This window comes from Lynx rufus, unplaced genomic scaffold (genome assembly GCF_022079265.1).
Source record: "Lynx rufus isolate CCGP_SWC_20201006 ecotype Redwood Valley unplaced genomic scaffold, mLynRuf1.p SCAF_6, whole genome shotgun sequence".
Taxonomy (NCBI): Eukaryota; Metazoa; Chordata; class Mammalia; order Carnivora; family Felidae; genus Lynx; species Lynx rufus.
This window is the reverse complement of record NW_025814878.1, coordinates 56,423,668-56,666,003: the sequence shown is the minus strand read 5'-3', so window position 1 is coordinate 56,666,003 and position 242,336 is coordinate 56,423,668. Positions and strand designations below refer to the sequence as shown.

At 38.4% G+C, this 242,336-nt stretch overlaps 6 protein-coding genes across 14 annotated transcripts in view; 2 read left to right on the top strand and 4 right to left on the bottom strand.

Moving 5' to 3' along the window:
* Nucleotides 1–20,959: 20,959 nt before the first annotated feature.
* COQ3 (coenzyme Q3, methyltransferase) lies at nucleotides 20,960–50,444 on the bottom strand. Of its 2 annotated transcripts, XM_047102933.1 has the most exons (8): nucleotides 47,122–50,444; nucleotides 46,291–46,493; nucleotides 39,576–39,702; nucleotides 37,181–37,333; nucleotides 34,164–34,263; nucleotides 32,959–33,201; nucleotides 23,056–23,215; nucleotides 20,960–21,857 (listed from the first exon to the last, which is right to left on the bottom strand). In XM_047102933.1, the coding sequence occupies exons 2-8, from the start codon at nucleotides 46,397–46,399 to the stop codon at nucleotides 21,637–21,639; spliced, it is 1,113 nt and encodes a 370-aa protein (XP_046958889.1). In that variant the 5' UTR covers nucleotides 46,400–46,493; nucleotides 47,122–50,444; the 3' UTR covers nucleotides 20,960–21,636. The 2 variants fall into 2 exon arrangements, with proteins under 2 accessions (XP_046958889.1, XP_046958891.1); XM_047102935.1 differs by lacking the exon at nucleotides 46,291–46,493.
* A 104-nt stretch (nucleotides 50,445–50,548) lies between these two features.
* PNISR (PNN interacting serine and arginine rich protein) lies at nucleotides 50,549–75,158 on the bottom strand. Of its 6 annotated transcripts, none has more exons than XM_047102928.1 (13): nucleotides 75,067–75,158; nucleotides 68,244–68,323; nucleotides 66,038–66,157; nucleotides 64,384–64,572; nucleotides 62,776–62,999; nucleotides 61,112–61,283; nucleotides 59,137–59,327; nucleotides 56,803–56,940; nucleotides 55,521–55,620; nucleotides 54,720–54,773; nucleotides 53,471–53,641; nucleotides 51,140–52,226; nucleotides 50,549–50,896 (listed from the first exon to the last, which is right to left on the bottom strand). In XM_047102928.1, the coding sequence occupies exons 3-13, from the start codon at nucleotides 66,123–66,125 to the stop codon at nucleotides 50,866–50,868; spliced, it is 2,445 nt and encodes an 814-aa protein (XP_046958884.1). In that variant the 5' UTR covers nucleotides 66,126–66,157; nucleotides 68,244–68,323; nucleotides 75,067–75,158; the 3' UTR covers nucleotides 50,549–50,865. The 6 variants fall into 6 exon arrangements, 5 of the variants coding, with proteins under 5 accessions (XP_046958884.1, XP_046958886.1, XP_046958885.1 ...); XM_047102930.1 differs by having other exon boundaries at nucleotides 66,038–66,153; XM_047102929.1 differs by lacking the exon at nucleotides 68,244–68,323.
* Nucleotides 75,159–79,778: 4,620 nt separating this feature from the next.
* USP45 (ubiquitin specific peptidase 45) lies at nucleotides 79,779–153,851 on the bottom strand. Of its 2 annotated transcripts, XM_047102486.1 has the most exons (17): nucleotides 151,855–153,850; nucleotides 146,549–146,721; nucleotides 144,329–144,432; nucleotides 140,292–140,392; nucleotides 124,210–124,352; nucleotides 123,735–123,830; nucleotides 119,491–119,621; nucleotides 111,790–111,877; nucleotides 96,708–96,789; nucleotides 94,223–94,314; nucleotides 92,912–92,968; nucleotides 92,305–92,448; nucleotides 89,640–90,300; nucleotides 87,914–88,011; nucleotides 86,195–86,281; nucleotides 84,065–84,218; nucleotides 79,779–83,473 (listed from the first exon to the last, which is right to left on the bottom strand). In XM_047102486.1, the coding sequence occupies exons 1-17, from the start codon at nucleotides 151,952–151,954 to the stop codon at nucleotides 83,343–83,345; spliced, it is 2,442 nt and encodes an 813-aa protein (XP_046958442.1). In that variant the 5' UTR covers nucleotides 151,955–153,850; the 3' UTR covers nucleotides 79,779–83,342. The 2 variants fall into 2 exon arrangements, 1 of the variants encoding a protein (XP_046958442.1); XR_006966220.1 differs by lacking the exons at nucleotides 79,779–83,473; nucleotides 84,065–84,218; nucleotides 86,195–86,281 and adding an exon at nucleotides 88,219–88,333 and having other exon boundaries at nucleotides 87,919–88,011; nucleotides 151,855–153,851.
* A 3,574-nt stretch (nucleotides 153,852–157,425) lies between these two features.
* TSTD3 (thiosulfate sulfurtransferase like domain containing 3) lies at nucleotides 157,426–170,171 on the top strand. The gene is made up of 5 exons (XM_047103012.1): nucleotides 157,426–157,456; nucleotides 160,888–161,103; nucleotides 169,118–169,291; nucleotides 169,401–169,560; nucleotides 169,845–170,171. Exons 1-5 carry the CDS (start codon nucleotides 157,426–157,428, stop codon nucleotides 169,915–169,917), a joined length of 654 nt encoding a protein of 217 aa, XP_046958968.1. The 3' UTR covers nucleotides 169,918–170,171.
* Nucleotides 170,172–175,515: 5,344 nt separating this feature from the next.
* CCNC (cyclin C) lies at nucleotides 175,516–204,551 on the bottom strand. 2 transcript variants are annotated; one of them, XM_047101453.1, is made up of 12 exons: nucleotides 204,302–204,541; nucleotides 197,114–197,220; nucleotides 195,874–195,958; nucleotides 195,422–195,491; nucleotides 191,544–191,595; nucleotides 185,205–185,260; nucleotides 184,283–184,318; nucleotides 183,517–183,608; nucleotides 182,850–182,917; nucleotides 179,196–179,275; nucleotides 178,175–178,293; nucleotides 175,516–176,754 (listed from the first exon to the last, which is right to left on the bottom strand). In XM_047101453.1, exons 1-12 carry the CDS (start codon nucleotides 204,331–204,333, stop codon nucleotides 176,700–176,702), a joined length of 852 nt encoding a protein of 283 aa, XP_046957409.1. In that variant the 5' UTR covers nucleotides 204,334–204,541; the 3' UTR covers nucleotides 175,516–176,699. The 2 variants fall into 2 exon arrangements, with proteins under 2 accessions (XP_046957409.1, XP_046957410.1); XM_047101454.1 differs by lacking the exon at nucleotides 175,516–176,754 and adding an exon at nucleotides 177,205–177,391 and having other exon boundaries at nucleotides 204,302–204,551.
* Nucleotides 204,552–242,243: 37,692 nt separating this feature from the next.
* The window catches only part of PRDM13 (PR/SET domain 13), a 7,374-nt gene continuing 7,281 nt past the window's right edge, over nucleotides 242,244–242,336 (top strand). The window contains exon 1 of the mRNA XM_047101610.1: nucleotides 242,244–242,336. This exon is cut by the window's right edge and continues 51 nt beyond it. Coding sequence (XP_046957566.1) covers nucleotides 242,244–242,336 — 93 coding nt within the window.

Sequence of the window (242,336 nt, the reverse complement as noted above, 5' to 3'; positions counted from 1 at the left end):
TGCATAATTTATAAAAACACTCTTATTACAGGGCACAGTTACCTAGGCTTTGGCCATGTGCTCACAGAGAGGAGAGCTTGTCTGGTTTGACAAGTAAGAGCAACAATGCACCCTAGAGAGATTTCCCCCTCTGGCAGACCCAGCTCAAGTCTTTCCCCCTTTGAAGTCATTATGGGGAGAACCCGCAGAGGTGGGGTGTTTTGGTTTGTTTTCCTTTTCTTTTCGGTGCAGAAAATCTCGCAAACTCTCTCTCTCTCTCTCTCTCTCTCTCTCTCTCTCTCTCTCTGTGTGTGTGTGTGTGTGTTTTCAATTTTCTTCCATTAACTTCATGGTTAATTTCATTTTTAAAAGTTCGTAAGTCTAGGGGGCACCTGGGTGGCTCAGTCAATGCAGCGTGGGACTCTTGGGCTCGGGTCAAGATCTCACAGTTTGCGGGTTTGAGCCCTGCATCAGGCTCTGAGTTGACAGCATGGAGCCTCCTTGAGGTTCTCTCTCTCCCTGTCTCTGTGCCCTTCCTCTCTCTCTCTCTCTCAAAATAAATAAATAAACTTAAAAAGATCATAAGTCCAAACAATAGGGTCATGTTTCATGGTTTTATGATATACACATGAATTTTAGCAAGAGCATGGATAGCTTAAAATTGTTTGGAGGAACTGAAAAAGAAATTCAAGTCGGGGATTTATCTATCACTCCCAAGGTGAAAGGATGGATGTGGGAACCCTCCAAGCTTTTTCCTGAGAGGGCGGACACTGGAGTGAAGGAAAGCTCCCCCTTCCCTTCTACTTCCGCTGCCACATCAGCCCTTTAGAAGAGCAGGGAATGCTGTCATATTCCTAAAACATGGACTTTTTGCCAGCCTGAAGGAGATATGGGAGGTACTAACCAGGATTGGGGAGGGGTCCCATACAGCAGTGTGTAGGTACCCCTGACCTCTCCGGAAGAAGGAGTGTGTGTACTCAGAAGTGGAACTCCTTTGAGCAGGTGGTGGGAGTGAAACCCAAGAGCCTGCTGGAGTGACACAGGTGGTCACCAGATTCCTCCAGGGAGAAGGACCAGAAGGCTTCGGGGCCTTGTTCACAAGAAGCAGAGTGGGCAGGTTCGGGATCAGAGCAGAAATGCTCTGTGCCCAGATGAGACAAGGAGCTGACACCAGCCATTCTTCATTCTTCTTCTGTGACCTTCCACAGAGCACTCAGCCTTTGCTCCCATTAAATGTTGAGCCAATATTTAAAAAGTAACCGTTTGTTTTTTGGTACTGAGCTCTATGACTGAGTGTCTAGGTTCAGTCACGGGGATGAGCATAAGTTACCTTCAGTGAAGCCTTCATGGAAGGCAAAAGAGAGAATCAATACTGGCAAAATCTGTGTCTGGGAAACAAGTTAGAAACCAGACGAAGCTGAATGGTCTGATCCCAAGAGCCACTTACTGCATTTTACTGTCACAGCTCTTCTGGTAGGCCAACCTACCCCACTCACTCTTGGGGGCCTGTGGACATTCCTGGACTTGTCAGATCCTCTCTGAACATTATGTGGCTTTTGGTTCAAGTGTGGTTTACATTTTCAGAGACACCATGAGGTGAACTATTTTTAGATGCATGTGTAAATAAATTCTGTGAGAAAAACTAGAATATAATCTTAATCTGATGCAGATTAAAAGTTAGCTTTTAGACCTGTGACAGAGAAGAAAGATTATTCAAACTCAGCTTGTATAAAAGTGAAAGGAGGCAGGGGCACCTGGGTGGCACAAAGTGGTGGGCTCTTGATCTTGGCTCAGGTCGTGATATCACAGTTCTCGAGTTCGAGCCCTGAATCAGGCTCTCCCATGATGGCGACTCAGAGCTTGCTTTGGATTCTATCTCTCCTTCTCTCTGCTCCTGCCCCACGTGTGCGTGTCTGTTTGTGTGTGGGGGTGTGTGCAAGCACACACGCATACACACGCACATGCTCTGTCTTTCTGTCTCAAAATAAATAAACTTTAAAAAAATTTTAAGGGGCTCCTGGGTGGCTCCGTCGGCTAAGCGTCCGACTTCGGCTCAGGTCATGATCTCAAGGCTTGTGGGTTTAAGCCCTGCATCGGGCTCTGTGCTGACAACTCGGAGCCTGGAGCCTGCTTCGGATTCTGTGTCTCCACTCTCTCTGCCCCTCCCCCATTCATGCTCTGTCCCTCTTTGTCTCTCAAAAATGAATAAACGTTAAAAAAAATTTTTTAATGTTTATTTATATTTGAGAGATAGAGCATAAGCGGGGGAAGAGGCAGAGACAGAGGGAGACACAATCCGAAGCAGGCTCCAGGCTCCGAGCTGTCAGCACGGAGCCTGACGCGGGGCTCGACGCGGGGCTCGAACTTGTGAACTGTGAGATATGACCTGAGCCGAAGTTGGACACTAAAATGACTGAGCCAGCCAGGCGCCCCTAAAAAAAATTTTTTTTTAATTCTCTAAGGTGAAAGGAGGCAGGAATCTCTGAGGAGTCAATAGATACAAGAGGTGGACAAAAGTTTGGTATGAGAACATGAGAACAAGGCTCTGAGGAAAAGGAAAGCATCTATAGCTGTGAAGGCACAGCAGCCATGCAAGCCTTAGCCAAACTTTGTGCAAGATCAGACTGAGTCCTACATGGAAAAGCTGCTCCACAAAGGGGTGCAATCCAGCCACAAAGAGAAGGAAGGGAGGCAGGGACTCAGCCCCAGAGCAGTGGTGGTGGTGTAACTAACAGCCAGAGGGGAACTGAACAGAACTGGGTTAACAGAGGAGCTGAGGAGATGAACTCTTCAAAGAATGGCCCCTCAGAACCCCCTGTGTAGAGCCAGATCCCAGGCTGAATCCCCAGGGGCTGTGTAGGAACCGTGCCCTACAGGGTGAAGGTATAGGGAACTAAATATGTCTGCCTTCCAGCTCCCCTCCTAGGACTCCTTCAGCTACAGAAATGGTATGAAGACCGTGGGAGCCAGATGGACATCTTCACTCCACCCCTTCCGCAAACGCCATCAATTCTGACTGCCTTGGTGTCATAACCATGGATATAAGCTCCACGCTAGAGGGATCTTATTATTTTTCTTTCTCAAGGACTTTGTTTCACTAATTCTAATTGAGGTTTTACAAGACAGGAAAAGGGAAGGGACTAATACTTATTGAACACCCGACTGTCGATATTTTTTTCAGTAACTTTTCAAAACAACCTGTATTAGATAAGTATTGCCATCTCCATTTACAAATGAGAAAAGTGAGGCAAAGAGACATAAATTAACAAGTTCAATTCCCACAGCTAGGTAATGATACAGCCAAGATTCAAACCCAGTGTCTCACACCAGGAGCTCTTTGAGCTTCCTACCACTTGGGGTATTTCTCAAGTGCCAGGGCTGGTGCCCTGTCCATGGCAATCCTTCTTTACACCATTCTGTTCTGAACTATGTCTAAATCCGATGGTTCTAAAGCCTCAATGCCTACCAGTTATACTGTCACCTTTTGAGAAAGGTGGATTCAGACAGCTCCTTATACCAATATTGCTATGCCTATGTTATGCTTCGCCATGACAATATGACAAGGGACAAGTAAATCAGTGCTTCCTGAACTTGTATATGTATCAGCTGGAGCTCTGCCATTATGATCAAATAAGAAACAATGATCGGTTCTTCTCCAACATTAGTGTGCAAACATTAGCTTGCATATGAAATACATGGCATCTTTTTAACATACAAATTATTTTTTTAATGTTTATTTTATTTATTTTGAGAGAGAGAGAGAGAGAGGAAGCAGGGGAGGGGCAGATAAAGAGAGAGACTCCCAAGCAGGCTCCACACTTCATCAAAGAGCCCAACGGGGTCTCAATCTTATGAACCATGAAATCATGACCTGAGCTGAAATCAAGCGTCTGCCACTTAACCAACTAAGCCACCCACGTGTCCCTTAACATACAAATTCTAACTCAGTAGTTCTGGTGTGAGGTCTGAAATTCTGTATTTTTAACAATCTTCCTGGTAAGACTAAACATATACTTTGATTAACAGTGGTCTAGACCAGGGGCACCAGGGTGGCTCAGTGGGTTAAGCGTCAGACTTCAGCTTCAGACTTCAGCTCAGGTCATGATCTTGGGCTCTGTGAGTTCAAGTCCCGTGTCTGGCTTGGTGCTGACAGCTCAGAGCCTGGGGCCTGCTTCGGATTCTGTGTCTCCCTCTCTCTCTCTCTCTCTGCCCCTCCCCCACTCATGCTTTGTCTCTCTCACTCTCAAAAATGAATAAATGTTAAAAAAAAACATGGGGCGCCTGGGTGGCGCAGTCGGTTAAGCGTCCGACTTCAGCCAGGTCACGATCTCGCGGTCCGGGAGTTCGAGCCCCGCGTCAGGCTCTGGGCTGACGGCTCAGAGCCTGGAGCCTGTTTCTGATTCTGTGTCTCCCTCTCTCTCTGCCCCTCCCCTGTTCATGCTCTGTCTCTCTCTGTCCCAAAAATAAATAAACGTTGAAAAAAAAAATTTAAAAAAAAAAAAAAACAACAACAACAACAGTGGTCTAGACCACTGGCTTATGAGGAGGATCCAAGAGTCTGCCCAAAAGGGACCACCCCAACCCATGTTCTTTTTTTTTTTTCAATTGGCAAGCGTTTATTTTTGGTTTTAATATTAGTTTAATAGGACTTCCAAAGCAGTTTAATAGGACTTCCAAAGCAAAAATATTGAATTTTATATCATTCCTTTGGATTTCATATCTTTTACATGTTCTTTTTTTTTTCTGTGATTGGCTTTATTTCACTTTGCATAATGTCCTCAAGGTTCATCCATGTTGTAGCATGTGACAGGGTTTCTTTCTTTTTTTTTTTAATATGTAATTTATTGTCAAATTGGTTAAAAACCGAGAACAAACTGAGGGTTGATGGAGGGTGGTGGGAGGGAGTGGAGGGTGGGTGATGGGTATTGAGGAGGGCACCTGTTGGGATGACCCATGTTCTTAACCAACTCAATCAAGTCACAGTTCATGATGAGTTTGGACACCAGACATACATATAAAAGGGTGTATGCAGCAGAATCAGACATGGAGAGAAAATGAATCAAGACTCAAGAAGAGCAATTAGAAGAGAAAGTAATACATATTCCTTGTGAGAGGTCCTAGCCTAAGTGCTATGAGGTGACAGAAGAAGTCATGGGGCAGGAGAGTTGGGGGTGGGGGGGAGTGGTAGGGGAGAAAAGGGGGAGAAGACAGGATCCTAGGAGATTAGCGTTAGCAGAGCATCTTTTTCAGGTGCCAACACAAAGAGCACAAACAAATGAATACAATGTTTTTATAAATTTCATTGACACTTGAAAAAATTTTCATTTAAGTATGATACTTTATGTTTCAAAATATAGTTTAAAAGATTTAAGGCCTTGCTGCTGGGGTAAGAAGTGGATGTGATGTTGGTACTATTGCTGGTCTTACATAATAAAGATGCCACTTTATTAAAATATCTCTAAAATATTAAAAATTAAAATGTTATTCAAAAAATAAACAATTGAATTGATAATGTTACCCTAGATTTTATTGTAAAGCTTCTGTTTTCTTGGCTTGACTTGTGGAGAAGAGATCTAATACCACCCTACCTAGATACCCTGAATCTTCACCGACATTAAAGCTGAAAGCCAGTATAACACCATAAGGTGACTTTGCCTGTCTACTTTCTGATTGGCTGGATGTGAGCATCTTCTAAATCTTTATGTAACTATTAGAAAACATTTTCTGCAAAATGGAGTTGATGCTGAGAAAAGATATGCAAATAATAACTAGGCTCAGATGAGTGATAGGCAATTGAGAAGGTGGGTCACAAGAAGGGTTTGGAGGGCCCCTGGGCAGCTCAGTTGGTTAAGCATCTGACTTTGGCTCAGGTCATGATCTCACAGTTCATTAGTTCAAGTCCCCCATCAGCTGAGCTCGAGCCCTGTTTCAGGCAAACACAAGCCCCACTTCAGATGAGCCCCACTTCTCTCTCTCTCTCTCTCTCTCTCTGCCTCTTGTGGGATTCTATCTCTCTCTCCCTCTCTCTCTGCCCTTTACTCACTTCCAGCACTTTCTCTCTCTCTCTCAAAAAAGATGAAAGAGGGGCGCCTGGGTGGCGCAGTCGGTTAAGCGTCCGACTTCAGCCAGGTCACGATCTCGCGGTCCGTGAGTTCGAGCCCTGCGTCGGGCTCTGGGCTGATGGCTCAGAGCCTGGAGCCTGTTTCCGTTTCTGTGTCTCCCTCTCTCTCTGCCCCTCCCCCGTTCATGCTCTGTCTCTCTCTGTCCCAAAAATAAATAAACGTTGAAAAAAAAAATAAATAAAATAAAATAAAATAAAAAAAAAAGATGAAAGAAAGAAGAAAGAAAAAAAGAAAGAAAAGAAAAGAAAAAAGAAAAGAAACAAAGGAGGAAACAAGGAAAGAAAGAATGAAAGAGTTTAGAGATTTTGAGCTGGGGCAGTGCATTAGTTTGCTAGGTCTGTCATTACAAAGTACCATACCCTGGGCGGCTTAAACAACAGAAATTTATTTCCTTATAGTTCTAAAGGCTAGAAGTCCATGATCATGGTGTTGGTGGGGTTGATTTCTTCTGATGGCCATATTCTCCCTGTGTCTTTATATGGTCTTTCCTCTGTATGTCTGTGTCCTAATTTCCTCTTCTTATAAAAACACTAGGCATATTGGATTAGGTCTACCCTAATGACCTCACGTTACTTGAATTACCTCTTTGAAGATCTATCTCCAAATACAGCCGCATTTTGAGGTATTTCAACATATGGATTTTAGGGGAACACAATTCAGCCCATAACAGCCCATAGAATGCTCAAATGGAGATGTCTCCAACTGTGAGGTTTAGAAAAGAGATTTGGGCCCAAGATCGAAATGTCTGGGGGTCATTAAAGGCAAAAAGAGTAGATACGAGAATGTGAAGTTCAACGCTGTGTGAGAGGAGAGAGGGCCAAGGATAGAACCCTGAAAACAACACATCTAGTGATGGCCTAAGGAAGAGAGACCCATCCAAGACATTGAGAAGGAGAAAGGGCCAGGAAGGAAGCCAGATGGGTGTTGGGGCTGCAAAAACCAAGGTGTCTCAAGAAAGTATGAAGTGGGATCAATAGTGTTACATGTTCCCAAAAAGTAGAGTAAAATAAATTTAGCCAGAAGCACAGACATTACTGACCTTGGTGGCCAAGCACATTCAAGTGTCAAGGGAATAGAAGCTAGGTTTGAAAAATGAAGGAATGATGGGGCGCCTGCGTGGCTCAGTCAGTTAAGCGTCCAACTTTGGTTCAGGTCATGATCTCACGGTTCATGGGTTTGAGCCCTGCACTGGGCTTGATGCTGACAGCTCAGAGCCTGGAGCCTGCTTCAGATGCTGTGTCTCCCTCTCTCTCTGTGCCCCTCCCCCACTCACACTTGGTCTCCCTCTGTCTCTCAAAAATGAATAAATGTTAAAAAAATTAAAAAGAAAAAAAAAAGGAAAAATGAAGGGAAGCAGGTAAGTGTAGATAACACCTGTCGTGAATTTGGCTGTGAAAGCGGAAAGCAAAGGTGATTGTTGGAGGGGGAAATAAATATTTCTCCATTCTTTAAGAGATTATGTAATTTATTTTTAATATAAATACACAAACAGTGCAAAATTCAACAGCTACAAAGAAGAATGCAATGAAAGGTAGATCTCTCAGCCAGGACTCTCCCCTTGCCTCCAGATGTGCTCTCTTCTCCACCCTGCTCCTCGCCCCAGAGGCTGGACTTCATGAAGGACATCAATGATTTCCTTGCACTGTGCTTTTGGTTGTATGCACAGAAACGTCCCTCATACGGTTTGCCCCATGACAGAGGTTGGAAGGCAGGAGGAGAGTAGGGAAGCTGTGAGTAAGCCATAGTGTCTTCTCCTGTAGTCACCATAGGGCCATGGCTCCTATCACGCAGGTCCCTCTACACTGCCACCTTCTGTGGGTTTCAGGAAAGTCCACACACCTTCAGCAGGAGCCATGGTAATGACTTCTGCTGCTGCCTTCCCTGGGGTGCAGTTTTGTAAATAGTCCTTTTTTTGCCCCTCTTCAAAATACCCACTTTAAGTGTGCTTTCAGTTGTTTGCTAGGATTCTTTTCTTTTTTTTAATGTTTATTTATTTTTGAGAGAGAGAGAGAGAGTGTGAGGCAGAGCAAGGGCAGAGAGAGAGGGAGACAGAGGATCCCGAAGTGTGCTGGGGCTTGAGCTGAGAGATGATGGAACTGAGAGATCATGAGCCGAAGTCAGACGCTTAATCAGCTGAGCCACTCAGGGGCCCCTCTTGCTGGGATTCTAAGACACACAGTCGCCCTCCTAACTTTGTTCTTGTTACCCAGTTCCCCTCCCCAGACACAAATATAGCCATCACCTTCTGTGTTTATTCCTAGAGATATTCCATGCATTACAAAAGCATTTTCTATACATACATGTACCTATATATATGCATATATTGTTTTAAATTATTTTTACACAAATTTGTATCATTAACTGCCTCTCCTGCACATTACTTTCTTTCCTTTTTATCTTAAATATGGAACTTCTAAGCTTCCTGATTCTTTTTTTCTATAGTTGCACAGAATATAGTGGTTATACATGCACATACACACACACTTCTGCATACGTTTATGTTTCTAGAAGTGGAATTTCTGGGTCAAAGGAGCCATGCATTGTAATTATGATATATATTGCCATATTGCCCTGCATAGAGGGCAATTTAAACTCGCAATAGTTTTGAAACTGTTTCCTCATATGTCCCCTTACCACACATTTTCTTAAATCCTTCGATCATTCCTAATTTGGTAGGTGAGAAAAGTGTCTCATTTGGTTTAAAAAAATTATTTTAATGTTTATTTATTTTTGAGAGAGACAGAGTGTGAGCAGGGGAGGGAGAGAGACAGAGGGAGACACAGAATCCAAAGCAGCTCCAGGCTCTGAGCTGTCAGCGCAGAGCCCAACGCAGGGCTTGAACTCACAAACCATGAGATCATGATCTGAGCTGAAGTCAGATGCCTAACCGAGCCACCCAGGTGCCCCTCATTTTGGCTTTAAATTTACGTTTCTCTTGTTATGTGTGAGGTTGGATGCATTTCTTTAAAATACATTTGTACTGACTTTTCAGTGAACTCTTCATTTTTTACTGGGTTATAAGAACTTTTTAATTGATTTATATGAGCTTCTAATTGGAAAAAAAAAAAACTCTGTGAATTGATTTGCAAATATTTTCCCAGCTTGTTATTTTTCCTTTTTTTTTTTCTTCTATGGCTTCTTGGTTTTCTATCATAGTTTTAGACAGGCTTCCTCCTCAGACTGGGATGTTTCAGTCCACAATTTCAGATACTATTAGGTGACTTCAAGTGCTGGGGGTGTCCATGAAGGTAGAAGCCTCTAGAGACAAGGTTCTGTTGCTGCTGAGGTAGGACACAAACCATCCACATAGACATTGAAGTTTCTCAGGAAAATGGGAGAACATGGGAAGGGGAAGGAAAAAAAAAAAAGATGCTGTGATTGAAGGGAGTGACCAGAAGTGGGGAATGGCAGCAGAGTAGTGAGGACAGGACAGCTAGACTTGAGGCTTGGAGACACAAGAGCTTTGTGACACAGAGTAATGGCCATGAGTAAAGAGGACACAAACTCCCATCTCTCAACTCTGAGAATGGGAAACTTCCTCTCAAAATGGCTCCAGATGAAATTAAGTCCTCAGAGGTCAGTTAAAGTAGGAGGTAAAGAAAACTTCGATGAAGGCTTGAGAAGTAGGGTAATTGGTAAGTCATGAAAGGTGGCTTAGAGGTTGCAGCAGGAAGTGTAGAAGAGGGGAGGTTGAGTGAGACAAGAAGAACTCAAGAAACAGTCTTGAGTAGAGATTATAGAAAAGATTCGGTGTGGGGTGTCTAAATCCTGGGCAGTGACTGTGGTTAGCAGGGACCCTTACTGGACTACATACAAGAATGAATGTTAAAAATGTCTGTCCCCAGCAGGTCCCTGGAGCAGTAACACCTGGGCTGGAACGGGTCAGTTTGTCATCTCGGGAGCACAGAGAGATTTGCCTCTAGAAGGGTTAAGTTTCAGCTTCCTTTGGTTGGTTCTCAGGGAAAGTTCTGGATCCTAAACTGACGGGTCTGTGGGTGCTCAAGTAAATAAACAGTGGCCTGCAAGGGCAAAGGCCTGTCACTAGGAGGTGGGTCTGCGTGCCTCCTTGTGGTACGTGTGAGGGTGGGGTGGCTGAGGGCAGAGAAGTGAGCTGCTTGGGGGTCACACTGCATCAAAGCCCTTCCCTTAAGCTCTTTGATAATGTAGTTGAGTGTTTCTCATCCATTCTTCCATTCACCTAGCCATCTACCTATTAATCTATTTATCTCTATTTAAAATCAGCAATCTTTTTTATGAGTCAGAATTCTTTAAATATTGCAGAAATCTGATTGTTCATTAATTCAGACTGGCCCTCCACCATGCCATCCAGACAAACTAAGTCTAAAAAACAGAATCCCAGAACATCTCGTTGATTCAATATCAAAGAATGACCAAAAATGGGGCACCTGGCTGGCTCAGTCAGTAGAGCACACGACTCTTGATCTAGGAGTTGTGAGTTCCAGCCCCACATTGGGCATACAGCCTACTAAAAAAACAAACAAGCAAAAAGAGGCAATTTAAATATCCCAGTTTTTGCCTTTCACAACTTTTGACAGTCTTCATGTTCACTTTTACAGGTACAGGCAAAAGATGGAGTGACCATATTTTTCTTTTCCTGACATACTCTGCCAAGTAAAGACTATGTTTCCCACTGCAGTATTTTACTACAGTAAATTTTAACCTTTTTGTGTGGCCATAAATTCTTTTGAGACTCTGATGAGGGCTATAGAAACATCCTCGGCAGAAAAATACATGCACACAAACACAAATGTTTGTCTGTTTTTTAAGTAGGCTCCATGCCCAACTGGGGTCGAACTCATGACCCAAAGATCTAAACTTGTATGATCTACCAACTGAGCCAACCAGGTGTCACCCCCCTGCCCTCGTCACACACACAATTTTGTGCCCTATTTCAAGTGGTTCCTGGAACCTCAGAAGCCTGTCTGTAGGCCTCAGACACCACAGGGACTGTCTTAGAGTTAGGAAAATAAATGGAGATCTCACATGATATCAGTGAGCTCTATGTCCATTAGGTTCTGTCAACAAGAAACGAAAACTCAAATCTAACAAAATGGAAACATCTGGTATCCATACTTACCTTGTAACTCTTCACCCGCACCACCCCCCCACCCCCTCAGCTCTGCCGCATCATCTTGAGAACATATTTTCTTTCTTTGGGTCCAACTGGTGCCTTTTAGCTCCTAAACAGTGGCTCATTTATAAGTGCTCATCCTTTTCTTGCTGGGACACAAAGGCTTTATTGATCTCACAATAAATTCTTTTGCTTGATTTTCATGCAAATCTTCAGTGTCAGGATTTTTTTTTTTTTTTTTTTGATACAGAGAAGGCTTGCATGGCATTTCCATCTCATTAATTATAATCAACTAAGAATCTCCTTTCTAATAAAGTCACATTGTTAAGTTAATAAAAGCAATTACGTGTTGGTTGTACTTCCTTCCATTTGGTCTTATTTCCATCTTTATTTCTACATCCATATTTTCTTAGGACTCTCAGATTTTGGACTTATTTCTGTAAGCCTATAATGATACAAATATGTTTTATGGAATTGCAGGGACCGCACCAGTCCAAGTTTGAAAAGTATTTCCAGTAAGCATAACTTGCCCCTGTGCCTGGTTACCAGCAGTCTCCCTAAATCTCTACCTGATGCCTCTCAATGTTGTTCCAGGTCAACAGTAGCATGGAAACCCTCTCGAGTGTCCCTAGTATACATCATAAAGACATTCCAAACAGTGTCCAACACTGTGACTTTTTGCTTGACTAAGATATTTTTGATATGTAGTATTTTAATACTTTTCTTCCATTTATCATTAATACAGTAGCAAAACCTGTAGCTATAATACAGAAAGGATATAATTTTATTCTGGGTCTTTAAAGCATTTTATCAAGTTGCAATTAGTAGCATGTTGTAGTTATAGTCACAGAAATGTAACAAAGCTCTAAGAGAACTAAGGCAAATAGCCCAGACTACAGACCTTGTGAAGCTCTGTTTGACTGAAATGCTTGAAGATGTTACCTTGCCTACAGACAATTCAGATATGTGATAATAAGCCAGTTGTGTGTGGTCATACTACTACTATGACCATAGAATGTCACAGATATCAGGGACAAGTATAAAAGTAGTGAAGGTCACAGGCTCAGGAATCAGACTGCCTGGGTTCAGATCCTAGTTGCATCTTGATAGTTGTGTAATGCTGAACACAGTTTAATAGCCCTGTGAAACTGGAGTGGACAGCAGTCCCTACCTCACGGGACTGCTGTGAAGTTTAAATGAGATAATACACACAGAGGCCTTCACACAAGGTCTGGTGTTCCATAAAAGCAAAAGATTACAATAAGTGGCCAATATTACTTATGGATCCTTTTTAAAAAACAGTATGAGACAGGATTCACATTAGTTGATGAAGAATTTCTTTGCTAGACCAATTCAGTATCACAATATTCATTAACATTTTCTCTATTTTGAAACTTCCAAAATGACAGAAAAATTGATGGACTAGTACAATGACTATATGTACACCCTTCATCAAAATTCACCATTTGGTAATGTTACTACATATACTTTCTCTGTGTTTATACACAAGCACACACACACTCCCAGAAACCTAAATAAATATAGCTTTTCCCAAAGTCCTGAAAAGTATTTAACCTGTCTTTATCCACTGTTCTCATTTTCTCCTTATCCTTTTCTAACAATATGGCCTGTTTTCATTTTTAAACCCTTTGGGTTTTTTTAAATTTTTTTAATGTTTATTTATTTTTGAGAGAGAGAGAGAGAGAGAGAGAGAGAGAGAGAGAGAGATTGTGAGTGGGGGAGGGGCAGAGACAGAGGGAGACACAGAATCTGAAGAGGCTCCAGGCTCTGAGCTGTCAGCGTAGAGCCCAACATGGGGCTCAAACTCATGGGTTGTGAGATCACGACCTGAGCCGAAGTCAGACACTTAACTGACTGAGCCACCCAAGCACCCCTTCATTTTTAAATCCTTTGGATGAGAGTTGCAGATATCTTGTTTTTCAGAACCTACATATCCAACTACTATACGCAGTTCCTAAGAATAAGGACATTGTCTTTCAAAAACACAATGTTATCACACATAAGAAAGTTCATAATGGGGGCACCTGGGTGGTTCAGTCGGTGTCCAACTGTTGATTTTGGCTCAGGTCATGATCCTAGGGTCCAGGGTCATGGGATCAAGCCCTGCATCAGGCTCCACACTGAGCATGGAGCCTGCTTAAGATTCTCTCTCTCTCTCTCTCTCTCTCTCGCTCTCGCTCTCGCTCTCCCCCTCTGCCTCTTCCCCTGTCCGCACATGCTCTCTCTCTAAAAAAAAAAAAAAAAAAGAAAAAAAAAACAGTTCATAGTAATTCCATAAAGTTATCTCAGATCTAGTCTATGTTCAAATTTATGCAATTGTCTCAAAAATATTTTATAGGTGTTTTGTGATTGCTGTTCTATTCAAAATCCAATCAAAGTTCTTGCATTGCACTGATCACTTTCAATCTACACCCCAGTACGGGTCAGGTAACTTGTAGAATGTCTCACATTTTGGATTTGACTTTTCCCTTATGGACAGTTTCTTTTAGCTTGTTCCCAGTGCCCCTGTAGTCCTGACTCCCTGTGCCTAAAGTCGGCCACTCTTGTAAGGATCCCTAAATCACTGCTTTCCTTTGCATGGGATCTTCCCTTCAATAAATATTTGTTTAGGTTATTTACCCCCACCCACTAAATGGTAATATTGACTCTAGGTTCGGATGTTATGGTAAGGCAAACTATAATAAACTAAGATTTGATTTAGCTGTGATAGAGAACGCAAGCAGCGGTAGTTTATTTTTTTTAACGTTTATTTATTTTTGAGACAGAGAGAGACAGAGCATGAACGGGGGAGGGTCAGAGAGAGAGAGGGAGACACAGAATCTGAAACAGGCTCCAGGTTCTGAGCTGTCAGCACAGAGCCCGACACGGGGCTTGAACTCACGAACTGCGAGATCATGACCTGAGCCGTCGGACGCGTAACCGACTGAGCCACCCAGGCGCCCCTTGCAGGGGTAGTTTAAACAAGCTGATATTCATTCATTCTCTCTCTCCCCTTTCCTCTCTTGTTCCCTTCCTCCCTACCTCCACTCTCTCTTTTCATCAAAGTCTGGAGGAGGACAGCCTCAGGCTGATACAGTAATGCACTTATCAGGCTCCTCTGACTTGGTGCTCCAGCTCTGGGTCTGAGCTGATTGTTCCAACTCAAGCCACCATGTCCCCTTTCAGCCAGCTGGAGGGAGGAAAGGCAAGAAAAAGTGCACTCTCCCTACTGACACTTCGTGGAAGTTACACATACCATTTCCACTCACATCTCATTGGCCATAATTAAGTTATATGGCCACATCTAGCTTCAGGGAAGGTCAAGAAATGTAGCTAAAATAAGGGGTCCTGTTGCTACAGAGGGAAGAAGAGATTTAGGGGACACTCACTAGCCTTGGCCAACTCTATTAACAGAGGCCGGTGGTCAAGAGGGTCACTGAGAGGGGTGCCTGGTGACTCAGTCGGTTAAGCATCCAACTTCAGATCAGGTCATGATCTCACAGTTCATGAGTTCAAGCCCCATATCGGGCTCTGTGCTGACAGCTCAGATCCCGGATCCTGCTTCAGATTCTGGGTCTCCCTCTCTCTCTGCTCCTCTCCTGTTCGTGCTCTGTCTCTCTCTCTCTCTCAAAAATAAATAAACATCAAAAAAATTAAAATAAAAAAGAGGGTCACTGAGAAATCATCACAGGGAAGAAAAAAAGGGAGGCTCTTCAGGCATTGGAAATAAAAACAGACCATATTCTTAGAAAAAGATAAGGGAAATTGAGACTAAAAAGAGAGGCAGATTAAATACAGAACCTCAAGAAAAACTGTATTTATTTATTTGGGTTTTTGTGAAGGTAGTAGTAGCCCCAAGGTAAAGTAAATGTGCACAGCTTATCATTTAAAAATAACCAGTAATAACCTGTTGGATTATCCAAATTATTTGACTTCATTGAAATTTCACTGAAATATATTACCAGCATTTCATTCACTCATTTTCCCATTCAACAAACAAATATCAAGGTCCAGGCACTGAGCTGGGTCAGGGCATATAACAGTGAAACAGGACAATGGTCCAGCCCACATAGTGTGTATATGAAACAGAACTTAATGAACTATTTACACAAATAAATCTAAGTCCATAATTGTGATAAGTGCTACAAAAAAAAGGGAAAATGGTATAATGTTAAAAGGGGTATCTGCCCTAGTCAGGAATGTTCCCAGAGGAGGTGATGCTTCCGAGAGGAGGTGATGCTTGGGCTGAGGCCTGAAGGAGAAGTACAATGAACTAAGTGGGGGAGGCAGGACGCTGGTTAGGGAGTTTGAATGTGCTTGAGCGGAGGGAGAACTGAGCGGAATGTAACCACACCGAGACTTGAGACAATGAGTGAAACGCTACTCTGGCTGGCTACCTTTCTTACAAGCAAGACAGGAAGTAAGAAAATATGCATGTATCTGTTTATTTGTGTAAAACATGTATGTACACGCATATGTGACAAACCAAAAAAATAATGCACTTGGTTACCTCGTGAGTAAGTGGGACTGGAGTGGAAAGAATGAGATGTATGAGGTATGGGAGTAGAAAGTAACAGTTCTTGGAGTAGAACTGCTTGTATAGTTCTGACTTTTAGAGACATGTTAATGGCACATACCCTAAAAGTAAATAATTTAAGTCAGCCAGGATGTTGGGGAGGGAGAACCCAAAAAGTAATACAAATAGCAACACATGAACCTAACTGAATACATATGATTAGAAACTAATTACAATGAACAACATAACCAGACTGAGGTGGATGGGGAAGAAAAGAACTAACTCAATATAACTTTGGAAAATAGTATTTTAACTATATATACTATGGTTAAATTAAATTTGTTTCTTGGGGTGCCTGGGTGGCTCAGTTGGTTGAGCAGCCAACTCTTGATTTTGGCTCAGGTCATGATTCCAGGGTCATGGGATCAAGCCCTGTGTCAGACTCTGTGCTGAGATTCTCTCTCTCTTCCTCTACTTGAGATTCTTTCTGTCTTCCTCTACCTCTCTCCCCCACTTACGAGTACTCTCGCTCTCTGAAATTAAAATAATAATAATAAATTGTTTCTCATAGGAGTATGAGTTAGCAATTGTGAAATGATGAGTATTCTAGGATTGAGAAAATAAGTAAAATAAAGAAAGAAGAAATTCTAGAATAAATCCTGTGATGTTGGACTGCCATCAGAGGTATCAGAATGAATTCACAGTCATACACACACGGGGGGCTCCTGGGTGTGGGGAGAGAAACAAGTATAGATGTGTGCAGGAATATATATTCATATACCTAGCTCTGTCTGCTGAGGGGATCTAGAAGCAATGACACCCAGTAATATAAGGACACTTAGTGGTCAGATCTTGGTTTCTAAATACTATTCTCCAGGAAAAGGAATTGGGACTCCTTGAATGCCAGGGCTAGATCAGGACAAATACAAGTTGAGCCTGGAGTACCTGTGACACCACACGTGAGGAAGTGCTTGAAAAATTGCAGGGACATGAAAGGACATGAGAAGGGTTTCCAATGGCCAAATCTGGGACAATTTAAGTAATGGCAATGATAGCAATAGGTTATAACCCATGTAAGACAATGTCCATGAGTCCATACTAATAAAAATAAATAATTAAACCAATGAGGAAATGGGGGAGAAGGGACAGTTCTTTCTTTCAGAATTCCATTAATAAGTGTAGATGATGAAAATTACCACTAAACAAACACCACAGTCATAAGTGTTTCAAGAATCATCTATGGATCATAAAACTAGTGGGCAGAAGCATGAAAAATAGAGTATTTACATATTCTCAAAGTATCTCACAATAAGGTGAGATACATCATACAGGGAAAAAATATAACTTATGGTGAAGAAATCTGCTAGACACCACCTTAGCTGAATGATCAAGCTTAACATCACCAGTAACAAGACATATTGACATCATGTGTCTCCTGACAGAACGCCCTGAGAAAGGCACATCATTTCGGTGATGTTCTTGCCAAAAACACATTACCTGAATTTAATTGTGAAGAAAAATCAGAAAAACAAACAAGTTGAGGTACATTTTAAACAAATGTCCAGTGCTATGTCAGTCTCAAAGTCATGAATGACAAAGACAGAAAGAGGAGCTGTCCCAAATTAAAGAAGACTCAGACACGACAATTTAATGCAATGTGGGATCTTGTTTCCCCCTAAAAAAGACACTAATGGGACAATTAATAAAACTTCAATAAGATTTGTAGATTAGGTTGTAATCTACAAATTAGAAATGTGTCAAAGTTAATTTTCTGGGTTTATTGTATTGTGGTCAAAGATAACATTTGGGAAGCTGAATGAAGGGTATATCGGAACACTTTGAATTATTTTTGGAACTTTTTTTGTAAGTCTCAAATTATTTTATAATTATTTTTAAACTTTTTAAAAAAGTTTTATTTATTAAGAAAGAGAGAAAAAGAGAAAGCAGGGGAGGGAAAGGGAGAGAGAGAATCCCAAGCAGGCTCTGCACTGTCAGCACAGAGCCTGATGCAGGGCTCAAACTCATGAACCGTGAGATCATGACCTGAGCTGAAGATGCCTAACTGACTCAACCACCCAGGCACCCCTTTAATTATTTTTAAATGCAAAGTTTAAGATAATGCGAAAGAACTATAACGGACTCTTCTGTTACTGAAATCCAGCATATACTTGTCAAAAAATAAACAATGAAGCTTGAGAGGCAGGCAGGGCCAGATCATGTCTGGACTTGGTAGCCATGTTGAGGGATTTAGGTCTTTTACCTTAGGAGCAATGAAAAACCACTGAAGGGTGGTTTTTTTTCTTTTTTAATTTTTTTTTCAACGTTTATTTATTTTTGGGACAGAGAGAGACAGAGCATGAACGGGGGAGGGGCAGAGAGAGAGGGAGACACAGAATCGGAAACGGGCTCCAGGCGCTGAGCCATCAGCCCAGAGCCCGACGCGGGGCTCGAACTCACGGACCGCAAGATCGTGACCTGGCTGAAGTCGGACGCTTAACCGACTGCGCCACCCAGGCGCCCCACCACTGAAGGGTTTTAAGAAGAGGCTGCTATTGAGTTCGTTCATCAGTGAGGGCCCAAACAGGAAACAGATGGCACATCTGAAATAAGATAATTTGAGGAGGATTTATTTACAGAAGACTATAAAAGTGTGGGTATAGGGAGCCATCCAACTAAAGCCAACAGGTGGGTAGAGCAAAAAAAGGGAACTCAAGCTGATAAGGAGCAGTTAGTCAAAGAGGGTGAAGTCCTGAAAATAAAGGAGAAAGGTAAAAGAAGGGAGGTAATCAACAAAGTCAATGAGTAAAAGCTGAAACGTGGTCTCTAGGTATAGTCACCTGGTCAATTTGTGACTGTGGTGAGAACAGTTTCAATAAAACAATAATGGAGGAAGGCAGACCAGAGTAAGCTGAGAAGTTACAGAATGAGGAAATGGAGACAACTCTTTTGATATGTGTGGCTGTGTTGGGGAGGGGAAGAAAACATAGGACAGACATCATTCCGTAAGCTTTCCAATTATCCACTGTGAAATCAACTGGAACAGTGGGAACACCTTGAACAAATTTTCTAAAGCAAGATACCTACAAAGAATGGCTCTCTATGGAGTCTGAAGCTTATCTACAAAATGACTCTGTTAACAAATCATAATCAAACAAAATGTTCAACCTTAGTACCCAAATGGCACCCCTCCCGTTTTCCAAATCCAAACACGTTCATCAAAAAATAGAAAGTCTCTTAAGATCACAGGTTGCAACGATATTGACGTTTTCATTTGAGAGCACTCAGGCATGATTTAGGGGACAAAGTGATAGCATTTCTAGTGCCTCAAGCAATTGTCTAGACATAAATTAAAAGATTTAAAGAGGATTCTTTTGTTATGTTTTGTCCTCAGGAAAAATATAGACCACACAAATACAGCAATGTTTTACATCCCTGCATAGCACCTATTTTCCCCAGAACATAGTAACTTTGGGAAAAATCAAAGCTTTAGTAACAACTGCCATTGCTTTTTATTCTAGTCTCTTAACCATGTTAGTTTCTAGAATCCTGACTCTAGAAGGCTCTTTCAGGTTCCAAAGGGGTTTAGCATGTATGTGCTGGGTGCTGGATCCCACTGCTCCTTGTGCAAGTTTTGGGAAAAGCGACACTACTTGACCTCTCTCTTGTCACCACCTGTCTTGCCATGTTCCTGCCATCATTCATAGCTACTTCTAAGTGCTGAAAGTTTCGTTCTCCTAGTGCTTGTAGCATTTTGAGCCAACCTTAAATGGTCTAATAGTTTTGATCATTGTAGCCTCACTGAGCAATCTGACTCCCTCCAGGACCACAGGTGGTCCATGGTCCAGGTGACTTCCTAGCTTCCCACAGTTGTTCCCTTCACCCCAAACTAAGACTGCCTGCCAATTCACCTTCTTACTCTCTCAGCCTTGTTCTTTTTCATTCTAAGACAGGTTTACAGTCTCTTTTGCTGGACTCTGAGTCATAAAGTCTCCATCATTTTTTCTTGCAGGACATTCTCATGAACCCAGAGTTCCTCAGGGAAGGTTTGCAGATTAAACTCCCCACCATAGCCTAATTGCTAGATTACTGCTTTTCAAAAGGTGGTAGTTCTCAAAATTAAAAATTTGCAGCTGGGCAATCCTCACTCTACAAATATACATTTTAAAAAACTGTAGTATCTTTTTGAGCCCATTTCTCCTGAAATTTGGTTGAAATTGGCCTGAAAGATCAAATTAGGTTATACACGGAGGGCATGAAATTTTCATCGCTGGAAGTCAAGTGAAACACCGAAGTAGCTGATACTGAATCATCCTGAATTTCCAGCACTTAACGATGTATTTTTAATAACTGAAAGTTAGTGTTTTCTTTCCTCTAAAATAAATACATTTGTTTGGGGGACTGCTTTTTAATCAATTTCAGTGCATGGTTCTTAGATTAATCTTTTATACCAACACTTTTTTTTTTCTAAGAGAAAGAACAAGGAAGCTTTGTTTTTGTAATAAAACTACTAGAATTCAGACTAAGAATCTAACTTTAAATGGAGGTCAATGGAAGCTCCTAATTTTTAGCACCCTAGTTACACAATAGCATTTGTGTGGGGCACCTGGGTGGCTTAGTCGGTTAAGCATCTGACTTCGGCTCAGGTCACGATCTCGAGGTTTGTGAGTTCGAGCCCCATGTCAGACTCTGTGCTGACAGCTCAGAGCCTGAAGCCTGCTTTGGACTCTGTGTGTGTGTCTCTCTCTGCCGCTCCCCTACTCACTCTATCTCTCCCCCTCTCTCTCAAAAATAAATAAATATTAAATTTTTTTTAATTAAAAAAATCTTATGGTAAGTAAATAAATACCTGATTTCATTAAAAAAATTTCACAGTAGCAAGTGAAATTAAATTTCCTCTTTTAATTCTTTAAATTTCAGTTTTCTCCCCTAAAATACTTTTGAGAATAAGCAAATGATACGCCAAGATGGCTGTGAAGTGTTTGCCTGGAGAGCTCAATCCAACAGTGACAAAGGAAGATAGAAAACATGAGCTTAAAGGTAAAAATGCTAGGAAGTTAAAAGCTTACCTTCTACCTGGGTCACATGAATTCAGTCCATGTTTGTCACACTGGGTCAACAGCCTCTATGAATGTCCTTATATAGCATTGGGACTTTCAGAAAAAGCCAGAGACTCTCAAATTTCAAGAGGCATAAAAATATATTTCAAGTCAGTCCCTTTAATTATAAATATGTTAGCCAAAGAAGAAAATATCCATGACTGAATTTTTAATTGAGTCTTAAAAAGTCCTTTCTACTTAAAAAAAAAAAAAAGTCACAATAAAACATTTATGGAACTGTATAGAAGAAGTATGTCCAACATAATCCAAATTTCTTGATTTTAATGTTTGAATTCAAATCCAGCATACATTTAACTATCCATTTGCTTTCCAACAAACTAAAATTTAAAGGAAAAAATACATTTTCTCTTCCCAAATATAAGTGGCATAAAACTATATTTGGTTTCTTAAGTCAGAAGCATAAATGCCTTTAGCTAAAACCCAATAAAGAACACAGATAATGCAGATTCCTTTAAATTAAAACACATTACAGCATGTTTATATATATATATGTGCATATATGCTGGATGAGTATATATAATTTGTAAAATGAAGTAAAATATGCACATTCTATTTATATAACCAAGGCTGAGGAATTTAAACGTCTAGATTATACAATACCTTGACAAAACTTTTTTTTTTTACCATATATCATAAAATAATCCCTTGAAAGTAGCTACTAGATGAAACAACAAAAACTTTTATCCAAGGTTTAGCCCTTTTTATGAACCTTCTTTTCTTCATGATCCTCTCACAAAAGAGAAATTATATATTTTTTCCAAATGTGAACACCAGACTTTCAAGCCATAGTATGCAGAACTTAGAAACCATTCATTTCTTCAACTCCTCCTGAGCACCTGCGTTGGTGGAGTCTTGGCCTCTAAGCTCCTCTGTTTCCCCCTTGAAAACAAACTCATCAGGCACTGGGTGATCCTGTACCCCGGATTTCACAGCATGAGCTGCATAGTTAAGACTGGTGTTTTCACTCCAATGCCAGTAACCTGAGAATGGGTTGTAGAGCATTCCTGCCACACTTTGAACTGACAGACCATCTGAAAATAAATAAATAAATAAATAAATAAATAAATAAATAAATAAATAAAATCAGAAAGAATAGATTTAATAAGTATTTATCTTCCAAATGCCAAGACTCTAATGCAACTCTGTATTTAAAAAGGATTCCTGACTCAACGGGAAAAAATGCGCACAGATCATTCCTTACTGTAACAGAACATAAAACTCTAAAGCAGACTGCTTGGGTTCAAATCCCAGCCTGGCACCTATTAGATGGTGATACTGAGCAAGTCACTTAACCTTTCTGAATCTCGGTCTTCTCACATGGACAGAACATATATTCATAGAGCTGTTGGAATTAGATGAGGTATGTGTATAAAGTAGCACAGTGCTCGGAATTTGGTAAGTACTTAATAAACATAAGCTGTTATTAAAAAACATCTGCCAAAAGTGATTGTTCCTATAAAGCATCTTAAAATACTTTTTCCTCCTCTGTTTTCAACAATACACTTACAGAAATCTTTAGAACTTCCTACATCACAGTGGACTGATAATAATCCAAGTAAAATCGATTTTGATATACTGTTATGTGAAAACAAAACCCGAGACATACATGAGTTTAAGTACTCAAATGGGATACCAAATGCCAACTAAATATTCTTACTTGACAGGAATTCCACATGTAAATCACAAGCTCACAATGTGCAAAGCAGAGCTAAGCACTGCAAGGCGTACAAAAAGGACAGTCTTGCCTTCATAGGCCACACGGGGGCTTAAAAATACCCAAAGAACCGTAATATAAGGCATGCTGTAAGTATCAAAAAATACTCAAAATGCGACCAAGAAGTTCAAAGTATATCTGAGTATGGAAGAACCAGAAAAAATAACATGTAAGATAAGCTGATACACACAGGGCCTCAACAGGACAAACTAAGGATGTGTAAGTAATAGACATTTGTACCTGATCCTTCAACAACTGAGGACTAAGCAAGCCAAAAAGTATTCATTGATCATCTGTGATTTGTTTGGCCCTCGGTTAGGTGTGCCCAGTAAGACAGAAGTGGTATCTAATACTTAATCCTAACTTCAAGGACTTTATGATCTGGTTAAGAGATGAAACCACCATCCAAGGAATAGTGGCCCATTTAATTAAGGGCTAGGTTGTGTGATTAATAATTATAGGTACATGAAAAGTTCAGTTAGGCCTTGAAAACTGGAAAAATTCTCAATACTTACTTGATTCCAGAATGCTCTCTAGCTTTTCAGGTGATACAAACTTCTCCCATGTATGAGTACCTTTTGGTACAATACCTGCAATTTGCTCTGCAAAAACAATTCCCAAGGCATAGGACAGCTGTGTTTTGTTGATTGTGGTAATGAATAAAGAACCACCAGGCTAAAAAAAAAAAAAAAGTATGGACAGAAGTAACATTTTAGATGTCAGGAGTATCATTTAGGTAAAGGCTTGGCTTCCTCCACCTCCTCCTTCCTTCCAAATAATTTAAGTGCAGTTAAGATACATAAGTATAAAGTGTAAGTTACCAAAATACTTTTCTTTTTTCTTTTGGGAAACTCATTATTAAAGGCAGTCTACTACAGATGTACTCACTGGGTTTATGCAACAGTGCTTACGACTTCTTAAATCACACTCCTGTGACATGTTCATAGTATATACTTTCTTTCATACGTACCAAATATTTTTATAATAAAAATATAGAAATGAGATCAGGCTACTCTTCCTTGTTACATGTCCACATTTACGGACTAACATATGTCAACACTGTTTTCTCTTTGGGTCCTGAGTCCGTCTAACTTGTTTGGTGCAGCATACAGCCCCGCTCTCGTGCAGGTAACGCCAAGGGTCCTCTGACAAAAATGTTAGCGATTAAGGTTCGAGAGTTTTTTGTTTTGTTTCGATTTTATTAGTGTAAAGAATACAAAGAGATCAATATAAGCACTTAGATGAATACAAACCATTTATGAGACTATTTAGTCTGCCATTTTTTAGCGGCTGTATATGGTGTTTCCTATATTTATTCCCACAAATGGCAAACAGTAATGTCTCCTCCCTATTTTACATATTCTCATTAGTCCGATGGGGATAAAGTCACAAAGGTTCCTTGCAAAATAATTATCTATACATATGTGTGCATACAGATATATAAAGAGAGAGAAAATATCTCAAATACCACCCCAAAACCAAAAAAAAGATGAGACCCTGAAATATTGCAATGTGCCTTTATATTAAAAACTGAAATGTAAGATATCAGATATATAAGATACTATTGTAACTTTTCTATCTAAAACTCTAATATTCTAAAATATCTTATTAAGAATCACTTATATATGGGGCTCCTGGGTGGCTCAGTTGGTTGAGCATCTGACTTTGGCTCAGGTCATGCTCTCATGGCTCATGAGTTCGAGCCTGCATCTGGCTCTGTGCTGACAGCTTGGAGCCTGCTTCAGATTCTGTCTCTCTCTCTCTCTCCCTCTGCCCCTCCCCTGCTCGTGCTCTTGTATCTCTCTCTCTCTCAAAATAAATAAACATTAAAAAAAACTTTAAAAAAAAAAAAAAGAATCACTTATATGTTAGGATGCCTGGGTGGCTCAGTTGGTAAAGCGTCCGACTCTTGATTTCACTTCAGATCATGATCTCGTGGTTCGTGGGATTGAGCCCCACATGGGGCTCTGTGCTGGAAGCACAGAGCCTGCTTGAGATTCTCTTTCTCCCTCTCTCTCTGCCCCTCCCCCATTTGCCCTCTCTCTCCAAAAATAAATAAATTTTAAACAACAACAACAAAGAATCACTTACATGTCAATTGTATCTCAGTAGAGCCATGGAAAAAAATCACTTATGAGTATCTAGTCTGTGTCCTACAAAATCTTATTCTAAGGAAAAAGGGGTAAGCAATGGTCATTTTTTAAATAGGCTTTTTATTAATGCAAAAATTAGTTTTAAATTCCACAATGCCAGCATTCCTATTACATGCCAAAGAATCTCCATTCACATATACTGACTGGTATATAACACAAAAAATAAGGAGTTTTGCTTGGAAGATAGAAGATAAGCCTAATAAAACTCATTCAAGAGGAAACACCAAGAAACTGTAACAGATTGAAGGAGACTAAGGAGACGCAGCAACTAAATGCAATGCAGAATCCTGGATTGGATCCTGAAGAGAATAATGGCATTACCAGAAACACTAATGAAATTTAACAAGGTATGGAGGTGCATGGGTGGCTCAGTGTGTTGAGTGTCAGACTTCGACTCAGGTCATGATATCACAGTTCAAGCGTTCGAGCCCCGTGTCAGGCTCTGTGCTGACAGCTCAGAAGCTGGAGCCTGCTTCTGATCTGTGGCTCCCTCTCTCTGCCCCACCCTCGCTCGCGCTCTGTCTCTCGAAAATGAATAAACATTAAAAAAAAATTTTTAACAAGGTCTGCAGTGCAGTTAATAGTATAATGTGAATGTTAATTCCTCAGCTTTGAGAAATAGGGCTAGGACTATGGTGAGGCAGGTGATGTGCCTAAGGAACAAAATCGAAGGAAGCACTCACTTCCTGGAGTGGGCAAGTGCAGGGCTGGCATGTAGGCATGGATGTCTCCTTCAGCTTTGTGCCCCTAGTTCCTGTCCTTACTATGAAATGTTAACAGGAGAAACTGGGGGACAGATATATGGGAACATTCTGTACGATCTTTGTAATCTTCTCTAAAACCAAACTTATTTAAGAAGGAGTATTTCTAAAAAGCTCTAATTACGTAAGAGCTAAGCATTTCGTTCTTTTAGATCTTGACCTTTAGGGTGTTACCTCTACATTAACAACAGAGTTAGAATAACAACAACAGCAACAATACTTTAGGAGATTTATTTTTAAAAAATTTGGAACCACCTTGAGAGGAGTATGTTTGTGGCAAATTATGTAAATGTAACAATGTAATGAGAAGAACCAGACTTGGAATCAAAAAATTAAGTGACATTAAGCCCCACTTAAGTGCCTAGTGAATTTTGACATAAAGCCCAATCTCTGGATTCTTGAGGTAAGATGGTAGACTTGGAGGATCCTGAGCTCATCTCTTCCCACGAACACACTAAGGCAACAACTACATTAATGCACTTCATTCTGAAGCCTGGCAAAACAGCTCTTCCACAGCTAAAGCTATAGAGAAAAAGCCACATTGAGAAGGGTAGGAGGGGCAGAGATGTGGTAGGGAACAAAACCCTTGGCACGGTAACCTATAAATTGGAAGGGATTATCACAGGCTCAGAGGTCTACCTTGAGAAGCAAGGGGATCAAGTCCCACCTTGGACACTCCTAGCCCCAGGGACCCACACTGACAAGATGAACCCCCATAATGTCTAGCTTTGAAATTCAGAGGGGTTTAACTCTGGGAGAGGCAAAAGTCTATAGGAAACCAAGACTCTATTCTTAAAGGGCTAGCACAATACCTCAGCCGGGCCAACATCCAGCACATAGACAGCAGTTTGAGAAGTACCAATGTTATACATGAAGGAGATTTATTGACTAATTTTAGGGTATGTGCTGGAAAGGCAGGAATCTGCAGGAACTTTCTTCAGCAATGGAAGTACTGGTGGGTGCCATTTTTCTTACCTTCCTTCAGCCTAGCTGGCCTGATACTTGTGGGAGCCAGTTCTGACACTCTCCATCTATCTTGCTAACACCACTCACCCTGCCCTGGCATTCCCCTGTGGACCTATCTGCCCTGGAAGGTGACCCTCCAAAGTGACTCCCACCCTGCCACACCCAAAGCTACTGCCCCACCACACCTAGTGGCACCACTCCTACCCTGGGGAGTGGATGGACAGCCCCACATACCAGCATGTGGGCAGAAACTGCAGCTGAGCCACTCAGCCAGCGTGGCTGGGAACCTGCCCTGTATGCCAGTGTGCCTGCGGAAGCCACAGCTGATCACTGCAGACAGCTAGGCTGAGGATCAACCCTGCCTACCAGAACTTGCAGAGTTATAGCCCAGTCACAACACGAGGGCGCACAAAGCCCATACAGGGGACACCCAGACAGTCCCAAACAAGATAAACCCAAGGATATCCACACCAAGATACATAATAATTAAAATGTCAAAAAATGAAGACATGCCAGAAGGGAGTGACATGATATATTCAAAGAGATGAAAAGAAAAAACCTACAATTAAGAATACTCTACCTGGCAAGGTTAATATTCAGAATTGAAAGACAGATAAAGAGTTTCCCAAACAAACAAAAGTTAAAAGAAGTTCATCATCCCTAAACTGGCCTTCTAAGAAATGTTAAAGGGATATCTTTATGCAGAAAAGAAAAGGCCATAACTAGAAGTAAGAAAATTTTAAAAGGTAAAAAATTTCACTAGTAAAAGCAAATATATATATATAGTAAAGGTAGTAGATTAAGCATTATAAAAGCTAGTATAAAGGTTAAAAGACAAAAGTAGTGGGGCGCCTGGGTGGCTTGGTCGGTTAAGCGTCGGACTTCGGCTCAGGTCATGATCTCACGGGCCGTGAGTTCGAGCCCCACGCTGGGCTCTGTGCTGACAGCTCAGAGCCTGGAGCCTGTTTCAGATTCTGTGTCTCCCTCTCTCTCTGCCCCTCCCCTGTTCATGCTCTGTCTCTTTCTGTCTCAAAAATAAATAAACGTTTAAAAAAAAAAAAAGACAAAAGTAGTAAAATCAATTATATCTACAAAACTTAGTTAAGAAATACACAATATAAAAATATGTAAAATAAAGTGTCATAAAATGTAGAGGGGGTAGTAAAAATGTAGTGCTTTTAGAATGTGTTCAAACTTAAGTGACCATCAACTTAAAATAGACTTCTATATATGTAGAATGTTATATATGAACCTCCTAGTAATCAAAAACCAAAAACCTATAAGAGACACATGAAAAATAAAGAGAAAGGAATCCAAGCATAGCACTAAATACAGTCATCAACCACAAGGACAGAAAGCAAGAGAAGAACAGAGAACTAAAAAAAAAAAAAACCTCAGAATACAATTAACATAATGTCATACCAATCAGTAATTTAAATGTAAATGAACTAAATGTTCCAGTCAAAAGACACAGAGTGATGAATGGATAAAAACACAAAACTTATCTATTTGCTGCTTCTAAGAGACTGGCTTCAGACCTAAAGAGCATAAAGACCGAAAGTGAAGGGGTAGAAAAAGATAATCCATGCAAATGGAAGCAAAGAAAAAGAAAGCTGTAGCAATATATACATCAGACAATAGACTTTAGAACAAAGACTACAACAAGAGACAAAGGGCACTAATAATGATAAAGGAATCAATCTAACAAGAAAATATAACAATTGTAAATATATACACAACCAACAAGAAAGGACCTAAACACATAAAGCAAATATTAACAGACATAAATGGAGAAATTGCCAGTAATATAATAGTAAGAGACTTTAATACCCATCCCACATACATCAATAGATAAGAGCATCCAGACAGAAAATCAATAAAGAAACAGCTCTTTTGATTTATACATTAGACCAGATAGACTTAATAGGGAGATACAGAACATTCATGTAAAAATAGCAGAATAGGGGCACCTGGGGTGGCTCAGGCAGTTGAGCGTCCAACTTTGGTCCAGGTCACGATCTTGTGGTTCATGAGTTCGAGCCCCGCATCAAGCTCTGTGCTGACAGCTCAGAGCCTGGAGCCTGCTTTGGATTCTGTGTCTCCTTCTCTCTCCGCCCCTCCCCTGCCCATGCTCTCTCTCTCTCTCTCTCTCTCTCTCTCTCTCTCTCTCAAAAATAAATTTAAAAAAACATTAAAAAAAATTTTAATAGCAGAACATACATTCTTTTCAAGTGCACATGGAACATCCTCCAGGATAGATCTCCTCAGGCCACAAAACAAAAATCAATCAATTTAAGAAGACTGAAATCATATCATCTTTTTTGACCACAACAGAAATAAACTAAAAACACTGGAAAAAACACAAACACATAGAGGCTAAACAATATGCAACAAAACAACCCATGGGTCAATAAAAAAAATCAGGGAGTAAACTTAAAAAAATACCTGGAGAGATATGAAAATGGAAACAAAATGGTTCAAAATCTTTGGGACACAGCAAAAGCTGTTCTAAGAGGGAAGTTTATGGCAATGACTGACTCTAAAGAAACAAGAAAAATCTTAAATAAAACAATCTAACCTTACACCTAAAGGAACCAGGAAAAGAATAAACAAAGCCCCAAGTTAATAGAAGGAAGAAAATAATAAAGATCAAAGCATAAAAACATGAAATAGAGACTAAAAAAAAAAAAAAAGAAAAAGAAAATATCAATGAAACTTAAAGCTGGTTCTTTGAAAACACAAACAAAATTGATACACTTTTAGCCAGACTCATCAAGAAAAAAAGAGAGGATTCAAATAAATAAAATCAGAATGAAAGAAGAAAAGTTATAACTGGCACTACAGAAATGCAAAGGATTATAAGAACAACTATGAAAAATTCAGTGCCAACTAACTGGACAACCTAGTAGAAATGGGTAAATACCTAGAAGCACACAATCTTCCCAGCCTGAATCAGGAAGAAATAGAAAATCTGAACTGATCAATTACCAGTAACAAAATTGAATCAGTAATTTAAAAACTCCCAAGAAACAAAAGTCCAAGATCAGATAGCTTCATAAGTGAATTTTACCAAATATTTAAAGAGTTAAAGCCTATCCTTTTCAAAACTATTCCAAAAAATAGAAGAGGAATAAATGCTTCCAAATTTCTTGTATAAGGGCAGCATGACCCTGATACCAAAACCAAACAAAAACACTGCAAGAAAAGAAAATTACAGACCAACATCCTAATAACCAAATTCAATAATACTTTAAAAGGATCACTCACCATGATCAAGTGGCATTTATTTCAGAGATGCAAGAATGGTCCACTATGTGCAAATGAACAAACATGATACAAGACATTAACAAAATGAAGAATGAAAATCATACGACCATCTCAATAGATGCAGAAAAAGCATTTGACAAAATTTAACATGTTTATGATAAAAATGTTCAACAAAGTGGGTATAGAGAAAACATATCTCAACAGAATAAATCCATATGTGAAAAACCCACAGCTAACATCACATTCAATGATGAAAAGCTGAAAGCTTTTCCTCTAACATAAGGAACAAGGCAAGGATGTCCACTCTTGTCACTTTTATCCAACGTAGTACTGGAAATCCTAGCTGTAGCAATCAGCCAAGGTAAAGAAATAAAAGGCATTCCAATTGGTAAGGAAGAAGTAAAACTGTTACTATTTGCAGATGACATGTTATATATAGAAAACCCTAGACTCCACCAAAAACTATTAGAGCTAACAAATGAATTCAGTAAAGTTACAGGATATAAAATTAATTTAGAGAAATTGGTTGCATTTCTATACACTAATAATGAACTAGCAGAAAGAGAAATCAACCTCATTTACAACGGGTTCAAAAAAGAATAAAATACCTGGGAATTAATTTAACCAAGGAAGCGAAAGACCTAAACTCTGAAAATTATAAGACAATGATGAAAGAAACTGAAGACAACACAAATAAATGGAAAGATACACCATGCTTACGGATGGGAAGAATTAATATTGTTAAAATGTCTACATTACACAAAGCAATCTATAGATTCAATGCAATCTCTACCAAATTCCAAAAGTATTGGTTAAAGAACTAGAAGAAATAATCCTAAAATTTGTATGAAACCTCAAAAGACCCCAAATCTTGAGAAAGAATGAAGCTGGAGGTACACAACCCAAGATTTCAAACTATACCACAAACTACAGTAATTAAAATAATATGGTACTGGCACAAAAATATATCAACAGAACAAGAATGGAGAACTCAAAAATAAATCCAAGCTTATATGGTCAATTAACCTACAACAAAGGAGGCAAGAACATACAATGGAAAATGGTGCTAGGAAAACTTGACAGCTATATGCAAAAGAGTGAAACTGGACCACGTTCTTACACCATACATAAAAATAAACTCAAAATGGATTAAAGGCCTAAATCTAAGACCTGAAGCCATAAAACTCCTAAAAGAAAACATACGCAGCATGTTAAATAAAGAAAACATATGCAGCATGTTAAATAAAGCATCAGCTTTAGCAATATTTCTCTGGATTTGTTTTCTCAGGCAAGGGAAAGGAAAGCAAAAATAAACAATTGTGATTACATTAAACTAAAAAAAAAAAAAAAAAGCTTTTGCACAGCAAAGAAAACCATCAACAAAATAAAAAGGCAACATACTAAATGGGAGATGTTTGCAAATGATATAATTGATAAGGAGTTAATATCCAAAATATATAAAGAACTGCTACAACTCAACACCAAAAAAATCAATCCGATTGAAAAACAGTAGAAGACGTGGATAGGCATTTTTCCAAAGAAATATAGATGACCAACATGAAAAAGTGCTCAACATCACTAATCATCAGGGAAATACAAATCAAAACTCTAATTAGATATCATCTCACACCTGCAGGAATGACTAGTACCAAAAAGACAAGAAATAACAAGTGTTGATGAGAATATGGAGAGAAAAGAAACACTGTGCACTGGTGGTGGAAATGTTAATTAGTACAGCCACTATGAAAAACAATATGGAGGTTCTTTCAAAAAATTAAAATAGAAATACCATAGAATCTAGCAATTCCACTTCTGGATATTTACCTGAAGAAAACAAACACGAATTTGAAACACATATGCACCCCTATATTTACTGCAGCATTATTTACAATAGCCAAGATATGGAAGCAATGTAGGTGTCCATCAATACATGAATGGATAAAGAATACATTGTATACCATCAAGTATTACTCACGATAAAAAAAAAAAATAAGATCTTGCTATTTGCAACAACACGGATAGACATAGAGGGAATTATGCTAAGTAAAATAAGTCAGATAAAGACAAACACTATATGATTTAACTTACCTGTGAAATCTAAAAAACAAAACAAATGAACAAATAAAAACTAGAAACATACTCATAAATACAGAGAACTGGGGATTGCCAGAAGAGAGACGGGTGGGAGACAGGCAAAATAGGTGAAGGGGATTCAGAGATATAAATTTCCAGTCATAGAACAAGTAAGTCATGAAGATGAAAAGTACAGCATAGAGAAACAGTAATACTATAATAACTTTTTATGGTGACAGATGGGAAGTACACTTATTGTGGTGAGCATTTCATAATGTATATAATTGCAAATCAATATGTTATATGCCTGAAACTAATACAATATTGTATGTCAACTATACCTAAATTAAAAAAAACCCAAAAGACCAAGTAAACTCTGATATCTCTCAAATATTGATCTCCTTTAGTCCAAGTTGGTCACACCAGTACCAATACCAGTACCTGCTTACTGGTCACACCAGTACCAGTACCTGCTTACCTTCCTCATCTGGTTGTAGGGAAAATCAATGAAATCATATATATGAAGTATTCTTTTATAAGCTAAAAACTGTTATATATATCACATACAGAGATACTTAAGAAATGCTAAGTCAACTTACACTACTAATGGTTTTTATTGATTTTTAAGTATTAATCCAAATCAATTTCTTAATAATTGTCATTCAATATCTTATTTTTTAATTTTATTTTATTTAAGTTTATTTATTTTTCACAGAGAGAGAGAGTGCAAGCGTGAGCTAGGGAGGGGCAGAGAGAGAGGGAGACACAGAATCGGAAGCAGGCTCCAGGCTCTGAGCTGTCAGCACAGAGCCTGACGCGGGGCTCGAACTCACGAACCGTGAGATGATGACCTGAGCTGAAGTCGGACGCTTAACTGACTGAGCCACCCAGGCGCCCCTCATTCAATATCTATCAGGTATTTAATCCGGATTATACCAATGGAAAACTACCACTTTAAATCTATTGTTTATAATTATAATGTTCAGCACCAACACTTCCCAAGATTCTTGGATATCAAGATACTGTATCTGGAAAACCCTGGTATTGAGTGCAAGCTGAGAAGCAAAAGTAACTGCAGCAGAGATGCTATCCCCTAATCTTAGCTTCCTGGTTTCAAGTATTAGGAAATATTTACTGCTATGAATACATACACACACTCAAAAAAAACAAACAAACAAGTAAACCCAGTAAGTCTTACTTTTAACACTTGACAGCAGCACTGTATAAATGTTTCTAGATCAATCACATGCTCTACAACTTCAGAAGCTACAACAGCATCAAATGCTTCTGTTGTCTCTTCCACAATCTCTTCCAGGGAACATGCTCTGTACTCTATTCTCTTATCTAGGATTGGATCAAATGATTTATGGTGCTGTGCTGTGTTAATGTTCTCATCCACAGGATCGATTCCAGTAACTGAAGCTCCAAGCCGCCCTAGAGGCTAATTGGATAAAAAACTGTTATCCTCACGAAGAAAACAGAACACATGTTGGCAATAAAAAGCTTATCAAAAAGGAAACAAGATTAATCATGAGGGAATAATTATTGGAGACTGTTTATGGGTACATGGAAGTTCATTAGACCATTTTCTCTAGTTTGTATACATTTGACAATTACCATAATAAGAAGCTTAGGAGTGAATAATAATCACAACAAAAAAACCTATGAAGAATTATTTGAGAATAGTGGGGAGCCGGGGAAAAGTTCTATTTTAACTCATTTTATTTTAGTAGGCTCCACACCCAATGTGGGGCTTGAACTCACAACCCTGAGATTAAGAGTTGTATGCTCTATCGATTAAGCCAGCTAGGCACCCCTCTATAGATACAATTACAAGCACATAATACAGTATTAACATATTTAAAGTGCACAAAAAGTTATTGTGTTGACAGCAGACAACAAAATAGAGCTGCCTGGCAATAAATATAAGTTAAAGCAAATATTTTTTAAAGGGAGTGAATGAGTATTCTTCCAAGTACTCTAAAGCACTTGAGGAGAGAACCCCACAAGCAGGCAATACTCTTAGGTTTTGATACTGAAATAAACGCAAAGGAATAGCTTATCATTGCATTTAAACCAGTGGAAACTGCCTAATCTCTTAGAAGAGACAAAAAAATTATCAAAGCTATTTGAATGACCAGTGTCCAATTTTGTGCAAAAACAAACAACAAAAAAACAACCAAAAAAATCCTCACTATAATTTTCTGAAATTTTTATATATATTTGTTAAGAAAGTAAAAAGCATGTATTAATGTTACAATGGTAAAAATATTAAGAACATTATGCATTTTGGTTTTTTTTAACAAACAATACTATTTATTAAACAAATAAATGAGTCAGAAGCCTATTTTTTCTCAAAATCTTTCCCAGTTAAAAATGGCAGGAAAGTTGTAAATTACTTACTTCAGTTAATAATCCACCACCACAGCCAACATCAAGAATCTTCATCCCAGACAAAGGTTTGCCTGGCTGGTGATCAGCAACTGTTTTTAAAAGATTGTCTCTTTTTTTAAAATCCAAAACATATAAAAGAAAGTTATTAATTTTGTCAATAAAATCTTAAAAAAATTTTTAATGTTTATTTATTTTTGAGAGAGGGACACAGACAGAGTGCGAGCCGGGGAAGGGCAGAGAGAGCGGGAGACACAGAATTGGAAGCAGGCAGCACAGAGCCCGATACAGGGCTCAATTCATGAACTGTGAGATCATGACGCCCGCTGAAGTCTGACGCTTAACCCACTGAGCCACCTACGCAGCCCTGTCAATAAAATCCTAAAAGTGTACAATTTTCAAGGAAACATTAAACTCTTATTTTAAATGGATTATTGATTTTGGGGGGTAAAAAGACCTTTTATTTTCAGCATTAAATTACGTTTTTAATTATCAAAAGCAGTAATAATTATGAGTTGTTACTTTAGTAGTAATCTAAAGGAAAACTAAAAACAATTTAGTTTTTATCTGCTTGAAATAGGTCAACTGGGGCATCAAGGACCTACACTGTCAGTACTAACTAGACCCATTTCATGTCAGCAACAAATAGGCTATTTTATAGGGCTTAGACGTAACATACTGGTGATCTATATTTTCAGATTTTACCTATAGTCCCTTCTAAATTGATTCTCTTTTGATCTTCTAAGTTAGTAATGTTTTCATGATCATGTAAATAGGCATCCAAATCAAGTTAACTTAATTCTAAGATAATCATAGTAATACTTTACCACATTCAAAAACAGAAGCACACACACATACACCCACAAATATATACCTAACATACTGTAAACTAGACTTTTAAGTTGGACTATATATGAATTTTATTTATACTTTAATGAGGGTACCTTAGAATATCTTGTCTTTTTTTTTTTTTTAAGAAGGCTCAACGTAGGGCTTAAATTTACAACTCTGATATTAAGAGTTGCATGCTCTACTGAGTCAGCCAGGTGCCCCAGGATCTTTTATTGCTATTAACATTGACTGACTTATAAGAATAACCTACATAGTGGTTAAGTAGATAATATCAGAATGTTATACAGAGAGGATCAATTTCAAATGAAGTCCAACCCATTCTTCACAGATGGGCTAAAATGACTCCTTTATATTATAATTTAGATCATATCACTCCCCTTCAATGGCTTCCAATTATGCTCAGAATAAAATCTACATTTCTAACCATAACTTATACTTCCTTGGATAATCTGTTTTAGTGTGATGTCTAAATACAGACAGAGAGGGGCGCCTGGGTGGCGCAGTCGGTTAAGCGTCCGACTTCAGCCAGGTCACGATCTCGCGGTCCGTGAGTTCGAGCCCCGCGTCGGGCTCTGGGCTGATGGCTCAGAGCCTGGAGCCTGTTTCCCATTCTGTGTCTCCCTCTCTCTCTGGCCCTCCCCCGTTCATGCTCTGTCTCTCTCTCTGTCCCAAAAATAAATAAACGTTGAAAAAAAAAAAAATTTAAATACAGACAGAGAATAGAGTTATTCTCAAACGGAATGTGCATCAGAATCACCTGAAAGGGTTGCTAAAACACAGACTGCCAACCCCCCAGGGCAGGAGGGCCAGGGCAAGACCTGAGGATTTTGTATTCCTCACAAGTTCCCAGGTAATACTTATGTTGCTAGTCCAGGGCCCACACCTTTAGAACCGTGGATCTAGCCTAACAAAATGATATTTCTACCTTTTTCTTAGTGTTTCAGTGATGTACTAATTCAGGGGTAATAGAAAGGTGATAATATATCCCTTTTGCTTCACTGAGTCTGGATGAACCAGCAAAAAACAATGAAGAAGTTCCTTAACGGCAATCTGAGTCAGACATTCTGTGTCTATAACAGTGCCTTGCTCATACTGGGTGCTCAAAAAATTTCTTTAAAAATTTTTAAGTTTATTTATTTATTTTGAGAGAGAAAGAGAGGGTGGGAGGAGCGGGACAGAGAGAGAGGGAGAGAGATTGAGAATCCCAAGCAGGCTCTACACTGTCGGCACAGAGCCCAATGCGCGGCTGGAGCCTGCAAATAGTGAGATCATGGCCTGAGCCAAAACCAAGAGTCTGACGATTAACTGACGGAGCCACCCAGGTGCCCCTAATAAATAAATAAATGGACAAAAAACCGAATTAACAATTCCTTGATAAATGGAGTCTGATTAACCCTTGTCTTTATCTCCCACAGAAAACTGTAAGTTTCTGAAGAACATGGATTATGTTTCAAATGATGAGTATCTTAGTAGAGTCCCCCAAGCTTTGTACAAGATAAGTTCTCAATAAATATTTGTTGAATTGAATTGTCACAGTAGTATATTCCCTTTATCAAGACTGCCTAGGGGCGCCTGGGTGGCTCATTCAGTTAAAAGTCTGACTTTGGCTCAGGTCATGATCTCGCCATCTGTGAGTTTGAGCCTGGCTTCAGGCTCTGTGCTGACAGCTCAGAGCCTTGAGACTGCTGCGGATTCTGTGTCCCCCCCACCCCCCCGGCCCCCGCCTTTGCCCCTCCACCAGTCATGCTCTGTTTCGCTCTGTCTCTCAAAAATAAATAAATGTTAAAAAAAAATATTTTTTAAAAGACTGTCTAAACATCAAAGTCAGTATAAAATGACCTTGATACCATAGGATCCTAGTTCCTTTTCATAAGGATTTAATTCTAATTAACCTGAAATTGTCCAAAATGCTTCAAGTTAACTAATAAAAGCAGCCTAGATTTTAGGTAATGTTATTAGAAAATTAATGACTTCAAACAATGGACAATGAAAAGAATGTCTCCCTCCAATTTCCAAAGCAAACTTAAAATGGAGCATTTTGAACCTAAGTATAAACCAAGAGAAAAATAAACTAAGATACATATTTTAAAAATATGTATTTTATTTTAAAAATAAAATAAGATACATTATTGAAAAGAATTATATTTTAAAAGACTGAAGAGTTTCTGGAACATTACCTAATAAATGGCACCCTCAGGTCATTCATAGAATGAAGAGGTGCATATATTCCTTGTTCATCCCACCACCTGTGAGCCAGGGCCAGGAATGTTTTTACCTCACTGCTGTCTACAGTGGTCCGAGAAGTACTGTACAGTCTTGTCCAAGGGTACCTAAGAGGTCAAAATAAAGAGCCAGGCAAAAATAGACATTTAAAACAATGTAACAGGGGATATATTATGTAGGCAGATATTCTAATTTATAATTTATTGGATTTTAAATACACGTGTTGCTCATTTTTGATGCTTTAAAACCAAGTTTTCTTATAATCACACTACAAAAAATATATACATATTTATAGACACACACATATATACACATATATATTAATACACATATATATTCACAGATGAAACAAAGTTAATTTGCTTTCAAAGTAAATTACAACAAAAATGGAATGCTACAAAACTTGGCCTTCTAGGTCACATCTAACAGCAATGATGATAATAATAATATAAATAGGAATAGCAGTAATAGAAGTAGAAATAGTAATAGCAGTCATTTATTGTGCACTTACTAAATGCCAGGTACTATTTAAGAACTCCACATATGTCATATGTCATCTTATTTAATTGTCCTGGTAACTCTGTAAGGTAGATACTATTATTACCCCTATTACACAGAAAAGAAAAGGGAGGCTCAGAGAGATTAAGTCAGAGTAGAGCCAGGATCTGAACCCAAGCGCCCCCATCTTTCTTCATTTCTAGTGCTATCACCCTAGTCCAAGCTACTATCGTCTCTTGCTTGAACTATTTATTGTCCTAGCTGTCTGCTAGGAAGCTGCCTGCTTCCTACCTCACCCCCCCACCCCCACCAATCTGTTCTCTGCAATGCATCCAGAGTGTACTGAAATATAAATACAATCATGCTATTTTTCCACTTAAAATGCTTCCATGGTTTCCCAGTGACATGAGGAAAAAAACTCAAAATCCTTAGCACAGCCCACAATGTTCTGAATTATTTGGTCCCCAATTTCTTCCCTCCCCAAACCCACTTTCCACTACTCTACTCACCCTCCCCATTCCAGCCGCATGGGCCTTCTCTCATTTCCTTGCAGGGACCCTACTTGCTCCATCCTCAGATACTTTGTATATGTTCCTGGACCATTCTTCTCACATTCCCTTCCCTCCTCTGCATACCTAATTAATTCCTTTTCATCCTTCAGATCTTAGTTTAGATGTAATGCTATCTAAGAAGTCTTCCCTGACTCTCAAAACTGGGTCATATTTTAACCTCCATATAACTTTGTATTTCTTCATGGAGCTATGTGACAATTTGATTATGTCTCCTCACTAAGCACTACGAGGGCAAGACATGGACTGTCTCACTTACGATTTTATTCCTAGAGATTAGCACAGTTCCTAGAACACAGCTGGTACTCAGGAAACATCTGTCAAATGAATAATCTAATAAAAAAGGCCCAGGAAAGTATAGAATTCACCTAATTTTTTTTTTAATAAAATGGGGTCACACAGGGACTAAATAGGGATCAGATACTCTACCATATTCCATGTCAAAGTATATAACAGGAAAACACTCCAGAAGTTCTTGGGTAAGAAAGAATAAGGTTGTTACATTAGAATAAGTAATGCCTTCCTTTCAAATTTTTACCATGTTTTTCTTCGCTACATAGAGAACATTCTATATTGATTACTTATGATCCTTTTAAGAGTTAAATATCATGCTTATTTAATACTGTCTTATGAATATTACCCTCTTTTTTCCATGCTTCATGAAATAATCAATGTCTAATTTATAATAGGTAACAGCATGTGGTTGGTCAGTTGACTACCAATGATTTCACATACACCCAATTTCAAAGGAGCTAGCTTATTTACAAGTAGACCATGCACTTGGGAAACACAGTTCATATCTTAACTCTATGCAGTATTTTTCACAAGGTTAGAAATTGCTTTATAAAATACAAATACAGAAAGACATTCTTTGATTCAGTCTTACCACCTAGAAACTGTATAATTACCCACCTGATCATATTTATGTTGTACCCAAATCCTTCATGATTTGAAGCACTGCATTATTTCTATCTTGTCACAAATGAGGAAGTAAAAAGTATGTCTCTAGGTAATACAGTCTTACATTAAAAATAAAAGCCATATTTAAATATGGATGAAAAGTACGCATTAGATGCATACTGTATTACAACTTTTCTATAGATTTGAAATTTTCCAAATTTAAAAGTTGTTGGAAAAATGAGAATATTTAAATAAATAAAAGATACCTTAATCGAACCATATACATTATTTCATACTAACAGTGTTTATTAAACACAATCAATACTAAACTATTATTGTACATAATTATGTAAATTTTTGCCACAGGAATGAATAAACTTACCTGTAAATTTTTATTCTATTCAAGCAGGCAAAAGTCATTCTATAGGATTTGAACCACATGATTCTGTATTCACTGAAAACCCATGGTTTAGTCTGTGGAGTCCAACTGAACTGATTCTCTGAATAAACTGAAAACAAAAATTATTAAATAAGCTCTATGCCCAACGGGGGCTCAAACTCACAATCTCAAGATCAAGAGTCACAGGCTTTACCAACTCAGCCAGCCAGGCACCCCTGAAGATAAAAATTAAGTGTCTAGAGAAAGCATTTCACAGTATAAATCCCTGATGGGCAGGGATTACACAACTGATAAACACAACTGATTACAATTGATAAACAAAAGGGTTTTCCCCTTAATTTGGGGTTTTATTCTAAAACATAAAATAAAGTCTTGCATTCTGCCATCTAACTCTAATCAGAAATTTCTGAAATGTAAATTATCAAAAAAAAAGTAATGCATATGTAAAAGTTTTTCATGCCATTCGTTTCTGCACCAGCATTATGCTGCACAATTATAAAAACTCATATTCAAAACAAAACTGTGACCTTTTAAAATAAGGATAATATGAATTCAGAGATTTGTCAAAACTAGCTCAAATTCTGTCACGTTAGCTACATGAAATGGATTCATACATAGGCTGAATACCCTTTACAAAGGAAACACTGTGTGTGTGTGTGTGTGTGTGTGTGTGTGTGTGTGTGTGTGTGCATGTACACATATCATCCTAAAATAATCACTCATACAGTCTATATGTTCAAACTTACACAGAGACCTGCTTTATGAACTAGTTACTCTGCTGCGAACATAACAGTTGTTCAATAAACATTTAGACAAAATAGACCTTAGAGCAAATTACTAGGGACATTATAAAGTTCACTCAAATGATATTTTGACAATGGTGCAAAAGCAGTTCAATGGAGAAAATAGTCTTTTCAATAAATGGGGTTGAAACAATTGGATATCATAGACCAAAAAAGAAAATTTAAACCTAAATCTCACTTCTTATACAAAAATGAACTTAAAATGGATCATTGATCTAAATGTAAAACCATAATACTTTTAAATTTTTTTTTTCAACATTTATTTATTTTTGGGACAGAGAGAGACAGAGCATGAACGGGGGAGAGGCAGAGAGAGAGGGAGACACAGAATCGGAAACAGGCTCCAGGCTCTGAGCCATCAGCCCAGAGCCCGACGCGGGGCTCGAACTCACGGACCGCGAGATCGTGACCTGGCTGAAGTCGGACGCTTAACCGACTGCGCCACCCAGGCGCCCCAAAAACCATAATACTTTTAAAAGAAACTATTGAAGATCTTCATGATTTAGGATTAGGCAGAGAGTTCTTACATCTGACACCAAAAGCCCAATCCATAATAGAAAATACTGATTAAACTGGACTTAAAATTTAAAACTTTTGCCTTGCAAAAGACTCTGTTAAGAAAAACAAAAGACAAATCACAGACGGGGAGAAAATATTTGCAAAACACATACCCCACAAAGAACTTGTATCTGGAATATGTAAGGATATTCTCTAAACTCAACAGTAAAACCCAACTCTCATAAAACAAACAAGAACAACAACAAACGAAGGAATCCAATTATATAATGGGTGTGGGTATACAAAGTGGGTATAGAAAGACACGAAGAGACATTTCATCAAAGAGAAGATACAGATGCAAATAAGCACATGAAGAGACATGAAGTATCAATCGCCATTAGAGGAATACAAATGAAGGCTACTACATGCCTATCATGTTGGCTAAAACTTAATCACCCTCGTATAACCAAGGCTGCACTGGGATATGAAGCAACTAAATCTCTTACATATTGCTAGTGGGAATGTAAAATGATACAGATACTGTGGAAAGCAGTTTAGCACTTTAACCTATTCAAGTTAAACATACACTTGTCATACAAACCAACAATTCCATTCTTGGACATTTATCCTGGAGAAGCGAAAACTTATGTCCACACAAAAACCTGTATGTAAATGTTCACAGCAGCTTTATTCATAATAGCTAAAAACTGGAAACACCAAAACATCCTATGATAGGTGAATTGCTAAACAAACCGTGTTATACCCAGATCATGAAATACAAATCAGAAATCAAATCTGATACAAGAACTTGGGATAGATTTCAAGGGTATTTATTCAATGGGTGGGTGGGGGGGCAATTTCAGAAGGTACATACTGTATGATTCCATTTATACAACACTCTTGAAATGGTAAAATTATAGTAATGGAGAACAGATTAATGATTGCCAAGGGTTAAGGTCAGGGTAGGGTCTGACTACAAAGGAGTAGTATTAGATTTCTTTGTGATTATGAACAGTTCCATATTCTGATTGTAGTGATTACACAAATCTATGTATGTGGTAACACACACACACACACACACACACACACACACACACACACACACAAGTGCATGTAAATGTGGTAAAATCCAAATCAGGTCTATGGTTTAATAATAGTATCATATTAATGTCAATTTTATGGCTTTTACAATGTATTGTGGTTAGGTAAGATATTATCACTGAAGAATTGAATGAAGGGCATATTGAAATTCTCTGTACTATTTTTGCAACTTCTTGTCTTAGAATATTTCACAATAAAAAATAATTTTAAAATTAAAAAGCACAAAAGGGTATACTACAAAGTACCTCGCCTACCTTGCTTTTTCCACCTATCATGGTATCTTGGAGATTTCATAACAGAGCATAAAGAACTTCCTTTCTTCTTTTTTTTTTTTAAACATTTATTTTTGAGAGGGAGAGAGTGTGCACTAGTGGAGGAGGGGCAGAGAGACGGGAGGACAGAGGATGTGAAGTAAAGCAGGCTCTGTGCTGAAACAGAGAGCCTGATGTGGGGCTCAAACTCATGAACTGTAAGATCATGACCTGAGCCAAAGTCAGAGGCTTAACCAAGTGAGCCCCCCAGGCACCCCTCTCTTTCTTTTAGAGCTGCATAGTAATCCATTATATGGTCACCTCATAGTTTATTTAAGCAGTTCCCTATTAATGCATATTTATTCAGATTATTTACAAGTTTTTGCTATTTCCAAAACAGAAGACTGAATTCCACAGATGGGGCGCCTGGGTGGCTCAGTCGGTTGAGCATCCAACTTCGGCTCAGGTCATGATCTTGCGGTTTGTGGGTTCGAGCCCCGCGTTGGGCTCTGTGCTGGCAGCTCAGAGCCTGGAGCCTGCTTCGGATTCTGTGTCTCCCTCTCTCTCTGCCCCCCCCCCCCGCCCCCACTCACACTCTGTCTCTCTCTCCTTCAAAAATAAACATTAAAAAAATTTTTTTAAAAAAAGATTGAATTCCACAGGTAATTTCATATATTTTAAAGAGTACTTGTAGGTAAAATCCCAAGAATCACTGTGTTAAATGGCATGTGCATTTATAAATTTGTAATTGCCACTCATAGATGTTGAACCAGTTTGCAACCCCATGGATAATATCAGTTTCTAGCGCTGGCTTCCTTCCCCACACCAACAGCTCATGCAATGTATTATCAAATGTTTTCCTTTGTTAATCCAATAGGCGAAAAAGGTATCCCAGTGTTATTTGAATTTATCATGAATGAGGTTTAATGTCCCTTCTTAATTTAATGGTGCTGTATCTGAATGTTTGTGTTCTCCCCAAATTCATTTGTTGAAATCCTAACCCCTAAAGTGATATTAGGAGATGGGGCCTTTGGGAGGTGATGAGGGCTCATAATGGAGTCTTCATACAAGACCCCAGAAAGCAAGCTTGCCCCTCCTACCATGTGAGGACACAGGAAGAAGGCTCCATCTAAGCACCAGGAAATGAGCTTTTACCAGACACCAAATCTTGGAATTCCCAGTCTCCAGAACTGTGAGAAATAAATTTCTGTTGTTTATAAATCATCCAGTCTGGGGGCGCCTGGGTGGCGCAGTCGGTTGAGCGTCCGACTTCAGCCAGGTCACGATCTCGCGGTCCGTGAGTTCGAGCCCCGCGTCGGGCTCTGGGCTGATGGCTCAGAGCCTGGAGCCTGTTTCCGATTCTGTGTCTCCCTCTCTCTCTGCCCCTCCCCTGTTCATGCTCTGTCTCTCTCTGTCCCAAAAATAAATAAACGTTGAAAAAAAAAATTTAAAAAAATAAATAAATAAATAAATCATCCAGTCTGTGGTATTTTGTTATAGTAATCAAATGGACGAAGACAAATGGTCATTTATATTTCACGGCTTGTCTTATCATAGTCTCTGAATATTTTTCTCCTGAGCTTTTATGTTTTTTTTGTTTTTGTTTTTGTTTTTTTTAATTTTGTTTTTTAATAGGACCTTCACAGTCTGGAACAAGGTCATTTCACCATTGTCAAAAAAAAAAGTTTGTGCTTCTAGGCCTTTCCTCATGTTATTCTCTCCCACCATTTCTATCCATACTACCTTTTAAGACCCAGTTCAAATACCACCTCCTTTATGACTTTGGGTAGATAAATGAAATACTGTATTAGAGAATTATGTAAACTGTGATATGCATATAAGAATACATAAGGTGGGGCGCCTGGGTGGCGCAGTCGGTTAAGTGTCCGACTTCAGCCAGGTCGCGATCTCGCGGTCTGTAAGTTCGAGCCCCGCGTCAGGCTCTGGGCTGATGGCTCGGAGCCTGGAGCCTGTTTCCGATTCTGTGTCTCCCTCTCTCTCTGCCCCTCACCCATTCATGCTCTGTTTCTCTCTGTCCCAAAAATAAATAAAAAACGTTGAAAAAAAATTAAAAAAAAAAAAAAGATGCCTCAGGAGAAAAAAAAAAACAGGAATTTAAAAAAAAAAAAAAAAGAATACATAAGGTATGACTACGCAACTGAGCATCAGAGATTTTAACACAGTACCTGCTCTGTACTCAGTGATGACCCCTACCTCCCCTTCACCTCCCCTATTTCTGTAAAACTAGCCCCTTGGTCATCAGTATTGCCAGAATTCTCAAGAGCTATAAAAACCACCACATCACACCTGAAAGAAACTGAGTTTGTATTAATAATTAGAATCCTACCAATTCATTCTCTACTTTGAATCTGTGATCCTTCTGGTACTTGAGATTTTAAAGAAATGGAGGAAAACTTCATTTAATTCATTCAAAACATCATTTACCCAAAGCCTATAACATACTACACCGACAGTGTAAGACCTCTACTCTGCCAATATCTTAGTTCCAGTAATCATCACTTATTATCTGGATTACTCTTAAGGTCTCCTTGAGCCTAGTCTTGTCTGCCACCATCTCACTTTCTAGCCATCTGCCAAGTGTTCTTTCTTAAACACAAGTCTGATTATATTGCTCTTTCAGTAATTTCCCACTGTCCTCAAGATAAAGTCAATCTCAGGAGGTTTACATGGCCTTTCATTGACTTGTCATGGCCTGAAAAGTCTGTCTCATCCCTTGCCACTCTCCACCCTCACCTCCAGTCCTCCTTTTCAAGGAACACTTTGCAGTTTCCCAGAAATCTCAAGATACTCAAGATGGACCTTTGCCACTCCAACGACTTCTAAAATTGCCCAATTCCCTCAAGATAGCTTCCTAAATACCTTGTTTAAAAAGTTTCCCTGATCCCAAATATGTATTAGATGCTCCTTTTATGTTCAGTCCCCAAATCTTAAAATATTTGTAATGTATTTTTCTGAAATTCTGATTATAAAAGATACGTTTACTGAAAAAATATATTCTGACAATATATAATGATAAAATGATAGATTACCGCTTCCACCACAGATCACTAATTTTGATGTAGCTCTATTCTCTCTATATATAGTTCCATTTATATATCTCTAAGTTTATAATACATACTGATTTGTAACAACTTTCTTAACGCTATATCCTAATCATTTTTCCAAGTGGACACACATTGATTTACATCAATTTTATTGGCTGCACCATTTTTCATTGTATTGGAGCACCAACTTATCAGGTCTATTGGTGGGCCTGGAAGTTTCCCGTTTTGCCCATTATATCCTAATCTTAGTTTTATTCTAACATTACTTAAAGAGACCTCAGAGGTATCATTCATTAAAAAAAAAAAAAAAAAAAATCCCAGTGCATGGCACACAGTATGTGTTAAATGAGTTTCAGGTAAAGGGTAATAAACTTAACTTTCTGGTTAACACTGGAAGTTAAATAATCAAACGGTCTTCTACAATCATCAGTTTCAGTACGTTATTTTCTTGATCTTACTTGCCAATAAGGGTTGTTGAATTAACCAAAAAAAGTAATATGGCTGCCTTAAATTCTTTCTAAAAAAAAGGCAAGATACGTGCAAACAAAACAAAATACAACGCCATCAAGAATTATGAGACAGCAGAGCTGGTGTCTTCCCGCTGCGGCAAAGGAAGAAAACAAACGACCTTCAGACTCCAGCCAGCACGGAATGGTCGCCGGCTCCGGAGGCAAGGGCTCAACCAAAATGAAAACAAAGGTCACTGGCCACATGGCGGCGGCCCGGGGGCTGCGCCCTCTTTGGCCAGAACCACTAGTCCTCAGATAGTTTTCCCAACCTGTAGGAAGGGCAGGGCGAGAGCCCAGGCCGGACGTTCAACGGAGAGCGCAGGACCGAAAGTAGCTTAGCGGTGTGACCCTGCACGGGGCTCAGCGACAACCCGCCGCCCTCTCCCGCGCCTGCGCAGAACAGCCTGCCCGCCCGGTGGGTTATGTGTGAGGGACCTCCACCCGGCCGACGGGGTTAAAGTGACACTCACCTGCTGACGTGATTAAGCGAGTACTCTCAGTCTGTGTGCCCCGGTACCTGGATATAACCACTCCTAAAAAACGATTCCCCGAGCAGCTTAGCTTGCGGCCTCCCCACATCGTGCGTTAAAGGATCCACCTCTTTTCCGGTCCCTCCCGCAAAAGATCCGCAACAGAAAGGTTCCGACCCACTCTCGCACTGTCTGGTGCCACTCTAAAACCATGGTTGCATTAATGGGTGTTACATATACGTAGGACGATAGTTCCTCTTCACGCTCAACATCCAAATTGTGCACGCAATATAGTAAAACATTATGTAGTAATTATATAATAAAATAGTAAATGTTTCTATTATAAAAGAACTTCAAGTCTCTATTATGCCTATTTCTATATGACCACCTCAAACCTCATGGCCAAAGTAGTCATAGATGACACTACTTCGTACTATGTAAACTAGCTTTTATTCCCGTACAGCTTTATTCCATATTTAACAGAGGTCTCCCAAAGACATTTAGACGATTGTGTGCCACTGACCCTTAGAATCACAAAAGCATGGAAGCATTTCTTTCCTAAGGGTGTAGAATTGCTTCCCCTTTCAAGGCCCTCAAATGTCACAGAGGGCTATAAGTCTAAATTGAAAATAGTTTCAAGTGACCTGACAATATCCTGGACAGGGCATACATTATATAGTAGGACTATTAATCACCCGAGCTAGGCAAACTTCATTGAAAGCTAAAACGGTGAGCAGTAACACTTTACTTCCCAATGTACAAAAGCTCTTCCTTGAGTAAGAGCAAGGACACATTAACAAGGCAAAAAAAAAAAAAAAAAAATCATCGTACATTTTCAACAGGCAGGGTCAATTTGGTAAAGGATTCCTTGAACTAGTGAAATTTACTCAGAAATTTGCTCAGTAATAGTCTTTCACTTAAGGCTTCTTAATAAAATATTGACCTCCTCCTAAGAGTGGCTGCAGATTTCTGTTATGTCCTCTTCAGAGTTCCTCTCTCAGGACACATGACCATCTCTCCAAATGACAGCACAAAGCTCTGGCACAAAAGAACATTTAGCATGTGTTATACTTGTTGGAATGACAGATACAAGGAAAAAGCAAAGTGCAAGTATGATTTTAAAAGTTTTAAAAGCTTTATTTAAATATGCTTTATTTGAATGTACCACTTCCTTGGGCTTCAGGCCCTTCCCCACTACCTTTTCAATTCAACAACAAAGGCAATCAGTGATTTGCCTTTAATACTGACAGGAAACAAAAACCTCTTGAATACCCACCAGTTTGGTCCAGGTAAGCAAAACTAGCTCATAGTACTTTTCTCTGCAAATACCGAAAAGCCTTTTCCAATGACACTTCAACCAGAGTTGTGCTGGAAAGACTAGCAATTGTAATGTGGTGTGTGGCCATTGCTGGAGGTATTTCCCAGACCACTGCTATGGTGTCTCACCCATGTGTTGTAAACCAGCATCTACAATTTCTTTTACCATAAAAACTGAAAATTTACTTAATATTTTGAAATTCCATTTTATAAAAACTTCTCTCTTCCAAATTAAGTGTGAAGTACTACTCCTTTACATCTAATAACTTTATCCCTTTGAAATAATATGCATCAGCTCAAGAGTTTAACTGGTAAATATTCATATTTACACATAAATTGGTAACTCAGGATAATTTCCTCTTTACTTACATTACCATAATCAGAGTGTGGCAGATTTAATCTTTGTATATTTACAGGAAAACTCTAGAGCACATCTGGCAAATCTTTATGGTATAAAATGTAACTCCTCACACATGAGTTATAAGGGTTAATAAAAAGCCTATTTTCTCATTCAGGATTAGACATTACAGCCAAATTCCACTTTAAACTGAAAAACTTTTAAGAGCTAGAAGTATTCAAGACCTTAAAAATAATCTACCCCTTCTACAGTTGAAGAAATTGAAGCCCATTGTGTTTAAATGATTTGTCCAAAATAAATTAAGCAGCAGAGTCAGAACAATTCAACGGATCTAATAATATTTCCATCAAACCATGATTAGTACATTTTAGAAACTTCAACAAATGAAAATAGACTTTAATGTATATAAGAGAAGAAAAATCCGTTAAAATGTAAACGTTTCCAAGACAATATTACAGGAACTTTGGACCTCATACAATTCCTTTTTAAAAATTCCCACATAAAAGAAGAAATCTCACCTACTGATTAATTATACTTCATTTGTTTCTTTGAAGAAACAATGACTTAGACACTAAACAAAAAAAAAAAAAAAGAGACTATGTTTGGGAAGTTCACCTATAGTGTATTATACCATTAGAAACAGATGCTAAAACAAGACATTTTACAATGGCAGAAAACATATACACTGTGATTCCACACCAGTCTTTATTTATATTTTGGGGCCTTCATGAAACAAATCTTGTAATTACCTCTTCCAAGTTACATTTTATTCACTTGATGGTGTGGCTTACCCCGTTCCACAAAAACAAGTATGATTAATACACTAGAAATACTTTAAGAGAACCTCAAGACAGTTTTATTAACCAATTCAGACCAATGATTGTCTCAAAAATTGAAACTGATTTTGTGGTGGTGTCATTTTAGATTTCATAACCAAATTATGTATCTAGTTAACTTATGTGTGTTAGCATTCATATCCCAAATCACGGAAGCCCTATTTTATAAAATCTTACCACTAAGGTAAACATACTTCATTATATGTCAGTGAAGTGATGAATTCCCTAAATTATCCATAAAAATCTGAAAAACCTAAGTATCTAATTATAACACTGATGTATCTACTAATAATCACATATATCATTAGTGTGTTTTAAAAAATATCTACAGATTTAAATAAGAAGCTTGCATATTATGGCAGAGTAATAAAACTGTCAAATACTATTTTTGGCTCTAATCATTTATCTTGCCCAAAAATGTGCATATCATAGCCAACAGAACTTTTCTGTAGAATTTTATTTTGAAAATATTATTTCACCTGAAGATTGATCTAAAAAACATTTTAAGATATGAAAATGTTATACAACTTATCTATTACAAATTAATCTGATAATTAATTCTGCAATTAGGTACACTGTGTTAGCTCACCTACATAAAAAATATTGCACATTTTCATTTTGTCTCCACATGTGACTGATGTCTAAACTATATAGAATTCCAAACTATTTAAAAGTTATTCTGTGAAATATCAACTTTATAAATATCAGAACTAAATGCACTGTAAAACAACCATTTTGGTAAACATGCATTTATTCACAGTTGATTTATTTCCTCTAGATAAATGCATAACTGCTCAAAAGTATTTAAGAACCTATGTAGAGGTACAAGAGCACACTTACAAATCTATTTCTACCTTCATTTTGAAGAAACACTGATCATGGCAAAACTCTGGCTTATTTTAAAATGAACTATTGCTGGTAAGAAGGCATACTTTAAAACTTTCCTGTGACCTGCACCTGCTCTTTTCTTTTTAAATTAAAATTTAAAAGCATTTTTTTTCAGAGAAGTATCTGACAATTGTTGCAAAACTGAATAATCACATAAAACAGACCCTGAAAGCAGTTGAGCATTTAAATGCCTGCAGAGCCTCATTTTACTTGTAAGTTATGACTGTCTTAAATAGCTAGACCACTCACTGATCATAATTGTTAAGAAATTGACAAAACCAGACCATTTTAATGTTATGAAATTGACACAAACCTGCATAATACAGCATTCCTCCACTGAGTTGAGGTCATATTTTAAAAATATAAATAAATATATTGGATTGTGAGTCTTATTTCTGTAGTAACCCAGTGTTTAAAATATGCTTCTAAAACAGAAGTGGATAACTGCAGAATAGAGTTCCAGACTTGACTATGAGGGTCAAACACAACTGTTTCTTATGTGCACTGGCTTGATTGATTCCAGCAATTTCACTGTACAGAAGTAAACCATACTTTATACACAGAGAATATATTACTCAAAAATCCTCAAAATAGGAAGAAAAGTTTAGAAACCTGTCAAATGTTTCCAAATGAAAAGTAAAGATCTATTTTTGGCCCTCTTCCACACCCTTAAAAGTTGGAATTTGACAAAAAAATCCATGGGTACAGTTTACAAACTTTGACAAACTATTAAGTTAAAACCATTTTCTTTGGGGGAGATGAGAGGAAGTACCTTTAAAACCTGTTATACAAAATTCCAGCTGCCTTTTTATAAAAGTACGTTCCTTAGATTAAAATCATAAAATTAAGGTGCAAGAGGTTAACAAAAATGAACTGAAGAGCTTTATTGACATCACAGTACATTCAAGAATAATTTTAAGAACATTACAGCTGAAAGAGAATGGCATGTTTATAGTCTTATTAAGCACTATTTTTTGAAAAAAATGTAATACAAAGAAATCCTATTAAGTAACTTGGAGCAGCATTTGGAAAAAGTACACCTATTTACAGATTTAAAAAAAAAAAAAAAAAGATTCTGGTTTCACCTACACAGCCACAATGTGCCTCTATAATGAGACAAGCCCTTAAAACTCATGGAATTTTTTAAACATCATGGCATCCTTGCCACATCATTCCTCAGCGTTTACGACGGGGAGGGGTTGTTGATCTGGAAAAAAAAAAGGGAAAAGACAAATTTAAAAATAAAAATGTATTTTAAACTAAAGAATCTGCAATTTTTAAATAAATATTATTATATAGGATTTCTAAAGTTACTTAAGACTATGATCATTTATCAAGTACCAAACTGAGTTTATTAAAGAGAGAGAGAGAGAAAGGACACTTTCAACTTTGAATAAATTCAGTCAAATTTTTTTAAAAATCAGACAAAATACTTTAAAAAGTATACTACCTTGATCGGGACTTAGACTTGTGTTTGCGGCTTGCCTTCTTACCAGACCTTTGAGATTTCTCCATGGATCGCGATCGACTATGTTTAGGCTTCTTAGCCTTCTTTTCTTTGCTACTTCCTGGAGATTCAGAACTGCTCCTTCCACTAGAATCAGAGCCTGAATGTTTTTTACTATCTTTGGTAGTACTTTTCTTACTATCCTGTCTAGAATCATGTCGGATGATTTTAACAGATATAGAACCACTCCTAGAGAATGTTCTTTCGTTTTCTCGTTTCCTTTTTAACCTATCATCCTGACTACTGAACTTAAAATCTTTTTCTTCCCTTTTTTGTTTCTCTTTTCTCTTATCCTGTTCACGTTCCCTTTCTTTGTCTTTCTTTTTCCTATCTTTATCTATACTTCGGCTCCTCTCCTTTTTTCTCTCCTGTTCTTTAGCCTCACCTTTATGCTTATGACTGCTCCCACTAAGATTTCCACGTTGATCGTCAATTTTACGCCTATCTCGACTCCTACTGCGACTGGACCGATTAGTTCGCCTATCTCGTGAGCGACTTCTACTTCTACGTCTCTCTCGAGAAGGACTCCGATTTCTTCGTCTTTCTCTCTCAATGCTATTTCTATTAGATCTTCTCCTATCTCTAATCTTGACTCTAGCCCTATTGCTCTCTATTTTAATTCTGCGAGAGTAACTTCTACTTCTACTCCGTCTAGCTTTAATTGTTGGAGATCTACTCCTGCTATGTCTCTTTTTCCTTTTAGGAGAAGAAGACCGAGAAGAAGTGCGACTACTACCTGAGCTAGAACTGTATGAAGAGCTAGAGACAGTACTACTAGTACTACTAGTTCTGCTATTGCTACTGGAACTACCACTACTAGAACTTCCTGATCTACTCCTTCCTTGTTTCTCTTTTTCTTTATGCTCTTTTTTTGGTTCTAAAACTGACGTAGTTTCATTTGGAGTTCTTTTCTTTTCATTAACCACATCACCGTCTGCTTCTCTTGCTTCTAGTAGTGATAAACTATTTTGCTCTTTATGGATAAATTCATTCATCTCTTTTGTAACCCTTTCTGTTTGTTGCTTTTCTTCTGAAAGAGAAAAAGAAAAAATACTATGAAAAGTCAAATGTATGACCAAAAAATCCCTAAACTATCAAATTTCAAACTATCAAATGGTAACAGTAGAACAGCATTGTTTAACAGAAACAGAATACAAGCCACGTAAGTATTCAAACTTTTCTAGTGGCTACATTAAGAAAATAAAAACAGATGAACTTAATTTCAATAGTTTATTAACCCAAAATATTAAAAATATCATTTCAAATATATATACATACATATATATTATATATATATGTATATAAAATCTTTCAAATCTAGTCTATTTTATACCTATAGCATACTTAAACTTGGTATTTTTCAAGTGTTCAATAGCCACCTATAGGGTTATCTATGCTCCTGGACAATACAAGAAGAGTGTCAAAGTGGAAAGGTACATGTGAAGCAACTGGAAAAGATTTCCTTTTTGTCTCAAAAGGCAACTTAAAGGTTAAGTAATTTACAGGAAATTTTTGACTGCTGCCTCTTAATAATTTCCTTGTCCAAGTATGATTTTTCCAAAAAATTCAAAACACTCTTTCAGTATTCCTAATACCATTATGTAAACTATAAAAAACTACAGTCATGGATAGTATTTTACATTTGAAAACTTCTATAAAGGGGCGCCTGGGTGGCTCAGTTGGTTGAGCTTCCATCTTTGGCTCAGGTCAGGATCTTGCAGCTCGTGGGTTTGAGCCCCACGTCAGGCTCTGTGCTGACAGATCAGAGCCTGGAGCCTGTTTCATATTCTGTGTCTCCCTCTCTGTCTGCCCCTCCCGGGCTCACGCTCTGTCTTTCAAAAATAAATAAATGTTTAAAAAAAAACCTTTCTGTAGAAAGTCCTCTATTTCCTTAAATATGCTAGCTACGCATTAAATATTCTAACTACAAATTACTTTTCAATAGTTTTACAAATACATTTCCGCCATTTCAAAAGTCTTCTTTTTCATTTTGAAAACTTTAGAAAGAAAAAATACATTAAATGACAACTTATAGCTATTGAAATTAATGTCTTACAAAACAAGACAAAGTTCACCTTTTACATATTTTGAAAACCACGATTAATTTTAAGTTTCATAAAAACTGCAAATAAGCCAAAAACCTTAGTTTTAGTCACATCACATGTTATCTATATTCTAACCTCAAGTCTACCCTCGATATTGTTAGGTTGGTTAAAAAATAAAAAGAAATACAAATAAAACTGGACAAAAATTAAGTGAGTCTAAAAGATATACCTTCCATCTGTTTATCATGTAACAGCTGCTGTTCTTTTTCTTTTCTCCAAAAAGCTTCCTGTTTTTGCCGGATTCGGTGCCGTAACTCCTCATCATCAGTGTCAGATGACTCAGAGCCTCTGTCACTCCTCTCATCTTCACTGTCTCCTGATCCATAACCACCCAGTCCACCTGTGTACATAAAGTTCAGTCTATCATATGGAAAAATTATTCTAGACACTAAAAAATTTTTAAGGTCTGAGAAGAAAGCTAATTTTTTTCATTGCCTTTTCTTGGAAGAATATGCTTATTCGGGGTGGGGAGGAGTATAATTCCAATTCGTAAGGGAGTTCGTAGAACCCTCATGAAAATTGACAGTATCTCATTCTTTCTGAAATATTTGTATTTCTCACCATAAAGGAACCATGATAACAGTTCTGTTTTACTGTCCATACTAACCAACAAAACCATTTAACAGGGCACTAATAGAGCCTCACTAAAGCACAGTCAATTCAACTACCAATGATCCTGAAAATATTTCTAAAATTAATTCTTTCATTGTTCAAAGCTCAGAAATCCCAGGTAGTATGCAAAGTATTTTTTCCCTAAAGAAATTAGAATACTGTAATTCTCACTGGTACAGAAATGGTAATGTGCTAAAACTACTCCCCACCCTGAAGTGATCTAAATAGTAATTAATCATTAACAAAATCACATGGGCATTTGGCTCTACCCATTTCTGTTGATCCCCACAAAGATTAATTTGAAATGATGTGGAAAAGGCAAGTTCAAGCTTTTATATACTTGAGAATATATCATGCAAAGAGCAAATTACGAACACATCATTACTATTACACTATTATAAGATAAACTCTTTCCTCTATGTTAAAACTCAACTTGCTACAACACAATCTAAATGAAAGTCCCCTATTAACAGCATTAGTGGATAGGTTCTTCCCTAAGGCATGTATGCAATCATTTTGAAAGTGAGCTTAAATATAATCAGGGCTAAGTAATGAACTATTACAACTCGCCCCAATAAACTATGAATTAGTCACATTTATAATAATTCCTGTGAATGCTTTAGTCAAAAAAAAAAAAAAAAAAAAAAAAAAAAAAAAAAGGCAAACCTTTAGAGACCGAAATAACCCTAAAATCTAGGTTTATAAACTGAGTAGGAATAGTACAGTTTCAAAACAGAACATGTAGAGAGACATGGTAAGTGTGATTTTCCCTTTAAGGCCCTCTCACAAATAAGGAAAACACTTACCGAGTCCAGTGAGGGAAGCCAGTGCACTGGACTGTGCCAGCTGTTTTGCAGGAGCTTTGTATCACATCAACAACAGGAACAACATGTTAACACAAATAGCCACGATTTCATAGTCATGAGAGTCTATGGTATTGTTAAATCTACTACTATTGCTGCTTTTTGGGGAGAGAAGAAACATTAAAAACATAACATTCATTTTAAACCAGTAGCATGTCTGGCCTTGAAATTATAATGCTGAAGTGAGCTGAAATTGTTTTATAATGATGAAAAATACTGACCAGTACATCAGTATTTTTATTTTTGAGGTATGGTCCCTAATTTAAATTTTGCTTTCAGTATATTTTTTAAGTGTTACCAAGAATATGGGGGGTGGGGATGGGTGAATCTCTTGCTTCTGTAAGAATTTTAAGTGGTAAACTGTGAAAACTGAAGGGTCACAATTCAATTCATTAGTGAAACTAAACTACACTAAAAGTTATACACCAAATACTACGGTATCTATAAAAAAAAAAAATCAGGTGAAATGAATTGAACATCAAGAATTTTCCACTATACATTTCATCAAAAAATAGCATAATTGCTCATTTGTGCTCAAGCAAATTGGATAAAAGGAAAAATACTTCTACAGTTTTAATACGATGTCCTACGAATCTAACCTTTCCCAGAGAGTTAAAAACATGCAAGAAGAAAATATTTCAAATATCTGCTAGAATTCAGCAGGGACAACCAAAAAAAGTCCAAAATAGCCACCAAAACCAAAATATTCCCAGAAAAACAAAACCAAGAACACCCACAATATACCTTTCGTTGCTTTCCGGTGTGCATCTTTGGCTACGTAATAAATTTCTTCATCTGTGACATCCAGTAGAATTTCAGTCAGAAGCATTTTTGTCAGCAACATCTACAGAAGGATATTTTATATATTTATATATTTGGTTCCTAATTTAATTTTTATAGTTACTAACGCTGTTTGATATTTTCAAAAACAATTAACAGGCAAAGCCATTTTATAAAACATTTTTAAACAAGAGATCATATCATTCCAAGGAACTGAATATCTTGAAAATTACTCTAAAATACAAAAACTTTGAAAATTTCAAAATCATGAAAAAAAGTATGAATTTCCCTGTATAATAAAGAAATTGAATTCTAATTCTACACACAAAATATTTTTAAAAGGCCCCTATCAATAAAAATTTCCATAGATGCTTTAAGTTGAAAGGAGGATGCCTTCATTTAATAACAGTATTAGTAAGCAGCACAACACTAGTTAAATTACCTAGGAACTTACGTTAACCCTCGGCTCAAGGTGAAATTTAAGGGGAAGGAAAAGATAGCTATTCCACTCTGTTAGATCAAGTCCTTTTTTTCTTGACTACTGAAATATAGAGTACAAGTGACTTGAAATAAAAGCTGGATTCTAGCACTAGTTTGGCTACCAGCAAGTGTTTGAAATGTACACCAACTATTAGTTCTTCAGCCTCTCAGGGCTCCAGATTACTCATCTGCTAACGAAAGTACACTATCTCAGCATCTTCTACACACATTCCAAAGATCACTGGTCTTTAAATAGAAGAAATGCAACATATTATATTCCCAATCTCAGAAAGTGACAGTACACATTATAGATATTTAAGGCTTTAAGTCTTTCAATGAAGAAATATGTTTAACTGTATTCAACTCAGTGCTTCCTAAACTTATTTTTCTATGAAGTCTTTTAATGTTTCTAAGTATTCAAAAGACATACCTTAGAAAATAATAAATCAATAAATGCTCTCTTGGGTCTCATATAGTAAAGCACTGTTTATTTACAACACCGGTATTAGGAAACATGCTTAATAACTGCTGCATAAGCAGCGATTTCCTATTACAAATTGTAGACATTATTACCTAGCATCTCTATATATCAATATACATTTTGCAATTGTTTCATGAGTTCACAGTTTAAATGTTTAAAACAGTCAACTAATAGTTTAGAAATTCTAAACAAAACAAATCCTGTAACAAAATGTTCTATGTCAATTATACTTCAGTAAAAAATATTTTTTTAATCCTGTACATGGTAAGAAATTTAACATTCTACCATTTGATACTCTTTCTCTTCTTCAGTCATCTCTGGTTCACTGTGCTCTTCCTGAGGAACTGGAGATGGACTTCTGGTGACTTTTCCACTACTTGCAGCCTCAACATTTTCAGTGTCTTCATCTTCCTCATCACTATCCTAGAAGAAGTAATAGTATGGGTAGCCCAAATTCATGCTTATAATGTAAAATCATTATCTTACACATTCTATTTTAAAACCATAAAGTCTATGAAACAGATATATAAAAATAAAATCTCTCTCTAAATTACATTACAAATTTGTACTATAGATTTCATTTAGTAGTATAAAGTGTTACCTGAAAGGAAATATAAGATTACAAGACAGCTTAGGAATATCAATTATTTTTCAAAATTTTTTAAAAGCTTATTTATTTATTTTTGAAAGCAAGAGGGAGCAAGAGAGAGAAGCACAGAGAGAGAGAGACAGGGAGGGAGGGATGGGGGAGGGAGAAGGAGGGGGCAGAGACAGCGAGAGAGCGACAGAGAGAGAGAGAGAGAGAGAGAGAGAGAGAGAGAGGGAGAGAGAGAGAGAGAGAGAGAGAGTGAATCCCAAGCAGGCTCCACACCATTTGTGCAGAGCCCAACCCAGGGCTCAATCCCACAACCTGAGCCAAAATCAAGAATCGGATGCTTAACTGACTGAGCCACCCAGGCACCCCTCAATTTTTTTTGCCTTAGTCAATCTTGACTTATTTTATAAATAACCAAAATTAATATCATACCAAGACTGACCCAATTAATATCCATTATCTATCATGGTCTTGAAATAAGTAGCTTGTAGAACTTTGGATAAATAAACCACATTTATATTATTCAATGTTACTTTCATATAGCTACAAATTTAAGCTTGTTTACCTAAAATCATGTCACTTAAAATTAAAGATCTGTGTCAGTTTCCAGATCTTAGCTGGCCTTGAAACTTAGCAAAATGTGTTTTGCTACAAAATGGACAGATAAGAAATGAGATGTAGGAAATGCATCATTTCCTACTTCAGATGTAGGAAATGCCAGAGTTCGTCTCTGCTTCTGGCTATAGGTTTTCAGTATCCAGATGGCACACCTTAAAAAGGGGCTTCTTCAGGCAAAGAAGTATCCTAGAGTTACCCTTAAAAATCCTACTAAGTAAAAGATAAGGTGATCATGGAAACACTACTATGGAAAGACTATCTGAACCAGGGGAAGAATACATGTAACACAAGCCCAAAAGCATTTGGGAGAAGAGGGAAGATAATCTCCACTTTTTTTGACACCTAAACCTATCAAATCTGGAAATCCACTATTTCATGTTAAAAGTTAATAATTACATTTAAAAAAAAAAGGCAAACAGTCTTTTGGTTCTTATCTTCATAATACCCACAACAAAAACACATCTTTGGCATGGTGCTTTTGTGAAACACTGAAAGTATTATAGCATTTATGAAATTTAAGCTAAACCAATGTCTACTTGAATCTAGTTACCCTGCTGTCCCCTTGTGATTTATTTCTGAAGCATAAAATGGCCTTAGGAGACAGACCAATTTCCAGAGTTGCATACCAGCCAGTACTATGGCTATCATGTCAGCTGAAAGCACATTACTGCTAAATTAAAAAATTCCTAAGCCACTCACACCATCTAACTGATGAAGGTTTAAAGATTTAACTTAATTACTTTCAGCGTGCATGTCAGAAACTATGAAAGTTATTCATCTTCTGGTATAAACATATACTTAAATATTCAAAAAAGGCAGATTTCCTTCTCCCCTGCCATTTTAACTTAGTTTCATTTTATAATCCACCACTAGGGAATCAGCTGCGCTGCAACAAGAGAATATGGATTTGTTTCTCAAGGTAAGACCTATCTAGCAGCCTAATGAGTAATTTCTCTCTGGAAAGAAATGTTTTGTAAACCCACTGCCCCCTTTTTCTCCTTACTCTACCCTCAATAACAACATCTATAAAAACATAATCCTCAGGGCACCTGGGTGGCTCAGTTGGTTAAGCGTCCGACTTCGGCTCAGGTCATAATCTCGTGGTCTGTGAGTGTGAGCCCCGTGTCAGGCTTTGTGCTGACAGCTCAAAGCCTGGAGCCTGTTTCTGATTCTGTGTCTCCCTCTCTCTCTGCCCCTACCCCGCTCATGCTGTCTCTCTCTCTCTCTCAAAAATAAACATTAAAAAAAAATTAAAAAACAAAAACCATAATCCTCAAAATATTTACTAAAAGTAATCTCAAGAATATTATTCTAATACTTTTTTATAACTAAATTACTTGTTTATTTCAATAATTTTCACATTCAAATCACATGAGAGTTCCATGTCAAGTGACTCTAACACTTACAAATTTACTTCTCTGAGGTAAACGAGGGCCATCTCCTCCTTCAGCATCTTCTGTGGCCTTCTTTTCTTTTTTGGACAATTGTGAACGTTGTTGTTCCATTCTTTCTTTCTCCAACTTCTTCTGCTTTTCACGTTCCATTTTTTCAAGACCTTCTCGAATCCAAGCTGGAAGAGTCCTGCGTTTTACTGCATCTGTTTCACATGGAAAACAATATTTATGAGTTAGTTTAATAAAAATCATAAATGTATGAGTTCCTTATTCTTGAATTTCTACCAACTTTGTAAGTAAATGAAATAAAAGAATTCTGGTGCCATTTGAGTGCTTATAACTATCATTCTTCAGTAAGACAGTGATAAGGCAACCCAGTAACCATTATGCTTCTCTTTAAGATCATTTTTAAGAGCAGCAGTGAATATGGTCTTTTTTGTTTTTTAAAGTAGGCTCCATGCCACACGTGGGGCTTAAACTCACAACCGCGAGATTGAGAGTCACATATTCTACCAACTGAGCCAGCCAGGCCCTTTGTGAACATTGTCTTAATGTTTATGACAAGCCAGGACACTACGAAAGCACATTAAACGATCATCTCACTTAATTCTAAAAAAAAAAAAAAAAAAAAAAAAAAATCACTACTATTATTCAATCTCTTTTACAAATAAGAAACCTCAAGTTCAAAAAGCTTAATGATGTATTCAAAATTAAAAAGACAGTAGTAGTGATGTGGGCTAATTCCAAGCCAAACTTTTATACTACACTGCTTCTTAAAATATAAAAACAGGGGCGCCTGGGTGGCGCAGTCGGTTAAGCGTCCGACTTCAGCCAGGTCACGATCTCGCGGTCCCGGGAGTTCGAGCCCCACGTCAGGCTCTGGGCTGACGGCTCAGAGCCTGGAGCCTGCTTCAGATTCTGTGTCTCCCTCTCTCTCTGCCCCTCCCCCGTTCATGCTCTGTCTCTCTCTGTCCCAAAAATAAGTAAACATTGAAAAAAAAAATTAAAAAAAAAATATGTAAAAACAGAACAGAGTCAAACAAAAGCACAAGTCTATTTTTCACAATGAGAATTCATATGAAGAACTATGATTCTGTAAGTTAAAAAAGAAGTTAGAATCTTCCTATCATGTCTACTTTGTGATAAAAAGGAAAGACTTAAATGTTCTGGTATATTAAGTATTGGATTTGGATGTCTAGATACAAAGTTTAAGTTTACAACATGTCATTAGACATAAATTAGTTATACTATATTAAAAATTTAAATCTTCAAGGGCGTCTGGATGGCTCATTCGGTAGAATGTACGACTCTTGATCTCATGGTTGTGAGTTTAAGCCCCACGTTTAAGCACCAGGCGTCCAACTCCTGATTTCGGCTCAGATCACAATCTCATCTCATGGTTGTGGGATCAAGCCCCATGTCAGGCTCCGTGCTGGGCATGGAGCCTGGTTAAGATTCTCTCTGTCTCTCCCTCTCCCAGGCTCACATTCTCTCTCTCTCATAAAAAGAAAAAAAAAAGAAAAAGGAAAAAAATTATATCTTCTGCCAAAATATTTCTGGCAAGTGAAATAACCAAAGGAAAATTAATCTGGCAGCAGCATATCAGATTAACTGAGAGTGGAAAGAGACCAGAGACAGAGAACAATTAAGAGGTTTTAAAAGGGGGAACTGTTCATATACTGGCATAATGTACCAAATTGCCAACACTGAAGAAAATACCAAAATGCAACAGCTATGATAAATTTATTATTCATCACAAAATCTGTAGTTTCAGATAATGGTTTATTTTTAAAAAATTATTCAGAACTTTTCATATTTTAGACCATCAACTTTTTTGTAATGTTAAGGGTTATGACTAAAATGATAGGATTTTAAACTATCAATTCCTAACATATCAGAAGTGTCGGAACAATTTAAGAAAACAAGATATCCTTTATACATGATCAAGAAATCATGCCAATTGTGGTCACTAAACTTAAATAGCTACCAATTTGTGGAGGCTCCTGCTTCACAGGAAGTGCAATAGGTGAACGCTGCCGATCCCTGAATGATGATGGCCTTTCTCTTCGATTCTGGGGAGGTGCTGGAGGTCCTGGAGGTCCTGGTTGCCAATAAGGAGGATGAAATCCACCTTGCGGTGGACCAAAAGCAGCCCCATGCTGAAAGAGTATTGCAGTTTATTTTTCTTCACATTAATACAATATACTCTCTGGGACACACGTGTGTTATGAACTGGGACAGTAGAAATCCATGTGTGCAGCAAATCCAAGAATTCCATGGTTCTAATATCCACCGATATTTCTGTAGCCCCAAGAACCTAGGCTTACTTTTCTTAAGAAAGATAAAGATGTTCTGCCTATGTAAATGCAAAGAGTCATCTAAAATTCAGCTAATACACTATTTTCAATAAATATAGAAAAAGATATATATATGACCTGTTATAAAATAATCCTTCTACTACCATGAAATCAAATGTCAGTTTTTGTATAACTAGAAAATACAGGATGTTTTTTTTAATCAATTCCAACTTATTTCTTATGAACTTTAGTTGTTTCTATAATCTTGCAAGAAATATTATCTATTTTAAACAAAATAAAAGTTATGGAATCATTAAATATTTTTTTGCAATTTTCCTATTTTCAGAGGCTTTTCTAATAAGCCCATTGCCAACAGAACTCTGTCTTGTTAGCATGGGGGTTTATCAAGATAATGGGGTGTAAGTAGAAGTTCCCTGCCACTACATTTCTTCAAAACCAAAACCAAACAAACACTGTCATATCTGTATACCAAGTACGAGTATACACAATAAGTATCTGAATACATATGAATGAGGATTACTGTCTCAAGGTGCATACTGTTTACAATTTATGTCCATTATTAATACAAGTAGTGAAATAATGTCTGAGTTTTTTCAAAACTTTAAATCATGATAGCTCAGTTTATAAGGTAACAACTACAATCAGTTATTTCAAAATGATTATCTAGCACTATAATTTGAGGGTGGACCCTTGGCAGAGTGATTAGAGAAAATAAAGCCCCACATAACGATACTATTTCCCATAGAGTTCTATGTCCCTAGGAATGAATTAGATGCTACAAAGGAAATTATGTACAATTTCATTAACATGTCATGTCAGAATGGAAAAAAAATGACAACACTAGAAAAAGTCATAATTCTATATAGCAGAAGGAAAAAGTCATAATTCTATATAGCAGAAGGAACTGCATTTAGGAAGATGATCTATGTTCTTCATGTATTTTATTCATGTCTTATCCATGATCTATTATTGACAAATAATGTATTCAACTACTGTGCATTTTCTAAACTTTATTCAACATTTAAATATACCATTTTGAAATTATAAATTAGAAAACAAAACATCATATAGCTATTGCACTTACACATTTTTTTTTATCCAAATTTTTCCCTAATGATCCTTTATATCATTCTCCTAAGCATATCAGACACCAGAAAAAAAAAATCTAATGATTTTAATACTCAAAAATTGAGAATTTTTCTGAGACATAATATGTGCTTATCTGTACAAGACTGAAAAGTGAAACACAGATCTTAGGTACTCTTGATGAGACACTTCCAAAGAATGGATTACGTGCACATCTACAATATTAAAGCAACAAAATATCTTTCACCTGATAGTCAAACTGGTTCACTGGCCCCACTGCAAAATTATCGGGTGGTCCACCAAAGTTGTGATTGTTCTGGTTAAATATATGCCTGTTGTCAGGGGCAAATTCCCCACTGTCCTGACTGTTGCTGTCTTCGGAAGGAGGAACAATGTCCATTGGGCCTGGTGTTGGTGGCATCCATGGCTGATCTGGAGGGGGGTGTGGGGGCTGCTGATGCATTCCCCATTCTATTTAGGATTTAGGCATAAAAACATTCAACAGGGGGTTATAACAACATCACAAATTTTTAAGATCTCAAGAAAGATTTTTCAGCAAAGAAACAGATTTAAAAATTTATGACTTCTTGGGTCAAATTCCTCTTGTATATCTTAAAAATAAGCAATTAATTAAACTAGTAAATAATTCAAATGAACTAACTCCACTCTAATTCATATGCTAAACACATAGAAATCAAATGCCCAAAATTATTTTTAATAATGTAACAAAATCCAAAGCATTTTTTTGTTGTTGACTTTTTCTATTTCTGTCCAGTAACAATACCATAAAAAATAACACCTTGAGATTTTATATATAATATCTTTCTTGCATGAACACATTTATCCTCACAACATCCCTGTGAGGTAGGGAGAAATCAGGTATTATCTTTGCCAATTTTCAGGAGGGAAAACTGAGGCACACAGAGGTTAATCACCTGCCCAGGTCACAAAGAAAACCAGTAGAATAAAGTTGGGGAGTGGGAATGCCAGGGTGAGTCATTTATGAACTAGAACTTGGGAACCAAAACATTTTCAAACTTGGGGAAATTTGGTGTAGCTTCAAGAAAACTAGAAATAAACTACCTCAGAGTATCAAAGATTAGAATATTCATTATTCTTTTAAAAGTGATGTTAGAGGATTACTTCCTGAGTTTTCCATTCTTACACTGAGAAACAATAATAAGTATTAATAGGGAAAGGGAGATTAAAACTTCACCATCAGCATACTCAAATGTAAGATTCCTCTATAAATATTTTCAAGTGACTATTCAAAATAATAACACAAGACATGGAAAACTGAATTAGCATCAAGAAATCTAAATCATACTGTGAAGTAAAAATGCAAATGAACAAACAAAAAAATAAAACATATAAAAACTTATGGAAGATCTTCACTATCTGGAAAAAAAAAAGGAAAGAAAAGATGGGTGGATGGTAGGGGCAGAGTATATTTGACAGACTAATTTGTCACTTAGTGACACAATATTTCTTTAATTAGAGGCTAGACATGTTTTGCTCTGCCAGTGCTGCTTCTGAAAAGGCCAGAGGTTGCAACAGAGAGACATAGAATGCTCTCTTCCCTAGATGCCAAGTGAGGTTTCCAGTGTTCCCAGCCCCTGTCAGCCTAGGAATGAAGAACCAAGAAAAGAATCAAACTGAGTGCCACAATGCTAGCAGATTGAGTACAGAATAATTTTAACCACAAAATTTCAAGGTCAAATCTAAATGAAACTGCCTATTCTTTAAGGAGCATCAATTTCAAGAAGTCATAAAACTAAGCAAATTAAACAATTTATTTAATCCTCATTTTATTTTAAAAATAGTCCTAAAATCCAGATAACATGAAACAACAAACCTGGTTGCCACATTCTGTTAAAGTTTGAATCCCCTTGAAAACTCCCATGATTGTTTGGACCAGATTCCATTGTAGACATATCTTGTCCATTTGGCATCATTCCTGGTGGTTGTTCTACCATACTTTGCTGCCCTGAAGCTTCTCTTTGAGCAATCCAAGCTTGAGCCAATGCAGCCCAGTCAATCTGACCTAACATAATTGAACACAGCAGAAGTTACCAATCAGAATGTAAGACCTAAAAGAAGAGTGCCTCTATGTAAAACTAGCATCTCAGTTGTTCCTTACTAGAGTTTTTAAATATTACAGATTTTAAATATTAAATTGGTTATGGCTGAAAGGATGCTTAGAAAACAACCCATATTCAGGTTACAAAATAATAGAAGACTTCTGGAAAACAATGCCACAAAATCACTCTTAACTGGCTTCTAATATTAACTCATAAGAAATTTATCCCCTGTACCTTAGTTTACGGAGTCTTTTAAAAGTCTTCTTTCGTTTTTTTTTTTTTTAATTACTATAAAAACAAATGATCAAACTCACGAATTTCTTCTTCAAACATATCCTTTCCAGGCCCACAATGGATCCTGTAGACTTAGGATGAATACAACTATCTATCTCTGCTCATCCTCACAGTCACCCTTTAGCTAAGGCTCCCTTCTCTAGTCAAAATACATCTTCTTAGCAACTTCTTAGCCATTCTTTACTCAAAATGTATTGCCTCACTATCTTAAAGGTCCTCTTCCTTCTCCAATATCTATGCTTAACATTTTAAGATCTAATATTAATAAAGGAAACAAAGTAGAATAAGACAGTTTTTCACATTGCAGTAAGATTAAATAGGTATTCTCATACATTTTGGTGGAAACATAGGCTGGCATAAACCATGTGGAGCTGAACCTGGGCAGTGTGTATCCAAAACTTTTCAAATGTGCTGACAGTGGTATAACAAACCTAGTTCCTGGATTTTTTTTCTTCAGAAAATAACTGGACATGTAACAATGCAATGATATGTATACAAAATTATGATAATTATTTCAAAAAGTACAAAGCTACAATCATCCAAAAGTGATTTACTAATTTACAGTACTATAACAGAATGTTATGTAGCTATTAAAAAAAGAAATAGAATCAGATTAACCCAGTAAACGCAGGCAGTGGAAGAGGTCTTATCAATGAAGCAAAACTGGCCATGAGTTAACAACTATGAAACCTAAGTAATAAAAAGGGGCTCCCTCACTCTTTTCCACACCCATATATGCTTGAAATATTCCATAATAAAAAGAAAAATTTAAATGATATATATAGCATACCTTCAGTTGACTATGAGCTACGTAATGAACAACAGAAGTATGCTTTACTTAAGCAACACATTTAAGGAAGATTTTCCTCTTTCTTTAGAAAAATAAGAACTAAATCAGTTTTAAAAATGTAAAATCTTCATAAAGCTTTCTACTCTTTGAGGAAGTCTTCTAAAGAAAAATTTATTCCCTAATATGTATGCTATGGCAGTATTATTTATGAGACAAGATTATATTTTGGTCATAAAACGATCCAATAAACCAATTCCAATTCCATTTGCCTTAATCCCATCACCTATCTCCCATTCATCTCTATCTCCCCTTTCCCAATTTCCAAATTCAACTGATTTCCTTACTTGGATCTTGCTGGTGCTGGAACGACTGCATCCACTGTTGTTGGTTCAAGGGCCATTGTTGCCAAGGCTGTCCTCCTTGATCCCACATCCTGACTTTTTAAAATATATTTGATTTTCTATCTTCAACAAAATAAACAATTTAAAAATGAGAATCACAGTTAATTTTAAAAGCTCACACATCAGAAACTATTATATGATGATACATTTATGTGATCAGAGCTCTAAAATTCTGGTCAGTAGTTTACCAAAGGGAAGTGGAATTTTTAGATTGGCAAGCAAGAGTATAAAATTTAAATATTTTTTTTTAATTTTTTTTTTTTAATATTTATTTATTTTTGAGACAGAGAGAGAGAGAGCATGAACAGGGGAGGGTCAGAGGAAGAGGGAGACATAGAATCTGAAACAGGCTCCAGGCTCTGAGCTGTCAGCACAGAGCTTGACACAGGGCTCGAACCCACAGACCGCGAGATCATGACCTGAGCCGAAGTCGGACGCTTAACCGACTGAGCCACCCAGGCGCCCCAAGAGTTTAAAATTTAATGTTAATGGTGGCAAGCATGGCTCTAATCAACTCAGCTCAACAAGATGGGAAAAATATCTATTTTTTCCCAATACAGACCTCTGGAAATACAGTTATTTATTTTAAAGATTATACGAAGGGCCGCCTGGGTGGCTTAGTTGGTTAAGTGTCTGACTCTTGGTTTCGGCTCAGGTCGTGATCTCAGTCTGTAGGATCAAGCCCTGCATATGGCGCTGCACTGACGGGGGGGCCTGCTTGGGATTCTCTCTCCCCCACTCTGCCCTCCTCCACACACCCAGAAGCTCTTTCTCTCAAAAAATAAATAAACAAAACATAAAAAAATAATAAAGATTACAAGAAAAAAAGTGATTTAATCTCTTCCCAACCAAAACTCCCTAAAATGGGTAACCAAACAGCTCTAGCTGTTGAAGGAAAACTCTTCCTTATAATTAGAGCTAATGAACACAGAAGTAGAATAAATTCAGAAAATTACTATATTGCCAAACCTAATGAAACAACTGATTCAGGAAATCTGACAAGTTGATGGGAAGTCACAAATTCAAAGGTTGCTCAAATACCACCCCTACAGACTATTAGTTGCCTCTTCATGAGACACAATATTATATCCCCAAATCACTCTGAATATTTTCTCCAAAAATGTTTAACGGAGTCCAACTGAGCTTTTGGATCTAATTCTACTATAAAGAAATTAAAGGGAACAAAAGAATGACATAAACAGTATCAAAAGAAACAACTTGACAAATCCAGAAAGTCAGATAGGTCTACAAGAGCAGATTTCTTAACATTTAATAAATACCATGGAAAAGAAAGGGAGAGCACAAATGTGTTAATAACTGTTAAATCTACGTGATGTGTGGGGCGGGGGGTGGGGGGCATCACACTAGTCTACTAGTCTACTTTTCTCTAAACTAATTTAAAAACTTTCATAATAAAAAGTTTAAAATTCCTAGAAGTCTAATACAGCTCTACTTTATCCAACACTGACATACAACCCCTTTTAAGAACCATTGATATGCATGGCAAACAGGATGTGTTTCTTCATTTTTGTACCCTAAGGCTTAGCATAGAGGCATTAAATAAATTTTTACTAACTGAATTTTTCTAGAATGACCCTTTCCTCTATTCTAAAAACAAAACAAAAGCAAGCCTTAGCACTGCGGGATCAAAAAAAAACTAAGAAAGCCAGATAAGAAGGAAGTAAGAGACACCCACTCAAATAGGACAACTAGCTGTTACAATTCAGTCTCTTAAAAGAGTTTGCAGCATTCACACAATGTCATATAGTTCTATCAATGTCAGATCCTGACCTTTCAAGTAAAGAACGCTGTAAATTAGAAAAGATGCATTCCTTTGTTACCTTGATTTCCTTACAGTCAAGTGCACTTGACTTCTAGTCACTGAATACAGTCTATAATAATGGCATCATTAGAATATGCTAAATAGCACCACACCTGAGGCCAACAACAGACTTGAGTATCAATTCCAAGCTGCATATGCTTCTTTTTCTAATCTCTTCAGATTTTCTTTCCTCTCTTTTTCAACTATACCTTTAAACATTTTAAAAGCTAAATGACTTATTAGAATCCTTTACAACTTTAATTAAAAGGTAACAAATAAATAAAGAGGAACCCCCCAGAAGAAATACCAACTGCTATTTTGACTAACCTCAGAGGTTCACCTTCTGTTTAAAATTTGGGTTGATTCAGACTACAGCTTGGAAGCATAGCAGCAAGATTACTTACGCCCTGAGGGGGGAAAAAAAAAAGAGTATATGTTTACTCCTAGATTATGAAGAGTTACTAGAATTAATAAAATTCTAGAGATGCAACATAAAAGTGTGATCATCTCTAAATTAATTTGGAGCTTTTCCTCCCATTAACTTTATAATGAGAAACTACCATTTTAAAGTTAAGGGAAATAGGTACATCACAAATGACAAAGCAAAGCTTTTTAAAATTTTTTCCCTTTCAAATAGATATCTTTTTATTTACTTGAACAATTCATTAGTATAAAATAATGTCAAACAATTTAGGGACTGTCATATACGTTGAGAAAAAAGGAAACATTTGAAAAGCTCTCATTCACCTGACATTAACTTAAATGGCACAAGTAACAAGATGCATTAATTTAGGTTTTTCTATAGAATTCTAAGTTTAAAATTAACACCAGCAAGGTGAAAACAATTTGTCCCTCGAATGTTTTCATTTTATTCCCATTAGATCAACAGCTTTTTAAAGTTGATAGAAAGTCAAATCTATTCACCTTTTTATCTCCCATAAGGGACAGGACAGCCTTTTGCATACATCAGTCTCTAAATACCAACTGCAAAAATGAATAGTCTCTAGCTCCTTCTAATACAGCAAAGCTGTTGTATTTATGAGAACCAAAAAGCTGTTGTAAGCATGGCTTGCTGTGTTTTCCAAAGCTGTAAATGGTATATCAAAACTCAATGCACAGATTTTTCTGTCATAGGTTATAAACTCATACAATGTAGGCATCATAACTAGCTCTATATACTCACTACTAGAGTTGCAAATAGATGTGCCCTTAAACCACTTTCATGATGAAAATGATCCGTACTGACTCCCAACCATCATTTCCAATACACAGATTTACTTCTCTAGAAATCAAAGTTGCTTTCACTTACTCATGTTTAATGGTTGTCATAAACAACTTTTCAGTTCTCCTTTTAAGGCCAGTAACCTGGATTTCAGAGCACAAGCTCTTTTCATGATGCCCACCTAAACCACTCACCAGCTGTATGAACATGGGCAAATTAACCACTAATTCTTGGTTTTCACATCTGTAAAATGGAGGACATAAATAAGTGTTCACCTCATTGAGGATTAAATGAGAAACACATGAAAACTCAGCAAGGGTGCCTGGGTGGCTCAGTTGGTTAAGTGTCCGACTTTGGCTCAGGTCATGATCTTGCGGTTCAGGGATTTGAGCCCCGCATCAGACTCTGCTGACAGCTCAGAGCCTGGAGCCTGCTTCAGATTGTGTCTCCCCCTCTCTCTGTCCCTCCCCACCTAGTGCTTGCTTGCTCGTGCTCTCTCTCTGTCTCAAAAATAAACAAATATTAAAGAAAACTCAGCAAAGCAGTCTTTAAAAAGTAGAGCTTAATACCACCATCAACACTTTCTCAGTATCTCAGTATCATTTCTGAGAGCACTCCCCTCAAGTTTACAATTGGGGGCAGGCAAAGGGGTTGGCAACCAAGCCAAGCCATTTCTACTCAACTCTTTTTTTCTTCTTTGAAAGTAACCTGAGGTATCTTCGGAAAAAAAATTTTTTTTCAAAAAAAATCTTCTTGTCCCTCCCTCTCACAATATCATTGAGTGAAGCTTTAAAAAAGAAAAAAAGGAACTTCAGGAGTTTTCCCATGCACAAAAAGTTTTTACTTGCGTATTTTCAAGAGTTTGATTTGTATTACTTGTAGCCATTTGTATTTGTTAAAACCAGCCACTTCTACTTTTACTATGTTTTCCAAAGCTTCTTGCCCCCAAAGATTTTATGGAAGCTACTATTCAAATACACTGTTTGATACACTTAGGCTTAGAAAAATACAGAGATGTGAAATTGTGAGAAGCAGAACAGCATAAAAATACAGCAAAGAAAGTGACAATAAAAGTCAAGGAATTAAGAAGTTAGGAGGTATTTGATAAAATGCTTCAATGAAATCTGCAGTTGAAAAACTTGGCTACAGAAGATGAGTATTGAACGAGGGGGTGGGTAAAACACCAAAAGGTTAGTTGTTTTGGAAGACAATTTAGCATTACCGTATTTTATCAAAATACCAGCAATTCCACGACTTAAACCATGGATGAGTATACTCACCATGTAACCCCAGCCCCTGCAGCATGTTTGTAACAGTGAACATCTGCTTTTACTGTCACTCAAAGGGCAATGGGTGAAATACAAGAGAACCATCCAGTGGACTGCTATTCAGCCATTACAATGAGTAACACAGACTTTTATATGCTGACATATATTGATACACAAATTATATTAAGCAGTGAAACAAATTATGTGATACAACATGAATAATGATGCTGCTTGAGGTTTTTTCTTATTAAGAATGAAATTTAGTATAGAAAATCCCTAAATTACAAAAATGCTTAAAAACGAGTAGGCTCTGGGAAGTGAAAATAGATCAGGGAATTCTGATTGTCTTATATCTGTGTTCTTTGAATTATTTTACCATAGTGTGTGTTTTTAAAAATACATATATAGATTTTTAAAAGATACAAAAAAAAAAAAAATCAAAGGAAGCTGATCAGCACAGTCCATAATGACAGCTATATATAGGCAATAAGCACTACACATGTAATAGAACTGTGAGACTTTGGGCAAATTACCTGACCTCTGTCTCATTTTCTTATGAAGGATTTGGAAGTAAATTTCTATAATCTAGTCCAAAAAGGGTTTCTTCAGTCATGAGAATAAAATTTAGAGTTACACTGAATTTTGTTAAGGGACAGATTTTAAGAAAAGACTTAGTATACTCAAATATCTAATATAAACTTTTATATATGTTTCAGCATCTGGCACAATGCTTGATAAAGGGTTTCATTAATTATCTGATTAAAGAACAAGATTATAAGTGATTTGATGGCAAGGATTTAGAAACCCCACACTTTCTTCATCTTCACCATAAAATCTTCTTTACTAACTAATCAACATAACAAATGAAAAATCTAGAAAACATAAAGAATATGAAGGCACATATGGCAATAATAAAAAAAGATGTCCTATACTTTCAGTATGGTTCAATGAAACAACACTGCCTTATACCATCAAAAATGACATTTACAGATTGGTTTAACAATGATTTGGAAAATACTGATAACTGTTAAAGATGAGTGATAAGTACACTAGAGTTCACTACACTCTACTTTTGCACTGTTTGAAGATTTCCATGATGATAACCTAAAGATGATGCGGTGTATATGTTATAGAGACTTACAATGAATTTTCGCTGTTTTTTTTTTCATGGCTTGTACAAGATCTTTTGAGGGCAGAGTCTTACCATTACATGAATTCTCCATAGTGCTTTGCCCATATTAAGTTGTGAAATTACTTTACTTATTCAGTGAAATTCCTTATCAAGTAAAAACACTAATATTCAAGGATGAAAAGAACATTCTAACACTGCTACTCTGATCTGATAACATCAAAAGCCAATTCCAATTTATTTGCCCTTCCTTTAGCCTTAATTTTAAAGATCCTTAGGCTCAACTTCTCAGATTTGGAAAATATGATTATAGATCTCAGGCTGCAAGCCTTTCCCTTCATGGGGCTAAATTACCTGCTATTTCCTTGTCAACAATTGGGATTTAGGAAAAACAGAAAGATCAGTAACAACGGTTTGCCATCAGAGCATCCAAGTTATCACATATGGCTGGAAAAATCTAGTTTATGACCATGACCAGTGTTACAGATTGAAAGATTATGTTTTAGTCCTATCCTCACTCCTATAAACTATCAATGTGACCTTATCTGGAAATAGGATAGCTGCAGATGTATTCAAGATGTGAGATCATACTGGCTTAATGTAGGTCCTAATCCAATGGCTGGTGTTTTTATTAGAGACACAGATACACACAGAGAACACCATGCGACCACAGAAGCGGAGACTGAAGTGATGTGTCTATAGCCAAGGAAAGCCTAGCATTGCTGAAAACCACTAGAAGCTAGGATGAGGCAAGGAAGGATCTTCCCCTAAAGCAGGGTTGGAGAGTTGAGGGTGGAGCGAGCAAGCAAGCATGGCCCTGTAGAAAACTTTATTTTAGACTTCCAGCCCAGAGAACTGTGAAAGATTAAATTTCTGTTGTTTTAGGTCACTCAGTTTATGATAATTTATTACAGTATCCCTAAGAAACTAATACAACCTGAAATGGCCATCGTTTATCTTTTCCATTTCTTAGATGACTCTATATTAGAACACTTGTTGCTCTGAGATTCTTAAAATTACTTGTTTAAGTGACAGTCATTAATATTTGCAAAAGTCCTCTCATAAACTAACAGATGAATGAGAATGAAAATGTAGTATCTGTTTTAAAGTACTTAAGCATCAATTGCAAAATCAAAGAGATATAGAAACACATCTATCCTTTAGTGCATATGGTAAAATGTTTCTCAGATCACACATACAGTTTAGAAACCACAAAATGCAACAATCCTTTTCTCCCCTGCCACGTCACTGCACATCAGATGACTGACCTCAATGCCAAAAAGAACTCATCTGTTCAATTCAGGTTAGGTGGAAATGGCCCTAGCAGAGGCTAACCTTGTAATCATTTGAAATTTAGTAAAACAAATTTTGCTATTTGATGGGACATGCATTTTAGGATATACTGAAATGCTCTGCCACTTGCAGATCAAAAGAGGCACTCAAAAAAATTGGAGAATTGGATAGTTTGGTTATAGATACAAAAAAAAAAAAAAAAAAAGGATGGTGGCATGTCATAGTAGACAATTAAAAGAGCTCCCAATGTCCAAAACTGAAACAATCTGAGCAACAAAATAAAGTAACAATGGATTTTAAGACAACTTATGACACAAATATCTATGTGTCCACACTGATATAAACAAATGATTAAATACGCAGGGACAGACAAATCTCTCATGCAGAAGCATTCCAACTAAATTATGTGGATACTACATCCTAAAAAGGAGGGAGAACATCGCTCTCCACTCCTCAAGTACAGATTGTGCAAAAGGACTTCCTTCCAATGAGTACAGTATGGAAAGGAGGGGGTTGTCAGGGGAGAGCAACTTTACAGTGGAGAAACTTGACAAACACCACCTCAAGCAGGTGACTGAGGTGATTTTTCACATTCATATTACATACCCTTGATAGGATGTGATGAAAAAGGCACTGCTCCTCTGTAATCTTCCTTTCCAAAACCCCTAACATCAGTCTGATCATGAGAAAAACATCAAATTCCAACCGCAGGGAACTCTATTATATACCTGACCAGTGAGCCTCAAAACTGTCCAAGTTATGGTACCAGTTTGCTAGGGCTGCCATAACAAAGTACCATAGACTGGGTAGCTTAAAGAACAGAAATTTATTTCCTCATCCTCCCGGAGACTAGAAATCCAAGATGGAAACGTCAGCAGGGTTGATTTATTTCGAAGGCCTCTCTCTCTGGCTTATAGTTGGCTGTCTTCTATGTCTTTATATGGTCTTCCCTCTGTGTCCTAACCTCGTCTTATAAGATCACCAGTCATAACAGATTAGGACCTACCCTAATGACTTCATTTTACTTTTTTAAAGACCCTATCTCCACAAATGGCTATATCTGAGATACTGAGGTTAGGACTTCAATATATGAACTTCGGAGGGACACAATTCAACCTGTTACAGTCATCAAAAACTAAGAAAGCCTGAGAAACTATCACAACTAAAAGAAGGCTGAGGACACATGACAACTAAATGTCATATAGTATCCTAAATGGAATCATGAGCCAGAAAAAAACATTAGGTTAAAACTTAGGAAATACAAAGAAACTACAATAATAATAATAATGTTAATAATAATGTGTCAATATTGGTCCATTAATTCTAGCAAATGCATCATACTGATGCATATTAATAATAAAGAAACTGTATAAGGCGGGGGTGTTTTTATAGGAATTCAGTACTATCTGCTCAATTTTTCTGTAAATCAAAAACTTTTAAAAAATAAAATCTGTTCATTTTTTTTTTAAAAATATGGTCTCATGAACATCTCCAAAGAACCGATTTACTATTACTATCCCTACAGCCCCGACAGTCCTACAGGTGAATCTTTACTGTTCAAATTTATTTTTATTTTTGCTTTGCGGCACTCAAGTCACACATTCCAAGTTTATTTTGCTCTTCTATAAATTAACCACCAACAACCAAACTCTCGAGTGCTCATGATGTTCAGATGACAATAATATCCACCACAATACAACTGAAATGTTGGATACTACTCTTTCCCTCTTGAAGCTTAACACACAAAGTCCATAGCTGGATAAAAACAAGAAAAATACAAACTAGGGAACCTAACTGGAGTTAACAGGACGCATGTGCTCTGACCGCGCCTGCGTAGTCGGAACTGCACAGCGCAAAAGGTCCAGGTCCGGGCCCCAGCCTCCTCCGCCCCCTTGCACCCCCCTCCCCATAAGGGGGTTTCCACTGCGCACGCGCAGTGCTTAACAGCCGGTCAGGAGCCCAACAATTAGTCCCTTCTGATCCGAGAGAAAACTCTCAGAGTTATAGGAAGAAGTCGTGAGCATTCTCTTTAATAACAACATTTCCTCTTCACTGAGAGCACCGATCCGATTCACCAAATCGGGCGGACACCGCCTCTTTAAGGAGATGAGGTTCCAGCAGTCGCGCCAAGCAGCGTACGCAGCTTACGTGTTTAAGTTAATCTACCTTCGCCACGGAAACCAAGAAGGCTGTGATGGCCTGGCAAGTCCCCACGCCTAATTGTTTCCCACCACTTACCCACTCTGGTTCCGGAACCCCGTTGTCGCCACAGTTCCCGTAATACCTCTCCAAACCTTTCGATGCTTCTACTTCTTCACGAACAAGACAAGATGGCGCCTGATTGGTTGCACCCGGAAGTGAATAATAATAACATCCGCTTGTCATCTGAAGCCATGTTGTCCCCCATCCTGGTCTTTCAGCACGTGACTATGCCCCGTTAATTTGTCTCGGTGCCATTTTTGTTTTGGGCAAAACCACCGGGACTTCTTAGTCAACATCGTGCAAGTGTCTGAACATTCCTGTAGGTTACCTCTTAATTGAGCCAGGCTCAACTCATTTTCATCTTTACACTGGGCAGGCAGCCAGGAGCTTACGTGTTCAGTACAGAACGCCCTCAATTTTTTTTTTTTTTTTTACTTTAGCAACGGATCCTCTTTCAAGGGGCCGTATATTCTCCCAGCAACGTTTTCGCTTCGGAAAAGGGAGGCTGAATTCGCTGCGCTACTTTCACACTACGGCGGGGCGTCAGGGTCAAACTGAACCAACTACGGCGTGATGCTCGGCCGTAGAGAGCGGCACTTCAGGCTGGCCAGGCTGTGGTCGGAAGTTCTGGAGTTCTCCAGACTTCGGTATTTACAGAACGTCTCTGAGGGTTCCGCTTCGGACAGACCGACCGTTAGTGAAGTGCCCAGTCTGGATGGTAGCGACTGCAGAGACCTTAACTGAACCCGCGGCGGCTGGTCTTTGTTAACCTCAAAACTTCGCGCCCCCTTCTGGCGACACTGGCTGAGCTATACGTCTCCCAGCTAGTCCCGATATTTTCCTTCTTTACCCGTGACCCTTAGGGAAAAGTGGGGCTATCCGTTTCTGTCCTGTTAGTCATTTCTCTGGACTACAAGATGGCCTCCCGTAAGGATTTCTGCAATGCATTACCTCGAATAGAATACTTTGCACGATGTTTTAATACGAACGACGTTAAAGTATCAAAAGTATCAATTTCCAGGCTAGGAGCTACAAATCAAGGAAAACGAAAGTATTACGAAGATACAGTATTTACTTCTCAACTAAATCTTGGAAAGTGCCTTTCTAGAGAGTAACTAGAAACTTTTGCCGGACTCAAGAGTGAACCAAGTTGTTTCATAGGGAATTGTGCAAGCAAAAAAAAAAAAAAAAAAAGCAAATTGCAAGAGAAAATTATGTACATATAGATGGGTAAAGAAGATAAATACAGATGTGAAATATACATACTATTTGTATGAAACTCAGTCTTCCTTAATAGAACACTTGAAACCTAGATACTCCTGGATCAGCAGAAAGAAGTCCTCAATAGCTAAAGATATGCTGGTCCTCGAATCCACGTGGCCTTTGAAATAAAATTTTATCTTGGAAGAAACGCTTACAAATAATTACTTGGCAACACCATGATGTGAGTGCATGAAGATACTACAGGAAGCAAAAGAAAAGCTCCATTCTTTTAGCCCTTTTCCCCAATTTCCACTTAGCACAAGAAAGACTACACACACTACGGATTTTTTAAATCTCTTAAGAAAAAAAGACATGATACTACATGTTACCAGTGGTTATCACTGCTTTTGCTCTGATTTTATTACCCAGATTTTTTGCATAGGGCCTGATACTCAAGTTTGTTTCTTTGAGAAACGTTCCAATCAGAGAAACTTCTCTCTGAAACCTCATTGCCCTACTTAAAGTTTCATATGTTCTTAACTTCCTGTAATCTATTTCTCTAGTTAAAAGTTGAAGCAATTTTCTGGTATGGTTCCTCCCACCCCCATCTCTGCTAATCAGCCAGTCAGCATACTGCTTATCATACAAGAATTCTTGCATTTGTCAAATGAGCGAATATTTTGAACAACCCCAATATAGGTCAATCATTTTGGAAACCCATTGCCAAATAAAGATAATTATTAAATATCTCATAGTTTTTTCCTTGTGCCAACTTAAGACATTCTCGGCAATCACTTTTGGCCAAACCAGGAAAGGAGTTTCATAGTCCCATTTCCCTTTCCCTCACCACTATTTGGGATTTCCCTGTAATGTTATGACCTGAAGGAGATAACACACATATATATATATGTATTCCAACACCAAACTTTCTCGGAATGTATTTTTGTGGTTAAAGTGTCTGTCTGAGGGGCGCTTGGGTGGTTCAGTCGGTTGAGCATCTGACGACAGCTCAGGTCATGATCTCAATGTACCGTTTGTGAGTTGGAGCACAGTGTCAGAATCAGTGTTGAGAGTTCAGAGCCTGGAGTCTTCTTCAGATTCTGTGTCTCCCTCTCTCTGCCCATCCCCTGCTCATGCTCTGTGTCTCCCTCTCAAAAATAAACATTAAAATTTTTTTTTATAAAAAAAAGTGTCTGTTTGAGCAGCTGTCATGTATATGATCTGCTTCAGTCTGGTCATTCTGCACCTTGATCAGAAAGTGCTGAAGCAGCCACCATCTTGCCAGTCCTGGCAATCTGCTATTTATGACTAACAGATTAGCAGACATTGTAAATTACTTTTTAAATTAATTTTCCCTGTTTGCACTATATGAAGTAGAAAATTCAAAGGGAGGATATGTTCACGTTAGTACTTTGTATTAGTACTTGTGGAATTAAGTTAGCCTTAAGGTTAAGTGGAAAAGTTAAATGAGATGTGGAAAAGATACAGAATTAGGAAGTATTCCTATCATTCAAGATATGAATCTTTAAGTTCTTTAAGATTCTTTAAGAATCTTTAACTTAACACTTCAAGTTCCATATAGCATCCATCTTAACATTTAAGAATAAAATTATTTAAAGCTATGGTATATACATATAATAGACTATTACTTAGCTTTAGAAAGGAATGGAACTCTGATACATATTACCACACTGGTGAACTCTGAAAAGATTATGCTAAGTGAAACAAGACAGCCCTTGGGAGACTTACTTTTTCTTACTTATCCTACCCATCCCTCTTTGCAATTAGGCAGGGCCATGTGACTACTTCTGGCCAATGGGCTGTGACTGACACATCCAAGATGAATTTAACGGCTGGTGCAAGAATTTTAATGCTCTCTTCCCCTGCTAGAGTGGAGAGACCTGGTGTTAAAATGATAGAACCACCTGATAAAAGCCTGGATTACAAAACCACCAGTTAGAGGGGAGCCTGGGTGGCTCAGTCGGTTAAGCGTCCAACTTCACTTCAGGTCATGATCTTGCAGCTCATGAGTTTGCTTTCCATTGGGCTCTGGCTGACAGCTTGGAGACTGGAGCCTACTTCTTGTTCTGTGTCTCCTTCTTTCTCTCTGCCCTTCCCCTGCTCACACTCTGTCTCTCTCTCAAAAATAAACATTAAAAGTTTTTTTTTTAATCACCAGTTGGAAAATAGTTGCCTGTGCAGATTGCCCAGATTCATGGAGGACTTTGGGTGAGGAAGAAATAAACTCTTCTTGTGTTAAGTCATTGGGATGTGGAGTTATTTGTTACTGCAGCAAAATCTACACTATCCTGATACATATTGGAACACAAAATTTTGGATAATTCTGCTTGAGTGCAACTTAAAAAATGTATGAAAATAGCTTCAGGGAGGTCCATGAAACTCCGAAATTACATACAAAAATCTTCAGTATATATTTTTCTGAGATAACTGTCAAGATTTCCCTTCCTAGCCCCTACACTGCCATTAGCAAGAATGATGACAGGCCCCAGAATTAAAACCTTCCTTCTCCCCCTACTCATAGCTTCCCTTTGGGACTATCAGGACTAATATCATAACACATTTTATCCCTAGAACATCTTTCATCCACAGACCTTAACTTCCATATGACTCTGTAGGTAATGTTACTTTTCTCCATATCATTGATTGATATATCTTTTCTTTATTCTTTTACTTCCTGGGGTACCTGGGTGGCTCAGTGGTTTAGCCACCAACTCTTGATTTGGGCTCAGATCATGATCTCATGGTTGTGGGATCGAGCCCCATTGGGCTCTGTGCTGACAGCACAGGGCCTGCTTGGGATCTCTCTGCCCTTCCCCGCCCCCTCAAAATAAACTTTAAAATGTCTATTTCCTTACTTCTTAGATTTCTGTCTCTTGTGTTCAGTGCTGTATTTCCAAATGCGTACCACACAGAAGGTATTCAAAAAATAATCAAATTATTGAACAAATGAAAGATGGTCTATTGCTTTCATCATAATCTCAAAGAGTTTCATAACCCAAAAATGTTTAAATTCAAAATAGGCAAACAAAATATATCCTAATAAATTTTGCTGTCTAAATAATCCAAACATTTTGAGAAACATATGAAAGGATCAAGACCCACCCTTGGTAAATACTGAAATTAGAGTGAAAGTGACCTATAATAAGATTTTGTTCTGAAATAATTTCTAAAATAGGAAGGATTTTTTTTTAATTTTAATATTTATTTATTTTTGAGAGAGAGAGAGAGAGAGAGAGAGAGAGAGAGAGGGAGAGACGGAGCAAGTGGGGGAGGGGCAGAGAGAGAGGGAGACACAGAATCCAAAACAGGCTCTAGGCTCTGAGCTGTCAGTACAGAGTCCAACGCGGGGCTCGAACTCACAGACCGCGAGATCATGACCTGAGCTGAAGTCGGACGCTCAACTGACTGAGCCACCCAGGCGTCCCGTAGGAAGGATATTTTGAATATAGCTAAGTTAGCAAATACACTGCTGATAAATAAAATTTTATCGATAATGTGCACTGCAAAAACTCCAGGACCAATTGTGAAACATAAAGAATTTAATATTTATTATGCATTTTTATAAAGTAACATCAAAATAATGCTCAATAAGTTACATAGTTATTTTCTAAAAACACCGCAAAAAAAAGTATAGATAAAACACTAGGAATGCTATATAACCAGCATTACTCAAAATTAAAAATATAGCCAACTATCTTTTAAACAAATTTGAATTGATTTCTACATGAACCAAAATATTTTCATATCTAAAAATAGTCTTTCTTAATGCACTAGATAATATCTAAAGGCTCAATTTTATTGCACATAACGTATTTAGTTTAGGCTTATTTGATCAGGTAGCATGCAGGCAAGTCATGAATATGAATTTAGAAAAAGTAGGCAGAATGTTATTTTGTACTATAAAAATTAGATGAAGGTGATACATTCTACAGCTTAATCTTCAGGAAATTTTATTCAGCTATTGTTTAAAATTACTGGCTAACTTCATCACACATGTGAGCTAAGAGCTGTCATATTTGGTAAGTTTTGTTGGAACATTCAAAACAAGAAAACAGGAATCAACTACTCTTAGGACTGACACCAACTACTACTCTTCCTGCCACCCAGAAAGGTGGGTTTTCACATCTGTTTTAAAACATTAAATAACAAAATCTTAAATACAGACATATATTTGGTTACATCAAAAATATTCACATAATTGGCACATAATCAAAATTTTACCATTTTAAGCAGGAAAAACCAGGGGAAACTGGGGTTAGACATACCCTGTAAACCATTTTCTAAATAGAGCTAATGAAATTTCTGTTTTACATCTGACACTCATTTGGCCAAACACTATGGTAGTTGTTTTGAGACTCTGTAAACATTTCTCACTTATTTGTATGGTGTCCTGAGGTCATCTAGAAACTACTGTTATTACAGTAGCTTTACAATTCAGTAACCCTGCAGATGTGCATTCAGAATCTTCAGAATAAACATGTAGGCCCATGTGTAACTTAACATACTTTCTCTATTACAAATCTGTCTTTAGGAAATTCTTAGGTATCAAAATAAAATTTATTTGGTTACCAGAAGACCCTGAAAAATATTCATGAACTCTAGGCCATAAAAAAATAGGTTTCAGACTTAGCGCTTTTACCATGAAATGAAAATAAAGTATCGTCTTTGCATGTTACTTCTGGAATAATGTCTAAAACATACAGAGGCCTCTCCATTTTAAAACGTTAAAATAGTGTCAGCACAGTGCCTGATCCATAGCAGGTGTTCAAAAAATACCTACTTAATGATTAAACGTGAAGTTAAGCATAAAAACTACTACAGCACCTGAGTACCCAGGTAATATTCTGAAGCTACAATGTATCTCAATGAAAAGTCAGTCTTTACTGGTACTCAGAATAAAGCTCAATAGGTCTCCTCTTTGATAAATACAGCACTGGTGCATTTCCTGGCATCCTATTAACAAAAAGAGGACAAGGCACTTTCCCTGATTCTTGCCCTCGGCTATCATTTACCATCTCTGACTCGGCTATGTAAGGGATGAAACCAACAAGCAACAAAAAAGAATGCTCTTGTTTCTTTCCTATCCTTTTCTCTTCCTTTCTATCTTTCTTTCCTTCTTTCTTTCTCTCCTTTTCTCTTGTCTATCTCTCTATCAATGAAACAAGAAGCTAGTGACCACCTAATGGAAAACATATGCCTCATAATGGTATCTTTACTTTTGGGGGAAGGGATAGTAATTGTCATTACCAGTATGGCTAACTTGAATAAAGAGATTTAACACATATTTTCCACAAAAAAATTCACTGCTCTGGTACTGAAAACTTCAATGTTAACGGATTACGATTAAACATAAAACTCTGTTTAATTTAGACAGTATAAACTGATTTTTACAGGACACAACCTAAGTTTGCAGATTAATTCATAAAGCTATATTTCTCCATCATTTCAAGTTAAAAATCAAGAAAATACTACTACTGGAATTTCAATGCCCAAAAAATAGAATTTGTGCAATGACATTTTTAAGCTCTGAGTTTTGTATATTATTACCATCTTTAACACTAATCACAGTTCCACTCATTTACATATGAAAAGGCAGCACCGGTGAACTTGATAATGTTCTATATACTTAAATGTTAAGAAGGGGCAGAGGCTTGGTTAAATATTTCCACACATAATCTACAGCTACTATTCCTATCCTTCCTTCCCAAGAGGAGAGTGAACTAGAACTAGGCACTTAGCCAGTAGCTGCCCGTAGTATGATTTGTTGGCACTAATAATTAGGATGCTTGAACCATGCAGTTATGTATTTTGATTCAGTAATGTCAGACCCGAGTGGCCATTACTTTTTAAAATCTTAAGTCTAATAAGTAATAGTAATATTTTCATGCCAAGTTTTGACAGCTTAATAACTTGTATTCTGGGGTGGAGGGTGAACCACCACATTTTTGCTATTATTTATTTAAAATCTGAAATGCCAACTTTATACCCCATTACAATAAAAGCTAACCTCACTTGAATTTATTAATGATGTTTGTTGAAGACAAAGAAAAGTATCTCAAACCCAACACCACGATTAATACTTACTGACCTACAGAACTAGAAAATGTATTATATTCCCCTGTCAAGTATAATGACAATGTAATTCTCTATCATTTACAAATATAATTTGGTAATTTATATTTCAAAAGCATCCAATGATCCCATATGGATTAAAAACTTCTATTTACCAATTCTGCATGTTACAATGATCAATTACATTTTGACCTTGGCTAATTATATGCAAATTTTCCTTAACTCCATCATGAATAGGCTGCAAATAATATGTTGATATCTTTCAATATTTTCAATAAGCTAATCAAGAATTTATTTGTAAACCCCTATTACTGAAGCTACTGTGGGATCTTTAAATGGTTGAACCACATAAAATAAGACAAGGTCACTATGCCTACTGTGTAAGTGTATGTTATAGCAATGTTTCCCACATAGTGGTATACATTCACGGCTCGACAGCCCTGAGGTGATTTTCAGTGGAGTGCTACATGAATGAACAATTTTTCTTCAGTAGTTATGTATTTATTTGAATGCTTATTAGAAAAAACAAAACTAGCACATAGAATGTGGAATACGCTCAAAACAAGGCTATGTTTAAAAATGTAACGCTAAATAATAAGGTTAAAAATAACCAGTAAACAGTACATACAGATGAAATGGTATGTGACTAACATTTGGTAAACACTGTTTTAAGGAACAATTTGATTGGCCAGCATTATTTCTGAATTCTCAGAGTAATAAGCCACATTATAAGGGGGTTTCCTCTAATACTGCAGATTCTGGTTTTTTTCCAGGACAAATTTTTCTTTAAAAACATGTGTTCACATTTATTTTAAGAATATACATATGAAAGCACTGAGTAAATTTAATTTACTTTAAAAGGATTTGCCAGAAATGGTAAAAATCTCCAAGGGCATTTGAGGGACATGCTAATCCTACAGAAAAGACTACAAAGGCACATTGCATATTATGTTATCATTGCAGCATTTGAACAAAAGTGATCTAAATAATCATTACCATTAATTGTTAACAAATAATTATAATATTCTTTCATAAAAAAGAAGGTATGCTTGTGCACTAAGTGCTCTTGATTCTGGAACCACTTGCACGTAAGTGTCACTAACATGGACCCATTGGTCTGCCGATTCACTGTCAGGTTCTTTCAAATCTAACGAAACAAAAAGAAGTATCATTTTACAATAAGTATGTTTTTGTTCTACATTCTAAACAACAACACATTCATCACACAAACTGTATTTACCTAACGCTAGATCTTATTGTGTACGTTTCTTCTTGTGTTAAACATCTTCCAAAATGAACTTTCAAAGTATTAATATAGTATCACTTCACTTTAAATATCTAGTGAAATATTAAACTTTTAGATATTTATTTGCTCAAGGAAAAGAATCATTCTCACTGAAATAGAAAGAAAGAAAAAACAAAACAAAACAAAGAAAGTTTGCTGATCCATAAGCAAAGCCTGCAAATTTTCAACCCCAACTCTATTCTGAGGACCTGGTAGGTCTTCAAAATCTTTTGGTGTTGTGTTGTGTTAAATAAAATGCCACTACACACAATGACTTAACACCCTGAAGAAGGGTACAGTCTTAGGATATTTAAAGTTCTGTAAGATTATCTAAGTACTGTTAAAGATATTCCTCACCTAACTTTAACAAAGCGAATCCACTGGAGGTAATCCATGAAACAAAGAATAAAATTCATTTGTTTTTAAGAACAACGTAAACTTAGGATGGCATACCAGGTACATTTTTCTTTCCAGTGATATGCTCCAATAATTTCCTGGAGGGTGCTCTCACTTTCACATAAGCCGTGTAGTGACCTCCTCTCATTGAGCCACTGTGTTCCACTACGCCATAGAGACCATAGAGAACTTTATCTCCCACATTTACATTCTTTTAGACAAAGAAAAAACTGAAATTAGTAATATCTAGTGAAATATTATAAAAAGGAAAATTAAGTCAAATGTATATCCTGCTTAAACTTAGGAAAATGCATTGTTAAAACTACAAAGAGATATGTTTCCACATGTATTAGATTGGCAAAATGCAAAAGTCTGACAACATTCTCTGTTGGCTGGGCTGTGAGGAAAAGAGCTCTCATACACATTGCATGTGGAACGCAAAGGGGTACAACCTCTATGCAGATGTATTTCCTGTAATCTAGTGAAATCACAAAGGCATTACTCTTGGATTTATCAGTCCTCTTAAAGGTTTCTATCTCACAAGCATGTAGGAAAAACATAAAAAGATATGTTACTGACTAATCATTATTTTGACTATTAACTGCAGGAATATTTGTAATACCAAAAAACTGGAAGAGCACCTGGATGGCTCAGTCGGTTAAGCACCCAACTTGATTTCAGCTCAGGTCATGATCTCACTGTTTTGGGATCAAGCCCCATGTTGGGCTCCATGCTAGCTCAGCAGGGAGGCTGCTTAAGATTCTCTCTCTCCCTCTGCCCCTCTCCCCTGCTCACTCGCTCTCTAAAAAGATATTTGCCTTTAAAACAAAACAAAACAAAACAAAACCGGAGACATGAGGATATAATGCACAGTATAGGGAATATAGTTAATAACACGATAACAACTTTGTACGGTGACAGAAGGTAGCTAGATTTATTGTGATCACTTTGTAAAGTTGAACCACTAAATTATATACCTGAAAATAATGTAATATTGTATGTCAACTACACTTCGATTAAAAATAAACTGGGGGACTCCTGGGTGGCTCAGTCAGTTAAGCATCGGACTCTTGATTTCACCTCAGGTCATGATCTCACAGTTGGTGAGATCGAGCCTGGCCTTGGGTTCGGGCTCACTGACAGTGTGAAGCCTGCTTGGGATTCTCTCCTCTCTTTCTGCCCCTCCCCTTGCTCTCTCTTTCAAACAAAGACTTAAATAAAAGTAAACTAGAATAAACCCAAATAAATGGGTCCCCATTAAATTGGGGACCGGCTGAATAAATTATGATGCAGTGACACAACAGTGCTACGTTGCTTGAAAAATGCAATGCAGACTATCTCAAAAAACTGCTATGAAATAATCTCCGGGATATGTTAATAAGGTAGAAAAGGGCACTTGGGTGGGTCAGTTAAGTGTCTGACTTCGGCTCAGGTCATGATCTCACAGTTTCTGAGTTCGAGCCCCGCATCAGGCTCTGTACTGACAGCTCAGAGCCTGGAGCCTGCTTCAGATTATGTGTCTTCCTCTCTCTCTCTGCCCCTTTCCTGCTCATGCTGTACCTCTCTCTGTCTCTATTTCTCTCTCAAAAAATAAATAAATGTTAAAGCTAGGTCCCAGACTATTTGGGAATACTCATTAAAAAAAATAATAATAAGGTAGAGAAAAGGACACATATCATAAGCTGTGATTATTTAAGACTGAAGGTGCACATATACATACCTATCTGCTTATATTTTTAAAAATTACGGAAGAATAAATAATTTTTAAATGGTTATCTATAAAGAGAGGGAAGAAACAAGTGGAATGAACATGGAGAAAAGCTATCCTTGTTTGAATTTACCTTGTTTTATACATTGATCTGACTTTGGAATTATGTATTTTATGTAATGATTAAAAAAATTTTTTTTAATTTAAGTTAAAATTTAAAAGCAATCCCTAAAATGAAAATTTAAAAATTCAACAAGTGAATAATATATTCCAGTTGGCAGCATAATCATTTAGAGAGAAACCACCAGAGTCACGTCAAACGAGGAGCCAACTTGAAGTGGCTTTCAGTAGCCAATTATGGAACAATTAAACTAATACATTAGGCCACGAATAAAAAGGGAGGAAGGGAGGAAAGAATGGCCTAATAATTTTAAGCATATTATTTGCAAGTCAATTAAACATCTTAATAACATACTAACCTTACAAGTAGCAGAACAGAATGGTGCCAAATCAAGAATAAGTGGAAAATCGACATGTCTGTTTACTTTTCGAAGATTCAAGCCAGCCTTAAAAAGACCAAAAGAACAATTTTTTAATGCAACAAACTTAATTCATCTACATCACTATTTGTTAATAAAACCAAAAGAGGAATGCTAGAAGTCAGTTTTTTTAATAGCTATGAAAACTTGACTAATGAATAGTCCAAGACCTATAGATCAGTTTTGGACTAGTCACTAGTCTATAAATACTTCCTTTTGAGGGCATGAATTCTTTCTGTAAGTTCCTAAATTGAGATGCAAATACCAAATATAAAATAACTGTGGTATATCATGAAATTAGCGTCTAAGATCTGACATGCCTCTATCTTGCTCACACAGAGTAACTGCACATAGATACTCTTCATTAAAGGCATTCTGATACAATGAGACATGATACACCTGCTTGTGTTCTCCATGGACATTTCATTTCCCCCGAGTTTCTACAATCCTGGCTGTAGAAAATCAAGAATTTAATCTTTCAGTGGATATAGATGGGGGTGTAGAGAAAAATTTCTTCCTGCCCACCTGTAGACCACCTGAAATGTTGCAGATACATAATCAAAGCTCCTAATCTTTTCCCTTGAGATTTTTTTCACGGGTTTCATACTTAGAAAATCATCCACCCAGGGGTCAGGTTAATATTCATTTAAGTTTTCTTCTGGTCTTCTGATGATTTGTTTTATACAGTTAAATATTTATCTGAAAATAGTATTGATATATGGTATAGAGGGAAGCTTTATATTTTTATTTCAGCTATTTTCCCTAAATCCGTTATTGAATAATCCACCCCCCCCCCCGGGGTGCCTGGCTGGTTCAGTCGGAAGAGCATGTGACTCTTAATTTCCGGGTCGTGAGTTCGAGCCCCATACTGGGTGTAGAGATTACTTACAAATAAACTTAAAAGAAATAATCCACCTGCTTCCCAACTGATTTGAGATTCTTCCTTTACCATAACAAAAAAGCTTTAAATAGTACTCATGTTTTATTTGACAATTTTGACCATACCGTTTTAATTACCATAGTTTCATTTTTAAATTGATATCAAAAAAACTACCCATTCTAACTTTTCCTAAACTGTTTTGCATTTTAACTTATTTATTCTTTCAGAGAAACTTTAAAATCATTATATCAAATGCAAAACAAAACAAGACAAGGCATTGGATTAAAACTTACAGAGAAAAACCTGACACATTAAAAGATTTAGGCTCCCTCTCACTACAGAGTCCCTACAGAGGTGAGATCTGCCTTGCAGTCCTTTTTGCATTTAGTCCAAGCCCACTCACCCCTACCATTAGGATCATGAGAGTTCAGAGAGCTATGTGTACGTGGCTATTTCCCTGCTTCTAATGATTCTTAATAAATCCTATTTTTCATTCTCTCCCTCTCTCTCTCTCTCTCTCTCTCTCTCTCACACACACACACACACACACTCCCTTAGCTTCCTACCACATAAACTGCCAAATACAGTATTATGAATTAAACAATTTTAATTAGAAAAGTCTTGTAAACTATTATCACTGAAAAAGCAGGTAAATCCCATATGACAAATTTTGAACTAAATAAATTACTGTCTAATCCTTGATAACAATTTACATGATGTAGAAGGGCTCTGGGAAACATATGATAAAATTACTACAGTGCTACTATAGGGTCTTTTACCTGATGGAATCTTTTAAGATGGAGAATTAGGTTTGCTGGAATAGCAGAAATGAGCAATTGCTTCCTGGCATTAGTATAAACCCCTTCTGCTTTCTTTTCTGTATAAAATATAATAATTTATTTATAAAATTCCATTTTATACATCATGTACCATATAATATAGTAAACATTTATAAAGGAGCATCCTACCATAATTTTGAAAACATGAAAAAAGAAATTAGACTCTGGTTACAGCATATCTCCATATTCCTTTCCAGAACTCCACTTAAACAAAAGGGATTTTTTTTTTAAAAGCACACACTTACAAGGACAAAAGATAGGGGAAGTGACACTTGCAACAAAATTTGGGGAGCTGGGAAGCAGATGGACTAGTAGTGACTTATGTCAAAGCCCTCCAGCCAAAGACCACCAAAAACACACCTAGAGTTAAAAAAAAAAAAAAAGGGTCATTACTCATTGCAGAAAAAGGAGATCACATATCATGGGAACCACAGGGCATTTCAGTAAGAGGTTGTTAGACAGTACTTGGGATAGGATTTGAATACGGCCAACAGCATATTTAACGTGGATTAACATAAATTGGTACTTCTTCCTTCTCCCATCTAGACATTTCTTTAATTATTAGTGTATTAAGCATGTCTTTATTCTGATACTTTGACACGTGGGGCCTTGCTGACACCAGAGGGAAGGATTCCGACAGAGCTAGAGAATTCCTAGACATAATAAACAATGTAAGAGTACCTTTCATACAAACCAATCCAAAGCCCATACCCAACCACCTCCTTTATTGGGCTCTGATACTCTAGGCCACTATCCACCTGGCCTAATCACACTAGGGCCAAGTACTACATAAGTGGAGACAGCTCCAATGCCCCAGAGCCCACTGAAATTATTGAAAACTAGTCAATCAGTTCTAAGCCTGTAGATCCTACCTTGCTGATTCCAATACCCTCCTTGGAAACTACAATAAAGGCTGTTGTCCATGTCTTCTCTCGCTCCTTCCGCCTCCTGACCACCCTGCTATTTCCCCATGGGGCCTGCCTGCCACAGCTTAGTGTGCTCGCTCCTCTTCAGAACTGTACGTAACAAACTATCTCTTCAGTGGCAACTGTCTCCGGATCTGTTGGCCTCACCATCCCTGAGTAATTATAAAACCTGCATTTTGAAACAGACTAGTCACTAAGAATCAGAGTATTCTCTCCATTTAATCATGGCTAGAGATGCACTAAAAAATTATTTGACAAGTCTTTTTCCACTTTTCTCTCATCAACTAAACACATCTATTGCTAGCTTTGTAACATACAATTACTTAAAATCATCAAATTCATATCTTATGATAGGACTCCATACTAGATTGGTGTGATTTGTAAAGCACATTAATCTCACTAGTGATACAACTGTCTGTTCTAGGGAAATTTTTTCCGGAAAGATTTCAGAGAGCCAGTCCCCTGAAATGAGATTCTATGGATTTGCATTTTTCAAGGCAGAGATGGGTACTTCCTGTCCAATTTATTTCAACAAAAATCTATTTAGAAGTCCAGTCACAGTCTTCAGTGCTGAGGTACGACTATGAAAAAGAATCCCCGCCTCCAAGAAACTTAAGTATGGAGACAAGTTTCTTAGTTTCCTTTATTTGGGATCTATAACCCACCTTTATTTGGGATGATAGTCACTGACTATCATATAACCCATGAATACTAAGAAAAACAAAAACCTAAATATTTACCTGCAGAAATGGTTTCCTTTTGGTACTTCTGTTTCTTTTCAGTACAATTCTCACATAGAAGCTTGTTATTCCCCATTAGTAATTCCATAGATGTAAACTGGTAGAGACAGGACTGAACTGAGCATTCTTTAGAAGTAGTTATATAGCTCTGAGAAAGGGAAAGAAAAGCCTTTTGGGGGCTAGGAGACAACACATGCTTCTCCTGTGATGAACACAAATTATTTGGAACATCGGGTGGCTTATTTTCTCTGTCAAGATCTCTATCTCCAGTTACAGTGCTGCTCAAATACAGTTCAGAAATAGCTTCAGCCACTCCCTCGTCACCACTGCCAGTCTCCTTGGTGAGTGGCCGCTGGGGAAGGGGTCCATTTTTGTGCGCACAGCATCCACTTCTAGACCTCAACAGGACAGCCTGCTGAGAAGTACTTTCCGATTCTGAAGCCTCACTGTCAGCATCAGCACTACTTTCGGAAGGGCTGGCTTCTTTTTCGCTGCCATCAGTAGGGCTTTCGGCCAGAGCTGCCTCAGTACTCACGACGCCTGCACACACTGAGGAATCTCCACTCATCCCAGGGTTTTCATATTCTCGGCATATGACGGCCACTCTATCTTCTCCAGATGGTAATTTTCTTACACATTTTCTGCCGTGAACTAGTTGATTCTGTAAGTTGACAGTGTTTTCAGAGAAAAGAATCTTGTGACCTTACTGAAAATAAATGCCAGTAAGTCTTATTTATGCCTTCCGCAATTATCAGATACTTTTTCTCGTACCTCTGAAATCCATTTCCTAAATCTACCTGAACTACAATCGATAAAAGATACAATAACAAATCGTTCTAATTTAGAAATGCATCCTTATATAAGAAGCCCACAATAGCAGTTACTTATCTGTGGAGAAAGAAACAGAACTTTTGTAGAACAGGGCTGTGAGGGAGGCTTTTTTATTATAAACCTTTGTATATACTCTCTGTAGTCTTGCCACTTCAAGAGTCTTCTAACAGAAAAACCTAAATGTGATAATATATCAATTTGCCGAGTTAGTACAAATCATATTGCATTAAAAAAGTTTTTTAAAAAAATGAAGTGCAAATTTAGATTGATTTCTTTATATTTTTATGAGGTAGGGGAGCCTGAGTGGCTCAGTCAGTTAAACATCAAGACTTTGGCTCAAGTCATGACCTTGTAGTTTGTGAGTTTAAGCCCCATGTCGGGCTCTCTACTGTCATCATGGAGCATGCTTCAGATCCTCTAACCCCCCTCTCTCTGTCCCTCTTCTGCTCACGCTATCTCAAAAATAAATAAAAAGCATGTAATAATAAATAAATTTTTAGGAGATAATTCAACAACCAGATATGTTCCTGGTAAAATAGAGGATCTAGACAATGGTGATTGGTGACTGGTGACATCAAAGATTACACTTCAAACATAATGTACATCTTCTTTTTTTTAAATATATTTTTTAATTTTTTTTAATGTTTATTCATTTTCGAGAGAGAGAGCGTGAGCAGTGGAGGGGCAGGGAGAGAGGGAGACACAGAATCCAAAGCAGGCTCCAAGCTCTGAGCTGTCAGCACAGGGCCTGATGCAGGGCTTGAACACACGAACTGTGAGATCATGACAGCTGAGCTGAAGTTGGAGGCTTAACCAACTGAGCCACTCAGGGAACCTATATGTTCATCTTCTTGATGGAAGGATACACCACCAGTTAAATTTTTTCTTGCCAAAAATCAAATAAACAATAAAACTTGAGCCTAATTAGGCCTTTAGATAAAAATGCCTTAGAGAGGAAATAAAGGAAACAGAGGAACCTGTTAAAACCATGGGAATGCAATAGCAAAACAAATTACTATTGAATGTGGGAATGTGAGAAACTGCTAAAAAAGAAAAAAGAAAAAAAAAAGACCCGATTTCTTCCACAAATATATTGCAAAGCAAGGGAAAAAAGGAGGGGGAAATCTATAATTAAAAGGGACCTCAGAGACATGCGATTAAGAGATGGCAATCAACTGCAATCTATAGATATTTTTTTAGATCCTAAATTAAAGCACACCTTAAAAAGCAAAAACAAAATGAAGTATTTTATGAGACAACTGCAGACATTTAAATAATGACTGGATGTCGGTACTATTAAGAAATTACTAATATTTTTAGATACGATAATGTACTGCAAGTACATCTTTAAAAATAGTATTCATGTTTTTTTAAGTTTATTTATTTATTTTTGAGACAGATACAGAGAGAGTGAGCAGGGAAGGGGCAAAGAGAAAGGGAGAGAGAGAATCCCAAGCAGGCTCTGCACTGTCAGCATGGAACCCAATGTGGGGCTCAAACTCACAAACTGAGAGATCATGACCAGAGCCAAAACCATGAGTCAGATGCCTCCCCGACTGAGGCACCCAGGCGCCCCCCCAAGATAGTATTCATCTTTTAGAGATATATGTTGAAGTATACACTATATGGGTATTATTTCAAAATAATTGGAGATGGAGAGGGTGAGAATGTGGTATATATGCAGACATGATTAGCCATGATTTGAGAACTATGAATCTGGGAAATAGGTACATGGAAGTTTATTATACTATCTTGTCTACTTTTGTATATTTTTGAAACTGTTCTTATGGAAAAGTTTTAAAAATAGATGTCTCATAAATGCATATAATCTTACCTTATCTTTAGATGAAGACTGGTTCTTGGTGGCTCTGGGTTGCTGAACATTTTCTATAGTAACAGTGTCACTGTACTGACCAGTATCTGTTGCCTGTAAACTTCTACATTTATTCATTCTTCCCAAAAGTACAGGTTTTGAAACCTATATAGATGCCATGTACATAACACAAAACTTCTTTAGCAAATAAAGTCTGGATATCAACTACTTTTTAAAGTTTCTAACTCATTTGAAATAATTTCCTTAACATTAATTCTCAAAATATAAAACATATTGGTTTGAATTCTTTGAGAATAAGAACTATATATCATATTTCATGCATAAATACACAAACCTTAGTATCAAATGTACTATGTGAACTCCATTATTATATATAAAAAATGACTCTCAGATAATGTGATAATATGCTCAACAAATGTCTTTTTTTTTTCTTTTAAAGATTTTATCTTTAAATAAACTCTACAACCAATGTGGGGCTTGAAGTCACAACCCCAAGATCGAGGGTCACATGCCCTACGGCCAGCCACGTGCCCCAACAAATGTCTAAATATATGAATGAATACATGCTCTCTACCAAAGACTCATTAGTAAGTTGTTTTCTCCTTACCCTTTCTTCTATTATAGGAAGTGAAATATCAATAAAAGGATCTTTCACTGTGGAGATCTTAAAAAGAAAACATATTGAGACATTCGGTTAGAATTCTAATACAGACAATGTAGTTTTTATAAAGTCTTTAAAGACTCAAACTTCCCAGGCAATATAATTTCAAGTTAAAAAACATCCCTGAAATAAACTGTGATTTAATTGGGCATAGCAGCACATATTGTTAGTCAAAACAAGATACCCCAACACTTCAATAAATGCAATTCAGTTGAATTTTATAATATTGCCAATATGACTAACCTATAATATTTAAAGTAACTTCAAAGTAAACTGTGTTTAATAAAACTGATTAACTAAAGATATACACATATTTTTGGTGAAATTGTGCCATAACACAAATCAAATACAAACATTTAAAAGAAAAAAAATTAAGCCATGAAGAAAAAAGCCAGAGAGCTTGACTGCATTTTGTAGATTTTTTAGGATAATTCTGTTTAAAAACACTCTCTAGTTTGTGATAGAGAAATCAACTTCTATGCTGAATATACTAGAAATGTAAGTAATATCATGTTGACAAATTCTGTGCTTCAATATGACAGGCTAGAAGGAGATGTAACATATAATACTGATTTTATAAGACTAGAGAGAAAAGAAAAGTACCCCATTATCTGAGACAGGAAAACTATTTTATGATCAAAATGTAACAAAAGTTTACACCTAACATACTCTAAACCATATGCTTTCAGACATATTTGTTATCAAGTAATTGAAAACCCATAAAAACTTTTATGTGTTTAAAGTTGTTGTTAAAGTACAGATGGCATTCAAAATAAAAATGATCATTAAATTCAAATATGAGCGCTTACTTTAAAAAAAATTTCAACAAGTTATATAAACGTAAATTTTAAATAAAATGTGGTACATCTCCCTGTTACGTTATTGCATTATTTCTATTAGAATTACAGTTTAGTGTAATGCACAGTTATATAACATAGTTACTCCCTTCCCAGAAGTTTCTCTTTCATTGTAATGCAAACAAGTAGCTAACGCGTTCCAAGACATTCGCGTTCCAAGACATTCAAACAGGCTAAAAGAACTTCACAGGTTTATCAAGAGGAAAAATAACACTTAAAAAAAATTATAAATTATGTTCCTTTCTGGGAGTGAAGGATATATTGTAAAGACTTTCAAAAACTGTTATGTAGTCATCTGTCACAAATAAAAATAAATGCTGATGATTATATGTGAAAGAGAACAATAAAAATTATATGATTGTAATCTATTCCATGTTGAAGTGAATTCCAAAGCACCTACATTTGCACATTCTTCACACATGACTGTGCTAGTTAATTCACCAATAAAGATCCGATCTATGAAGTTCATTTTCACACCTTCTCTTCCATATGCTGCAAAAATAATACTTTTTAATGCAAAAAATGTCAACCACCAACCTAACAATGTAACATGCTTTTTTTTCTGTTGATTCAAAAGACATCTGAATAAGACAGATGACCAGCATCACATTAGTAATATATTTACTGTATGATGTTATAATGTCTTTCTCCTTTACAATTCTATAGAGAAAAATTTGACTATCATAGTCTCCAAGAAATAATAAACTATTGTTAAATTTGAGGCAAAACAAGTAAAGCAATAACCAGTGTTCATACCATACCTCAACTGTTCCCATTAAGCCCTTTAAAGCCTCTGCCTAACATAGAGGTAGACAGAGGATGAGAAAGAAGATTATGCGTTCAGGGTTACAAACGCCTGGACCATAACTATGGAAACGATACAGTAGACAAGTAAACACAGCATAGTGTAAAGAATTAACCTCGGCAATTAATAACTGTTATATATATAAACTGCTCAGTTATATATAAAAAAAGATAAAATTATTCCGTTTGGGAAATATTCATTAATCAAAGAAAATTATGCCTATGATTTCCTTCAAAATAATCAGGGGTTGGGAGAACATAGATAAAACATAATATACCACACATTCAATATAGTTTAAGAGGGAGGGTGATGGGTATATGAGGTTTCATCATACTATTCTCTCTACTTTAATAGAAGTTTGAAACTCTCCATAGTTAATCATGATGAAAAAATATATTAACAAGCCTCACTCCTCTTTCAAACTTCTATCCTTTTTGGATGTCTAACTTCAAATTTCATACAAACGTTTAAAATCATTTTAAAACATTATTTGAAGCACTGAATGACAGAGTCAACTTATAGCTAGATATATCAATAAACATTTATTAATATGATAACCATTTAGAAGTTATGGTAAACTAAGATGATTCATTAAGAAAACTGTACAAAGGGGGCACCTGGGTGGCTTCGTCAGTTAAGTGTCTGACTTCAGCTTAGGTCATGATCTCATAGTTCATGAGCTAAGCCCTCAATCAGGCTCTCTGCTCTCAGCACAGAGCCTGCTTCAGATCTTCTCTCTCCCTCTCTCTACCCCTACCCCGCTCAGGCTCTCTTTCTCTCAAAAATAAATAAAACCATTTAAAAAAGAAAGAAAGAAAAAATTGTACAGGGGATTGAAAATGGAGAGGCGCCTGGGTGGCTTGGTCGGTTAAGCGTCCGACTTCGGCTCAGGTCATGATCTCACGGTCCGTGAGTTCGAGCCCCGCATTGGGCTCTGTGCTGACAGCTCAGAGCCTGGAGCCTGTTTCAGATTCTGTGTCTCCCTCTCTCTCTACCCCTCCCCTGTTCATGCTCTGTCTCTCTCTGTCTCAAAAATAAATAAATGTTAAAAAAAAAAATTAAAAAAAAAAAAGAAAATGGAAAAGATTATACAAATGGAAAGAAAAACTGAGCAGTTATTCTCAACATGCACTAGATGGCACTATCTCAAACAAACAAACAAACAAAACCAAAGCATACTTGAGAATCCACGTTAAAAAATCTTGAACGTTCCACGTGAAACTAATGTAACATTGTGTGTCAACTATACTTCAATTAAAAAACAAATCTTGAACCCTAACTGCACACAGTTTGGGCATGTACAATCACAATGTGTGTATATTTATGAATTATAGACATGCACTATGTACAAATACTACTACAAAAAATAGAAGTTAGAATAGAGAATCAACAAAATACAAATAATATTTTTCAACATCTTCTAAAAATGATGACTTAATAATACCATTAGTTAATATCTGAAGGCAGAATATACAGTTAGGACAAATTGCTTGTAACATGACATATAAGCCCACACTTAAATACTGATAATTAAATGATTAGCTTTGGTTAGATAATCACTGGTTTTGCTAATACTTTGGCTGATGAAGAGTCGACACTAGAAGTAAAGTGGACTTGTATGCTTGAGTCAGTATTCTCTTCAATAAATGGATTCCTTGCAGGAATCTTTGGAACACTTATGCATTTTGACCAGTTAAAACTATGTAATATCTACAAATCCACTTAATGCAAGCATAGGTCAACTGCAAAATGATACAATATGATGAAAGTGAACTTCCAAGTGAGTTTGCTACTTTCAACCACCTTTCAAGTCTCCCTTAGGATACCTCAAATAAGGTCATCAGTGCCAATCTATACATCTGATCATTAGTTTTAGTTTTTAAAGTTCACATGGATGCATTCTAACATTTTCTTTCTATGACCCACTAGACTATCTCACAGACACTGGAGTGAGTACACTCTCTTTTAAGGCCACTACTTTATAGAATTACTTCACATAATGCTCAGTTCTCTTTCCCCTAAAAAGAAACTTAAATTTTTCTTCAGGGAGAAAGTTTTAACAGTAAAAAAATTGACATACCTTTGACCTTTTTTTTAGTATCATCATCAGCAGTTTTAGTAGTTGGGTTGTTAAATGCTTTTAGGATGCCAGCTTGTATTCTCTATAAAACAAATAAGAATTTAATAATCTATACTTAAACATACTCTTATAGGTTAGGAGTAAGTTTTCCCTCTTTTCCTTTCTTTTTCCCACTCCACCACTCCATACCTAAAATGATGTATCATTTTAATCAGGACAAAAGTAACAAAGAGACTACGTGAAATTTCTTATCTATTGAAGAAACTCTTAACATATAAGAAGCTATTAAACTGGTCACTATGACATTCATGTATATTATTTTATTTATATACCTATATGAGCAAAGTCCAGAACATCAAATAATCTCCACAGCAAAATTACCTCAGATCTTGATTAGTTATCATTTTATTTGAATTCAGTTGTCAATAATGATTATTAGTATTAAAGTCTTTAGCAGCTCTTAGGAAATGGCAACATTTATGTTTCCATATCTCTGTGTATGTTTAAGGAAAGATCCAATGTCACAGAGAACTCTCAGAATGAAATAAAACCAGATTCCAAGAATAAAGATTTATTTGAGCTAATAAATTATCTTTTACGCTAATTATGTCCCTACTCAGCATATGAATTTAATCTTCTCTAATTCACATTTTAAAAGTATGGGGAGGGGCGCCTGAGTGGCTCAGGTGGTTAAGTGTCCGACTTCGGCTCAGGTCATGATCTCATGGTTTGTGGGTTTGAGCCCTGCTTGGACTCTGTGCTGACAGCTCGGAGCCTGGGGCCTGCTTTGGATTCTGTGTCTTCCTTTCTCTCTACCCCTCCCCTGCTCACGCTCTGTTTCTTTCTCTCTCTCAAAAATAATTAAACATTAAAAAAAAAAAAATTAAAAGTACGATGAGAGGAAAGCTGGTTAATTATCCTTCAGAAGATTTTTTTTTTTTTAAGTAAAGTCTTAATCATAGGTTTTCATATTTGAAGCCACTGTTTGACCTGGACTTCCTGGCATGAAAATGATACCTAATTCTGCTATTTAAAAAATCATTATATCAAAGAGAAACGAAATTCAAACTGCAGACTTACCAGAGAATAAAAATATTACATATCAGAATCCAGATACTTTCCACTGTTCAGAAGAAAATTCACAGACTTAAATACTTAAATCAATTAAAAAGAATAACAAATGGATTAAGCAGCCAACTCACAAATTTGGAAAAAACTGAACACCTTTTAAATACAGAAAGGAGAGTGGCACAGTCGGTTGAGCGTCCAACTCTTGGCCTCGGCTCAGGTCATGATCTCATGGTTTGTGCTATTGAGCCCCACATCAGGCTCCACATTGACAGCATGAAGCTGCTTGGGATTCTCTCTTCCTCTGTCTCCACCCCTCCCCTGCTTGTGTGCTCACTCTCTCAGTCTCTGTCTCAAAGTAAATAAATAAACTTAAAAAAAAAAAAGGAGAAAAACACACACACACCACCACCAAACGAGAGCATAAACAAGAAAGACAACAAACCTCACAGGCAACAACAGGGCCAACACATAAGAGAGGCAAGAGAGGGGTGCCTGGGGGACTCAGTTGGTTAAGCAGCAGACTCGTGATTTTGTTGTAGGATGGAGCCCCATGACAGGCTCCGTGCTGATGGCTCTGAGACTGGGATTCTCTCTCTGCCATTCTACCCCGCTTGCACTCACTCTCTCTCTCTCTCACCCAAAATAAATAAACAAACAAGAGAGGCAAGAGAATTCACAGGAGCACGGTTAGACAGAATTCTAGAATTATGCTTATACATCAAGTGTGGAAGACAACAAATCCAAACAGAAGCCATGAGACTTAGGAAGACAGACATATTGTCAACATCAAGATCCCCTCGGCTATTGCACCATGCTTCAAGTCTGAGAACAGAATACATGGGGAATGAGCTGCGAATGTCCTTATTCTCCACCCCGTGCTGTTCTGTGGATCAGCAGAGGATACACACTACCCCCAGAGTTGTTCTGCTCTGACCTATTCCTGAGAGCAAAGAGGTGGGCCATGACGAACTCAGACACAGAAAATACAGAGCAGCCTCTAACCTTTCTGGAAGACATCTAGCACCTGGTCTCTCCTATATCTCTGCCAGTTGCTTTGACTTTGACAAGCGTGGCTCAGAATACATTCATGATCTTGCCCATTGACTTCCCCAGAAAGAGCTCTTAGAAATTCTGGGAAGCCAAAGTCAAACTAAGTTCCAAACTCTCTCTCTCTCAATCCCACTTCTTTTGGCAGCCTTCATCCAATAATGGCAATAGGTTTGTGCTTGCTACCCAGTTATGCAAAGCTAAGCTATCTGTTGTTCAAGCGTACATAGGTAGCTGTCAAAATTATAAGAAAAGGCAGTGAAATGATTACCATAAAAGTAAAAAAAGTGGTTACCTCTGATGAGGAAGCCATGTTTGAAAACAAGGAACAGGTAGCTTCTATGGTACTAAAAAACATTCTGGTTTTTAAAACTCTGGGTGTGGTGGTGAGGAGGAGTGCTAATGGTAAATGAATTTTCTTTCAATTATGTTTTAAACTGTAAATACATCTGTGTACATTCTTCTGTATGTAGGATACATTTCATGGTAAGCTTTTAACACCTTCCCCAAATTATTGTGAAACTGAGTTTTGTTTATTAACTGGCCTGTGAAGAGAATTTTGTATTCTCTTCAAGTATATTTTAAAAGTTGATGCAAGATTCAAAAACTTAAATATATACAAAGTAGGGAATAAAAGTAAACATACAGCAATCCATACATCATACTGTCTTGAAATACACATGAAGAAAAACAAAAGAAAACATGTGTCCCAGAAGCTATAAATATTGAGATAAGCTCCAATCCAGACTCAATACATTCGAAAATTGATGTAATTCAGATATTATCTGAGCTAATGTTGACTTTTATACCTTCAAAAAAGAATTTTTTGAACTAAAATAAGCAAATTGTGTGAATTCCATTCTCAGGAGGATGGACTTAAATAAATTTCAATAAATACCATGTTCACCTATAAAAAGCCTCTCTAGGGGCGCCTGGGTGGCTCAGTTGGTTAAGCGGCTCAGGTCATGATCTCGCGGTCCGTGAGTTCGAGCCCCACGTCGGGCTCTGTGCTGACAGCTCAGAGCCTGGAGCCTGTTTCAGATTCTGTGTCTCCCTCTCTCTGACCCTCCCCTGTTCATGCTCTGTCTCTCTGTCTCAAAAATAAATAAATGTTAAAAAAAAAAATTAAAAAGCCTCTCTAGCTAGTAAAGATAAAGCTAACTCAAATTATGTCTATAAATTTATTTTATAATTTCAATATTTTAGTAATTCAAATATGACTTTCAATATGATTTAATGAGCCTTTACCATTTTCTAAAATGTAAGCTCTAACATCAAACTCTTAAAAAATAAAAACAATGAGGTTGTTTACATTATTAACTTTTAAATAATTAGACATTTGCTTTTTATTGTATCTTAGCCACAAATTTTTTTTTTTTTAATTTTTTTTTTCAACGTTTATTTATTTTTGGGACAGAGAGAGACAGAGCATGAATGGGGGAGGGGCAGAGAGAGAGGGAGACACAGAATCGGAAACAGGCTCCAGGCTCTGAGCCGTCAGCACAGAGCCCGACGCGGGGCTCGAACTCACGGACCGCGAGATCGTGACCTGGCTGAAGTCGGACGCTTAACCGACTGCGCCACCCAGGCGCCCCTATTAGCCACAAATTTATATTCTCTAAACTGTTAAAGGAGTTAATAAGTAATTCATCAAGTTGAATAAAACAAATGGGTTTAGGTCCATTTACAGCCTCTCATTGTTAAAAGTTGTGCTTTGAACCACTTAGGATTAAAAAAAGAAGACTTTGGCCAGGGCACTGCTAACAACTGCAGCACAATAATCAATTAGCAATGTCAAGGTTCAACCATTTCAAATCTCCACCGTAAACGTCTTTCAAAAATAAGAATGCAAAACACTCATAGTTTAAGTCAGCGGAGATATTCTGCCTTTAAAATAATCCTAGCCAATAATGTATTAGTGGTATATCTTTGAGAATAAAAACGTAATAGCATTAATTTGGTGATAGCTCAAATTCAAGCAAGTGAAGAAGCATGTATTTCTAAGGGGAAAAGACTGCCTATAAAAGAAGTTCTTGTAGTAAATTTGCTTTTATTTGTTTTGCCCATGAAAAATTTAAATTTTTGCACCAATAACCCCCTTTAGCACTCTATTTGGCAGGAGCATGTTATATCTCTCAACTTTAGAGTCATAAGAAAAAAAAAAACTTTAATGAAACATGCTGAAAGGAGGTCAGTAGTTTTTAATCATTACTAAAAGATTCTGGTGGCAGACATAATGCTGTAGCCTTTCTTCAATCAAAAAACACACAGCAGTGATGAACTACCACAGTGGCACGACAAACACCTGGGGGGTTCCCAGGCCAGACAATGCAGCTCCCGCTCGGGTACTCACTGTAAGCGACTGGCACGACTGTCCTTGCTTACAGGACTGAATAAATCCACAGACATGACATTTTAATTCTGCCACGCCATCTGAAACCCTCAAATAGAGGAAGGAAGATAAGAGCTTTCAAAAAGCAACGTTTCCCACTGTACTGCCAGTCTTTAAGATATTGTGAATCCCGATGCACCATTATGACAGAACAATAACTTAATTATAGCAAAGAATGCCATCAATAGAAGTGAAATAAAAAAAATAACAGGGATAGATTTTATACCTTTATTTGTAATATCAACAGACAAACAATGTAGAGAGCTGATTTCTAATTCCATTTACAATGATCCACGACCATGTAGTAAACATATCCTTGCAAATCATAGTGGAAAAAAAAATCATTTTAGAAATTGATAGTCTGAATTAATGTTAAAGTAACTCCTATACATCTATAGGTTCAGAAGCATCAATATGCATTTATCATTCATGATACAAATTTCTGTCTGTATCTCTCCCCACCTTGCTACCTTCTATCAACTCCTTCAACAAGAATGTCCATATACCATAGTTACTGAATCACATTTAATACTACTTCAAATGGTGAAATAATTATGGTTAAATTTTAAATAGCAAGCTTAGGAGTGCCTGGGTGGCTTAGTCAGTTAAGCGTCTGACTCTTGATTTTGGCTCAGGTCCTCACAGTTTGTGAGTTCAAGCCCCACACTGCGCTCTGTGCCGACAGCACAGAGCCTGCTTAAGATTCTCTTTCTCTTTCTCTCTCTCTCTCTCTCTCTCTCTCTCTCTGCCCCCTCCCTTACTCATGCACTCTCTGTCTCTCAAAAATAATAAACTTTAAAAAATTAAAAATAAATGAATAAACAGCAAGGCTAAAAATGTATTATTTATACTGGTCACTGATGATTAAGCATTACAACTATGCTTTAATAAGCAGTACTGTATAGAATTAGAATTTGTTTGGTAGTCAGAAAGACTTAAGTTCGAATCCGCCCATTCTTGGCATCAGTTTCTAAATCTAAAAAAATATGATGAAGTATCAAGCTCAGGAGCATTGTGCTAATGTCCTCAAAACTTAATTGTAAATCTCTTAATTGATTTTTTTAAAACAAATTATAGGTAAAACACAATGTATTATCCTATCAATTTATCAGTTCATTCAAATTATAACATATTCAAAATAACTGTAAATCTCCAAGAAACAAGGTAGTATAACTTATTTAAGAAACTGTTTTTTTCCCCAATTCAAATTCTCAACAGAAATTATCCATTTCAAGGATAAGTACAGACAACTTATTTAACAAACAAATCACTGGGCACCTACTGTGTGCAAGGAACATGGGATACAGAGATATATACAGTATCATTCCTTGAGGAGATCACAATCTCAGAGAGGTGACAAAAAACATAACTCTAAATAGAAGACAATAGGGCTCATAATCAAAACACATAAAGTAGATCCAGGAGGGGGAGATGGTGTGGAGTAGGTGGACCCGAGGCTCACCTTAGCCCACGAATACAACTAGATAACTATCAAATCATCCTACATGCCCCAGAAATCAACCGGAAGACTGGCAGAACGAACTCCACAACTAAAGGTAGAGAAGAGGCCATAGTGAAGAAGGTAGAAGTGCAGAGACCTGGTTTAGGAGAGAAACAAATCATGGCCACTGCAGTGGGAAGGTAGCTGTAGTCCCAGAGAAGGGGGAGAGACTAGCGCACAGGGGAGCACATGGGGAAAACGAATCCTCATAGCAAATGGCTTGGAAAGCATGAAAGCCCGAATTTTGTGAATTCTGGCAACAAGTGGGGCTTAAACCTAGAATTTTAAAGGTCAGAAGACTTGGTTGGGATAGAGCTGAGAGGTCACTAAGCTGCTCTTGGAGAGAAAGCAGGCAGACATCACATGGACATACAGCGAAACAGCGATCTGAAGAGCACCTGGGCACACAGTGGGGAGGTTATTTGCTCATCTCCAAATGCATCCTAGAGAGACAGCATTCACAGAGAGACCCCTCCAGGGACAAAGGAACTGGCAGGTACAATTTCCTCCCCCACTTCTCAGCAAAGGTTAAGGGCCACCTGCAGGAGCCAGGATAGCACTGACACTCACTACCTAACTTGCTCACACCAACCCCTGCTTCCCCATGCTCTGTTGGAACTGCCCTTCTCAGTCACATTTGCCTTACTCCCAGGGCCATGGGCCCCCTTTGCCAGAAGACCAGCCCAATCCCTGCCCACACACAGTTCTCCATGTGGGATTTTTGCAGGGCCTCAATTCTGGCGGCGGTGGCGACAGGTCTCAGCCCTGGTCTCTGACCAGAGCACACCTAGTTAAAACTCACCACATTCGAAAGACACCTGGCTGGCTCAGGTGGAAGGGCATGTGACTCCTGATCTTGGGGTTTTAAGTTTGGGCCCCACATTGGGTGTAAAGATTACTAAAAAAATAAACTATTAAAAAAAACTTGCCACATTTCAGATCAGAGACCAAACACTGCCCACAACAGACACAGAGCACCTCTGCAGATGACTGGCCTGAAGGATAAAGCAGCCAGGACCCAACAGTAGACTGCATGCAGCACACACTGGAGATGTTCACTAAAGTGTCAGGCCCTAGGGAACAGGGGACATTATGGGGCAGGGCACTGCCAGACTGCCTCTTCATTAGGCCATTGAACAGGGAACACAGCTTATTTTCTTAACACAGAGAAAACAGGCCCAGAGACTCAGACAAAATGAGAAGATAGAGAAATTTGTGCCAATGAAAGAACAGGACAAGGCCATGGCCAAAGATCAAAGTAAAACAGACATAAGTAACATGCCTGATGGAGTATCTAAAGCAATGATCATAAGGATATTCACTGGACTTGAGTAAAAAGTGGAAGACATCAGTGAGACCCCTAACACAGAGATTAAAAAGAACCAATCAGAGATGAACAGTGCAATAAACGAGATTAGAAATAGACTTGATGCAAAGTACAGCAGGCTGGAAGAAGCAAAAGAATGAATTAATGACCTAGAAGACAGAGTAATGGAAAGTAATCAAGCTGAACAAAAGAGGAGAAAAAAAGAATTATGCAAAATAAGAGATTTGGGGAACTCAGTGACTCCATCTAATGTCATAATATTCGTATTACAGGAGTCGCAGAAGAAGGAGAGAGAGAAAAGAGGGCAGAATATTTATTTGAAGAAATAATAGCTAAAAACTTCCCTAATCTGGGGAATCCAGATACAAGAAGTAGAGAAGCTCCAAAAAACGAACAAAAGCAGGCCAACACCAAGACATACTGTAATTAAATTGGCAAAATATAGTGATAAAGAAAAAATTTTTAAAGCAGCAGGATGAAAAGAAGACCTTTACATACAAGGGAAACCCCACAAGGCCATCAGGAGATTTTTTTAGCAGACACTTTCCAAGCCAGAAGGGAGTAGTGTGATATATTCAAGATGCTGAATGGGACAAAATCTGCAGCCAAGTATACTATATCCAGCAAGGCTATCATTCAGAATAGAAGAAGAGATAAAGAGCCTCCCAGACAAATAAAAACTAAAGGAGTTTGTGACCAATAAACCAGCTTTGCAAGAAATATTAAAGTGAGCTCTCTGAGTGGAAAGGAGAGACCAAAAGTGACACTATGAAGTTAGGAAACACAAAAGCAGTAAAAATGAGTATTTCTGTAAAAAGTCAGTCAAGGAACTCATAAAATAAAAGGATGTAAAATATGACATCATATACCTAAAATGTGGAGAGAAAAGGAGTAAAGAATGAGTTCAAATTTAAACTACCACGTATTTCATATAGACTGCTATACACAGAAGATATAATATACAAACCTAAGTGAATCAAAAACCACTAATAAATATGCAAAGAATAAAGAGAAAGAAATCATATCACTAAATCATATCACTAAATAAATACATCACTAAAGAAAACCAGCAAACCATAAAAACGAGAAAGACAAAGGATCAGAGAAAATCTTCACAAACAACCACAAAACAAGTAATACAATGGGAATAAATACATATCTATCAATAATTACTTTGAATGTAAGTGCACTAAACACTCCAATCAAAAGACATAGGATGATAGGACGGATATAAAAAACAAGACCCATCTATACACTACCTATAGGAGACTCATTTCAGACCAAAAGACACCTACAGATTCAAAGTGAGGAGATGGAGAAATATTTATCATGCAAATGGATGTCAAAAGAAAGCCAGGGTAGCAATACTTAAATTGGACAAAATAGACTTTAAAACAGAGACTATGACAAAAGACAAAGAAGCACACTATCTAGTCATAAAGGGGACAATCCAATAAGAAAATATAACAATTATAAATACTTATGCACCCATATGAAAGCACCCACACACATAAAACAGTTAATAACAGGGATGCCTGGGTGGCTCAGTCACTTAAGGATCCAACTTCAGCTCAGGGCATGATCTCACAGTTCCTGAGTTCAAGCCCTGCATCAGGCTTTGTGCTGAAAGCTCAGAGCTTGGAGCCTGCTTCAGATTCTATCTCACCCTCTCCCTCTGTCCCTCTCCTGCTCAGACTGTCTCTGTCTCTCAAAAAGAAGTAAAGGTTAAAAAATTAAAAACAAAAACAAAAACAACAGTTAATAACAAACATACAGGAACTAATTGGTAACAACACAATAATAGTAGGGGACTTTAACACCCCACTTATATCAACAGACAGATCATCAAAACAAAAAAAATCAACAAGGAAACAATGGCTTTGAATGACACACTGAGCCAGATGGATTTAACCAATATATTCAGAACATTCCATCCTAAAACAGCAGAATACACATTCTTTTCAGGTGCTCGTGGAACACTCTCCAGAACAGATCATGTATTAGGCCAAAAAACAAGTCTCAACTAATTCAAGAGGATCAAAGTCATACCATGCATCTTTTCTAACCATAACACTATGAAACTAGAAATCAACCACAAGAAAAATCCGGAAAGACCACAAATACCTGAAGGCTAAATGCCCTGCTACTAAACTAAATCAGAAAATAAAAGAAGAAATAAAAAAGTACATAGAAACAAATAAAAAAGAAATCACAACAGTCAAACTATTGGGATTCAGCAAAAGCAGTTCTAAGAGGGAAGTTTACAGCAATATAGGCTTACCTCAAGAAGCAAGAAAAATCTCAAATAAACAACCTAACCGTTTACCTAAAGAAGCTAGGAAAAGAACAACAAACTAAAACCACTAGAAGGAAAGACTAAGGATTAGAGCAGAAATAAAACTATAAAAACAAAAGAACAGATCAACGAAACCTAGAGCTAGATCTTCAAAAATAAAATAAAATAAAATTGACAAACCTCTAGCCAAACTCATCAAGAAAATAGAAAAGGACTCAAATAAATAAAATTATAAATGAGAGAGAAGTAACAACCAACACCATAGAAATACAATTATAAAAGATTATGTAAAACTAAATGCCAAAAAATTGGTCAACCTAGAAGAAATGAATAAATTCCTAGAAACATGCTAAGTGAAACTAGTCAGAGAAAGACAAATATCATATGACTTCACTCATATGAGGACTTTAAGGTAAAAAACAGGTGAACATAAGGGAAGGGAAGCAAAAAATAATATAAAAACAAGGAGGAGTACAAAACATAAGAGACTCTTAAATACAGAGAACAGAGAGTTACTGGAGGGGTTGTAGGAAGGAGGATGGGCTAAATGGGTAAGGGGCATTAAGAAATCTACTCCTGAAATCATTGCTGCACTATATGCTAACTAATTTGGATGTAAATTAAATAAAATGGTAAAAAAAAAAAAATTCCTAGAAACATATAAACTACCAAACTGAAACAGGGAGGAATAGAAAATTTAGACAGAAAACCAGCAAAGAAATTGAATCAGTAATCAAAAAATCCCAACAAACAAAAGTTCATGACCAGATGACTTCCCAGGCAAATTGTGCCAAACATTTAAAGAGTTAATACCTCTTTTTCTCAAACTATTCCAAAAGACAGAAAAGGAAGGAAAATTTCTAAATTCATTCTATGAAGCCAGCATTACCCTGATACCAAAACCAGACAAAGACACCACAAAAAAACAGAACTACAAGTCAATATCTCTGATGAACATACATGCAAAAATCCTCAACAAAATATTAGCAAACCGAATCTAACAATACATTAAAAAAATCATTCATCATGATCAAGTGGGATTTATTCTGGGTTGCAAGGGTGGTTCAATATTCACAAATCAGTCAACATGATACATCAGATCAACAAGCAAAGGATAGGAACCATATAATCATTTCAATGGATGCAGAAAAAGCCTTTGACAAAATACAACATCCATTCATGACAAAAAACCCTCAACAAAGTAGGCTTAGAGGGAATATACCTCAACATCAAAAAGGCCATATATGAAAAACCTACAGCTAATATCATCCTTAATGGGGAAAAACGGAGAGCTTTTTCCCTAAGGTCGGGAACAAGACAAGGATGTCCACTTTCACCATTTTTATTCAACATGGTACTGGAAGTACTAGTCACAGCAATCAGACAACAAAAAGAAATAAAGGGCATCCAAATTGGTAAGGCAGAAGTAAAACTCTATTTTCAGATGACACATTATATACAGAAAATCCTAAAGACTCAATCAAAAAAACTTGCTAGAACTGATAAATGAATTCAGTAAAGTCTCAGGATACAAAATCAATATAGAGAAATCTATTACATTTCTATACATCAATAATGAGGCAGCAGAAACAGAAATTAAGCAAACGATCCCATTTACAATTGCACCAAAAATAAGATACCTAAGGGGCGCCTGGGTGGTGCAGTCGGTTAAGCGTCCGACTTCAGCCAGGTCACGATCTCGCGGTCCGTGAGTTCGAGCCCCGCGTCAGGCTCTGGGCTGATGGCTCGGAGCCTGGAGCCTGTTTCCGATTCTGTGTCTCCCTCTCTCTCTGCCCCTCCCCCGTTCATGCTCTGTCTCTCTCTGTCCCAAAAATAAATAAACGTTGAAAAAAAAAATTAAAAAAATAAATAAATAAATAAAAAAATAAAAAATAAGATACCTAAAAATAAACCTAACCAAAGAGGTAAAAGACCTGTACTCTGAAAACTATAAAACACTAATGAAAGAAACTGACAATGACACAAAGAAATGGAAAAACGGGCACCTGGGTGGCTCAGTTGGTTGAGCATCTGACTTCAGCTCAGGTCATGATCTCACAGTTTGTGACTTCGAGGCCCCACATTGGGCTTGCTGCTGTCAGCACAGAGCCCGCTTCAGATCCTCTGCCCTTCTCTTTCTCTGCCCCTCCCCCACTCACATTCTCTCTCAAAAATGAATAAGCATTTAAAAAAAAAGAGAAAGAAATGGAAAGACATTCCATGCTCACGGATAGGAAGAGTAAATATTGTTAAAATGTCTACTCTACACAAAGCAATCTACATATTTAATACAATCCCTATCAAAATACCAACATTATCACAGAACTACAACAAACAATGCTAAAATTTTTATGGAACTACAAAAGGCCCCGAAGAGCCAAAGCAATTTTAAAAAAGAAAACCGAAGCTGGAGGCATCACAATTCCAGACTTCAAGCTGTTTTACAAAGCTATAATCATCAAGACAGTATGGTACTGGCACAAAAAAATAGGCACACAGATCAGTGGAACAGAATAGAAAGCCCAGAAATGAACCCACAATTATACAGTCAATTAAACCTCAACAAAGCAGGAGAGAATATCCAATAGGAAAAAGACTGTCTCTTCAACAAATAGTGTTGGAAAAGTTGTTCAGTTATGTGCAAAAGAATGAAACTGGACCACTTTGTTACACCATACACAAAAATGAAGTCAAAATGGATTAAAGACCTACATGTGAAATCTGAAACCACAAAAATCTCAGAAGAGAACACAGGTGGTAACTTTTTTGACACCGGCCATAGCAACTTCTTTCTAGATATATCTCCTGAGGCAAGAGAAACAAAAACAAAAATAAACTATTGGAATTACATAAAAATAAAAAGCTTCTGCACAGTAAAGGAAACAATCAACAAAACTAAAAGGTAACCTCCAGAATGGGAGATGGTATTTGGAAATGACATATCCAGTAAAGGATTAGTATCCAAAATGTATAAAGAACTGATATAACTCAACACCAAAAAACCCAAATAATCTAATTACCAAGTGGGCAAAAGACACAGACATTTCTCCAAAGACTTCATACACATGGCCAACAGACACATGAAAAGATGCTCATCAGCATTCATCATTAGGGAAACGCAAATCAAAACTACAATGAGATCACCTCACACTTGTCAGAATGGGTAAAATAAAAAATACAAGAAACAACAGCTATTAGCGAGAATGTGGAGAAAAAGGAACCCTTGTGTACTGATGGGAATGCAAACTGGTGCAGCCACTCTGGATGAGGTTCCTCAAAAAGTTAAAAATACCCTATGATCCAGCAATTGCACTGCTGGGTCTTTAACCAAAGAATACAAAATTCACACTAATTCAAATAGATACACATACCCCTATGTTTGCAGTATTATTTATAATAGCCAAATTACAGAAGCAGCCCAAGTGTCCATTAATGAATGAATGAATGAATAAAAATGTGGTACACTTCTAAAATGAAATACTATTCCACTATAGAAAAGAATGAAATCTTGCCACTTGTAACAACATGGATGGAACTAGAGAGGGAACTAAGCGAAGTAAGTCAGAGAAGGAAAAATACCATATGATTTTACTTACGTGTGAAATTCAAGAAACAAAATGAGCAAAGGGAAAATAAAAAGAGAGAAAACAAGAAACAGAGCCTTAACTACAGAGAACAAACTGATGATTACCAGAGGGGAAGTGAGTGGCGGGGTGGGTGAGACAGGTGATGGGGATTAGGGAGCACACTTGCTGTGTTGAGCACCAGATGATGTATGGAATTGTTGAATCACTGTATTGTACATGTGAAACTAATGTAACACTGTAGAACTAACTGGAATTAAAACACAAACTTAAATATATATAATGCAGATATATATAACTTAAATATATACATATATCAAGTAGAGAGATGGCAGAAAAGGACTGACACCTTCAAAAGCTGAATTTAACTAATGTAACATAGAGGTCAATAAATAGCCAATTAAGAACAGAACTATAATAAACACTGTAGCAGGAGGGAGTGATTAACTCATTAAGGTAAAAGAAAATAACAGAACCCTATTTATTTACTGAAAACTAGAATACCACAATACTACAAGTCGAGGTGAGATTTTATTTTTCATTCTTTTAAGTTTATTTATTTATTTTGAGAGAGTCAGAGAGAGACAACAAGTGGGGGAGAGGCAGAGAGAGAAGGAGGGGGATCTGAAGGAGGCTCCGTGCTGTCAGCATGGAGCCCAACTTGCGGCTCAATCCCACGAACCGTGAAATCATGACCTGAGCCAAGATAGAGAGTCCTATGCTTAACTGACTAAGCCACCCGGGCACCCCTCAAGATAAGATTTTACAAAACAAAAAGAGGAGGATCCACCTTGCCTAGTATCACAATAACAGCTATCACAAGCATAGGAGTACTTCATTTTCACATGGTTGCTCTGCAACATATTAACATAAATTAAGAAGTATATTTACCTTGAATGGAAAACAGGATTTCACCTATTGTGACAATTATGATTGAGATAGCATGCCTGCAGCGGTAGGTTGAGAATGATTCCGAGCCTGAATCCAGACTCAGCAGAACCGTTATGAATGATTAATAATGTCCTGCTATGAGTGATAGAGGAAAAATGAAGGATATGTGCTGTGTACTTGACAGCTTTAATATCTTGCATTTTCTCTGAAAACTTGTATCCCATTCGTAGGTCCCCACCAAAAAAGTTGAATTTAACTCATTTAATATTACAGGCAACTACCACCCAATCGATAAAGGGACAGGATGACAATGAACACTGTTTGGGGAAATCTATCCAGGCCATGAGCCACTCTTTCTTTTCTCAGAAACATTCCCTGATCCAGGAGGCTTGGATCCCATTCCCCTAGTTACCAGTGACTCATCCCTGAGTGGATCCTAATCCAACATGAGGTAACAGAGTTTCTCTTCAGAGTTGGGATTCACAAACAGCCAGTTTTGGTTTTATATACGTGGAACTGCAACATGTGCAAAATATGAAGGTCATGTGCTATCATTCAGAGACAGAAGCTGAGAAACTACTCAGTTTGCAGGAAAATGAATAAAGAAAATCTACAGAGCCAGGGAAATGAGAATATTCTCTGGATTCTTGAGAACCTTCCTGTCCCTATATCCCTACCCATACCTCCTGTCACCTAGATTCTTAGCTTCCCTTTTCCTTATTTAAACTAGCTTGAATTTATTTGTTATTTACAGTCAAAGGGTATCAACTAATAAAGGATAAGGGGGGTGCAAAAGGATAAAAGAAAATAATCTTTTAGAAGAACTGGCCAAAATAAATAAATAAAGGAATAGAATAGTTAGAAAAAATCAAATTACTTCTCAATCCATATTAAAATTATGGTAAAAATTAACTCCTTCAATTTTTTACCCTCTTCTTAAAGAGTATATGTAATCAATTTAAAGAAATCTGACCTTTGTTTCTTCTGTTCTCACCGCATCCAGCAGATAATGCAGTAGCTCCTGACTGTCCTGTTGCTGGAAACCTTTAAATCGAGGGGCCCTATAATTTAAAAACAAAACAGGAAAGAAAAAAGATAATTTCATCAACAATATATTACTATCATCAAAAATAATTTTTTTGAATGTTTACATGATTAATGTATTTGAGAGAGAGTGTGTGTGTGCGCATGTGCGTGCATGCAGGGCCCCTCTGGAGGGGCAGAGAGAAAGAAGGGACAGAATCCCAAGCAGGCTCCATGCTGTCAGCCCAGAGCCCAACGTATGACTCAATCTCACAAACCTCAATTGCTTAACCAACTGAGCCTCCCAAGTGCCCCTCATCTAAAATCATTTTTAAATAACATATATTCAAAGATTCAATATAGTCCTTTTACCACTAGGTAAAAAGAGCAGATATGATCACTGCTCCAATTAAGATGAGATCATCAGTACACAGAAAATAATATAGTTATCAGGGCATCTGGGTGGTTCAGCTGGTTAAGCATCTGACTCTTGATTTCGGCTCAGGTCATGATCTCATGGTTCTTGGGATCAAGCCCCACATGGCGCTCTGCACTGATAGCATGGAACCTGCTTGGGATTCTCTCTCTCCCTCTCTCTGCCTCTCTCTCTCTCTTGAAATAAATAAATAAAATAAAAAAGAATAATATGGCTGTCATTTATCAAGTGACTACTACATGCAAGCACAGTACATATGTTAAGCTTTACATAGATCAATCCTCAAACAAGCTTGGGATGCACTATTTTCTCCAGTTTATACATGGGGGCTCAGAGGGATTATTCAAATAATTTGCAAGGTCACACAGCAAGCAAAAATATAGTACTCAAACCCAAGCCACTGTGATCTATTATCTTCCTACCCTGAATAACCAAATGAAAAACAAGAAGTCATTTATATTTAAATAAAGAACAATAATCTGATATCTCTGTGAATGTATTTATTTTAAGGATTTAACAACTAAATTTCCTTGTATTAATTAAAGGTTCAGGTGCTGTACATGGAGACATCAACACAGCAAATATTTAGTTGATTTCATTAACTTTAAAAAACAGTATTTTCTGCAATAAATTCCAATACTAAAATGAAATGAAAATAAGTGCTAAATTTAGATAGTGCTCTGACCTAAGATGAAGAAAGAATTTTGTCAAAGTAATATAAAATAGTAAGAATATCTTATTGTAGTACAAGTTTACAATGTTCTCCTTGTGGTATGTCCAACATATCTCATTTGATATGCACAACAGTGCTGTTAAGAAATCAGTTAAGATGAACTGTTTTACACTTGAGAAAACTGAAGAACAATCTGTGTGCCACTGACGTAAATCCAAGTCTTTTGATTCTTGAGTCCAGTACTTCAAGCATTATTCTTTATTATCTCATAATAAACATTCATTCTAGTAATGCACTAATGAGAGTCCCTGGTGCTAAAAAGCTATCTGAACTAGCAGTGAATCTAGCCTATAATAGGAACCGTAATTTCATTTATTCACTCTTGTTAAGTAGTAGCAAAAGCAAAAGGATGCTGAGAACTTTGATTTACTGCCCTTGTGGGCTTCCCTTTCTGCATTTGGTGGATATAGATCACCTTCTAGATCAGAGAAGAGGACAGAAACCAAGATGGACACATTTCTCACCCCTATCTGGGCTTCCATGGCTGGAATCCATGTAAGGCAGAAACTGCATGACACGACATTTGTGCTGTAGGCATCAAGGAAGTTCAGTGAAGTGGAAGAAGATTGCAAGGGGCAAATGGGAATCCTTCAGGGATCCTCATCTGCCATGTTGCAGGTAGGAGGAACAGTCTGTGGCTTTCAAAGCAGATGCACAGGAAGGAAATTGTTCCTAAACAAAGGAGAAACTTCCTCTACCACGTCTCTGCCTACAGCTCCATCTCAACTATCCACAGACCAGTTACTGCCTTCTAAACCATTCAAGAAAATTAATGACGAATCACTAAATTCTACTCCTGGAACCAATACGACATATATGTTAACTAACTTGAAAATAAATAAATAAACAAACCTAGATTTTTTTTTTTTTCTTTCTTCTTCTACCTAGGACTGGGTCAAAATTCTAAGAGGACTTAAAGAATCTGTAATACCCAAAGCAATCTATATATTCAATGCAATCCCTATCAAAATAACACCAATATTCTTCACAGAGCTAGAACAAACAATCCTAAAATTTGTACGGAACCACAAAAGACTCTGAATAGCCAAAGCAATCCTCAAAAAGAAAACCAAAGCTGGAGGTATCACAATTCCAGACTTCAAGCTGTATTCCAAAGCTGTAATCATCAAGACAGTATGATACTGACACAGGAACAGACACATAGATCAATGGAACAGAATAGAGAACCCAGAAATGAACCCACAAATATATGGATGGCCGACCTTACCAAGAGCCTGAAAGGAAGCCCTTAGGCAAATACTAACTAAGGCTACAAGAGAACACATACTTAGCCTAGAGACCTGAAACCAGGCCAAACCTTCTATAGACTCTTCTCACCTCCCCCAGATGAGGGCAGCAGAGTAACTGTAAGCCAATACAAGACCTCAATCTCCAAGGCCAGCCCAGAGTTCAGAGGTAAGGCTATCTTAAAATTTGACATTTTTAGGCAGAGAAGAGAGGGATATGAGGAAAAGAGGCTATGGAAGGGAGAGGATGTGAAAAAGGCAGCAGGGGAAACAAGGAAGGGTGGAGGAAATGGAAGAAAGCAAAGGGGGAAAAATGGGAAAAAACAAACAAAAAATTCTACTCCCAAGAAGCCTACAAACCAATATCATAAAACACAAAGAAATCTGATGTTAAAAAATCAACTGAAATGCATTTACTTCACTCCAAATAAACTTTATAAAACTGATCTAAAGATGTTACAATATGTTGAGAATGTACAAAAACATAAAGGCATGCCAATAAAAGCCTAGATATTAGGTAAAAAAGAAAAACTTTTTTTTTTGAAGTTTATTTATTTTTGAGAGAGAAAGAGAGCACAAGTGGGGCAGGGCAGAGAGAGAGGGAGACACAGAATCTGAAGTAGGCTCCAGGCTCTGAGCTGTCATCACAGAGCCTGATATGGGGCTGGAACTCATGAACCATGAGATCAGGACCTGAGCAGAAGTCAGATGCGTAACTGACTAAGCCACCCCGGCGCCCCAAAAAGAAAAACTTTTTTAAGGGATATGTAGATATTGATAAGATAGCCAATTGAAAATATTAGAAGAAAATAAAACTACAGATATAAAAATCAATAGATAGGATAAATTCTATACACAGTTGAAGGACAAACTAGTAAATTAGAAGATAATAGTATTTTGAGAATTTGGTGGCACTCCTTAATGTACATGACATAACACAGAGTATCACAAAACTACAAATATGTATGTGTATGTATATGTGTATACACATACATATTTGCAGTGTGTGTGTATATACATATATGTGTATACACATATACATACACATGCATATTTGTGTGTATATATATACACACACACACACACACACACACACACATATATACATGCACACACACATACATATATATTTCCTTATGGAAAAAAACCAAAGAAAGCTCAGCACATCAATATTAGTTACCAACATAAAAGAGTGAAGGAGTAAACAAAGCAAAAGATGGGCATAAATGAGAATAAAGAAACGATCACTCTAGAGCAGGAAAAGCATTTAATAAAATCCAATACCCATTCTTTTTTCTTAAAAGAAAAAAACATTTATTATCTCATGGTTTCTCTGGGCCAGGAATCAAAGTATACCAATGGTAATACATAATGTTTATTTATTTAAATAATAAAGTTTTGTTGTTTTTTAAGGAAAAATTGGTTATTGGGAGTTTATCAAATACTATTATTCTTGATGAGAATCCTCAGAAAAAACTAGGAATGGGAATTTCCTTAACCTGATGAAAGGCATCTATGTGCTATCATACTTATGTGTGAAAGACTGAATGTTCCTCCCCTAATATCAGAAACAAAACAAAGATGCCTACTTCACCACTCCAACATTGTACTGGAGGTCCTTGCCAGCTATATAAAGTAAGAAAAAGGTCTAAAAGGATACAAATTTTAAAGGAAGAAATAAAATGGTCTTTATTTACCAATGACATTATTGTCTACATAGGAAATCCCAAAAGATCTACATGAAGCTATTATAACCAGTAAATGAATTAAACAAAGCAGCAAGAAACAAGATCAATATACAAAAACCAAGTATATTTCTGTATATTAGAAACATACAACTGGAAATTGAAATTTCTTTAAAGTACCAATTTACAATAAATAGTATTTAAAAACATGAAATTCTAAAGGTAAATCTAACAACATTGTGTAGCATTTGTAAGCTGAAAATCAAAAACTTGATGAGAAAAATCAAATACCTAAATAACTGAAAAGATATGTCATAATCATGCTTTGGAACGCAACATGGTTAAGATGTCCATTCTAAACTGATCTCCAAATGCAATCCCAATTAACAAACTGATTGCAAAATTCATGTGAAAAAGCAAAGGACCTGAAATAGTTAAAAAAAAAAAAAAAAAGTAAAGTTTGAACTCTCATTCTCCAATTCCAAGACTTACTATAAAGTTACAGTAATTGACACAGTAGAGGACTGGGGTAAGAACAGACATGCAGATCAATGGAACAGAACAAAGTCCCAAAACAGACTCAACATACATGGCTCAAATCTTCACCAGGTTTTTAAAAATTACTCTTCTTAATATGTATCTCTTAAAAAAAATTTTTTTTTACATTTATTGATTTTTGAGAGACACAGTGAGATAGAGTGTGAGCGGGGGAGGGGCAGAGAGAGAAGGAGACACAGAATCTGAAGCAGGCTCCGGGCTCTGAGAAAGTGTTCAGCACAGAGCCTGATGCAGGGCTCAAACCTACGAACCGCGAGATCATGACCTGAGCTGAAGTCGGATGCTCAACCGAGCCACTCAATATACATCTCTTTTTAAAGTAAACATAAAAAACAAAAGGCAATTTTTAATGTCTTTAAATGATGTTTGATCCAGTAATTCTATATATCCTACTGATGTACTCTCACAAGTGCAGCACACACACACGTAAAATCAAGTAAGTCATATCCACATGCACTAAAATGGAAAAATGTAAAAAATGTATTAAGCAAAACAAGTTGCAATCTGTGTATATGTCTGTGTATGCATAATCACTTTTGAAAAAAATAAGATAAATACTACTTTGAACGTCTATCCATGAACACCTATTATTTAAACATTTTTTTTAATTTATAAATCTTTATAAAACAAAAAAAATGCAAAACAGTTATTTTTGGAGATCCAAAAACAAATTTCTAATTGACATAAATTCCTAAAAACTTTTGAACTCTGTGAGGCACCAAAGTCTCTGAGACTTTTATGGGACTTTCTGTTCTTCAGGTTTTGAAAAACAGCATTTGCCTACTAAATTAAACACATAATAAACCCTCTATATTTTTGACCACATTCAAAATACCATGGCACAGTATGCTAAGTGAAATAAGCCAGTCACAGAAAGACAAATAGTGTGATTCCATTTATATGAAGAACCTAAAATAGTCAAAGTCATAAAATAAAAGAGCACAATGTTGTCTACTAGGGCCTGGAGTGAAGGAAAAATAGGAATAATCAATAGGTATAAAGTTTTAGTCAAGCAAGATGGACAAGCTCTAGAGATCTCCTGTCCAGCATTGCACCTACAGTCAACAATATTTTGTACACTTAATTTTTTTTAATGTTTATTTATTTCTTAATATTTTTTATGTTTGTTTATTTTTTGAGAAAGAGAGACAGAGAGACAGAGTGCAAGCAGGGGAGGGACAGAGAGAGGGAGACACAGAATCTGAAGCAGGTTCCAGGATCTAAGCTGTCAGCTGTCAGCACAGCCCCCAACATGGGACTTGAACTCACAAACCACGAAATCATGACCTGAGCCGAAGTTGGATGCTTGATCGACTAAGTCACCCAGGTGCCCCTGTATACTTAAAAATTTTAAGATGGTAGGGGTGCCTGGGTAGCTCAGTAGGTTAAGTGTCCAACTCTTGGATTCAGAGCAGGTCTTGATCTCACAGTTGGTGGGATCAAACCCCAAGTTGGGGTCTGTGCTGTTGGCACAGAGCCTGCTTAAGATTCTCTCCCCCACACCTCTCTCTCTCTCTCTCTCAAAATAAATAAATAACTTCAAGAGAAAAAAAGAAAAAATTTAAGAAGGTAGAGCTCATGGTAAGTGTTCTTTTCACAATTATTTTTGAAAAAATTAACCTTGGTACAATTCTATGAGATAAAATACAATATAATGCCATGGCACAAGTAACTAGCTTAAATTAAAATGAAATTTTGAACCCTAGAGATATAAAAAAAAATGTTAAGTTCCCATTTAAAGAATTTTGTTTCTACATATTTTAGTAATTGTGGACTGGACTAGCTCATGAACTCCATGACAGGATCTATTTTTAATATGTTATACACTGTGTATCCCTAGAATCTAGCAAGTAACTGACACAAATAAGTTCTCAATTTAAAAAAAAAAAATTTTTTTTAACGTTTTATTTATTTTTGAGACAGGGGGAGACAGAGCATGAACGGGGGAGGGTCAGAGAGAGAGGGAGACACAGAATCTGAAACAGGCTCCAGGTTCTGAGCAGTAAGCACAGAGCCCGACGCAGGGCTCGAACTCACGAACAGTGAGATCGTGACCTGAGCCGAAGTCGGACGCTTAACCGACTGAGCCACCCAGGTGCCCCAGTTCTCAATTTTTTTAATGAAGGAATAAGTGAAAGCATTAAAGTTGCATCAGGTCCTTCATGGTATGTATGTATTTCCATGTACCCAAGGATTTTGTTTTTGAACATACAGTACTATCTTGAGAAATTCACTTAAACTCTATTTGCCTTGAAGCTCATTTCTAAAACTAAGGAAAGGGGCACCTGGGTGGCTCAGTCAGTTAAGCGTCTGACTCTTGATTTTGGCTCAGGTGGTCATCTCACGGTTCATGAGATCAAGCCCTATTTCAGGCTCTGCACTGACAGCCTGGAGCCTGCTTGGGATTCTCTCTCTCCCTCTCTCTGCCTCTCTCTCTCAAAATAATAAACATTTTTTAAAAAATGATAAAAATAAGGAAGGCACCTGGCTGGCTCAGTTGGTAGAGCATGCAAGTCCTGATTTTGGGGTCATGAGCTTGAGCCCCATATTGCAGGTTGAGTATACTTAAAAATGATAATAAAATAAAAGTAAAAATAAGAAAACTAGGTTCAGATGACCTATTATGGCACCTTTTAGATTTTACAATTCTATAGTTTTCTTACTCTTTGTTCTTACATCATGGGCTTCTGAATCAGGACAGACCTCTATTTGAATCCTGGCTTTGTTACTATACAACTAAGTAAGCTACTCAACTTCTGTGAGTCTCAGTTTCCTTATTTATAAAATGGGGATAAACAAGCACTTCTTCAGAGTATTATGAGATATAATTTAAATAAAGCACATAGCTGCAATTAAACAAATATTAGTTCTTAATCTCTTGAGAGTCTAGACAATAATAGTGTTATAGTAAGAGTGAAACTACCCATATTAAGTGATACATTAGAATTTTATAACTCATAATTATTTATATCAAAAATTTAGATGCACCCACTTCTGACAAAGCTGATTAAAAAGAACTTTAGGAGAAAGTGGTCCTTTTTCAGTCTCCTTCATACTATGAAGAAACAGGAACAGGGCTGAGGTCAATGGTCCAGGGCTTGAAAGTTCCACCATTAATGGGTCCTTTAAAAACATGATCAACTCTTTGTCAGAAATATGCAATTTTAAACTTAAATATTATTAAAAACTAAGAGTTATACTTTGTTTAAATGATGACAACTAAATTGCCTCAAGTGCATTAAGAAACTTTATTCCCACACATATAAAATGAATATTTAAAAAAAATGAGATAATGGAATTAAGTGTCTTACCTTGAAAAACACAGGTATTTTCATATCCTCTGCTCTTTACTTAATGAAAGTATTAGTTTAAGGGTTAAATCACCAATATTTAGTTGCTTATAAATGTCCCTTAATGTGCTTTCCTAAAAGTGAAATTACTTATCTACCTGATATGTATTTATTTCCAATCATAAATTATATTTAATACATTATATTTATCAAATATAATTATAAATTATATTTATTAGCAAACTCCATAGCTTTCTTTTCCCAAAATATTTTATGAATAAAATAAGGAATGGGAAATTATGTCACAAAATTAGTACACCATTCCCTCTCTTTTAAAATGGAGAGAAAAAGCTTGACAAAACCAGCTAAAATTGTGTGAGGGAGAAACCCATTTTATTCTAAAATTTTTCCCCCACCAAGTTTTGCTTTCTAAAATGTTATCTTCACCAGTAATCCTCTCTCCTTACAAACAATAAATTAAAAGCAAATGCCAAATATCATCTTGGGACATTATAGAAAGTGATCTTCTAATACAACTACCAAATATGTTGCCTCATTCGTGTATTTATGAAATACATGTTACATATATATTTCATACCAACTACCCTTAAAAAAAAATCTATCATCTGGGGCACCTGGGTGGCTCAGTGGGTTGAGCATCTGACTTCAGCTCAGGTCATGATCTCACGGTTCATAGGTTCAAGCCCTGCATCAGGCTCTGTGATGACAGCTTGGAGCCTAGATCCTGCTTCATATTCTGTGTCTCCCTCTCTCGCTGCCCCCTCCCTCCCGCCTCTCAAAAATAAACATTAAAAAAAAAATTTTTTTTTTTAAATCTACCATCTGACTAAAACCACAGAAAGGACAGGCTATAATTTTTCCATAGTCTCTGAGTATCAAAAGTGATCTCTGCCATGTTGAAGACATAAACAGACATTTCTCCAAAGAAGACATCCAGATGGCCAACAGACACATGAAAAGATGCTCAACATCACTCATCATCAGGGAAATGCAAATCAAAACTACAATGAGATATTACCTCACACATGTCAGAATGGCTAAAATCAAAAATAAAAGAAAAAACTGCTGGTGAGGATGTGGAGAAAAAGAAACCCTTGTGCACTGTTAGTGGAAATACAAACTAGTGCAGGCGCTCTGGAAGACAGTATGGAGGTTCCTCAAGAAGTTAAAAATAGAACTACCATATGATCCAGTAATCACTCAACTGGGTATTTACCTAAAGAATACAAAAACACTGGGATGCCAGGGTGGCTTAGTCTGTTAAGTATCTGACTTCAGCTCAGGCCTTGATCTCACTGTTGATGGGTTTGAGCCCCACATCAGGCTTTGTGCTGACAGCTTGGAGCCTGAAGCCTGCTTTGGATTCTGTGCCTCCCTCTCTGCCCCTCTCCCTGCTCGTGCTCGCTCACACACTCTCTCTCTCTCTCTCTCTCTCTCTCTCTCTCTCTCTCTCTCTCGCTCTCTCAAAAATAAATAAAAACATTAAAAAAAAATTTAGGGGCTCATGGGTGGCTCAGTTGGTTGAGCGTCCGACTTCAGCTCAGGTCATGATCTCATGGCCCGTGCGTTTGAGCCCCATGTCGGGCTCTGTGCTGACAGCTCAGAGCCTGGAGCCTGCTTCAGATTCTGTGTCCCCCTCTCTCTCCGCCTCACCCCTGCTTGTGCTCTGTCTCTGTCTTTCAAAAATGAACAAATATATTAAAAAAATTTTTAAAAAGAATATAAAAACACTAATTCAAAGGGATACACACACCCCTATGTTTATTGAAGCATTATTTACAATAGTCAAATTATAGAAGCAGCCTAAGTATCCATCAACTGATGAATGGATAAAGAATATGTAGTATACTTATACAATGGAATGTTATTCTGCCATAAAAAAGAATGAAATCCTACCATTTGCAAACAACATGGATGGACCTTGTGGGCATACTAATTGAAATAGGTCAGACAGAGAAAGACAAATACCATATGAACTTACTTACATGTAGAATTTAAAACAAAACACCCAAAAACAAACAAACAAACAAACATGCTCATAGACACAAAGAAGAGATTGGTGGCTGCCAGAGCCAGGGAGTGAGGGGGTAGGTAAAATGGGTGAATGAGGTCAAAAGGTACAAACTTTCAGATATTAATAAACAAAAAAGAACACCTATGAAAAACCTACAGTTAACTTCATTCCTAATGTTATTGAAAGAATATTTTCCCCCTAATTTGGGGATTTTAGGCAAGGATGCCTGCTTTCATCATTTCTAGTCCACATGTTATTAGAGGTTCAAGCCAGCACAATAAGGTAAGGAAAAGAAACAAAAGGCATACAGTTTACAAAGGGCAAAGTAAAACTGGTGATTCAAAGAGCAGTGATCTACGCTGACAGCCCTCCAGCTCAGGTCAACTGTATGTCCTATATATCTAAGATCTAAGACTGAAACTCTCCTCTTAGAATAATGCAAACCTAAAGTGATCAGTTATAGTATCTAACTGCCCTATAATAATCTTGAGACACAGTTCTACATGTAAAATACTTAACATTCAATCACATTTAATAGGAAATCTTTTCAAGTGACTAAGTATCAACTTCCATTTAATGGTTTTCACTATCTCACTCAACTTTAGAAGAGTATAGGACCTACCATAAAGATTTTAAGGGGTTGAACAGGCAGTAAGTTTACAGGCTGGTCTTTCAACAAAGAAATACAATATCGTCTTTCAAATCTGCCTCCTTGGGGAAAAGAAAAATCTAAGATTACTACACTGAGCTAAGAATTTTTAGAACTCCCCTTTCTTAAGTGTTCTCAAATGCCAGATCATGAGCTATATATACACTGTCTTCCTCCAATACACACACACACACACACACACACAATTTCTAACTAAAAACATTATTACTAGTGTCAGCTCCCTCAAGCCAAAGACCACCAGGAACACACTGGTAGTTGAACAAGAGGGGTTTATTACTTGTTGCATTTGGGGACAACATACACGATGGGAAACCATGGGGTGTCTCAATAAAAGGGTGTTGGAAAGAACTGATAGAGGATTTGAGTTTTGGATAAGTAATTTAGGGGAGAGTCTAAGGAAGCAGAAGTCTGCTCTCAGTTGAATGCCGTCAGAAAGTGGGGGTAATTCTATCACTGGGTATCTTGATAAATCTTATCTTTGAGTTAGGATAACCTAAATTCTAGTCTCTTTGGGAGACAAAATCAAGGATAAAGCTATAACTAGTAAAGAAGTAGCAGTCTCTCACTTTGGTCAAAGAAGATGTTTGGGATTTTTCTCAGTGGTAGACGAACTTTGCTTTTGTCTGTGTTTAGATAAAATTATGAAGTAGCCTTGCTTTGTCTTAGTTTGTCAGTCTCAGAGCAACCTAGCCTGAGGTTGGCATTCTGTGAGACTGTTTGAACAATATGGCCTAACTGTAGGTGCCATGCCAGCTTCTGAATGTTAAGCGCTGTTTTTTGTTTGTTTGTTTGTTTTTTCCTTTCTCACTAGCTTAAAAACCCATTTTCAGACTAGGCTCCTAAAAACCTTTAGATGTTCACCATTAAAACCAAATCTACCTTTAAAGAATTAAAATGCTGTATTTAAGGAAATGTTACCAGTAATTACAAAACAGGAGTCCTAGACATTTTGCTCAACAAAACAAACGCCTTTTGTTTTTTCCAGTATGTTTGTTTGAAAGCTGCCTTAATATTTTTGTATTGTTTGACCCACGATATGTTTGAACCCTAACAGATCTTGAAGGTATAACTTTAGAATTTTAAAATCTGATTATTTCACAAAATGCTTTTGAATGATTTTTTCAAAATATTTTTTCAAAACATCATTTCAGTTAACATTCGGAGAAATACTAAAGGTAGATTTTGACACCATCAGTGGCTCATCTAAAAAGAGCTATTATCCAGGTAGTCATACTTCTTACCAGGTGAGAGTCTGAGGAAGGAAAAATCTTGAGTTTTGTACCATTTTCTTTGCTCTCATTCATCAGTTCTGAAAGAATATAAGATTGTGCCAAGTTCTAAAAGAAAACAAAAGTAAAGTCTTCTGATTCAGTTGTAATATGCCTCTGATTCTATGGAATAAATACTCTCTTAAGCTCTCAAACGTCATCTAACATAGCAAAAAAATGTTTAAGTTTACAAAAAAAATGTTCACATTTAATAAATGTCAGTATTACTGATTAAATCACAGTAAAACACAGAGAAGGCCTTCCAGAAGCACTGTGTGAAAAGGGGGCATACATACGTTATGCAGCAATGGTTAACGATAGCCTAAAACAAAAAAGAAAACAGAAAAATCTCCAGGGGAACATTTAGCTGTCATTTGCTAGTTTACAGGTGTGCCAATAAATACAAATTAATCGTTTACATTTTACAAAGTTTCCTGATGGCTCTTACCTGCATGACTGCATTGAAAAAGCAAGTATTTCCTAAATTTGTAATTCCTTTCACAGGCGTTACACTGTTGCCTTTTCTTCCTTTCTTTTTTTCACCTGCTTCATATTTTTCTTCACAAAGTTTTAAGATTCTAGAGAATGCACCTAAGTTAGAGAAAACATAACTGACATAAGATATAAAATTCAATAACCATCATTTAAAATAATTTAAATATATTACTTAAAATTAAGTAACATTTCCCCTTGAATCACTGTCCCTGAAGTGATGTCACGGACAAATAAATGTCTCCAGTTGGTATCCTCCTACTAAATAATTTTTCATTTTGACATACACATCTGTACCTCATACCATAATGAAGAATGAATTCCAGATGAATTAAAAATTAAAAAAGAATAAAGTAAGAAAAATAAGGAGAGAGCATCCAGATCTTGGTTCCTAAATACCATTCCCCACAAAAAGAAATGAAGACTCCTTGGGGTGCCTGGGTGGCTCAGTCAGTTAAGTGTCTGACTTCGGCTCAGGTCATAATCTCAACAGCTTGTAGGTTTGAGCCCCACATCGGGCTCCGGGCTGACAGCTCAGAGACTGGAGCCTGCTTCAGATACTATGTCTCTCTCTGTTCTTCTCCCACTCATGCTCTGTCTCTATCTCTCTCTCTCAAAAATAAACATTGAAAAAAATAATAAAGAAATCAAGACTCCTGATTCTAAACCTGGGGCAGCAAAGAAACAAAATAAACCTATAACATTTTTATTGTACCAGAAAATAAGGAAGTGTTCAAAAAAACTGATGAGTATGTCAAAATACACACCATTTTGAGTAAGTTCCCACTGGTCCAATCTGGGAAAATTTGAATATCAAAATAAAGAAGGGTACTAATAGTTTATTATTCACTGAGCAAAATGAGAATGGATCTGAATGGATAATGGGTTTTTTAAATGGGAGGAAAAGAGAAAAACTTTTCCTTACAAGAGAATGCCAACTAACAAACAGAAGAAATGATGGAACTGGAAAATCACCAGATGGTGGCATTTTTTTGTATTCTTGCAATTTTTCTGTAAGTTTGAAATTGTCAAAATAAAAAGTTTAAAAAATTAATAACTATGTTATAAAAAAGTAAAACACCAGGGACCAGGGCCCTGTGGCCAGGCCAAATGCCATGAGCAGGGTTCCTGTGCCCCTGGCCTATGGGCCTCTTCCCTGTCCCCTCAGTTTGCCATTTTTGGAGTTTTTCATTATTATTAAACTGATGGGACTTTTGTGTTTTTATAGTGACTCTGTGGTGCAGCTCTTTAAGAAAGCTAGGACATGTCTTAGATGCAAAAAAAAAACAAAAACAAAAACAAAAACAAAAAAAAACCACCTATATGTTTGGCATATAAGTGCATGTTTTGGGCTCACTGATTTGTATAATTAATACAGATTTGAACATTATAATATCAATTCATCATGTTTAAAAACAATATGAAAATGAATAATTTCTAACATTTATTAACTGACATGATTGATCATACATATTAACAGCACGTTACTTTCTGAATCAAAATATAATTTGAAGTTTGATGGGAAATTGCCAAGTTCTCCAATCTTTTGGTTTTAACTGAAATATTATTTTAAATTCCTTTCAACTTTCAGATTTTGTAGTTCTTCGCAATTATACGTTTTATTCATCTAATACTGATATAGTGTCTTGCATTGCTAATTAGCTTTTAAATATTTGGCTATCTCCCCAGATGGGTGGGGATCAGAAAACGTCTCTACTCTTTCTTCCACAGGGCTGTGATGTTGGCAAGAACATCCATAATAAAAATTTAATGTAAATGAAAAATGTACCAGATTAAACAGGAGATCCAGTAGAATCTTGGCCCTCTAAGCTTCTGATGAGTTTTTTTTTAATTTCTTTATTGTTTATTATTTTTGAGAGAGAGACAGAGAGACACAGAGCAAGCAGAGAAGGGGCAGAGAGAGAGGGAGACACAGAATCGGAAGCGGGCTCCAGGCTCCTAGCTCTCAGCACAGAGCCCGACACGGGGCTCGAACTCACAGACCACGAGATCATGACCTGAGCTGTAGTCGGCCGCCCAACCGACTGAGCCACCCTGGCACCCCAGCTTCTGATGAGTTCTTAAGAGTAAGTTAAGACATCCCCTCCCATGCTACCCTTCTATATGACAGCACTGAGGGAGATGAACAGATGCTGGAGGTAGCTCTGTGTTCAGGGACAGAAGCAGGCAGCAAACACCATAAAGAGAAACTTTAATCTTGGGTAAGGGCAGACTGATGTCATGCACACCCTGTTGGTTCAAATAAGGTTTGACTTGGCACCTGTGACTTTTGCCAAAAAAAGGCATCAATCGAGGGGGGTTATTAACACATTTTCTTTCTTTTCTTTTTAATATTTATTTTTTGAGAGAGAGACAGACAGACAGAACATGAATTGGGGAGGGGCAGAGAGAGGGAGACACAGAATCCAAAACAGGCTCCAGGCTCTGAGCTGTCAGTAGAGTCTGACACGGGGCTCAAACTCACGAACCGCAAGATCATGACCTGAGCCAAAGTCAGATGCTCAACCAGCTGAGCTACCCAGGTGCCCCAACACATTTTCTTATAATGTTTTCAGATTAAATGCAGAGCTGCTATCTGCAAAGTACCCAGCAAGGTAAGCACTATGTAAGTGTGTGAAGACAGACCAGAGAATTGTTATTTGTGCCAAAATCCAGATCTTCGTAAGCTATTCCTCATGTCCGTTGTTTATACGTCCTCACTTTTAATCATTTCCTATAACTTCCTGGTTTTTTCCCCCCTTCAAGTTTATCTCTTATTTCTAACTGGATTTTCTGAATTGCTAATATGAACTTGCCTTTTATGTTGACTGTGGTTCTCCTATCTTTTTGGCTTTTCTTAATTGTATTCTTTCAGCTAATTCTTTGCTTAAAATTTATTTATTTATTTTGAGAGAGAGAGAAAGCGAGAGTGAGAGTGAGAGTGAGAGAGAGAGAGAGAGAGAGAGAGAGAGAGAGAGAGAATCCCAAGCAGGCTCCACACTGTCAGCACAGAGCCCAATGCAGGGCTTGAACCCACAAACCATGAGATCATGACCTGAGTCAAAGTCGGACACTTAACCAACCGAGTCACCCAAGCACCACTGTGGCTTTTCTTTTTAACATGTGGTAACATCTTATCACAACCCTAGAGTTCTGGGTTAACACAGAAAAGAACTAGCAAGATAGATCTCTTCTCCTGTCTTCCATATATTAAAACATGTGATAAGAATTAAATCCCATACTAAAGCTTGGGGGCAAAGGCTGGTGCAATCAATGAAGAAGTCACTGACATGCAGAGGCCAGCCAATGGAGAAAAGGAAAAGCAGGAAAAAAAGCAAAGACAATATTCCAACCTGCAAGCTAATGTGAAAGCAAATGAAAAAAGCCAGTCAGTGGTTAAGAAGCACTACACAAGGGGTGCCTGGGTGGCTCAGTCAGCTAAGCATCTGACTTAGGCTCAGGTCATGATCTCACGGTCCGTGGGTTTGAGCCCTGCACTGGGGTCTATGCTGACAGCTCAGAGCCTGGAGCCTGCTTCAGATTCTGTGTCTCCCTCTCTCTCTCTGTCCCTCCCCTGCTCACGTGCGCTCTCTCAAAAATAAACATTAAAAAAAAAAAAAAAAAAAAGGAAGCACTACGCAAACAAGAGGAGGCCCCATATGGATCCCGTTGGGTTTGGGAATAAGAGCAGTCTACCTCTTAATTATACTGAGATCCCAAGCACAGCCTAAAGCAGGTTTCAGCTCTCATTAACAGCAACTGCCACTAGATGGCTTCATAGTGATTGTTAAGAGATTAAAGATGATAGAGTAATTAAATCCAAGCATTAATAGTCCATCTTTTTGGGCAAGGTTGTTACTCTGATTTTACATTTACAAAACTCAGTCTCCAACATGTTAAGTAATTTGCCCAAAGTCTTAAAGACAATCTTTTGACTATAAATCTATTGTCATTTTACCACCTAATTTCTCTTCAGTGATTCATGCACAATGAGAATTACAAAAGATTGGGAGGCAAGAGTCTTACATATTTAGGTGTATGTAACACTGAAAAAATGACTCCTCAAAAGTACTTCTTATACTTAACATTGCCATAATGTTTTTTTGCTAATTAACATGAAAAAATGTTGGGGAAAATAAACTATATAGATTATATTAACCGTACAACATATATACATATACACATATATGTTTTTGTATTTTACAGTATTTATCATTCACTTGGAATAAATGTTTTATTTTTCCAGAAATAAATTTTATTCTTACAAGAACAGCATTTTTTAAAACTGTAACATGCAAATCTCTGTACCACATTTACCCATCAGTTTTCAAAACATCTGGGATAGCATCCTAAAGTAAACAATGTTCATAAGACCATCTGGACAAAACTGCGGGCAAGAAAAAAAAGCATAAACATATGGAAAAACAGATTTTACCCTTCCCTTCAGCAGTAAGGGATGACAAATGTCGAACCTAGATATATCCACGCTTCACTGTGCGATGCTTTTCAGCACCACCTGGCTCTCCATGCACAGCCACCAAATATGGACAGCACTGCCAGAAAGAATATATCCACAGGGCAATGGCAATAAAAATAGTTTATTTCATGGTTAAATAGCCACTTCACACAAGTGGCAAGGGTCTGTTTATTGACTTTTACATCCAAGTCTGTGAGAACATACTCAAAATTAATTATGCTATTAGGCTTAAATATTAAATAGATCAGATCATTTAACTAGAAAATAAAATGACATATTCTAACAACTATTTAAATGCGTTTTAAAGTACAAGTTTTTAATTTTACTAAGTAGTACATTTATAAAATTTAACAATTCAAATTCAATTGATTTATTAAATTTCCATTGTGTGTCAGGTACTATAGGAACCACTATCTGTAACTGTTTATATTTAATTGCTTAAGATTTACGAGTAAAAAGACTGATACACAGTGAACACCATAGGGATATTAAACCTTATATTCATAATAACATCTTAACAAAACTTTTAGAAACTAAGTATATTACTTCCAATACATTGCTTTTTATTAAAACACACATACCTGTTTGTATGTCAAGTTATTGAGAGATTGATTCAGATACCATTTTTTTAAACTAGAATCTTAAACTCTCAGCTGACAGTTCCTTAGCAAATGTACATGTATATTTAGTTTCTAAAAGTTTTGCTAAGATGTTATCATGAACATCTTTGATTTCGGCTCAGGTCATGATCTCACGGTTTGAGGTCAAGCACGGAGACTGCTTGGAATTCTCCCTCTCTCTCTGCCCCTCCCCCAATTGCACAATAAGTATCTTACCTTACTTATCTCCTTTATATTACCAGCACTGTCATCAGATACTGCATTTACGTAATAAAATATAGACCCCAGAATGCAAAGAAAATTCAGGGAAGGCTTCAGGCATTCTAGATAAAATTTTTAAAGCTCTTTTATATTTCGGTAGTTTCCCTTTAAGTCTATAACCTGAGTACTCAAAGAGTTGCTGCTTAACTAACTGAATAGACCTGGTAGGTTCTATACATATCTCAGGTCTTGCAAGATAGAAAACCAGCAAAGAAAGAAGATATATTTTTTCAACAACTTGGCTAAGGCTAAGAGTATCTAAAAAGTAATCCTAAGTACCTCAAATATTCCTACCATAAAAGTGACTCCAATACAAAGATACTATGATTATCTTTTTTAAAACCAAACTTAAAAATATTAAATCAGACATATATAAAAAAGTAATGTATAAGAAACTGTAGGTGAATATCTTTATAATCTTGGAGTTCAGAAAACTTTCAAAGCATGGCCCAAAAGGCTAAAAAATCTTCACAGGAAAGACTGATGGAACTGGTAATGATGACATTAAAAACTTCACTACTGAAGAAAAAAGAAAAAAAGACACCTGAAAACTATAAACAAAGTTAAATACAGAAAGATGGGTATTCTTGTCAACTATACCCTTTGTATAATCTTTCTGTAGGGCAGTTTAGCAACAGTGACCAAAATTCAAGGTGTTTCTAAACTGGCCAGAAATTTCAACAAATTAACCTACAAAAATAAACAGGAAGTACACAGAGATGCAGCTTTCGTGGGAGAAAATTGAAAACAGTGAATAGTAAATTTGTTGCCAAGCAATATTAAACATCTACCTTTTCTCAAAGTTAAAAATACTTGTGAACTGCCTTGGTTAAACCAAAAGGGGAACACTGGCGATTCCCTAGTTTCCTGTGGGCACAGGGAAGGTAAACTTATTTTACAGTTTGCTTATTTAAAGACAGAGTTTGAGAGCATTATTTCCTCTGGTAATTGTCCCCACTGCAGAGATGAAGATGAAATTGAGGCACTCGGTTAGTGATAGAAGATTCAAACCAGGTAGTATGGCTTCAGAATCCACAAACTTAACCATTACGACCTACCGTCTAGATAATAACAGATGATAAGGTTAATAAGTGTGATAATTTAAGACACTACTGAAATGTTAGTGGTGATATGAAAGAAAAAGCCACTACTCTTAGCAAAAGCTGGATGTAATCAATTGCTGGATGTCTTTGGTGTGAATGTATACCTTTATTAAAGTTTACAGCAGCTTTTCTCAAAGGGTTCCTCGAAAGAATTAAGCCCTAATGCCCTAGGCACCCACTTCATGCAACTAACTTCTCCCTATGTATTTGCAAGGTTACAGTCAGCTAGTTAGTGCCATCTTTTGGGAGAACTGAGAAAACAGTCACTCAAACAATTTTCTGTGTTCTGTAGTTTGGATGGAGAACTGTGGATTCAAATCCCTATGGGCAGGGATGCCAAAGTGGCTCAGTGAGTTAAGCGTCCTACTCTTGATTTTGGCTCAGGTTATGTTCTTACAGTTCGTGGGTTCAAGCCCTGCATCAGGCTCTGTGCTGACAGCTCAGAGCCTGGAGCCTGCTTCAGATTCTGTGTCTCCCTCTCTCTGCCCCTGCCTCACTCGCACTCTGTATCTCTCTCAAAAATAAATAAACATTTTTTAAAAAGTTAAAAAAAAAATCCCTATGCCTAATGTTGTTTTTTAAACACCCAACATCTTTTTGTCCCTAACCCCTTTTACATGTGGAAATAACTATTTTTAGTACTTATTTTTGAAAATGCAAATAAATTCGGTGTATGACTGTCACTTTATAGCAAAACAAAATCTATTACTATTATATTCAAATTGTTAGGCACAAGCAGATACTTATTTCAGATCCCAAATATGCCATTTACTTTCTTATTTCAAAAAAAGATACAGCAAACTTATTCCTAGTAAAACCAAAAGAACCAACATAACTTGTGGCTTTTTATTCCAAAAGCCTAAGCTTGCTTAATTTAATAGAATATATTTTAGGCTTTCTCTAGGCTCTCTAAAAATAGCATCTCAACAGTATTAAAAATTATGGGCCCAATTTATTAAGAATGTGCGATTGTCAATCATCCATCTAGTTCACAAAAAGCAAACCAATATTAAATACTATTTCACCAGGAATACATATATTCAGTAAGTGCAGAATATTTACATTACATTTACAAGACTATCAAAGTGACAAATTTCATCAGCCTTCGGAGAACAGTGGCCCACTTTTTAGTAATACATATTTCTCAGTGGGTCTCACAATAAAGCTTTCTTGCTTTTTTTCAGTCTTGTGTTATACATGACCTTTTTATTATATGGGGATTTTATTTGTTGTTTTTAGTTTTCTGGTATGTGTTTGAGGGGGAAGTGTGGACGGATTTTTTTTTTTTTTTTTTTTAAGCAAATCCTAGCATCAGATGTGAAATCTACACAGCTGTAAGTATTCTTCTGGGAACCTGCACTGGGGTTTCCTCAGCTGCTTAATGCAATTACCTAAGCCAGTCATGTAGTATTAATGTAATTTGCCCATTTCTGCAGCTGCAAAGTTTAATCTTTAAAGAGTAAAAAGAAAAAACTTGCTGCCCCACTATTCCCCTGCCTTGGAAGTGAATAATAATTACTTCACCTGTCTGTTCTCAAAATTCCACTAACTCCCAGTTCACCATTAGCCTTAAAAACCTTTAGTTGGGACACCTGGGTGGCTCAGTTGGTTAAGCACCCAACTTCAGTTCAGGCCATGATCTCATGGTTCATGGGTTTGAGCCCCACATTGGGCTGAGCTGACAGGATGGAACCTGCTTGGGATTCTCTCTCTTTCCCTCTCTTTAACCCTCCCCCAGCCCCATTTGTGCTTTCTCTCTCAAAAATAAATACATAAACCTTAAAAAGACAAAAAATCTTGGGACGCCTGGGTGGCTCAGTTGGTTAAGCATCCAGCTCTTGATTTCAGCTCAGGTCATGACCTCACAGATTCGTGGGGTCCTGCTCTGCGCTCACAGAACAGAACCTGCTTGGGATTCTCCCTCTCTCTCTGCCCCTCTCCCATTTCCACTCTCTTTGTCTCTCTCAAAATAAATAAATAAACTTTAAAAAAATCTTTAGTTCCATTATAATTTGGTATTGCCACATGTATAAGTAGGTATACATACAAAGGCATTCTTATCTATCTCCTTATTACAGTTAAGTGACTCTTCTAAAACACAAAACTTCTTCATTTAAAATCTATTAGTGGTTGCTCACTGCCTACAGGATAAACTCTAAACTTACACGGCCCTTCAATATCTGTTCCTGCTTACCTCTAGTCTCACCCTCTCGTCATCCTCCAATATCACAAAATTCAACCTTGCAGCTCCACTGAATTCCCTGAACATATCAAGCTCCCTCACCAATGAGCTATTTCCTCTGCCTGGAACACACACTCCTTTCCGCTGTGCCTAGCTCATTTCTACACATCCTTTAGCTCTTGGCTTAGAAGGCTCTTCCTCTAAATAAAACCATCCTGGCTCCTACAGTCTACATTAGATACTACTCCAAAGTGTCCTCACAGTCCCCTGCACTTGCTCCATCACAGCCCTACTTAAACAAGCAATTATGAAGCAATTACACGTGATTTGTTAATATCTCTCACTTGACCAAAAAATCAATAATGGCAGAAACAGAAATAAATCTGTTTTGGGGCACCTGGGTGCTCAGTCGGTGAAGTGCCCCACTCTTGGTTTTGGCTCAGGTCATGATCTCATAGTTCATGAGTTCAAGCCCTATGTCAGGCTCCATGCTGATGGTGCAGAGCCTGTTTGGGATTCTCTCTCTCCCTTTCCCTCTGCCTCTCTGCGGCTCACGTACACCTGCTCTCTCTTTCTCTCAAACATTAAAAAAAAGGGGCGCCTGGGTGGCGCAGTCGGTTGGGCGTCCGACTTCAGCCAGGTCACGATCTCGCGGTCCGTGAGTTCGGGCCCCGCGTCGGGCTCTGGGCAGATGGCTCAGAGCCTGGAGCCTGTTTCCGATTCTGTGTCTCCCTCTCTCTCTCTGCCCCTCCCCCGTTCATGCTCTGTCTCTCTCTGTCCCAAAAATAAATAAATGTTGAAAAAAAATTAAAAAAAAAAAACATTAAAAAAAAAAAGATTTGTAAAAATGTTAAATAATGCCACTTACTAAGTTTGTATTCTTTTATAAAATAGTTATATTTCCTAAAAACATACAATTTGTGTTAACAGGTCATGGAAATTCTTGCTATTTTCAGTGATTTAATAAATACTGTAATTTTTTAATTTCCCATATGATATTGATAGATGTAAACTACCTGATCAAAGCAGTTTAATTCCTCAATAATTTTTTTTTAATTTTTTTTAATGTTTATTTATTTTTGAGACACAGAGAGACAGAGCATGAACAGGGGAGGGGCAGAGAGAGAGGGAGACACAGAATCCGAAACAGGCTCCAGGCTCTGAGCTGTCAGCACAGAGCCCGACGCGGGGCTCGAACTCACGGACCGCGAGATCGTGACCTGGCTGAAGTCGGACGCCTAACCGACTGCGCCACCCAGGCGCCCCACTCAATAATTTTTAAGAGTCTAAAGGGCTACTGAGATCAAAAGCTAAGATTTACTGAACTAGCAGTGTTTAGAAATGGATGGGGCACTGGCTTTGATTCTCTGAGTAAAGAAGCTAAGTTAGATTTATTAGACATGAAATTGCTCAAGCTTTGCATAACAACATGTGTAAGTACAGGTACAGGCTTTTCTCTCGGCAGTTATTTTTCTTAGAGCACAATATAAAAAGGATCTTTTTAAAGAAATTTTTTAATATTTATTTATTTTTGAGAGAGAGAGCACAAGTGAGACACAGAATCTGAAGCAGGTTCCAGGCTCTGAGCTATCAGCACAGAACCCGATGCAGGCCTTGAACTCAAGAACCACGAGATCATGACCTGAGCCGAAGTTGGACGCTTAACAGATTGAGCCACCCAGGTGCCCCAAAAAGAATCTTTTAAAATCATTCTTATCCTCCCACCTAAAATACAATATAGTTTCATATTCTTTTAAAATTACTGTATGCAGACATTTTTATATTTCTACAGTCTTCACAATTATTTAAAATAGCTGCATAATCATATCTAGCATTCCTACAAACCTCAATAACAACTTTCATGTCTGATTTTTAATGTACTTTATAAAAACATACTTAAACCTTATGCAACAAAAAATACTGCAGATTACTATCCCAAATAAACTTACTTCCAGAATGCCAACGAATCTTATTTTAAATCAAACTTACCTGAGAGATACTGTAGCTTGAAACACAAAGATAATGACATTTTGACCTAGAACTTCTGGAAACCCTGACCTCAGAAGTATGTCTCTCCCTAACTGTGAAGGTTCCACACTGTCTCAAATTCCCTCAATAACCTGTTTCCATTATTCCAGGTGATACCCATGGTTCCATAAACACAATTAAAGGCTACACCTGTGCTTCCCACCACCGGTAATGATTGCTGCTCTCATCTCTACCTAAAACTCTACCTTGAAGGGTCAGCTTGAAAGCCAGCTCATTCATGATTCTTTCTCAGTTCCTTTCAATTGAACATTATAACCCTTTTGGAATACTGAAAGCCTTTGCTTGAACTTCAGTCAAAATACAACTCTGTTCTGCTTATCTATATTCTTTAGGACAGGAACTGTCTTATCAATCTCTATTCCCTGAAACACCATGGAAAAGAGGCAGGTGGTGTTGAGGAAAATGAGGCTCAGATGAATAGTAACCTGCCAGTGACTGAAAGAGTCAAATCTGAATGCCAGATCCCCCACCCCTGACAAAGCCCATGTTCTTTCTACCATATCATTCCATGCTCCCTTCCTTATATCCTTTTTGATAATAAATATTCAAGAAATCTGTACAATTAAATGAAATTAGACTGGCTTTTTCTTCATCTCAAGGAAACTCTAAGGTTAAAAAAAAAAAATCCAGAGAAAATAATCCCTGCAATTGTACTTTGGCTGCCCCGGCATCATATCCCTACGTATCTTATGGCCAGAAAAAAACACATAAAATGTGTGGCTTTCAGGAGACAGCATTAAGACCCACATCTATTCCTGAAATGTTAAATGTCTACCATCATCATATTTTGCCGGTTCTTTATTTGAGCAGAATCACAGCTACAACTAGTATGCCTGGGACAGAGTAAGATTTCAATAAATGTCTGTTGAATAAATAAATGAGTGAAAAAAACAACCATTGCTTCAGCTGTCCAGGCACCTGTGTTTACCTCCTCCAGTTCCTTCACCAATTTCTCCACCATTGTTGTCTCAGAGCAATAGCTAACAAAAAAAATTACATATTGAGCTGCAGAACATACAGCCGAAAAACTAGTATATTTTAATACAAATTTTCAGTTTCTGAATGCCACCTACTAAGCAATTCAATTGTGGGCCAAAGGCATTTCAAAATTCTCATGTCCATTCACCCAGTCACCCCAAATCCTGAGGTGTGTACTGATTTTTCCCACTCTCCCTCACTCACATCGAATCCACCCACTTTCCATCAGTGCCTCTACCGGTTTCTCACCTGAGAAACCTCCTTGACCTTCATAATGATCTCCTCACCTCCACTCTTAACTCCAACAGTCCATACAGCAATTAGAGTAATGTTATTAAAAGACGTTGAAATGACTGTTACTCCCCTGCTTAAAACACTTTAGTAGCTTCCATTACACTTCCAATAAAATAAAAATTCTTTACCATTGAATTCCTTACAGTATAAAGTATAAAACCCAACATGTAGTACCCTTAAGTACACTTAATATTTCTGAATGAAGGGGCACCTGGGTGGCTCAGTGGGTTAAACATCCAACTTTGGCTCAGGTCATGATCTTGCGGTTCATGAGTTTGAGCCCCACGTAGGGCTCTGTGCTGACGGCTCAGAGCCTGGAGCCTGCTTCAGATTCTGTGTCTCCCTCTCTCTCTCAAAAATAAATAAACATTAAAATGTTTTTTTTAATTTCTGAAGACACTGTTTCCCTATATACTCATTTATATTAACATGTGGGGTTTTTTTAGAAGAGTGTGGAAGATTTTTTATTTTTACCAGAAAACTCTCCTCCTCTTCTTAATTGCATGTCAGGATTAGTACCAGAGAGCAGCACCTTGTAGGTTAACAGTAGTCATCAGACTGAGCTAATTCAGCTCCATGGAGTAGAAAACCATACTTAGAAAGCATGCCAATACATGTCTTAACTGGAGTAGCAAACTTTTATCTGTACATCACTTTATTTTTTTAATTTACATCCAAATTAGTTAGCACATAGTGCAGCAATGATTTCAGGAGACTCCTTAATGCCCCTTACCCATTTAGCCCATCCCCCCTCCCAAAACCCCTCCAGTAACCCACTGTTAGTTCTCCATATTTAAGAGTCTCTTATGTTTTGTCCACCCCCCCCGTATTTTTATATTATTTTTCCTTCTCTTCCCTTATGTTCATCTGTTCTGTGTCTTACAGTCCTCATATGAGTGAAGTCATATGATTTTTGTCTTTCTCTAATTTCACTTAGCATAATACCCTCCAGTTCCATCCATGCAGTTGCAAATGGCAAGATTTCATTCTTTTTGATTGCTGAGTAATACTCCATTGGATATATATACCACATCTTCTTTATCCATTCATCCATCGATGGACATGTGGGCTCTTTCCATACTTTGGCTATTGTTGATAGTGCTGCTATAAACATGGGGATGCCTGTGTCCCTTCGAAACAGCACACCTGGGGGCGCCTGGGTGGCTCAGTCGGTTAAGCCTCCGACTTCAGCTCAGGTCACGATCTCACGGTCCGTGAGTTTGAGCCCCGCGTCGGGCTCTGGGCTGATGGCCCAGAGCCTGGAGCCTGCTTCCGATTCTGTGTCTCCCTCTCTCTCTGCCCCTCCCCCGTTCATACTCTGTCTCTCTCTCTGTCTCAAAAATAAATAAACGTTAAAAAAAAAAAATTTTTAAATAAAAAAAAGAAACAGCACACCTGTATCCCTTGGATAAATGCCTAGTAGTGCAATTGCTAGTCACAAGGTAGTTCTACTTTTAGTTTTTTGAGGAACCTCCATCCTGTTTTCCAGAGTGGCTGCACCAGCTTGCATTCCCACCAGCAATGCAAAAGTGATCCTCTTTCTCCGCATCCTCGCTAACATCTTGTTGCCTGAGTTGTTTTAATGTTAGCCATTCTGCAGGTGTGAGGTGGTATCTCATTTTGGTTTTGATTTGTATTTCCCTGAAGATGAGTGATGTTGAGCATTTTTTCATGTGTTGGTTGGCCATCTGGATGTCTTCTTTGGAGAAGTGTCTATTCAATGTCTTTGCCCATATCTTCACTAGATTATTTGTTTCTTGGGTGTTGAGTTTGATAAGTTCTTTACAGATTTTGGATACTAACCCTTTATCTGATATGTCATTTGCAAATATCTTCTTCCATTCTGTTGGTTGCCATTTAGTCTTGTTGATGGTTTCCTTATATTAACATGTATTATATATTATTTGTATGTCAGGTAACAACATATGTAGTTAACAAAGTATATAATATATAATACATTACTACTGTATAATAAAGGATTTGTCTGCCTTTTGGCCTCCAGCTTCCTGAAAAGTATTCTCTAAATCCTTGGATTTCCAGAGGGATGGGAGTGTCTTTCTTATTCTTGGTGAGCTCCTAGACAGCTTATGCTAATAAGATTACTCAGGATGGCAGCTAGCCATGCCAGAAAGACCAATGTGTGATTAGAGGATAGGGGTACTGGAGACTGAGTTCAAGCATGTGGCCAATGATTCAATTGATGCCTAGTCCATGAAGCACCAATAAAAACTCTGGACCACCACAGCTCCAGATAATTTCCCTGGTTAACAATACTCTGTGTGTATGATTACACATTGATGTGCCAGGAAGGTGATGTGTCCTGACTCCACAGGAAGAAGATACAAGAGATTCATGTTCGGGACTTTCCCAGTACTTGCTCTATGTGTCTCTTCTTTTAGCTGTCCTGATTTGTATCTCTTTTTTTTCTATCATAATAAAACTAACTTTAAGTATACACTTTCCTGAGTTCTCTGAGTCATTCTAGGAAATTACTGAGCCTCAGAGGGATAATGAGACCCCCTAAATTTATAGCCAGTTTGTCAGAAATGTGAATGGCCTGAGAACCTCTGGGCTTGAGGATGGTATCTGAAGTGAGGGCAATCATGTGGGGGGACTAAGCCCTTAATCTGTAGGGTCAGCCAACTCCAGGGAGTTAGTGTCAGAACTACACTATGATTACATAACAAATGTGACCTCACAAATATGTGTTGGGCACTATGCAAGCATTTCTACACACATTATTCTAAATTTTTATAAAACATTATCTCTAAGCCTCACAATAACCCCACACAATAGAGTTACATCCTAATTTTTTTAATGTTTATTTTTTGAGAGATACAGAGTGTGAGTGGAGAAGGGGCAGAGAGAGGGGGAGACACAGAATCAGAAGCAGGCTCTAGGCTCTGAGCTGTCAGCACAGGGCCTGATGTAGGGCTCAAACTCATGAGCTGTGAGATTATGACCCGAGCCAAAGTTGGACGCCCAACCAAATGAGCCACCCAGGCACCCAATCATCCTAATTTTTAAAAGTAAACTAAGCTGGGGCGCCTGGGTGGCGCAGTCGGTTAAGCGTCCGACTTCAGCCAGGTCACGATCTCGCGGTCGGTGAGTTCGAGCCCCGCGTCGGGCTCTGGGCTGACAGCTCAGAGCCTGGAGCCCGTTTCCGATTCTGTGTCTCCCTCTCTCTCTGCCCCTCCCCCGTTCATGCTCTGTCTCTCTCTGTCCCAAAAATAAATAAACGTTGAAAAAAAAAAAAAATTAAAAAAAAAAAAAAGTAAACTAAGCAGTAAAAGACACATGGACAATAAGTAACTTAAGTGGAGCCTGAATTCAAACTCAGCACTGTTTCACTCAGAAGCCCACAATCTAGTCACTACCCTGTCTGGCCTCTCATATTAGTCATGTAAATATAACACAAGATAACATCACAAGAGTGCTACTTAGGAACGCATGGCACTTGTGCTATGAGGTCAAAGTAAAATCTAGGGTACTATTTATGAATTTATGAACTCTTTATATGAAAAGCTCACATAAAGTCAATATAAATATATATTTTAAAATTTTTATATTTATTTTTGGGAGAGTGCAAGTGGGGGAGGGGCAGAAAGAGGGGGACAGAGGATCCACAGTGGGCTCTGTGCTAAAAGGTTGACAGCAGTGAGCCTGATGCAAGGCTCAAACTTACAAACCTCAAGATCATGACCTGAGACGAAGTCGGATGCTCAACCAACTAAGCCACCCAGGTGCCCTTATTTTATTATTTTTTTTTAATGTTTATTTATTTTGAGAGAGAGAGAAAGAGAGAGAGCGCACACACTTGTGCATGGGGGGGGGGGGGTATTTTCTTTCTTTATTTGAGAGAGGAAGAGAGAATCCCAAGCAGGTTCAGCACTGTCAGTACGGAGCCTGATGCAGGGCTCAATCTCACAAACCATAAGATCATGACCTGAGCCAGAATCAAGAGTCAGACACTTAACCAACTGAGCCACCCAGGCACCCCAAGTAAATCTATTTTAAAGTAAATATAAAATATCATACTTTAATAAAAATTTCTTTAGCAATTGCTTAACTTACTTGTTTGTGTTTTAGAAACATGTTTCTGGAGAAAATCAACTGTTTGAGCCAAAACCTTCTTATTACAGTGTGTTGATAATTTTTCATCACATTCGTAACACCTGAAAAAATATAAAATGTAAGCAAATATTATGAAAGCATCTTCAATAATGTTGCACACCAGGTAATAAAGTTGATATTTATCGAGTCTTATACTTAAATGAAGGAGGGGCAAAAAAGTATACCTAGGGTGAGACATTAGGGAAGTCTAGAGAAATAAACAGGAGACAGTTCAGGCACAGCCTTATTCAAATTAAAGTTCTGGTAGTTTATCCTAAGCGTAATGGAAAGTCATGAGGAGTTTTGTAAGCAGGGAAGTGACGTGATCCCATTCACATTTCACAAACAGCACTCTGACTAATGTCAGATGGAGGGAATAGGGAATAGAAGCAGGCCAAGGTAGAAGCAGTGGATTTGGATAAAAATGAACAGATTTAATTTACACATATTTCAGGAACGAACAGAGAAGTATCCAAATAACTGCCATGGAAAGGGGGAAATGGATGAGGGCATGTCAGTGATTCTCAAACAGAAGCAATTTTGCCCCCCAGACCCCCAGAGGACATTTGGTAATATTCTGAGACATTTTTGCTTGTCACAACTGGGGAAGTGCTACTGGCATCCACTGGGTAGAGAATGCTAAACATTCTACGACATACAGTATGGTCCTGTCACAACAAAGAATTATCAGCCAAAATGACAACAGTATGGAGACTGAGAAATTCTGGTCCAGAGGAAACAAGACTTACTGTGAGTTGAGAATGTTTAAAGCTGGGTGATGGGTACAGAGGATTTCATTATACCATTTTGTCTACTTTTGTTAAAGAATTAAAAAAACAAAATAACATAGAAAAGAAAGTAACTGCTAGGCTTCTGGCTTGAATACTTAAGTGATGAAGTTTCCATTTACAGAGATGGGGAAGACTGGATAAGAGTTTTATTGTGTTTGGGCTTCGTTGAGAAGACAGGGCTCTCAAAGAGATTTTCTTTTTTTTTTAATTTTTTTTATACTTTTTTTTTTCAAAGAGATTTTCAAAAGCACATTCATTTTTAGAAAACTGTCCTCCACTAAGTTTACTCATTAGTGCATACAGTTTTAAGAAAGGTTTTTTTCTATATACTATCATTACCTGCTTCCTTTATCTTCATAAGATCTAATGGTCAAACGAGAAAATATATTTGAACCTACTGAAAATGTTTTTTTTTAAGTGTTTTATAAACATGTTATACCAACACCACTTTACATATTCACAATATTCTTAAATTATTGGTGGTCCTGGGATCACGGCTATAAACTAGGTATGGGTTCCTTTTCTAAATAACACTCAAAATGCAGTCAAATATTTACTCATACTCAAAATACAAACATTACTCTATCACTTGCATACAGATATACAGATAAATCTGTGAAGGAAACAAGTCACAGAAAACCTTCCCAAAATATCTTTTCTAATAGACCATGATGGAATCCAAACAATGTAGTTACAGTTACCAGGCTTACACTACAATATGTGCTCCAATTTTACTTATGTAACTATTGCCTAAAATAATAAAAATTGCTCATTTGCAAGGTGCCTGGATGGCTCAGTCAATTGAGTATCTGACTCTTGATTTCAGCTCAGGTCATGATCTGAGTGGTGGGATCGAGCCCTGTGTCAGTTCCATGCTGAGCATGGAGCCTGCTTAAGGTTCATTCTCTCTCTCTCTCTCTCTGCCCCACTGCTCACTCTTTCTAAATTCAAAAAAAAACTGAAATGTCAAGGAATTTTTACTGACATTGCTATCTAATTTTTACGTGTTATGAAATATATTGTAACTTTAAGGTACAAAAAGGAAATGTAAAGAAAAACCACATAATGGCAGTGAATTTGGAGAAAAGAGGACAGCTCACCATAAACTAGTTCTATTTGCTTCCATCAGAAATAACTAAAACCATTTACTTGAGCATCTACTACGTTGTAAATGCTTTACATGCATGTTCTAATTCCTCACAACAACCAAAATGTATTATCATTTTAAAAATAAATAGTTTTAGGGGCGCCTGGGTGGCTCACACAGTTAGGCATCTGACTTTGGCTTAGGTCATGATCTCATGGCTCATGCCTTCAAGCCCCACATCGGGATCTGTGGTGACAGCTCAGAACCTGGAGCCTGCTTCCAAGTCTGTGTCTCCCTCTCTCTCTGCCCCTCCACTGCTTGCCCTCTCTCAAAAATGAATGTTAAAAAAAAATTTTTTTAAAAAGGAAAATAATTTTACAGACTCCCCAAATGCGACTTAAGTTATTTTCATTATAACATAAATCCAACATTCCACTCACAAAACCCAATAAATTGATCACCCTTATAACTCTATTTACCTATGAAAGCAAAATTACACAATTAAGCATAAAAAATTATAAAATCAATAAAGTTAAAACTAACAACATTATGCTAGGTAAGGTGTTTTTTTACCCCCTGAAATTACATCACGATTCACACCATCTTTATGGTCCTAAGAGCTATAACACAAGTTCTGACATAGACTCACTTGAAATGAGCCTATTCTACCAGGTGCCACTCAATTCCCCCTCCACCTTCCTCTATTCCTATGGTCCTGGAACCGGGCTCCCCAGACCAGCAGCACTGGCAATACCTAGGAACTTGTTAGAAGTGTAAATTCTTAGGTGCTACCCACGAACTACGAAAGCAGAATCTTTAGGCCCGGGACCCAGCAATCTATTTCAACAAGACCTTCCTGGTGATTCCGATGCACCCCATAGTTTGAGACCACTGCTCTGTTCAGATTACAGAGAAGTATCTGCTGAGCTGCCACATATGGCAGCCTCTTCCTCTCCCTTGGCTCCACTGCATCGTTTACATAGCACGTCGCCTCTGTGCCTTCCTCATTCTCCCCAGTGTTGTTACTTGGGGCCAACAACAGCAAAAACACAGATGGGGCAAGCACCTGACCCGTGCCCTGGATTAAAAAAGGTGATTAACTCTTCTATAAGCCGAAACATCCTTGTATTACCTTTACGTCCCTGAAATGAAAACACAAAGTTAAAATAGTTTTGTGTTAAAGAAAACTTGAAAACTTCTGGAAATTCATTCAAGGAGAACTTGAAAACTTTTGTAGGAGTCTGAAGATTCCAATTAGAAGATTTTTGTTGCAAAACATATAGAAAGCTTTTCAATACAGTATCCATTTATGCCACTGTAGTATTGTGTTATGCTGGTAAGAAACTAGGGAATCAAAACACTTGTTTTAGTGCCTGGATTTTTACTTTGTAACCAGAAAAAAGTAAATGATACTTGATGTAACATGAGTATCATTTTTATGCAACATGGGGGAACTGGATTTGGTTCCCAGCAGGGTTAAGTAGTAAAATCACTGGCGTTTCTACAAACTACATATGCCCAGGCTTTCCCTTTCCCTTCAGGGAATCACCAAACCACTTGACCACCTGAAGTACCTTCCTTCTCTAGAACTCTAGAATTCTGTGTTAGCAAGTTCATTACGAAAAATCAGCTAGGAAGGATGTTTCTTTTTTTTTTTTTAAATTTTTTTTTTTTTTCCAACGTTTATTTATTTTTGGGACAGAGAGAGACAGAGCATGAACGGGGGAGGGGCAGAGAGAGAGGGAGACACAGAATCCGAAACAGGCTCCAGGCTCCGAGCCATCAGCCCAGAGCCTGACGCGGGGCTCGAACTCACGGACCGCGAGATCGTGACCTGGCTGAAGTCGGACGCTTAACCGACTGCGCCACCCAGGCGCCCCATAGGGAGGATGTTTCTTTACCCTACCAAGAAAATGCTAAAGAAAAGTAAAGGGATGACTAAATTTTTTCTTATTTAAATTTTATATTCATGGGTAATGTTAATTTTCTTACAGTATTCTAAAGATTGTGTTCAGGCTAAAAAACATCAGCTGGTACAACAACTTTAAAGATTTTACCTTGTAAAGCTTGGAGAGAAGATATTTTTTGTAGTGGACACTAGTGACAAAAATCTAACTTACCATATAATCCATGTGCTCAGACTAATTGTAATACAATGAGATTCTGTTCTCTGATTCTTGTAGTGCTTCACTGAATGATGGCTTTCTGAGTTTCTACCGCATCCCTAAAGATGAACAGAATGCTATTTGTACAATTTACATTTACGTTTCTTTCAAATTATTCAAAACCTAAATCATACTCAAACGTATACTGAAAAAGTTTTGTTTTTAATTTCAAGCAGGAAGGACAAGTTTCAGAAAGGAATATAGATTCTCATTAAATTTAATTTCTTGCAAAGAGGCTAACTTGCTTTTTGTTATATAGTATTTACCGGAAACAATCATGATGCAAGTGAATTTCCCTATTATTTAAAAATGCATACACTCTCTGCCTTTTACACAGTGGGGCATCAAGCATCCCCGCAGACCAGTGCCCCCTCCTATACACACATTTTCTAGTACTGTCCACACCTCCACCCAAACCCACGACAACTCATGAGACTCAGGCCAAAATCACAGTAATTTCCCTCACCAGGCAAGTAAAGAAATAAGATCCAATTCTGGTCAATGAGACATGAGGGGCAGTCTGCTGGATGTTTCTGGCAAAGTTTTATATATTAAAAAACAAAACAAGGGGCGCCTGGGTGGCGCAGTCAGTTAAGCGTCCGACTTCAGCCAGGTCACGATCTCGCGGTCCGTGAGTTCGAGCCCCGCGTCAGGCTCTGGGCTGATGGCTCAGAGCCTGGAGCCTGTTTCCGATTCTGTGTCTCCCTCTCTCTCTGCCCCTCCCCCGTTCATGCTCTGTCTCTCTCTGTCCCAAAAATAAATAAACGTTGAAAAAAAATTTAAAAAAAAAAAACAAAAACAAAACAAAACAAACAGGAAAGGGATATCTTTTTTGCCCTTTCTGGCCTTTGGGGATTGCTGTGTGATACATAACACATGAAACATCTTTGGCCATAAAAAGTCATGAAATTGAGATTGACACAGAAGAAAAATGGAAGAAATCTCAGTTTTCAGTGCTCTTTCCATTGAATTAACTAACCCTGAAGTGGTCCTCTTACAGACTATGAGAGATAATAAGGAATTCTCTTATTTTAGTAAAATTATATACATCTTAAATATGTTATTCAAAAATTATTAATGATAGGGGCACCTAGGTGACTTCAGCTTAAGTCATGATCTCATGGTTTGTGAGTTTGAGCCCCACATTAGGCTCTCTGTTGTCAGCACGGAGCCTGCTTCAGATCCTCTGACTCTCTCTCTGCCCCTCCCCCACTTGTTCTCGTTTTCTCTCTCTCTCTCTCTCTCTCTCTCAAAAATAAACAAACATTTAAAAAATTATTACAGGGGCACCTGGGTGGCTCAGTCGGTTAAATGTCCGACTTCGGCTCAGGTCATGATCTCACAGTTTGTGGGTTTGAGCCCCGCGTCAGGCTCTGTGCGGACAGCTCAGAGCCTGGAGCCTGCTTTGGATTCTGTGTGTGTGTGTGTGTGTGTGTGTGTGTGTGTGTGTGTGTGTCTGCCCCTCACCTGCTTGCACTCTGTCTCTGTCTCTCAAAATAAGTAAATGTTAAAAAATAATAATAATAAATAAAAAATTATTACAGTATTAATAGCTTCTAAGCTGTTAAGATAATCTGTTTTAATGGTTTATTTATTTATTTATTTATTTTTGAGAGACACAGAGACAGAATGTGAGTGGGTTAGGGGCAGAGAGAGAGAGGGAGACACAGAATCCGAAGCAGGCTCCAGGCTCTGAGCTGTCAGCACAGAGCCTGACGCGGGGTTCGAACTCACGAGCTATGAGATCATGACCTGAGCCGAAGTCGGCCGCTCAACTGACTGAGCCACCTGGGTGCCCCAAGATAATGTTTTGTTTTTTTTTTTTTAAAGAATCATTTCATAGAAAAAAATTAATTTAGAAAGATGTAAAAAAAAAACTTGGATTCATTTCATAAGTAAATACAAACAGGTAAAGACAGGTCCAGGCCTGAGAACTACTGTGAGTAGGTTGGCTTCCCTTTCAAAGTATTTCTAAATCACACATGATCACTTTCTGAAGATAACATACCTTTTACTTTACCTTAACAAAGTTTCTAAGTTCAGCCTTGGAAAGGTCTATCCAAACATGGAATAAACTTATCTTAAGTTCTAAACATTACCAATAGTCCAACTCATAATAAGCATTTAATAAAAATATTTAAGACTAAAGTCACAGATAAAAATCACTTTTCTCACCTGAAAACCACACTTGAGGCACAACCAAATGTCAGAGGAAAGTACTGGCTGCCCATCACAGAATCTTCTTTCCCTTAAACAGTCGGAGCAAACTGACCACACATTCTCAGCTATTGCTTTCTTCACATGATTCACACTGATGGCAAGATTTACATGTGGGCAAGTGAAACCTACTGAATAAGACATAACAAAATCTGAACAGTTTCTTTGCTAAACCAAAGTGCTATCATCATTTAGCAAAAATCAATAGCATGAAAACGCTGTAACTAAAAAGCAAAGAGATTAAAAAAACCAAGTAACTTAAAAGGATACATACTGCAAGGCCCCATTTATAAAGCACTTGTGAAATAACATAATTATAGAGTTGGAAAACAGATTTGTGGCTGCCAGGAACTATGGGTGGAGGACAGGTTACCTATTATCAGGTAACACTTGGGATGGTAATGGTACAGCCAGGTATCTCAATTGTGGTAGTTACAAAACTACACATGTAATTAGACTGCGTATAGAGTTATACACACTCAAATACACACATATGAGGCCTTGTAGATCTGGTGAAATCAGAAGAAGCTCTAAGGATTGTAGTGACGTCATCTTCCTGGTTTTAATATCATACTGTAGAAATAAGATTAAATCAGGAGAGGTTGGGTGAAGAATGAATGGGACCCCCTTGTGTATTTCTCTGTACCTTCCTATTAATTTAAAATCAGGTCAAAAATAGGGGCGCCCAGGTGGCTCAGTCAGTTAAGTGTGCAACTTCGGCTCAGGTCATGATCTCACGGTTTGTGAGTTCGAGCCCTGCATCGGGCTATGTGCTGACAGCTCACAGCCTGGAGCCTACTTTGGATTCTGTGTCTCCCTCTCTCTCTGCCCCTCCCCCTCTCACACTCTGTCTCTCCATCTCTCAAAAATAAATAAATGTTACAGCGCCTGGGTGGTTCAGTCGGTTGAGCATCCGACTTCGGCTCAGGTCATGATCTCATGGTCTGTGAGTTCGAGCCCTGCATCGGACTCTATGCTGACCGTTCAGAGCCTGGAGCCTGCTTTGGATTCTGTGTGTCCCTCTCTCTCTGTCCCTCCCCCACTCATGCTCTGTCTCTCTCTCTATCAAAAATAAACATTAAAAAAATTTTTTTAATAAATAAATGTTAAAAAAATAAAGTAAAATTAGGCCAAAAGTAAAAAGTTTAATAAATAAAGGAGATAATTTGCTGAGCAGCTGTGTTAATAAGGATTTTGAATATATTTTCTTCTCATTAAGATACACACATAAAATCTTTCCACAGAGCCTACCTCTGCTCTGATGCTATTTTCATCCCTGTTGGGAGAAAGGAGAGAGAGAAGAACAAACAATGGAATCATTTACAGGTACAAGAATTGTCCTTAATGAATTTTTAAAAAAAATTTTTTTAACGTTTATTTATTTTTGAGACAGACAGAGACAGAGAATGAACAGGGGAGGGGCAGAGAGAGAGGGAGACACAGAAACGGAAACAGGCTCCAGGCTCTGAGCTGCCAGCACAAAGCCCAACGCGGGGCTCGAACTCACGGACCGTGAGATCATGACCTGAGCCGAAGTCGTACGCTTAACTGACCAAGCCACCCAGGCGCCCCTTAATGAATATTTTCAAATAGCAAATGACTTTGCATAGCCCTTAATTATCCTTTATAACAGAGTCCCACTGTGTGCACCGTGAGGAGACAAATGGCCAAAATGACCTAATATGTTTTTATTTCTTCAGATAACCATAGTCTTCTCGCAAGGACACAATGACACTTCCATTTCTCCAACTTCAACTATCCTAAACACCAAAACTACAACTATCTGCCAAAACCAAACAATGAAGGAAAGACTGAGTAACTTGAAGAGGGAAACAGGAGTATGTGCATTTCCACTTTCTCCACTTCCCTTCCTAAACGCCCAGCACTCCTTGCCCCTATTAGTTAACTAGAGAGAGGCTAAGCGTTAGTCCCATTCATCCTGAAGACTAAGAATGTGACTCCTGACAAGTGATTTGTTGTAAAATATAATTTACTTTCAGCAAAAGTAATGTGTAAATCTGATAAAAGATTAAGCCTTCTCATTGTACACCAAGAGCAAGTTACAAGAATAAACACAAAAGGAGTAACTCTGAAGTCCTGTATTTGAAAAGGACACATGCCATTAACGAAAGGGGTGTTCTGGGGAAGACTGATAGATGACCACACAAGAACAGGACCTAGACATGGTTTACCAAATATCACTGCTTTGAGTTTTTATATTTTAAAATTCTAAGTGGAAAAATCATTCCATACACTTTTTTTTTTTTTAATTTTTTTTTAAATGTTTGTTTTTGAGACGATGCAAGAGACAGAGTGCAGGCAGTGGAATGGCAGACAGAGGGAGACACAGAATCCGAAGCGGGGCCCAGACTCTGAGCTGTCAGCCCAGAGCCCGACGCGGGGCTTGAACCCATGAACCGTGAGATCATGACCTGAGCCGAAGTCGGACGCTTAACCGACTGAGCCACCCAGGCGCCCCCATTCCATACACTTTCTATATCATCTCTGGGGTGGCATCTGGCCAGGGGACAACTTAACTAGTCTCTGATTCTATAAATCAGACTTATAAAACTGAAATTGTTAGTGAATTCAGAGGTAAGTAAATTCATTATAAAAAGGTTCCAGGCCTCTAAATGAATTCTATTAGCTTTTAAATGCCTCAACCATAGGTACTTTTTATAAAGAAATCTGAAAGTTCAAAGTTTTTCTACAAGACTAACCAGTGTTTAAACAGTATTTATAGGGGCATCTGGTGGCTCAGTCAGAGAAGCAACCAGCTCTTGATTTCCACTCAGGTCATGATCTCATGGTCATGGCTCTGCACGGACAGCATGGAGCCTGCTTCGGATTCTCTCCCTCTCTCTCTGTCCTCCCCCCACTCATACTCACCCTCTCTTTCTCTCTCAAAATAAATAAACATTTAATAAATAAGTAAATAGTATTCATAATCTCTTGTGGGGGGAAACATAAAAATTTTTTTTCTGTGCTAATAAGGAGATTTCCTCAGTTTTCTGTAATTTAATTATACAATTGTCTAAATTTGATTTGCCAAACAAGTCCTCTAGGGATTCCTGAAGAAAATCTACAAATGTATTGAAGTCTATCGTTGTTCCACATTAACAAATCAGAAACAACAAGTAAAATCTCCATGTTTTTCATCTTAAGTATTAATAAAAACTCCACAAGGAGGTATTCCAGTTTGTAAATGGTCTAAAATCAACACTTTCCCATTCTCTTCCCAGAACCACCCAAGGTCAACAAGAACACGAAACAAAAAAACCAAGTTCATTTTCAGAAAAACCAGGAGACAACTGAGGCCCAGAAATCCCAAATAGGAGTGTATACAGAAGGAAGCAGAGAGAACACTGCAGCTGTAGACTCCACAGAGAACGACGTGTGCTTCACAGACAAGAACAAAACCAAAATCTCTGTGCTGCAACCACACTGGCAGGAGCTCCCCTGTATCCAGTTTTGTTTTAAGAAGCAAAAGGCGTGGGGCGCCTGGGTAGCGCAGTCGGTTAAGCGTCCGACTTCAGCCAGGTCACGATCTCATGGTCCGGGAGTTCGAGCCCCGCGTCAGGCTCTGGGCTGATGGCTCAGAGCCTGGAGCCTGTTTCCGATTCTGTGTCTCCCTCTCTCTGTGACCCTCCCCCGTTCATGCTCTGTCTCTCTCTGTCCCAAAAATAAATAAACGTTGAAAAAAAAAAATTTAAAAAAATAAAAAAAAAAATAAAAAAAAGAAGCAAAAGGCGGCAACGTCTCATTCACTAAGTGAGAAACAAAAGAACAAGCCATGTTTGCCAGAAATAGTCTTCTCTCTAAGGCAAGGGAGAAGGGATATTTTGGATTCTGAAATAACCCAGGGCGGCATAATCCTGTTGGGTGGGAAGAAAAGTGACCCTCCTTCAAAGAATGAAAGAAATGAGAAATCAAAGCCACAAATTCTATGCCAATATAATAAAAAGGAAAAACAAGTGGCACAGAAATAATTGCCATGAAATAAAAATACAAAACAGAAGCAAAATGCTCCAGCACAAGGTGGCAAAACAGTAGGAAGTGACCAGCAGGGTTCAGGAAAGAAATGGAAGAAAAAAAAATAAACCACAAAAATGACGGCAAAAGTAAAAAGGGCATAAGGTGAAACAGACACTGCAGAAAACACTGTAAAGATAAAAATGAAAACAGCAAGCAAAATGAAAAGGAAACAGGAGTTTTAGAAGATTTGAGGAAAAAGAAACTAGAAGACAGGCAAGGAAGAGTTAACATAAGAATACTCAGAATCCCTGAAAAAAAATCATATCCACAGAATAAAACAAATGCTTAAAGATATAATTTAGTCTTCCCTCAATATAGCAATCTAGCTGTCCTCAAACACTTTCCAAGTTAAAACCACGTAAAAAGGAAATAAAAGGGGTGTCTGGGGGGCTCAGTCAGATGAGCGTCTGACTTTGGCTCAGGTCAAGGTCTCACAGTTCCTGGGTTCGAGCTCCTCATTGGGTTCTAGGCTGACAGCTCAGAGCCTGGAGCCTGCTTCAGATTCTGTGTCTCCCTCTCTCTCTGCCCTCCCCTGCTTGCACTCTGTCTCTCTCTCTCTCTCTCTCTCAAAAGTAAATAAACATTTTAAAAAAAGAAAGAAAGAAAGAAAATTTTAAACAACTTTTTAAATGGAGAGCTGAACTAGTAAGAAAGTACGAATCCTCAGAGGACAAAACAGAAGTCATGAAGCTGAAGAGAAAACCAAGTCCAAGGCGAGCAGCTCCCAGAGACGCCTCCCGGCCTTGAAGGCTTGGTTTTAACAGGCCATGAAGAACGGGAAACAAAAAGATGCCAATTCTAGGTTACTTTATAAACTAAACAAAAGTCTCAATAAAAATATCAACAGGATGTTCTGGAACTAGACAAGCTGATTTTAAAGTTCATGTAGAAAATAGTGAAAATAGGGACCCCTGGGGGGCTCAGTCAGTTAAGCGTCTGACTTCGGCTCAGGTCATGATCTCACGACTCTTGAGTTTGAGCCCCGTGTCGGGCTCTGTGCTGACAGCTCGGTGCCTGGAGCCTGCTTCGGATTCTGTGTCTCCCTCCCTCTCTCTGCTCCTGCCCCACTCATGCTCTGCCTCTCAGTCTCTCAAAAATAAATAAATGTTAAAAAAAAATTTTTTTTTAAAAGAAAGAAAATAGTGAAAATAAAGGGCAAAGGATTTAATTAAAAACAAATATGGTTATTTTCCGCAACACTATTAAGGATGCCAGATATCACAATTTACCAGCAATGTCGTCTGAAGAGTCTTCATCACGAGGTATAGCAGGCCTTTTACTTCTTTTTGCTTTCTCGGGTAAAGCTTTGGAAGGTTCTTTCACCCGCATCTGTTAGTTACTGAAAAGATGGGGGGGGGGGGGGATGAACATACTTTAATCCTCAAAATGAAAATTTTAGCTACTGTACCTTATGTATATTAAAACTGAAATGACTTCTATTTTAGTTGGGCCTAGGAAATCAACAGAGGGAGAAGAAAACATCAGGTGAAACCAAAGAAATCTTTATTAAACCAATATACAAATGCACATGACATTTGACTTTTACCAACTACTCCCTGGAAAAATGATGCTCACGTGAATGAAAAAACTAAAGTTCTGATCAAGGAAATAAGTGCTGCTTCTAGACCATGTGCTCCCCTTGCCATTTTCCCATCCCACTAGCTAGGAAATAGTAAAAGCTGGAAAAGCACAGACCAGGGATGGAAACCGTGTGCCAGCCCTACCTGCACTATATGACCTAGCACTGAAGTGAGAAAGAAATAAATTGTTTTACGCTACTGCATTTTTTTCTCCACTTTTTTATCATGAAAAAATTTACACTTCCACAAAAGTTAAAAGAATAATATAATAAGCACCCATATATTTACTACCTAGATTCCACCCAGAGAAATTTTGCCATATTTGTTTTATCTAAACATCAGCGTGTATAGAGAGAGACATATATACACGTATGTGGGTATGTTTGTTTTTGCTCAACTATTTTAAAGGAAGTCGCAAAGAACATGTCTCTTTTAAGAACATTTTTCCACATAATCTCATCATCATCACATCTAAGAAAATGAACAGTAATCCCCTATTCTGATATTCCATCATATTCTAACCTCTTCAGCTGAAGCATCTTCCATACTGTTTTTTTTTTTTTAAATCAATCAATATTCAGTCAAGATTTGCACTCTGTATTGGTTCTGTCCTGTTGATTGTTAGTATCTTTTAATCTACAACTGTTCTTCCCATCTTATACTTTCCTAAACACTAGCTTTTTTAAGAGATCAGGGCAGTGCATATGAGCCACCTTAAAGATGTTGTTAAAACGAGGATTTCGGTTCAGCAAGTCTGGTACAGGACCTGAGGTTTTGCCTAACAAGCTCTCAGTTGGAAGGACTGCTGGGAGTCCATTGCTACACTTTCAATAGCAACATCGTATAAAGTACCACACTTAATTTGTCTCTTCATGGTGTTACTTACCTCTGTCCCTTACATTTCTTAAAACCCCAAAGTTAATTCTAAAAATTTTAGATAAAAAGAAGCATTTTTTAAAACCATTGTACTTGGAGTCTCTGTTAAAGTAGCTTAGCCTAAATGCTACCTAATATCTGTTCCATGGCTAAGCTATACTGTAATTTTCATAACTGTTTACTTGCTTTTATTGATCAAGGTGGAAGAATCTTTCAACTCAATAATAAATTCTGAATCTTGATTCAGTTCTACCATATTCCACAAAAGGGAGTTTTGGGGTTTACCATTTTAAGAGCCATTTCTTCAACTCCAGGAGTCATCACTCTCGAAATGAGTTGCAATAAATCATGGCCTTCAGGGTTGGAGATCTACAAAGCCTCTGAGTTCCCTGACCATTTCTTTTCTTTTTCCTCCAACTAGTCTCCACACCCAACATGGGGCTTCATGATCGTGAGTTGAAGAGTCAGATGCTCTACTGACAGAGCAAGCCAGGAATCCCGACCATTTCATATCTGACTGCCTTTTCCCTCCAAACTTCCTCATCCACTTACCCCTACAGTTCCACCTTGCAAAATCACTAATTCAGGTATTCCCTTCCCTAATCACAACTGGTTCCTCCAGCTTGCCTGATCAGCCACTCCTTATTCACTTTTAATGCGCAGGTTGACAAGAGGCTGCCTCTCACCAAGCACTTCCATGATCACTACAGCAAGGCACAGAGATGGGGAAGTGGCAAATGGAGTGCTGGCTCTTAAAGCTTCAGAGAGGGGCGCCTGGGTGGCTGGATCGGTGGGTTAAACATCTGACTTCAGCTCAGGTCATGATCTCATGGCTCATGAGTTTGAGCCCCGCATAGGGCTCTGTGCTGGTAGCTCGGAGCCTGAAGCCTGCTTCAGATTGTGTCTCCCTTTCTCTCTCTGCCCCTCCCCCACTTGTGCTGTCTCTCTCTCTCTCTCTCAAAAATAAACATTAAAAAAAAAAAAGCTTCACTGGAAAATGACATATGTCGCATCTGGTCATATTTTACCAGCACAAGCAAGTCATAGGGCCACATTTAACTTCAAGTAGACATGGGGCATATGGGGGTGGGAGGTGGACGTGTACAAAGAGTGCAATCTTACTTACCATGTACATAGGAAGAACAAAGTATGAAAGCACAGCCTTAAGGACTACCGTATCACTCCTCTAACACAAATTCAAACCTAAATGAACCCAATTAACTACTTTCTCCACATCTCCATCCAAACAGGCTGGAGAAAATCTTGTAAGAAAGCAGACTGGGTTGGGGCGCCTGGGTGGCGCAGTCGGTTAAGCGTCCGACTTCAGCCAGGTCACGATCTCACGGTCCGTGAGTTCAAGCCCCGCGTCAGGCTCTGGGCTGATGGCTCAGAGCCTGGAGCCTGTTTCCGATTCTGTGTCTCCCTCTCTCTCTGCCCCTCCCCCGTTCATGCTCTGTCTCTTTCTGTCCCAAAAATAAATAAAAAACGTTGAAAAAAAAAAAAAAAAAAAAAGAAAGCAGACTGGGTTGCTAAATTCATAACACAGTCTCAATCTCAAATGGATTAAGACATGCCATTATCCACTACACTTTCTGGAAAACTTACTTACCTACTCCTCACACAGTCATCTGAAACCTTTCTCACTCTCCCAAACCTCTCACTCCTCCATCTACTTACTTCTCAAAATAGTATCTAGTCTTCTACTTAACTGAGGGGGAAAAAAAGACAATCAGATGGCAAATCTGATCTTTCCACCCCCAAGCCTACAGTTACCTCCAAATATTTCAAGTTGATGTCCTCAAAATATAGGCATAAGTAATAGAATCTAGGAAAAATGGCCATGAGAGACTTGTCACACCTTTTCCCCAACTGCACAGATAAACTCTAGATAGGCAATGGCACATAATGCTGGCAGAACAACAAAAAAATCAGGTGTTTGACCTATAATCTGCAAAAGGTCTGTAAAAGACACTCAAACTTGGCAAGTAGAGTTAAGTTCCAGTGATTTTTCTGACATATGGAATATATCTAAACAGAATTACTTCTGGACAGCAACCCACTATTTAGCAATCACTTATCTGGATAGCTTTCCTTTTCAGTCCCCTTTAAGGCAAAAAGAAATAAAATTAAAGTTCAATTAGTAGAACTTCAAGTTCTTTCTACCACCAATATTGGATCTGGGGAGTTCCAAGCCCACCCCCACATTTGGGGATTCACTCGAAGGACTCACAGGACTCAGCATGTAGTTGTACTCATAACTAATTTTTATTACAGCAATGTCGTATGGACTACAGCCTGGATCATAATGCAAAAAGACACAAGTGAAGTTTGCAGGAATCCATGTGCAGGCTTATGTTCTCTCCCTCCCCGAAAGGGTCAAACAGAGCACTCTTTACCCCAAAAAGGAAAATCTAGCAATGTCTGTGCAATGTTTCTGTCAGGGAACCCATAACAGACTCACAGGCCAGGGGGGTTTTATGGGGGCTGGTAACTCTGGCTTAACTACATAGCTCTCTCCCAGATGCCAAACAAGTTGTAGCCTTGCAAAGCGGACCTTTCTAAGGATAGCAGCCTCAGGGCCAGTGTGTTAACTCTTTTCAGCACAAATAAGCTCTGGCCTTTTTTCTCACGTGGTTTCTCAAACAAAACTTTTCAGTTTTCAACTTCAGTATTACTCTAACATCCGTCTTTTCTCTGCTGTAGGCTGTGCAACTTATTTAGAGATGTTTGCATTTTTTTTATAAAAAGATGCTATACAGGGGCGCCTGGGTGGCGCAGTCGGTTAAGCGTCCGACTTCAGCCAGGTCACGATCTCGCGGTCCGTGAGTTCGAGCCCCGCGTCAGGCTCTGGGCTGATGGCTCAGAGCCTGGAGCCTGTTTCCGATTCTGTGTCTCCCTCTCTCTCTCTGCCCCTCCCCCGTTCATGCTCTGTCTCTCTCTGTCCCAAAAGTAAATAAACGTTGGAAAAAAAAAAAAAAAAAGATGCTATACAAACAAAAGCCCATATTCTCAAAGAAAAAACAAGAGAAAAAGAAAAAAATCATTTTTCCCTACCCTTGGACTCTCTCTCGGGCAGTTGTTTTCAGCGTGGGAAGGACACACTGTCCTTTTAGTTATCAGGCTGCAAAACATGAACAGCACGTGCATACTTTTGCTGCGCATCAGGCTCGGCTCTAAGCACTTCAAAGATGCTATCACACTTGATTCTCAACAATCACCTTTTGAAAGAGGTTACTATTTCTTCCCTCATTTTACCCTTGAGGAAACAGACACACAGAAGTTAAGTGACTTGCAGAGGTCCGGGAGCCAGCGAATGGTGGAGACTCGGACCCCGGCAGCTCGTCTCCAGGGCTCCTAATACTCTGCGATGCTTCCAAAACCCCGCGGTGAGCCTTGCTTCCTCCGGTTCCTACCCAAAGCATCCCAACTTTCTCAAGACAAAACGCGTAGTGAGGCGAGAGCGCGGGAGGGAGGCGGGAAAAGGGTGTCTGGCCGAGCCCCGGTCGCGATCGCGCGGAGACGCGGGCCCCTCCCCGCGGCCCCCCTCCCGCCCAAACAACCCCGGCTCCTCCAGCCGCCGCCCAGCCGGGCCGCACTCACGCGGCCCTCGGCGACCGCCTGGAACCCCCCCCCCCGCCCCGGGATCGCGAAGTGGGGAGGGGTGGAGGCGCAGGACGCCTCTCTCCCAGGCCCGTCCTGCCACAAGAGGCTGGAGGCGAGGAAGCGACGACCGACATACTGCGGCAACCCCAGCGCCGCAGTCCGGACTCACCACGCCGGGCGGAGACGCCGCGTCTACAACCTCAAGAGACTGCGCCTGCGCAGCCGACCTCCCCGCCGGCAGGGGCGTGGCCTCGTGCGCCCGCCCCACAGCCGGGCGGGTTCCAGGCCGCGCTTCTGGCGGTCGGGCATCGGGAGTGGGGCGTGGACAGGGCGGGGTCGGCTCGCGTCGCGCCTGCGTTCTCTAAGTCTGCAGAGTGCTACAGGCCAGGCTAATCTTAGAATAATAGCAACTGGCTCCTTGTTGCGTCCCGAGTGTCCGGGAGTGCGCCCCTCAGGCCTTCCCCGAGTCGGGGACTTAGGTCCCACTTGTTGCTGAGGGCCTAACGGGATAACCTCCGACTTCCCTCCATCACCCTCTTCTGTACGATAAAGTCACATCTAACATTTGTCATATGTTACCTTGCATTTTTTCATTATTTTTGGCTTACCTGTCGTTACTTACTACACAGAAATTTTCTTGACCTACACCTATACTTCTTCGAAGCTCGATTATCCGTTAAAGTGGTCTGGACGTTGCATCTGTTTAGTTAAAAGTAGTAGGTTTGAAAATATTTTGTCCGAATGATAACGCAAACATCAACACTAGTTATGGGTAAGCTCTACAAGCTTTGTAATCTCCCACAACTCTTCAGCCAGGAGACAGGTGTGGCCTTAGGGATAGAACCTTGGATTAAGTGTCAAAAGATACCAGAGATAAGCCGAAAATTTTTTGATTTTCCCTTAACTCTCATTCATTTCTTACGAAATAGCATTATTTCTATGTAAAGAACTTGGCAAGGAAAGTTACTAGATGTTTTACATTGTATGTATGGAAACCTCTCATTCAACAAATATAACTATAAATCTGCCGGTTACTGTGCTAGGTATAGGGATACATAATCCTGTTTTGGAATAGGGGAAAAAATATTCTTTAGGGAGTATTTGCTTTAGAGAAAAAAAATATTCCTCAAGTAAGAATAGGTCGTATTGTGGTGTAATTGTGAAGTCAAAATTGTCTACACTCAAACATTTTTGTTTATTTTAACTTCATATTTAAAACAGAACATGGAGAGGGGCGCCTGGGTGGCTCAGTCGGTTAAGCCGTCCGACTTCGGCTCAGGTCACGATCTCGCGGTCGGCGAGTTCGAGCCCCGCGTCGGGCTCTGGGCTGATGGCTCAGAGCCTGGAGCCTGCTTCCGATTCTGTGTTTCCCTCTCTCTCTGCCCCTCCCCCGTTCATGCTGTGTCTCTCTTTGTCTCAAAAATAAATAAACGTTAAAAAAATTAAAAAAAATAAAAAAACAGAACATGGAGGAAAAAAAGATATGCAAACTTGAGCAAATCTAATTTCCATATCACACTGCACTGCAGTAAATGGGATTTTTAAAAATGTATCATATACTGGAATCCAATTTACAGTTTAAAAGGGGGGGACTGACTTAGAACAAGAAATTTAGGAATTATGCAAACACTATGTAATTTTTCTCGGAAATGACAAAATTCCAAAGCTATCTTGATTTCTAACAGTCTATGTTCTATTTTACAACTTGAGTTTTTTCACTTGACAGTGTGTCTTGGGCATAACCCCACATTAGCCTCATCCTTTTGACTACTTGCTAACAACTCCCGTGAATGGATGTGTCATTTTATCCCCAGATTCCTGTTAATGTACCTTTATCTTTGCCTACTTGTGCAAATATCTTCAGTAAACTGTTAGCAGTGGAAATGCTGAGTCAACAGATACTCATTTTAAGTTTTGATAGAAACTCTTTCCAAAAAAAGTTGCATGAAAAACAATACATTTCCTAATTCTTCATCTGATTTGTCAAATATGTGGAGGCTTGATGTGGACTTAGAAAGAAATGGGGGAAATCCCCTCCTTTCCAAATGCCTTTCACTTGCATTATGCCAAGAAATAAAATGAGTTGAGAATTAATGATTCATATCAACTCAGCAGAACCAACTATTTTTTTCTCCCTTTCATCCCACTTTAAGCCTTCCTAACTCTGAAAGAAGAGCTTGGACACTTGTCCAAGGAATAATGATCAAGACTCTTTTGACAAGACTTTTTGCTATAAGAACTCTTAAATAAACTAAATTTGGCACTGTGCTGGTATTGGAGGAGCTATTCATCTTTTCAGAAAAAAAAAAATCCTGCAGAAAAATATTTCTCAAATAATTAGTCATAAACATTGGAAAAAGAATTGTTTAGTAATATGTGCTCTTGCAAAAGCATAAATCAAATTGGATGTGATTTATTGAAACCAAGTACATTGTTTCATTGTTTCCATACCTGTGTTCACACTACCTTTGGTTTATGAAGTATTCAGGACAGCTTAGGAATGTCATGGGGAGTGGGTGAATCTATGATATATAATGACATCTTAGTTCAAAGTTAATCCACAATATAGATTATATAGAAACTATGTCTAAACTCCAAATGATTTGGAAAAACATAATTGTATGTGATGGCACTGGTGTAGAAATGTGAAGTGCTTTTATTAATTATTAAATTATTGAAACTGAGTAATTTTTAAGTGCTTAATGAAATTATTCTTAGATACTTTAGTAATACTATTTAGAAATTAATTTTTTAATTTTCCATTGTAAATTAATTTGCAGTTAAGTATAGCTTTCATTATGTTTGGGAACCAAATTGAGAATAAATTAAAAATGAGGTAATGAATCAAGTTGACAATAAATTTAAAAACACGGTCATAATAGGGGCCCCTGGGTGGCTCAGTAGGTTAAGCGTCTGACTTTGGCTCCGATCATCGTCTCACAGTTCATGAGTTTGAGCCCCACATCCAGCTCTGTGCTGACAGCTCGGAGCCTGGAACCTGCTTCAGATTCTATGTCTCCCTCTCTCTCTGCCCCTCCCCTGCTCACCCTCTCTCTCTCAAAAATGAATAAATGTTAAAAAAATTTTTTTAAACACAGTGATGATAAATTCTATGTGGGAAGATGCATAACACCCCCTGCCCCCAAAGGTGTTCTAGTTCCTAGAACCTGTGATCATGTTACCTCACAAGGCAAGAGGACTTCGCAAATGTGATTAAATTGAGGATCTTGAGATAGGGAAATTATCCTGGATCATCTGAGTAGCCCCAAAATCATCACAAACGTCTTTTAAAAAAGGGTAAGAGGAAGAGTAGTGGATGTGACAACACAAGCAGAGTCAGAGTTAGAGATTTGAAGATGCTAACCAGCTGGCTTTGAAGATGGGGAAGGGGACCACTAGCCCAGGAATGCATGCAGCTTCTAGTGGATGAAAAAGGCAAGAAAAGAAATTCTCCCCAAGAGCCTTTGGAAGCAACACAGGTTTGTGGACACCTCAGTTTTAGCCAAGTAAGAGTACTGACATACAGAACTGTACACAAATTTATATTGTTTGAAGCCAGTAAATTTGTGGTAATTCGTTACAATGGCAACTGAAAACACATATTACATATTAGTTGGACCTACCTCTGGCAAAGCTATCGTCAAATACAAATACCAAAGTTGTACAGGAAAGATGACAGCATGCGATTATCTTAATATTGACATCAGTTAAATCGGCTATTGGATTTAAGAGCAATTCCTAGGAAAGCATCCATGTAGTTTTCTTTAAATTAATCTGCAAGAATCCGGATATAAAGTAAGTTGGAAATTTTTACTTTAAATCTTTAAATTTTATCTTTGGTGTATTTTCTACTTTCCACTTTTAAACGTTGTCTCTCCTTTAAAAAAATAATAATCAAGGGACGCCTGCGTGGCTCAGTCGGTTAAACCTCCGACTTGGGCTCAGGTCATGATCTCACGGCTTGGGTGAGCTCTGTGCTGACAGCTCAGAGCCTGGAACCTGCTTGGGATTCTGTGTCTCCCTCTCTCTCTCTCTCTCTCTCTCTCTGCCCCTCCTCTGCTCACAGTTGCTCTCTCTCTCTCAAAAATAAATAAACATTTTAAAAAGGTTTAAAAAATAAAAAAGTAAAAAATAATCATCAAAACAAACAAACAAACAAAAGCCCAGCTCTCAGTTTCTTGAGTTAGGGCCCGGTTCCCTCAGCGATCACTTCCCGTGGCTCTCCTCGGCTCGGCCAGCGCCTGGCGGAGGGGGGCGCTCAAGAGCCCGGCGCGGTCGCCGGGAGGACCAGTGGGGGAGAAGCCGGAGGAGGAAGTGATCCGGAGCCCGGTGGGCGCGAGCGGGAGATGGTGCTGCCGGGGCCGCTGCTCGGGAGTGCACGCCGTGCGATCCTCGGGTCGGCGCAGTCTGTGCTCTGGGGTGAGCTCTGTGGTCCATGGGGAAAGGGACAGCGCCTAACCTCGGGCCCCGGGGGAGGAATGGCATTGGTGGAGGTGCTCGCTTCTTGAAGGAAGCACCCCCTGCTAGTTCTCGTTCCTTCAGATTCCGGACTACTTGGGTCTGGGGCTGCTCTTGGAGGACGCAGGGAGGGAGGTCAGCGTTACTCCAGGAAGCTTGCATGGGGGGGGCGGGCATTTTGGAAGATACTGGCGTTTGAGCAATGAAGGTCAGTTCGCGGCTCAGAGGAGCGAGCGAGGCCCGCTTCTGCCCCCGACAAACTAACCACGAGCCCAGCTTTGCGAGTTACACTTGTTACCCACTAGAAGCCGCGCCCATTGCTTGAATTAGAACTCGTTAGAGCCATTAAGGTACCACCAGGACAGAACAAGCCGGAGAAACGAAGGTGGTTATGGAGGTGTTGGGTGTACTCCTCAAAGCCGACTTCCTGTCCTTCAGCACAAACTTTTATTTGTGGACACAGCTACGGAGACTGTGGCATAACCCTGTGTCCCCAGTTCTCCCTCCCAGTTATTCCACTTTAACTGTTGGTATGTCCTCAGTAGCTTAAAATGTGCTTTTCTATGCAAATGTTTTATTTATTGAGCACCTACTAAGGCAGGCCTCCTGCGGGGGATATCGCCACTTCAGTTCACTTCATTTTGTGGAGAGACAGACACAAGTAAACACCATATACAACCCGGTGAGACTGCAACGGCAAAAGCAATGATTCTACCCGAGTTGGAGAAGGTGTTACAGAAAAGGTGCCTTTTCGTCTAAAATTGTAGTAATACATAATTATATTCTCATTGTTTTCAAACAGACACAGCACCATGTAAGTTCTTCTTTGTGCACCCTCCCATATTCCATTCTCCTCTGCAAGTGAGGCTTGGTACACATCCTTCTAAACACTTTCCTGTAAGCCTACATAAATGTACACCTAAAAATACTACATATGTAATACGCAGGTGTTGCTCTTTTTTAATTTATGTCCCAGAACTCCTCTTCCTGCAATCTCACTCCCCAGGAATAGTTTAGTATTTTCTTCCAGATGCTTTTCTGGACATTTATAAAACACAAGTATGTTATATGTATACAGATGTCAAAGGGGGAAGCTTTTTCATTTAACAGTATGGACATCTAAGTCACCGTTTCCTTGTAAGTGCTGCATGATAGGCTTCATAATTTAACCATTTCCTGAATGAACATTTAGGTTTCTTCCGATTTCAGGATGTGTTTCTAATCTTCCTTCCTTTTTTTTTTTTTTTTTTTGTTGTTGTTGTTTAATGTTTATTTATTTTGAGAGAGAGGAAGAGAGAGGCTCTGCGCTGACGGGGCTCTGTCCCACGAATTCTGAGATCATGACCTGAGCCAAAATCAAAAGTGGGATGCTTAACCAACTGAGCCACCCAGGTGTCCCGTGTTTCTAATCTTTCAACCAAGACTTTCCCAAGAGAATGCTGTCAATCCTTGTCTTCTTAATGATTTGAGGCTGCTAATATGAGTGCTTGTCACTTAATCAGTGACCCCCATTACACTGAAAATGACTTTTGTCTCCTACGTTTCCATGAGATCAAAAACTTGCTGGCTACCTTTATTCTCTGAAGCCATCCCCTCCAGTATTATTCTGCTGGTTTTATTGTTCTTTTCTTCCTTTTTGCTTCTGTGTAGACTCAGGTTTGAAGCAGGATCCCAAATGGGACCTACTAAGTCATGTGTACTGCCACTGAGTACTGGGCTAACACACCTTTGTGGTGGCACAAAGTGAGTGAACTTTCACCTATGCAGTCTTGCCCTATCTATTCCCAGGGTGCTGACCTCTGGAAGATTCTAAGTAGCTTTCCTGGTAATAGCCAGGTTGCATAAACGCCTTTACTTGGTATCCTAGTCCTTGGGCTACAAAGAACAACAGAAAACACGGAGGTGCCCTAGTTAATACGAATCAGCTGCCAGCAGCAGATGTCTTAAATAAGGAGGGAGTTTGAGGAAGGTGACAGCTGAGAGGACTTGGCTCGCTGGCCTATTTAAGGGGGAAGTACTGTGATAGAGGAGTAAAAGGTTGAAAAGACAAGTAACTTTAAGAAGCTGAAAGTCAGTACCTAGGGTGTTCCCCTTTCCTGTTAAAATCACTTCATGAAATAAAATGCATTGCCTTACCAGGAATTTCCATTGTACCATTTTACTCACTAGGATGGTTGTTCACTTGCTTTCAGCATTTTGCTGTGAGTGGTTCAAAAAACTGAAAATGTTTATTAAAGTGATTACATTAGAAGTTATAAAATGTTCACACTAAATCCAAATACCTATTTGAAAAGGAAGCACACCAGATGTTCTTCCTAATGTTTTCTCTCTAAAGTAACAATCATCATTTCTTTCTTGGTTGCATGTTGTCTGTATTGTCCATTGCACAGTCCCTAGAAAAAATTGTCAATATTCAACAGATATTGACATTGGTTTTCTAAGGTGTCAAGATCCAGAAGAGTATAGGTGAACTAGGGAATTTATTTTATGGCTGTGGCAAGAATGAATTGCTATTATTATGATTGTTATCATTATTAAGCAAAAGCTCTTATGTTTCCTTCTTTTTTTAAAGTTTATTTATTTATTGGAGAGAACAAATGGGGGAGGGGCAGAGAGAGGGAGAGACAGAGTCCCAAGCAGGCTCTTTGCTTGAACCCATGAACCATGATGGGAGATCATGGCCTGAGCCAAGATTGAGTCAGATGCTTAACCAACTGAGCCACCTAGGTTCCCCTTTTATGTTTCAAATAGTTATATTTTTCACATCAAAACTTTATTTATTTGGAATTATAAAAAGACTGCCAAACTTAATTAGAAAAAGTAAGGGGTAATCGTAGACTTTTTTTTTTTTTTTTTTTTTTGGCAGGGGTGGGGGATAGAGAGAGAGAGAGAAGTAGGGAGAGAATCCCAAGTACTGTCCACACAGAGCCTGATTTAGGGCTCAATCCCACAAACTATGATATCATGACCTGAGCTGAAATGAAGAGCCAGACACTTAACTGACTAAGCAGCCAGGCGCCCCAGTGGTAGACTGTTTCTTTTCTTTCTTTGTTTTTGTTTTTTTAAATGTTTGTTTAGTTTTAAGAGAGAGACAGCACAAGCAGGGAAGAGGCAGAGAGAGAGGGAGACACAGAATCCAAAGCAGACTCCAGGCTCTGAGCTGTCAGCACAGAGCCCGATGCAGGGCTCAAACCCACATACTGAAAGACCACGATCTGAGCCAAAGTCAGATACTTAACCAACTGAGCCACCTAGGTGCCCCAGTGGTAGACTCTTTCTAAGTGAAATTTATTATTTTAAAGTATAACATATAGTACACAACCATGCTACACTATAACATAGAAAAGAAGGTAAATTTATGAAAAAAATTATGAATTTATAAATTTAGAACCCAAATCATGGATATGATTTCTTTTTTTTTAATGTTTACTTATTAAAGTTTATTTATTTTGAGAGAGACAGAGAGCAGAGCAGGGGGGCAGGCAGAGAAAGAGGTTGAGAGAAGAGAGAGTCCCCAAGCGGGCTCCACTCTGTTAGTGCAGAGCCCGATGTGGGGCTGAACTCACGAAACTGTGAGATCATGACCTGAGCTGACCACTTAACCGAATGAGCCACCCAGATGCCCCTATGTATATTTTTTCTATGTATAATTTCTTTATTTTATTAAAAAAATTTTTTTTAATGTTTATTTTTGAGAGAGTGTGAGTGGGAGAGAGGCAGAGAGAGAGGGAGACACAGAATCTGAAGCAGGCTCCAGGCTCTGAGCTGTCAGCACAGACAGCCTGACACGGGGCTCAAACTCGCAAACTGAGAGATCATGACCTGAGCCGAAGTTGGACACTTAACCAGTTGAGCCACCCAGGCACTCCTATATATAATTTCTTTAACCATATAATTAAATCACATTAAGCTAATTGAAATTAAATAATTTAATGAATAATTCTAGAATTTAGAGATGTAAAGAAATAACTAAATTTCTTAAGCTTTTTATTTGAAAAAAAAAAAAAAAAAAGCTCATTCCTATAGGTTTCTCCTTACTAAAAAGACCTGACAATTGTATTATAAAAACTAACTTCTAAACATGTATACAGTATGAATTAGACCATTCTGAATTTTACTAGATCCTCAATTGGTATAGTGTAATATGATGTGATTTTAAATATTTTTAGGGCATCATATTTCAAACTGAAATTTGGGTTGGCAGGTTGATTTTTTTTTTTTTTTTTTTGAGCTGTAAGCGTTTGAAAAACAGCAGATGCAGAGAGAGGCTTTCTCTGAACTCCCCTTACCTGTCTTTAGACAGATGCTTCAAAAGGAACTCAATTGTTGTAAGTCCTCTCTCCAGGAGTTTCATCAACCAGGGAAGATTGACTCATCACAGGAAAGGAGACTAGAACTCAACAGCACACCCAGGCAAGCATTATCACAAACTGTCTTACCTCCAATCTATTCTTCTAAGGGTCCATTCATCTTCCCTAAAAATCATTTACTTCCCCCTAAGAGGCCTACATTCCCTCTCCCTTTTCCCTATTAAGATGAGAATTCTTGGGGCGCCTGGGTGGCGCAGTCGGTTAAGCGTCCGACTTCAGCCAGGTCACGATCTCGCGGTCCGTGAGTTCGAGCCCCGCGTCGGGCTCTGGGCTGATGGCTCGGAGCCTGGAGCCTGTTTCCGATTCTGTGTCTCCCTCTCTCTGCCCCTCCCCCGTTCATGCTCTGTCTCTCTCTGTCCCAAAAATAAATAAACGTTGAAAAAAAATTTTTTTTAAAAGATGAGAATTCTTATTTTTTAATTAAAAAAATAATTTTTTAAATGTTTACCTTTTTTACCTGCACCCATTTCTCTCTCCACAGCACCCCCCCCCACCATTCCCTGCCTCAGGCGACCACCAATCTGTTCTCTATCTATGAGCTTGGGTTTTGAGGGTTTTTTGTCTCCACGTATGAGATCACATGGTATTTGTTTATCTTTCACTGTCTGACTTAGTGTGTATCCTCAAGGTCCGTCCATGTTGTCTCAAATGGCAAGAGTTCATTCTTTTCTATGGCTGAATAATATTCCTGTGTGTGTGTGTGTGTGTGTGCGCGCGCCACAGTTTCTTTATTCATTTATCCATCAGTGGACACTTAGGTTGTTTCTATAGTTTGGCTGTTGGAAATAATGCTGTAGTGAACATGGGGTGCAGATATCTTTACAAGGTAGCATCTTCATTTTCTTCAGATAAATACCCAGAAGTGGAATTGCTGGATCATATAGTAGCTCTATTTTTTATTTTTCTGAGGAAAGCCCATACTCTTTTCCAATTGACATTCCCACCAACAGTGCACAAGGGTTCCCTTTTCTCCACATCCTCTCCAACACTTATTTCTTGTCTTTTTGATAATAGCCATTCTAACAGGAGTGAGGTGATATCTCATTATGGTTTCAATTTGCATTTCCCTAATGATTAATGATGTTGAGCATCTTTTCATGTGTCTGTTAGCCATCTGTATGCCTTCTCTGGAAGAATGTTCAGATCTTCTATTGTGTTTTTGTGTATCATATATCGAACTATAGTATAAATCATATGTATATAATGTGTTTCTATTAGTACTTCTAAGATATTACTTTTTAGGTTGAAATTTAAATTTACATATAAGAAATAAGGGAATAGCCTGCTTAAAATTTCTTCCTGATGTCTAGCTAGTTGCTGTACGTATTTATTGAATAAAATTTCCCCGTTAATCTGAAATATCACTGTTACCAAATACTGAATTCTTACAGATGGTATACTGTATGTCTCCTTCAAGACTTAGACCTTTAAACCTTGTCCTATGCCAGTTTATACTATTTAAACCAATTTTGGGGCACCTGGGTAGCTCAGTCGTTTAAGCATCTGACTTCGGCTCAGGTCATGATCTCACGGTTCGTTGGGCTCTGTGCTGACAGCTCAGAGCCTGGAGCCTGCTTTGAATTTTGTGTCTCCTCCTCTCTCTGCCCCTCCCCTGCTCACAATCATTCTCTCTCTCTCTCTCTCAAAAATAAATAATAAAATATGTAATTTATATATATTATAGATATATTTAAACCAGTTTCACTTTATAATATATTCAATGTTTAAAACAACATTTGAAGCATTATTATTTACCTTTCTTATAAGTGGTCATTTTGTTGTGTAAAATGATTATTAAAATTTTGTTTTTATTTATTGAAAAAATCTTTTGGGTTTTCTTTCATGTTTAAAAAAAAACAGTTTGGAGCTATAGAAAAGTTGCAAAAGTAAAACGGAGTTCCCTTCATTCTTCTTCAACTTCCCCTAATGTAAGCATCTTACATGATACGATTATTGAAATCAGGAAAGGAATACTGACATAATACTATTAACTAATCCACAGACCTTATTTCACCAGTTTTGGGGCACCTGGATGGCTCAGTCCAACTCTTGATTTTGGCTCAGGTAAAAAACTAACAGTTTGTGGGTTTGAGCCCCACATTGGGCTCCATGCTGATAGTGCAGAGCCTACTTGGATTCTCCCTCTTGCTCTCCCTCTGCCCCTCTCAACTCACATTCTCTTTCACTCTCTCAAAATAAATAAACTTTAAATTTCACCAGTTTCCCCACTGATGCCTTTTGTAGTCCAGATCCAATCCAGGATTCTACATTGTATTACATTGTCATGACTCCTTAGTTGGCTTCAGTTGGCTGACAGTTCCCCCACTCTTTGTTTTCATAACTTTGATACTTTTTAAGAGTACTAGTTACTTTGTAGATTGAATTTGTCTGAGATGGTCTTCTGATTTGATTCAGGGTGTGCATTTTTGGCAATAATACTAAGGAAGTGATGTTGTGCTCTTCTTCAAGCAACCTTAGAGACTGCATGCTGTCGATATTTATCACTAATGATCTTTGAATAATTGGTTAAAGTGGCATCTTTCAGGTGTCTCCTTTTGTAATTAGTATCTCCTGGAGGAGATACTATCCTGTTTCTCATACTTTCACCCCCTAACTCTAGCATCTATCAATGGCTCTTGCTGAAATAATTACTGGGGTGTTAACCTAATGGTGACTTTCTCTGTCATTCATTCTACATTTATCAATTGAAATAATCCCTTCTCCCCAATTATTTATTCAATTATATACTTATATCACTATGGACCCATAGATTTATTTTATGAGTTATTACTCAGTACCATATTATGTTACCAATTATTTTTTGTTTTTATTTAAGTAATCTTTACACCCAACATGGGGCTTGAACAAGAGTCACGTGCTTTTCTGAGACAGCCAGACACCCTATCAATTATTTAACAGAAACAGTGCCTTTAAGTACTTACAAGTGCGATTTCAAATGTAACGTCACCACATCTAACATATGGCTTGTTATTTTCACTTGTAAGGGGAAGTTAAATTTTTCTTCACATTGTATTTTTGGATTATGGTTGACTTACAAACTATTTGCACAATTCTGTTACCAAATGCTGAATGTGTATTTACAAGCTCTACCTAATTAAGGGCTTGGAGAGAGTAGAATATGGAGCTGGCACAAGGCCAGCCATTAAGCATGGAGGGCAAGAGGGTATGGCTACATCCTGTGGCTCCATCAGGCTGTATGCAAAATACACTGAATGCAAAATTCAGCGAAGGAGAAACATCAACCATCGTTAGCTGACTGGAACCAGGGGGAAAATTTCCTTTGAACTGCTTTCCAGGTATTTTTTTTTTAATTTTTTTAACGTTTATTTACTTTTGAGACAGAGAGAGAGCATGAACAGGGGAGGGTCAGAGAGAGAGGGAGACACAGAATCTGAAACAGGCTCCAGGCTCTGAGCTGTCAGCACAGAGCCCATCGCGGGGCTCGAACTCACGGACCGTGAGATCATGACCTGAGCCGAAGACAGACGCTTAACCGACTGAGCCACCCAGGCGCCCTGAACTGCTTTCCAGGTATTAATAGCAACGTTACTTTGAAGGTGCCTAAATTATTTTATTCTTTCCAGGTTTGAAGTCAATAAAAGGAAGCTGCCACAATTTTTGTACTGCTGTTTTCAAAGATGTCACTTACAAGGAACTTAAAAGTCTCTTGAATTCCAGACGAATTACGTTAATTGATGTTAGAGAGAGATGGGAAATTGTTGAGTATGGGAAAATTCCTGGGTCTGTCAATATACCATGTAAGTGACCTGTTGATACCATGTAAGTTGATTCATCACAAAAGTATATATAGATTCGGTAATTTACTGTATCTAAAATTTAACTGAAATTCTTAACATTTTTTTCCAGTGGATGAGGTAGGTGAAGCTCTACAGATGAACCCAAAAGACTTCAAAGAGAAGTACAATGAAGTAAAACCATCCAAATCTGACAGCCTAGTGTTTTCTTGTTTAGCCGGAGTGAGAAGCAAGAAGGCTGTGGACACAGCAGTATCTCTGGGCTTTAACAGGTACATAGATGGAGTATAAAAATGTATTCAAGAATGTGTATTGCGATGTTTCATATGTATGACGTTTTTACTGGTCTACTGAAAAAATTTTTATAATCACTGTGTTAGTAGTAGCAGGATAGTGACTAAGAGCCTCTGTATTTTCATCCTACTCAGAAGTCTTTTAAATAGTTTTAAAGTCTAGAGTAGTCCTTGTATCTCTAAATCTCTAAAGTTCCTATCGACTTTGTGTTTATAAAGCAGGAGAAAATGTTTACAGCATTAACTTTGCTATGTGTTTTCAGTGTTCAACATTATGCTGGAGGATGGAAGGAATGGGTGACTTATGAATTTTCAGAAAAGAAAAAAGGAAATTGAATTCTGGAATACAAGCTGGCTCTTTCCTTTTGTACATGCAGCACAGGATAGTAGAATGAACAAAATAATAATCTAGTCCTGGCATCACTGGTTAATGGGAAGGGGATTTTGTGTAAGTCAATTCTGTGTTGAATCTTTTTCTTAACTGTAAACTGTAAATTGAGAATGCCTTGCCTATTTCCTTGAGGATTGAAATAATGTATGTAACTTGCCATAGAAATACAAGGGTTGGATTCTAAAAAAAAATAAATAAATAAAAAAAATAATGTTTATTTATGAGAGAGGGAGAGAGACAGAGCATGAGCAGGGGGCGGGGTTGCAGAGAGAGAGGGAGATATAGAATCTGAAGCAGGCTCCAGGCTCTGAGCTGTCAGCACAGAGCCTGACGTGGGGCTCAAACCCACGAGCTGTGAGATCATGACCTGAGCTGAAGTCAGACGCTTAACTGACTGAGCCACCCAGGCGCCCCTGGTATCCTAGAAATTAATTTGTAAATAGTTTAGTGAACTAGTTTAGTTTACTATAGTACAATAGTACTCTCAAAGCCCAAGTTACTTGTAGTACCTAATCATAATGTAGGACCATTTGTGTTAGCATGGCTTCTATTCATTAAAGAGTCTATGAGCTAGACAAGTTTTTTTTTTTTATGATTATAACATATTTTAGTTTGTAAATTTTCCCATTTTAGAAAATTCATAAAATTGTCTTAATATGATATACAAAATTTCTGATAGATAAACCTTTCACTCATGATGAATAGTTACTGAATATTGAATAATATAAAGCAGCTAGTAAGCATTTCTTGAACACCTTTTCTTGGTTGAGACCCTATGCTAAATATTCCAAATGCTAAAAAGATAATAAAATAGATGTGATTCTTCTCTGAAGATGTTTGATTTCTAGCAGAGGTCTATAAAAGTAAAAACAAACAAACAAACAGCCTTTGTCTTAAAACACCAAGAATCTGAGCTCTAGAAAAGTAGGTGAAATATGAATAATGAAAATACATTAACACCCCCCAAAGACTTACGGCAATGTTGTAACCAGTATGGTAGCAATATAACTTGCAACTTAAATTAATTAATATGACCTATAAAAATAGAAATCATAGCGATTGCTTCTGTAGAGGGAAGATTAACTGGAAAAAGCAAGGAGGGAAATTTCTAGGGTGATGGAAACGATTTATATCTTGATTGAAGTGTTGGTACATAGAGTAATACATTTATCAAAACTCATTGAACACTTGAAAACATACATTTTCTGTACTTATATCTCAATTAAAAATAATGAAAATATGAAAAAAATTTAAATGTAAATAACTGTTACTAGCATGAATATATGCCTTTGGAATGTCAACTCCTATGTTTGTTAGTGCACTAGTGGTAAAACAACTTTGTGCTTTCTTCCATCTGTGCCTCTTCAGACCCAAATATGTTCAGTCTCATTTATGTAGTCATTGAGGTCATGTAAGGCCTAGGAAGCAACTATAAGGACTTGGTTTGATATTATTAAGCCATTGGAAAATCTGGGGTAGGAATGATGTGACCACCTCGAACTTCTATTTCTGATAACGTCAGTCTATTTCTAGCAGGAACTAGAAGAGGTGGAAAATAAACACACACACAGGCACGTTCCAATATTGGTTCATCCTCTATAGCTTTCCTTTTCCCTGGAGTATAGCTCTTCAAAGCCTCACTGCTTTAGTAGTTCCTTCATGCCTTTAAACAAATCTTATTTATTGATCTATATAAACAAATATTACTAGGACAAACATATGAAGGTGGGAAGATTTGAAGAGAGAGAGAATCTCTCGGAGAGAAGGGAAACTGCGGTTGAACTACTGGGCCCATCCAGGAATAAGAACCTGGGTAAAGACCCTGGGTAAATACACCAGATGTTTAGTTGGAGCCCCTGGGAAACTATACCTTAGGAGTAAAGGTGAACCAGAAATTGTCCAACCCTCATAAAAATGTAAGACCAGCTTCGAATCCACTAAATCACTGAATGAATTAAGGTGATCTTAGGAGCCTACCAGAAGTAAATCCCCTCTTAGAGAAAGACATCATTAGCTAGCTAGAGCAAAGGGTTGGCAGTAATGAATTTTTTAGGTTTGTGGGCCATAAGGTCTTTGTTGCAACTATTCAACTCTGCTACTGTAGCACAAAGCAACCACAGACAACACATAAAGGAATGAGTGTGGCTGTATCCTAACAAAACTATGGCCACTTAGGCTCAAATTTTCTATTTCACGTGTTGCCAAATATTCTTCTTTTCATTATTTTCAACCACTTAAAAATATGGCAAACATTCTTAGCTCAACGGCCAGACAAAACTAGATGGCAGGTGAGATTTGGCCCATGAAACATAGTTTATAGACCCCTGAGCCAGAGCCATAAATATTCTCTACATTTCTTTATATTCAATGTTCGGAATTCTATAACATTTATTAGAAATGGCAGTAAATAATACTCTGGTGTCTCTTCAGATCGCATAAATCTTTCGTCTTTTACTAAAGAAATGGCAGTAAATAGGACCTCACAATTGAAAAATAAAAAAAATTAAAAACAAATCTACATATAATTGACATGTTGGCATTTTCAGACAGACTTTATATTGTTTTCAATGTTATTTTTGAGAGAGAGAGAGAGCAGAGGAGAGGCAGACACAGAATCTGAAGTAGACTCCAGGCTCTGAGCTGTCAGCCCAGGGCCCCACGTGGGGCTCGAACCCATGAACTGTGAAATCATGACCTGAGCCGAAGTCAGATGCTTAACCAACTGAGCCACCTGGGCACCCCCTGCCCCCAGACTTTAAAATACCTATGCTTTGTGTTTTCAGTAACTTAGATGACAAAAATTATTAATGGAAGTAATAAGTAGTTGGAAACTACAAAAAAGTATCAAACAGAAATTCTAGAATTTAAGAATAACTGAAATTAAAAACCCAGTAGATGGGCTTAACAGATTAGACACAGCTGATGAGGATTAATAAAAATGAAAAAAACATTAAAACAAAGGCAAAGAAAAAGAAGTGTATTCCTCATATCTTGGATACCTAAACAAAGATAAAGGACTCAGGGAAGAATGTCTCCCTATGAGTGACTTAGGGAGTAAATGAATTATAAATGATTCTGGTGACAAATTAATAAAATGTACAAAGTAAATTGAGCAAATTACAACGAAGGCATTACTAACCTTTCAGAAAGCCAAAGATATTCTAAAAGAAATGTAACCATAGTACACTACAGAACACATTATACATATATACTTGATATACACTGAGTATGAATTTAACAAAAATTACACAATTAAATTGGGAAGACAATGGGAGTAGAAGTCTTAATGTAGAACCAGGTTGGTGAGGAAGTGGAAGCAAGAGAATAGAGGGAGGTGTGTGAGAAAGTGAAATCTTCATTTTCCATAGGAAAGTTAGGAAGTTAATAGATAATTTTACTATTGGGAAAAAAATCAAAAAGCTGGAGGGTAAACATAGGAAGCAGTAAGGTAATTAAGAACATGGGGGGGGGGGGGCGTCGGGCAGCTACCCAGGTTTTAAGAATTAGAACCTGGGGCACCTGGGTGGCTCAGTAGGTTAAGCACCAGACTTTGGCTTAAGTCATGATCTCATGGTTCACAGGTTCGAGCCCCACATTGGGCTCTCTGCTGTCAGCAGAGAGCCCACTTTGGATCCTCTGCTCCCCACCCCTCTGCCCCTTCCCCAATTGTGTATGCTCTCTCTCTCTCTCAAAAAAAAAAAAAAAAAAAAAAAAAGAGAGAACCTAATCTGGGGTGCTTGGGTAGCTCAGTTGGTTAAGCATCCAACTCTTGCTTTCAGCTCGTGAATTTGAGCCCTGCATCAGGCTCTGCACTAACAGTGTGGGGGCTACTTGGGATTCTCTCTCTCTCTCTCTCTCTCTCTCTCTCAAAATAAACATTTTTAAAATTAAAAATAAAATAATTAGAACCTAATCCAAGCTCTTGTCACTCTTGACCTGTGACATTTCTCATCTCTACAATAATTGTTCTGAGAATTAAATGACTTCATCATGTAGAAACCCAAGAACATTCTTGTCACCTAAGTGCCCAATAAAAGCTATAAGCTTGTTACTTGTAAATGTGGAAGTTAACACAACAGCAAAGAAATAACTAAAAGTTGCTCTGGGGGGCAGGAATGCTCAAGCAGTAGGGAGAATGGGTCAGGAGTCTTAACATTTCCCTTGTCTTACAGTGCACAGTCCAACAGAATTAAAGCCATTATGTGATTTTGAATTGTCTTACATTTTAAAAAGAGGTGAATTTAATTTTAATCGTGTTTTATTTGGTCCTGTCATTTAAAATGTTAGATATTTTACATTCTTTTGTATTATGTATTGAATCTAACATGTATTTTTACATTTACAGCACATCTCAGTTCTGACTAGCCACATATTCAGTGTTCAACAGCCACATGTAGCTAGTGGCTGTCACACTGGACAGTGCAGCCTACAGCTCTTTTTTTAACAACTTATCATCACTAGGTGATAAGTCACAGAAAGCAACAACCAGCCATGATATGCTGTCTGTGGAAGACACCTTTAACAGTAGTCTACCCTCTCGAAAAAAATTTTTTTTGAACTTGATCAAGCCTTTACATTCAACTACCAATTTATAGAAAATACAGAAAAAGGAGCATGTTAAATGGCACTTCAAAGATACATTTAGTAAGATCCATATGGTGGGAAACCCTCAGTAGATAACCAAACCAAAAAGGGGAATTTAAAAAATAAGACAAGAGGAATCCATGAATTTTAAAAGACTTAAAGGATTTATCAATCAGTTGCAATGTCTGGTGCTGATCCTGACCAGAATTATTTATTTTTCATGGTATTTGTAACTGAAAATATGAACAATGAATATTTGGTAGTACAATATTATTTTAACTAATTCTCTAGGTATAAAATTTTTTTCTAAGAGCCATTATCTTTAGGAATACACACTGAAATAATTATAGAGGAAATATGGTATCTTGCATTTGCTTCAAAATAATATGCATGTTGTGGGAAGTTGACGCAAATTTAGGTGAAATGAAATTGGCCATGAACTGGTCATTATGGAAACTGGGTAATAAATACATGGAGGTTCATTACAGAATTTTATTTACTCTTGTATATGTTGCTTTAAATTTTCTATAATAAGAGGGTGAAAACAAAACAAGTCATATGTACTAACTTTCAAAATAAAAATTTTAAAAGAATATAGGTAGGCTTAAAAAAAAACTTAAGGTTAAGTCAGTGGTTGTGATATATAATCACTACGCTCTTCCAACTCAAACCCAACCTTAATTCCTTCAGACCTGAGGAGAGCATTTTTCCTTATTTCTTATTCTGCCCGTAAGCCCGTAAGACCTACGTTTATCATTGGTACTGACTTTACAGTACCGCTTTACCACTTTACCCCAACTTATCTGATCCTCTCCAAAAGGAAGCAAAACTCTACAGTCTAAGAGCCATTTGAATTACCCACTTGACAAACTATAGAAGACTTTAAAACTTGTCTAAAGGAAGAAGGACACTCGGAAAACATAGGCAGATTCAAAATGATAAATTCAAGACATTAGTCATAAACTGGAGAACATTACTTTTATTCTTGAAGTTTCATACTAGGAAGTCAACACTTAATTTAATAATCCATTGTTCACAATTGATTTATAAAAAAACTTAATCCTTAAATTGTACATCAATATCCTATGACTTCAAATTTCATCACTCTCCTTCAAATCTGAAGAAAATGATTAAGTTCCACAGACAGCACAGTCCCACTGACATAACAATTTGTCCAAGTCCTACACTCATGAGAATTAAGAATGGCCAGTATCAAACTGGCCTGAAACCTGATTGTGTTCCTGGCTCAGGATACCTGTAGTAAATTTGTAAATCCACACTAAGACACAAAAATAAACTAGGGAGTGTATGTCATATAAAAACTTTTCACAGTAGAGTAAAAATTAACATTAAAATGTTACCAAATTTCAACCATATCATGGTGTTTTATCCAATTAACTTTCAAAATGCCTGATTAACTGTGAATCAAATGCAAATAAGGTCATGTAGGATTTTTTTTTTTTAAGTTTGCCCAGCATTTCAAAATGGTTATGGAATTAATATAACTTTTAAAATGTCAAAGTATGCTATACATATTGCACTTTTCTGCTAGGCTGGGCTAGTATCTTCCATGGCAAGATACTAAAACTACGAATAAAATACACTTTTAAATCAATAGGTACTTGATTAATTTCCCTGAAATTATCAATATCGTTACCAAAATCTTCCAGGATTTTGTAAGATTTGATTTCTTAAATACAGTTTTAAAGTTTAACTTAAGGAGGGAAAAAAACCCTCATATATTTGACTTTTTATGTCTTTTTTTGGTCCTTCAATGACCAAAGAGAATTTTAGACAAATTATGCTTCATGTTTCCTGGCTTAATAAAAAGCTATAATTTCTATTATCCAAATTAAGAAAAATTATACTAATCAAAAGTTATTAATTTTGAAATGTCTATGTATGTCTGTCTGTAGGTCCCCTTAGAACCTTTCCAAACTTTTATAATCAAGAGATTTCAATCAATTATGTACTAGAATCAAATCAGGTAAGGTAAAACTTATTTTGCAAAAATAAAATCACTTCCCAATATGCTTGACAGAAACAAGCTATTCATTTTCATTTGTGTTCCATTGAAGACATAACTGAAATCTGTCCAATGGTTTATTTCCAACTGGTCCACTACGGAATTCTTCGGAATGTTTTAAGATTGGCTGTAGCTAGAGTTCTGACTTCCATTTGGACCCTGCTCTCCTTCACTGTTCAAGTGGGGAAGAAAGAGATTTTATACCAATTAAAAGACTCATTTTCAACACCCTGATAAGCCAACTAATTTTTAAAGTTAGTTACTCTATGGTAAAACTCTACAAAACAAAGACACTCCTGATTGTCTGACACAGATTGCAAAATTAAAATACAGAAGACTAACATTTGGTTTTATGTTTTTATTCTTCCATAACTTGGTGCCCTCACACATTACAAGTATTCTGGAAGTTAGCGTCCACATACATTCAAAACATTTAAATAAGGGTATGGGATTTCACTGTCATTACAGGTATCACTCAACATAGAGATTAGAGCTTTTTCTGAACAAATTTCCTGTAAAATTAAATCTTATATATAAAATCTTATTCCTACCAAATATGAAAATCAAGAAGTGTTCTTCTGAAAAAATGACTGTCCAAAGGCGTAATAAAATCACATGTAAATACAGCAAACTTTTATTTATGAGTCAGAAAATAAAAATGGCAATTTCCTGGAAAATGCTGAATACTTAAAAATAACTAAAACTGAAAAATACCAGTAACTGTGGCAATAGGATTATTGCCTTATCTTGTCCATCATCATCTTGCAGCTTCAGGCCCTGCCACTAGTGGAGAATCACTCAGGGAATTTCTGCAAAAAACGCATCCAAAGGTAGCTGTTTGAATGAATGCCTTAAACAGCTCCTTGCGTAAGTTAATTTTTTCCAAATGGTAACATTAACTTATCAGATCTACAAATCTATCTTGATACATTCTATAACTTATTTTTCTTGATAAATGATTAAGATGGGTAGCATTGCTTTATTTCCCTTCACCTTTTTTCCTACTCTAAATGATGTGAGAGCTGAGAACCACTGAATTAAATGAATAGATCCCATAAAAAACACCAACCAAAAAAAAAAGAAAAAACAAAAAACTCTTAGTACAAGTGATTCATATTTAGCAAAATTATGGTACTATATGCCACAGTTCTTCAAGTCCCTCAAAAGCCAAAATTCTTTATTTATCTTTACAATATCAGGTCACTACGGAAATTTATGAAACAGGGTAATAGCCAATAGTGGAGGGTGAGGGGGAAAGGCAGAGTTGAAATGACATGGGATACTACAGAATTCTTTATTCCTGAATTTCAGATGAACTAGTTCTGCTTGAATTTATGTGCAGTATATAGCAATATGTTGAGGGATACCTGTAAGAGACCTGCCATTGCATTAGGAAGTTAACAGAGGATCAGATTAATGTATTTTTTTAAATGAGACACTGTCAATCAAGTCAGATTGAAAAAAAGTTATATGTATCATGAAGTTTTGGAAGAAATTTCATGAAAACAATACAACATAATCTATGGAAAAATATGAAAATGTGTATGAAATACATAATGAAATGAAACCCATAATTAAAGTCTATAAAGTACCTGTTTGGAGGAGGTTTTGGTTTCGGCATCTTACTAAGAATAGTTGCCATCTCTTTTCTCTCATCAAAATTCTTCCACTGCTCATACAGTTTCAAAATAACCCTGATTATTTCCAAAATCTAGAAGGAAATATTGAAAAGTTCTCAGTAGCAGTATCAAGCAACATGTACTATGTAAAGAACACACATCCGGAGGAAACAGTGAAGACAGAATCTCTGTCCTTAAGTATTTGGGTTAGATTAGACAATCCTGATAAATGTGAAAGCAGTATTTTTACCGCACTGCTCTGTAGGCTTCTCCTTCAACCCTCTCATCTTTTAATATGCATACCTTGTCCATCCTTATCCATCTCTGCAGTTGGTTTCCTTCTATCTGCTAATATCTTAAACCAAAACAAAACAGTGAGGAAACTGGAACAGAGGTCTAAATCATGATAGAGTATGCCACTACAGAGTACATTCCTGTAACACCAATTGTTTCAAACAATTCGGTGGGAGGTGGTGCACCAAAGTCGTCGTTTTGTTTCTCTGTTAATTACATATGAGTTAAGGTGCTCAAAAACTGGCAGCTACAAAATCCATCGTATCCATTTCCCAATTAGCCCTTTCTTTCTCATCTGAGTAAACCTCACTTGGATTGATCTAATGCTATCAAATTGCAGCAGAAAAGGTAGAAAAAAAGGGCAAAACCCACTTTGTCAGGAGGCAGGCTGTGTTACAAAAGTTTACAGTAGTATTTAGCGGTCTCCAGGTAGCTTTTACAATAATCCTAGAAATGAGGGGTAGCTTTGCAACTAAGAAAACCAAAAGTTTACCATTCTGTTTAAGTGTAAACCCAAAAGACAAATATAACCTAAACAGTCAATATCAATTCTTCTCACCAAACATGTTTCTTAATATTTTTACCAAAAATCATCTTAGCCTGGTGGACAGCATACGATTTTAGACTCATGTTAAGTAAATATCACATTAACTTTAAAATGTTCAAGCTTATATTCAATTAAGGGAATTTTAAAGACTACCTTCTCCATATCCACAGAAAGTTCAGCAAACCACTGTCTGGCATCTTTCTGCTGTACAACACAGGCTACATGTAGACAAGCTGGAAAGAAAATGAGAGAAAGGCCCATGTTTAACTGCAAACATGAAATGTAGGGACTTAGGGCTAAAGGTAAGATTTTCACTTAAAATATTCATCTGCATTTTCCAATATTCCTTATAAAAATGACATAAACTCATCTAAAAGTTACCAGTAACCATCCCATCAATTTAATATAACACAAACAGAAAAAATTAATAGACTGTATTAAGGTTCTCGATATCTCCTGCTCCTTACTGTGTGCCAGCCATGGTATACTTGTTTGTGAGTCAGGGCATGTTAGGAAAAAATCCAGTGAAGAAACTAGAGCAGGGAAATGATCCCTGAACAGTGGTGAGTGGTAAAAATACACCCAAAGTCAGTTTGACATGTTAAAGAGAAAAACAACAAAAACAACAATAATATGCTGATATATTTCAATAAATTATGTTTTAATATTTCAATTAAAAGCAGTGCTGCCTCTGTTTTAAGTTATTAGATAGGATCAAGTCAGGTGAACACCAGGCACCCAGGTATAGAACTCAGTGTTATAATCAAATAGAGCCTAGAAAAAAATGTAATGCATCATATACAATATAATTACAGTTGACCTTCAAACAACATGGGGCTTAGGGGCACTAACCCCCTCTGCAGTTAAAAAATCTGCATGAAGGGGCACCTGGGTGGCTCAGTCGGTTGAGCATCTGACTTTGGTGCAGGTCATGATCTCACGGGTTTGGGAGTTTGAGCCCCATATGAAGTTCACTGCTGTCAACTTGTCAGTGAAGAACCCACTTAGGATCCTCTGTCCCCTTCTCACAAGCCCTCCGTGGCTTGCACTCTCCCAAAAATAAATAAATATTAAAAAAAAAAATTGCATGTAACTTTTGACTCCCGCAAAACTTAACTACTAATAACCTACTATTGACTGGAAGCCTTACTGATAAATAGTCGATTAACACATATTTTGTATATGTATTATATACTTTGTTCTTAAATAAACTAGAAAAAAAATGTTAAGACAATTATAAGGAAAATAGATTTACAGTTCTATAAAAAAAAAAACCAAACCTGTGTATAAGTAGACCTATACAATTCAAATCCATGTTGTTCAAGGGTCAACTACATATACACATTACATACAATATAACCTAACAAAGAGAGTAAAAGAGCCCAACACAACAATCTACATCACAATTTTCCCTGATATAGTTCCTACCAGCAGCTTGGCTACCCTGAGACACCAGCTTCTTGAGTTATATTCCCTGGTTTAGTTACCCATATGATTTTGCTAAAGATGTCAATTTAGGCAATCAGTGACTCAAATGGGAACTGACATAGTGGTTGCCCCAAGTCAAACGAAGCTGTAAAGTGGGGTGTAGGTCCTGGAGAGACTGAGAGGCCAAGGGACTGAAATTACAGTAACAGGTAACTGAAATACAGTGGAAAATGCCATAACAGAGCATACACAGAGTAAATCAGAACCAGAGAAGACATCCTAAACCCGGACTGAGGTGATGTAGGGAGTTTGGGAATGGGGAGGGTGTCACTAAAGACATCTGAGCCAAGTCTTAAAAAAAAAAGGTGAGAGTGGGAGCAGAGAATGGTATGTATAGGTTAAAAGAAACTATGTATTTTATCCAGAAACTGGGAGGAGAACTGAAAGATTTGAAAAAGCTCTTCCTCGGGCGCCTGGGTGGCTCAGTTGGTTAAATGTCTGACTTTGGCTTAGGTCATGATCTCACAGTTCACGAGTCCAAGTCCCATGTCTGGCTCTGTGCTGATAGCTCAGAGCCTGGAGCCTGCTTCAGATTCTGTGTCTCCCTTTCTCTCTGCCCTTCCCCCACTCATGCTCCCTCACATGCACACTCTTTCTCAAAAATAAATAAAACATTAAAAAATAATAAAAATAATAAAATAAAAAGCTCTTCCTAGCTCAGGGTTTCTCAACCTTGGTGCTACTGACACTGTGGGCTGGATACTTGAGACTGCCTGTACATTGTAGGATGCTTAGCAACATCTCTGGCTTCTACACACTAGATGCCAGTGGTATCCGCCCCAGTGGTTATTTTGTAATAACCAAAACCATCTCCAAACATTGCCATACATCCCCTGGGGAGCAAAATTATCTCTGGTTGAGAACCACCAGCCTATCTCAACTGTGGCAGACAGACTGACTCTCTGAGAACAGGGATACTAGATGCCAATTAACCAGTAAGGAGACTGCTGTGGTCACCTGAACAGAAGTGAGAAGATGGCTATGAGATTACCAAAAGGACAACTGAGAGGAAGGCACAACGGGTATTGGTTACCAACTAGATGTAGTATCGAGGGAGATGAAAGAGTCTAACGGTCAGGTTTCCAATTAAGGTAACTAACTACTGCTATTTACCAAGCTAGCAAAGACATTAAAAGGAACATCTTCTTAGATAAAGTGACAGGTTCAGTCCTGGTCATGAGTCTGAGGTGCCAGTGAGACGCCAGGTGGAGCTATCTAAAAGGTAGACAGATACAAAGAACTGCTCAGGAGCAAGGCCTTGGTTAAATAAGGAGTTGAAACGTTTCAACCCATAAGAAATAGTAGAAACCATGGGGCCCAGTGAGACTACTCAGGAAGAACAAAGATAGCAGGGGTGCAAAATTGCAGGACATGGCCTGCTATTCCTTGCTTCTTACCCATGTGTTCCTTCCCAATGAACCCAGATTCCACTTCAGAATCCTTCCAAACACAATGGTTTCAGAGAACATCCAGGACTACAAAAGTATAATAACCTATTTGCCACCCCCAATGTAAGAAGGCTGAGAAATATTAACATTTAAGGAATAACTGAAAAAAGAGAAACTTATGAAAGTAAGGTGGTGAGAAAATAGGGGGAAAATCAAGAAGACAGAATCATGGAAATCAATAGGAAAAAGAAACTAGTAAGTGCTTAATACATGGCAGGCATTACAGGTGCTCTACAAGATATTTAGTTCTTGCAACTAATAGTTCATTTAGTTCTTGCAACAATTCTGTATGCAGTTAGAATCCCCAACATTTTGCAATTAAGAAAACAAACTCAGGTTAAATACTTTTCCCACAATTGTAAAGTAAGAAAAGTTTAAATTTAGGACTATATAACTCCAAAGATTGTGTTCTATCCCATTACACTGCCTTCTACAGACAGATAAAATGGTAGCTAACTTATTCTTCCAGCAAAGCATTGACTACAGAGCTCCTTTACTGCACCTCTAAGGACTTAGTTGGGCTTAGGAAATAAAAGGCCCAGTTATTCTATGTAAGTTACAAGTAATATTAATAGGCTTAATTCTGAACTTTTCTTCCTAAACAAACAAAAATGTTCTATTCAGACACTGGTCAAAATTATTTTAAATGATTAAAAAAAAAAAAAAACTTACCAAAAGAGTGGGGTGAGAGGGACAATAATCCTGATGTATGAAAGTTGCATTTCATATTATTGAAAGTTCACATGCAAGGATTAGTCTATTACTTCATGAAATGTAACAACATAAAGTATAATAGCGTGAAATTTCTTTTGAGATGACCTAAATATGCTTGTAACAATTTAACTAATAAAGGTATACCATGCTTACATACCTAAAGCTATCATGAAAGGAGGATACAGTAGGCAAAGATCCGTTCTGTAGGTATCATTCACTATCCTCCTATAGAAATGTAAATCATATTATTACTGAAATCAGAACTATCTTATATGATTGCACATCTCCCCCCAGAGAGGACCAGATTTCCCATCTTTGTACATACTTATATCTTTAATAGTACTGAAGTACAAATACAAAGGTGAAAAATATCAAGGAAAATGACCATAAGCATATTTTAATGAATAAAATTACAGCTAAATAGATTCTAAAACTTAAAACCCTACAATAAATTACAATATAAGGATTTTTCCAATTTTTCAAAAATTAGAAAATCAAAGAGGAAACCAGAAATTATATAATTAACTAATACGTATGTTGAATACCAACAGAAGTATTCAATTTGAAAAATAATGTCTTAATTTTTATGTACTCTGTTTTTCATAAGAATCAAATTTTAATGGAAATATTAATCAAATAAAGATCCTTACAAATTTAGCATTTATATCAATATAGTTAAAATTCAACACGGAGATTATTTCATTTAACATACAACATCTTGGGACACCAGCTTAATTACTTTAAAAACACTAAACTTCATATTCAGTTGTCAACCTTCCTAGCTAATAACACATTACACTATGAATAACTTCTGTTCTAATTACCATGCAAGGGGAAGCAACATGTCTTCTTGGCCCATGTCCTGCACATACTGGAGCAAAGGTCTATAAGGATGATACACTATCAAGCAACAATCCTAGAAACAGTTTAAAAAATGTGTATGTATAAAAACAGATATATTACAACACAAAAACTTATCATTACCCAACTGATTTGTAATTGTGTATTTCAAAATGTATTTCTCTAACTCATGCTTGCTTCCCTCTTATTCTGTTAAGCAAGCAGTATGGCAGCCCTAAACTCTACTATAATAGTGAAGGCAGTGCTCTCTCTGGAATATACCTTGGTAAATCGGTTGGCAGTCAGTCAGCATCCATTCCCTTAGAGACTCAAAGTGTCACATCTGCAACACACTGAAACCTCTTATTAGCCTATAAATCCATAATTCCCAACTGGAGGAGAATTCTGCCAAAGACATAATCTATCTTTAAATAACACCACACACATACACAAATTGTGCAAATAATTTACAGTGGCTTAATGTCCTGACTAGTTTGCTTGTAATCCTTTTATTATAGTTACTATAGAACAGAAAAATTTTCCCATCCTAAGTGGGCTATACAAATTATTTTACAGGCTTCTGAGAGGATATAGGTGATGATGCTACTAGGTACTATGATTTTACCATCATGTATCACTTGGATGGTTTTAAAATGCACCTCCCTACAAATCATTTCTTTAAATAATTTCTGACTTCACTAAATTTGAACATGTTTTATTCTATTAATCACAAGGAAGTAATATACTTACCATTAGTTCTAAAAGATAGAATTCACATTCTAATATCTGTTTTAAAAATAAAAAGATTATAAATGTCAATGTGAAACAAATCAGTCTACTTAGTCTAACAATTTATATACGTTACAGTAATACCACAAATTTTTACTAAAATTTTTTTAAATCAAGCACATAGCAGCTTATATGAAAATGAACATATGCAACAAAAATTACCTTTTTACTATACTACAATGAATGGAATTATGATTATATCCTTATAAGGAAAAGCCAGTTCCATATAAGGGTATCTATTTTTTTTTAATTTAAAATATCCTGTGTAAACTTCAGATTTTCCAATACACTTCACAAATGCAAAATGCAAAAATGCAATTATCTCCACTTAAGTGTTACTTAATATATTACAAATCAATAAAAGGAAAGAATACTAAAAATGAAATAAAAGAATCTAATTTACATAGAATGAAGAAATCCCTTGCAAAGCAGAAAAAGGACATGCCTCTTAAAAACGTTAATAGAAATTCATCTTCTAAACTAATGTAAAGTTTCAAATATAGTTTTCATACTGTTCCATTATAGTAGTTCCCAGCCCTAGATGCACACTAGTATCACCTGAGAGATTTTAGAAACTACCAGTCCTCAGGCCTCAAGCATGAAAATTCTGTTTTAGTTGGTCTCTGGAGAGGCCCTGATATCAGCATTATGAAAAAGTTCCCAAAGCGATTTAATGAGCATCCAGGGTAGATAACCACTGCTATTACATACTTTTTTTTTTTTTTTTTTGGTAGAAGTAATTTAGCTTTAATTTTAGATTTAAGGTTTATATTCTTGTAGTACTCGAGACTGCCACTTACAGGTTTCAGTTTATTCTAACATAAAATGGAGCCAGTTTATATACAGCTTTGACAAGTAGTTTTATTTTATATAATATACTTACATGGTTCATCCTATAAGGGAATTCCTTTGGAAAGGCATATGAAAATCTAGTTTTTACTGCAGAAAACAAAAAATGACTTAGAAAATGAAAGAGTAAATTAAACCAATATTTCTTTAACAAGTGTAGAATATTAGAAGAAGGGGTAAATCATTTTTAGTAAGAGCTCTTAGAGATGCTTAGGGACCCAGATATTTGTTTTGTTTTCAGGTGAGGGGAAGAACTAAGTGGCAGGAAGGCCTAGGCCCCCATCTATATTACAATTAGAGAACTTCAATTATATACCTAATGTATTACTCTCCTCCTCTCCTGCTCACGCTCTCTCAAAAATAAATAAACATTAAAAAAATTTTTTTAATCTTTTCAGCTCTAGAATGATATTGTTCTGTTTTTCAGTAATTCAGCTTAGAAGGGATACAAGTTATGTATGTGTTCAAATATATATTTCTAAATATACATAAAAGTTAAAAGGATACCATAACCAAAGAATGTTAACAGTGGTCATCTGATTTAAGAATTTTTATTAATCTGTACTATCTGTAATAGATACTTCTTTATCAAAAGATATATTTTAATAAAACCATAAGTGTATGTGAAAAGTTCCTACAACTTTTTCATACCACACACAAACACACACGTACAGTTACAACTCTCCTTTGTCACTAAGAAAATACAAATGAAGAAACTATTAACTATCAATCCTCTATCTCCTCAAAATGATATGAGTGTACACATTTAAGTACTACTATTTGAGAAAATTGTATCCAAGTCATTATGATGCAACATTTCATTAAATCAAGTGATTACCAACAGGCTCTAGAGGATCTGTTCTGTGATCCCTTCCACTTGTACAAAGCCCAAGACCTCACAGAGATTTAAATTTTTTTTCATTTATTCTATGTACTTTATTTTCAAAAAGTTTTATTTTGTAAACTGGGTATCCTAACTAATTTAGATAGGTAACATCTGCCAAGATTTGAACCCTAAACCATTTAAAATTGATATTAGGAAATGTATACTCAAGCTTTCCTTTCCTTCCTCCTTTAATTTATTTGAAAACATACCAATTATTTATTTCTGAGTTTTACAAATCCTTCTGATGTAAACAAGATGTAAAGTGTACAAATATAACAGGTATTTATTTACATAATGGTCACTAATCAACAAGGTAAAGTTATCTCTGTACATTAAATAAATCTACATCCGTAACTCATAGACCTTGACACCTAACTTACTAAGATTTATCTGATACTATCAACTTCTCTCCTACTCCATGATAAAATTAGTCTGCATTTTGGTTTTCTACCTCCTAATCCTTTTCTAACTTGGAGGAAAATGCACCCCTCCTTTCTATCGCTACCTCTACCACTTGCACATTTGCTTCCCATCTACTCAATTGACAGTTCACACTTTGTTTTGCACCTTTAACCAGTCCTCCTCCAATAAATCTGTCCTATCACTTACTAGTATGCTCAAATTTCTCTTAAAAACAAAAGTACGTACAACCTTTATCAAATTATATTCCTTTGCTTTCTTAAAGTAGACTGTTTTTTGGAACATTTTTTAAGTTTACAGAACTGAAGAGATAATAGTTACCACATCATCCATGTTACAGGCTGAATGTTTGTGTCCCCCCAAATTCATATCCTGAAGCCCTAACCCCCGTGTGATGGTATTTGGAGGTGGCACTTTAGGGAGTTAATTAGGTTTAGATGAGGTCATGAGGGTGGGGTCCCCATGAAAGGATTATCATTTTTTTTTTTTTTTTTTAGGATTAGTATTCTTATAAGAAGAACAGTAACCTCTCTGTCACGTGAGAACACAATGAGAAGGCAGTTGTCTGCTTGCCAGGAAACAAATGATTGATCAAGGAAATGATCAAGGCAGACACTCTGTTTGATCTTGGACTCTCCAGCTTCCAGAACTGTGAGAAATAAACACCTACTGTTTAAGTGACCCAATCTATGCTATTTTGTTCGAGAAGCTTGAGCAGACTAAGACAACCGGTCACCCACCCAGTTTCCCTTGTTATTAACATTTTATATTATATTAGTATGGTATATTGTTATAAATAATGAATCAATAGATAATTATTAACTGAAGTCCATAGTTTATTCAGATCTCCTAGTTTTTTCCTAATGTCCTTTTGTCCGTTCCAGGCTCTCATCTAGGAGACAACTTTACATTTACTTGTCATGTCTCCTTAGATTCCATTTGGCTGTGGCAGTTTTCCAGACTTTCCCTGTTTTGATGACTTTAGCAGTTTTTGAGAGTACTGTATGTATGTGTGTGTGTGTGTGTGTATATATATATATATATATATATATATTTTAAGTATTATTTTGTTGCTTGACCCTCTACTGGAATTTGTCTGATGTTTATTTGATGTTTAAACTGGTGTTGTGGGATTTTGGAAGGAAGGACAGAAAGTGCCATTTCATTCTATCACACCAAAGGTACATAATCCTAGTGATTTATCACTGCTGACACTAATCTCAATCACCTGGCAAAGGAAGTGTTTGTTGGGTTTCTCTTATTTCCCCCTGCCCTTTTCACAATGTACACATTAGAAGGAAGTCACTATCGGGATGCCTGGGTGGCTTAGTCAGTTAAGCGTCCTACTCCTGATCTCTGCTCAGGTCATGATCTCACAGTTTCATGAGAGGTTCGTGAGATCAAGTCCCACAACAGACTCTGCACTGACGACACAGAGCTGCCTGGGATTCTCTCTCCCTCTCTCTGTCCCTTCCCCACTTCCATGTGCTCTCTCAAAATAAATTTTAAAAACTTAAAAAAAAAAAAAAAGAAAAAGGAACTCTTTATGCACAACCAACAGCTAAGAAGTGGAAATTTATGCTTTCCCTATTTGAGGGTGTAGTTAGGTACATAAATTATATGAAATTCTTCCATATTAGAGATTTGTCTCTTCTCTTTTATTCAATCATTTATTTATATCAGTATGGACCTGCAGATATTTATTTTATACTTTGGGTTATAATCTAATACTACTTTTTAAAAAACATTTTCTGGCACAAATTCTTCTAGCTTCAGTTGGGTTCCATGTCCCTCTGACACATCCCCATTAAAGGTAGGTTTTGTTTTGGGTTTTTTTGCACTTCCTTACTTTTTGGCACTATAAGATGCTCCAGGTCTATCTTGTTTATTTCCTGTCCCAATCATTTCTCCTAGGAGCCCTAGTTCCTTTTAATGGAGAATAGTATTAGAAACAAAGATCTGGGCACTAGGTGAACTCCCTGAAACTGGGATGTCATTGCTTATAGACTCTCTTAACTGACAACGCCTACACACACACACACACACACACAAGTCCACATATCTATAAATATTTATGTGTATTTATGTTAAGGTAAACATGAGTTCATACTGAGGTCTCTGATCACCACATGGATCATTCTAATCTCCTCTCTTTGCTTATATGTATATTCCCACTCCAGCAATGAGAAACCTGGCTCTAAATATCTGCCATCCATTTACCATGGATGTATCTATGTAGTGGAATTGTTTAATTCCAGATACAAGCAGTATCAGAATTGTTAACTTGTACCCACGTTAAGTATCAAATCTATCAACTAGAGTACAGTGCTTACATGCAGTTCCTTTCGCCTTTAGTCTTACAGACTATACTTCTCCCCAAAGTTACTTTGGTCAGCATGTCCCCACACCCCCTTCACGGAGGTTGTTTCATGTATCTGTAATATAGATTCTCCTCTTCTCAGCACCTACTTGCTTAATTCTTTGCAATCTGGCGTCAACCCCCACCCCATAATGTCTAATGACAGCTGCATTCTCTCTCAAAGATCACAAACCCAAAGGTCTGGTTCCAAAGGTGTGGTTTTTTTCTTTGGTACACAACTTCCATGCAGCACAAGACACTATGCAACTCTATCTTTCTTAAAATTTATCATCCCAGATTTCTATCACTGGCCTCACATTTCTAAAATGTTCCACTGATACATTTACATTTAGAATGTCCAAGATTAAAATTTAACTCTTTTCAGAACCCCCTTATTCTCCTCTTCTGGTAGCACCTTCACATTCCCAGTGACCAGGCATAATAATATCTCATCATTTTTTTTTAACTTTATTTATTTAGAGAGAGACTGAGAGTGGGCTGGGGGGAAGGGGCAGAGAGAGAGAGAGGGAGAGAAAGAATCACAAGCAGGCTCTATGCTGTCAGTATGGAGCCCAAAGCAGGGCTTGATCTCCCCAACCATAAGATTATGACCTGAGCCAAAATCAAGAGTTGGACATTTAAACAAACGAGCCACCCAGGCACCCTTCAAAAGTCGTTTTTGACTCTTCTTAAATCCTTGCTTTTTAAAGTCCTGCTGACTCTGTAATGCAAATCTAGCTTGCTTGTTATCCTTGATGGGGGCCAAAACATCATTAAAAATTTTTTTTCTTAATGTTTATTTTTGAGAGAGAGAGAGAGAGCACACGCACATGAGAGCAAGACGAGGGGAGGGACAGAGAGAGAAGGGGACAGAGGACCTGAAGTGGGCTCTGCACTGATGGCTCGAACTCACATGAGACCATGTGAGACCATGACCTGAGCTGAAGTTGGACACTTAACTGACTGAGCCACCCAAGCACCTCCCAAAACATCATTTTAGGCCTTCACTAGTACCTACCTGGATCACTTCAATAACTTCAAAATAATTTTTTTCTACTTTAATCTTGTTGGCTTTTATTTCTCACAGCACCCTGTGGTGATAGCACTCACTACAGTTTGCAGTTTTATATGTATTTTAAAGGGATATTTTTTGTTGTTTTAAAGTTGTGGTAAAATATACATTACATAAAATTTATCATCTTTAGCCATTTTTAAATATGCAGTTCAGTAATATTAAATACATTCACAATGTTGTGCAACCATCACCACAATCCAGCTCTAGAACTCTTTCATCTTGCAAAACTGAAAACTCCATACTCATTCAACAATAATTCCTCATTTCCCCCTCCCTCCAGCCCCAAAACAGCTACTATTCTACTTTCTATCTCTATTAATTGTTCATAATATTAAATGGAATCATACAGTATTTATCTTTTTGTGACAGGTCTATTTCCCTTGTCATAATGTTCTCAAGGTTCATCTGTGTTTGTTTGTTTAAGATTTCATTTTTAAGTAATCTCTACACCAAATATGGGGCTCGAACTTATAACCCTGAGATAAAGAGTCACATGCTCTACCTACTGAGCCAGCCAAGTGCCCCAAGGCTCATCCATGTTGTGGCATGTGAAAAAACCTCAAAATCTGACTACTTCAACTCACATTCTCCTCCAGTTCATCTTATATTATTTTACCAGATTCACCTTCCTAACACACAATTCTGGCATCATCCTCATGTTGAGAAATAAAGCCTTCAATTTTACTTTCTGTTGACAGTATCACCATCAATGCGATATCTCTGGTATTTAAATTCTATGCAAAATTGATTATTACTCTTCTCCCTTAAAAGAGTAAAATATGACATGGAAAAGACTGAATTAGATTATGACACTTGTCTCAAAAAGGGAATGACCCAAAATATGAAAATTAGTCTGGTTCACAAACTTAAAAACACAAAAAACCTTCTGCCTCTTCTGTGTAAGAGCACAGAAGTGAAAGAAAACTCTGTATTATCTTTTATTAGGTGGTGTCTTTGTGCTTAACCTATGAAGATGGAGCACAGCATAATGTTAATACCTCATGTACAATATTTTAAAATCACTGGTCTACAGTGTTATTTCCTTTAATGTCATGACTCAGAGGCAGCTAAACCCCATCTTTTTAGAAAAAGAACTACGGCCAAAAGGTAAAGCAATTTGCTCAAGGTTATATAGCTGCTGTTTAGACAGAACTGGGGCTGGCTACTATAGTCAGAATTTTTTTTCCTATACCATGTTTTTCAAGATGGAGGGAGAATAAATAATTCCTATCAAAGACATACACTACAATTACTAAAGAGTTTACTTCACCCACAAGAATGACACAACAGCTAGTCATTACAAAGCAATAAAATATAATAAAACTGGAAAATAAGTTTTTTTCTTAACTCTTATTATTTAAAGAGTCATTGAGTTGATGTTTTTGGATCAATAGTTACTACCCATTTTTAGTATTAAAAGTAATGTCTTAGAAATAATACCATAGATGGTTTTTAAAATGTTTGTATTTTCACTTTATTTTTAGCCAAATATACTAGCCATAAATGTGACTGCAGGAGATTTAACAAACCCAACCAATCTCTCACAGGTCTCATAAACTGAAAAACATTTTTGTTCTATGGAGCTTTTTTAAAGAAGTATATCCTTAAAGCAGGATATACTTTTTTCACTTACATACAGAAGTAGCAGCAGAAATCAATCTTGTATTTGAGACTACTCCAAATTCCTAGAGAAATAAAAGTGGATGAGATCAGGCATATAGTAACCCAATGAACCTAAGGGTATATGGGGTATATTAAAAACAAAGTATTTCCCACGTACCTCCCCCATGTCTATAGTCTGTTCACCTTGAGGCATGAAGTACTTAAATCTCTCAATGTATTACCTTTCCTTAATATTGCTGCAATAAGACCAATGTTTAAATAATTTTGTAACTTAACATCATTGAGAGGTACCAAATTAGAAACCAAGCCCTAAAGCAAGAATGCCAGCTTTCTGCACTCAAATTAGTTCCTAAAAACATTTTTTAGATTCTACACTTAATTGCAAGAAAAATATTAAGTATGCTTCCTATTCAATTGAACCCGGACTAACAAACAGGTACTTCATGCTATTTAGTAATAAAACAGTTGAATCTCTAAAGAAGATAAACTTTAACATCATCAAATAATTCAAAAGACCACAGAAACCATTATTCTTTTTGGAACAGGAAAACAAGAATGATGTAGTAGAATACTTCTAGTATCAGTTCCCATTTCCTCTTTGAATTTAATATGCCACCATTGTAAAAAGAACTGAAATTTATGAGGTGATCCACTTATATTGTCTCATTTAATTTGATTAACCTCATAAGATTACTGATTACTATAGCCCTCACTTCATTTCAAAACAAAAAAATCAAGAATTGGTTCCTTATTCAAGGAAGGGAACTAAACTCCAGGGGCCTGGGTGGCTCAGTCAGTTAAGCATCCAATAACACTTGATTTTGGCTCCGGTCATGATCTTGGGGTTCCTGAGATCCAGCTCTGCTTGGGATTCTCTCTCTCCGTCCCTCCCCTACTCATGCACGCTCTCTCTGTCAAAATAAATAAATAAACTTTAAAAAGGGGGGTGGGGGGCTAAACTAAATGGAGTCTATTTAAATACCTTCAATGTACATCTGTATCTGGGGGCAGGGGTGGGTGGGTATGTATAAGTGTGTGTGTGTGTGTGTGTGTGTGTGTGTGTGTGTGTGTGTGTGTATGTGTGTATGTGTGTGTGTATTTGCATTTAAACCTCAAATCATAATCACCGAAAACTAAAAAGTAAATGCCTGAGGGGCACCTGGGTGGCTCAGTCGGTTGAGCGTCCAACTTCGGCTCAGGTCATGATCTCGAAGTTCATTAGTTTGAGCCCCACGTCGGGCTCTGTGCTGACAGCTCAGAGCTAGGAGCCTGCTTCGGATTCTGTGTCTCCCCCTCTCTCTGCCCCTTGCCCACTCATACTCTGTCTCTGTCTCTCAAAAATGAATAAACGTTAAAAAAAAAAAAAAGTAAATGCCTGAGACATCTCAAGAGTCATTTCTATACAATTCCCATACAACTGGACAAAACACAGAAAGATCTGGTCACAGTTAAAGATTAAAAAACATAATGCTATAACCAAATATGAAGTGATACATTTTTTCCCAGGAATAATTTTTTTTTTTTTTTTTAAGTAATCTCTACACCCAATGTAGGGGCTCGAACTCATGACCCCAAGATCAAGAGTCCTATACTCTATCAATTGAGCTAGCCAGGTACCCTGATCAAGAAACAATTCTTCATCCAAAATTCTTAGAGTAAAAACTTTCATATAGTAAATCAAATAACAAAAGATATTTAATAAATAAAACAAATTAAAATTCCCACAATAATCTACAATAGAAGTTCATAAAGATTTTGCTTAGATTTTCCAGACTGGTTATGCTTCAGAGACATTAAATTACATGGTAATATTTGGAAAAACCACCCCATAATATGGGCTTTTTATAAACACTTCCTTTTCCACCAGGGGCACCTGGGTGGTTTAGTCAGTTGAGTGGCCAACTTCAGCTCTGGTCATGATCTCATAGTTTGTGAGTTCGAGCCCCACATCAGGCTCACTGTTGTCAGCAAAGAGCCAGCTTCGGATCCTCTATCCCCCTCTCTGCCCCTCCCCAACTTGTGTGCTCTCTCTCTCTCAAAAATAAATAAACATTATGGGCGCCTGGGTAGCTGGGACAGTTCAGTGTCCAACTTCAGCTCAGGTCATGATCTCGCAGTTCTTGAATTTGAGCCCTGTGTCAGGCTTTGTGCTGACAGCTCAGAGCCTGGAGCCTGCTTTAGATTCTGTGTCTTCCTCTCTCTCTGCCCCTCCGCTGCTCACACTCTGTCTCTCTCTCTCTCTCTCTCTCTCAAAGATAAATAAACATTAAAAAAAGAAAAAAAAATAGTTTATAAAAAAAAACAACTTCCTTTTCCATTATAGAATTTAGTAATAACAACAGGACTAGTTCTGCCTCTTTAAACTACCACTTATAATTAGGAAACCATAAACCTCTAGAAGGTCTTTCTTAATATTATTTCTAATGGTGTCAACTCTCATTACTTTAGGTAATAGTTGGGAAAGGTATCTTGAATAATCCTAAATAATGACCAAAATAAAACTAAATCAGCATGAGTACCAAAAGGAATATAAACCTACAAGGCTTAAATTACATTCAGTTTTCAAGAATACAGTTATGATTCTAAAGACATCTCAGAAACACAATACAAAGTTTCATAACATTAAAGATCACATGTATTATAATGATAATCAGTCGGTATCTCCTAGTGCTGTTCAGATTTTAACTGTGCTCTCTCAAAAATACTGAAAAGGTAAATAAAGTGAGCAGAGATTTGGTTTCAGCTCCAAGTTCCCATCTCTCTTCTCTCTCTCACCTAATTACCCTCAATGCCCTAACAATTCCTTACTGGAATCTGTATGACTAGAGCCACACCCAATCCTTACCTTTCCTCCTGCTTTCCCTGTGGCTTGGCTGGCAGTCACTATTAGGAGGCAGGGAGGGAAGACAGTAGGACAAAGGAAGCATATGGAGGAGGGACACAGGAGAAGGTACTATAACTCAGGTAATAGTAGAGAAGCTGTCCCCAGCTTGTCGCATGTATGGACTACTACTTAGTGCCAAAAGGTAAATGTCTTAGAAGATACAGAACAAAGCCATTAAAAGCATGGAATCAGTAGCCAGACTCCCAGGGTTCAATACTGGCAGGGCTGGGGCACCTGGGTGGCTCAGTCGGTTGAGCGTCTGACTTCGGCTCAGGTCATGATCTCACAGTTCATGAGTTTCAGCCCCGCGCTGGGCTCTGTGCTGACAGCTCAGAGCCTGGAGCCTGCTTCAGATTCTGTGTCTCCCTGTCTCTCTGCCCCTCTCCTGCTCATGCTCTGTCTCTCAAAAAATGAATAAACGTTAAAAAAAAAAAAACAAAAAACAAATACTACTTCTCCCGCGTATGACTTCTACAATCTTAGGCCAATTTCTTAATCTCTATGTACCTCAGTTTCCTCATTTATAAATTAAGGATATTACACTACCCCATTGTTTGTTATGAGGATTAAGTCAGTTATGGTTGTAAAAGAACTTAGAATAGCACTTGGTATATATAGTAAGTGCTACATAAGTGTTTGTCAAATGAATATATAAAGACATGTATATCTTGGGGCACCTGGGTGACTCAGTTAAGCCAGTTAAGCGTCTGACTCTTGGTTTTTGTCTCAGGTCATGATCTCAGTTTGTGAGTTCAAGCCCCACATTGGGCTCTGTGCTGACAGCGCAGAGCCTGCTTGGGATTCTCTCTCTCCTTCTCTCTACCCCTCCCTGCTCACCCTCTCCATCTCTCTCTCAAAAATAAATAAACTTAAAAAAAAAATAAAAATAAATAGTCATGTATCTTTGACTTTGTATGAATTTCAGTATTTTGCCATTATTTTGATATAGATTAACCAATGCACATGGACTATACTTTGATGAAGAACAGAAAACTATTTCATACCTCTACTTTGGATGCCAAAAACACACATGTAGGAGCCATTAATACAGGATCTATACTTTTCAGAGAATACCTAAAAATATGATAAGATAGAGTTAAATGTCATTCATATAAAAACACACTGGAGGGGCACCTGGGTGGCTCAGTTGGTTAAGCATCTGACTTCAGCTCAGGTCATGATCTCACGGTTCATGAGTTTGAGCCCTGATTCAGGCTCCGTGCTGACAGCTCAGAGCCTGGAGCCTGCTTCAGATTCCCTCTCTCTCTGCCCCTCCCCCATTCGTACTCGCTCTCTCAAAAATAAACAAACATTTTTTAAAAATTAACAAAAAAACACACTGGAAAGAAATGAAGATAACTCTACGATAAACACATGATTTAGTTACACTAAGGTTCATCAACATTACATAAGAGTTTCAAATAGGTATAACATATTCCCAAAATAAAAGTCCTACCTGGCATAGAATCTCTTGAAATAGACTGTAGCAGTGGCAATAACTTGTTGTCTTAATTTAAGATGTTCACCTAATGCTTGAATAACTAGAAGAAAAATAAAGTTTTAAATGTATCTTCTGATATCATAATATTGACATTGAATAATAACTTCCATGTGATTAAATCATGACTATATTAATTTTTAACAAAAAGAAAAACCTACATATGCTATAAAACTCTATTTGGATCACAATGGACTAGTACTAGGATTTGCAAATCTGTTAAAAAATATATAGGTATGCATAAAAACAATAAAAAATAGAAATTGCCCCAGAGCAAACACTATTCTTACATTAAGAAGGCTAAATGACAGGTATTTCCCTCTGAATGATAGGTATCTCAATGCTTTTCATAGTATCTTTAGAATATAAAAAGAAAACATTAAACAGCTATCAAACTCACTATAACTACCACTTTATAAAGTTTATTAAAAAGTCCATAATGAATCCTTAAAACAACAGAGACAGGTTTGCAGAACAGTGCACTGAGGGTTAGAAAAATCATGTAACAAAGCTACCATGTGACAGAGCAAGGATCTTCTGACTCTAAATCCCCTTCCCTCCAAAGCAAACTTGTAAGATAAGAATGACCAATATAGGATCTCAATCCAAAGACTCCATTTATCCCCAAAATATTTGCTTTAGCCAATCCTAAATTGGGCTTAATAATGCATTATAAAGACTTAGGGCAATCAATGAACACTTTCAAACTGTTTTGAGTATCTCTGATATGTAAGATTCACAAGACATTATTTAGATCACTTAAAAAGAAAGATAAGTGAATATAAGTTATAAAAAGAATACATGTATAAATAAAAATTTTAAGTACGGGGTGCCTGGTGGCTCAGTGGGTTAAGCATCCGACCTCGGCTTGGGTCATGATCTCACTGTTCGTGAGTTCAGGCCCCACATCGGGCTCTGTGCTGACAGCTCGGAGCCTGGAGCCTGCTTCAGATTCTGTGTCTCCTTCTGTCTCTGTTCCTCCCCTGCTTGTACTCTTGTCTCTCTCTCTCTCTCTCTCTCTCTCTCTCTCTCTCTCTCTGTCTCTCAAAAATAAAGATTAAAAAAATGTTTTAAAAATTAAAAAAAAGTAGAAATGTTAAGTATGGACTAAAACAACTCATCACAAATTACTATACAAAAGTTTGAATTCAGAAGTGACCAACTATACTATTTCAGTCATTTTTTTTAAAATGTTTACCATTTGTAAAAAATATTTGTAATTTCCAATACTCTTCTTCTGAGAGAAACTTTAAGTCCTTCTGGCGTTCCTTCAACAGATCTTGTTTATCCAAAATCCATTGCAAACTAAAAGAAACAAAGATGTTAAAACACGCTACAGATAATCAACTAATAAAGTCACAAAAAAACATTCTAAGATTGAACAAGTTATAAACATTCTGAGAAATACAAAGTGCAAGAAGTAACTCAGAAGATAGTATTTTTCACATTTCTTGAAATTCCAACACTGAGAATTATCTCATTGGGGCACCTGGGTGGCTCAGTTGGTTAAGCATTTGACTCCTGATTTGGGCTCAGGTCATGAGCTCATGGTTTGTGGGTGAACCCTGAAACAGGCTCTGTGCTGACAGTTTGGAGCCTGCTTAAGATTCTCTCTCTCTCTCTCTCTCTCTCTCTCCCCCTCTCTCTCTGCCCCTCCCATAATCTCTAGCTCTCTTTCTCCCCCACTGAAAATAAATTAAAGAAAAGAGAATTATCTCACTAATGAATGTAAATATGTTCTGAAAAAAATTCCACTCTAATTTTCTCAGTCTCTCTCGTTCTCTACCGTATACTACATTTCATTGGTTTTAAGACTCTGATATCAAAAGAGATCTTACAGTCAGTGATGCCTTAGGCTTTTAACTGCTAGTACATTTATTTTTTCTTAGTGATACATAAAATAATGGTCAAGTTATTTGACACCAAATGATGATACCTTAGATTTGAAGTATCTTTTCTCAGTTGTTCATGAGTAACTGGAGTATTTAATTTCCCTACTTCACAAATTCCAATCATGTTAAAAGCTGTTTCAGGATTTATTACACTAATAGCCTCCTCCATCTGCCTAGTCAAGTCTACTATTTTTAACTAGACATATGAAATTGATATGACCCATAAAACTATTCTGCAACTTGCTTTTGTCATTCAGTATGTACTGAAAGTCTTTTTATGTCAACAGATTTGTTATTCAGCATCCTTTTAAATTGCTGCACAGATGTATATATGTATAATGGATGTATTATTATTTATTAATTCCTATTAATAGGCAGATAGGTTATAATTTTTCGCTATTAAAAATAATGCTTTAATGACTAGCTTTGTAATTCACCCTGTATATTTAGTTAATATTTAAAATAGTTTCCTAGAAATAGAACTAATTGGTCAGTTTTACTGATAACTTTGTTATACATTGGCAGTTTGCAGTCCATATGTGACACCAATTTCCATTCCCATGAAAAGTACATGACGGTGGGTGCCTGAGTGGGTCAGTTGGATCATCTGACTTCAGCCTAGGTCAGGATCTCAGGACTCCTGAGTTCAAGCCCCATGTCGGCACAGAGCCTGCTTGGAATTCTCGGTCTTCTTCTCTCCCTGCCCCCCCCCCAAATAAATAAATACACTTAAAATCTTAAAAAATAAAAAAAGTACGAGGGTGTCTTAAAATATTTGCCCCCCCCCCCATGAGTTACTGCCAAGCTTTTAAATACTTTACAACTGAAAGAACTGAAAGGCAAAGTAGTATCTTACTGTTTGGCTGGGGGGGGGGTCGGAATGGGGGTTGTTTGTTTTTAGTTTACTTCTGAGGTTAAACATTTTCCAGGGCCTATTGGCCAAATATAGTCCTTCTTTTGTATACTGTAATTCTTTTCTTTTTTTAAGTTTATTTTTTATTTATTTTGAAAGGGAGATAGAGAGCAAGCAGGGGAGGGGCAGAGAGACAGGGAGACAGAATCTCAAGGAGGCTCTAAGCTGCCAGCACAAAGCTTGACACAGGGATTGAAATCAGGAACTGTGAGGTCATGATCTGAGTCAAAGACAAGAGTTGGACTCTTAACCAACTGAGCCAGGCGCCCCTGTACATTGTAATCCTAATATGACAATTTTTCTAATGGGATGGTCTTTTTCACAATTTAGAGATTTTTCTCATATAATTTGCATATTATAGATAATAAATCATTTGTCAAATACACTAAACATTTCCCAAGTTTAACATGATCTCTTAATATTTGTTTGTAATACAGAAATATGGATCACTTATTAAAACCAACCCATATTTTACTTTGATTTTATGTTTGTCACAAATGAAAAGGCCTCTCCTGACACAAAATGATTAAAAAAAAAAAAAATCACCCGTATTTTCTAATATGGCTTTTTTCTTTCAATTTGTGATCCACCTGGAATATATTTTGTACAAGGTAGAAAACAGGGATCCAGCTAAATGTTTTGTCAAATGGTTACTCAAATGTTGACTAAAGTATTTCTTGATGTATAATTCTATTATTGTATTTGGGATCATCTTTGTCATTTCCTTTTTTTCTTTTCTTATTCCTATGCCATGCTATTTTAAAACATAAAACTAAGCAATTAAAATCTGGTACAGAAAATACTCCCCTGCTACTATTCTTCAGAAAATTGCTTGATATTCTATTACAATTATTATTCTGAGACCTGAACTTTTAAAAACATTGTTATCAAGTCCCAAAAGGAACTTTTAAAGGAAATTCATTCAAAATTGTTTGGGCTTGCATTAATGAGATCAATAGTGGAAGAAATGCTATTTTTACAAGGTTAGAATTCAAACTCCATTTATTAAAATCTTTGTTCCACTACAAAATTTAAAAATTTCTTCCTATAGGTCCTGTACGTTTGTTTACTCCTGTGTATTTCATATTTTCTGTTGCTACTGTAATTATATTTTTATATCATTCATTTATTTTTAAAATATGTTTATTTTAATGTTTATTTCTGAGAATGCAAAGGGGAGGGGCAGAAAGAGGGGGACAGAGGATCTGAAGGCAACTCTCTGCAGAGAGCTGACAGGTTGACAGCAGTGAGTCTGATGTGGGTGGGGCTCGAACTCAGGAACCCCGAAATCATGACCTGAGCTGAAGTTGGGTGCTCTACCTACTGAGCCACGTTCCCCCATCATTTATTTAAAAGAAAGCTTTCCAGGGGCGCCTGGGTGGCGCAGTCGGTTAAGCGTCCGACTTCAGCCAGGTCACGATCTCGCGGTCCGGGAGTTCGAGCCCCGCGTCGGGCTCTGGGCTGATGGCTCAGAGCCTGGAGCCTGTTTCCGATTCTGTGTCTCCCTCTCTCTCTGCCCCTCCCCCGTTCATGCTCTGTCTCTCTCTGTCCCAAAAATAAATAAACGTTGAAAAAAAAAAAAATTAAAAAAAAAATAAAAAAAAAATAAAAGAAAGCTTTCCATTTTTATGTTATGTAACTGGTTACCTCATTAAACCTTTATTTATAATAATTTCTCAATTAACTGAATTTTCTTAAATTTTATTGCTATATACTGGTAATTTTGTCATTTTTTACATCTCATTCTATTAACTGCATTGAGTAGCATTTTCAGAACAATGTTAAACAGGCCCCCTAATTTTCCTGTTTTACCATTAAATATCTCTTGTTGATGCTTTGATGTTCTTACCCTGTTAAGAAAGCATACTATTTGTTTTGGTCAAGAACAGATGTTGAATTTTAAAAGAGGTCTTGACGCTTTCACTGTTTATTAACAGATTTCCAAATGTTGACTATATTTCTATAGTAAAATCATTATCATTTTTTATATTTCTAATGTAATGTTAGACTCTACTTGGGAATACTTTATGATGTTTGCATCGATATTCAAAAGTCAGACTGTTTTTAGTGCTACCTTTGCTAGATTTTATCAGTGTTATTGTAACTTCACATAAAAAGAACTGGAAAGCTTTCTGTGTGAACTGGAATAATTTCAATAGCAGATCTTCTTGAAAATGGGAAAACATTTACCCATGAAATAACGTGGGCCTGGAGCATTTTTTAAGGAGTAGTTCTCTGGTAACTTTCTTAATTTGTTTTGGCTTTCAAACTTATTCCCATGGAGATAACCCAAAGGTACATCTGGATTTATTTACTTTTCTCATTCCTAATTTTGTATTTTTGTATCATATCTTTTTCCCTTGCTTCAACTAGTAGCAGTTTAGTCTACTGTTTTGATTTTCCTTTCTAAGGAACCAACTCTTATAATTTCTGACTACTTTTTTCCTTTCAAGAAAAAATGTTAATGTTGATATCAGGGGCGTCTGGACGGCTCAGTTGGCCAAGCATCTGACTTTGGTTCAGGTCATGATCTAGCAGTTTGTGGGTTTGAGCCTCGCATCAGGTTCACTGCTGTCAGCACAGAGCCTGCTTGGGATCCTCTGTCCCCTTCTCTCTCTGCCACTCCCCTGTGCACTCTCTCTCAAAATTAAATTATTAAAAAAATAAAATGTTAATATCGGTATTATCTTTAAGTCTTTCCTTTTTTCCCCTCGGATTTATTTCACTGTTTCCTTTTTAATATTCTTAAGTAGAATATTTCGATTTATTTTTATTCTTTCTCAGTTTTTCAGGATGTTAGTTTATAACTTTGACTTTGGCTACATCCCAAAAGTATGGACATATATTGATCTCATTAAGTTATTTCCTTGATATTATGTAACTGTATTTTCAGTTTCCTCTGATACAATAACATCCAGAATTGATTTTGTACTTTTGTATTTCTGTTATCTGTTCATTAATTCATTCAGTCAACCAGCTAATATTTAGTGCCATTCTTTTTTTTTTTTTTTTTTAATGTTTATTTTTGAGACAGAGACAGAGCATGAACGGGGGAGGGGCCGAGAGAGAGGGAGACACAGAATCGGAAACAGGCTCCAGGCTCTGAGCTGTCAGCACAGAGCCCGACGCGGGGCTCGAACTCACGGACCGCGAGATCGTGACCTGAGTCGAAGTCGGACGCTTAACCGACTGAGCCACCCAGGCGCCCCAATGCCATTCTCCTTTTAATGCAGTAAGGTCAAAGAATGTGTTGTGTTCAACTTCCTAGAAAATACTGTGATTCATCCTGTTTTAGTATTATTAATTTCATCCTCACAGTCAGTGTTTTTAGAAAGATAATCTTCACAATCAAATATCTTAAGTTTTCTTCACAGCACATAGTACGGAGGATAAACCAAGAACACTTATAATACCAACTTTCATAAAACGTAAGATTACATTGTTCATATGACTCACCATTATTTCATGTGCTACTAAGAAAAAAAAATTGCCATGCTCATTTTAGAAATGTTAAGATGTTCGTCTTCAAAAAATCACCTAAAACAATGGTTTTTGTAATCTTTTTGTTGGTTTGTTTTTCCAGAATTGATTGCCTTGTCTTTCTTAATTGTAACCTTTTGCAGACGAGGCACTTCGAAATTCTCAAGAGATCTGAGTAGCCCTTTCCCAATTCAAGCAGGACTACTTGAATTGGGAGACAAGGACATTTCCAAAAAAGCACACTTAACATTTTAACAATTTTATATTTCAAAAGTGAAGAAACAATTGTTATAGATCCTACCCCCTAAATGTTGTCATTATGCCAACAATAAGTGAAAGCATAATTAACACTTATCAAAAGGTGGGCAGGGGTGCCTGGGTGGCTCAGTCTGTTAAGCCTCTGACTTTGGCTCAAGTGATGATCTTGGGGTTCAGGAGTTCGAGCCCCGCATCAAGCTCTGTGCTGACAGCTCCAAGCCTGGAGCCTACTTCAGATTCTGTCTCCCTCTCTCTCAGCCCCCCCCCCCCCCCCTTGAGCTCTATCTCTCTCAAAAAACTAAATAAATATTCTTTTTAAAAAGGTGGGCAGGGGCACCTGGGTGGCTCAGTCGGTTGAGCATCCGACTTCAGCTCGGGTCATGATCTCGCGGTCCGTGAGTTCGAGCCCCACGTGAGGCTCTGTGCTGACAGCTAGGAGCCTGAAGCCTGTTTCGGATTGTCTGTCTCCCTCTCTCTCTGACCCTCCCCCGTTCATGCTGTCTCCTGTCTCAAAAATAAATAAACTTAAAAAATTTTTTTAAAAATAAAAAAATAAAATAAAAAAATTAAAAGGTGGGCAGGTCTTTTTTTTTTTCAGTTGAGAAAAATGTAGCTTTTGATAATCAACAGCTAGCTCCCTGTTAATTCTCTCTCACTTTCTTTCAAAGTTTATCAAAATACTACTCTTCTCCACTAATTAAATTTTCTGTATTTTAATTTTGCCCAAGCAAATATGGCAGTGAGCAAAACTGCAAAATACAAATATGATCAGAGGTAGAGCTTCCACACAATTTCATCTCCACAGAATCACTTCATAGCAAGAGGATAACCTGCTTTCCTGAAAAAAGGTTTCCAAAACCATTTTTGTTTTCGCACAAAGGACTAAAAAAAGAATGAATAGGAATTCATCTTTTTTCACAGAATCAAAATTTAAATTACAATTACTAATGCTCTCTTAGCATTAATATATATATATATATATATATATATATATATGTACACACACACACACACACTAAAATATAATAGCACCAGCTTCTGTTCATCTTTCAACCGTACAGTGGAAAACCTAATCAATTAGTCCCATCACTCACCTTTCTGCCTACTTAAATGTATTTAGGGGAAAATATTTTTAATATTACTCTAGTTCTTCCATGGTCACTAGCAAAAACAAACCCGAATTCATGAAATATGTTAAAGAAATCAGCAGTCACTGGGAAATACGTGTTTACAACAAAATATAAGGCACAGACTAATGGATACATCTTGAGAGCACCTGCCCTACACCTCACCAACATACAACTCCATCTAGGCATAAGGTAATGGCAGGAACTGGTTAGAGAGCAGAAACAAGCCTGACTCTCTCCACAGAATATTAAATCCATTCAAGACAGAAGGTGAATGACAAAAGATTACAATGCCGATTCCCCGAAGAGAGTCCAGGCAAAAGCGAACCATAACTGTCCTGAAGAGCCCGCCTCACAGTCCCGAACTATGCCACACTTCCCATACCTGTGCCCATCCCATCCCAACCCACCCCTCTTCCAGGCCTAGCTTATCCAAGAATCCGAAGTTACACTCCTTCCTTCCTCTGAGACCGAACCTCCTTAGCCCCCGCCCTTTCCCGCTCACAGACCACCGCCCCCCAACCAAATGCTGCCAGGGGGCGGGGAGAGGGGAGTCGCCAGAGAAAAGCGCGTCCCGCTTCCAGCCGCTGCCGCCTCCCGGGAGACCCCACGGCGCTCGGGACAGGGGCCGGGATCCAGGCCAAGGGGAGTCGCAGGCCCGGTCCTCACCGACTCCCAAGAAGAAGCCCCGGGCGAGAAGACGGAAGATCACTTACTAATGGGAGCTCTGCCAAAAGTTCCCTGCCATGGAACACAGCTTGCCCTGAAAAAAAAGCACCAGCCGGCGGAGCGGCCCGCGGAGCGACCATAGACCCAGCCCGCCCGGTAACTGCGCTCCTGGATCTGATCGGCTCGGCACCGCTCCGCGGCGGCTACGGTGAGAGGAAGAGGATGGCACTCTAATCTCCTTGAGGCCGGCCGGCAACACTCTACACTGTAAACCCGTTCCTATGGATAAAAGTTCCGGCTCGCCCCGCCGTAGCCGTAGCGGATGAAGCCGGTGGGGAGCAGACGGCCTGTGGGCGCAGAAGGGGCGGGAACTGGTGCTCACAGAAGACTCGCGGCGGTCGGAAGGCTCTCGCGAGAGCTTTCTACCAGTTCCGGCCTGGAACCCGCGAGCTGTTTTCTCTGAGCAACTTCCATTCACCGAGCGGGGATTAGAGAGGGCAAGTAGGCTGGTTTGGGATTTTGTTATTTCATTTTACAGGCCTCCACGATGGCACTTAATTAAGATATAAGATTTCCTGACTTCAGTTCTTTGACCTGCTGTTGGAAAGAGGAATAAAGATTATTTTGTCCTCAAGAAATAATAAATAAATAAATAAATAAATAAATAAATAAATAAATAAATAAAAATAAAGATTATCCTCAAGGACCCACCAAAATTTAATGGCATTAAGCCGAATACGTTCTGAATGGAGTCCTTTTGGACTGGATTGCAAACTTCTGGAGCAGCAGTGCTTTTCAAAGCCAGAGACTACCAGTTTTGCAGAACAGTGAAAAACATTTTTCCTTTATTATATATATGTATGTGGTGTATTCATATATATGTACCAAATAGAAACATACAGCCCAAAATGCAATAATTTAATTTTACAAGATGAAATAATCTGTATTTCTCATTCTTTATGTTGTGACATTGCATTTATTATTAAAGCTTATTTTTATAAATAATTGAATACACCTATATAATAGAATTTTAAATTTTGATTAAATTATGTGTATATGTATGGTCAGGATGTCAAACGCATGTCAGTAGCTTAACATAAAAATATTTTATATGTCACATATCACTACCATAAAGTCTGATATGGATTATATTGACCTTGGTAGTTGTCCTCCAGATCTTCAAGGATCTGGCATATTTTCATCTTTCAACTACTCTATCTTGGTTCTTTGCTTCTGGGCTTCAAATCTTTCTAGAGAAAGTTCAGAGGATTCTCACTGACTGAATCAGTGTTAAGAGACTTGAACCAGAAACAATACAATCACTTCCTTTCGTGACCCATTGACCAGAATAGGCACATGCCTCTAACTTAACTGCAAGGGAGGCTGAAAAATGTAGGGTATCATGTAGCATATTTGATGAACACTAACATGGACTACACTGCAGATCACAGTCAAAAAAGTTTATAAAGTGGTAGCTTAAGAAACACCAGGCCATAGGAGCACCTGGACGGCTCAGTTCGTTGAGCGTCTGACTTCGGCTCAGGCCATGATCTCACGGTTCTTGAGTTTGAGCTCCACATTGGGCTCACTGCTGTCAGCCTGTTAGCACACAGTCTACTTCAGATCCTCTGTCCCCCTCTCTCTGCCCCTCCCCAACTTGTGCTCTCCCAAAAAATAAAGAAAAAAAATACCAGGCCATAGGCTACTTCACAAGGTTCAGAATTTCTTCAACTCTCTGAGAAGTTTTTGATAGTTTGATACCTTTCGGAAGATAAGGACACTGTGATAAATTAGTATTGTTAAATGTTTTGTTCTATGTGCCTCTATTACACTTTGTTTCTACCACTAGACCAGTACTGTTTCATATCTAATTCTGCATTCTTCTTCCTATAAAACTGTGAGCTCCTTCATCTTTGTATCCCTGTTAGTTCAAGGTATAACACAAGGTAGGCACAGCAGTACTGATATTTGAAACTGACATAACTGGGTGAGGGCAGGGAGGAGGGGTGCTTAAAGAAAAAGAATGTAACCTTATGGACACAAAATTAGGTTCTAAAGTGAGTATTTAGAATGCAAAAGAGGGGCGCCTGGGTGGCTCAGTCGGTTAAGCGTCTGACTTCAACTCAGGTCACGATCTCATGGTCTTTGAGTTCGAGCTCTGGGCTGATGGCTCAGAGCCTGGAGCCTGCTTCCGATTCTGTGTCTCCCACTCTCTCTGCCCCTCCCCTGTTTATGCTCTGTCTCTGTCTCAAAAATAAATAAACGTTAAAAAAAAATTAAAAAAAAAAGAATGCAAAAGAGAAATCAAACAAATGAATAAGGCCTTGGAGATTCAGGTCATTTCTTCTGTGAACTCGTAGGCAATTTACAAACAACAACAACAACAACAACAACAACAACAAAACCTAAATAGAAATGCTTTCTGTCTGCAACCTGGTTTCTGCCTCCCAACCAGAATAACACATTCCCAGCAGCTCCGGTGCTCCCAGTGGCTGTGCAAGTCAGGGACCTGAATAAAGCTCAGATTTCATTTGTTTCAGGGCAAATCATCTCTGAAGGTAGCCTGTAAATGGAGGTTGAATTGAATTGACTTGAACCAAATGCTAACTTATTTAATAGTATCTCTGGTGAAATAGAGCAATTTACAAAAGTTATTAAAATGCCTAGCTGTCGCAGCTTACCTGGATGCAAAAGATGATGAGACACGTAGGTTTGCTTAATTTTACTGACAGGTTTTTTTTTTTTTTAACTTTTCTTTATAATTTTGGTATTGTTTCTCAGTCCTCACTACTCACCTAATATAATCACCTACTTAATTTGATCACTTACTGGAATCATTCAGTCTTCTCCCTTCTAATTTTTTATTTACCTTGTACTTTTCAAATAGGGATATGATCAATAGTCTTGATGCTAATATTGATTCTCCTGTGATAAAAAAAAGTATTTATCCTTTTTCCTACAATGCCTTTTCCAGAAGTATGAGTGGTATTTCTCAGAAACTTGAGCCTAGAAATGTAGTAGTTTTCTCAAGCTCACTTAGCTGCTTACTGGCAAAACAGCAGGAATCTAGTTCTTTTGATTCCCTGTGCAGTGAGCTTTTCACTCAACCATACAGTTCCAATAAAACTATAATGACTAAACTACTATAAACACAATATTCCAGGTTTGTAGTAGAAGTTTCTCTTTCTAAACACTATTATTGGAGACCATCTTCTCACTTTTAATTAAACTTTTATTGTAATTTGTCTTGATACTAATAGTCTTTATTGTGAAAATATGCTTTCCTCTATCTAGTCATTCACTGTGTTTCCCTTTATTTTAATTTCTGGAACCCATATTTGTGTAAGATGACTAAACCTCTAACTTATATAAAGCTTACCAGTTAAGAACTCAGTCTCTACGTCTGGGTGGCTCAGTTGGTTAAGTGTCTGACTCCTGATTTCAGCTCAGGTCATGATCTCATAGTTTGTGGGATCGAGCCCCAGGCTGGGCTCTGTGCTGATAATGCAGAGCCTGCTTGGGGTTTTTTCTCCCTCTCTCTCTGCCCCTCTCCCGCTTGCGCTTTCTCTCTCTCTCTCTCAAAATAAATAAAAAACAAACTTAAAAAAAAAAAAAGAACTCAGTCCCTAAACTAGACTGATCAAGTTCCAGTAATAGCTCTGCCATTTACTAGTTGTGTAACTATCTTAGTCAGCTTAGACTGCTGTAACAGAATACCACACACTGGGTGGCTTAAGCAACAGATATTTATTTCTCACAGTCCAAGATCAAGGTGCCAGCAGATTTGGTTCCTGTAGAGAACTGTCTTTCTGACTTGCAGATGGGTACCCTCTCATTGAGTCCTCACCTGGCAGAGAGAGAGAGAGAGAGAGAGAGAGAGAATAAGGATCATCCTATCATCAGGGCCTCACCCTTATGATCTCATCTAAACCTAATTAACTCCCAAAGGCCCCACCTCTAAATACCCCTGGGTATCAGAACTTCCACATATGAATTTACGTTCAGTCTATGCCAATAACCTTGGTCAAGCTACTTAATCACACTGAATCTCAGTTTCTTCTTCTGTAAAATAGGGATAATCAGAGTTACTAAATCATAGAGTTCTGGTGAGGTTTAAATGAACCCTAAGTGGGGGATGCCTGGGTGGCTCAGTAGGTTGAGTGGCCGACTTCAGCTCAGGTCATGATCTCACAGTTTGTAAGTTCGAGCCCCACATCGGGCTCTGTGCTGACAGCTCAAAGCCTGGAGCCTGCTTCAGATTCTGTGTCTCCCTCTCTCTCTGACCCTCACCCACTCACCCTTTGGGGTCTCTCTCTCTCTCTCTCAAAAATAAATAAACACTTAAAAAGAAATGAACCTTAAATGAAATTAGAATAGTGCCTAGTACATGGTATTAACAATAACTCTTACCATTTAGCTTTTATTATTTAAAAGAAGTTTAGATTCTACAATTTGGACTATAAAGAACTCTGTTTTCAGCTAGAATAAAAATAGTAGTACCTTGATACAAAGAGGTACTCTATCTCTTAGTACTAGCCTTTGACATTTTAACCCCTCTGCACTCCACAGGTAACAATAATCAAATATGTTGATTTGCAAAGTGCCAGTTTATTTATGCCATGAGGCATTTTTCTTCCCTGTATACTTCTAGGTCTGGAGTTCCAAAATAGTTTAGGGATTCCAGAATTCACTTTCCTGTTTCTAGTTAGTCTAGAATGGCCTTTGAGAGAACACAGTGTATATCATTAAGAAACCTGACAGCCCGAGCCTACTATTCTTATTGTATGAAGATTCCCAGGACCCAAAAATGGCCCATTTCTTAAATTAATTTTGTAAATATTTATTTATTTGTTTATTTATTTATTTATTTTTTGAGAGAGAGAGAGAGAGAGAGAGAGAGAGAGAGAGCGCACGACCAGGGGAGGGGCAGAGAGAGACAGAGGGAGACAAAGAATCCGAAGCAGCTCCAGGCCCTGTGCTGTCAGCACAGAGCCCATTGCAGGGCGGAGCTTGAATCCACAAACCACAAGATCATGACCTGAGCCGAAGATGGACACTTAACCAACTGAGCCAGCCAGGCACCCCAAGAATGGCCCATTTCTAAGAAGATTCCCCAGAAGAAAAAAAATCCAAATAATTGGTAAACAGCTTAAATCCAGTCAAGGTGATCCACCTGGGAAATGTCTGAATAGTGATTGCAACTAAAGGTTAACACTAAGTAATTATGTGATTTTGCTTAAACAAGAAAGTAAGAAAGGAAAACATATAGAATATATAAATGGAAGTCAGAAAGGTCAGATTGACAGAGTGTCTATGTGAGTTTCCTACGGCTGCTGTAACAAATTACTATGAACTTAGTGGCTTAAAACAACACACACAATTTTTTTATCTTACAGTTCTGGAGCTCAGAAGACCTAAATGTGCGTGTCTCACTGAGCTAAAATAAAGGTATCATCAGGGCTGTGTTCCTTTGTAAAAGCTCTAGAGGAGAATCTGTTTTTCTTGCCTTTTCCAGTTTCCAGAGGCTGCCCACATTCCTTAGTTAATGCCCTCTTTCATTTTCTCTTCTTTTCTTTTCTTTTTTTTTTAATTTTGAAGGTTTATTTATTTATTTTGAGAGAGAGACAGAGAGTGTCTCCACAGAGAGTGGAGGAGAGACAGAGAGACACAAAATCCAAAGTAGGCTCCATGCTCTGAGCTGTCAACACAGAGCCTAATTTGGGGCTTGAACCCTTGAACTGTAAGATTATGACCTGAGCCAAAGTCAGACACTTAATTGACTGAGCCACCCATGCACCCCATCATTCTAAGAGCTAATAATGCCAATTAACTCTCACAAACCATCACCCTCACATTGACTCTTCTGCCTCCCTTTTCTGTACATAATGGAGGCCAGGTTTCTCACTGTAGGATAAAGAAGTTATAACTCATCGAGGAAAAAAATAATGAACTCTATGGTAATGATTGGAATGAGAGATTACAGAATTAGCTCTGTTTATATATATATATATATATATATATATATATATATATATACACACACACACGTATGGAAGTAATTATACATAAGTTTGTATATATTTGTATACATATGCATAGCTCCACCTGCTGAAAGGAATTGGATGCACTGAAATCCAATTGCAATGAGCATACTCACACCCAAATCCTGGTTTGTAAATACCGCTCTCTAACAAAAGGAACCTAGGATCCTTGGAGAAATGGCTAATTCTAAGACTAAGCAGAGAAAATACAAGGTAGTCCTGACTCATACTACCAGCAAGGGAGGAAGGAAGTACTCAAAACATACAGAAATTTTAGGAATGTGTCAAAAAAACACAGAAGTCAGGGGCGCCTAGGTGGCTCAGTCAGTTAAGTGTCCAACTCTTTGTTTTGGCTCAGGTCATGATCTCATGGGTCCATGATATCAAGCCCTGCATCAGGCTCCGTGATGATAGCACAGATCCTGCTTGGGATTCTCTCTCTCCCCCCTCTCTCTGCCCCTCCCCTGCTTGTGCACGTCTGTGCTCTCTAAATAAGTAACTAAATAAATAAACAAACATTAAGCAAAAAAACAGGAGTTGACCTGAAAGAGAGCCCAATAGCCTAAGCTGAAACAATGCAAGCAACAAAACAAAATAATGTAATAACATAACCCACATAAAAAAATATATATACCTGAATCCATACTGGTAGAAACATATAATTGAATAAATAAATGGATAAAAAGAGGTAAAATTTTTAACTGAAGAATCCCAAACAATATATGTAAATATTATCCCCGTCATAAGATGGAACTTAGTCCCTGTCCCCTTGAATATGAGCTGAACGTAGTGGCTTGCTTCCAAAGTAACTTCCAAAGTTACTTATACAGTAACTTTATAATGGAAATACCTGGCAAACACTACTTTAACTAAATATTAAAATTAACAATAGCAGTGATCAATCACAATGATAGTATATATTCCTGACATAATGTTATGAGAAGAACACTTTACATCTGTGGACTTCCTTCCAATGGCCCATAACCCCGTAATCAGAGAGAACTAAGGAGACTTGATGACTAAATGTAATGTGGTATCCTGGGTGGGAGTCTAGAACAGAAAAAGAGCATTGGGGGGCACCTGGGTGGCTCAGTCGGTTAGGCGTCCGACTTCGGCTCAGGTCATGATCTCACGGTCCGTGGGTTCGAGCCCTGCGCCGGGCTCTGTGCTGACAGCTCAGAGCCTGGAGCCTGCTTCAGATTCTGTGTCTCCCTCTCTCTCTGACCCTCCCCTGTTCATGCTCTGTCTCTCTCTGTCTCAAAAATAAATAAACATTAAAAAAAAAAAAAAGAAAAGAAAAAGAGCATTGGTGGGAAAAATCTGAAGAAAGTGTGGAACTTAATTAATAGTAATAGTTAATAAACTAAGTAATGAACTTAGTTAATAGTAATATTGCAATACTAATAGCAATATTAACCTCTTAATTTTGACAAATGTACCACAGGTATATGAGAAGCTAATATGAGGGAGAATGGGGTAAAGGATATACAGGAACTTTCTGTACTCTCTTGGCACTTAACTAAGTAATGAACTTAGTTAATAGTAATACTACAATAGTAATAGCAATATTAACCTCTTAATTTTGACAAATGTACCACAGGTATATGAGAAGCTAATATGAGGGAGAATGAGGTAAAGGATATATAGGAACTTTCTGTACTCTCTTGGCAATTTTTCCATAAATTTAAATTATTCGAAAAAGGTTAATTGTAAAAATTGTATATATTCTAAATTACAAGGCTGTGAGACATGGGCTGGAGCAGAATCTCACTCAACTGAATCTAAGGGCAGCGCTGGCTCCCATTTGCCTTGCATGTGGTTGGGCTAGGCATAGGAATGTGACAATCCTGGGCCACAGAGGAAAACTCCACTGAAAACTTCTGGGAAAGGACTTCCTTGGTCTTAAACTGTAGCATTTGGAGGGGAAAAAAAATCAGTCCTTTTTCTGCTGCTGCTGATTGTTGTAGCTGTACATCAATGGTTTGTAACTGGGGGTTATTTTGACCTTTGTGGAACCATTTGGGATTGTCTGGAGACATTTTTGCTTGTCACAACTGTGGGGAGGGCATTCTAGGCATCTATTGGGTAGAGGCCACGGATGTAACTAAACATTCTACAATACAGAGGACAGCCCCCCACAACAATGAATTATCCAGCCCCAAATCCCCATAGTGCCAAGGTTGAGAAACATCATATTTTTCTTTTCTTCTTTTCTCTCTTTCTGATGTGATAGGAGGAGGAATATCAAGGATTATAGCACATAATGAAAGGCTTTAAATGGTCTTATGGGACGATTTATTTAACAAGAGGTGATTAGTTGGCAATACTGGAGGCAAGAGAATCAGGTATCCATGGTCAGTAAGACAATTGTCTTGGATTAGATGACTTACAAGTTTAATTTGAAAGTCATAGTTCAGTCAAATTGTAATAGAAAATACTTGACTTTGGTGGGTTAATGCTCTACTACTATCTCTCCTTACAAATGATAAATTTAGTAATGTTAGAAACCTTTTATTATGAGTTCTCCTCTAAATTCACATTATCAACTATGGAAATCCTTATTCAGTTACTGGGTGATCAATTCCTGATTTTCTATCTATATGAAATCAAATTATCATAGTCAATAACAGTTACATGTACATATTTTATTTAGTCCTGTTAACAAGCCTATTAAGTAGATACTATGCTCTTTTTATGGATGACAAAATTTAGGCTGAAAGGTTAAGTAAGGAGCCCAGGCCTATGTAGATAGCATGTGGAGCCAAGATGAAATACCAATCTGTGTATTTGGTCACACTGATACTGCCAAGAAGGAACAAACCAGCTTTGTGTCAATATCAAATAGATTAAGGACTAGCAACCATCACACTCCCAAAATGCCCTCTCACTGTACTGAACATTTAATTACTAGCAACCCCTCAATAAATATGTATTAATAACATTTTTCAAAAATGTACTTGCTGAAATATAAATATATTGTTTAGCAATGGCATGCAGAGCACTGAGCTAAGCATCAGACCGAGATGCTAACAAGGGTTCTTCTTTGCCTAACCACACAGCTTTGGACAAATCACTTAATTTATCTAAGCCTCAGATTTAAAATCAGAATAAGAATACCTGCTGGGCCTACTTCCCAATGTTGGGACCATATACGGAGTTCTTTGGAAAATGTGATTTGTTGAATAAGTGAAAGGCTTTACAGTCTCAAATTCAAATTCAAAGAAGCCCCGCGGCACCTGGGTGGCGCTGTTGGTTAAGCTTCCAACTCTTGATCTCTGTTCAGGTCATGATCTCAGAGTTTGTGAGTTCAAGCCCCAAATGGGGCTCTGCACTGATGGTGTGGAGCCTGCTTGAGATTCTGTCTCTCCTCTCTGCCCCTCCCCAGCTTGTGCTCTCTCTCAAAATAAACAAACTTAAAAACAAAAAAGAAGTCCATTAGATAGGGAACCACTCCTTTGGAAAAAACCAGCTCAACCCCACCATACAGACTTGATTATGGTGCAAATCTACCCCAACATTCCACCATAAGTTTGGCTAATAGCTTCATTCTTACACTGTTTCACTCTGAACCTGTGACTTTTTCACTTGATTCCATCACCCCTTCACCCAAACTAATCAACTTCTTTTCCAAAGCCATCTTCTGGAGCTGAGGAGAAGAAAAGTATGTTGCCCAGAGGTTAGACTCTCGGGGACATTCTGTTTAAAGAACACAGGAAACTTCTGTCCCTTTTTGTTACCCCAGGCTGTATTAATCATATTTCTTATTTTCTCTATATTATCATGTTTTGATATCTTAAAAAATCTTTCTGGCTCGGGAGAGACTATCTTTACCAGAGCTAGCCCCAATTCTTAGAGATTGCAAAGGTTCCAGCTCACAGCATGTCTTTAAAATGCAAACTAGGGGCACCTGGGTGGCTCAGTCGGCTAGGTGTCCGACTCAGATCATGATCTCACGGTCCATGAGTTCGAGCCCCGCATCAGGCTCTATGCTGACTGCTTGCTCAGAGCCTGGAGCCTGCTTCAGATTCTGTGTCTCCTTCTTTCTCTGCCCCTGCCCCGCTCATGCTTTGTCTCACTGTTTCTCAAAAATAAATAAATGTAAAAAAAAAATTTTTTTTAATGCAAACTAACCAATCCAAGGGCTGTCTGCTCAGATCATGATCTCCAAAGTCGACGAGTTCAAGCCTTGCATCAGGCTCTATGCTGACAGCTCAGAACCTGCTTCAGGTTCTGTCTTCCACTTTCTCCGCCCTTCCCCCATTCACCCTCTGTCTCTCTCTCTCTCTCTCAAAAACTAAACATTAAAATTTTTTTTTTAATGCAAACTAACCAATCCAGATCCACACCTAAGAATAGCTCAAAATACCCCAGGAGGCAATATTCCTCTGCCTTCATCATCCCAGGGCCAAGTGCCAACTAGAGACCACCCATATAGCCCCAAACCCAAGAAAATTATTCAAACTAGCCAGTCTTAAACTGTTCACCCTGCCCTGCCTTACGTTTCCCACAGGAACCCAAATAAAGACTCTGACCTAAATATACTTCTTGCTCCAGCCTCTGCTTCCTGACCCAAACCTCGTGTTCCTCCTGTAGCTTTGTGTGGCGAGCTACGCCTCTTGTTTCTAGGAGAACTGCGAATAACATTTATTTTCTTTCAATGCCATTGACCTCTCTGTGTCATTACTCAGTCACCTTTTACAGTAAGATCTAGGCACAGAACACAGGCCCAGAAGATCTTTTCAAAGCCAGAGGCTAAAGTAGTTTAAGAGGAAGTGGAGTAATTAGTATTATCACGACTTCCACTTCAGGGTGTGGTTGTCAGGGTGAGGATGTACTATTTTGTGATTCTAATTCCTTTAATTATCAGTCCTTAAGCTATGTTAAAATATTCATAAGACTTAAACTCACAAAGCTTTTTGTTAAGGGATAATGGGGCATAATGTTAATCCTACCATTCTTTTTGTTTTTTGGTTTTTTAATATTAATTTTTGAGGCAGGGGAGGAGCAGAGAGAGAGGGAGACACAGAATCTGAAGCAGGCTCCAGCCTCTGAGCTGTCAGCACAGAGCCTGATGTGGGGCTCAAACTCATGAACCATGAGATCATGACCTGAGCTGAAGTCTGACGCTTAACCAACTGAGCCACCCAGGTGCCCCTCTTTTTGTTTTTAGTCATTAAACTGAACTCCTTTCTCCTCATTCCCCCTTTTCATCTAATTTATTGTCTTTGTCTTAATATGTCCTGGGAGTAGGATGGCAGATCACATTTAGGCCTTAAAGACAGATGCTCCCTCCCTAGTATATATAATACACTGACCATTTTAGTCCATTCAGAATGTTTAACAAAATGCCATAAACTGGGGTGGCTTGATAACAGTAAACATATATGTCTCACAGTTCTGGAGGCTGGGAAGTCCAAGATCGTGACACAGACTGATGTCTGGTGAGAGCCCACCTCCTGGTTCACAGACACAGTCTTTTCCTTGTGTCTTTATAACATGGCAGAAAGGGAAAGGATCTTTCCGGGGTCTCTTATGAGAGCACTAATCCCATTTCTGAGACTGAGGGGGCTACTGTCATGACCCAAGCACCTCCTTAAGTCCCACCTCCTAATACCATCACACTGGACGTTAGGTTTCAACATATTAATTTTGGGAGGACTCAAACATTCAGACCAGAGCACTTAATGCCGTAAGAAAGTAGGTAGTTTGCCTGGAGAAGGCAGAGTCAATCTCTGCAGGAGATCCCTCCCATCACCACTTACCTTATTCCTTTCTTTCTCCCTGGAGACACAAGAAAGAGGGAGGGGATGGTTCTAGTTCTATCTCCCCGGCCCTGTTTTCCTTTCCTGTCCTTTCTGAGGTGACCTATGGAAAGGTGGCCCAGAGCTGCCATCTTTGCTACAGCTCTTCTTGATTCCTGATTCTTCATTCATTCAACTAACTGTGAATATAGGCGTGCTGAGGCCAGATGCCTTGTTTGTGTGGTTCAGGTAAGTCAGTATCGGTGCCCCGCACATGGTGGGCACTCAACACTTGTTAAATGAATGAACCATTATTTTACTGAGCGCTTCTGTGCGCGGGTTACAGCTCTAGGAGCTGGGAATAGGAAGGTAACGAACACACCGCGCTTCCTTCGGAGGCCGACACTAGTGAACAAAACCAGATGCGAAGTGCTCTGCCTAACAGAGGGAACTCTGGACTGAGACTAGCGCAGGGCGGCGCTGGGTGGCGTGCGCGACTGCAGGGTCTGTCTCCGCCCGGTTCACTCTCCTCTGGTGCCCGCAGCGCGCACCGATCTGCAGTGCCAGGAACAGACCCAGGAGAGGCTTAAACGCCAGATGATTCCTCCCGAAGGACTAGCCCCGGGCGTTCCGCTCTGGCCTCCCGACGCCTCCCGGTGCTCCAGGGTTCGGCGGCACACACCTGTCGACCGCGTCGGCCCAGCTGAGGCTCAGGCCTGCAGGACTCCAGGGAGCGATGCCCTTCCCCCGCCTCCACCAGGCTGCGGACCAGAACAGCAGCGGGGCTTCAAAAAAACAAAACAAAAAAATCCTCCAAACAAAAACAGTTAAAAATATCCAAAGTTCTTCCTCGCGACCTCACCCACTCCGCTCTGGATGAGGCCAGAACTCGGCTTTGAAGCCGGGGAAGTGCCCGAAGCGCAGCCTAGAGGGCGGCTGGGGCACAGCGCAGCCCTGCGCCGCTTCCCGCGGGCGGTGCTGCAGCGTCCTCCCGGAGGCGCTTTCACCTCGGTCCGAAGGGGCGAACAGCCGCTGTGGTGCTTCCTCTCTAAGCCTCAGGTTTTAGCTGGAGCCAGAGAAACCCGCCGTGCCCGGGCGCCAGTCTCACGGACGGAATTCCAAAGAGAACTTGGAGTTCTTGTATCTTACACCCTGAATAGCGGCGAGAGATCCCGAAGAGGGGGCGCGGCTGAAACACTGGTTCTGGCCGAGGAAGCAGCAGCCGCCCAGCCGCAGGGCGGTGTGTGAGTCTCCTCCTCCCTGAGCCAGCCTTGCCAACCTGCCCGGCCTCGGAAGCCCAGGGAACACACTATTTTTCACTGAAGCAAAGAGTTCTGAAGCCCTATTACCTGTGCCTGACGTCTCCAAACACCGCCAGCACTAACATTGTGTGGCGAGTTCGGGGGGCGGGGGGGGGGGGTGTGTGTGTGGAGGGCTAGCAAAGGAAGAATTAATCTCTCACCAGGTTTTTTGCATCTGTACCCTCCTGTCACTTGTGTCTTACTTAAGGATGTTAGACTTCACCAGGTATTTCAACTGCCAATTCCAACATTTTCACCTCCCGAAGTTTCGTAAAGACAAAAGTCTTCCTTCTTGATAAGCATGCCTCTTTGTGTTTCATAATATACAAAATCAAATGGCCCACCATGGACACAGGAAAACAATCACTACCGTTTACAGCCACAGTCATCGATTTTCTGTATTTAGCCTTAGGGTATGAATACTTACCTTGAGTGCAGGTTACTCATCTGTGGTTGTAACTCTTTGACTAAGTGGAATTAATTTACACATTCAAACCTTTTTCTTAAAAAAGAAACAATAATTATGATGAAAATAGTCCTTGGAGTCTCTCTGGTATTGCTTGAGGAAGTTAACTGACGCGCACCAAGTCCTTGATCTTGGTCTATTTTTTTCCCCTAGCACCAAAACCTGCGTCTGACTCCAAATGAGCCTGGGACCGCGAAAGTGAACTGGCCAACTTTTTCCTGTGTGTGATCTTTATTTGCAATGATCACCAAGCTTCGCGGACCTTTCAAACGCTGTCTACAGTTACCTTGCAGTGTTCCTGAAAACGCGGGGGGAGATCATATGTGAAGGGCCTGGAAGGGCCTAGAATAATGCTTCTCAAGCACTAGCACAGCTGCCCCATAATAAGCACTCATTACGTCTTCATGGAAAGCATGAATGATGCATGAACATAGGGTGCTCACGCCGAGAGGTCTGCTCCTCAACCTTTAACAAACGAATGTAACTTCTGGCTTCTCCTGTTATCATTTAAGCCTTTATCAGTAAAATGCATTTAATGAAATTATTTTAAAGGGCTTCTTGCCTTGGGAGTCTGACGCCAGCCTGGTACAGTGGTGAGGGCACTGGCTTGCTCTGGTTTCGGCACCCCGGATCCCCCCAACCCCGACTCAACGTTCGTGGAGATTTGGGAGCCGCGGGACCCAAGGGCCCGGCTCCACGCACTCTACCCTCTACAAGTGAACGGCGCTCCAGTCAAGGGAGCGAGGAGGCGGGGGCGGGTACCGAGGGCGGAGGCGCGGAGCGGGTACCGAGTGCGAGTAGCAAGTGGTAGCGCCGGGCAGGAGACCGGCGAGGTCCACAGAGGACTCACTTCAGCGGAGGCTTCTGTGGCCGCGCGCGGCTTTCTATGAGTGCGTCCCGGCGACGCAAGCCGACCACTAAGTAGGCATTAGAGCAGCCTGAATGTCCACAGAGACGAGGCAAGGGTCTTGCGCGGAGGTCTGGGGCGAGCTTTTCCTCTCCACCTCCGTGGGAAATCAGACTGACCGCCGCGTGCGTCCAACCCTGGAAGGAAGGGAGAGGGATCCGAGAAGGCCCGGGCGCTCCTCCTCTCCGCGCGCCGGGCGTAGGGGCAGAGGCGAGGCCTCGAGCTCTACAGCTCCGGAGTTCGGCTGTCCCGGGGCGGGGGCTCTGGTCGCCGCAGCGGCTTCCCCGAGCCGGGTGTGGTACCGTCCTAATCCCCCGCCCAAGGGTTGGGACGTCCCTTTTAGGCGGCAGGGGGAGGGTCTTGGCCAGACCCGCAAAGATCCCTAGCGTTCCTCTCACTGCCGGGGCTTGCTCACCATCCACCTGCGTTTGTGCCGACGCCGGACGCCACGCAGTTTAGCGAAGGGGCTGAAGAAGCAAATGGAACGTCTGGAGTCACACTGCATTCCTTTCTCACATCTGTGTTTGTCAAAGGGAGCTCTGTGTGCAACTTTTCTGCACCTGAGCGTCACTTGGAGGCAATGAAGTATAAACTTATGCCCTGGGCAATCATTTCTTGTAGATGACTCTTTTGATCGTTGGAGAACTCGGCTACTTGCATTGCTCCAGAAAGAGGAATATTTTTGAGATCCTAGCATTCGTTGTAATGAATTGTATTGTATATCTAGAATGTACAATAGATTGTTGGAATTTATTTTCCAAAAAGGAGGTAGAGTTGTAATGTTATTACAAATTTCTAACCAGTTTTTAAAAGGCCAAACAACGCTGGGGCGCCTGGGTGGCTCAGTAGGTTAAACGTGTCACTCTTGATTTTGGCTCAGGTCCTGATCTCACAGTTGGTCGGATCGAGCCCCACGTGGGGCTCTGTGCTGACAGTGTTGAGCCTGCTTGGGATTCTCTCTCTCTCTCCTTTTCTCTCTGCACTCCCCCCCCCATCTCTCAAAACAAATAGATCAACCAAATAAACAAAAAGGCCGAACAATGCTGAAAGGTAAAGTTGCAAGCACAGGAGGGAAAATATTAGAAAAATTAGTGGAAACAACTATTGAAAACTGGTTCCTCTTTTTTATTCTCTTCCAGCAATTGTCTTCCTCTTATTTCAACGCCCAATTTTGCAAGAGGAGAAAGCAAAGCAAAATACCCATATCTCATACCTAGGTTACAAATATTGTTGTAGAATTATTCAAATGAACACCCAAAGTTTCTTTATTCTTTGAACTACCTAGGCTTAAAAAGTTGGGCAGAAACTTTCTTTGGGACAGGACTTTCCAATAGTTGAAACACTGGTTCCTTTATATATATAAATATATATGTTTTGTTAGGAATAAGTTTGTAATGCTGAGAGCGAAAGGCCTTCTCTTCCAACTAATACCATTTTTATACAAATATCTTGTTTTAAAATGAATATTTCAGCTTACCAGATCTCAATATCCTTAGTCTTGGATTTATTTGGTAATATGAGAAAAGGACATATTCTTTTTTTTAATGTTTATTTATTTTGAGAGAGAGAGCATGCATGCGTACAAGCTTGAATGAGGGAGGGGCCGGGAGAGAGAGAAAGGGAGAGTGAGAGAGACAATCTCAAGCAGGCTCTGCACTGTCAGTGCAGAGTCCCATGTGGGGCTTGATCCCACCACCTGTGAGTGCATGACCTGAGCCAAAGTCAAGAGTCAGATGCCTAATCAACTGAGCAACCCAGGCAACCCCAAAAAAGGGACATGTTCTTAATTTTAATTTTCTCCCATGTTTATTGCCTTTAGTGCCAAGAATCAAAAGCCATAGGTTAGAGCCTTGAGGAAATTACAACCATCCTTAGTTCACAAGTTATTTCCAACTTGGAAAGGATGTAACTTTCTTTCTGATATCAAACAATATTTACTTTTCTTTTCCAAGTGTTATCTGCCAGCCTTCCATTCTAATAATAGGAAGACTTGAGAATTAGTTCACCATTATATAGATAGTATGAAAACAAGTAGGATGGTTTTCGTGGCCAACACACCATTGAATTTATTTTATTTTCCTTTTTAATTATTAATTAATTATCAATTATTTAAAGTTTTTACTTAACATTTTAAAAAATTTATTTTTGAGAGACAGAGAATGAGCAGGGGAGGAGCAGAGAGAGAGGGAGACACAGAATCCCAAGCAGGCTCCAGGCTCTGAGTTGTCAGCACAGAGCCCAATGTGGGGCTCAAACCCACAAGACATGAGATCATGACCTGAGCTGAAGTCAGACGCTTAACTGACTGAGCCACCCACGCGTCCCTGAATTTATTTTGTTTTCCTTGTGAATATTATGTGGAGTTTAGTTATTTCTCCATTGTCATCATCTTTATCATCTAAAGCAATCATAATTAGAATTTTGATGGTAATGCCATCCAGCATTTAAACAATATCAATAATTTAAAAAATTGCTTCAGTGGCTTTCTGGGAGCTTAAGCCTTGAGTGAATAGCTATGGTTCCTTAAAATGGAATAAACTTCAAGAAAATATAGCCTATGTCTTTAGTATTGTCATTATTATATAAAAATTTTGTCACTTTTTATAACTTTAAAATATTTCAGTTGCCTTTAAATTGCTTTGTCCTTAAACATACCAAAGTTTTGAGAGTTTACCCATAGGCTATACCTACAGAGGGATATTATTGGGAAGAATAACTTGTCCCAAATTTATGCTTGTGTTTTGATGACTTTAAAGTGACTTTGTGGGATTTTCCCTATTTTTTGCTATAATTTATTTGTTATAATGAGACAGGAAGTATCTCTCTGTTTTTGGATCATAAAATATTGAGGCCAAGGAAGCTCAAATATGACCAGAGTAGAGGAATGAAGAGGGAAACTGAAATAAGAATCTATATCTCTTGATTTTCACCTGGTCCATTATCAGTAAGTATCAAGTTAAGTTGTCCCATGGAATTTATTTATTTATTTTTTTAATTTATTTTTTTTTTCAACGTTTATTTATTTTTGGGACAGAGAGAGACAGAGCATGAACGGGGGAGGGGCAGAGAGAGAGGGAGACACAGAATCGGAAACAGGCTCCAGGCTCTGAGCCATCAGCCCAGAGCCTGACGCGGGGCTCGAACTCACGGACCGCGAGATCGTGACCTGGCTGAAGTCGGACGCTTAACCGACTGCGCCACCCAGGCGCCCCTGGAATTTATTTTAATCTGAGCAACCTAGAAGAGTCATATTTACTTCATTTGACTTACACCTTACCTATATATGTTTGTATTTTTACTGGAGCCTCTTGATGTCCCTTTGGTGCTGAGATACTTGGATCATGAGATACAATACAAATAATTTTTAGGAGTTGTCTAGTAACTAGGTTATGTTGGCGTTTGGTAGGGCTGTGTTAAAAGCGTTCAGCCACACTTGGGAGGAAAAAAGAAATGGTTGTCCAGAGGAGGCGATCAATTCAGATTATAACTAATCTTGGTTTCAGACTAGTCTTGGTTTCAGACTCCAAAATTGAGACTCTTTAGATGAATGCCACCTAAAAGCTCGTTAAGATCCTGCTCACTTATATTGACTGGGACCCCAGTGCTGCTCACATGAGAACTTCCGCCATGCTGGGTGTGACACCTGCATGCAGGTCAATCTTCCTGCTGCTAATGGAGGAGTGCTAGACAGGCCAATCCCTCTGGCTTCCAAGAGGAGGCATTAGAAGACCAAGATGAGGGGCTCTTGGGTGGCTCAGTTCGTTATGCACCAGACTTCAGCTCAGGTCATGATCTCACCATCCGTGAGTTCAAGCCCTGCGTCAGGCTCTGTGCTGACAGCTTAGAGACTGGAGCCTGCTTTGGATCCTGTGTCTCCCTCTCTCTCTCTGTCCCTTCCCCACTCACACTCCATCTCTCTCTCAAAAAAAAAAAAAAAAAAAAAGAAAGAAAGAAAAGAAAAGAAAAAATTAAAAACATAAGAAAATAAAAGTAAAGAAGACCAAGATAAAAAGGAGACTTTGCTTCCCTCACCTCCCTTTTTAAGGACACTGGAGGATGCATGTGAGGTGGAAAGGCCAACTGCCCCTCTCACTGGTTGGGTTGAATGGCTTTGGCAAGTGTGATTACCTTCCATGTCTCAGCTTCCTCTTATCAAATGGAGAGGTTTGGACTAGATGATTGTTAAGGCCTTTCAGTTTTGTGATTTGATGAGAGATGAGGGATAGGATTAGGGATTGAATTGTTGAGCTGGTCTCCCAATATGCCAGAAGTTTTCAGGGATATGTTGTTATCAAGCATACTGATTTAACTCTCAATTAACTCAGTAATTGTCCCTTTCTCTCCTTTGCACCATCAATATTTTCCTCTTGTGTGAATCATTACCATCATCAGACAAACCTGCTCTAATATCGACCAACCTTTAAAACTCCAAATTTGACCTCATATCCTCCTAAAGTTACCACCCTTTATTATCTGGCTCTCTTTATAGCAAAACTCATTTAAAAGGTAGCTTATGGTCACTGTCCCTACTTCCTGTTTCCCATTCTCTTTTGAATCCCACTTATCAGATTTTCATCTCCATCAGTCCCATGGAAACTTCTGCCAAAGTCAGCATTGACCACCATGTTACCACTTCTTAATGATCAACTCTTAAATCCTCATCTTACTTGACCTTTCAGCAGCATATGACAGAGATTGTCATTCCTTTTTTTTTTTTTTTTTTTCCCTAGAAGCCTCACTTGACTTCCAGGATACTACTCCTTTAGTTCTCCTTTTACTTTACTGGTTGTTCCTTTTGTCCTCTCTGCCAGTTCCTCCTTACCTGTCTGACTTCTAAAAGCCGGAGTGCCTTAAGGCTCAGTCCTTGGATTTTTTCATCTCTATCTGCACTCATTCATTTAACAATCTCATCCATTATCATGACTTTGAGTATATACTTTATGCTAATGACTTCCTAATTTATATCTCCAGCCTGACTGCTCCTCTTTAGAGGCTAAATTTATATATTCTAACTTCCCACTTATGGTCTTCTCCACTTGAATGTCTAATGGACACCTCAAATTTAACATGAACTCTTGTGTTCCTCCCCAGATTTGCTGCTCCTTTAGTGTTTTTCATCTTAGCAAATGACAAATCCATACTAACAGTTGGCTTATTCCAAAAACCTAGACGCCGTCTTTGATTCCTCTTTCTCTCATACTCCAGCCCGATCCATCAGGAAATATTGGTGCCTCTGCTTTAGAAACATCTCCAGAAGTTTTGCCTCTTCTCATCAACACCACCACCTTGGTCCACACTACTATCTCTCTCCTGGACATTGTTATAGTCTCGTAATTAGTCTTTGCTTCTATATTTGTCCCTTTTTTTTTAATTTTTTTTTAATGTTTATTTATTTTTGAGACAGAGAGAGACAGAGCATGATCGGGGGAGGGTCAGAGAGAGGGAGACACAGAATCCGAAACAGGCTCCGGGCTCTGAGCTGTCAGCACAGAGCCCAACGCGGGGCTTGAACTCACTGACTGCCAGATCATGACCTGAGCCGAAGTCGGCCGCTTAACCGACTGAGCCACCCAGGCGCCCCTATATTTGTCCCTTTTAACTTATTGTCCATATTGTACCCAGTATGATCTAAAGTAAAATTTGAATTGTTACACATGTTCAAAACTCTGTAATGATTTCTCATGTTACTAAAGTAAAATCCATAGTTCTTAACATGACTCAGAAAGCTCTATATTAACAGGCCCAATTATTTTCTCTCTAATCTCATTTCCTACCCCTCTTTCTCTCACACACTCTTTTCTAGTCATACTTGCTATACCTGGAATTTACTAGGCACACTTCTACCTTGGGACCTTTGCACCCGGCCCAGATACCTCATATAGACTTCTCCTACACTTCTTTTGAGTCTCAACATCATCTTATCAGAGACCCTTCCTAGTTGTCCCATATAAATTAACACCTTCCTTCATCTGTATCTTATTATTTACCTTGCTTTTTTCTTTTTGTAGCATTTTTCATCTCATATTTATGTATCTAAAGGAAGAAATGTTCTAAAGTTGGTTAATTTCAATGGCTCAGAATGGCTCAAGGACAAATCTCTTAGCATTTTGGTTTCTATCCTCAGGTTTATTCCCTCATGATTGATTATTGCTATTCTAAGAGTGTCATCCTCACACAACATTCAAAGACAGAAATAATTGGGATTCTTTCCTTTTAGACACTTCTTTTGAAGATCAGGATAAGCCTTTCCTACGTATCTCCAGAAAATTTACCCTCATGTCTTTTTGGCTACTATTGTCTCGCATATCCATTCCTAAAGCAATCACAAACAAGAAGAAAGGAACTGCCATGATTGATGTAAACTAATTCACTTCCTGGGATTTAGAGGGTTTTAGCATTCCCTAAAACACTTAATTTTTTTTTTAAGTTTATTCATTTTGAGAGAAAGAGAGAGCATGGACATGTGCATGAGCAGGAGGTGGGGAGAGAGAGAGAGAGAGAGAGAGAGAGAGAGAGAGAGAGAGAGAATCCCAAAGAGGCTCTGTGCTCTCAGCTTAGAGCCCTACATGGGGTCTTGATTCCCTGAACCATGAGATCATGACCTGATCTGAAATCAAGAGTCAGATGCTTAACTGACTGAGGCACCCGGGCACACACCACCACCTTTTTAAAGTTTATTAACCATTTTTATACACAAATAAAAATCAGGGTTCTATTAGCAAGAAAGAAGTTGGGACAATGGCTGTTGGGTGGACATCTTAATAGTGTTTTCCACACTTGTGATCAATCAAAACTCCCATTTTGTTGGCCGTCTTCTATCTAAATAAGTTGCTCTCACGTGTCTAGGCAGATGATCATTTGAATCAAGGCAGTTCCTTCCATTTATATCTGTTGTATTTAATTATATTCACTTATAGGAAGTATTATCTATTGTCTATTGCCAAATAATGAACTGCTCTGAAACTTAGTGGCATAGAATAACTATTTATTTGCTTACTATTCTGCATTTGGTCTGGGCTTACCTGTATGAATCTTTTGCTGGTATCACTTCTGTAATCTTTTGGTAAGCAGCTGGGGGCTGGGCCTCTCTCTCTCTCTCACCATGTGATCTTTAACTTTTATGGAGATGAGATCAGGCTTCTTCACATGGTAATCGACAGTGTGTCAAAAAGGGCAAGCCCAAAGTGCAAATACTTATCAAGTTTCTGCTGGTGTCACATGTGCTGATGTCCCATTGAGCAGACCAAGTCACATAAGTCCAGAATCTATGTGAGAGGACACTACACATGAGCATGGATACCAGCAGGTTTGATTAAATGGGGATGATTATGTAACAGTTTACCACAGGAGGAAACTTGAAAAGAAAAGTTACTGGAAGAATTGTGGAAAATCAAAAAGCTGTTCGTTTTGGAATGTTACACAACTTCTCCAAGATGTGACTGAGTGAGATATTTAAAAACAAAACAAAACAAACAAAACAAACAAAAATCAAGTTGGCAGGATAAAACTTTTACTATGTACAATTTGTTATATATTTTAAAATTAATAAGTTAATTATCTAAAACTGAATTCAAGTATGGATGAAGGCAACAGAATCAGGTACAGGAAAGAAATGAAACATATTCCTAAATGTTTTTCTTGTACAAAGTAACAAAGCTTTGTCCTGATTTATTCTCTATTGATCTTATTTTACCCAGCATCACTGGGTTGTAAAAACAAAAGTCAAGTTGTTATTTAAAAAGAACCAGAAACTTGTCTTCAACCTGTCAACTTAATTAATTACTTGGCTACGTATCCTAAAAACACATGTCCTTCCTCCTCTGGGGTAAGAATGGAGTAAGTAGCTTCTAATTGCTGCTCATTTGTTAAACCACTTTTTTTGTGGCTAGTTGGCACTGAAATGTCTGTTAAGTCATCAGAGAAGAGAACACAGTTTGCTGAATTATATTTTTCCTTATGAAGTCTTGAATCCAGATACTGTCCCAGTAGTATCTGGATTCTCTCCCCAATGCTTGCAATCATGCTAATCCACAAATCATTCCATCTTTCTCTGTTGTTCAGTTGTAAAGAATTCTAACAGCATCTTACTTTTCTTCCCTTCTCTTCCTTTTGCTCTCTCCTGCCCCTGTATTACCTCCTTCTCTCTACCCAGTTCGTTTTTATTATTCCTTTCTCTCAACTCCACTATCCACATGACTTAAAATTAAGCAGCTGAAATTAAATAAAGCCCTCTGTTGTCACCACCAGTGCTAAAATTGAAGACCATATTGTTACGGCCTTTGGTTTGATCTTGGAAACCAGTAAGAGTGTCTCCTTCATGTTTAGTGATGGGAACCTCCTTTTTCTTCCTGCACTTAACACAGTTTTGCATTTGTTACTTTTCCCTGAGAAGAATAAAATATGCCACATAGTTGTTTAATATTAGGAATACTAAGTTCATCAGTTATGAAAAATAAGAAACTGAAGAAGATAGATGTTATGTGAATAATTTAATGCCTTTTTATTAAGGGCTACTCTACTAAAATATACTTAAACCTTGGGTCAACTGATAATGTCTACAACTTAGACCACAGACCACAAATCCATGAACACACAGCAGTGTTGTACTGGATTCAAAGAATGTCTGTCTGTCTTTCTTTCTTTCTTTCTTTCTTTCTTTCTTTCTTTCACATAATTTATTGTCAAGTTAGCTAACATATAGTGTATACAGTGTACTCTTGGCTTCGGGAGTAGATTCCCATGATTCATCACTTACATACAACACCCAGTGCTCATCCCAATGCACATCACCCATTTTCCCCGCTCCCTGCCTCCCCTCAGTTTGTTCTCTGTATTTAAGAGTCTCTTATGGTTTGCCTCCCTCTCTCTCTGTAATTGTTTTTTTTCCTTCACTTCCCCCCTGGTCTTCTGTTTTGTTTCTCAATATGAGTGAAATCATATATTTGTCGTTCTTTGACTGACTTATTTCACTTAGCATAATACTCTCCAGTTCCATCCATGTTGTTGCAAATGGCAAGATTTCATTCTTTTTTATCACGGAGTAGTATTCCATTGTATATGTAAACCACATCTTCTTTATCCATTCATCAGTTGATGGACATTTAGGCTCTTTCCATAATTTGGCTATTGTTGAAAGTGCTGCTATAAACATTGGGGTACATGTGCCCCTATGACTCAGCACTCCTGTATCCTTTGGATAGATTCCTAGTAGTGCTATTGCTGGGTCATAGGGTAATTCTATTTTTAATTTTTTGAGGACCCTCTTTACTGTTTTCCAGAGTGGCTATACCAGTTTACATTCCCACCAACAGTGCAAGAGGGTTACCTTTTCTACACATCCTTGCCAACATCTGTTGTTTCCTGAGTTGTTAATTTTAGCCACTCTGGCTGGTGTGAGGTGGTATATCAATGTAGTTTTATCTGCTTTGTTATTTTTATTTATTTTTTAATTTTTAAAAATGTTTTATTTATTCTTGAGAGAGAGAGACAGATAGAGCATGACTGGGGGAGGGGCAGAGCAAGAGAGGGACACAGAATCTGAAGCAGGCTCCAGGCCCTGAGCTGTCAGCACAGAGCCCGACACAAGGCTCAAACTCACGAACTGTGAATTCATGACCTGAGCCCAAGTTGGACATTCAACCGACTGAGCCACCCAGGTGCTCCTCAGTGTAGTTTTGATTTGTATTTATCTGATGATGAGCGATGTTGAACATCTTTTCATGTATCTGTTAGCCATTTGGATGTCTTCTTGTTAGCCATTTGGATGTCTTCTTTGGAAAAGTGCCTATTCATGTTTACTTCCCGTTTCTTCACTGGATTATTTGTTTGGTAAGTTATTTATAGATTTTTTTTTTAATTTTTTTTTCAACGTTTATTTATTTTTGGGACAGAGAGAGACAGAGCATGAACGGGCGAGGGGCAGAGAGAGAGGGAGACACAGAATCGGAAACAGGCTCCAGGCTCCGAGCCATCAGCCCAGAGCCCGACGCGGGGCTCGAACTCACAGACCACAAGATCGTGACCTGGCTGAAGTCGGACGCTTAACCGACTGAGCCACCCAGGTGCTCCTCAGTGTAGTTTTGATTTGTATTTATCTGATGATGAGCGATGTTGAACATCTTTTCATGTATCTGTTAGCCATTTGAATGTCTTCTTGTTAGCCATTTGGATGTCTTCTTTGGAAAAGTGCCTATTCATGTTTACTTCCCGTTTCTTCACTGGATTATTTGTTTGGTAAGTTATTTATAGATTTTTGATACTAACCCTTTATCTGATATGTCATTTGCAAGGACATCTTTATTTATTTATTTTTAAATATTTATTCATTATTTTTGAGAGAGAGAGAGACAGACAGACAGTGTGAGCAGGGAGGGGCAAAGAGAGAGGAAGACACAGAATTTGAAGAAGGCTCCAGGCTCTGAGCTGTCAGCACAGAGACCAGTGTGGGGCTTGAGCTCACGGACCGTAAGATCATGACCTGAGCCAAAGTCAGACACTTAACTGATTGAGCCACCCAGGCACCCCCAAGGACATCTTTATTAAAAAAAAAAAAAATCAGGGCTCCTAGGTGGCTCATTAGGTTAAGCATCCACTTTGGCTCAGGTCATGATCTCGCAGTTCATGAGTTTGAGCTACAAATGGGCTTTCTGCTGTCAGCGCAGAGCCTGCTTCAAATCCTCTGTCCCCCTCTCTCTCTTCCCCTCCCCTGCTCATGCTGTCTTTCATTCTCTCAAAATAAATAAATACAAATAAAAATTAAATTAAATGGTAGTTTTCAGGAGAACGGTTCCTGTTTTAGTAACAACTTGAAATTTTGTTTTAATTCTCCAAGTATTTTAGATAAAATAAAATTGGTGGTATCTCAATTTAAAAGGTTTATTTCTTGGGCGCCTGGGTGGCGCAGTCGGTTAAGCGTCCGACTTCAGCCAGGTCACGATCTCGCGGTCCGTGAGTTCGAGCCCCGCGTCGGGCTCTGGGCTGATGGCTCGGAGCCTGGAGCCTGTTTCTGATTCTGTGTCTCCCTCTCTCTCTGCCCCTCCCCCGTTCATGCTCTGTCTCTCTCTGTCCCAAAAAAAAATAAATAAACGTTGAAAAAAAAAAATAAAAGGTTTATTTCTTTAGAAACCTCCCCAGTATAAAAATTAACATAAATTGTAAGGAAATCTAAAAAGTCAGTTTATTGATAACATACAAACAAGCCAAAGCCCAAAAGGAAACAAAGCAATATCTTCCATCTGTTAGTAGTACTACTTAGGAATTGCTTTTAGCTGTGAGTAATAAGACCCTCATACTCAAAATAGCAGTCCAAAGACACCAGGTTTATTTTTACCTGAAAGAAGTCCAGACATAGGTAAGCCAGGGTTGGTGTGGTGGTTCCATGAAGTCATCTGGTATCCTGCTTCCTTGTATCTTTCTGTTTTCGCATCCTCAGCCCATGGCTTCCATATGCAGGAAGTGTTTCATGGACCAAGATGGCTTCTGTAGTACCAGCCATTGTGTCTGCATTCAGACATGATAAAAAGCAAAAGGGGCCTAAGTTGTCTTCTTAGCTTCAGAAAACATTCTGCTTAAATCACATTAACCAGAACTTACCCAACCACATCTAGTTACAAAGAGGCTGGAACACACAGTCTTTGTTCCAGAGCATTGTAAACAGCTGTAATGTAATGTAGTCAGGGTTCTGTTAGAGAATTGGGAGAATGGATATGCGGGAAGTAAACAGAAGACTTCGCTACAGTGACTAAGGCAATGTGGAGAAATTATATCATGGTTTGTTTGTTTGTTTTGTTTTTGTTTTTTGCCACAAGAATCTATGAAGACCCTTCAACTGACCACCTTATACCTTCAACTATTAACTACCTACCTTGTGGCTTTATCTTTCGCCTGTTTGTAAGTCAGAAGCTCACTTTCTCATGTTTCTTTTTGCATCCAGGACATAGCAATGTGGCTTATGCTTTAAATCAGATGCTACAACTCAAGATTTTGATTTGGAATTAAGTAATATGAAAAAACAAATGCCTGTGTGGAATTCATTTTTATGATGGTAGTAGCAGAGATATCAAATTTCCTGAGCAGTGGCAGAGGTCCATGCTCAGAGTTGCAATGCAATCTGTGGAGTCTGTGTCCTGTGCAGTGGCTGTGGTATCTCCAGGGGAGCCACCTGTGGTCTAGTGTAGGCAGTTTTCTGGGAGGGTGTGTAGCCTCCAAGTCAGTCTTTCTGCTATTTGCTTAGAATCAGAACCACCTAATATCTTTTTCTGATTCAACCTTTAAAAGAGGGTTTCTGATGTTAGTACCTGGATTAGTTTGCTAGGGTGCCTTAACAAAGTACCACAAACTAGATGCTTAAGCAACAGAAATGTATTGTCTCACAAAGTGTTGGCAGAGTTGGTTTCTTCTGAACAACCTTGGATCTAAGGAAGGATCCATTGTAGGCCTCTCCTTGGCTTGTAGATGGCCATCCTCATGTTCATGTTTTCCCTACATTCATATCTATGTCCAAATTTCCTCTTCTTGTAATGATGCCAGTCATATTGGGTTAGGGCCCATCCTAATGACCTCATTTTAACTTGATTACCTCTTTGGTAGGGAAGTCTCTATCTCTAAATAAGGTCACATTCTGAGGTACTTGGGGTTAAGATTTCAACATATGAATTTGGGAGGTATGCAATTCAACCCATAATACATAAGAATTGCCACTGATGCACAAGTGTCTCGGGACATCAAATTAGGGGTGCAGTATCTCAAACTCAGTAGTAATGCAGAGGACTTACCCTGTCCCCACTGCCTTCTATCTTTCCTTTTGGTTTCAAAAACAGAAATGCAAGACTGCAAGGGTAAAAAATGAATGTAGAATAACTTCCACCACTGATTTTTTTAAAAAGAAGGTATTTGTCAGGAGTGCTGATGCATAGGAGCACTTGTACCCCAATGCTTATAGCAGCACTTTCAACAACAGCCAAATTATGGAAAGAGCCTAAATGTCCATCAACTGATGAATGGATAAAGAAATTGGGATTTCTTGGCTATTGGAATACTACTTGGCAATGAGAAAGAATGAAATATGGCCTTTTGTAGCAACGTGGATGGACTGGAGAGTGTTATGCTAAGTGAAGTAAGTCATATGGAGAAAGACAGATACCGTATGTTTTCACTCTTATTTGGAACCTGAGAGACTTAACAGAAGACTGTGGGGGAGGAGAAGGAAAAAAAAGTTAAGGAGTGAGAGAGCCAAACCATAAGGGACTCTTAAAAACTGAGAATAGGGGCGCCTAGGTGGCTCAGTCGGTTGGGCGTCCGACTTCGGCTCAGGTCATGATCTCACGGTCCGTGAGTTCGAGCCCCACGTCGGGCTCTGTGCTGTCAGTTCAGAGCCTGGAGCCTGCTTCAGATTCTGTGTCTCCCTCTCTCTCTGCCCCTCCCCCACTCGCGATCTGTCTCTATCAAAAAAATGAATAAACGTTAAAAAATTTTATTAAAAAAAAACAACTGAGAATAAACTGAGGGTTGATGGGGGGTGGGAGTGGAGGGTGGGTGATGGGCATTGAGGAGGGCACCTGTTGGGATGAGCACTGGGTGTTGTATGGAAACCGATTTAACAATAAATTTTATATAAAAAAAGAAATAAAAAAGGAAGGTATTTGTATAAATAAAATGAATTTAAGCTTTTTATACTTGACTTAAGCACAGACCCCATTTGGTGGTTTCTGTTCCAATTAAGAAGAGGAAGAAGAGTTTTATTCAATGCCACAGGATTCATAGTTTTGATTGTGATAGCTTTGGACATGCCTGTGGGTTCCTTGGGCCTGTTGGGGCATCCCTATGGATGTAAGAATTCCAGATGGCCTTTTAGATTGAAAACTCTACAGCTCAGCACATTCTCTCTGGCTCATCTCTGCTATAACTTCTTAAAAGATCATGGAACCAAAGAACCTATTTTTTTCCACACAGATTTCAGTGGAATATTGTCGATGTATACATACCCACCACCTGCTCCAGATCTCTTCTCTCCTACTGTATTTTTTAAAAATCCTCTTTTTTAAATAACGTTTTATTTTGGAAGTTTTCCAACACATAGAAAGTAGAGAGAAGAGTATAATGAACCTCCATGTACCAGTCACTTGAATTAAACAATTATCAGTTTATGGCCAATTTTGTTTCACCTATATCCATTGGCTCTCAATTGGGGGTGATTTTGCCCCCCTAAAGAATTTGACAATATCAGCTGTCGTAATTAGAGGAGGGATACTACCGGTACCTAGTGGATAGAGCCCAGGGATGCTGCTGCTAAATATCTTGTAATGCACAGGACATCTCCCACAACAAAGACTCATCCAGTCCAAAATGTCAATAGTGCTTAATAGTGCAGTGTACCCACTGCATCCCATCTTAGAATCATTTTAAGCACATCTCAGACTTCACATTTAATCTGTAAATATTTTAGCATGTACCTTTGAAAAATATGGATATAAAAATAAACATACTACAATTATTCCACTAAAAATTAATATTAATTCCTAGTATCCTTAAATATATAGTCATAGATATTTCTTAAATATCTAGTTCTAGAGATAATCAAGGAGGAATCTGCAATGTCTTTTATGGCTTAGTCTCAAAAATCACACACTGTCACTTTTGCTATACTCTATTTGTTACAAACAGCTCCCTAAATGTGACCCACACCCAGGTTCAAAGAATCTGTGGACATATTTTAAAACCACCACATCCTTTAAGTCTCTTTGAATCTTCTGGTTCCTCCTCCTTCTCTTCCCTGAACTTGCAACCTATTTGTTAGGTATAAAAACAGGTCATTTGTTCAGTAGAGGGTTCCACAGATATTTACTGTGTCATTCATTCATTCATTCTGGTTGTATGCCTATGGATTGTTTATCAAGTTCGTCTGTCCTATTTCCTATTATCAGAGCAACAGATTGAGGTTTAATTTTGTTTGTTTGCTTGCTTGTTTTGGCACAACTATTTCATAGGCAGTGCTGCATACTTCATTCAGAGGCACAAAATACATAGTTGACTTGCTCTTTGGGATGCTACTATCAATGATGATTATTACCTGTATCCATTATTTCACTAAGTGCCGCCAAACAATAACATTTGTATTTTTAAACTCCTTCTTCATTTATTAGCTGGATTATGTCTATCAAGCAAGGCTTGCCTCATCAATTATTTGTTGCCCTGAGGTACACACAAGTGTATCTTATGTGACTAAGTGGCTTCTGGTGTCAAGAAGCCCTGCTTCATTTACTATGTGATGTACAATTTCCAGCCTTGGGATACCTAGTCCCTGATAGGGCCCAGAAAGTGGTAGCATAAGTATTGTCATAAAAATATTAATAACTATTATTAATAATTAATCACCAATATTAATAACTAAGAAATTAATTATTACTGAGTGCATTTCTGAGTATATCCCATGCCCTAAGTGCGATGTCAAGCACTTTGCATCAACATCTCATAATTTTCTCAACAACTCTGTGATGTAGGTCTTCTTATTCCGCATTTTTACAGATGAGGATATTGAAGAATAAAAATGTTACCCTTGTTCAAGGTCATATGGCCAATAAGTCTCAGAGGCAAGATATGAATCCAGGCGGTCTGACTCCAGGGCCCACTCTCAACCACTGGGACATTCCATGATCACTTAATGATCCTCATAGAGGACAACAGAGATGTTAAACCTTCTGAATATAGCGTGGTCAAGTGAAAACGGCCTGGGCTTTGAATTCAGATGTGGGAAGAGGGGCTTCTGGATGGCTCAGTTGGTTAAGCGTCCGGCTTGGGCTCAGGTCATGGTCTCGTGGTTCATGGGTTTGAGCCCCACATCAGGCTCTGCACTGACAGTGTGGAGGCTGCTTGGGATTCTCTGTCTCTCTGCCCCTCCCCCACTTGAGCTTTCTCTTTCTCTCTCTCTCTCTCTCTCTCTCTCTCAAAATTAAATAAACAACAACAAAAAAGAAGGGCGTGGGAATAATTTTATATCTATTATTTATCATGTGACCCTAAGCAAGCATCTTAACTTCTGAACATTTCTCATTGTAAAAGGTAATGAAATCTACTTCATAGTGTCATTATGATGATTAAACCTAACAATTTGTTTTCTGTTGGGTATTTAAAAAATGATAAAAAATGTATGCTGCTCAAAAATTAAAAGACAAATCACCCAATTAAAAACTGGGCAAAGAATTTGAATAAATAGTTCTCCAAAGAAGATATACAAATGGCAAGATGCACATAAAAGGATGCTTGAGCAGTATTCAGTTAGTCCTTAGGGAAATGCAAATCAAAACTACAATGAGGTACCACTTGACCCCTGCCAGGCTGGACATAATTTAAAAAGACAAATAATGAAACATGTTGAAGGATATGGAGAAACTAGAACACGCATGTGCTGCTGGTAGGACTGTAAAATTGTGCAGCTGCTTTGGAAACCAGTTTGATAGTTACTCAAAAAAATTAAACATAGAGTTATATGATCCAGCAATCCCACTCATAGGTATATATGCAAAAGAACTAAAACATATACACACAAAAACTTGTATGCAAATGTTCATAATGGCATTATACATAGTAGCAAAGAAGAAGAAACAACCCAAAGGCCTATCTACTGATGAATGGGTAAGTAAAATGTGATGTATCTCTACCATAGAATATTATTCATCCATGAAAAGGAACATACTGGTAAATGCTATAACATGACTGAACCTTAAAAAATAATGCTAAGAAAGAATCCAGTCATAATAGACCACATATTGTGTGGTTCCTTTTATATGAAATGTGCAAAATAAGCAAACCTTTGCAGACAGAAAGTACATTGGGGGTTGCTTAGAACCGGAAAGTTTGGGAACAAATGGAGAGTGATAGCTAATGGTTATGGGCTTTCTTTTGGGGAGAAGGGATGAAAATGCTCTAAGATTAGATTGTGTTGATTGTTGTACAACCCTGTGAATATAACTTAAAGAGACTGAACTGTACCTTTTAAATGATTGAATTGTATGGTATATGAATTATATTTCAATAAACCTGATTAAGAAAGAAAAATAGTGTGCATGCGCATAAAGATTCATCTTTTGTAATCTTTCCCAATTTTTATGTTTTGATTATGCATGTATTTGAAAGGCTATCTGAATGTGAACTCCTACTATAAAATGAAGATATATAAAATTCAAACATACTTTCAGGAAACCATAATGTATCATCACTTAGTTATGGACATGAATAACATGAGTGATGGCATCGCATTTTTAAAAGCTTTATTTATTTATTTATTTTGAGAGATGAGTGGGGAGAGAGAGAGAGAGAGCATTTGTGCACGCACACCAGCAGGTGAGGGAGAAACAGAGAGAGAGGGAGAGAGAGAATTCCAAGCAGGTTCTGCACTGTCAGCATGGAGCCCAGGAGGAGCCCTATCTCACTGACCATGAGATCATGACTTGAGCTGAAATCAAGAGCTGGACACTCAACCGACTAAGCCACCCAGGTGCCCTGGCATTGGATTTTAAATCAGATAAATACATAATTGGTGGTGATATTAGGTGAATACACGGTATACTACTAGTGAACTTAACTGTTATTCAGAGATGTTGGTTATGAATCTGAATTTGGTTTTAGTTCTGACATAAGCTGGATATTTTTATTGTTTCCTATTGCTATCATAATGACCATACAATGAATTTCCTTTGCTCACAGGTTGTCTTAGGGGCAATAAAGGTACCTGCCAGGACAGCTTCCTCCCATTATGTACCACCTTCCAAAAGAGTTGAAAACTGGGTCATTGGTTAAAGGAAAATTCTGTGCCTCCAAAACACAGATTTAAAAACTCTTTCTTCACGAGGTGGAACAGCCTGAAGAGGAAGGTTTTTAGGTCTGTTGAGGAATTGAAAGAGAGAAAAAATGTTTGGCTTATCACTGTCTCTCTGTCACGTGATCATCTTCTCTGCCCAGAACCTCCTTTGTAGAAGTTGGAGAACCTATCTTCCCACCAGGGCTCAGGTAGGCGGGTGGGGACCTGGATTGGGTGGTGTCAACAGGTATCACTAGAGATAACTGGATTTGGGAGCCTAACTCTGAGTAGAGATCTAGTACGAAAGCCACTATTATGCTTTCTTCAGATCCACACATCACCTTCCTTTTCTTTTTTTCCTCTTTTTCCTTTGCCCCATGCATGTTTTTAAAGTGAATTAAATCTCCAAAGTAACTTTAATTGGAAATTCATTCTTATGTTATCAAATCCAAAACAACAGCAAAAGGTATGCAGTAAAAATTCTCTGCCCATCCCAAGCTTAGTCACCGGGGGTCTCTCACCCCTCCAGGGAACCCATGTTTCCAGGTGGATTTAAACAAATTAGATAAACAAGGAAACCTAGATAATTTTGGAAATATCTGTTCTCTCCCTCACCGTTCTTTTGTTCAGTATTCATCTGTCATTTCTGGCTTCTCTGCTCTCAGGGGCTGAAAGAAGTTGTCACTGCTCTCTGCATAGACAATTGTCTCAGCCTGAGCTCCAGGCTAATTTCTAGCTTCTATAAGGCCTTGTACCTTCAGCTCAGAAAGCCAACAGCCACTTCATAGTGAAGATTTACAAGAGACCATATATCTACATACACAGTCTGAACTTAGGTGAATACTTATCATTCTGCTTGTGTTTTATCATAGGGGGTATATATTTCACATACACTTTCACACATCAGGAAATATTTTCATTGACTGATTTGAGTGTGACGTTCTCTTTAACACAAAAACAACCCCCATACTTTTGTTTCTTTTGACTTCTTTTTTTTCTAATTCAAATACCAAATTGTTCTCGTGATTGCCCCAAGAGAGGGTATGTTCTTTAGGGGTGGGGATGGGAGGCAGAGATAAAGACGAAGAAAGCCAAACTCTTCAAGAAGGGGTGGGGGGGGGGGGAAGGAAAGGAAAAAAAAAAAAACCCGTCTGGGAATCTCAAGAACATCTTTATTTCGCCTTTTAACACCCCGCCTTTCTGATTAAAGAGTTCAGACCAGCTCCCCCGCCTCCGTTCAATTATCCCCCAGCATCTTTTCTCAGAAGCTGTCACTACCACTTGCTGAACCACAGCCCCATCGTGAGCCATTAGCCCGGTTCTGTTCCGTTTTGCTTTTCTTTCCTCAGTTTCTCCCTGCAAGCTTTATAAATCTCCCCTGGAGGAGGAGTGTCCAAGCGGGTGGAAGTCTGAGCACAATGCAACCTGAGAATTTCTGTCACTCTCTGCATATGCTCCTAAGTGCTTTAATCCCAATTAGGGGCGGCTGACACACGGTCCTATTCATTCCCATCAGCTCTTGAATACATTTGCCTAGAAATGAACTTCACAAATAGAGGCTCTCCTAAATGTGCCCAACAGCAAGGAAAATCGAATTGAGTGCGGGCTCATTCGGCAGCGGCCGGCAGAGGAGCGTTGAATGTGGAGGTGCCCCGAGACATTGCAATTCAGCAACACGCTCGCTGACTTTTCTTTGCACCATGTCAACCGAAAGAACCAAGAAATAAGTTGGGGGAACTCCGGTTAAAAGGCAACTTGAGAGGCACTCTGAATACTTTTATTGAGCCGCTTCCAATGAAGGACTTAAAAAACAACAAAAAAGGCACCACAAAACCCACCAGCAGCGTCCGGGCTGCGTCCTGGCCGCACGTTTGGAGCCTACCGGCCGCGGCGCACCCACCGGCCTCGCAATTAAGGGGAAAATGGCCCCGTCGCCTGCGTGTCATCTGGTGGCGTTCCCAGAGCCCGTCGCCGCCGCCCTATTCAGACCCGGCCTTAATGTCCCACCCGCGCCTCGGGGGCCGCGCAGCTGGTCCGCGCTGACCCGCCGTCCTGGCCGGGGCGGACACCCTCGGGGGGCGCGGCCCTGGTCACCTCAGGCCCCAACTCCGCCGAGTCTCGCTCCCTCCCCTGCGTCTTCGCCAGCGATCCCTGATCTCGCGCAGCTCCCTCCATCCTGGGGTTCGATACTCTGCCGGGGCTGGAGGGGGGGTGGGGTTGGTGACTCCTCAAACACGCGGGTCCCCAAGACAGAGGGTCTCCGGATGCAGCCAGCTCGGCCCTCCCCACCCCCCCCCTCGTCCCCCGGGGACCAGAAGCCCGAGGGCTCTGCGCCCCGGCGACCCGCAGCTCTGCAGAAGGATATTCCGGAAGGAGCCGCTCAACTCGGCACCTACGGCCCGCGGGGCCCCTTTTTCTAGGCGGAGCCCAGCCGGGTCACACGTGCTCGGCGCCGGCAGCATTTCCAGCCCGGCACTCGGACGCCGCGCTGCGCGCGCGGGGACCGCCCCCCTAACGCTGCAGGGTCTGGAGCGGCGCCGGGAGCGGAGCTGCTAGCTCTCCGCAGGCAGCAGCTCCGGCTGGCTCGCAGCACCCAGGCCTCGTTAGGGGCAACCTGTTACGGAGCGGGTGTGGTGCCCATGCAGTTTCGCGGTGGGCAGCGAGCAGGGCCGCCCCCAAACCCGCCTCGCCCCGCACCTCGGTACAGGGGGGATTTCTCCTTAACGGGGCCCCTGGACGCCCATTTTAAGTCCATAAAAAAGCCGAGTGGAATGTTTTGATTGAGTCTCAACATTGTCTTTGAATAAGGCTGAGACCATGTAATTAATGTGTCTTTTTAATAAGGGACAATACGGCCGTTCAAGCTATTTAATTTCATTTAATTTTCCATCCCATTTGCTGCACAGCCCGCTTTTACTTTTAACACCCAGCCTTTCACGGCCCATCTTGCTCCACTGGGCACATTAGATTGGTTTCACCCTTGCTTTTTAGGGGAGAAAAAATAAAAGAAAATGTGTTCCTTTCCTCCTTTGTGGACAATTTATTTCACTTGGGGAACTTCAACTCTGAGCCACAGGACAGAATAAAACTCGGCGAGCTGGTGTGAATGCCTCTGGCGCAGTCCCTTTCTTCTCGAGGGGCTGGGAACCAGCCACAATTGGCTATATTAATAAATAACTTTCCTCACAGTCGGCCTTTACATGGTCCTATTGATAAAATTGTTCGCGTGTCGTTCACGCTTTTTCACTCATTAAGGAGGGCCGGGGAGGAGCCCCGAACCCAGGCCCGGAGCTCGCCCCTTCCCGCTCATGGTGCTGGTAATTTAAACTGGGTGTCATCCCGGAGTCGCCAGGCCAGAGGTTAGAGGGACATGTTCATGGCTTAAATTTATTGCCCTCGACTTCGGAGCGGCTTCCTCTCCTCCTCCCCTCCCCCGGCTTTTGCCATTCATGGGCCGCCTGATCAAAGGCTCCCTCTCCCTCGCCGGCAGCCTTCGAAGCCCTAAGAGGGGCAATTGGAGGATTAAGAGGAAAGATCGGTGGTAGCTCCCTCAGGAAGTGGTTCTGGTCACGGCGTGGCTGCGCGGCCAGAGGGGCCGCAGCGTGCGGCCGCGAGGACCTGCCAGGTGTCTGTCTCTGTTCTCCGCCTCAGCAGCCGCGCCGACACAGGCTTTGGTGTTAGCCCTGAGACCCGCCGTCCATGTGTCACCGCACCGTTTGACTTGAGATGCTTAGACCTGAGACCCTTGATCGGGCCTGGACCCCCCCCCCCCGTTATGCTATAACCTCGAGTTTTGGAGCGCCATTCGCTCTACCCACAGATCACTGCTGTTACCTTTCTTAACACACCCCAGTGAACTGCGGAGTGGAAGCTGAGTACATCATCATTCCCATGTTATGGATTAGAAGAATGAGGTTCTGAAGTGATTCACCGAAGTCTCCTTGCGTCTTGAATGCCAGAGCACAGACTGAAGGACCCCAAGTTTCCTGACAGTGTCCAGTACGGCCAACGCAGGTCTCCGTCGAGGGCTGCTACGGGGCTTTCTTGAGGGCTTGGTGGGACAAACCGCTGAGTTACAGGTGTCGCCACCTTGCGTCGGGCCGCCGTTGTTAACCACAGTCACCTCTGCCAGGGACCTCAGAACCACAGCTTCCGCGGGCAGAGGCGGGTGGAGAATTCGGTGTAGTGGCTGTTGGGAGTCCTCCGCTCGAGTGTACGGTGTTTGGGCTTCCAACACAGGCGGGAAAACCACCGCCTCTCGGGCCTCTCCTGGAATACCGCGATGGCCCGCATCCTGGTCCATAGGATTTGGGGAGCGGCGCCCAGGATGGGCAGCGCGTGGCAGGCGCAGGCAGAATTGTCACAAACATCTGAGGAGCTCAATCACTCCGCTATGTTATGAAAAGAAATGTCTCCGCACAAATCAGAGACTTCCCTTAAAAAAAAAAAAAGAAAAAGAAAAAAGACTGAGGAGCATTCTGGTACTCTGGTTTAACATTCCGGAGCACGCGCGTTCTCCTAGTTCACGAGTTGGGCTAAAGGCAGGTGTTGCTAATGCCCGCCTCATCCTCTTTCCCGCAACCTTTGATAGACTGCCTCTTTTTTTTTCTTTTTCTTTTTAAAGTTAGCCCCAAGGATTCCCTCCCCTTTTAAAATGTAAAAGCAAATCCGGGCTTGAGTCGGTCGGTTGGCTTGTGAGGGGGACCTGATAAGAAAGACCCAGTCTTGAGCATCCCTCTTCAACCCTCTGGTGAGGACAAGGCACAGGATTGCCGGCAAAGCCAGGGCCCCGAGGCCGCTTCCCTTTCCCAGAGAAAGTGCGGGTCCGGGGTGCACCCGAGGACGGTGGTGTACAACTTCCTACGTCTACCAAAACTAGTCGGGACGCTTCATATTTCGGGGCAAAACTGGACAGAAGGAACGAAAAGGCGGTTCTAAATAGACGACTGGCCTGGACCCAATCCCCTGAAATGGTAATATGGTCGTTATTTAAAAAGTGTAGGTATTTTCTGGTGTTTTCCCATCAAGTACCTGCCTAATTTCTGTATGGCACACGCCAGAAATCAATAGAAGTTAACAAGTCCTCCAAACAGTCCCCATCTCTTTGTTTAATCTCCTTTACAATAAAGCCAAGGGGAGAGAATTAAAAATCTTTGAAGTAGACCAAGGCTCAAAGGAATCAGCCAAGTAGACTTAAAGTAGTCACTTATTTCCCAAAACTGGTTTGTCGGCGAACAATAAAAGGAAGTAAAATTTATGGAGAAATTATACAGTGGATTTGTCACTTAAAATATCGTAACTGTCTCGAGGACAATACCCCATGCTGAGGATTAATGGTCCCGCCGGACCTTTGATTCACCAGCGCCTTTTCTTCGCCCTTGACAAATTGGATTTTTAGGAATGGGAAGGTCGCCTGGACCATTGTGCGCCAGCCATTCAGAGGCCTCGATTATGCAGAGGGCTGAGGGAACTACTCCATGTGACCCTCTCGGGTGGGACTCTGCAGCTGCTGCGCAGAGCAACTCTCTCACCAAACTCCGCGCCCTTGCGCTCGCGGTGCCAAAAGGCGCCCGCCCTGATTGAAAAGGCGCAGTGCATGCCCGCCCGCGTCACTGCGCGGGCGGAGGACGCACGTCGGGGTGCGGCTCTCTGGCTCGAGCGCCGCTCGGGCTCTGTCACCCGAGCCCTGTGCTGCACCCAGCGCGCCCACGCGCCTGCCTGGCGGCGGCGGCGGCAGCAATGCACGGAACAGCCCGCGCTCCGGCCACCAGCGTGAGCGCCGACTGCTGCATCCCGGCCGGCCTGCGCCTGGGGCCCGTGCCTGGAACCTTC

What these genes read in the sequence shown, in the direction of transcription:
- COQ3 (XM_047102933.1), bottom strand. Translation starts at nt 46,399, where the DNA reads ATGTGGGGAGGCCGCAAGCTAAGCTGCTCGGGGAATCGTTTTTTAGGA. An exon ending in TCGCTTAATCACGTCAGCAG is followed by an intron (nt 39,703 to 46,290) that starts GTGAGTGTCACT and finishes TTTTGTTTTCAG; the next exon opens with TTTATTCAGAGAATCAGTTC. An exon ending in CTGAGGGTGCCATTTATTAG is followed by an intron (nt 34,264 to 37,180) that starts GTAATGTTCCAG and finishes TTTTAAAAAAAG; the next exon opens with AGACAATCTTTTAAAAACAG.
- TSTD3 (XM_047103012.1), top strand. Translation starts at nt 157,426, where the DNA reads ATGATAACGCAAACATCAACACTAGTTATGG. An exon ending in GGCGCAGTCTGTGCTCTGGG is followed by an intron (nt 161,104 to 169,117) that starts GTGAGCTCTGTG and finishes TATTCTTTCCAG; the next exon opens with GTTTGAAGTCAATAAAAGGA. An exon ending in TGGGTCTGTCAATATACCAT is followed by an intron (nt 169,292 to 169,400) that starts GTAAGTGACCTG and finishes ATTTTTTTCCAG; the next exon opens with TGGATGAGGTAGGTGAAGCT.
- USP45 (XM_047102486.1), bottom strand. Translation starts at nt 151,954, where the DNA reads ATGCGGGTGAAAGAACCTTCCAAAGCTTTACCCGAGAAAGCAAAAAGA. An exon ending in CTGAGCACATGGATTATATG is followed by an intron (nt 140,393 to 144,328) that starts GTAAGTTAGATT and finishes ATATTTTTTCAG; the next exon opens with GTGTTACGAATGTGATGAAA. An exon ending in TTTAATCAGCTTTGTCAGAA is followed by an intron (nt 111,878 to 119,490) that starts GTGGGTGCATCT and finishes TTTAAATTATAG; the next exon opens with GGCCCCTCGATTTAAAGGTT.
- PNISR (XM_047102928.1), bottom strand. Translation starts at nt 66,125, where the DNA reads ATGTGGGATCAAGGAGGACAGCCTTGGCAACAATGGCCCTTGAACCAA. An exon ending in TAACAGAATGTGGCAACCAG is followed by an intron (nt 63,000 to 64,383) that starts GTTTGTTGTTTC and finishes AATCCTAAATAG; the next exon opens with AATGGGGAATGCATCAGCAG. An exon ending in GCAGGAGCCTCCACAAATTG is followed by an intron (nt 59,328 to 61,111) that starts GTAGCTATTTAA and finishes CATGTGAAACAG; the next exon opens with ATGCAGTAAAACGCAGGACT.
- CCNC (XM_047101453.1), bottom strand. Translation starts at nt 204,333, where the DNA reads ATGGCAGGGAACTTTTGGCAGAGCTCCCATTA. An exon ending in TTTTGGCAGAGCTCCCATTA is followed by an intron (nt 197,221 to 204,301) that starts GTAAGTGATCTT and finishes TGTTTCTTTTAG; the next exon opens with TTTGCAATGGATTTTGGATA. An exon ending in TCCCTTATAGGATGAACCAT is followed by an intron (nt 184,319 to 185,204) that starts GTAAGTATATTA and finishes TTTTTAAAACAG; the next exon opens with ATATTAGAATGTGAATTCTA.